We start from the raw sequence: 284,931 nt of genomic DNA, 5'->3' as shown, positions 1-284,931 counted from the left end.
GTTAAATGAAAAGGAAAAACAAAAAGCCGAGTGAGAGCACAAGACTCCAAGTTCAAGTCCAAGTACATACATGCACACATTAAAATCCTCCCCCCACCCCGCCGGTGTTGGTGGCTCACTAGTAATCCCAGCTACTCAGGAGACAGAGAGATGAGGATCTGCAGTTCAAAGCCAGTCTGGGCAGGAAAGTCTGTGAGACTCATCTCCAGTGAGTCACCAGAAAACCGGAGCTGTGGGTCAAAGTAGTAGAGCAGTACCCTTGAGCAAAAGAGCTCGGGGACAGTGCCCAGGCCCAAGTTCAAGCCCCATGACAAAAGAAACCAAAATAGCCATTTACCCACCCCCAAAAAAGAGCATCCGGGGCCTAGAGTTTAGCCTAGTGGTAGAGTGCTTGCCTAGCATGCACGAGGACCCGGGTTCAATTCCTTGGTACCACATACATAGAAAAAAGCCAGAAGTGGTGCTGAGGCTCAAGTGGTAGAGCTTTAGCCTTGAGAAAACCCAAGGACAGTGCTCAGGCCCTGAGTTCATGGCCCAGGACTGGAAAAAAAAAAAAAAAAAGAGCATCCGTTTTCAAGAAGATATAGGAGGAAGAGCCTCCACGGTTCCCCTTGAGAAAAGGGACAGAAAGTAGATTGTGATGATGTGTTTAGGATGCATATGATGCTATTTCCATGTGGAAGTTTTAATTTTTCATTTTCCTGAATAGCTGGATCTATATTTCCTACAGTACGGGAGACAGTGTTTAGGTGATGCCCACATGTAGAATTTGACTTACACATTGGGAAAATGCTTTCTCTTCTATACAGAAGCTAGATCTAAAATACCTCAGGACATGATAAATGTTACACGTCTCAAGGCATCCACACACAGTGAGATGAAAGGAGGACACTTGCAGCAGAGGAACACAAAGGCCAATGCCTCTGTGCCTCCAATTGTACAAAATACTATTTATCAAAATGAACTCCAGGAAATGAAAACAGTAGCAAAGAAAAGACAGTACATATATAAAAAGGGGAGAAGAATGCAGTCCAAGAATTGATTGCATACACCATAAAATTATGAAAAGCAAGGGAAAGAGTGGGTGAGAATGTTAAAGGGAGAGATCAAGATGTCTTCCATTCACAAAATGCTCTGTTAAATGGCACCACATTTGTATAGCTACGTAAAGATAATTTAAAACATTTAAAGAGAAAATAATTTTCTTAAAGTTGTTAACCAATAGAATATTCGAATTAGACTATGTAACTTGCCAGTAAACTGTCTGAAATGGTATTGTCTTCTAGGCTTTAAAAACAAGTAATTTTTACCTTTAGTAAGCCTACTATCTTTCCTTAAAAATTCCTCTACACAAGTTGTAATATTTAAGTCACAATTAATTTTGTACAGTCATTTTGGTGTACATTCATATTTTAAGTCCATTTATTTCTTATAATACAATATATCATTTGCAAAAAAAAACCACAAGAATGTATGTTTTTAATGTTTTTTATCTGTTCCATTTCAAACCTTTGGAGAAGCCTTGTGTTTGGCTATAATAAGTCTAACACCTCTCTCACACTTACTAATCTCCTGTTTCAACAAAGCCAAAGTAGGCCTCTGATGGGAAGTCCACAGGAGGGAGGACTACAGCTGGAATTTAATCACATCGGTTGGTTGGTTGGTTGGTTTCCGACTCTATTTGCTTTTAAATTGCCTTCTCTCTATAGATTTACTAAGGGACAGAAGACAGGATCAAATTACCCAGTCAGGTGTTATATTTTGCTTCAGGACTACTGGCCTCGCAGCACTGGATTTGGGAAGAAGCAGGGCACAGGCAGGGTGGTTTTCAGAGGCTCTGCCTAGGTTGGCAATGAAGCACTGAGCTGGATCAGGATGGCACTGAGATGGATGAATTGAGGATAGGCACTTGGGTCAGGATTGGGAGAAGAGTCCCAGAAAGTCAAATAAGAAAGTAGGAGCCCCTTTCTTTCTTTTTTTTTTTTATTGTAATTAGTAAAATGGTTACATGATATTTGCCAGATAGAAGGTGCATTAATTCACATACATTGATACCCTTTCACATGTCTTGGTACCCGTTTCCCTCCCCCCCCACACCCCACCCGTCTTGGTTTTCCCCCCTTCCCTATCAAATTTCAAATATCCAAATACAAATAAGTTCAATATATCAGATAACAAAGTGAGATACTATACCAATATGGGATAACCAAGGGACAGCAAAGGAGATGAGAGACAACATAGTACATTAAGGACAACAATCATTCATTATATGGCTTTTGTTTCAATGTCCTGGAGGTCCTTTCAATTAGCTTCATATTATATGTCCTTATGTATCAAGGGTTTGCTCTATTGCAAATCTCTGCTAGTAGAGCCCAAGGTTTCTACTGATTATGACGAATGAGGGAAAGCATTGAGCCTAAGTTCCTTTGAGTCTGGCTTACTTCACTTAATATGATTTTTTCTAAGTCTTTCCATTTCCTAACAAATGGGGCGATGTCATTCTTTCTGACAGCAGCATAGAATTCCATTGTGTACAAATACCACAACTTGTTGATCCACTCATCAACTGAGGGACATCTAGGTTGGTTCCATATCTTTGCTATGGTGAATAGTGCTGCAATGAACATTGTTGTGCTAGTGGGTTTAGTATGTCCTTGTTTCTGGGTGGTTGGGTAAATGCCAAGTAGTGGAATTGCTGGGTCATAGGGGAATTCTATGTTTAGCCTTTTGAGGCACTGCCACACTGCTTTCCATAGTGGTTGAACGAGTTTGCACTCCCACCAACAGTGTAGTAGTGATCCCTCCTGGCCACATCCCCTCCAGCATCTGTTGTCATTCGTTTTCCTGATCTTGGCCATTCTAGCTGGAGTGAGGTGGAATCTTAGAGTTGTTTTGATTTGCATTTCTTTTAGCAGAAAGAACAGCGCTGGAGGAATTTCAATTCCAAACTTTAGACTCTATTACAGAGCTATAATTCTCAAAACAGCTTGGTACTGGCACAGGAACAGGCCTGAAGACCAATGGAATAGAACTGAGGACCCAGATATTAAACCACAGACCTATGGCCACCTAATCTTTGACAAGGGAGCCAAAAAAATAGAATGGAAGAAAGACAGCCTCTTCAACAAGTTGTGCTGGCAGAACTGGTTAAGCACCTGCAGAAAACTAAAGCTGGATCCTTCTTTGTCACCTTGCACTAGAATTAACTCCAAATGGATCAAAGACCTGGAGGTAAAAGCTGACACACTGAAAACTCTACAGGAAGGAATAGGAGATACACTAGGCCTCCTTGGCACAGGTCGAAACTCTCTTAATAAGGACCAAGAATCACAACAAATCAGAGAAAGGCTGGATAAGTGGGACTGCATTAAACTGCAGAGCTTTTGTATGGCAAAGGACATAGCTAGTAAACTAATCAGGAAGCCTACAGAGTGGGAGAAGATCTTCACCAACCAAACAACGGACAAAGGCCTCATATCTAAAATATATCAACAGCTCAAAAAATTGAATCACTCCAAAACTAATCTCCAAAGTAACAACCATCCCATTAAAAGATGGGCCAAAGACTTAAAGAGAGTCTTCTCTGAAGAAGAAACAAAAATGGCCTATAGACACATGAAGAAATGCTCCACATCTCTGGTCATAAAAGGAGCCCCTTTCTTGAAGAGGAGCCAGGGCTGTGCTTGGGTGGTTCCTTACTGCCTCTCCTCCACCCTCACACAGACAGGCTGAGAACACATACACTTCACACAGGATCCTCAAAGTCACACAGAAGCGTAACCAGCATCACAGAAGAAAGATAAATACACAGCAGTACCCCAGGAAAGAGTGAATGGAGGAAAGTAACAGGGTACTGGAGAGAAGAGAAATTAGTTTCTAACTGAATTAAATATGATATTCATGAAGAAAACTAGAAGAAGCCTGGGAAATGAAGGGGGGAACCGAGGGATGGATGGAGGGAGGGAGGGAAGAAGGGAGGGAAGGATGGGGGGAAAAGGGGGAGGAAAGGAAGAAGGGAAGGAAGGAAGAATACAAAGAAAATAAACTTTCCATATGTGCATATTTTATTTTATTTTATTTTTATCGTCGGGGTAATGTATAGAGGGGTTAGATAGTAGGTACATTACTTCTCACACATTGATACACCTTCTCATGTTTTTGTCCCCATTTCCCTACCCCCAACCCCTCCCAATTGTCTTGTTTCCCCCCTTCCCTTTCCTATTTCAAATAAACAAATAAATGTATATATAATATACCAGGTAACAAAGTCAGATACAGTAATAACATGAGATTAACCATAAAGGCAAAAAGAGAAGAGAAATAATAGTATATTGAGAACAATCACACAAGATAAAGCTCTTATTTCCATATCCTAGAGATCTTTTCATTTAGTGTCATCCTATATGACCTATGTACCTAGCTATTGTAATCCTCTGCTGTGAGAATCCTAGATGTGTACTAATTATTACAAATGAGGGAAACCATTGAGCATGTGTTCCTTTGGGTCTGGCTTAATTCCCTTAATATGATTTTTTTTTCCAAGTCTTTTCATTTCCTCACAAATGGGGCAATGTCATTCTTTCTGATGGCAGCAAAAGGTGGCATTAAAAGGTGGGCTAAATCAATGGTTTCCCTCATTCGTCATAATCAGTAGAAACCTTGGGCTCTACTAGCAGAGATCTGCAATAGAGCAAAATCTTGATACATAAGGACATATAATGTGAAGCTAATTGAAAGAACCTCCAGGATACTGAAACAAAAGCCATATAATGAATGATTATTGTCCTTAATGTACTATGTTGTCTCTCATCTCCTTTGCTGTCCCTTGGTTATCTCATATTGGTATAGTATCTCACTTTGTTATCTGATATATTGAATTTATTTGTATCTGGATATTTGAAATTTGATAGGGAAAGGGGGGAAAACCAAGACGGGTGGGGGGTGTGGGGGGGGAGGAAAATGGGTACCAAGACATGTGAAAGGGTATCAATGTATATGAATTAATGCACCTTCTATCTGGCAAATATCATGTAACCCTTTTACTAATTACAATAAAAAAATGAATGAAAAAACAAAACAAAACAAAAAAAATAAGAAAATTTCCTAGGAAAAACCAACTTGTAGTCCAACAAAATGCCAGCAAATTGGAACTTGAAAGGTGGGGGAGGGTTGGGGGGAGGGTGGACAAATGAGAGGAACTGGGGAGAGGGAAAAATGCTGTCATACTATGCTTTGCGTGTCTTATGAAATCAGGAAAATGGAGGTCAGGCTGAGAGGGATGGGGAAAGTGACGAAAGAGGTGACACTGATGAAGATTCATTGTCTGTATAAATTGATTTGTGAAATAAGAATTCCTTTGTACAACTACTTTAAGATACTAAAAAAATATAATTAGAAAAAAAAAAGGTGGGCTAAAGACTTAAAGAGAGACTTCTCTGAACAGGAAATAAGAATGACCTATAGGCATATGAAGAAATGCTTGACATCTCTGGCCATAAAAGAAATGCAAATCAGAGATTTACAGTAGAACAAAACCTAGATACGTAAGTCCATATAGAGTGATGCTAAATGAAAGGACCTCCAGGATATAGAAACAAAAGCCATATAATGAGTGATTATTGTCCTTAATGTACTATGTTATCTCTCATCTCTTTTGCTGTCCCTTGGTTATCTCATATTGTTACAGTATTTCACCTCAGTATCTGATATATTGTATATATGCGTATTTGGTTATTTGAAATCAGATAGGGAAGCGGGGAAAGCAAGATGAGGGGTGGAGGTGGTGGGAGGAAAATGGGGACCAAGACATGAGAAAGGGTATCAATGTATGTGAAGTAATGCACCCTTTATCTGGTGAATATAATGTAACCCTTCTATTAATTACAATAAAATATATGAAAAAAGGAAAAAAAAGAAATGCAAATCAAAACAACTTTGAGATTCTACCTCAATCCAGTCAGAATGGCCATTATCAAGAAATCTGATAACAACAGATGCTGATGGGGATGTGGCCAGGAGAGATCACTACTACACTGCTGGTGGGAGTGCAAACTCATTCAATCACTCTGGAAAGCAGAATGGTGGTTCCTCAAAAGACTAAACATAGAACTCCCCTATGACCCAGCAATTCCACTCCTTGGCATTTTACCCAAACATCCAGAAACAAGGACACACTAAAACTACTAGCAAAGTGATGTTCATTGCAGCATTATTTACCATAGTGAAGATATGGAACCAACTTAGCTGCCCCTCAGTTGATAAGTGGATCAAGAAGATATAGTATTTATACACAATGTACATATACTTTCAAAAAATATTTTAGGGCTAAAATAACCAGGGAGACTTAGACTATCAAAGAACATATTCAACTATGTAAATAGAAAACAGCCTTTCATCTGAAATGTGCAACAAAATTCAGGTTCCTTGGTGATGGGCTAGAAGCAACTCCATTAAATTCAGAAATAGAGATATGATTTTGTGCAATAAGCTAGAGGGAAGCAGTGATGTTAGGCATAACTGAAATTACCACTTTTCCCAAGAATTGATTGACATAGAAAATACACAATCAAATGAAAACTTATTTTTTATTTTATTTAAATGATTTACTTATAAGAAGTTAACCCAGGGAAAGCAAGTCTAAGATTTATATAGAGAAATCAATTGATTTGGCTCACAGATTAGCCAAAACTACTCTAGAAGTACTTTAAAGTAAATAACATTCAAAATAACAACAAAATAACAACAATTTCAAAATATGCTGGGATAAGCACAGAAAAAATAAATATAGAACTAGATAAGGAAATGTATGTGCTTTACTGAAGAATATAAAGATTTGAATAAATGGTAGCTATACTACAGTATGAAGTTGTCAATTTCCCCATAAATTAATACCTAACTTGGGTGACATTCTAACATACTGTTAGGGTACTTTTTTAACTTGAGATGCTTATTCTACTACTCAGAGGTAACATGTCCAAGAATAAACAAGAACTTTGGCAGTAAAAAAAAAATGGTGTTACTGCTCAATTGATGAAGGAAGACATAAGTGAACACTGCCTAGAAAAAGATACTTCCCTGGTAATTGGAGATATGTGAAATAAAGAAATAGCAAAACATGACCTTTTGGGTTTGAGGAGTTCTGTGTGTGTCTCTGTGTTGCTGTTGTTTGATTTTTGTTTGGGTCCTTAAATTTTCAAAAGGTAATGTGAAGAGAGAAAAACAGAAATAAACACAGTTGACAGGAAACGAATGGGTCCAGATTTTCAAAGGTAATTGGCTGCAAATTTGAATTGTGCATTCTGCCCAGCCCAGCACTAAGCGAATAGCTTTCCAGGGCCTGCTTCTGCCATATCGGCACACCTGTACCAAGATGGCTGATCTCTAAAGCTCACAGAGCATCGTGCCTAGCCCGAAAGGTCACTAGCCATACAAATTCTAATCAATAAGAAAGTTTGTTTTTAAAACACAGTACGTTTATCCTTGAGGGTGCAGTACAGCTGTGTTTTTGTGAAAAAAAAATCATGTATTTATCAGTCTATTTATACTGATGCTGCAACAATTCCAAAATACATGATAAAATATCAAAAGACACTCCGGGAATATCATATGCTTTGAGATATTATGTCCACATTTTTATGCATGTATGCCCCTGCATGTGTTTGTGCATGCACAGGACAGGAACGGTTTTAAGGAACAGGATATGGGTCAGACATGAAGTGGAACATGGAGACCTTTCACATTGTTTGTAACTCAAAGTTAAAAACATGACCACATGGGAAATACGTAATTTTTAAAACTCCCCCAGAGATGACAGTCTTAAAGCTTTTCTTGACATATCTAATACTTCATATCCCTTTATTTTTTTTATGTTTTCCAACCTTAGGAGAAGTCATAAAAATATTTCAAAGATCAAATCATAGTGCTAGACCAGAAAACATACTTATAGAATGTCTGATGAAACAATAATATTATAAAAACTCATCAAGAATCTTCTGGGAAGATTTTTGGCAAAACTGCCTTTTTGTCCATACCAAATTTTACTTTTGGCTTCCTTTTTAATAACTCTGCATAGCTGGGCTGTGGAATACATTTAAAGGCACTCCACCGCTCACTGTAACACCTCGGGAAGCGCCTGAAGCTGGAGATCACCACGGCCTCCTCGTGCACGTCGGTTATTTGCTTCTTTGGAAAGCCATCCATACAAGATGGAATGCAGTCGCAAGCCCAAAGATTGAAATTTCTAGAAACTTGTTGCCTTTTGTCTATAGGAATCTTCTTACGACCCAGGCCCTGGGGAAGAATGAAAGTATTTAAGTCACATAGCTTTGAGGTGTTTGACTAAAACCAGCTCCAGGACACATATACATTCTTCAACACACCATAGGACAAGTGCTATGGAAAGCCTCCTTTAGCAACTTGCCGATGGTCTTGAGATGTCCTTGATTGTTCTCATGCCTTTCAGTGCCATACTGGGGACTGGACTGTGAGGAAAAGCCAGAGAAAGACTAGCAAAGAACATCTTCACCCACCTCCACTGCTAGGTCCCTGGGTAAGTTCCCATCCCTGGCTCCCTCCCCACCCCTGATCAAAAGCATGGCTCTTTAACTGACAAGCCAGGAAAATGATCCATGCCCAATCTCTCAGCTCCTGGGACAGAAGCAGGACTCTGGGCTCTATCCTCAGTCCTGTCTTTAACTCTAGACATCTGACATGCAAACCTGAGAATCACTGTGTGTTCGAGTGTGCACATTTGATTTTGTTGCAACTAGGTGAAAAGTGAGAAAGAACACTTTGGAGAACACAAAGGTCCAAAGGAAACAGAGGTTGGATTACACTGACTTCCTGTCAGTGAAGTGGAGCTGTTCCTTCATGAAGGCCATAGGCTTTCAGTCACGATCAAGACTTCAGAGGTGGTGGTGGTTGTTGTTAATTGTTTTCCTTTGTGTGTTTGGGGGGGTCATGGGGCTTGAACTCTGGGCCTGGGCCCTGTCCCTAAGCTCAAGGCTCAAAGCTATTACTCTACCCCTTGAGCCATAGCCCCACTTCCCATTTTTTAGTGATAAGAGTCTCACAGTCTTCAGTGCCTGGGCTGGCTTTGAACTGTGATCCTCAGATCTCAGCCTCCTGATTAGCTAGGATTATAGGCATGAGCCACTGCAACCCGGCAAGAGAGATGTTATTAAAGGTAATACACTTGGCCCTCTGAGTCTTTGGATTCAACCAACCCTGAATCAGCCAACCCTGGATCAAAACAAAAATAACATCTGTAAAGCCAGGCAACTGTGGCTCACACTTATAATCCTAGATATATGGGCGGTAGAGATCAGAGAGGTCATGACCAGCTGGGAGGAACAGTTCAGAGATTCCATCTCCACCAGTACTTGGGCACAATAGCATACCCTTGTCTTCTCAGGCACACAAGAAGCTGAGATCAGGGCTGTGGTGCAGACTTATCGAGGCAAAAATGTTTGCAAGAGCCAAGACCTCACACAAAAGCGGGGCACAGTGGCAAGCACCTGGCATCTCAGGGACAGAGGAGAGCTGAAATAGGAGGACCTTAGTCCAAGCTTGCCTGGGCAACAATATTCAAAGAATAGGGAAATGGTAGATTGCAGACAACTACTTTTCTTGTGTCTCTGTAGACTGACTGAATAAGGTATGGCAGCAGGCATCAACAAAAGCCACAGCACCATGTCCTTACTTTCTTACTCATGTTCTCTATCCTCTTCCATAACAACTGCATACAAAAATACCAGGTATCTGCATTCATCACATCCCCCTTCTGCCTTCTCCCCACATTCTTTATCCTGTATTTCTTTCCATACTCCACATACTTTTAATGGCTCAGTTCTAACCACTGCATATACCATTCTTATTCTTCAGACCTCTAAAGTACTATTTAAAAAAGACAACACCCTGCATATATACCATGATTCGTTTTGTAGTCACCAATAGTATTGTGACTGTTGGTAAATATCTGACTGGGTTTTGAATTGGTGGATTTTTTAGAACTGAGATATACTCCCACAGCAGCAGTGAGAAACTCTTCATCGACCTAACTAACACCCAGTCCTGTAGGAACATACAGAATAACCAAATGGAAAGACTTCTGGTTCACAAAAAAATGAAACCACAAGTTGTTTTCAAATGCAGAAACCCCAACACAGAAATATGAAAAAGCAAGGAAACAGCACCTCCATAAACCAACAATTACATGTAGAAGCATCAGAATGACAGTGAAGTGGAAGAAACCCATGCAGAACTCAAAGAAATGCTGATACGAAATGTTAAATGCGGGGTTGGGAGTTTGGCCTAGTGGTAGAGAACGTGCATAACATGCACAAAGACCCGGGTTCGATTCCTTGGTACTATATACATAGAAAAAAAGCCGGAAGTGGTTCTGTGGCTCGAGTCATAGAGCTCTAGCCTTGGGAAAGCCCAAGGACAGTGCTCAGGCCCTGAGTTCAAGCCCAGGACTGGCAAAAAAAAAAAAAGAAGCAAAGAAAAAAGAAATGCTAAATGAAATGAAAGAGGATATATATATATATATATATATATATACAACTTCATGAATTCAAAGAGAATACAGCAAACAACTAAAGGAATTCAACAGGAATATCAAATAAACACAGATTAACAGCTATGTGCACTCAATGACAATATAGCTAACCAGTTAAAAGAGATCAAAGAAGCCCTATATAAACAAATAAATGAAGTGAAGAAGTCAATTATATACATATATACATATTCAAATTGACTAAAGCATGAGTTACACAGGGGTGGATTTCACCGGTGTAACTCCTTTTCACAATTGGCTGTTTGAGAAAATGAACACCAGAAAGCTGAAACATGCTTTGTCTGGGCCGAAGTTGAAGGGGACAGGGGCAGACATACTGAATGCCATCATAACAATCAATGTGAAAATAGAACCAATGCCTTGAAACCATCTGTTCCTGGGTGAGATGAAGGGGGAGGGGAGGACAATGATGGAAAGAGTGACATGGGTCAGACTTGCTATACTGACAGACTGTCATGTCAAATTGAAACCGTTTTTTATAACACCACTTAAACGATTTTCAGACAATCGAGGTATGAAAACAGATCCCAATAAAGAAATAGAAATCCTGAAGAAAAAACCCATAGAGTTCTAGGTCTGAAATTTTAAATGGAAAACTTCTACAGAAAAGTAGATGATCTGAGAGAATTTCAGGGCTTGAAGATAAAATGGACACAGTAGAAAAAGTAAATGAAAATACAGAGAAAAGATCAAAGAAATATAAAATAAAATTGAAGAAAGTCAAGATTCTATTTAAAAGACCAAATACAGACACAATGCACATAGATGAAGGGGAGAAGATAGTAGCTGGAGGTATTAGGAAATGTACTCAACTCATTACTAGCAGAAAACATTCCCAGTTGTGAAAAATATTAGCCCATTTAGGTGTAAGAGACTTTCAGAGCAACCAATAGACTAGAGTAGAAAACAATCTAATCCTGACATATTATAGTTAAAATAGTAAGCGCAGAGAACAATGAAGAATACTGAAACCTTCAAGAAAGAAAAAGTATATCACTTACAATATGAAACCCATCAGAATAATAGCCTGTTTCTCAAGAGAAACCATAATGGCAAAGAAGGTTTTGAGTTTTATATTACAAGCATTGAAACTGCCAACCCAGAATATTCTACTCTGTGAAGTTATCATTTCTAACAGAAAGACACATAAAAGTTTTCCACAAGGAACAAAAATAAAATAAAATAAAATAATGTTATTACAACTAAACCTGCACTGCAGAATATACTCAAAGATATCCTGCACACTGAAGGATATCTGAAAACATGAAAAAAGTTGAAAAGCCAAATCCTATCAGGTAAGTATGTAAGTGTATGATAGGAGAAGAAAACAAGGTAACACAGAGCTTGTGGCGGGGGGCCGGGTGGTGAATGGTAGGAATGATTTATATACCTTGCAATTTTAAGTTGAAATAAATTCAGTTTTCCAGTCAAAAAACTTAAAATGGCAAACTGGATCAAATTGCAAAACCTAATCATCAGTTGTATACAAGAAATACAGCTACCTGACCAAAATAAGCATTGAAAAAAAAATGTCTTCCAAGGAAATTAATCCTGAAAGTAGGCTGAAGTGGCTATACTTATATCTGACAAAGGAAAGTTCAAAGAGAAATTATGTAGAATATGCAAAGATCATTTCATATTAATAAAAAAAATTCTCCGTGAGAAAGGCCGAACAGCAGGCACTGGCGGTTTACACCTGTAATCCAAGCTACTAGGAAGAACTGAGTTCTGAGGACCACAGTTTGAAGTTAATACAGACTAGAAAGTCCACAAGACTCCTCTCTCCACTTAACCACCAAAAACCTGGAAGTAGAGCTGAGGTTCAGGTTATGAAGCATTCACTAGCCTTCAGGGAAAAAGCTAAGGAATTGTGTCCATGCTCTTAGTTCACAGAAAAGAAAAAAAAAATCACAACAGTCAACATTCATTCACCAAGTGTCGGTGCACTCAACTTTGTTAAATAAATATTATTGGACTTAAAGAAAAATGATGAAGAAGAGAGAAAAAAGAATTAAAAAATTTACCATAATATAAAAACTTACCATAACTAAAAAGCTCAATATTAGCAACAAAACAGATGGTCTAAAAACTCTAACCATATTAAAAATTCATAGCATTCTCTTAATTCTTTTAGTTAAAATGGAAGTTAAAAATTAAACATAAACTATCTAAAAGCAAATAAGTCCTTAATTAGGTAAAAAAAAAAAAACCTTGAAATATAGCCAAGGCAAAACCCTGAAGAATATTCATAGTTTCAAAAATTTATTAACATAATTTTTAAGTATTTGAACTAAACTCCCACTGAAGAAAAAAGAAAATTTGAAAGAACAGCAAAATAAAAGTATTTCTTCCAGGTTACCAGTATTTTTTTTAATGAATTGATTGTAGACAAACATACCAATATAATTTGCAGAAAAGGTGGTAGATTGTGTGAATATATTTTAGATTCAACCCTGCTCAATCACGGAGCTCGTTTTATTGTGCCCTGCTGAACTCAGGGTCTCACACAGGCTGGAACACGGGCTCTACCACTGAGCGATAGTCCCACTCCCTAATCCTTGGGAAATAAATACTCACAGAGTCAAAGTAGTATCCAGTATTCTCAAAACTATGGCGATTGTCATGCACGGAGAAGGGGAAGCTGTTATTGGCTGCTTGCTGGAGAAGAAAGAAGGGAGAGATGAAAAGGCACTTTCAGATCTGCTCTGTGCCTCCTGCACAAGTGGGGACGATGGCAGGGGGAGAAGGGTGGACCAAGGCAACCTCCCAGGAAGCCAGCTGGAGCATCCATGGCCCAATGTGGGTGCCATATGTGGTGTGTTGGGTGCAGTGTGCCAGATGCTGCATGCAGGATGCAGTGTGCCAGATGTAGCATGCAGGATTTGGTGTGCCAGATGCAGTGTGTTGAATGCAGTGTGCCAGATGCAGCATGCCAGATGCAACGTGCTGGATGCAGTGTGCAGGATGCAGTGAGCTCAGATTTTGAAATTTACTGCTTCCTAACACTGAAACTTACCACTTTTTCTTACTCCTTCCCTCAAAAAGACTTCCTTTGGAATCAAGGATATTGTATGGGTTCACAGAACCTCAAGTAGGTCCTGTGGGCTAACTTTTTTTGTCTGACAAATAATGATCTTGAAACTCAAATCCTGGACCCAGGTCCAGACTAGGTTTGGCATGTGATGAGATCCATGCTGTTCCCATGGTGTGGTGCCAGAAATTGCTTCTGAACTGATCCAGAGCAACGCGTGGGTCAATGAGCTTAGCATGCAGGCACAGGTGCTGTGGAGGGCCAAGCTTTTTTTGTCAGCAAGACTGACACAGAGACCCCGACAAGCCCAGAAAAAGTTATCCAGCCATTATGCCACAGTGCCACCCCTGTGGAGAGATTCGGGATCCTCTGTCTGGGCTCCAACTCACCTTCTCCCGGACTTTGAATATTGGTGGCAGTTTTCCCTCTAATTGCCCAATCAAACGTGGGGAGTGGGACTCTTTTAACATCGCGCTGGTGATGGATTCTGGTGTCTTCTGTGCTAAGCCAATGGGAAGGAACTGGGAAAACAGCACACGCCTGATTAGAACCAGGCACGGTTAAGTCGCTAAGCCAAGGGCTTCCTCCGAGAGTGATTAAAATGCAATTCTGGTGCTTCTGGAGTGTAGTGGGAGGGGTGTAATCTTTGCCATTTCCAAGGAATCTTTCCAAGACACAAACATTGTGATGGCCTGCAGCCATTACTGTGACTGTTGTGGGCCACCCAGCTGTGCCTGAGGAAGCCTGGAAATGTTTCCACCCAGGGTGAGAACAAGTGACTTCCTGGGAGAAGGCAGATGTGCTCTGTGGGGTCTTCCTCTGGCCAGGGAGCTCTGGGTACTCAGTGCCTGGACCCACCTCACGTTCAGAGGGACAAGGTGACCGCCAGCCCTGTAGCTAAGAGTGGGTCCCAAAACCAGAGGAAGAGGAGAAGCAATGGGTCCCACTGGCTCTTCTGCCAGAGCATGATCTCCAGAAGGGCAGGAAAAGCCCGTGAGGAATAAAAGGGGGCAGGAAGGGAGGAAGCAAAAACAGTGAGAACAAGAAAGATTGCTTGAGTCCCTCTCTAAAAGGAAATGAAGGAAACGGGGCTGGGACGAGGGAAATGGACCCAGCAGGTCCTCAGCTAACCCTCTGGGCAGCACTGGAGCATAGGAGGGCACTCAGAATCGCTCTGGATTGGGCTGACAGGACCTGACTTTTCCATAAATTGATCTGGGCTTTCACAGGTAACCTTGAGGAGGTGACCTTGAGGAGGCAGATCTCTTCATCAGACAGTGGGAACCACACCCTCAGCAGCTGGAGCAATGTGGGCCTCATTCCCGAGACCAGAGTACTTGTCACGAGAGGTCCATGGAAACTCACTCTGATTTCATTTAAATAATACCTGTGAAGAGCTACCCACACAAAGTAAGCTGTGAAGCAGAGATCTCTAGAAGGAGAAAACGAATACAAATTAAAATATGATTCTTGGTGAGATTCCCCATGAAGGGAAAAGACTCTCGCATGGGGGGTGGGGCTAGAGCTCAGACTATTGATACAGGAGCCCCAAGCAATGTCAGGAACTTCGGCCTCCTTATCTATAAAATGGGAACAGTCATCACTACCTGACAGGGTGGGTTTGATTTTCAAAGCAAGCACAAAACAATAGGTGGGAGAAGAGTCAATTTTGCCCACTGTTCGCCCCTTCTTTCTCCCAAACTCACTGCCATCACCTCCGGCCGATCACCCTTCCTTCCCTTTTGGAGTATGGTGACACTGCTCAACTCTGCAATTCTCCATTCTCCCTCAAGTCACAATCAAACTGTATATTCAGCTGGCTGCAACTTGATGTCTGCCCAAGAGTATGCTTGGTAAATTACCATTTGTGTGAAAAGGCTAGAGAGCTCACACCTGTAATCCTAGCTACTCAAGAGGCTAAGATCTGAGGATCACAGTTCAAAGCCAGCCTAGGCACAAAAAGTCCATGGGACTCTTATCTCCAATTAACCACCAGAAAACTGGAAGTGGCACTGTGGCTCAAGAAGCAGAACACTAGCCTTGAGCTGAAGAGCTCAGGGACAGCACCTAGGCCCAGAGTTCAAGCCCCACAACCTACAAAATAAAATAAAACAAAAAGGCTAGAGACTATTTTACAAATCTTATATGGTGGGCTGGGAGTGTGGCCTAGTGGTAGAGTGCTTGCCTAGCATGCATGAAGACCCAGGTTCGATTCCTCGGTACCACATACATAGAAAAAAGCCAGAAGTGGTGCTGAGGCTCAAGTGGTAGAGCTCTAGCCTTGAGAAAGTCCAAGGACAGTGCTCAGGCCCTGAGCTCAAGCCCAGGACTGGCAAAGAAAAACAAAACAAAACAAAGACAAAACCAAACAAATCTTATATGGTGAAGGGAGTTCTCTGTGGTGATGAGAAGCTAGAAGATGCAGAGCAATGAGAGAGGAGAGAGAAGAAAGAGGCATAAAGACATAATTAATCCAGTGATGTTTATAGGAACAAATCTATGCATATAAAACAATAGATGATATATGGAACATATTGAAATAAAATCAAAGAACAGCCATTAGACATATCCAAATGGCCGCCTGAGGGCGAGGAGAAGAGAAATGGGGATTGAGGACACCACAAAAACACATGTGTTTTTATGGGTGATTTCTCAGAAGACTTGTAGTGAATGGGTCAGTTCTGAGGAGGGGCATTAGGAAAGGAAAAACTTTCTTTCTAACCACAACCACTTTGTACCATTCAAGTATCCACTGTATTATTTTTCCACAAGAAAACAAGAGGGAGGAGAAGGGGTAAGACTGCTAAAAATAGGAAGCAAATGTTCCTGAAATCCTTACCATCTTTTCCATGAACTATGCAGACCACGCTTTCATACACGCCTATACCAATATACATCCACATGGATGATTTTCATTCTACAGTATCACATCATTGCTAATAGAATAAAAAGACATTGGCTAGGAATGTAGCTTAGTGATAGAGTGCTTGCCTAACAAGCATGAGTTCCTGGGTTCAATTCCTTGGACCACATAAACCTTAACAAAAATCTGGATTGGGTATCATATATGCTTAGCACCTTGATGTATTTAACAGTATACCCTGGAGATCTGTCAATGAATATGTACATATAATTATATAACATTCTATATTATATTTTTGTTTCTAAATGATTTTTATAGTTAACCATAAAGCATACAAGGGCTTTTGGTTGCCCTCCTTGCCTTGGGCCCCCCCTTCCCTCCCAGTTGTGGAAATCTGGGCAGTGAATCAGCTGCTCTCACATCAAGAGTGATGCCTCCCCTCCGACCCTCCCCACCATATACACACCAGTGTTAAATGACAACTGCCTGTGCGTTGGTTTAGTCTCCAACTCAATGGACTAATTTGCTGTTATATATCTGTAGCATTTTAGTTTCACTCTTTTAAAAAATATATTTTATAGCTATAACCTGATAGCTGTGACGCAAACCCTTCTGTTAGATATTGTAAACGTGAAATACTGCTTTTTAACTAGCTGGCAGTGGAATTTTTGCTGCGTGCAATAACTCAGTGACTGAAATATTAAGCAGGAAAATGAAAGTATGTAGACTTTCCTGCCCAGCAACAGCCAGATGACAGCCAGCCATGTCAACTGCAGAACAATAGTCTCCTCTAACAGGGCAATTACTGTCTTCCCAAACCGGCGGCTGCTGAGTCAAAGCCAACAGCTTCTCTCATTTTCCCACCTCATCTACAAGCTATCTTGGGAAATTCATGCTCAGTACTATCCTTCTATGCTCTCAGGACTGACAGCAGGAAGGATTTGTGCCGGGATTCAAGGCAAACCTAGGGGAAGATTTGCCCCCCCCCACCAGAAATCCAAGCCCAGGCACCCAGCTGGAGGACCACAGGAACTCCTCCCCAGGACCCAGAGTATATCTCACCTTCTCTTTCTTTTCCTTTCCTTTCCTTTCCTTCCCTTTTCCCTCCCCTTTTCCCTTCCCTTCTCTCCTCTCCTCTCCTCTCCTCTCCTCTCCTCTCCTCTCCTCCTCTCCTCCTCTCTCTCTCTCTCTCTCTCTCTCTCTCTCTCTCTCTCTCTCTCTCTTTCCTTCTCCCTTTCCTTCTTTCTTCCTTTTGTTTTTCATCAGTCATGAGGCTTGAATTAAGGGCTTGGGCACTGTCCCAGAGCTCTTTTGCTCAAGACTAGTGCTCAACTTCTTTGAACTACAGTGCACTTCTGATTTTCTGGTGCTTCAGTGGTGGTAAGAATCTCATGGACTTTCTTGCCCAGTTGGCTTTGACCCGCAATCCTCAGAGCTCAGCCTCCGGAGTAGCTAGTATTACAGGCATGGGCCACTAGTGCCCAACTTAGTTGGCTTTTTTTGCTAGAGGCTGGTGCTGTGCCAGTTGAGCCACAGCTCCATGTCCAGCTTTTTGCTGGTTACTATGCTTTTCTGTCCAGTTTGGCTTTGAAACAAGATCCTCAGATCCTAGCTTCCTGAGTACCTAGGATTAAAGGCATGACTCATACACACACACACACACACACACACACACACACACACACACACACACACAGCCCAGTTCTTAGTCTTAATCCAAGGTTATATCCAAAAACGTGTTTGGACATACTGAATTTGCTGAAGTCTTTCCCACCTTATTTCCTTTCAGATGAACAACACTATGACTCTGCCTCTGGAGGTGCGTGGGGGGGGGTTGCAGACTGCCCATGCATGAAGCACAGATGCAAATGAGCAAATAAGAGAAGCTGGACAACAACAATGAGACCTCACCCACTGGGGGGCCTGAATATTATATTCCACGAGGCTTTGTGAGGGGTCTCAGGAGTGGGGGGGTCATTTGAGCAGAGGACTTGGGGGCCAAGATGGGTGACACACTGTGACCCAATGAGCTCGTGAGAGGAGGAGGGAGTGTGGGAAAGCTTCCCCATGATGGAGCAGGAAGCCCTGTACTCCTGGACTGCATTCCAGTCTGGTGGTGCTGAGGGAATCAGATTACAGGCTGGCAGGAATTTGTTTAGAGCTCTCTATCCAGTGATAATTCCTTGAGCAAATATTTACTGAGCATGTACCATGCACCAATGCTACTGGAGACACCAGGGAAATATCACTGAGTAGAAAAGATAAAGGTCCCAGACTTCGCGGACCTTATACTCTAGGGAGAAAAATAATGCACACACTAGAGCAAGATATATAGTATATTCATAGGTGGGGAGAAGACAAGGGAGTGGGACAATGACAACCGCTGCCCCGTTGGCATCGCCAAGGAGCCAGTATGCAAAGCATTTGATATCCATCTGGTCTTCCCAGGAATGCAAGAAATCCCAGGCACGGTGGAAGGAGCTGAGTTGAAAGGAAGGGACATGTGCAAGGCCAAGCTGTGGTGGGCAGTAAAGGGGATGGGAACTCAGCCCTGAGCTCTTCTCACAACCATGTGGGTGAGCACACCAGCGTCCTTACCCATCTTCCATCCTTGTCCAGGGCAGGCTTGAAGCACCTCCCTTTGGCCATTCTCTCCAGGAAGCTGAGGTGGTGAAGGTGGTTCCTTCAGGAAGAATCACCCCTCTGCCACGCCTGGGGAAGGAAACCAGGCGCTCATTATTGTCACGGAATGGGGGCCCACCATCACAATGGGCAGAGGAGTCTTCTGGGCCCTGAGCATTCCTTCTGCAGGCACTTGGGAGCTGAAAGTCCCCTGAAATATGAGCTAGAGAGCCACCAGGACTCCAGCTAGGGACACCCTAGGGACAGGACAGAGCTAGATGAGGACAAGGTCACCTTGAAGCAATAGTGAACATTCTGCAGCCTCTGAATCCTGGAGCCAGTGTTTGAGCTGATGTTTTCCCCAGTCTCTGTTTTCATGAGGTAAGCTGAGTCCTGGGAACAGGTGACCTTGTTCAGACCCTTGGTACCAGGACTGAAGCCCTCCATTTCTCCTATGACTGCAACACACTCTCACCTGCCTCAGCATAGCATAGAGACCACAGGAAGTAATCTTCAAGAATACGTATTGTGTGCCAGATGCTGGGCTATTTTTTAACATTTTTTGTCATGACAACCTTCAGCATTGGCACATTAGAAAATGAGGATTTGAAGGTGAGAGTCACACAGCCAATGGATGAAGCACAGAAGTGAAATTCAAGTCATGGCACAGGTCTAGAGCTCAGCAGTCTTGCCACAGGTCACCTGGTCTTCCAGAGGCTTTGAAGGCCATGCCTGAAATCTGCCTTTCTTCTGGGCTTGGGTGCCCAAGTCCCATCTCACGCATACTCAGTAGTGTGCCTGTCTTTCTCCGTAGCTGAATGCTATCCCACCGATTGTCATGGCTACCCAAAGAAAACTGGTCCAGCTCTCTCCGGTGCTAAGAAACTATGTCTGCCCCAACTCATCCCCACAGGTTCTAATGAATGTTATCATGGTCATGACATGGTCACTGGGACACTGTCCTCTGCCAGTACCAGTGGCCAAAGGTAGCTCCTCAAAGTGATACCAGAGGTACCACAGCTGCAGGTGTGACACAAAAGCCATGGGCAAGAGACAAGGAGAAGATGGAGAGCAAGCTGCCACTGTGCCCGCCAAGACCAGAAATCCTGCCATGGGAGGAGCCATGCCATCCTGGCAGGATGCAGCCTGCTGGAACAAACCCAGGCAGTGGATGCAATCTGTCTTCTTCAGCGTCTCCAGGTACTGCTGCTCACGTGGCAAGGAAGATGAAAAAGTCGACTCCAGCAGCCATGCAGGAGGCTCTTGTTACCTGGTGGGCTGTCCAAGGCCTCGTGTGTGGATTAGGATCAAACTTGGCTGGGACAGGAAACCTCAGAATGCAGAGGCTTTAAGTGACTGTCCAGGGGATAAGTCCAGGCTCCATGTGGCACTTCTGCTAGGCAAGGGTCCTCTGCCAGCCCAAGCAGACAGCTTTCTTCTTGTGGCCCTGTATGTGATATTTCAGACCAAAAATCCAGTGGAGGAAAGGAAGCATGGGGGGAAAACAGAGGGGAAGAACTACTGGTGGTTCCAGTGGTTCTACTGGACCAGTCCCAACCCTTTGGTTCATGATACGCACTTAGCATTGGCTCAGCTACTTCCTTCTAAGAAAGGTTCCTGGCAGCTACCATTTAACCCTTCCTCCTGTGAGTCACAACTTAGTCATGCCTTGCTTCCAAGGGGGCTTGTGAAACAGGCTCTGTATGGATAGGGTCATTGTCCAGCTAAAAATTCCACTCCTAGTGAGTGTCAAAAGCCACACAGAGGCTCTGGCACAAGACAAATGCTTTCAAGTCTTCCATATGGATCCCTTGAGCTGGAGGTTTTTTTGCTGTTGTTGTTACTCATGGGGCTTGAACTCAGAGCCTGCCCACTGGCCCTGAGCTTTTATGCTCAAGGCTAGCACTCTACCACTTTAAGGAACAACTCCATTTCTGGTTTTCAGGTGGCTGATTGGAGATAAAAAGTCTCACAAACTTTCCTCCCTGCACTGGCTTCAAACCATGATACTCAGATTTCAGCCTACTCAGTAGATAGGATTACAGGCGTGAGCCACCAGCACCCAGCAGCATCCCTGGAGTTCTGTTAAGGATATGTAGACCTTCCTCCTTTAAAGCTCAAGTGAGCATGAGCAGGAGAGAAGGAAGCATGCTGTCGGCTTTTCTGTATGGTAGAGCACCAGCTGTGAGCAAAAAGGCCCAGGAAGTCCTCAAGACTTAGAGTTAAATAACTGTACTGGCACCAAAAAGAAAAAAGAAAGAACTGGAAAGGAGGCCAGAGTTGTTTCGACCCTGCGGGAAGAGCACGGTTTGCAGCAGAGACCAGCAGAAAGAGCAAAGAAAGCAGGCCATCCTTGCAGCACTGGGCACTTTGGACAGGCGCCTTGTCCAGCGTGAGCCTGACCAGCTGGCCAAGATCAGGAAGAAGCAGTGCTGCAGAGAGCAGGGGACAAGGACAGCAACAGAGGGGCAAGGACAACAGAGGAACGTGGAGAGTTTTAAGGAAAAATATCTTTTCTTTGGCAGGGTAGGAAATAAGATTCACCCTGAAAAGCAGCAGAAGTGATCAATTTAACTCTCAAAATTCTGATGCTAAAAAAGAACAAAAAGACTGGCAGAAACACCTCACTTGATTCCTGCTTCTTAGCTTGCTGGTGTTGAATCTGTTTCCTCTCTGTGTTCCTGTGTTTATCAGGGATTACATGAAGATGTTATACAACTGCTCCACCACCCCAGCAAAGACAGCTGCTTTTGTTTGAAGGGGATAGTACACACACACACACACACACACACACACACACATCAAGCACAAAAGACAGCAGCATTTACACTTGTGGCTCAGAATGAACAGCTTCAAGATAGCAAAACTTCTAGAATCATAAAGCAAAACAGAATAAAAAACAATTTTTCCACTGAAGAAAAAAATTCAAGAGCCTTAGAACATGACAAAACGTTCATTTTCTACTCCAGAGTGAGGCCTCTCCCCCCCCCCCCCCTCTCTCTCTCTCTCTCTCTCTCTCTCTCTCTCTCTCTCTCTCTCTCTCTCTCTCTCTCTCTCTCTCTCTCTCTCTCTCTCTCTCTCTCTCTCTCTCTCCCTCTCTCTCAAATATACACCGAGAGTGAAAGAGATCTTTTTTTAAAAACTCTCCCTGATCCTTTTATTTTATACTATTAAATATAATGGAGATTTCATCAACTTGGCAGGAAATTGCAAGCTAATAAAAAAAAGCCTGTTACAAAGATAATAAGACAAAGTCATAAAAGACAGTCGTGGGCTGAGCTGGCACTCAGCCTCCCCCTCCCCAGCTCTACAGACTCTGGGTTCATCAACTCAGTTAATCGTGTGGATGACCACAAATTTGTCCTTTCTTGCCTTTGTTCTTTCTTCATATTCTTGGGCATGTTTGCTCTCCAGATGAGCCCTGGAAGGCAGATAGGAAATATCCACAGCGCCGCCTTGTACACCTGAGCACCAGCTTGTTTAGCTCTGGAACTGAAAATGGAGAGCCAGAGAGGGCGGGGCAGGCCGCAGAAGCCAGTCCAACAAGTCCCTTGACACTCCTCACTCCTTCTTTGTGGCTTCCAGACTCCCCTGTGGCTTCCCATGTCTTGTCGTCAAAGCATCTGATGTTTGTGTTGGCTGAGGGAAGCAGCCCTCCCCTTGGGGCCTCACTGTTCCAGTTGTGGTGTGTGGACTCTCTGGATTGCTATCCTCTGAGAACCCCTGGAAAACAGAATCCTCAGCGGCCCTCTTAGATGTTCTAAGTCAGAGAATCTGCATTTTAACAAGATTCCCAGGTGTTCAAGTTGGAGAAGCACTGCCTTAGGAAATTCACAAAACACGTGTTCATTATCTCACTTATCACGAATGCGCACATAATACTGGGGAGCAGAGCTTGAATTGAGGGCCTTGCACTCTTGCTCAGCTTTTTCACTCAGGCTGGTGCTCTACTACCTGAGCTCCACCTCCATCTCTGGCTTCTTACTGGTTAACTGGAGATGAGAGTCTCATGGACTTTTTTTCTGCCTCGGTTGGCTTTGAACTGGAATTCTCAGATCTCAGCCTGAGCAGCTAGGATTATAAGCATGAGCCACCAGCACCCAGAAACGTTCACCATCAGTATTCTCTTGCTTCTAAAGAATGAATTGAGTGTGCCTTTGAGCACATGTGAACTTGTGCACAAAGAGAGATCTAAAGCCTAGTCCTAGCTTGCTACTGTGTGCGTGTGTGTGAGCGCGCGCACGCTTGTGTGTGCGTGTGTGTGTGTGTGTGTGTGTGTGTGTGTGTGTCCTAGGGCTTGAACTTGGGGACTAGGAGCTATCCGTCAGCTTTTGTGCTCTACCACTTGAACCATAGCCTCACTTCTGGAGTTCTGGTAGCTAACTGGAGATAAAGTTTCATGAACTTTCCTGCTCAGGCTGGCATCAAACTGCAATCTTCAGATCTCAGCCTCCAAAGTAGCTAGTAATACAGGCATGAGCTACCAGTGTCCAGCTGGCAGCTACTTTTAATCAGACAATGACACTGGCCTTTTAAAGACTTAGAAGCCAAGATCAGAAGCTAAAGAGTGAGTTTGCCACATTAACTGAAGTATAGTGTGTGCAGGGGGAAATTCCAATGGCGTAACTTCTTTGAACAACATACAGTCTGACAAAATGAATTCCAGAAAGCTGATACTTGAGTGAAGCCAAGGAGACCGGGGTAAAGAAAGATAGGAAGGAGGGAGAATGCAGTCACAACATCCACTGTGTTCATACACATATCTTCATTTGTGAAAAGGAAACTAGGATGATCGTGGAGAGGGTAGGATTGTAGGGGAGGGAAGGAGGGGGATAGCAGGGGCACATTGATCGAGGTACATTGTACTCACAAACTGACAAGTTGAATTATAATCCCTTTGTACAACTACATAAAGCTAGACATATACTAAAGAAAAGCAAGAGTTTGCACAGTGTTTTACCTGGAGTATTTTCCTTCAGGAGCTCAAAGCCTCTCTGGTGGTCACAGAGTCACCTTCCAGTGTCATGATGTGGGAGTCAGGAAGTAGTCGATGGGTCCCCTCGAGCATCCGGAGACACATGCTGCTGCTTTGCACAATTACATAAACATGCTGCAGTGTGCTTGTCTTAATGTTTAATTTAGATTGCTGCCCCATTGATTCCTTGGTGGCTGGGGCAAATGAGAATAAACCAAATGCATGGTTTTGCCACGCCACGGTCCAGTTGCTCTGAGTGTACAAGAATGACCACATAAGGGCTATGCGCCTAATTAAGCACTTAGTCAATAACCCACTCCCTCTGGACTGAGCCATTTGCTTTATGCATTGTGGGAATGAGATCAAGCTGGGCAGTGAATGTGGGTAATTCATGCAGGAAGAACTCATTTAAGGTGAGGTAGATTGATTGGAATTAGTTATTTCAGACAGCAAAGAGAGAGAAAGCCCTCCCTTCCCAGGTGATTCCAACATGCCTCTATGAACGATGCAGCAAGCTCTGAATCCAGATGGCCAAAGCGCACAGGTGGGGGGGCTTTGCAAAGCCAAGGTTGTGGTGCAGAGGCGCTCACCTATTTAGGAACCATCACCATCCGTGCTATGCATGAAGCTCTCTGCTGTATGATTGTTTTTAAGTAAATTGATATATCTAATTGTTTTGCCGTGAGATAAGAAGGGCTCCATTTTATCTGAAGTCACAAGACAGCTTATTGACTGTCTTGCATTGTTAGAAGAAATGTCAGCAAAGGCATTGGAGGGTGGAAAAACATGAAATCAAATTTCTCACATGGCAATAGCTTGAATATCTGTTGGGCATTTCCTCTCACCAAATATGGCTGAGCATTCTTTTCAAGATGATTCGATAAGCCACAGGACAGTGTCCAGCCACGCTAACCAACAACGGCACCTTTTAACAAGTCCCCTACTCATGTTCTTCTCAAGAAGAGGTCTGGACACTTCTTCACATTCCACCAGCCTCCTCCCAGAGAAATCATTTTCATAACATCCCCAGCGCCTAAGACTTCACGTTGTATTCTTCAATCAGCCATCTGGCTAGGGTAGACATATCCATAAGGCATCTTCCTTTGCTGGCATAATTAAAAGAGATTCTCTCCTCTCGGATGTTGTGTTACATTTACATTCAAAGTTATTTTGCTCTCTCTTTGCCCTTGCCCTCCAGGAATTGTGGGATTTCAAGTTAATAGGCTTTTAATGGTTCTGTGATAACTGTGATTATAAACTGTGAATCTGATCGGGGGAGCATCCAAGTTCAGCAAAATCTCATGCAAAGACACCGTCGTTGCTTTTGATTCACAGTGGAGATTGGTTTTCTCTGTTCAGACACAAGCAACCTTAAAAAAAGAAAAAAAAAAAGCCCCTCTTTTGCTTAGCGATTGCTTTGATATCAGTTTTAAAGCCTTTAACCACACATTTTCCTTTTGATATGTTAGTGGTATTTGGAAACACATCCTGTTGCTAAAAATTAAATTTCAAAGTTAATGTATATGTTGCTTCTATTTAGAGGAGACACTGCTGCATTTATTTAAAACACATGCAACATGTTGGGGACACACACACACACACACACACACACACACACACACACGTTGCCTTCAACTTCTCACTGCCAAATATTTAGAAATAATTTTTTACTATGTTCTCTGAACATATAATTACTGCTTTGAGACTAGTTAATGAAAATATCTTTTTCTTTGAAACGTGTCAGCTCCACTAAATGAGCCTGTCCTTGTGGGTCTATAGATGAATCGATTGTGAACCAACTTGAAAAAAAGAGGCATTCAGATCATTGTTACCAGATGTCTCAAGAAAGCCTGCCAAGCTGGGACTAGAAACACAGCCTTAAAATAGTAGGCACGTAATTATGCCATCAGCCAATCAGGGCCTTGATTGCAAATTAGCTCTGTGTTCTCATTGGCCAGGAGAGCTGTGACTTTTCCAGGGATTGCCCAGGGACATTCCAACAAGCATCCCCTCTGAAAAGCATCCTCTCTATCATTGAAAAGCCAGAGAAAGGTCTGCCCACTGTTAAAAAAAACAAAAACAAAAACAAAAACTAAATGCCCTTGCTAAAACTCCATAACTCACTCAGTAGGACAATCCCTTAGGCTATGCCTGAACACCAGGCCATTGTCAAGGGGAAATATCTCCCACAATTGGAATAGTCCAACATGGCAAAGCCTGTGGAGAGAAGGGCTTGCTCTCAGATAGGGGCATCCTGGCCTGCAAGGAATGCTAAGCAGTAGAGCAAAAATTCCCACCATGCTTTCCTTGATAAGTATGTATCAAAGTGGAGATGGCATTCCCCTCAATTTTAAGAGAGACATTTGAAGAAGCAGTGGGAATGGTCAGCACCCATAGAGATTGCTCATCTGTAAGAAACAAAGAGCCATTGCTGGGTGCTGCTGGTAGCTCATGCCTGCAATCCTAGCTACTCAGAAGTCTGAGAGCTGAGGATCACAGTTTGAAGCCCATCTAGGTAGAAATGTCTGTGCGATTTTCTTACTCTCAACTAACCAGCAAAAAGCCAGAAATGGACGTGTGGATCAAGTGGTAGAGTGTTAGCCTGGAGTGGTACAAAAGACTAAGGGCCAACACCCAGGCTCTGAGTTCACGTACCAGTACCACACCAGGACTGTTCAATGGTACCACTGGCATCAGTACTGGGACCAAGAACTAAGAAACTAGTGTTGGCAGCAGGGGTAATTTGGTAGCAAAGACTCCCAATGAACCAAAAAAAAATCCTTACTCTATGATACAAAAATGTTGCCTGCCTCTGAGAACTTGGCCCCAGGAGATAGCCGAGTGTTTGCATAGACTAATCCCAAACGATATCATTTGTAGTAGTTGATAGGGGGTATATGAGGCTACATCATAAGACCTATTTCACACACACACACACACACACACACAGATAATGAAAATGTGAAACTTTCGAAGCTTCCTCAAGAATCAGGCTCCCAGAAAAGATAGGCCATGTCAGTTGGGTAAAATCTATGTCCATACCTACCACCAGCGCTGAGAAGCTCTGGGGCATGAGTGTAGGACTTCTCGAGAGTAGACTACCTGCCACATTCTGGGTAGTTCAGTTACAGCTGTGCCCTCCCTAGGACACTAATCAGAGTCTGACATTCCATTCTAGAATGAGCACTGGACTCAGATCAGAGAAAATGGACCTCTATTCCGGAACTCCTGCTTGTGCACAGAAAGAACCTCACATGGCAATGACAGGTTTGGATCTGAATACAGGTCTGAATGGCTGACGTGTCTACCGCCGCCTTCCTGCCTCTGTGTGTTGGGGTGAGGCCCTCCTTTCAGAAGACCCTGCTGGAGGGGTGAAGGGACCTCAGTCCTAGACACATGGCACTGGGTCTGCTTCAGAATCCAGCTGCCCACTGTATTTCTCAGCACCAACACTGGTTGCTATCCATCCTTGCCTGCTGCTGCCCCTTTAGGCTAGCTCTCCTCAGGGCTGACAGCATGGTGTTCACAGGATGCCAGGCTCTCAGTGGGCATGAGCCTCAAGAAGCAATTCCAGCTCCAGGTCCTTGTGCACCTTCCACCTAGGTGACTTGAGCCCTGGCCCATCCAGCTTCGGTTCGTACCTTTTGCTCCTACCTGGAAAGGACTTCCTTTGGCCAGTCCTGGGACCATCATGACAGCCCCCACTCTTGCCATAATTCTCACTTTTCCTCCAGCTGGCATGCACAACCCCAGATCCTCTCCCCTGCCTGCTTACGGTGAGGGTTCCTTCTTGTCCAAAGCACACATGCTCCTGTATTACCCACAGAGCCCCAAATGACGGGCAGATAAGGGCGCAATGATGAAGGTAAAATGGCAAATGACAAGCCTTGCTGAATGAAGTCAGTAAGTCCCATACTTAATTTAGTCAGTGGACCAGTCCTTGTGCCAATATCATGAATACAAAGCTCTAGATTTTCTTTTCTGTTCCACACAGGCATGTCAGGCCTTAGCAGCTCACGCCTGTCAACTCAGCTACCCGGGAGGCTGAGATCATAGTTCCAAGCCAGCCCAGTCAGAGAAATCTATGGGAGTCTTCAACTCACCAGCAAAACACTAGACGTGAAGGTGTGGCTGAATGGTCAAGTTCCAGCCTTGAAGAAAAAAGCCAAGAAAGAACAAGGGGCTCAGAGTTCAAGCCCAGTGTTAGCACAAAACAAAACAATGGGGGCGTTTCCATGCTATATATTTGTCAACCATGTTTTCTGTATCTTTGAGTCATAAGCTACCAACTGCTACTCTAACTCATCCTCCAGCAGAGGAGCATCTGTAATTATCTGCTGTTTGTTCTTACAAGCAAAAGCACCTGCCATGCAAACATCTCACTAGTGCCCATATAGCAGGAAAACCTTCAAGCAATGAAAACAAGCAGCAAAAATTCCAAGTTAAGGCATCTAGGATGGCCCCTGGGGACAAAGCACATGCTTCAGTGGTCACCAGCCTGACCCTTACTAGATGAGTGATCTTGAGCAAGTTACTTTACCTCCCACCAGCAAGATAGAAATTATTATTAATAATAACAGTGCTCGCATGGGACCCCAGTATTCGCAGGAGTCAGGAACAGAAAGGGACCTAGAAATGAAAACATGCAGGCAGGAGCCTCTAGAAGACTGTTCTGCACCCTGGGTGAGGGCAGGGAAGGGTGCTATGTGCAGCAGATGCCGCCATGAAGTCTGAGGAGCCCCCAGGAGACAATCCATCCCCAGCACCACAGGTCTTGACCTCAGGCTATGCCTTCGGCTCCTTCTCTGCCTTGCTCAGACTTGAGGTCTCTACAGCTCATGGGAAGGGGGGAGTGAGTGTCTGGGAGGAAGGAGAAGGAGGGTTGCTGGGGAGCAGCCTGAACAGCTCAGAGACAAAGAGGATTGCATCACAGCCCTGCTAATGAAAGCCTCACTTCGGTCTGAAATTTAGATCTTCCAAGAAAAACCACAGGCAATGACAAGCTCTCCAACATGGGTTCCAGTCACAGGCCAAAGATCAAGCATCGCTGAACCACAGTGAAGAAAAGAATGACAGCCCAATCTCGTCTTTGTCAGCACACAGGCTGTAATCAGCCGTCTACAAGGTCGTGCTGGAATGTCAAGGACAGTCCAGACCCCTCCTGGCTCTCTTTGGTAATAGACAGAAGCAATGGTGCAGATAATCCAGCCAAATGGTGGGTAATCCAAAAGCCATTTCTATTTGGCCTTGGGAGAAGTTTCTGTGTGCACTCTGACTGTGGGTGTGTGGGATCCTCTCTGCTAGACTGGTGTGCAGGGAGCATCAGCATGGCTGGTGCTCCAGGCTATGCTCAGGGAAGGGTCTCCTGACCAGCAGAGACAGCAGAGGCAGCAGGGGCCATGCTAAGCAGGGCAGAGGAGCAGCTGATGAAGGTGGTGGCACACAAAGTGGTTCACCATTTACCCTCCCCTTCTCTTTTGACCATTTTCATCCTCTTCCTGCCCAGAAGGCTGACTTCTGGGGCCAAGAGCCCCACCCCCCCACTTTCTTTGCCTTCTGACAACCAAGTAGGTTTGAGCCATAGGAGAAAAACACTAGGGTATCTCTTCCCTGCTTCCTCTTGCATGGGGTCAGCTTGCCATCAAATTTGCCTGTGTCATATTTCTAATGGAAAACACTCACCTTCCTCTTCCTCTGTGTAGACAACCACTGTTTCTTCTTCACCTTGACTCTGAAGCACCAGTGCAGAGGTCTGATCTCTGGAGACTGTCTGCAGATAAGGATAGGAAATGCATGAATGAGAGTTCAAGGACTGAATGTAGATGGCCGGGCCGGACATTCCACAGATGTGGAGAAGAGTCCTGGGCACAGGCACACAAACACTGATGCCCAGAAGTTGATCAGGGGACACAGCATGCTCTCACATTCCTGATGGGGGCATAGTAGCCCTTATAGAAAATAAAGATGCCCATGAGAACTTGGTTCAATTTTAGATGAGGAAAGGAAGAAAGGCCACTAATAAAGAGTGCTTTGAGATCCTTGGGGACATTTTGAATATGGACTCCATATTGGATTGTGATATATCCACTTAAAGTCTTGCTAAAATAATGGCTGGGCATCAGTGGCTCACATCTGTAATCCTAACTGCTCAGGAGGCTGAGATCCAAAGATTACGCTTATAACATTATTCACAATAGGCAAAGGTGAAAGAAACCTAAATGTCTAATGATGGATGAATGTGGTAGTAGTCACACAATGGAAGATTATTCTGCCTTTAAGAAGAAATGGAATTCTGACACATGTCAAAAACCTGGATGACCCTTAAATATATGATGCTACATGGAATAAGGCAGACATAAATGGACAACTGTGATACCAGTCCACTTCCATGAGGCAGTCAACTTCATGAAACGTGGAAGCTGCAGTGGCTGCGAGGAGAGGGGAGAAGGAGCATTTAAGGAGCACAGTTTCAGTTTGTTCTAGAAATGGAGAATAGCATTGACTTACTTCCCTACTTGTTACATCATCTATTTAAAAATCAAAAGGTTTAAAAAATAGCTGTTTTCTGAGACAGGCTCTTGCTATGCATCCCAAGCTGGCCTCCTGCCTCTGCTTCCTGAGTCCCGGGATTGCAGGTGTGTACTATACTACAGGTATGTATTAGAATAGCATGTAGAGTTGTGGTGTAGCTCATAAGAAACACAGAATGGTGCTGGGAGAGACTGGGCCCTTCCCACAAAGCTTCCTGCACTGTTTCTCTTGTACACACTCAGCATTAACATTTGAGCAGTCCCTAAAGGATGAGGGCAGACATGCTTCAAAAGTCGATACTGAGACGGAACCACTGCCGTCTTACACAAAAGGAGACAGAGATCTAGGCACAGGCCTTTTTCTCTGGCAAGTGGCCCTGGGTTACCACTCCACCTGCCCCAGATCAGCTGACTTTGCCTCCAGCTATGAACATACAATACTAATCAGACTCAACTTGGGATGAAAGTTTAAAAAGAATTTTTTTTTAATTATGTGCCCCTGCCTATACAGGCTCCTACTTAGGAGGTTGAGACCTGAGGATTTAAGTTCCAAGCCAGCATGGGCAAGAAAGGCCACTACACTCTTATTTCTAAGAAGCAAAAAAGCCAGAAAAGAGGCATAATTCAAGTGGTAGAGCACCAACCTTGAGAGAAAAGTCCCCCAAAAGTATGTAAGTTCAAGCTCCAGTACAGACACACACACACACACACACACACACACACACACACAATGAATGTCCTTGGATTCAGACTTCATGTGCTTGTATGAGGATGAGGACCCTTGAAGTGAAAGAACCCTGATTTTCATTTTTTTAAATGATATTGATATTGAATTCACCATGTTGGCACAATAACTATTAGAAGAACATAGATACATTCTTACGCATGATGGAGATGAAGACCAGGAGCACATGACCCCTACGTGCGTGCATGTTTACTGGGTCGCCTCCTTTTTCTAGCCACTCCAATTCCTCCTCTCCGCTCTTACAGGAGTGGTGATCATCAGAAAGCATCTGGGGGATAAAAGAGAAGGAAATGAGTCCCGCGGGCAAGTTGAACTTGCAGTAGAGGAGGACATCATCCTCCCCCTGAGAAGCCATTTTGGGGCGTCAGTGCATTGAACAGAGTTATGTCACGATGAAAACTCCATCTCCATGTGATGTGGACAGGGCATGCACCACCTGCTGGAATGCACTGCTGTACATGTCACAGGCTTGACATGTGTGAAGGGACCCGGAAGACTTCAGACGTACACTCCCAGTTAGCTGTAGCTTGACATACTGGAAATGGCACACTCGTTCACTTCAGGGGCCATGTTCTAAAACACACTCCCTTTAGAAGCCAAATTTAATCATCTGGCTGCATTAACAAATTGTACAAGTGCTTATGAAAATAAAATGATTCAGCCAAATACATCAACCAAAGAGATAAAAATGTAAATTAGAAACAAAACTGAAATCAATACACATTATCAGCTGCTAAATTACTATTAAAAAACAGGATTCAAGCTGACAACTGGAAGTGACAGGAAGCATAAGCAAGCAGAATACTAAATAGAACTCCACATTAATTTCAAGAGAACTCACCCAAAGAAAATTTGAGTGTTTGTAATTGTTGTTATGATTTAATCATAGGCTAAACACCAAGGCACAAAGAATTCATTGTTAGACTCTTGGATATTTTAAAGAGAAACCACTCAAAGCAGTACAATTTCCAATATATCAAAACAACATTGTATGTGTGTGTGTGGTTACTGGGGTTTGAACTCAGGCCCTCATGTTCTAAGTTGGGTTTCTCCCTCCAGATTGGCACTGTACCACTTGAGCCATAGCTCTGCCTCAGCTTTCTGATGGTTGATTAGGGATAAGAGTAACAGACTTTCCTGCCTGAGCTGACTTAGAACTGTACTTCTCAGATCTCAGCCTCCTGAATATCTAGGATTACAGGCATGAGTCTCTAGCACTCAGCCATGGTAATGATATTTATTATTGTGTAATTGACAAGGATTTATATTTTTAAAAACACATCTATCATGTCTACTGCTGTAGATGGAATTTCTTTAGAATAGAAGCCTAAATATATTACATTTTAATTTCTTGAAACCTATTACTACAACATTTCACTTATTTTATGGGTCTTTTGCCTGAAAATAGATTTTATTTTTATATGTCAACTAAATTGGATGTCAACTAAATTAACTGAAGCATAAAATATGCTGGCAAGATGTATTTACAAATGCACAAGGCAAGATGGTGTGCCAGTAACAAGAATCTGATTAAACCCCTGGGCTTGAACAGACCTCAGTCAATGGTGGCAGTCTATCCATAATGATCTTCATTAATCACAGGCCACAAGGCCTGCCACAAGGACAGGTGCCATTTGCAAAGGGGCTTCGAGGTTGCCCATCCTCATCTTAGTTCACTATTCGAGGTGCTTCTTTTTGTTGTGGTGGTTGTTATATAGGTAAGGTACAGGGGGGTTACAGTTACATAAGCCAGGTAAAGAGTACAATTTTGGACTTTCTCCCAGTTATCCCCTTCCATCCCCATCCACAAGTTTGTTTTTTTTTTTCTACTTTTTTTTAATTGTAATTAGTAAAAGGATTACATGATATTTGCCAGATAGAAGGTGCATTAATTCACATACATTGATACCCTTTCACATGTCTTGGTCCCCATTTCCCTCCCCCCCCACACCCCCCACCCGTCTTGGTTTTCCCCCCTTCCCTATCAAATTTCAAATATCCAAACACAAATAAATTCAATATATCAGATAACAAAGTGAGATACTATAACAATATGAGATAACCAAGGGACAGCAAAGGAGATGAGAGACAACATAGTACATTAAGGACAACAATCATTCATTATATGGCTTCTGTTTCAATATCCCCCATCCACAAGTTTTATAGTTCATTTTCAGCTTCGTGTCCAGTGAGTACCACTGCTGCATTTGTTCATGCTTTGCCCCTTCATTTGTCCCCGCCCCTCCTCCCTGCACTGCCCTCCCAAAGACAGAAAAATGAACAAGCAAAAAGAAAACAAAAGCAGCAACAAAGAAAAATCCTCGTTTCCATTTCCTGGAGTTCATTTAGATAAATATTATTTTATATGACCAGCTGCACAAAGGCATTACGCCTATTGTGTTCTTCCCCTAAGAATAGCATCCTTTGGTCTCACTGTCTGTGAATGCCTAGAATATCGGTGTATTTTAGACCTAGCCTCTGCATATAAGAGAAAACGTTCCATATGTGTCTCTGAGCTTCTACATGATTTGTTCTAGGTCTAGCCATTTCCCTGCCAGGGTAGCTTCATTTTTAAAGCCCTCATCTGGGTTGGAAAACTTGTATTGTTCCATTTCTGCTTGTGTTCTATCTCTTCCCAGGTAACACCCTTGAGGTACTTGTGTAGGAATGATCTTATACTCCTATACTGGGATTTGAACCCAGGACCTTGTGCTTGGCAGGCTCACACTCTTGAGCACACAGCATTTGACAGCCACAACCCCAGTCCTTTCTGTTTTTCAAATATGGCCTCTTACTTAATCTCTATTGTGATCCGACCTCAAACTCCTTAGTATCTGGTGTACACATCTTACTTCAGAAGTATCTGAAGATAAATCTTATACCTCAGCTTGATACCAGGAGGATTCCCTGAATGCTCTCTGAAGCCTAAGTTCAAAGAATTGGCTGAGATATAAATGAATCAACTGATAGAATTGGCTGTCCAAGACATCCATAAGCATAACAAATGCAAGGACAGGGATAAATTATAGGAACCCTTTGCTAATGCAAACATGTCACAGGGTCATCATATACATGACACAGATTGTATACAAGGCTCCGAGTTACTACCCGTTATGTTCTTTGGGTAGTGACACCATTGCATTTTCTTGCCTTTGAACATTTTCCTGCTGTCTGAATTTTCTGTAGTACATGTGCTTACAACTGTAAAGAAAGCTTTACTCTTTTGAAAACTCAAATTGCTATTCTGTTTTATTTATAAAATGTGAGCATTTTGCCAGAGTCTGCTATCTTCTCAGTCATTTCACATGGGAAAGCAAAGCCAGGTACCAGTGGCTCACACCTTTAATCCTAGGGACTCTGAAGGTTGAGTTCTGAGGATCCTGGCTCAAAACCAGCCCTGGCAGAAAAACCTGAGAACTTCTCCAACTGACCAGCAAAAATCTAGAAATCAAAGTGTGGCCCAAGTGATAAAGTGTCATCTACCTTTGAATGGAAAAAGCTAAACCAGAGTGCAAAGCTGTAAGTTGAAACCCAGTATTAAACACAAAAATTTTATTTTTTTGTTACATATATGACATTTATTCCATTGTCTAGTTGATAACCATCAGGATGTTGAATGATCCCACAGAATCTGGATTTGTCATGACTTAAGTATGAAACATCCCCCCAAATGTTTAATGTGTTGGGAACTTGCTCCCAGATGATTAGATCATGAAGTACTAATTTCATCCGTGGATTAAACCATGAGTGAGTTCCAGACAGGGTGCTTTTAAACTGTGGGACCTAATTGTTATAAAGTAGCTGACTGGGGATTCAAGCTATGTTGGTATATCTTGTGTCTAGACTCTTCCTGTCAAGCAGACTCTATTTCTCTGTCTCTTTGTCTCTCTGTCTCTCTGTCTCTGTCTCTCCCCGTTACTCTCCTCAACTTTCCTTCCTCCTCTTTCTTTTTTTTATATTTTTTATTGTAATTAATAAAAGGGTTACATGATATTTGCCAGATAGAAGGTGGATTAATTCACATACATTGATGCCTTTTCACATGTCTTGGTACCCATTACCCTCCCCCCCCCCCACTCACCCCCGTCTTGGTTTTCCCCCCTTCCCTATCAAATTTCAAATAACCAAATACAAATAAATTCAATATATCAGATAACAAAGTGAGATACTGTAACAATATGAGATACCCAAGGGACAGCAAAGGAGATGAGAGATAATATAGTACATTAAGGACAACAATCATTCGTTATATGGCTTTTGTTTCAATATCCTGGCGGTCCTTTCAATTAGCTTCACATTATATGGCCTTATGTATCAAGATTTTGCTCTATTGCAGATCTCTGCTAGTAGAGCCCAAGGTTTCTACTGATTATGACAAATGAGGGGAACCATTGAGCCTAAGTTCCTTTGAGTCTGGCTTACATCACTTAATATGATCTTTTCTAAGTCTCCATTTCCTAACAAATGGGTCGATGTCGTTTTTTCTGACAGCAGCATAGAATTCCATTGTGTACAAATACCACAACTTGTTGATCCACTCATCAACTGAGGGACATCTAGGTTGGTTCCATATCTTTGCTATGGTGAATAGTGCTGCAATGAACATTGTTGTGCTAGTGGATTTAGTATGTCCTAGATTCTGGATGGTTGGGTAAATGCCAAGTAGTGGAATTGCTGGGTCATAGGGGAGCTCTATGTTTAGCCTTTTGAGGAACTGCCATACTGCTTTCCATAGTGGTTGAACGAGTTTGCACTCCCACCAACAGTGTAGTAGGGATCCCTCCTGGCAACATCCCCTCCAGCATCTGTTATTATTCGTTTTCCTGATCCTGGCCATTCTAACTGGAGTGAGGTGGAATCTTAGAGTTGTTTTGATTTGCATTTCTTTTATGACCAGAGATGTCGAGCATTTCTTCATGTGTCTATAGGCCATTTTTGTTTCTTCTTCAGAGAAGACTCTCTTTAAGTCTTTGGCCTATTTTTTAATGGGATGGTTGTTACTTTGGAGATTAGTTTTGGAGTGATTCAATTTTTTGAGTTGTTGATATATTTTAGATATGAGGCCTTTGTCCGTTGTTTGGTTGGTGAAGATCTTCTCCCACTCTGTAGGCTTCCTAATTAATTTACTAGCTATGTCCTTTGCCATACAAAAGCTCTGCAGTTTAATGCAGTCCCACTTATCCAGCCTTTCTCTGATTTGTTGTGATTCTTGGTCCTTATTAAGAAAGTTTCAACCTGTGCCAAGGAGGCCTAGTGTATCTCCTATTCCTTCTTGTAAAGTTTTCAGTGTGTCAGCTTTTACCTCCAGGTCTTTGATCCATTTGGAGTTAATTCTAGTGCAGGGTGACATAGAAGGATCTAACTTTAGTTTTCTGCAGGTGCTTAACCAGTTCTGCCAGCACAACTTGTTGAAGAGGCTGTCTTTCTTCCATTCTATTTTTTTGGCCCCCTTGTCAAAGATTAGGTGGCCATAGGTCTGTGGTTTAATATCTGGGTCCTCAGTTCTATTCCATTGGTCTTCAGACCTGTTCTAAGCACAAAAATTTTAAAAGGCTGGTAAAGTCTTAGTTTCTGTATTACCTCTCTTGCATTCTGTTTCTGAAATACCTTTGGCACATGTAAAAATATATGACATATGTGTTGTGCATTTATCTATGTATGTGTATATATGTATAGCTAGCTAGCTAGCTAGCTAGCTAGCTAGCTAGCTAGATAGATAGATGGATAGATAGATTTTTTCAGAACTTGGTAGAAGGGTAGAAAAGGTAGATGACTAATCTTACCCAAATATATTCAAATTTGTGAACATTTAAAATAGTGTCACGCATGGTGGTGCATTCTTATAAACCGAGACACTCCAGAGGTAGAGGTAAGAGGCTTGCCATCTGAGGCTTACTCAGACAAAAGTACAAGACTCTTACCTGAAAAAAAAAAAAAACAAAGAACCTAAAAGCAAAAGGATTGAGGGTGTGGTTCAAATGGTGAGTGACTGGGCCACAAAAACAAGTCCCTGAGTTCAGTACTCAGTCCTTGCCTGGATAGGGTCCAGTATGTCTGGGCAGCTATGTGACATTTCCTTGTATGACTCCTGGTCCCTACGGTGATGTTCTTTTGATATATATCTATTATTCATTGTGCCACCTTCATTTCCTTGTTTCCTCGATGTGATCTACAAGTCTTTGTTTTAAAATGTTTGTCCACATTTTTTTTTGAGGCAAGATCATTCTGAGTGGACTAGCTGGCCTCAAATGTCTAAACCTTGGCTTTCTCAGTACTGAAATTACTGATGTGTGCTATCACCTGGTTAGAATTTGTTTTTAACAGCCATGCTTCTAGCACTTCCAACTTTATTTTTCTTTTTCAAATTTCCAACTTTCTTTTTCTTAGAAGTAAGAATTGTCAAGCTGGGTACAATGGCTCACGCCTGTAATCCTAGCTACTCAGGAGGCTGAGATCTGAGGATCAAGGTTCAAAGCCAGCCTGGGCACAAAAGGATCTGAGACTCTTATCTCCAATTAACCTCTAAAAAATAGGAAGTGGGTCTTGGCTCAAGGGTAGGGCAGTAGTCTTGAGCTGAAGAGCTCCGGGACAGCCCAGGCTGAGTTCAAGCCCTATCACACACACACACACACACACACACACACACACACACACACACACACGCGCGCGCGCGCGCGCGCGCGCGTGCGCGCGAAGTAAGAATTGTCTATGAAGCTAGAAAGAGCCCGTGAGTTACTCTGAGAATCTGATAGCCTGTTTCCTCTGATACCAGTGTCCCCATTGGGCCATTTGTGACCCCAGTGTCCTGCACTAGGCTCTCTGCATGGTATGTTCCAGTTGACTACATGGCTCTCCTGCCCCTACTGCCATATCGGCCTCTACACTTTACCAGCTCACTCCTGCCCACTCCTTTATCTCCCTCTCCTCAACACTCAGCCTTTCTTGAGGGCCTCAGGCTTTGCAGTGCCCCTCCTTGTGCCTCTGACAAACAGCCTTCCAGGTCAGTGTGTTCTTGACACTTTGGGCTTTCCTTTTAGGGCAACCGCTGTCCATCTGTATCTTTCCCCAGGGCCTATTACTGGGCCTTTCCTTTCTGGATGGCCACATTCTGTCGTGCCTCAGTACCTGCTATAACCCTTTCCCCCTACCCAGACCTAGAACAGAGACCCTGGAGTGCAGGAATGGGGTCTTACTGATATTTTCCATCCAGCACTGCTCCAAGGAGTCAAAACCCATTGACTTTGTTAAACTTCAGATGCTCTCCTGCTGCCCAGTCTTGACATTTTTCTCCCAATTGCTCAGGGCTCCCTGGCGGCATATGGGGTTTTTTGTTTTCTCTAGCCAACCTAACAGACTATCTGATAACAAAGACTGACAGAAGAGGTGCAAAGGGGAGGATGATACTAAATATAGTTAAGGACGAGTCATTTACCTGATCACAGGGAGAAGGGAAGGCGGTGGTCGGCAGGAAGTCACTGCCCACCTGCCAATCATTGCAGAGAGGGAGGGTGATGCTGACAGTACATGGGTACTCTCACTGTGCTCTCAAGGTTGGCATTTGAAAACTTTTATGATGCATTTGCGGGGGTGGGCAAAAGAGAAGTGATTTGCAGACTGGCAAGTTCTGGGACAGAGGTATAGGAAAGGGCTCTGCAATACGGGCCTCTTCCTCTGCTTAAATCCTCTCCCTCTCTCCCTCCCTCTCTTCTTCCTTCTTCCCTTCCCTTCTCTCCCTCCCTCTTTCCTTTCCCTCCCTCCTTTCTTCCCTTCCAGCACAGCCCCCTCATCTGCATTCATTTATATGGACTGCTGTACACAGACCTTTGGGAGACATAATGCACTGTGGATCTTCCTCTTGGGTTGTTCTACATTCTAGAAATATTCCCAAATGGGACTAGCAGCTCCTGGAGCTGGACTCAAACAATCCAGTGGAGCAGGGCCATGTGGTAAGAGACAGGAAGTCCCTTGGATGTGTCTGAAATCACACCCAGCAGGGTCCCACCCTTGCACAGAAAGGATCTGCCTGCAGGTCCCAGAGCTGTCTTGGTAGAATTTTCCCTTTCCTGTGACCTTGGAAGCTGGCTTGCCCTCTGCCCAGAACAGTTGCATTCCTAATGACCCCTCAGAGGCTCCTTTCTCTGGTGACTCTCCATGGATCACTGCAATCTGATAATAAACGTTCATTGCAGCACAAAGCGCTCTATTGATTTCATACTCAAGTTTTCTCCAAACAATTCATAATACCCAATACCACTGGTCCTGTCCAACTCGTTTATGGCTAAAGAAGCCTGATAGGTTCCATGAGCAGAACGCAAGTTGCTCTTCCCACCATGTTTGGCACATATCTTTCTACCTTCTGATGCTGAAAGGATATTTGTAATGTAGATGAGGTCAGTCCAATGTTGACAGACAAGAGGAAGATTCCAGGGAGAAATGCCACTGCAGCAGATGAATATAAATGACGCCCATCCACTTTGTTCTTATAAACTGTCTTTTGTAGCAGAATCTCAAAGCTCTCCAGGAAGCAAGGTTTTGACTGGCATTTTCACTCAGAGTAAATGGGAATGGTCAAAGCTCTCTCAATCATTTGTGATAAGAAAGAATTAATGTCCAAGACTTTTTATAATGCAATATTCTTGCCTTCTGGGTAGTAAACAAAAAGTGTGCAAAAGGATAATGACATTTGTGGATCCTGGCTCCAGTTCCTGGGGAGAGAAAAAGATGTAAGTAAATATATAAAAACAAAACAAAACAAAAACCCTGCCGTAGGTGGCTAATGCTCACAGTTCCTCCAGCCTTTGCTTACCAAGCTCGGCATCTACAAGCATGACCTTGAGAATGCAAAATGTGTCCATATTGCCCAAGATCAAGGCAAATGTTATGGAAACATAACACTCATTTGATAAAAGAGCCCAGGCAGTGGCTCTGGCTCTTCATGCTTTCCTTTTGTTCTCTTCATTGGAAACCTCCTGCAAATGTTTAATGGTTAAACAATTCCTTGGGCTCTGCAATGACCACACTTTTATGGGGAAAATAGAGGACACCCACAGCAATGTCAGACCTCAGACAGAGTGGGAGCTTCACTAGAGAATCTATCTATCCTTCACATTCACACACAGCAGCATAAATGACCATGGCTGGGCTCCAGCCGCGACATACCTGAACAGCAGACGTAGAAACCATTCTTAGCATTTGTTTATGATGCAAATCATCCTCAGAGGGTAAAACTTCATTATGAGAATAACACTGCCACTGTCTCTCTCTTGTTTTGCATTCTGCACGTCAATGCTAAACTTCCAAAAAAAAAAAGAATCCAAGAGTCCAACCTGGGTGCTGATGACTCATGCCTATAATCCTAGCTCAAAGCCAGCCCCAGAAGAAAAATCTGCAATTCCCATCTCCAGTTAACCCACAAAACGCCAAAAGTGGAAATGTAATTTCAAGCAGTAGAGTGCCAGCTTTGTGGGAAAAAAAATAGCCAAGTGAGAGCAAGAGGCATTCTTTTTTTTTCTTTTTTTGCCAGTCCTGGGCTTGAGCTCAGGGCCTGAGCACTGTCCTTGGACTTTCTCAAGGCTAGAGCTCTGCCACTTGAGCCTCAGCACCACTTCCAGCTTTTTTTTTTCTATGTATATGGTACTGAGGAATTGAACCTGGGTCTTCGTGCATGCTAGGCAAGCACTCTACCACTAGGCCAAAATCCCAGCCCTCATTTTAAGCCCTAAAACACACGCACACACACAAACACATACCCAGAGAAGCACTTTTAATAATTTTATTTACAGAAAACTAGTTCTGTTCTTATTGGTATGTTTCAAAGAGAGCAACATGATTAAGTTAGCTTTCTTTCCTTTTTTTAGAATCTTGTTTGAAAACCTTACAAAGTCTCCAAATTCTTAAACTTTGGTCTACTAGCTGTAAAGAATTCAATGGTATTAGCAAGGCTTACCAAATCAAATTCTTCTTTCAATGGTATCTACCAATCACACAGAGATGTTAGTTTAAATTTAGCTTGTTAAATTTCCATCTTCTTTGAATACTATCCATCATTATTACAAATCAATTAAATAGTGTCAGGGAGTAATTTAAAGTTGTTTAGTTAATTCTTTCTCTAAATTATTCCCTGGTGCTATTTAATATGTCTAATTACTTCTTTTATGTGTAATATGTTTAAATTTTTAACTAAATAGGAAGGTTAAGTAGAACAAGATTGAAAGCAGGACCTACCCTGCTGCAGAAGAATAGATCTTACAGGTATATTTAGGAGTAAACAAATCAGTTGTCAGCAGATGAGAAATCAGTCTGGATATTCTGGATTTGGTTAACTGATGGTATTAAAAACATGAGTAAAAGCCACCAGTGCTGCTACACACGTGAGCTTGCTGCCACTGTGAGAAACCTGTGGTCACTGACCTGTGCTCTCAGACTTCCTAAGCCAGAGCTGCCCTCAGTGTCCTCCTAAGAATGCCCTCATGTGTTTAAAATGCCAACTCTCCATTGAGAAGTTTTCTCAAAGAAGAATTTTACTTTGCAGATAGGAGGGCTTTAAATATATATAAATATATACACACACACACACACACACACACACACACACACACACACAAATGTATATGTGTATGCACATGGGCTGGGAATTTGGCCTAGTGGTAGAGTGCTTGCCTGCCGTGCACAAAGAGCTGGGTTCAGTTCCTCAGTATCACATACAGAGCAAAAGCCGGAAGTGGTGTTGTGGCTCAAGGGGTAGAGCTCTAGCTTTGAGGAAATCCCGACAATTGTGCTTAGACCCTAAGCTCATGCCCAAAGACTGGAAACAAATAAATAAAACTATATATGTATATATGGAAGCAATCCATACCATCTTTGGTCACAAAATCATTGCTAAAAAAGTTTTCCAACATCTCTTTTCAGAAATGAGATTATTACTTTTTGTTGTTGTTGCTGGTTATAAAATTTGAACTCTGGGTCTGGGTGCTGTCTCTGAGCTCTTCAGCTCAAGTCTACCACCCCACCCCTTGAGCACAGCACCACTTCATGAGATTATTTTCCAAAGGCCATTGCTTTCCTCACTCATCAACGGAGCAGCGTTATTGTCCTGATGGAACAGATTAAATTTATTTGTTTAAGTAACACCATGATGACGGCTACTTGTCATCACAGCTAAGAGGAGGAGACACAGACTGCTCTTTAAGGAAACAGGACAGTGGAAGTGAATCTCAAGGGGTAAAGGGCCAATCTAACAATTAGTGGCTCTTTTTTTTTCTCTTGAACTCAGGGCCTGAGCACTGTCCTTGGGCTTTCTCTAGGCTAGTGCTCTACCACTTGAGCCACAGCACCACTTCTGGCTTATTTCTATGTATGTGGTACTGAGGGATGGAACTTGGATCTTCAAGCATGCTAGGCAAACACTCTACCACTAGGCCACACACCCAGCCTAGTGACTAATTTTTAAGCTTGACAAATCTTTGGAATGCTTTCTCACTGGTCTGTGACCCCTGTGGAGTAGATGACATACCTAGGACCATTATTCATCTCCTGTCAAGCCTGCAGCAAGTATCTCCTAAAGGCCATGCATGTGGACATCAAGTTTAACTCTCTGAATGGCGTCCAGTAAGTATTCTATCCAAGCCACCAGCAGCTGGGTTGTGTCAGGCTGCATGATGGCCACAGCTAACCAATATTCTCCAGGGAGGATATTGTACTTTGGTATGCTCTGCTTTATTTATGCCAAGCTTGCCTGTGTGACAAAGCCTAAGTCACCTGTGACCAAATCCCTAGGAGATGGTCTCTCTGCCTCTCTGCCACTACACCTGGCAGTGCTGTTTTATCAGTCAAGGTCATGAACAAGACACCCACTCCATGGGCAGGTATAGGTAGGTCTCAGAAACCCAGGTAGCCCTACTTAAGTTTTCCCACACTCTTGAGATTCCAATTTTATTTCATGTTCTGTATTTTGTCCGGCAACTGTAGTTATAGTCACCGACATTTGGGGTTTAGTCATCTCCTGTCTCACGTGGCAGCTATACATCTATATATTGTAAGTAAAGCTTTACTTCGCCTGTAATTTGCAGATTATAAAAAAATGTTACTGTTCCTTCTACATCCAGGGGGTTTCCTTGGGATCTACAGATCTCGGGGGTGGTCTGTGGTCTCACTGAAGACGAGTGATCTCAGCAGTACTCCAGAGGTAGTAATTTAGAATCTGGTGGTGGCTGGTTTAACTGATGATGAAACAAATTAAAAGTTGGCTTGTCTGGCAACTTTTTAGAAGGCAGATTGGAGGAACAAAGTTTTGCAAACTGTGGAGAGTCAATTTTATTTTCCTTTCTGACTTCATTGTCCTCTTAAAGGAAGAGATGGGTTCTTATCAAAAATTCCTCTTCCAGTTCAGGACCACAAAGCTTTGTGAGGGGAGAGGGAAAAGGACAAAGAAGGATGGAAGGTGAATAGTTTTACAACAAATTCCAACTGTTTATGACTGTGGCATAAAGGACCACCGTGAGAGCTATAGATCAATAAGGGATGGGGGTGTAGCTTGGGCTAATGGAAAGATGAATGAAGATAAATCTGGTTGCAATTGCTTGCAGGAATAAAATGAATAAATGAGATCATTTGGGATTGGGTTGGGGAGTAAAGAAGAATGATGGGGAAGGACTAGTCCAAACACATTATATCACATCTGGATAACCAAAACAAAAATCAAAAGCCTTACAAGATCCAGCAAGTCAATGGATAAAGGTGTAAGACATTAGAGGGTAGGGAGAAACGAAGGGGATCATGCCCAAATATTCTGAGTGCAGGTGTTGGCATCTTTGGCCTAAGTAGTTGTACAGGAATTGGCAGTATACTATACCCCTATTTTCAGCCAAAGCCACATGTGCTTTCCCTACTTTTCCTAAGGTGTCCTAATTGCAAAAGTTTTTGCTTTTTTTAGGATTTCTAATTTTCCCTTGAAAAACATTCTGCAACCAAAATTACTAAATGAATTTCTAATTCAAGTTTGTCAGAAATCATCTTGCATATTGGAGGGGACTTTGCAAATGAAAAATAACTTACAAATTGTTTTAGAATGGAACAAACTGTGTATAGATACTAACTTTAATAATTAATGACATTGACATTGGAGCTACGTCAGTGTTTTTCTTAGCTTTGATTTTATAGATTAAAAAGTCAACAATGTTTTTTTATGTCTCCAACATTTTTGATAAGCAGTTTAAAAGCCTGTCGGCCTTAAGTCATTTTTCCCCCTACATTGCCTGAGGGCTGAAGCAGTTCTGCTGCAGCGTGTCTGACGTAGGTGAAACAGAGGTGATCAGATAGGATGCTGGCCTTTGAGGAGCTCACTGGAAGCCCAGGGAGGCAGATGCAAACAGGTAATTTTTCTGTAATGTGACAAGTGCAGGATAAAGCCATATAAGCCAACAAAGAAAGGAAGCCTGAGGGGTAAAGAGTGGAGATATCAGAGGAGATTTGTCAGAAATAAAACCTGAGATGAATCTTGAAGATAGGCAGGAATAAACCAGGCGAGGCAGGAGCAGGCATTCTAGGCTGAGGAAAAGGCAGCAGCTGATGTACAGCGCGGGAGTGAATTGTTGATGTACCGGACTGGTAGCTCATTCACACAATAAACATGTCTTAAGCACTGAGGCCATCAGGCAATGGGAAAACAAGTGAGAGTCCTGATTGGATTCTAGGACCAAGATAATTGTCTAAAAGGGCTGGGCAGGCCACGCATCTTGAATACCATGCCAAACGAGCACAAGACTGAACGCTGGCAACAGGGAACAGGTAGACATTGGTACAACTTATTGGGACATAAATCCACGTTATTTATTTTTATTTATTCATTTAATTTGCAGAGCTGAAGAGCTGAGGACCAAACTCAGGGCCTCATACTTGCCAATCAAGTTTTTCTTCCACAGAGCTAAATCCCCAAGCCCAGTTACATGTCTTCCAGTTTGAAATTCTGGGGGCTTGAGCACTGTGGCTCATGCCAGTGATCCAGCTACTTAGGAGCTGGATCAGGAGGGTGGAGGTTTGAGGCTAGCCAGAGGCAAAAGCATCATGTGATTCCAATCTCAACCAAAGGCTGGCATAGAGGTATGCACCTGTTATTCACACCAGTGAGAGGTAATTCTAGCTAATGGGAAGATTTCAGAGCAAAGGCAGCCCAGGACAAAAATTCAAGAGCCTAAAAAAATAACGAATGCAAAGAATGGCTGGAGCTATGCACTGAGTGCTGGGAATGTCTGCCTGTCTGGCAAGCATGAGGTGCTTTGAGTTCAAATTCCAACAAATTACAAAGCATAAATATGGAAGTTATGGAAGAAATGATCAGTTTTCTCAAAACATTCTTCAAACACTTGTAAGGGTTTGATTATGGAAAAAGCATAAGTAAGCCCTTCAAGCTAGAGGAGTGTATAAACTTCATGTGGAGATGTAAACTTTATGTAAAGATGACCCTTTACCAACTAAATCCATCTTGGCTTGTAGGTGTCTGGTAGAGACCCAGTCCCTGCCAGGCCTCAAGCCACAAATTGTTCTTGGGAGGGCTAGCCCTGCGCCTCGCCCTCTGCATCTACCATCTACATTGTAAACTGGACCAAATAACTGCAAAGGCCAAAATCATTTGTTTTTAAGTTTTAATATCATGTCACTAAAATTTCCCGAAGATGTTCCCATAAACTGTTATAAGGAAGGGGTAACAATGTTCAAGAAGCAATAGACACACTACCTTACCAATGTAGCTCTAAACCCTCTATCCAGCACCCTGACAATAAAATTTTAAGAAATGCGACGGGGGATCCGGCTGCATTTAGTTTAACTCATCTATTGGGCGCACCTAAACATCAGGGAGCCTGAATGCCCAGGTTTTAAAAGGCCTCAGTTATGAATCCACCCTCTGGCTGCCCCAAGGTGGTGGGGTTTTTGTTTTGTTTTGGAGTATCCCATCCACCTGAGGGTAAATGAGAGTGCATCCCAGCCTCAGAGGAGTGCACAGAAGAGTTCCTAAGGCAGGGGACCGTTAGCTTACCTGCCAAGGCCAATAAACCACACTGCAGAGGTCAAGTGAGCAAGCCCCACCCTAGCCCGGTGAGGACCCCTCGGGGTGCTCCGAGCCCCTCCCTTCCCCGACAGGGTGCCTGGTGCTGCGCGCCGCGTGGACCCGGGTGGGTGAGCTCCTGGGCCGCCCGGCGGGAAGGCCCCGGGGAGCCGGTCCCGGACACCCCGCCCCGGGCCGGGCCGCGCGGCCTCCGCGCCCCGCCCGCCCGCCCGCCGGCATTGTGAGCCGGGCGGACGTCGAGGCCGACCCGGCCCCGCTGCGGGCCGCGCCGCCCCCTTCCCGGGTCTGGGCAGGAGGAATGCGGATGTCATTGACTCCGGTGCCAGGAGCCGCCAACGGCGCCCAGACGGAGGACTCGGCTGCCTCCGACCCCGACGACCCCCTAGCCGCGGGGCCGACAAAGACCAGCGGTGGGCAATGAGTCGGGCCTGGGAGTCAAATATCGCGAGACGTGGTAGCGCCCCGCCGCTCTGACAGGCGCAGGCGCACTGCAGCGCCCGTCCCCGGCCGCGAGCTAGGCTCGGGCGGCAGCCCCGGCCCAGGCCTGCCATTTAGGACAAAGCTCGCGAGACTTGACCGCGTCACTTCAAGCCCTTCCTGTCCGGAGCCGGAAGTGAGGTCGGTGGCGCGCCTGGGGCCCTTGCTTTGCGCCGCGGCCGCATCGGGCCGCGGCTCCTCGGCCGTCGTCTTCAGCCTTCCGGGGAGCGAGGCGATGGGAGACGCCAAGGAGGCCGGGGCCGAGGCCCCGCCGGCGGGGGCCGCCGTCCGAGAGGGGCTCAGCCTCCTGCCCCCGGGGGAGTCGGAGGAGCCCGCCCCGGTGAGTCGGCCCGGGGAAGGGGCTGTCGGGGCGCCGGGCGCCTCGGGGCCGGGAGAGCTGTCACCGCGCTCCGCGGCCTCCCCGGGCGCTCGCGTCCACGGCCGGCCTGGCTCCCAGCCGTGCTAGGTAGCCGGCGGGGCGGTGTGCGTGCCAAGAGCCGCCTCCGAAAGGCGCCCCTGCCGGGCGGACGCGCCTCCCCGGACCGAGCGGAGCTCCGAGGTGCGGTGCTGCCCCGCCGAAGGGAGCCGCGTGCGAAGGCAGGGTCGGGTCGTGAGCCCCGGCTGACCCGGCCGGGCTGGGCGCGGGACTGCCGCCGGGAGCGGCCCCGGTGTCGGGCCTGGGGAGGCTCGGAGCTGACGGACCATTCGAAGAACGTTTGCAAACCAAAAGGCCCAGATAGCGCAGCCGTGGATCCTTTGGAAGTGACTCACGTGATTGAAATCCAAGTATTTTAGATAAAACCAGTGACCCGTTAGAGTAGGGACTTGAATTCAGGCCACGGTGCTGCCCCTGAGATCCCCACCCCCCAAAAAAAAACTAGCACTCTTCCCCTCGAACCACAGTTCCACTTTCAGCGTTTCACTGATTAGTTGGAGATAGTGTCTCAGAGACGTTATGCCTGTGCTGGCTTCGAACCCTGATCCTCAGACTTCAGCTTCAGGAGTAGCAAGATTACAGGTGTGAGCCACCATGGCACCGAGTATAATTCCTCTATGCCGCACAACAGAACTGAGCAACCCTCGGCTTCTCCTTCTGCACTTTCTATGAATCCATTTTAAAAGGTTTATTGCTTGGCCTGTTCCCTAGCTGAGAAACATGGCCATCATGCTTCTTGATTCATCCCTTTCAGATTTTATGTGAGAAAGAGCTAAGGGAATGTGATAATTATTCTCAATTTTATTCGTAACATGTAGCATATGTTCTTGGTGGAGCTTGATGTGGTGGGCTCTTGTTCTTTTTTAAAGGTGAGAGTCTCATTCTGACTAGTCACTGAAGTTTTGTCCAATATCTTAATTAGGGATCAGCTTTATTTCTTGGAGGCAGTGAAGTGAAGAGCCGAGCTGTGGTGAAATACTCTTCTGCTCCTCCTCGAACAGCATTTGCACGCCTCGAGGAGAAAACAGACTTGAAACTCCCACCTGCCAACTGGTTGCGAGAAAGTGCCAAACTAGGGCCTGCTGGAACTACCATACTTGGCAACAGTAAGAAAAGCAAGCCATTTTCAAGGTAAATTTTAGCAAATGCATTTTACCTGACTCTACCTCTCATTTAAAATTCTTGCAGTAAAAGGATTCAGACTCAGGGCCTTGTGTTGGCTAGACAGGCTCTCTACTGTTTGAATCGCACCTCCACCCCTTTTTGCTTTAGGATCTTTTCCAGGTTTTTGCCCTTATCCAGTCTCAGAACAGAACCTTACTCCCCTATCTATAGTCTTCCTGCATAGCTGGGACTTATTGAGGATAGAGTCTTTGCTGCTGACTTTTTGCTTGGGCTAGCCTTGAACAACATTAGCCCATTCTCTGCCTTCTGAGTACTTGAGATTACAGGCATAAGCCATTATGCTTGACCCTACTTAAAACTCTGAATACTTGTGTTTTAGTTTAATTTATGATGCACATTACTGAAAAACTTTTTAAAAGATCATACTTTCTTTTCTTGTTTTTGGTGTGGCTTGAATTCAATGCACTGTCCCTGAGCTCTTCAGCTCTATCCCTTCGGCCACAGCCTCACTTCTGGTTTTCTAGTGGTTAATTGGAGATAAGAGTCTCATGGACTATAGTGATTAGGCTGGCTTTGAACCTTAATTCTCCAATCTCAGCCTCCCTGAGTAGCTAGGATTACAGGTGTGAACCACTGCACATACTTAACTTTCAAAGTCTTTTTCCCCCATACAATATGAAGCATGTGCAGTGTATTACACAATCAAGTCTGTAATATTACTAATAAAGATGCATGTTGACTACTTAGCCATTTTAGACAGTTTGCCAACCTTATGATTATGTGAAAGCAAAGAACTACAAAGGCACCCGGAAATCTATTTCACTACTGATTTGTCCTTTGAAATTTTTCATTAAATGGTTATAGCCATGGTTTTCTCTTGGAGACTTTTTTTTTTTTTTTTTTTTTGTGCCAGTCCTGGGCCTTGAACTCAGGACCTGGGCACTGTCCTTGGGCTTTCTTAAGGTTAGATCTCTATCACTTGAGCCACAGCACCACTTCCAGCTCTTTTCTATGTATGTGGTACCAATGAATCGAATTCAGGTCCTCATGCATGCTAGGTAAGCACTCTACCACTAGACTAAACTCCCAGCCCCATTCCCCTGGAGACTTTTGGAGTTTCACAGTAATAGTTAATACTATCTTCCATGATTGTTACTGTGTATTATCAAATTAAAAGATGTGTGAAATTTTCAAACACTGTTTTATGTACCAATAAGGAGGAAATACTACCTGCCCCACATGGTGAAACTCATTTTGATTCAAAGACATTAGGTTGTGGAGTGCATGTCCTAGAAGCAGTGAAATTTGACATACTGTTTACCTTTTCACCCATGGCCTTTTTTCCTTCTGTAGTTTTGGCATGGCATATGATTTCATCGATTCGGTGGGAAATGATGTGGATGTTGTCTCTGACTCTGAAGTAAGTATTATTATTTAGTGCAACTGGGGAGTTGTGCTTTTGTTTGTTTTTGCCAGTCCTGGGCTTGATCTCAAGGCCTGCGTGCTTTCCCCAAGGTTAGCGTTCTACCACTTGAGCCACAACACCACTTCCAGCTTTTCTGTGTATGTGGTACTGAGGAATGGAACCTGGGTCTACAAAGACCCATGCTAGGCAAGCACTCTACCACTAGACCAAACTCCCAGCCCTGTGCTGATACTTTTTATTGTAGTCTTAAAAAACTGGTGATGAAATAAGACAGTTGTGTGATTACTATCTTGGTTTTTTGTTTTCTTTTTTTGTTGTTGTTGTCGGTCATGGGACTTGAACTCTGGATCTAGCCCTGTCCCTGAGCTCTTCAGCTCAAGGCTACTGCCCTACCCTTTGAGGCACAGCACCACTTCACTTTGTTTTTCTGGAGGTTAATTGGAAAAGAATCTCACTGACTTTAGTGACCAGGCTGGCTTTGAACCTTGATCTTCAGATGTCAGCCTCCTGAGTAGCAAGGATTGCAGGCGAGAGCCACTATGGCTTTGTCTTATGTTTTTAAAGTATATTCTTTATTGCATCTCTTTATCACAAAAGAGGGAACAACTCCCAGAGCAATTTAGTGATAACTGTAGTAATGGTAATAGTTGTGTTTAATAGTGGTGACTGAAATTTATTACAAGCTTTGGGATTTTAAGCTTTGGGATTATTTTGCGTGAGTTACCAATTGAGAATTATAGCAATATTCTGCTAAAGTCTTCTGATTCTCATTTGGTAATTTTCTTCTAATACGCCACAAAGCTGGGTCAATGTAACAGTATTACTTATGCCCACATTAAGAAATTCTATCCTGTAAAACTAAATGTGTAGCTGTCATCACATTTACATAGTATGAATCATTGCAAAGGATTCGGGCTTTAAATATCCACCTTTCCTTTGGTCACATGAGCTTTCTGTGTGAAGTGCACTTTGTATACACATAAAGAATTATAGATAGATTTTGCTTTGAATTGAATGAGGCCAACTTTTTTTTAAGATTCTGGATCACACTGAAAGGGACTTGCTGAACTATTTTTCTTCTTCATTGTTTTAAGAACATAAAAAAGCTCCTGAAGATTCCCTACAGCAAGTCCCACGTAAGCATGGCTGTGCACCGCATAGGAAGGACCCTCTTACTAGATGAGCTGGATATTCAAGAACTCTTTATGAGGTCATCTCAGGTAATGGTTTTGTGAAAGATGTTATTCTAGCTCTCAAGAGCACTGCAAGTTTCATTTTTGTTTCAAAGGAATGCCAAAGAGGAAATGTGTATACACACATACATACATATATACATATATGTATGTGTGAAATACATTTAGTTTTCCTTTTGAAGTCTGTTATTTATTGGACACTGGGCAAGGTATTGGGATAAGACTGAGTAAGTTAGCTGTTGATCCTAAGCAACTCATACTTTGGTAGTAAAAGCATATGTACAAATAATTTCAACATGTGTACAGAGGAGGTTGTGCCTCAAACAACAAAGAAAATTAACAAGAACTACCCTTCTTGCCTGGCTTAGAAGAAGATAGGATATGAACTTTTTTTATGTGTTGTGACATTTTTGGGACTTGAGCTCAGGTTTCAAGGCCTGGACACGGTCCCTGAGCTGCCATGCTTGAGGCTGGCACTTTACTACTTGAGCCACAGTTCTGCTTCTGACTTTTTGTCCACTACAGACCACTTCCTAAACATTGCACCACCTCCTTTTGCACTGAGGGCACACCATAACATACAGGTTTTTAAGGAACATTAGGGATGCAAACTATAGAAAAGTAATAGATTATTTTGATTATGCATGTATTATGGTTGATAATTTTTGTATATGTCATTCAGACTGGTGATTGGACATGGTTGAAAGAGTTTTATCAAAGACTGATAGACCAGAAGTGGCAGAGGAAGAAAAAGAGCAAAGAACACTGGTATCAGAAGGCCATTCTGTCCAAATTTCTGTATTACAGGTATTTGGTTTCTTGTTTATCTTAGAGAAAATATGTTGTTGTTGTTGTTGTTTTGTGGGTCATGAGGCTTGAACTCTGGACCTGGATGCTGTCCCTGAGCTCTTTGGCTAACTGCTACCACCCTATCCTGGACCTGGGTATTGTCCCTGAGCTCTTCAGCTCAAGGCTACAACCTTACCTTTGAGCCACAGCCCCACTTCCCATTTTCTAATGATTAATTGTAGGTAAGAGTCTCAAGGCTTTGTAGTGCCCAAGCTGGCTTCAGATCTCAATCTTCAGGTCTCAGCTTCTCTAGTAGCTAGGATTATAGGTGAGAGACACCTTGCCCGGTGAAATTATGAGATTCTTATCTAAAATTTAGTTTGAGGCCAGTAAATCTAATGATTTAAGTTTTACCTCTGTGATACTAATATTTTAGTTCTTATTCTATACGATGTATGCTTGGTTGTATAGTCTAGTTCTTACAGATGAGTAGATTATTAGCCTTTGTAACCACGTAACTGTTTTTCTTCCTGATCATCCATCCAGTATCAATGGTGATGGAGCTGCCCAGCCTGTTCCACCTGCTGCAGAGCCGCAGGAACCATCTGCTTCTGATGAGACGCCTGACTCTGAGGGGGCTTCATGGCCTGCTCCTTTTGAAATGCCAGCCTCAGTTTCTGAAGACCCCAGTGCTTCCAGTCAGGTCTGTTAGTACTTGAATACCAATTGCATGAATTCACCTAGGAAGACAGAACCACCTATCATATATACTAAGAGAACAGATATATAGGAAGAATAGTATTTTTCTCAAGTTGTGTTTTAGAATTAGAAAATAACTTCTTATAGTTGTTCTGTAGTAAAATTTTAAAGTATCCTATTGAATAAGTTTATGAGTACTGATTTTATCCATATGAGTACTACATAACAATAAAAGTACATTGTTTAGTTATGTAGTGCATACATATCAAATACTGAGACTAATAGGTCTATTCATAATTTAATTAGGTCTAAAATATCTCTTTTTTAAGACTTTTCAAGTCCCTAGTCCTGGCCCATATTTATGTTATAATTAGAAAGAGACCATGTTTTATCTCTTACATAGTCTTGATTTCTTTTTACTTTTTCTTCATTTCTTTTTGTCCTTATTATGACTGTTACAGAATAAAAGCAGGTATGCAGTAACTCACGCCTGTAATCCTAGCTACTCAGGAGGCTGAGTTCTGAGGATCGCAGTTCAAAGCCAGCCTGGGCACTAAAGTCTACATGAGACTCTTATCTCCAATTAATCACTGGAAAACAGGGGGTAGTGTGGTAGCCTTGAGCTGAGAAGCTCAGTGACAGCACCCAGGCCCAGGGGTTGGGTGGTTGCCTTGAGCTGAAGAGATGAGGGACACTGCCCAGGCCCAGAGACCAAGTTCCATGACCTACCAAAAAGGGAGGGGGGCTGTGTTGTAGTTTAGTTGTAGAGCAGTTACCTGGCATATACAAGACCTTGGGTTTTATCTCCAGCACTGCAAAAAAACAATCTAAGTGATTTTATAATTTGTTTCATGCACTAGAACAAGTTTGGCCATATATTACCAGTAATATTTTTTAATATTCATTTAGTATTCTTCATCTTCAAAACCTACACCTTGGGACAATGGTCACTACTATGCTACTGCCACTTTGCCTTTCTCTCAGTGTGTTCTTATGTTGACTAGAAGTTAGATTTGAGACTGTATGTAGGAAACAGGCAGAGTGCATACCTGTTATGCCATGTTTTTTGCTATGTGTCTTTAAGTTTGTTTTTTTTTCCCCTCATCCTTGGAGCTGCATATGGTAAGACCAATATCACTTGACAGATAACTGAATTCAAAGTTCTAAGAAACAGATGCTTTTCTGTGGTCACAAAAGCTGTGAAGTCCAAGCTATTGTTTACATGCAGCTCTCTGGCCTGGAGGTCTGTTCCTACATTGAATTCCGCTACATCTGTGTCCTGCACACATTTAGGATGAATCTAGAAGCCATCAGATTGGCTTAGCAGAGCTAGCCAACCATTAAAATAATAGTTTACATAATATTTTTGCTCCCTAAATTCTGGCATTTGGGGATTTATTTATGTGTGCAGCCTATTGCTTCATGAGTTCTTGTTCCCCAAACCGGAACAAGAAGTAGTGGGCTAGAGCCCTTTTCAAGCAGTAATAGAAATTATACAAGTGTCCTTGGGAAGGCTTGGGGCCCCACCTCCTGAGACTTGTAACTCAGAGCCACGGCTCCTCTGGCAGCCACAGCAGGCAAGTTCCACTTTGGGAAGGGGCCCATAGGTTGATAACACGTCTGCATAAGCAAATGTTAAAATAGGAAGAGAGTCTGAAGTTCTCAGCTCCTCCTGGAGTTGGAAACAGGACACAGAAGTGCCGATTCCCCCAGCTGGTAGTCCCATACGCTTTATAGGTTGACACATGCATCTGCTGAAGACAGAATTGCCTGAATAAACACCACGCACATATGTCCATATTGGGGTCAGGAACAACACTGATGTGAAACAATTATAGTACTTTTTTAAGGGTAACAGTTGGAAAATAGAAAAATAGACTGAATTTATCCAACAGCAAAGTGTTTTCCAAAATGTATTCCATGGACTATATTAAGAACAAAAAGTGTTTTGAGATTAGTTTGGGAAACCGTGGAAGGCACTAGGGGAGTTTTTGTTTTTTAAAAAGGATATTGGGGATGAGAGATATAAGGGCAATGAAGATTGCAAATCTTCAAAGAAGCAGTAGTATAAGAGATACCTTTCCAATCTGACTGGCAAGTTTTCACTGAGCGTCCTGGATCTAGGATTCTGGAAGCATACATTCAGGCCTGCTAAATTGGAGACTATCAAGATAATGGGTGTCTCAGACTATAACTGAGATGTTTAAGAATTTTAACTGAGTGGTGATAGTGTAAGCTAAAATAGCAGAAGTAATCAAATTTGTCTAAAAAATAAGAAATGAAAACTTTGAAATCTTGACTTTCCCATCTCATTTGCATAAGATCTAAATGTTAGTAGTTTTCCATAGCAGGTATAATTCAGAACTAAAGCAAACAGCCCAAGGATTAGACATTGTGTTGGCTCAGTTCACAAAGGTGGATTTGAGATGTGTGCTCTGAGGTTTAGGTGACATTCTTTAAACATAGATCTTTCTTAAGAAGTATTGGCAGCAGAATCACTCCTTATCTTGCGTTCCACAGGGCAGTGAGCCTCTTGAGCCCTCATGCATAGTGGGGCATGTGGCCTCAGCACCCAAAGAGCAAAACCTGACTACTTTGTTCAATGACGGGGAGAACAGTCAGGTATGCTTTCCATGCACCAAATTGACATATCTAGTCCTCGGTCTGCTTCGTCATTACAAAACTAGTCTTGAATGGAATCGACAGGGAAGAAAATCAGCTTAATCCCAAGATCAAGTTTACTCTGTAAACACCTCTGCTCTTACAGCTCTGGGGGCTTGCCCATGTCTTCTTTCTTTCCCTTGTTCTGATCTTTCTGTGAATCACTGGGGGGAAACTGTGATTCGTTGGTTTCTTACATATAGTCTTTTCTATTTTGAATCATAGGGACTTAAAAATGATTTTGTCCGGAATATTTTGTGGACATTTGAAGATATTCACATGTTGGTTGGCTCTAACATGCCCATATTTGGTGGAGGCAGATATCCAGCAGTCAGCTTACGTCTCAGGTAAACCAACTTATGGCCCCCTTGAGCATGTTATCCAGATGCTGCCTTTAGACTAATTAATGTCCTGTCTGCTTTACATTTGTATTTGGACAACCTCTTTTCCATTTTTTTCTTTGCTTCCTTCCCCTGTCAACTGACGTGGCCACAGTGGGGAAATGCCATAGGTCAAGAGCTAAGTATTTGTCCTAGATCTAGTTGGATAGAGCCACAGGTCAGCTGGACTGATCTGTTCTTACCTTTAAATCATAGTTTAAATCTGTAGTTTGTGAGACAACACAGAACTGTTAAGGAGATGTCTTTCCAACTTCCTGTTAACAGATTATTCTTAATATTCATAAATATTCATGTCAGCCAGTGTGATTTTTAGCTTGAGTGGTAGTCTTTCAGGTTGAGCGAGGAGCATCATGCTTCCCTTTACTTATTTTGAAAACTTACCAATACAATTAGAAATATAAGCATATCATTGAGCCACATATCATTGAGCCACAAGTGCTGGCCTCATCAGACAAGAAAGTATATATGGCCATTTTCATTAAGAGAGAATAGGATAAAATAGATCCGTGGGGAAATAAGTGTCTGATGATTCATTACAGAACATCTTAAATAAACCAAAATAACACTAGAAATGTATATTTTTAGGGATAACAACAAACCAATTAATGTGCTAACTGGAATTGACTATTGGTTGGACAACTTGATATGCAATGTACCAGAGCTTGTGATGTGTTTTCATGTAAATGGAATTGTACAGGTAAGAGGGAGTGCGACTTCTCCAATGATTTCTCAAAGCAGAGCATACATCATCCTAGTTTTTAAGGTCCTTAAGCACTAAGATATATTTTTGTTAGGAAAAATAACTGTGAAGGCACTGAAATGTTGAATGTTTCCACATTTAAGTTGATAATGGAATTTTGGATGTTACAGATGGTTTGTGAGACAGTCATAAGTGTACAGTGGCACTTAAAATTACAGAATTGTAATGTTGCCTAGTGTTCTGATTCATGTCTGTAATCTTAGCTACCCTAGAGGCTGAGATCTGAAAAGCATAGTTCAAAACTAGCCCTATCAGAAAAATCCAAGACAGACTATATCCACTTACCCAGAAAAAAATAAATAAGGCAACACAGGAGGTGTTATCTTCAGTGGTAGAGAGAACAATCAGCTGTGAACAAGAAGCTGAGCAAGAATGTGAGGTTCTGAATTCAAACCCTTGTACTGAACTCTAATGTTAATGCCAAGGACTAGTCATTAACTGAAAGTATCTGAAACAGGTGTGATTGTACACATTTCTGTTTAGTGTATGCAGAGCTACAATGATAGCTTGAATAGCAGATTCTAACTTATTTGAACACTCTGTTCAGAAGCTTTTTATCCCTACTAGAGTGTGGGTTGATGGAGTGGGAGCTTGGGCTCGTGGCTCCTGGCTCGCCACTGGACTGGTGGCTCCCCCCACCTCCGGGTTGGTGGTTCACCCCTGCTCTCCCCCCCCTCCCCCCCCCCCCCCCCGCCCCAGGGTTGATGGCTCAGACATGTAATCCCAACTACTTGGAACACTTGCCCAGGTAAGAGTGCCTGTCTGAAAAAGCAAAAGGAATTTGGGGTGTAGTTCAGGTAGTGGATACATCTGCCTGTCATGTGCAAGGCCTTGAGTTCAAAACCCCAGTACTGACAAATTAAAAAAAAAAAAATGTGCCTAGAGGCTAAGATCTGAGGATTAAGATGCAAAGTCAGCCCAGGCATTAAAGTCTGTGAGTCTCTCATCTCCAATTAGCCACTAGAGAACTGGAAGTGGGGCTGTGTCTCAAGGGGCAGGGCAGTAGCCTTGAGCTGAAGAGCTCAAGGGATAGTGCCCAGGCCCAGAGTTCAAGCCCCATGACCGACCAAACCAAAAAAAAATGTGTTGGAGGAAAGTGAGTAGTCAGCCAGTATTCAGATGTGATCTAGTGGGAAGTCTCAGTACAGATAACACAGGAGATGGGAGATGAGAAAGAGAGGGGAGTGGAATACACGTACAGGTCTGGAGTGTCAGAAAGGTGAGATGAAGTGGATCACTAACTGTGTGTCCCATGATAACTTGTGTCTCAGAAAGATAGGAGCTGGATTTAGAAAGACTGAGAAAATGAAATTGAAGGTGTTTATAATAAACCCAAAGGGTAACAGGATTTTGGACAAGTTTTGGCCAGATAAAGGCGCACCTTGAATCCTGAGCCTCAGGAGTTTGGGTTTGGGTTTTTTGGTTTGGTTTTGTTTTGTTCTTGCCAGTAGAGAGGCTTGAACTCAGGGCCTGAACACTATCCTTGGGCTTTCTCAAAGCTAGAGCTCTACCACTTGAGCCACAGCACCACTTCCGGCTTTTGCTATGTATGTGGTACCAGGGAATTGAACCCAGGGCTTTGTTCATGCTAAGCCACACACCTGGCCTAGGACTTTGGATTTGATTCTGTTGATAATGTGCCAATGAAAGTGTCTCTAGGGTAAATTTGTTGTATTGGATTACTCATTGGGAGGTAGCGAAGGGAACAGGCATGGAGGACTTGAAACCCCCCCCCCAAAAAAAAAAATCATATATTGAATATTGGAGGCTCAAGTGGTAGCGTTCTAACCAGGAGGAGGAGAAGAAAAAAATCTTAGTGACAGCACCCAATTCCAGAGCTGAAGCCTCAGAACAGCTCCCAAAACAAAAACAACAAAAAACCCCACCCACTACAGGAAGTACTGCAACTTGACACTGATAAGGATAGCCTACACTGGCTGTGTACTTGTTTGACATGCTTACTTATTGATCGTGGCCACCTTGTCTTGTGTACTGTTACTGAGGAAGGAGCTTAAGTGAATTTCCTGCTGGTAAGAGGTGGGGCAGTATTTGACCCCTCTTCTACCAAAAAATCACAGTAACCTAGTGCTTACTCTGGGCTGTACATCAAAATCACATTGTGGAAAGTATGCATGTGTGTGCGTTTGTGTTTGTATGTTACTGGTTATTGAACTATGTTGTTGTTGTGGTATAGTGTCTTGCCAACTGCCTATATAGACCTCTTAACTCCTGATTTTCCTGCTTTCACCTCCCAAGTATATTATAGGAGTATATCAACACATTTGCTTATAGCTTTTAAAACACACTTGCTTGAACTTACAGTGTTCCAAGAGCAGTGGAATCTTTATATTTTCAGGAAGTAGGTACATTGAATTGGCTAAGGCAGAGAAGGGAAGGTAAATGGGATTTTGTAACAGGTGCAAATCATAAAAGTGTCCAGCGAGCTTTTTTCTTTTTTTTTTGTTACCACCCTACGCCTTAGCCTGGGCATTATCCCTGAGCTCTTCAGCTCAAGGCTACTGACCTACCCTTGGAGCCACAGCAGACACTTCCCGTTTTCTAGTGATTAATTAGAGATAGGATTCATGCCACTTCCTGTTTTCTAGTCATTAATTGGAGATAGGAGTCTCTCAGTCTTTTAGTGTTCGGGGTGGCTTTGAACCGAGATCCTCAGATCTCAGCCTCCTGAGTAGCTAGGATTATAGGTGTGAGCCACTGTCCCCAGCAAGCTTGTTTTTTTTTTTTTTTTTTTCTTTTTTCTCTCAGTCATGAGGCTTGAACTCTGGGCCTGGGCGCTGTCCCTGAGCTCTTCACCTCAAGGCTCTACCTCTTGCACCACAATTCACTTCTGGTTTTCTGTTAGTTAATTGGAGGTAAGAGTCTAACACACTTTAGTTCCTGGACTGGCTTTGAATGGTGATCTCAGATCTCAGCTTCCTGAGTAGTCAGGGTTATGTGGCCCAGCTCCAGTGAGTTTTTTTTGTTGTTGTTATTTTGTCAGTCCTTGGCTTGAGCCCAGGGCCTGAGCATTGTCCTTGGACTTTCTCAAGGCTAGAGCTCTACCACTTGAGCCTCAGCACCACTTCTGGCTTTTTTTCTATGTACGTGGTACCGAGGAATCGAACCCGGGTCTTCGTGCATGCTAGGCAAGCACTCTACCACTAGGCCAAACTCCTGGCCCCTCCAGTGGGCTTTTTAAAAGTGTAGCTGTTAGAGAATATATGGCTACTTTTCTGGTAGCTGTGTTAAAGTTATATCCTTACAAATTTACTGTGGATATTTAATCAGTGTATTATGTATTCTCTTGTTCAAAATTTATTTCTTTGTAGAAATATGAAATGATAAAGACAGAAGAAATTCCCAATTTGGAAAACTCTAATTTTTCTACTAAAGTCATAAAAGACATTGCACAGAATATTTTGTCATTTCTAAAATCTAACTGTACCAAAGAAGGACATACATATTGGCTCTTCAAAGGTAAGCTAATGCTTAAATGGACAATAATTGATTTGGGATGACAGCTGTAAAATGAAGATTTTTTTTTTCTTTTCAGCAAGTGGTAGTGACATAGTGAAGTTGTATGATCTCACTACTCTTTGTGAAGAGACTGAAGACAAATACCAGAATCCATTCACCATGCCAGTGGCCATTCTCTTATATAAGTGAGTGCCTTAAGAATTGAAGTGGACTGGGAATGTGGCTTAGTGGTTCAGTGCTTACCTAGCATACATGAAGCCCTGATTTCAATTTCTCAATACCACATAAACTGAAAAGGCTGGTACTGGCACTGAGCAAGAGAAGTTCAGAGACAGTGCCCAGGTCCTGAGTTCAAGCCCTATGACTGTTAAAAAAAAAAAATTAAATTAAAAAAAATGATGTAACCTCTTGTAAAATGTGTCTAAGCCAATACTTTAAAATATTTTTAATGTTTTCATAATGAAATACAGGATGAAATGGAAAGGGGAGGGACATGGAGACCAACTGACCTAACATTGTACCAAGTATAATTTTTTTTAAGCTTTGTGTGGGTAAAATACAGTATCCTGTTGTTGTTGTTGAGAAAATAAAGGGTGCCTAGACTATGTCATGCAGAGAATGATGAATGGTGAATAAACATGCTAAAATCATTTCTTTCAGGGTTGCTTGTAACATGATGATGAAGAAGAATCAAAATAAGAAGCACTATGGGACCATCAGAACGTTGCTGCTCAATTGTGTTAAGCTGCTAGACAAAAGCAGACATCCTCAGGTAAAGTCCACATTTGTTTATCATGTCCTCTGACACAGGTCTTGTACTCTGATAGACAACTGTGGCCTTGACATAAAGTTCCCATCTGCCCTCCTTGGTATGTGGCCACTATCCACAGGTGGCTATGGAGCACTGACTGCCCTTAATCAGAACTGAGCTGTGCTTGTTAATATGAAGTACATGCTGAGGGGGGGAGGGAGGAGAGAGGGAGAGAGAAACTGCATGCATTTATATATATAGTAGCTCACGTATCTCTAGAATAGAACTTGCTTGTTGTTGTTTTTTGTCAGTTGTGGGAGGTGAACTCTGGGCCTGGGCGCTGTCCCTGAGCTCTTCAGCTCAAGACTACCGCCATACCCCTGGAATTACAGCACCACTTCCATTTTCTGGTGGTTAATTGGAGATAAGAGTCTCACGAACTTTTTCGTGCTTGGGCTGACTTTGAACTCCGATCCACAGATCTCAGCCTCCTGAGTAGCTAGGACTGCGCCTGACAGATTTACTGTTTTATAAATTCAGAATTCATGTAATGCTATTAGTAATGTTTTTATCACTATAGAAAATGAAAAGCTCTTTACACAGGTGTACCATGGCTATCATTGTAAGGTTCACTTTCCATAAGTCTGCACATTTAACCTTGTCTTCAGTAACCTTTTAGGCATGTTTGTTATACAGTCTTAACACCACCTGTGCTCTCAGTGGCCTGAATTTTATATAGGTTTTTTATTATGTGACTAATTGTTGCCTATCTAAATCAGAGCAGAGTATGCACTTTTTCTTTAAAAGTACAAATTAGGGCTGGGCTTTTGGCCTAGTGTTAGAGTGCTTGCCTAGCATACATGAAGACTCATGTTCCATTCCTCGGTCCCACATACATAGAAAAAAGCCAGAAGTGGTGCTATGGCTCAAGTGGGAGAGCTTTAACTTTGAGAAAGCCCAAGGGTAGTGCACAGGCCCTGAGTTTAAGCCCCAGAAAAGTACAAAGTTTAGTGACCACAGCTCATACCTGTAACCCTAGCTGCTCAGGAGGTTGAGGTCTGAGGATTGCAGTTCAAAGCCAGCCCAAGCAAGAAAGTTCATGGGACTTTGTAATTAACCACTAAAAAGCTTTAAGTGGAGAAATGGCTCAAGTGGTAGAGTGCTAGCCTTGTACATAAAAGCTTAAGGGAAAGCACCCAGGCATTGAATTCAAGCCCCCTCCCCCCCCAAAAAATAAAAATAAACCAAGTCCAAATTAAATTGTGCATCCAGTTTGAGATAAAGATTATTCTGGTGAGGACTAGGGTTAGTTCAGAGAGCAAAGCACTTGTCTCTGTGTACCAACAAGACCCTGGGATTGGTCCCTAACCAGAGGAGAGAAAAAATAGCTAAGAACCATCAATTTTTTACTTAAACATGTAATTGTTCTTTGGAAGTAGTTTTGTAGTCCTTGAATATATGGTGTAGAAGCTAGAAATCTGAGTTATGATTGGTGAGTGTCTAGTTGAGAATTTGTAAGTTGAAGAAGGTAAATTTAGAGTAAATAAAAGATTACTTGTAAATGATCAAGGTAGAATTTCCCATCGGATCTAGTGTTCCTTCAAACCATAGATTTTGTAGTATTAGTTACATAGAAAGCACTTACAAAAATAGCTTTTCTTCTTCCCAGTGAAATGCAGTACCTACCTTTTTTTAGAAGCTGTGCTCAGGGTGAAATATTTCTGAAAACTGTCCAACCCAGAACCCCACAGAGACACTGAGATTGTCACTTCAAGTCAAGACCATTCAGTATATATTAAAAACCTGTCGAGTGAAAACAACCTATTCCTAACCTTGTCCTAAAACTTGTGTCGTTCCTCTTAAAGTGATGAAACAATTTTGATTGCAGTCATTTACATTTTTTTTCCTTCTATAAGATTATTGCTTCAGCCAATTACATGCTTTCGGAGCTTTTTCAACTGGATGAACCTAAAAAGGAAGAAAGCTCAGAATCTCCTTTAAACGAGAATTCCGATGAAAGCTACAGTGAAGAAGAGGAGGAATTGCCTGACAGTGATGAAAATGGATCCTATAGTACCAGCTCTGATCCACCAGATGATAACAAAGCAGTAGCAATAATTAAATCTGTTGGAGAATTGTCAGTACCAGAAAAGTACAAGTCCATTCATCAGATCAGAGTGAGCATGTTAGAATTTGCATGAAAGTTTTATCAATGGAAAACAAAACAATTGCTATTTGAATGTAGAAATCCTCAAAATGTAGCATTACTTTAGTAAGGCTTTTGTGGTTCAGGATCTGATAATTATTAGTATTCTCAACTTCAAAAGCCTAGTTTTAAAATTAACCCTACAGTAGAATAGAATTGTCATGGGGTACCCCATCCACTTTATCCAAGGCTTTGTTTCTCTCAGTAGTCCTTTCCAGTGACTAGCCATAGCAGGGTCTTAAACTCTAAACTGAACTGAACTGGTGGAAACTATATCCTAGTGTTTCTGAGAGGACATTATTAGCCTAAAATATTGTATATCTTTTCTGCCCTTTTCCTTAACGTTCCTCTTTTTTTTTTTAAAACCATAGCCACTTTGGCTTTTTTTGTTCCAGCAACATTTGCTCTTGCTTCTGTTGGGAACATACCTCTCCTAATCTGTTTATGGCTACCTTTTTCTAGGCCTAACGTTATGGCTAAAATGTCTGCTCAGGAGAACTTTGCTGGCCACTCTAACCAAAGCATACTCTGTATTACCTCCTTTACAGAGCTGTTTGTCACGATGTTCTCCTTGTTAGTATATGTGTGTTTGTCTTCCTTTCCACATCTTTATTTCTGGCTGCCCCCAGAAATAAATGACTTAAAAAAAAAAAAAATATCTAGGGGCCGGGAGTTTGGCCTAGGGGTTAAAGTGCTTGCCTAGCATGCATGAAGACCCGGGTTCGATTCCTTGGTATCACATATATAGAAAAAAAGCCAGCAGTGGTGCTGAGGCTCAAGTGGTAGAGCTCTGGCCTTGAGAAAGTCCAAGGACAGTGCTCAGCCCCTTAGCTCAAGCCCAGGACTGGCCAAAAAAAAAAAAAAAAAAAAAAATCTACAAAAAAAGCCCCAATCATTACACATGTGCATTTTAGTTCACTTCAACCCACAGTGGACTAGAACTTTTGTAATTGTTGCCACTGATTTGCTAAGATTCTGGACTTAACAGAACAAATAGATGATGTCTAAAAGTATCATGGTATGTCAGCACCATTGTTTTGCAAAGGCAGCACTTTTTTCTGGTATCTGAGGTACATAAAGAATTCGGTCATAGTGTTCATAGGAACATGTCTGGGCTAGTTTTGTTTGTCTGTGTTGGATGAATAGAAGCTTAGGTAGTATGTATATCAGAGTCCTGCTTTTCTGTTTGCTCACTTTGTCCTCTCCCCAATTCCTCAGCCATCTGAATGGGCCTCTGTGAAAGACTAGCAGTAATCCCATCCTCCTAGAATCAACAGTATAAAATGTTTCCCAGAGGTCCTTACCCATAATGTCACTGAGTAGTAGTTCAGGCTGTTAATTGGCCTTGCTTCTTAATTAAGCAAAGGCATTACACAATAAGACTTTGGGTGATAGTTGGTACTTGTTAACCTACTACTAAATTGATGGTATTGTTAACTGTGTGCCCTTAAGTATACATGCTAATTAGGAGTTGAGCTGATTTAGAAGATTTAGTATGCATTTATCCAAGGGATTGCCTTTTCCTCATAGAATTATTTTTAGAATGTTAAGTACTTCAAGCAGTACATACACTGGAAGAGCTTAAGATTTTTGTTGATATTTAACAATTTGTAAACAAAATCAATACAATAGCCTTCAGATGAGAGAACCTCACCAAGCTAGTTGCAAAAGTGCATTTCTCAGTTATTGGGTTCAAGTGTTTTAGTAATTGCCAAGGGAAATTTACTGGATTGATAGCATATTAATACTTGGAACTTTTTGTTTCTGAAGCCCAGTTGTGCATTTCCGGTTTGCCATGACACTGAAGAGCGCTGCAGACTTGTCCTTAGTTATGTTCTGGAGGTAAGTGTTTAGTCTTTCCTTTTTTAGCCAAGTTTGTACTTGATCTACAAATTGCACTCATTTGTTGGTGTCTCAGTGTTACGCTTAAGTGCTGTTTTGCTATCACTCCTTTTTCTTTAAGCTCCCTAACTATAACCAAATCATTTTTACTCAGATCCTTTAGATCATTTGTAAATTTTTAGAGATTTTGTCTTTTATTTCGTTTCAGTTGGCTCTTAGTAAATAATGCATAAGTGTTTTCCCCCTTCCTAGAAGGATGTAAAACTATATAGTAAATGGTAAATTTTCATTTTTTTTATTTTTTAAAAGGGTTTAAAATCAGTAGATAGCAGCATCAAAAAAGAAAGTGACCTTCCTGCGGCCGACCCCAGCACCCCAATCCCCTTAAAATATGAGGATGAATCCACAAGAGGAGGCCCTGAAGGGTTAGAGAAGCAGATGGCCTTGTTTTTAGACAAAAGTAAGTTGAATTGATGTGCAAATAAGGCCTTCAATAGAATCATGTACTGATCCATTTATCAGCAAGCAGACTTATGTCAAGGCATTCATTGGAAAGAATTGTGGGGGGGATGTCACATCAACAAGAAGTAGGGAGACATAGCCTTTCATTTGGAAGATAAAATAGGATAGTCTGGATCTTCAGTAGATTTGTCTAATAACATAAAGAACCTTCATGTTCCCTCCTACTTCCCACGTAAGAACAAATGCCTTTAGCCTGGTAGAATTCTGAAAGAGTGCTGTGTTGGTAACTGTGTAGAGGATTTGAGAGCATAGAATTAGGAACCACGCTGACAGTTTCAGTCCTTGTCTTTGCTGGGACAAGGCTCAAGCTCTTCATTTTAGTACCTTTTCCCTCACACTGGAGGCAGTTAATGACTACTTTAAATACTGTTCAAAGATCCAAATGGTTAGCCAGGCACAGTGGCTCATGCCTGTAATCCTAGCTACTCAGGAGGCTGAGATCTGAAGATTGAGGTTCAAAGCCAACCCCGGCATTAAAGACCATGAGACTCTTATTTCCAGTTAACCACTAGAAAACCAGTAGTAGTGCTATGGCTCAAGGGGTAGGGTGGTAGCCTTGAGCTGAAGAGCTCAGGGACAGCCCAGAGTTCAAGCCCCATGACCGACAAAAAAATACCAATGGTTAATTTAGGCAATGTACTTAGAACTTAATAACCACAAGAAGTGTGTCCTTGTTACCTCACAGTTAAACAAGTAGAAATGTTGACATCTCAGTAAGTAATCTAGCTGGTCTTCTTTCCTCTTTTAATCAGCTTCAATTTTAATCTTTTGAAAGTCTGTGTGTTTAAACACCAAGTCCTTTCTGGACATTTCTTTTTGTGCGGTGGAGATGTAGGTTTATTTCCCTGGCATTTAGATGTTGCTGCTGGTGGGCCAGTCTTCACATGCAATGAGATGAGCCACACCAGGGTTTTGTCTCTTTCTTCTCCTTTATTGAAAATCCTATTCAAGTTCAAATTCAAGTCCATAACCGCCTTTATATCCCCAGTCAGAATTACTGAATTTCATTCCCAGTGTGGGGGCATGTTCTGAAACTAGCCTTATGTTCTGATCACTTATGAAACAGTTTCAAACACAGCATGTACACTTTCAGGCAAGACCTTACTCATCTTTGACTTTTTTCATAATGCCCCACACAGTTACCTGTACAAATTAAATCATCATAGAACCTACCTACAAGTTTTTGTTTTTGGCTTTGAAAGAATTATGAGTCTAGTTGATCCCCCCAAATAAGAAATTGTTAGGCATAGTAGAACATGCCTATATTCTCAATATTCAGGGTGCTGAGTCAGGAATTCAAAGCCAGCTTAGGCCAAACAGTAACCCTGTTTCAGAAACAAAGCAAAAATAGACATCTTAAGGCTGGAAGCTCTTGGTTCCACTGCGGTTTTCTCTTTGCATATATTGCTGTGGCAGATATCAAGGTACTTCCTGCCATTGTGCCCATGGTTGACAACTAGTCCTCTGTGAAATAAAGGTTGGATTTGGAGGAGAGTGTTCCTAGGGGAAATAAGTAACTGAGGAAGAAGAAAGCAGGCATCTTTGTAGGAAGCACATAGAAGCTACCTTTGGCTGATCAGCAGGAGGGGTTGAGTAATAGAGTAAAAAACGTATAGCTTAGAAAGATAACCTACGTTCAACTGTTTCCCTGTCTAGGTTAGGTTGACCAAAGTTGAGGCATTTGGAAATGCACACTTTAGTGGATTGAGTTGGAAACTGGACCAAGGAGGCAGATGTCAAGCTGTACTCTGTGCCAGTAACTCTAGAAGGGAGAACAGGGTTATGGACTACAGAGAAACTGAAAGTCTTGGCCTCACAACAATAGTCTGTTTGGATACAAGTGTTTTAGTCTGTCTTAGGAAAGAAAGTATGTTGTTTACTAGCTCAAGTGTGGCAGTAATAATACCTGAGCCTGGAATGATTCTATCAAGACATAACCAATAGAGTTGGGTGCCAGAGGTTTATACCTGTAGTCGTAGTTATTCAGGATGTTGAGATCTGAGGATCTTGATTTGAAGCCTGGACAGAAAAGTGCTAGACTGTTTCTTAATTAACTACCAAAAAAAAAAAAAAAAAGCTTGGCTAAAGGCATTGCTGAAGTGGTAGTGCCAGCCTAGCAAGCAAACCAAGTAAATACAAAGGCCCAAATTAAAAAAAAATAAAAAGATGAAAGAAGCGTTATTTTGTTAACACTTAGCTTTAAATAAATATCTTTCCTTCCTATGTCATAGTGGGCTCCCTTCAGAAGGGTAATTGTTCCAGTCAATCTGGAATGATACCTGGTTCTTGGCAACATAAAATGAAGCTTCAGCTGATTCTCAAGTCATCTAAGGCCTATTACATCTTATCTGATGCTGCCATGAGTCTGCAGAAGTATGGTAGAGCATTACGATACATCAAGCTGGCTTTGCAGAGTCACGGTAAGCCACTGCAGTGAAAATGGGCTCTGGGAAGGAGAGGCATCTGAGTTATAGGGAACCTTTCCTCTTATAAATTGACATTAGAACATTCGTGTATGTGTTTGTGTGTGGTACCTGGCATTTTCTTTTCTTCTCAAGTGTATTATTGCACATGAGACAGAGTAGATGTGCTGGTGCAGTTTTCAGGTAGTACCGGATTTTGTTTTTCATACTTACCATGTTCAGTTTTAATACGCCTGTGGCTTTTTCTCCTGTTTTTTTTACATAGATACTTATTGCTGTCTCTGCACCAATATGCTTTCTGAAGTGTTGCTATTCCTTTCTCAATATTTGACACTCTGTGGTGATATCCAACTCATGCTTGCCCAGAATGCAAATAATAGAGCAGCGCACCTGGAAGAATTCAATTACCAAACAAAAGAGGACCAGGAGATACTGCACAGTCTGCACAGAGAGTCCAGTTGCCAAGGTATGCACACTCCTCATTTGACTCACAGCAGAGTTCTCTGCCCATCCCATTGGACTATGAAAAGTTGCAGAAATGTTAGTGTTTTTATATTTGCTGTTTTGCTTCATTTCTTAGTTTTAAGTTGAGTATGATCCTGTGTTTTTATTAAATACAGTTACTAAGTATAGCTAACTAAGAGTGTGACCCAGAGGTTGCTTTTGTATACTCTTCATGAGATGGTGTCAGGTAGCACCTCTAGTCGGCCAACCAAACCATGGATTTCCTTTTGAAAAGCAGCAGTCATTTAGTGAAAGTAGATTAATTACCCTTGGTATAAACCCAGGGGACTAAGATAAAGTCAGTTCACAGCTAGCTGTCTTGCCTCACTCTGCTTTTATGCTGAGATGCAGGTAATTTAATCACAGGAGTGGTAGCCCTAGCTTAGTGCAGTTATGTAAGCATGCTGTAGTCAGGGTGGCATGAGGTAGTGCCTTCAGAATGTGCTTTCCAAATATGGAATTGTTGGTACTCCTCTCCAAGGAGCTTGTGACAGCTAAAAACTAGAGTGGTGCGCTGAAAGAAGAGGGAAACTATTTCCTAATACCTTTGCTCTCCCTTTTCTTTCTCCCAAGTGGTTTTTTCATTTTAATAGATACATTGGGAAAGTTCTCGATGTATGTACCACCCTTGTCACAGTGATTTCACTTAAAATATTCCATTGTGAACTGACATTTTCTCCTGGATTTGAAGGTTACAGTCGGAGTGCTGCCTCTCCTTCACTCCCTGAATGTTTCGTCTCAAGTTGACTCATTTCACTAGGTAGCTTTGGTAAATCTTGGAGAACTTAGCTAGGAGCTTCTTTAGTGATTCATACTTAATATAGGTGATTTATTCTGAGAACTGCTTACATTAATTTTTTTAAAAAAAGATCCCACTTTAAAAAAAAATCCCACTGTGTTAGTAGACAACTCATGTAAATACCTCTACACTCAGAAAATTGGGTGATGAGAAATGTTTTGTAATTATAAAATAAGAAAATATTTCTTAGAACCATCCATTAATATCTCAAAATAGTTTTATTGGCAAAGACATCTTTATTATAAAACAGATTTTGTTGTATTAACTATATTGCATTTTCTATTTTGTAAACTGTAAGGTTCATTTAGATAAAGAAGGAAGAGTGCATATGCTGTTGATGTTTCTTTTAAGGATTTGCATGGGCAACTGACTTGTCTACAGACTTGGAAAGTCAGCTCTCGGTTAGCTGTAAATGCTATGAGGCTGCTAATGAAATCTTGCAGTTCAGTGACTTAAAAAGCCAAAATCCAGAGCACTATGTACAAGTATTGAAGAGAATGGGTAACATTAGAAATGAAATTGGTGTGTTCTATATGAACCAAGCTGCTGCCATACAGAGTGAGAGAATGGGTAAGTGTCTGAATTGTTCTCTCTATTCCATTTTAGTAGGAAATCATACTGACTCTTCGTTAGTCATAGACCTATTACACATATGTGTTATTGTATGTTATTAAAGATGAATCCAGGGTCGAGAGTGTGGCCTAGTGGTAGAGTGCTTGCCTAGCATGCACGAAGCCCTGGGTTCCATTCACCGCTACCATATACATTCTCACCTCTAGCCAATACAGAAGGAACTGGGCAGCTAGCCATGTCCCAGTCACTCTGTTACATATATAACAGGTGCATGGTGTGTAGGTTCTCGGAAGAAAAGAGAAAGGAAGGAGCACTGGAGATTTAAGTGGGCACTGTAAAGAAGAGCTTGTAAAGGAGGGTCCAGTGCATGCTGGCATGGGTGGCAGGAGGCCTCTTTTAAAGGAGGCAAAGTAGGGGAATGCGTCAGATGGAACTTGTTGAGTAGTTGATAGGAACTGTTCCTAGAGCTATCTATATAGGGGGTAAGAACCATTCTCATAGGGGTGGTAGCTAAAGCTGGGAGAGTGAATGGAAATGTAAAGGCTGGGATTCCAGTGTCAAGAGGGAAAGAGCTGCAGTGGAACTGAGGGCAGCAGTAAATTGAACACATACCCCGATGCCTGCCAACCTGCAAACAAAGCTTGACCCTTGGGGTGCTGGTAAGCACCCAGTGTGTTTGAGGGACATCTAGAGGAGGAAGTCAGCAAGGAGGCATGAGAAGTGGCAGTCAAGAGCCTAGCTACTCAGGAGGCTAGATCTAAGGATCATGGTTCGAAGCCACCCTGGGCAGGAAAGTCCATGAGAATCTCATCTCCAATTAATCACAGAAAAAACCAGAAGTGGCACTGTGGCTCAAGTGGTAGAGTGCTGTACTTGAGCAAAAAGGAACCCAGGGACCAGCGCCCATGCCCAGAGTTCAAGCCTTAAGACTGGCAAAAACAAAAAGAGCTCTGGAGAATGAGTAAAACACAAGGCTCTAGCTCAATGGGACCACAGTTTTAGAATCTTCACAGATTACCTGCCTGGTTTCATCCATCTCATAGTAGAAGAGGGGGTGGGTTGTGATGTGTGACGATTAGGTTGCATTAGTCTGCTCGGGCTACTGTAATAAAAATACAGTGATGGGTCACTTGAAGAAGTGATTGTCTCACAGTTCTAAAAGATGAACATCTCAGATGCAGAGGCCAGCAAGACTGCATGCCTTTGGGGCTTTTCCTTGATTTGTAGATAGTTACCCTCTTTCTGAGTCTACATGGCCCTTTCTCTCCCCTGGCATCATTCTGCCTTGTAGGCATGGGCCCGCCTTCAATGACCTTTCACCCTGGTTCCCTTTTAAAGACCTTGCCCCAAATGCCCTCACGTTGAGCAGGGTGAGAGGCTGCTTCCCAGTGTAGCTGGTGTTGAGGGCGTGCACTGCAGTTCACCTCAGGAGGCTGAGCCTCCCCCGGCACTAAGACAGTGGTCTTCCACACTGATGTCTGCTTATGCAACTGTTTTCTTTCTTTCTTTGTGAAGTGAGCAAATCTGTGTCTGCTGCAGAGCAACAGTTGTGGAAAAAAAGCTTTTCTTGTTTTGAAAAGGGAATTCACAACTTTGAGTCGATCGACGATGCCACAAATGCTGCCCTTCTGCTGTGCAACACGGGAAGACTCATGCGCATGTGTGCACAGGCCCACTGTGGCGCGGGGGAGGAATTCAAGCGCGAATTTTCTCCAGAGGAGGGCTTGTATTACAACAAGGTAACACGCCGGCCTCACCCATTCTCCTGTCATGTGTTTCTGCTTGGCCATTGCTCCCCAGCATGCTGTGCAGCCCAGAGCAATTAAGCCATGGTGGTGGCACAGGACCAGCCATGTAGAAACTGACTTAGGAATCTAACTTAGTATTGAGAATGGCACATTGAGTTGTTGGGTGAGAAGATGATCCCGTAAATGGTGTGGGTAGGACTGGAATGCATGTCTCCTGGAAAGCACTGGAAGGCCACAAGAGCCTGGGGCATTAGACTGTGGAATGCCAGTGCTCTCAGTGGCAGCCAGGGAAATCACAGGGAGAGATGAGTCAACAAAAATGCAACGCAGAGTAAAGTTAAAGTTTCTACAGCATATGGGACAGAACAGGTCAACACACCTTTAAGGAAGAATGAAGAATCATTGAAAATAAGCCACCACAACAGACAAAAATGACAAATAACTGAAGAAAATTCATACATGTAAGAAGAATAGCTTATTTAAAAAACAAAAAAAAAAAAACCTCAAAGCTGGGCACCAGTGGCTAATACCTGTAACCGTAGCTGTCCAGGAAGCTGAGATCTGAGGATCACAGTTCAAAGCCACTCTGGGCAAGAAGAAAATTCCATAAGACTCTTATCTCCAGTTAACTAACTAAAAGGCAGAAGTGGAGTAGCAGCAAGTGGTAGAGCACTAGCCTTGAGCATAAAAGTTTATCTCATTGCTACTTCATTTTTTGGTAACATTCATTAAGAGAAAGCATAAAAATAAACAATATTTTTACTTGTGCAAGTGACATTTATGGAGAATATTCATGCGCCACAAACTTCATATAGTAAAGTTGACTTTTTTTTTCTCCCCTCAAGTTTTATGTGTACTTAGGAGAAAGAATAAACACATCTCCGAAGTGCACAGAGCCCTGCTGCGCAGTGCATGCAGTGTTGTAGTGTTTGTATAGAGGACCTGGGCATGAGGATGAGAATGACAGATGGTGACGAGGCTTAGTTTTAAGTTAACTAGTCTCAAAAAGAATTTTTTAGTTTACTAGTTAACTGTACCATGTTCTCATATGTTCAAGTCAAAACACAGCACCAATGATTGGCTCGCTCAAGTCTTCACAGAAACTGGTGGTCTACTTTTAACAACTTCTCTTTTTATTTGTTTACTTAGTTTTGTAAGGGGGGGAGATGTAACTGGAACTCAAACTTGCTACCTGATGCTTTTGTTTATTGCCTTCCAACCCTATCAACTGAGCCACCTTCCCACCTCTGCATACTTTTTTCATTAGGACATTCTCATGGATTTCCTGTTTTCCTTCCCTCATCCATAGTATTATCCTTTTATAAATTCTCCTAAAATTAAATTGGTCACTGGGTGGTCTTTGAAGTATGAATTAATTTAATATGGCATCAAGTTACAAATGTACACCTTTTCTTCCATGGCAGGCTGTTGATTACTATCTGAAAGCGCTGAGGTCTTTGGGAACACGAGACATTCACCCAGCTGTTTGGGATTCTGTGAACTGGGAGCTGTCCACGACTTACTTCACCATGGCCACTCTGCAGCAAGATTATGCACCGCTGTCCAGGAAAGCCCAGGAGCAGGTGACAGGATTTGCTGAATTAAAAAGGAGCTTTCACCTCATTGAAGCTTTATTGTCTCTAACCAGCAGTGTTTAAACATTATGAAAATTCCTATGGTCAGACTGAGCTTGTCATTTTCTTTCTTACCCTTTGAATGAAACAGATTGAGAAAGAAGTTAGTGAGGCCATGATGAAGTCCTTGAAATACTGTGACATTGACTCCGTGTCTGCCCGCCAGCCCCTCTGTCAATATCGAGCTGCAACCATCCACCACCGGCTGGCTTCCATGTACCACAGCTGTCTGAGGAACCAGGTACAGCCATGCCCAGACAGATTCACTACCAGATTATCTGAGTTCATGTCTGTTTAAATGCCATCAGTCCTAGTTAGCTGGTCACTTCCCATGGTACAATGTAGTGGTTTTCTAGAGTACCAGTCTCCTGTCTGTCATGATGAATGGAGTGTGCGTTGTTGGGACCTGTGTACAGTTTAAAGGAAGACAAAAGGGAGCAGCTGTGAGCCTGCTTCGAGGGTACAGAACGGGACAGCACTCTGGGGAGCTGTATAACCACATGCTTGGTGTGTGACCTTTCGCTTTGCTGGGAACCTTCTGGAAGGAATCACACTGTACCTCCTGTGGACACTCCCTTTCCCTTAGCATCATGTTTTTGAGATTCAGCCATGCTAGCATGTGTAGCATATGTAGCTCATGTCTCGGCCCAGTAAGCATTCATTAAATAAACATTCTGGGACTGCTGAGGTTGCAGGCGGTCAGTACCCTCCCAGTGCTGTTGCCCGTGAGTGTGGTTGCTCAGAAGATGGATTCCTAGAAGCCAGCCAAGGCTGAGGGTGAAGGGAGCGTCCTTTCACAGCACGTGCTTGGCATTTGCTGTAGGTTTGGGTTTGGATTCTTCGTGACGGTTTCAGTGCAGTTGCGTTTCCCTCTTTCTTGGCTCAGTACCATCCTTTGCGTTTGCCTTCTTTCTGGTTGCTATTTTCCTGGAAGTGTTGTCCTTGGAGGTCACCCTTCATCTGGGAGGATGTCTTCTCATGGCCAGAGGAGAGGTGCCCAACCAGAATTTCCTCATGCCAGGGTGGGCCTCTCAGCCACTCTACACGTGTGTTTCTGCAGGCAGAAGCTTGCATGGCTTCCCAGAAGTTCAGCAAATGCTGGAGTTGAGGCAAGCTTCAACCTCACATCACAGACTAAGTTAACAGTTGAAGCTGGAGTGTGGCTCAGTGACACGACACCTACCTACACCCCCCTCCCTTTTTTTTTTTTTGCATCCCCTAGGGTCCATCCCAGCATTGCAAAAAGGGAAATAAACCAAAAATGGATTAAAGAACCAAATGTAAGAGCTGAGACAATTAGGACTTGTAGAGGAAAAAGCAAAAAGTGAAAAGCATTTAGTCTAATAAATGATTTGATTCATTAGTTATGAAATCCCAGGCTTGGGGCTTTGAGGTTTTCACTTTCTGATTCTAGGTTGGTGATGAACATCTCAGGAAGCAGCACCGGGCATTGGCAGACCTGCATTACAGCAAAGCAGTAAAGCTTTTTCTGCTTCTCAGAGACGCACCGTGTGAGCTGCTCCGAGTGCAGTTGGAGAGAGTGGCGTTTGCAGAATTTCAGATGACCAGTACGTCTTGAGTTTTCACTTCTTACATGGACTGAGATTCCATGAGTTGTCTGTGCATGACTCTGGGGTGGCAATGATGCTGTTTTCTTGCTAGTTTCCTTATAGTTCGCACTTTGGTTTTAGAAATGCTTTTTAAACTTAGAGAAGTCATGTTAGTCATTGGCAGGGTTCAATCAGTATGAAACCCTTGGGGATAGAGACACAGCAATGATGGAGTGATGTTCCCGCTGACCCTCAGGACAGGGAGCCATGACAGCTTTGGCTTGTGGTCTGAGAAGACACTGCTGTGCGGTTCTCCTCACAGAGCTGGTGAAAGTGAGCTGCTTCCATGTGTCAGCCGCTTCCATGGCAAGGACCATGAGGGTGTTGTGACACTTGGGACCTAGGCCCCTCTTCCAGCTCCTCACTGGCTCCCCCTCCTACACTGCCATCTTTTGAGAAGGATTTCTTGAATAGTAAAGAAATGGTCTTAGAAGTACTGCAACTCACTTTTTCTTGTAATAAATTTAAATTTTGTTTTTGAGGAATAAGGTGCTCAACCTTTAAAATCTATGCAAGTATTCCATCATGCAGAGAACTCTGAAATCCAACACTTGCTCGGGAGCCTGCACTTGAGATGTGTGGGCTTGGTTTGTGTTAGGTGCACAGCAGCCCTGGAAGGACACATGGACTGGTGGCGTTGCCGCCTGAGAGCCTCGGGGCTCTTCCACTGTGCTCTCATTTGGACCCTGTGAGCCAGAATATATTCAGTAGTTTTATTCAGGTTGTTTCTGTTTTTTGTTTTCTTTTCCAGTGTGGGGTAGATGTGCAGCCTCTCTGGAGGGGGACGGAAGTCTTGGAATCTTCTGATGTGTTAGAATCCTGTCTAACCATAGAAATCATAGAAATAGACACACTAAAACTATATCTGGTTATTTGTGGATGATTAAATTTTCATTTCCTTGTTGGTTCCTTTTTCCTCATAATTTTAAGAAAATTACTATGGTTTGTATAGTTAGAAAACAGAATAAGTGTTATTAAACATACTGGGTACTGCTGGCTCATGCCTGTAATCCTAGCTTCTCATGAGTCTGAGATCTGAGGATTCAAAGCCAGCACACGTGAAAAACTGGAAATGAGCTTGGCTCTAGGGTAGAGCACCAGCCTTGAGCAAAAAAATAAAGAAGTTCAGAGACAGTGCCCAGACCCTGAATTCAAGCCCCAAGACTGGTGGTGTGTACACACATACAATTTTAATACCATGAATACTTTTGGAAAATAATAATTAAGTTTTTTAGGACTTTTGTAAGCCATGATAATAAACATGGTAGTTGATAACTTTTGATATCATCTTATTCCACCCAGTACTGTTTTCTGGTACATAATGACACACATTTGTTTTCATAATGTTTGTTCCTTGTCTCAATAATTCTACACATAATCTACAGTTTGACTTCCACATGCCAAAACCACACTCAATTATGTATTTACTCACGATTGTGTAGTTCTGGGACTTCAACTTTTGGTCTTGGGCTGTCAGTTCTGTTGCTCATGGCTGGTGTTTGACTCCTGGAGCCACACACCTCCAGTTCCTTACCCAATGATTTTAAAGATGGCACATTATTGTTACTATTTTTTGTTGGTCATAGAGCTTGAACTCAAGGTCTGGGCACTGTCCCTGAACTTTTTCACTCAAAGCTAGCACTCGACCACTGAGGGCCACGCACCAACTGCTGGTTTTCTGGTGGTTTGTTGGAGCCTGCCTGGCTGACTTTGAACCATGATCCTCATAATCTCACCTCTTAAGTAGCTGGGAGTATAGACCATCTGCACACAGCTGATAGCACATTATTTTCAGAGTTAGGGTTATGCTGTAAATGAGGAAGGCAGCAGTTTGTAGGCGGTAGTTCCCTATTCTACCTTTATTTCTGATACCAGCTCCAAGTTGAAGGATCTCTTAGGGCTATCCTTGGCTTGACAGTTTACCAGGATTCACAGAATTCACTGAAAGCTGCTCTGGGTTGTGACTTCTTATTGGAAAAGGTTCCTGGAACCAGAGTGCAGGAGAGTTATAGGCCTGGAGCTGCCGTTCTCCTCTAAAGGAGTAACAGCATGGAGGACTCACCGTGGCGCCCGCAGCAGCCCCCAGCCAGAAGCTCATCCTGCCTTGGGGTTCAGAGTATTTACTGGAGTTGGTCATGAGGTTGCCATTGCATGACCAACCTTAGTCTTCAGCCTCTGGAGAGCCACAGGAGTAAAGCGTTTCGGAACGTGTCTTCTGTAGCCAGAGCCCCGGGGTCAATGAACAAAGGGCCTTAGTGATCCCCCTCTGGAAGCCAACAGCAAAGGCCAGGCCTCTGGTGAAGACGGCACACAGTACTCCACTGCCAGTCAGCTCCAAGGCGGCTGGGGCAAAGGCACTTTGTGTCATCTCCGTGTAGCAAAGTTTTGTGCAGAAGGCCTGAGACTAGTGTGAAGCCAGTTGTCTAGTTGGCTACTTACCTTTATGTGGAGAGGTATTGTACTTCTTTTTCAATGGGAGACCTGACTCCTCCCAGGTTGTCCCCTGTGTCTAGCACTGGGCTGTGTGGTGAGGCAGAGACATATTGACTCTGCCGCCGCCTTACTGCTTCCATGCTCGGAAGTTAATCTGGTTTTACTTGTTTAGATCTTAACTAATTTTCCCTTGAAAAAAGTTTTAATAAGCCAATTTAGATTGTTGAGATTCTTTTCCATGAGCTACTCTTTTAGTGCTTGACCATATTTAACATTGATGTTAGATGAGTTTCTAGATCTGTAGGTAAAGGTGTGGTCCTTTTGTATTTAATACTTCAGGTCAGAATAGCAATGTTGGAAAGTTAAAAACATTGTCTGGAGCGCTTGATATCATGGTGAGAACTGAGCATGCATTCCAGCTCATCCAGAAGGAGCTCGTGGAGGAGTTTGAGCAGGTGAGGGGGAAGAGGAGAGGGAAGGAGGAAGGGAGAAGATATGGCACATACGGCAAGTATTATGCACACACATGAAGTAACACTCTACTGTACTTAGCCTAAGGATGGAGGGACCACTCCAGCTGCCGATTCTTCTCCTGGTCTTAATCGGGAGGAGGTGACCAAGCTCCTCAGCATATTTGAATCTCGACTCTCATTCCTTCTCCTTCAGTCCATCAAACTGCTGTCCTCCACTAAAAAGAAAGCAAGGTGAGTTACTGCCAATTACTCCTTTTAATATGAAATTGTAGTACTAAGAACTATATTAGGAGACAATTCATATATGCAAAAGAGAAGTTATAAAATGTTTAAGGGAAATGTTCTCAATAAGGAAAGAACAGCTGTGTGTGAATATTAAGATTTCGGCAATTGTTATGGCTAATTTCTTGTCATGCCTAATTTATAAACTTAAGTTTTGGGGTTTTTTTTGTTTGTTTGCTGGTCTTGGAGCTTGAACTCAGGGCGTGGGTACTGTCCTTGAGCTTCTTTGTGCTCAATGCTAGCGTTCTACCACTTGAACCACTGCATCGCTTCTGGCTTTTTTCTGAGTAGTTATTGGAGATAAGAGTTTTATGGGATTTTCTGCCTGGTCTGGCTTCAAACAGCGATCCTCAGATCTCAGCCTCCTGAGTACTTTGGATTATAGTCATGAGTCACTGGTGCCTGGCTTAAACTAAACTTTTCTTACAGGCTTGTTTGTAGGGGGGAAAAAAGTATGTAAGGTTCAATACTATCCTTAGTTTGAAGCATCTATTGGGAATCTTGCAAGTTATCCCAGATAGAAGGGGCAAACCTTGCCTGGTATGGTGGGGTTGTCTGTGTAAGGGGCGTCTTCATGTCAGCTCCTGCTTTAGTCTTAGGTCCTCCTTGCATGCTGCAGAAGAGCCATCTTACTGTCTGAAGGTCCTTTTGTTAGAAGGGAAAGGGCAGGTGGAGCAGAGCAGCTGAGTATTACTCGTGCTCGTTGTGAGGAGCGTTTCTGTTTGGGGGAGTCTCAGGTGTGCTGTGGCTCCTTCCGCACAGTGGCTCATGCTTGGTGTCTGTTACCCCGGCGCAGGGCAAAGCAGACAGTGCATGTACTTACACACAGTTGAAAAGGATGGCTTGTCCTTGCTTAACAGCAGTTAGGTACATTGGTTTCCACAAGGGGGCAGTATAAATGTGTGTAACATATAATGTAATTCTCTTGACTTCACAAACGGATGACTTAGGTAATTGGCTGGCAGTTTAGGTATATTAAATACAGACTGAAATGTGATTTGTGTTAATACATTAAGTATGTCAAACAGTGTGAAAACAGAACAGTATCAGAGGCCACTTCTCGTATTTTGCTAACATGAAAATGACACACAGCTAAGGGACGATGCCCAGGCCCTGAGTTCAACCCAGTAACGTTGAACCCCTCCCACAAGCAGTGAAGAGGGGTTCTAACTGTCAGGCTAGTTAAGGGATGAGTGGGGTGAGCGTAGAGGAGGACCACCTTGCCTTGGAGACCTGCCCAGGGGAGGGCACCATCCCAGCGGGTGCTCTGCGGCAGGCCTGCCAGTCATGGGGTGAGGGGAGCCATGCCCCTGGAGAGGGAGAAGACCTCACCTGTGGAACCGGATGTGTCTGACACAGTGCAGTCCTTGCCCTTCCTTCGCAGGAGCTAGGAGGCTTACATTGCAGTTGGACGTCATGTGGGTGTGGGTTGGTGTCACACAGGACTGTTAAACAAGAAGCACGTTACATGTGAAAGGGCATCAATGTATGTGAATTAATGCACCTTCTATCTGGCAAATATCATGTAACCCTTTTACTAATTACAATAAAAAAAAAAAAAAAACAAGAAGCACGCTGAAATTGAACAGCCACCCAGTTGGTGACATAGCATGATATGCCGACCCTTTATAAAGGGAATGGTTTGATAGCATGCTTTGGAACCTGGGATGTCTTCCGCCAGGATTGTGCCAGTATTGTTAGAGTGAGGTTCACTTGCCGCCCAGGCTCCTGCTCTAGAGCTGGTGCCCCAGGGCAGTTGGGCTGAGTGCCTGTCTACACAATGTGAGGAACTGCCATCCAGCCTTCCTGCGCGTGGCTAGTCTCCACTGCTTTTCTTTTAAGCAGCTTTTTACCATCTGACATTGTTTTTTTGTTTTTTTTTTTTCTTAATGTTTTTTTGTTGCTGGCACTGGGGTTGAACTCAGGGCCTTGAATTTTCTGGGCTTTTTTACTCACAGTTAGCTGTCTACTACTTGAGCCAAACCTCCAGTTGTGACTTTTTTTCTGGGTTAATTGGAGATAAGAGTCTTGGATTTATCTGCCTTGGCTTGCTTTGAGCCCTGGTCTCATCCCATTGAGTAGAGACATCACTTTGGTAATTGCTCACTCTGTGTGTGTGGGGGGGGCAGCTGTAGTGGAGCCCTTGCTGCTGCTGCTGCAGCTGCTGCCGTCAGTGTCCCTGCGCTCTCAGCACCTCTTTCTACTCCAGCAGTCACATTGAAGAAGATGCTGTCCTGAAAACCAACAAGCAGGTTTACTCGCAGCTTTTGAGAGCTACTGCAAACAAAAGCACGACTCTTGTGGAAAGGATTGACGTCATCATCCATCTGCTGGAGCAGCTCGCCCGGGGGGCTGCCAGCGCGGGCGGCCCCAGTGGTGGGGCTGTCCAATGAGCACACGGAGCAAGCCTGCAGACGCGGTCAGTGCCTTCCACACCCAGCGGCCCTGTCCAGCCTCTCTGCTGTCTCATTGAACATGAAATGGGAGGCGCTCCCGCAGCAGTTGCAGTTGTTTCCAGGGGTATTAGGTGGAGGGTGGAGTCCTTTGGAAAGCTGCTACTTCTGAAGCACTTGAGGCTTCAGCGCTGCTTCCCCCTCGAAGCACAGGACACCTCTGTATCCATAGACTTTGTGATGTAATTACACTAGAGCTACATGAATTTAAGATCTGATTACTTTGGGGAAAAAGGCGTTTGTTACTTTGGTGGAGAGAACTTTTATCCAGATAATTATATAGGTTCAGATGAGTTAAACTTGCTGTATATCTATGGTGTTTGCTTCTAAATTGCACAAAAACACAAGCCCTTTTTAAGGTGGGAGATTTCTCAGAGATAAACCTTGTGCAGCTCTGTATTTGATGCATGTTCTGATGGGATTTTATGTGAGAGTTGATTAAAAACTAGGTACTACCCCCTTTTCATATAAACCTGAAACTGTGAATAAGGTAAGAAAACTATTTTGAATAAATAAGCTATTTATTTAAAATATCTTTTTAGTTTCAATTTCTATTCTTCACATTGAGTTGTGATTTGAACTCAGTTTAATTCTTGAGCTTTATAAAGTAAAAGATCATAGCACTCAAAGTAAGATCTGGCCATCCACTCTCTTTTCATTGGAGTATTTGTGAATGCGCAGGCATGCATCCTCCCCATCAGAGCTGACAGTGTGCAGGCGCAGCTGGCTTTGTTGCTGCATGCGTGCTAGGCATGTACACTTCCACTGAGCCGCGTCCTTACCCCACGGCTTTTCACAATCACTACCCAGTGTCAGGAAGACAAGGTAGCACAGAAGCTGGACACTTTCGTGTGGGTCCAGTCTGAAATTGCAGCCACTGACCCCATTGTGGGCAAGCCTGCTGTCCTGGGCTTGAGTGCCAAAGGGAATGCTGCTCCTGCCCACGAACAGGACAGCTCTCCCCCCTTTTAGTTAAACCTGTATACGTCATTTACTGACGGTATCTGTCTGCCATTGATGAGTTTAAAGAGAATTTTCTTAAATAGAAATAAGCCAGAGTTAGGGACATGAAAATTACTTACTTTGCGAGAGCAGAAGCTCACGCTTGTAATCTTAGCTACTCAGGAGGCTGAGATTTGAGGATCAAGATTCAAAGCCAGCCCAGGGCACCAAAGAACCTGAGACTCTTATCTCCAATTAACCTCTAGAAAACAGGAAGTGGAGCTTGGCTCAATGGTAGGGTGATAGCCTTGAGCTGAAGAGCTCAGGGACAGCGCTCAGGCCAAGTTCAAGCCCCATGACACCCCCCCCCCACACACAAAATCACTTTGTCTCCCAGCCCCTGTCCTTTCAGTTGAGAGGAAAATTATTTTTAGGCAAGAAAACATAAATTGGAACTATCTTCCATTGTCAGCAATAACAAAAATTCTGCAGAGGAAAGAAATACCCTCTTAAAGTGTATGTGTAGTTTGTTGGCGTCAACGTTTCTTAAAGTACCTATGCTTTAGGTATCCTTGGTTTTGGAGTACAGAGTTTTGAACTCAAGACTTCGGCCTATGCATCTTTGGACTACAATCCTCCTGATGTCTCCCAAGTAGCTGGGATTACAGTGTGAGCTGTGACACTTAGTTCATTCTTTTTTTTTTTTTTTTTTTTAATAATTTTTATTGTCATTCTTTTTTTTTCTTGTCCGTCAGGGGCTTGAATTCCTCTGAGCTCTTCAGCTCAAGGCTGCTGCCCTACCCCTTGTTAGCTCATTCTTTACAAGAAATATATTTGTAATCTGGTCACAAAGACTGAGTCTTTTTCACTTAATTTCATTGCCCAGATTTTGTCTCTTTCACTAAGGCGTGGGTTTTTATGTAGTAGCTCCAGGTGCTGATGGTTCAATACCTGTAATCCTAGCTCTTTCAGAAGGTGAGATCTGAGGATCTCAAAGCCAGTTTGGGAAAATCCTGTAGACTGCCTTCTATTAACTATCAAAAAGCCAGAAGTGGAGCTGTAGCTCAAGTGGCAGAGCACCGGTCTTGAGCAAAAAGGTAGGACAAGAGCTGCAGGCCTAAAGTTAATATCTCTGTACTGGCACCAGAAAGAAAACAAGTAACTAGGTACCAATATTGCATACAAGTTAAAGGGTCCTAATTCTTGTCCTAGATTCACTGATAGAGGAAAGATAGTTACCCAGCGAGCTCCCAGAGCCCCGTAGTGGTCTTCAGAATGTAGTGAACCCACATGCCGAGGTCACTGGCAGAGGGAGGGGAGAGCACTAGGTGGGCCGCAGAGGAGGGACGAGCTGCTCAAGACCAGTCAGGATGCCCATCTGCTTCAGGGCCAGAGACTATGAATGGAGAGGAAGGAGGGGAGGGCATGGCTGGCACTGGGAAGTAAGCCTGCAGGAACAGGAGCTTAGCAAAGGAGCTTAAGCCTTTCCTGCTCAGAATGTGCCCTTGTGCCCTGCCATCCTGACAGACTGGGAAGGTAAGATAGAGAAGCCTGAACACCTTTGGTTCACTGTCAAGTTGTAGGAAAACATCACGACAGAGGCTTGGTAATGGAGGAAAAGCAAACTCTGCTCTTTCTCATCAAACCCCACTGTGAAGCGCCTGTAAGGGTGACGTGCATTTCCTGACGCCTTGGGCTCCACTCTGCTCCCCGCCCCCAGGCATACTGGGCGATGGCACTGCACTGTTGGGACACAACGGCAGCACCCCAGCAGAGCAGAAAGGAAAAGAGAAGTCATTGGGTTGTTTGCTGCTTTATGTGTTGTTTTTTCACTCACAGCTGGTGATGTGCACTGGAGTCACACCTCTAGTCGGGCATTTTGCTGGTTAATTGAAGATAGTTGAGACTTCTGCTGGGTTTGGCTTTAAACCCCAGTTCTCAAATCTTAGCCTCCTGAATAGCAAATATTATAGCCAATGAACCACTAGCACCCAGCCTAAGAGTGCTTAGATTTTTCCTTTTCCAAAGCCTTTAAAATATTGGTAAAATTATTTGATTTAAACCCCTCCACCCCCTGAGGAAATGATCTAGAAATAAGGTTTTTAGAGTTTAGGTAATGCTTTTTGTATTGGGTTTAACTTAAGGATCCATATTTGCTTTAGCAAATGAAAATCAGATTCATTTTCTTCGTTAAAAAAGTTGAACCCTTTTCTCTTAGAAGAGAAATCCTACGGTCGGGTCACTTCCATTTTCCTGTTCTCATCACATGTTCAGCGTGGACGCGTCGACATCACAGACGTCAAACCACTTCCCTGAAGTAGAACTTTTTGGAAATAAGCCATTTGAAGGCAGCGAAGAGTTCTGTTGTTTGTCCTTGTCAGTAACTACTTTCCAATAATCATTGCCTTTGAAAAAGAAAACAGAGTTGTGTGCATAGGAGTAGTAGGCTGAATCTATGTCGCCGAAGGGATGGTTTTGTGGTGCTAATGCTGGAAAAACTTGAGTGATCCTCATTGGGTAAGAGTCAAGTACTTGATTTCTGTTGACATCAAATGCAAATACCTGCAAAGCAAATGTGACAGTAAGACTGGCTTCAAAAGTACTTTTAGCTTAAGTTAGAGCAGTGAGTTTATTAACCAACTCTGCAGTTCTTTGGACTTGAAATTGTAATTTTCTACCTGGATGTGAAGTAATGGGAGAAGGTCTTAACTAAGACCTTAATCACCTTGACATAGGCACCCGTGCTTAGGGAAGCAGGTACTTACAAAGGAGCCCTTAAAGAAGTAAATTAACTGCTGCCTTCGGTCATAAAAGGCTGTGTCCAGGGGGCTGGGGATGCCTGGAAACCCTTCTGAAATCAGTTTGGGGTAGCTTCTTCCTTGTTCATCTTCAGAATAGGCTTGATCCTGGTCAGTGTCATACCTCCAGTAGTGGTTTCCTGAGAACCAATCAGAAACGTGTGATCTGTCCACAGGAAATCACAGGAAATGGGACCAGGATCACGTGCAGTGAAAGTCTCAGTTTCTCTCCTGCCTTGCAGGCTGGGCAGTGTAAAGCAGTGCCGTGTGTTATGTTAGGGATTAGGGTGTAATCATTTGAGTTTACCAAGCAGAGCACCTACATGAACTGTGTGCAGAGGTGCTTGACAGAGTGGCCTGCCCTCAGCCCTGAGTTCAAAGTAAAGCCAACTGGGTCCCCCCATGGACACTTCACTGAGTACCCCACCACCTCAGTGGATTCAGCAGTCTCCCAGATGGGCCTTTTTTGTCTGGAGCCCTGCGCTGGTCTGTTCTCACACACGTATGCACACTCATGCATACACTCAAACACCATTCCAAGTGCCCTTTCCAGAGTTCCACATTCCATTCCCCAGGCACGCCAGCACCATCATCCAGGCCAGTATCACCCCTGCAGCTGCCCCTCGGACGCTCGCTGCCGTTGGTCAGCGTTCTAGGCAGCCTTCTTCAGGCCCCGGAGAGCCCATGTAGGCCTTTCCACAGCAAGCACTCACCCACTGAATCAGCCATGCATCTAGTGATTTAGGCCTGGGTTGGATGCTGCAAGCAGGAATTAATCAGATGCTATCAGCAACCAAATGGGTTCCTTGTGAGGGGCTTCAAACATTTATCCTGAATGTACTTTGTGTGTGTGTGTGTGTGTGTGTGTGCACGCATGCACGCACACACACCAGTAAATGAGGCTTAAACTTAGCCTGGGTGCTGTCCCTTAGCTAACACTTGAGCCCTCTTGAGCCCACAGCTCCACTTACTGCTTTTTGGTGGTTAATTGGAGATTAAGGTCTCACAGACTTTCCTGTCCTGGCTGGCTGTGAATCATGATCCTCAGATGTCAGCTTCCTGAGTAGCTAGAATTATAGGCATGAGCCACCAGTTCACGGCCGGAATACTTGTTTACTGAGGGAAATGGAGCCATACTTACCTTTAAAAAAATAGCGTTCATCTCGTCTCCATGTCCAGACATGGACGAAGGCATCTAGGTTTAGTGCTGGGATCCCACGCCAGCCAGTGAGGATTTGCAGAGGGTCCCCGTAGCGAGTCCTGTTGTTGCGGTTTTCATAGAGCCAGTACCAGCTCTTGCGGAAGAAGTATGTGCTGAATCTCACCCGCACTTCACCGTACTGGTTTCTTTCTTTGCGAATCCAGTCGAATGCAATATCGAATGATCCCTCACAGGAGCCTGGATGAAAAAGAAAAATGCAGCCCCTGGATACATGTTGCATGCAGACAGTCGCACAGTTGAGATTTTCTTATGATGCATCTGCCATTGGAAGGAAGGAGGCTGAGCAGAAAGAGCTAGGCCCCGCTTGCTTGCTTTGGCCCTGGTTCATTCCAGCTGCTCCCGGAGCTCCCAGCCCTAGCATGGGTGAAGCTCTGTGTCCACCTTCTGAGCAGCCAGCTGGTGCCTGTTGTGATGGCTGACTTCATTAGTGAAACAAAAGTTTGTACAAGGCACAGGAATTAGATTTACACGGGAGGAAATGTGCCCTAGGCTGTTGTCTCCAAAGGCTCTGAACGTGGAGACCGTGAGTGGAACAGGCAGGAGATGGTCTTTGTGAATGACCTTTAATGGAAAAGAAGCCAACTGCTTTACCTGACCTGAGGCATCTGTGCTGTCACTATCTGTTTTTTTGGGCGCTGTCCCTGAGCTTTTTTACCCAAAGCTAGCGGGTTTTGTTTTTTTGTTTTGTTTTGTTTTGTTTTTGGTCAGCTCTGGGGCTCAAACTCTGGGCCTAGGCGCTGTCTCTGAGCTCTTCAGCTCAAGGCTACTGCCCTGCCCCCCTGAGCCACAGCCCCACTTCCGGTTTTCTGGTATTTAATTGGAGATAAGAGTCTCACAGACTTTAGTGCCTGGCTGGCTTTGAACCTTGATCCTCAGATGTCAACTTCCTGCGTAGCTAAGATTACAGCCGTGAGCCACTGAGCCTGGCCAAGGCTGATGTTCTTACCACATGAAGCCACAGCTGCATGTTCAGCTGTTTTGGTGGTTAATTGGAGATGAAGGTCTCACACACAGGCTTTGTTACCTGGGCTGGCTTTGAACTGTGATCTTTAGATTTCAGCCTCCTGAATGTTGAGATTTACAGGTACGAGAAATTGGCATCCAGCTACAAACCTCATTTTTTTGAGGCAGAATCTCATGTTCTCTTCATGACTCCGCCTTTCCAGTGCTGAGATTACAAGTATGTACCACTATGCCTGGTACGAATAGTTGTCATCAAACAATTCCTAGTACTTTGGTATGAAAAGACTGGAGACGAAAACCCACTCGGGCAAGGCTAGGGTGAATTTCCAGGACTCCCCATCATCACAGCTTCATGCCATTCAGAAACATGGGGCCCTCCCTGTGTCTGGGAAGCTGTAGTGTCCTCATTCCCCACAGGGAGGGCGCAAGGCCAATGCCAGATAGAGCATGGTAGGGACTGCCCACATTGGGGCTGTTGGGCTGGGCGGAGAGTGTTGCCCTCCACCCACCGTGCAGTGAACGTGAGCGCCCTTCATGTGTGGTCCTGGGGACCACCCCAGGGCCTGTGTCTAGACAAGGAGTCCACCACTTGATCTCCAGGCCTGGGGTTGGCTACTTTGGGGTCGGGGGCTAGAGGGCAGGTGCTCAGAGTTGCACAGCCTTTTGCTCCTGAGGGAAGGCGCCCCAGGAGTGACAAGCGGACCCCGCTGCTGTCTGGAGCTCAGGAAGATTGGCCCCAGGCCCACCTTACCATACAGCTTTTGAATTGCTTTTCGGTCTGACCAGTCCAACTCAAATGCAGGCTCCTGGGGAATATAATTTGGTCGCATTATGGATCCTGTCCTATGGGTGTGAGGCAAGCCGAGGACATGGCCTATTTCGTGGACAGCCACCTAGGGGGGAACATGAGCTGTGGGTTCAGGGCCTGCCTGTGCCTTTAAGACGCCTTGGATGGGTCCCTGGGTTGCAGAGAGCAGGCCTGTGCCTGGTGAGGGGCTGGGCTTGCCCGGGAGACAGGGCCAGGCAAGAGCAGCCTCCACCAGAGATCCACTAGGCTTTAGGAACGCGCTGGCTTCTCGCTCAGCCCCTGCTGCCCCGCCCGTCATTGCCCCAGGGGAGCAGCCCCAGCCTCTCACCTTGAGAAGGCTGATGCCCGTGTCACTGGTGGGAGGGGTGAAGTGCTCATCGTCATCGAAGTGAATGTCACCCAGGCGCCAGGCGTGAGCAAACTCTTGCCCACTCCCATCAAACACTCGTGGGCAGCCCATGTGTCGGCCTGGCAAAGGGGGAGAGAGTGGTGGCAGTGAATAAGGGTGCCTGAGAGAGACCCCCTCCCTGCACCCTAGTTGCCGGAAGCTGTGCCTGTGCGGCAAGGCCATGCCAGGACTCCCCTGTAGAGAGGGCCCAGGGCACACAGTACAGTACCACTAGAATAGACAAAACTGGCCATGCCCAGTGCAGGGAGCAGTTGGGGGGAGAGGAGTGGAGGAGGTCAGGTTGGCCTGGCACACCCCGAGGTCACAGATGAGCTGCACAGAAGTGAGGACACATGGTGGCGCCTGTGTGTGCCCTTGAGAAGACACAAGCACACCTGCGGTTTCTCCATGGGACCAGGTGGGTGGGCACACCCAAACTCACCTGGGCTGCAGGTAAGGAGGCCCCAGAAGCCAGCCTGGGTCACAGGACTGTGCCACCCGCCCCATTCAGTGTCTGGGTGTAGCAAGCCCGCCCAGCCTAGCTGGAGCCACCACTCATAGGTGTGGCAGCCACGGTGGCACTGACCCAGGGGACTTGTGCATGGCATTTGCATGGGCCCTTGGTGAGGCCTGAGGCCAGCAGGTGTGCACGAAGAGGTCCTGAGCCTGTGGCCTTCTTACCTCTTCCAAAACCCAGTTTTATGTCCACTGTGGCCCCAGGGGCAGTGAGGTCCTCCCGGAAGTCCAGTGGTGTCACCTCGCTCCACATCCGGAAGGCCAATCTGAAAATGTATCTCTGCTCGTCCACGGAGAGCTGGCTGCTGTAGGCCTCTCCGACCAGCCGCCATGTGAGGGTCGTCTTGGAGAAGGCCCGGATGGCCCCGCTGTCCGAGGAGTCGTCCTGCCGCCTGCCTGGCCTGGACAGCAGAACTTGCAAGAAACGCTTTGGTCGGGCCCTGGGCTGAGAACCTAGAGGGGCCAGTGGGGCTGGTGGGGTCTTCAGGGCAGCCTGGGGTGGCAGCTGGGTGTCGGGGACTCCACAGCGCGGCCTGTTCATGGCCGCCAGTGTGGCCGCATCCAGCTTTCCACTGGCTGGCAGTGCGTTGGCCCTCTGGAACCTGCGCATGGCCTCGGCCAGGGCGGAGCCCGCGGCGGCCTTTGGGGGCCCCTTGGGCCTGGCAGCCCTGGCTGAAGACACCTTGGACCAGCCATATCTGGACAGGAATCTCTGTGGGAGAGAAATGTACCCAAATCTGGTGGCCGCTTGCCCGTGAGTGCTTCGCTGCTGCTCTGGACTGCCCCACCCCCACAGCCCACGCCGCAGAGATGGAGGGGGAAGTGTGGGTCTGCAGTGGGTCTGGAAGTAAGGACCCAGTCCTGTGCTGGGGCAGTGATGGGACAGACCTGGAGGGAGTGGGGCTGAGGGGAGAAGCCATGGTCAAGTGAGAGGCCAGGGGATGCATGCTGAGGGTAACATGGTGGGGAGAGGCTGTGGAGAGATGGACCAACAAACTGCGAGTCAGACCCTGATGGTTCCTGGGTGGACTGATATCTGGGGTCATCTTATCAGAGAGCGAGCAGGCAGACACAGCAAGGCCTCAGAGCCAGGTCCCTGGAAGCCTGGCGTAGCATTCTCACTGTCCTATCTCTGGGCACACTGGAGCCAGAGCAATCCTGGCTGTATGGTGGCCGCTAGGATCACAGGGGCCAGCGTGGGCCCTGGGGCCACCTCCACCCTGTCCAAGGTGAACCCTCATCCAGGAGGCGCCGTACCCTTGACAGGGGGAGATCCAGCAGTCAGTGGATGCCACGCAGGGAGCCTCACCGTGCTGGCTGGGGTCTCTGCTGCGTATCTAGTGACTGGCAGGTGGACCGCCAAGAAATACTATGGGAACAATTCCTTGGCCCTGACAGCCTCCCCTGCGTACGTTTAGAAGCCCTGGACACTGAAGGCGGCCCCGTGTATCCATGGAGACTAGACATCACCCACAGGCCGTGGATTGGCTTCAGGATGGGCTGAGGACCCAGCTCAGAGACAGAGCTTGTGCCCAGCGTGTGCAAGGCTTGGTTCCTTCCCCCGTGCCACAGAATGAGCAGTGTGAGGTTAGGCACGGAGCCCTCGTTTCCTCCCAGAGCCATGAAGCCCGCTCGTGTGCCCATTGCCGAGCACTGCGTGTGCACGTGTGTGGCACTCCTACCTGAGCAGCTTGGAGGTCTGTGATGGGCCTGGCCTGCTGCAGCGGGGACGGCGCCAGGTCCGAGCGGTCCCGGCTGTGGAAGATGGATTCAGCCTGCGTGGGCCAGGACACGGCCAGCCAGTGCAGCAGCAGCAGCAGAGTCACAGGGAAGACGGGGACAGCACGCATGGCCTGGCCTGGACCCTACCCCTCCTGCCTTGTCTTTCTCCCCTCAAGGAGCCAGCCTGACCCTCTTTTATACACAGGCAGGCGTTTCTCACACATCTCCCAAGTGTGCCCCTCAGCAGGCCCAGGTGCAGGGCCTTTGAAGCAGGGCTCCCCTTCTTCTCATCCTGGTGGCAGCTCCTCCCACTCCTCACCCCAGAGTTTGCAAGTGCCTGTGGAGTGCATTTCTATGGAGATGCTTGTGGGCAAGTGTTCTGCCAGGAGGAGCTGTGTTAGTGCGCTGGGTCCTGCCAGGTCTGCTTGGGAAGCCTGGGCTCTCACCCGCAGCCTCTGCCAGGGCCTTACCACATGGCTCCATGTCCTGCCTGCATGCCCCATCTAGCAGCATCTTCACGTCTTGGTCCTTTCCTCTGTTCCACTCAGATCCCAGTTCTAAGTGCCACTGTCACCTTAGAACAAGGGTCCTTGCCCTAGAAGGCCAGGCTGCCCACCTCTGCACTGGCACTGGCTTTTTGACATCTGCAGGAGAATAAATGCATGTGCCACGTCCTGTCCTCCAGCCCCACCCTCACTGCGTCCCCCTCCCCACAGATGCCCACAATGCCACCTGGTTCTGGATGACACAGAAGGCAGAGCTTGGATAGTAGACCAGAGTCAGGCTGGCACTCTACCACTTGAGACACACCCCTACTTCTGGCTTTTTGCTGGTTAAATGGAGATAAGAGTCTCAGACTTATTTGAACCAAGATCCTCATCTCTGCCACCTAAGTAGCTAGGATTACAGACAGACCCGAGGCACCAGCACCTGTTTCCTACTTTATGTTAAAACTCTTGCTTCCTGCCAGGCTCCTCCTGGCCCTGTGTGCCACCTTCACCCCTGCCTTTCAGGAACAAGTGCTTCTCATTTACTCTCTGACTTCAGCTAGGCAAGGCCTGGCCTTTACACAGGATGCCATGGCAGCAGGTGGGATCAGGGTCTCAACACGCCAAACCTCGGGACAGACAGAAGCCATGTGTGAACCACAGTGCCAAGATTTGGAGAGTCGAGGGTTCTGGATGGTTCCTTCTACTAACGTGGCTTGGGTATGAGGAGGATTCTGGATGTTGGGTCGCCATGAGGAACGGAGCTGACTCATGGACAGCCTTTATGAACAGTGAGGGGGGCGGGGGGCTCGGCGCAGGCTCCAGCCTCAGGTTCTGGGAGCGTGGACGGTGCGAAGACCTTTCCTGACACCAGCCACCATCCTAGGCTCGCATTCAAGAAATGAAAATAAACACGCGGGGACCTCCTCAAGTCATTGTGCAGGGTAGCACATGGGATTCCAGGTAAGTCCAACGTCTCAGTCACCAGTTCTGGGACCGCCGCTGGTCTAGCCGACCAGTGAGAAGAAGGGTATGGATTCAAATCACAACTGTCCACAGCTCACACGCAAGAAGTTCAAGGTCTTTTTAATAGGATGACATAGCCTACTTCATGCAGAGAAAGACTCTAGACCAGGTGCAGAGCCGCTTCCCTGTGAGCACAGCCCGGACTGCACACCCACGGGGGAGGAGGAGACAGAGCCGTGAGCGGCGGCGGCGGCCGTCAGTGTGATTATTTGACCCCCGGGTGCAGGGTCTGGAAGCCAGTGTTCAGCGCTGGCCTTCTTGGGGGACAGTGCAGTGCATGCTGGGCCCCAGGGCAGGCCGCTCTCACCTCCACGCCTCCACTGGGGTTTGAGGTAGTTCCGCAGTGGCAGCGTTCCCAAGAGGCGAAGGCGCTGCTGCCCGGGGAAGGACGGGGCCGGGAAGCCCGTGTGGGGTGAAGCCCACAGTGGGGTGAAGCCCAGCGGCTCAGCAGCAGCCGTGGAGCTGCAGTGCCTTCCGGATGGCGGAGGCCAGGGCCTGCGGCGTGGGGCTCTCTGCCGTGCAGCTCTCAGGCAAGCCCATGGCAGCTAGAGCACGGGCTGTGCTGGGGCCGATGGCGATGAGCTGCGAAGGAAGAGACGGCAGGCTTCAGGACCCAGCAGGGGCCGAGCCCTCTGCCAGGAAGTCAGTCCCGCGTGAAGTCTAGCTCATCTGTCTAGCTCAGCCGCCCTGGGCTCCTCAGTCTGATTACTGTGGACTCTCAACAAGCGTAGTTTCTATAACAAAAGGAAACTACTTCGCAGTGTTCAGCTGGGAATTCGGGAAGGGAGGGTGCCAGCGTGGGCACCGCGCCCCTCTCCTGGGCTGTATCTGGAGTCTTCCCCCCCCCCGTCCCCCCACTAACCTGGGCGAATCCATGCAGGGAGACCCTGCACAGGCCTGTGAAGACCACATGTCACAGAGGAGGAGAGGAGGACAGGTGGAGAGAGGCCACACACAGGAGTAGGTGAGGCGAGGGTGCGGGGCCTTCCAGCCCCACAGAATGGCAATGCCAGCTGCCCTGCCGAGAATCCTTTGACTTGACACACAAACCCCAGCATCCCAAGTACAGATTAATCTGGAAAAAACCAAGACCCAAAGAACAGCCTACCTTAATGTGATCCATGTTTTCACCAGACAGCTCCTGAATATGCTTGAGGCTGAATTTAAGGCCAGAGGGACTGAAAAACGTGATGCTGGCTGGGACCCCCTGTGGGGAGAGGAGACCCACTCTGTGAGATGGACTCACTTGCTAGCTCTGCCAGCCCCAGCAACCCCAGGCATGGGCAGTTCTCTGCCCCATAGAGCACTGGGACTGGAGAGGCCAGGCTGCCCGTGGGCCACGCCACCAGCCCCTGGTTAATACCGTCTGTGGCCTTGTGGCAGTGTCCACAGGCTGGATGACCAGTGCCTCAGTTCCAGTGAGCAGATGGCATGAGCCCAGCCTTAGCCCCCACATCAGCTTATGCCTCATAAGGAGAGTTTTGCCTGAATTGCTCAGTTACAGACAGAGAACGGTGGCTTCCTCAGTGTCTTGCAGCTGCGGTGGGCAGTGCAGTGGGCTCAGCTCACCCCCATCACACTCAGCCTTGGGGCCAGCCTGCCAGCTCCCTTCTGCACACCCCTCGTACCTGCTTGGAATAGTAGCTGCTCAGGTTCTCTCGGATTCCAGGATGTGGAACTGTCTGATAGACACTTATGGTCTCCATAGGGATCCCTAGGCACATGCAAAACCAGGGGACACACTGTACTGTACTCTGGGTGGGATGGAGTCCCCACCGCCCCAGCACACTGTTGTCAGGGAGCCCCAGCTATGACACAACCTCCAAGAACAAGCGACAGCCACTGACAGCAGCTCCGTTATACAGGCACTAAAAACCTGAGACTTATCTCCAACTAACCACTAGAAAATGGGGAGTGGGGCTGAGGCTCCTGGGGTAAGGCCATAGCCTTAAGCTGAGAGCTTAGGGACAGCACCTAGGCCCAGAGTTCAAGCCCCATGACCCACAAAAACAAACAAACACCAGGAAATGAGGTCTGGAAGAGGCCAGCAGTTGGGAGCCCCATGCTTTCTGTAGCCATGTGTGTTTCCTGGGCCCCGGAGACCCCATCTCCAGTGTCCTGGGCCCCAGAGACCCCATCTCCAGCGTCCTGGGCCTCGGGACCCCTATCTCTAGTCTACACGGTCAAGTCACCTTTGTCCTTGAGCATTTTCGGAAGGATCTCCCCCTTGAGGGTCCCGCAGGGAAACAGAAGAGGCCGAGCTGACGATTCCCCTGAAGCACAGAAGCAGACTTGTGAGCGCTCTGTAAAAGCTCAGGGGCAGCTGGAGTCCGGGCTCCAGGCCTGGCTCTGCTCCTCCACCTCAGTTCCACCAGCTGTACTTGGGAAGAGAGAGCCGCTGCCACACCTGACTGTGCAGGTCACTGTATGAAGGCGCTGCCTCCAACCAAGACACCATCGCTGTCCACTGCTCCCCCGGGGAGCAGCCAGAGGCCACATGTCCAGGAGGTCTTGTGGAGGCAGCTTCATTGTCCCATGCCACCAGCCACTGCCACTCTGAAGAGTTTAGGGCACTGTCAGCCCTAAGTTCTTAAAGTGTGCAATTTGAACAGCCATCTGTACCAGTACCATCCAGCAAAGCTGATGGGTTGCCAGATGCCAAAATTTCCCCCAAACGTGAAAACAAAGCACCTGAGAAGAACCATTTCCCCCACCTGTCCATTGGACACCAGAAATGTTAGCAGGAATTGGTCACGCACAGCACGATAAACTTCCCATAGCTTTAGCATCTCTCTGACACATCCTCTCCAGTGACTGCAATCAGAACAAGTTCTCCCTACTCTGTACTGACTCCTGGAAGCAGCGGTAATCAACTGGAATGGCTGCAGGCTGTCTCTCTGAAGTGCATGTAACACAGCACTAGGGGATGTTTCCTTTATTTAAAGCAAATACAAGCAGCAACCTAAGAGCACACAGTGCAGGGCATTGTTAACTACAAGCCTGCCAGGTGCTCTTCCACTGTCACATTTGTCAAAGCTGTGTTCTTCACACAAGCAGTACATCTGAGCCCAGGTAAATCCACTGCCAGCAGCTTATGTGCGGGGAGGGGTGCAGGATGTGAAAGGCCACAGCGCTTCCTGGAATGGCTCTGAGAATCTCAGCCCCACAGGCCTGCCAGGGGTCTACCAGGGCATCTGAGCTCGGCGGTCTTGTTCTGGTCTCTATGTGGGAGTGGGGGAGGGAAGCTTAAGAACTCACAAGACCGGGCAGCAGATGGCACAGTGGTTCAAGGTGCCCAGAAGACTGAGGCATGTCTACTTCAAGTCTGGTCACGAGGCATGCAGGGTTTACATTCGGGTCATCAGCTCAACTAACTTCCCAGGAAAGGCGAGGCCCTTTTGCATGAAGGAGAAAGTCCACTATGTCTGGCGACCAGCTAGTCGCATGTCACGAGATCTAACTCACTTCACAAGGCAAAGGCAGATAACTCACTCGTCTGGAGGTAAGCTTAGGGTCTGTGCATTTTCCTTTCAACTCAAACCCATCAGTGCAAGTGCTGATGTCGGCTGATTTTCACCTCAAGTCGGTCAACAGTGACTCTCCCGAGGTTCTGTCCTTCCCTCAGATGGGAAGGGCGCCAGCATTCTGGGCTGTCAGGGCAGGCAGAGGTGTTGAAGTGCTGAGAAGGGGTCTCTACAGATTTTGAAGACCAAGAGTCAGTCTGTCTGTCTGTCTGCCTGCCTGCCTGCCTGTCTGTCCTTCCCTCCCCGTCTTGTTCTTGTAGTACTAGGGTCCGTGTTTGTTACTTACCCATAAGACCTATGTGTTTGCAAAACTGTAACCACATGCAGGTGTATGTGTGCACCAGGTTATGTACTCTGAGCATCTGATGGTCTACAATGAGTAAGTCCAGGTCAAGGAACCTGGAAGGGAGCCCAGGGGCACCCCAGGCTGCAGGGAAGTGCAGAGGACATTTCTCATGACCCACTGCAGCCTTCCTAGGACTCTTGCTGCCTCTTTATAAAAGCTGTAATTGTCTCCTATCCTTCACCATTCGGATTGTAATTATGTTTCCTTGAGAAGACAGATCCTGGGCAAGAACTGTCTGTGAGTTATGAGACTGAATTCATTCCAGTGGAGTTAACAGTACAACACATCTGCAGTAGTGCCGTGCTTGTAGTAATAATAGTTAAGTAAAATAAGCAATGATGGGCCTGGAGTTTGGCCTAGTGGAAGAGTGCTTGCCTAGAATGCACGAAGACCTGGGTTTGATTCCTCAGTACCACATACATAGAAAAAAGCTGGAAGTGGTGCTGTAGCTCAAGTGGGAGAGCCTTGAAAAAGCCCAAGGACAATGTACAGGCCCTGAGTTCAAGCCCCAGGACTAGCAAATGAAAAAAAAAAAAGCAATAACTAGGAATAGACGTGTTTACCAGAGAACTGGAAATGGATATTCAGCTTTTTTTTGTGTGGTTTTTTTTTTTTTTGCCAGTCGTGAGCTTGAGCTCAGGGCCTGAGCACTGTCCTTGGATTTTCTCAAGGTCAGAGCTCTACCACTTGAGCCTCAGCACCATTTCTGGCTTTTTTCTATGTATGTGGTACTGAGGAATCAAACCTGGGTCTTTGTGCATGCTAGGCAAGCACTCTACCACTAGGCCAAACTCCCGGCCCGGATATTCAGCTTTTAAGATTGAGCTTCAAAGTTCAGGGGGGAAGAAAAATCACAAATGCCTTGGTAAAACCAAGTAGAATTTTATTTGGATATGCTAATTATAAATGGAAGATTTATTATGTTTTAACTGCAAATGGAAGACTTATTAGAGCTACAGACATGTTGGCAATAAATGAGAAGTAACGAAGGCTTTGTCAAAGGCTGCAGAGCAGTATTCCCCAGCAATGGCAGAGTGAGGGGCTGCCCTGCAACCGATGCATCAGTTACGGAACATGCAATGGTTCCTTTCTACCGCTGCTTGTAAAACAAGCCATGCCGCCTGCTGGCTCCGGCCTGAGAAGGGGAATGACTCAGGTCCCTCTCTGTGTCCTTCCAGACAGAGGAATGAAGTTGGGTACAGCCTACTCCCTGACTGGAACTGGCAAACAAATTGTCCTCCCCTCTGTCAACCCAATAGTTGTCCTTGCAAAGGCTGGCGTTTCATGCCACGAAGAGCGTCAGAATCTACCTGGGACACTTAGTTCTACATGTTTAAGAGATGGCCATCGATACTATTTAATACGTGGCCATTACTCCTTGAAAAAAGCATTAGAAATGAAAGGCCTGGTGTCAGCTCACTATCAGCCTCTCTGCATCCTGCAGCATGGACCCCTCAAGCAAACTTCTATGCTAATGGCATGAACTGTGACCATGGAGACAAACCATGTGATGTGAGGGGAGGGGGTGGAGGGAGTTAAAGAAGGAAGCAGTTCCTCAGAGGAAGAGAAGAGATGCTCAGAGGGAGAATACCAAGTACCAGCATGCACCCAGTGCCTCTGCTGGCCTCAGAAGCCCGGCGGGTGGCCTCTGTGTGGCCTCCTCTCCAAGCCTTTCCCTCTATGGGTCCTCTGATATAGAGGGTAAAGAGAAGTGGGCGGAGGCTCACGTGCAGACAGATAATTATGAACAGGTCCTAGTCCTCCAGTCCCTACCACTACCAAGAATGCACTGGGAAGTGCTTTCCCCAAGCCAGCAGTGGTGGCATCCACAAACATTGAGCGAGGCTCATTTGGGGTCATACTTACTGGAACAAATGTACTCCCCAAGCTTTTCTGCATTTCCAGAGTGTTCTCCTTCTGCATCTAGGCCAATTTTACCTACTGAAAAGCAACGAGGAAATTCATTTCTTTAAATGGTTATTAGAGTCTTTTTGCTTCCATATGGCTTTCAAATGTGCACATACCCCGCCAAATTGCTTTACAAATTTCATACAGAACAATCTCTCGAAGCCTAAACAGGAAGCTTGCTGATGTCCCTTTGGAGGAGGGGCTGCTGGTCCTGGTGTGACACTTTGTCTGGATTAACCCTCTGAACTTCCTGACTCATCTACAACGTCAAAATACCAAGCCCATGGAACTAAGACTGTGTGAGGTCAAGGGAAAGCTCAGAGAAGGCCGCTTTCTGGCCAGTCAGGAGATGGTGAGCTTTTGGGATCTACCATTCTTTGCAGGAGTCTCTAGAAAGCCCTTGTTGGGAAGTGGGCACAGGTGGCTTACACCTGTAATCATTGGTACTCAGGTGGCTGAAATCTGAAGGCTGCGGTTCAAAGCCAGCCCAAGCAAAAAAGTCCATGAGACTGTTGTCTCCAATGAACCAGCAAAAAGCCAGAAATGGAGCTGTGGCTCAAGTAGTAGAGCTAGTAGTCTCTTGAGAACTGAAGCTCAGGGACCATGTCTAGGCCCTGAGATCAGAACCCTGGACCACTCACACACACAAAGCCCCGGTTTTGTGAGGGAGATGGGCCTGCTTAGAAAGGAGCTGCAGGCTGCCGTGGGCAAGCTGGAGGGAAGGGAGGGGCAGGAGGGACAAGGCCACACAGCGTTATGAATGGAGCTCATTTAGGGTGAGGGAGGGGCTGCCCCAGTCACTCTGTGAGGCTGTGCATGATGTGAGCAAAAAGCAGAGAACACATGGCCAGCCTGCTGAGTACACTGACGAGCAAGATTTCCGCAGAGACGTGGCCCTGTGGGCATTCCACTCTGGAGCCCCTCAGTGGGCTGCTTAGCAACATGCGAGCATCTGGGCATCATGTAAGCAGATGCAAGCGGCCCCCAGTGTTCCCGGGCATCAGGCCCGTGCCCGCCTTTCCACCTGTGTGAGTGGATCAGCAGATGGTGCAAGGGTGGGGCGTCATCTCTGAGTGGAGGGTGTCATGGCGGTGGCTTATGGGATGGGTGAAAGCACTGCCATGTGTCAGGCTGCTCTAAGGGAAAGCCCCGTAAGTGGAGTGACCTGGACAGGGACCTGTCAACAGCCACAGCGTGAGCCAGGAAGCAGACAAGCCTTGAGAGGTCGCCACCCAGGCCCAGGTCCTCTATGCTTCCGTGTGACCTGCCTGGCTCCTTACCTAGAGAAGCAGTAGCAGTTCCCACCACATACACCGACTTAGCATTCCAATTTTCCTTCAGAGACTTTTCCCAGACTGCAAAACATGAAATCAGACGTGAGCTGAAGCATCAAAGTAGTCGTTCTGATTGTTGCCAGAAGTTTTTAGCTATCCTAAGAAACTCATGAGCAAAGCAGGTAATCTATAACCAAATGAGCATCTCGTGTTGTACTGAACTGAAATCCCTTAGTACAACTGCTTAAAGGTAATAATAATTAAAAAAAGAGAACAGCATCTCAAATTAAAATTCTATTTTCACATTATCTGTATCTTTGGGCAGAGCTTTAACACTTTGATAAGGGTTTCCACATGACTTGCCCAAGATTATTCATTTCCACAGATGACACAAGCATCTGTATCATATAATAAACATAACAAACATACTTTGACAAATCAACCTGCAAGGCGATATTAAGATAAAAAATCTAAGCTTTAAAGGAAAAGTCACTGATCACTAAAAAATGTAATGATCTAGTAAAATAATAAATTGGTTTTATTTGAGATGTTAAGTCTGAAAGTAGTAAGTAAACTATAATCGCAGATGAAAAGGCATGTTTATTATCCAGTAAGTATAGTACATTTACCTTCATTAACAGACCTAACATTCTTTGACAAAGAGAGAGCTTTAGACGTGTATTAAAGAACTACAAAGAAGATGGGTTAGCTGGGGACTACTGGCTCACGTCTGTAATCCAAGCTAGTCAGGAGGATGGAATCTGACAATTGTGGTTCCAAGCCAACCATGGTAGGAAAGTCCATGAAACTCTTATGTCCAATTAACCACCAGAAAACCGGATGTGGAGCTGCAGTTCAAAGTGGTAGAATGCTAGCCTTGAACAGAAAAGCTCAAGGACAGTGTCCAGGCCCCAAGTTCATGCCCCAGGACCACCACCACCACCAGCACCAACAGAAAAGAAGATGGGTCAATGCCTCCAACTTAGGAGTAAGGAAAATAACGATTCAGAGTGGTGCTGGATCCTCACTGCTGACGTGAGACCAGTTTTTGAGTGGGTAAAGGTTGCCCCCGAGGTGACCCACATACTTTGCAGGATGCCTGGGTGCCACAATCTATCTGTACCCCGTTGTTTTAAAGGAAAATAAGAGGGGCAGGAGTTTGGCCTCATGGTAAGAGTGCTTGCCTAGCATGCCGAAGACCCCGGTTCAATTCCTTGATACCAACACAAAGAAAAAGCCAGAAGTGGGGCTGTGGCTCAAGTAGTAGAGCACTAGCCTTGAGAAAGCCCATGGACAGTGCCCAGGCTCTGAGTTCAAGCCCCAGGACTGGCAAAAAAAGAGAAGAGTCATATAACTATGTTGTAAGGCCACAGGAGTTTCAAATGCTTGTAGAAGACCAAGAAGCAACATGGTTTAACCTTTCTATAGTAAATATATGAGTCTAACTTGCCCCTAAATTCAATTGTGTTCCTCCAACAGGAACGGCCCTTTCACCTTCTTCCCTAATCTGCTAATGTAAGTAACAGAAAATTATCCATACTACAACAGACTTCTCTAAGCCTCACAAAAGAACAATGATGGAGCCAGCTCTAGCTTCAGACAGGAAAGCCTGGTTGTGGAGCCAGCTTTAGCCTGGGCATTAGCCTGGCAAGTCAGGTCACCCCCTTAACCTTTCTTATCTACTGCACCTCTACAGTTGACAGCTGGAGGAATCCATTTGTAAGTACGTGGGAAATGCCTTTTGAACCGGTGATTGTGTTCATTCTGGGGTTTCTTCATTATCTTCCTTTCTTCCACAGCCCCCTAAGGAGAAGACGCCATGCTTCCTGCCCTAGAGTTTCCTCTGTCCATGCTGGACAGGCTTCTGGCTCTGCGTTTCTCAGCACTCGAGCCCGAGCCCTCTCTTCCACAGGAGGCATGTGGGCACACGGACACCCACACGCCCACACAGTGGATCCCTCACTCACTGCCCCACTCCAGGAAACTGCCTCCATGCTACCTGACCGGACCGAGGCTAGGGAGACCACAGACCCGTGGCTTGAGACTGCACAGTCTTGAGAGCTTTGAGGCCTGTCTTTCCACTGGATCTACTCATGGCATGTAATTCACGGGGCAGGCTGAGGATGGCACCTGGAAGAGTGGGAATCTGGTCCACTGCTGTTAGGAGGACTAGAATCCTGCAGTGCAGGATTATGAGGCCTGCTCAAGGGCAAGGACACTGAGGGGCAAAGGTCAAAAGCTTGCCAAAGTCAGAATGGCTGTGTGAACCCACACCTGAGGCACTTGGAGTCTTCACACCTGCCATCTACTCAGTCTCATACCTCCACCCACTAGTGTCAGTGCTCTCCCCACAGACCTCACTCAGCGCTTTGTATGTCCCCGAATCAGCGCCTGGTGTTGAGGAAAATACATGAAGGATTTAACTCAGGGCTTGACATACAAGAGGCTCTTCATAAATGCTAGTGCAGAGGCCCTCAGTGGAGGTCATAAAGGTTTTGTGAGCTGGGGGTTTGGAGAATGGGCAGTGCCTTTTCATACAGGAAGCAAGTCCACGAGAGCATGCCGCTATGGGATCTGCAGGACATGGGACATTCCTCATACTCTACTACATTCTCTTGTCATTAGAAAAGTGACCATTATCTTATTTCCAGAGGAGACCCATGCAAGCAGCTAGGGAACAGTTAAAAGGCAAGGAGAGACTCCAGGCCCCTCCTCCTGACTTCTGACCCCAGCAGCAGCACATGCCTCCCTCAGGAGCGCAGCTGCCTGCACGTCTGGTGTCTGTGAGAGAAAGGAAAGTAAACGGAAGCCCAGAACTCAGCCCACCTCACCTTCAGTTTTATTATCTTTCTCCAGACACAGCTCCACTGCTTCCACTGCTCTGGGGCTGGTGAAAATGAGTCCCCCGTAGTCTTCGGGATGAGACAGCTACACAAAAGAAAGCAAGAGAGGCTCTTTACCTGGCGGCTCCAAGAAGCCTCTCATGAGCCTGGCCAGCTGCTCTGAGGGGTTCACCTCCACCCTGCGCCATCAGCAGTTATCCAGTGCTGACTGTGGGCCTGCAGCTGTGTCCGGCCTCAGGCAGCAGAGCTAGGAAACTGGCATGCACTTCCAGCAAGAAGTTCACAGTCTAGGGGAGAGACTCGCTGCAACCCTGGGATGAGCATGGGGGATGCAGGCAAGAGACCAGGGCATGGGAGATGGGGACAGGCGATGGAGCAGCCCACACCACCTGAGGCAATGCGCAGAGTCCGTGCCATCCCCGGGGTCCCCAGATAATACTGATGACATAGTTCATCAATATTCACTCAACATTTTCTCTGTGCCCAGGTGGGCTGCAAGATACATCTGCGCTCACATAAGCTGTGGGCACCGAACCTTGTGTTTGGTGGCGTTGGGGATCAAAACAAGAGCCTTATGCATGCCTAGCGAATGTTCTCCCCTATTGGGTTCCCCACTCCCCGCAGCCTGTCTCTCAGAATTTCCGCCACTCCTACCCCTGGCAGAACTAAAGTGGTGGACGAAAGCCCTGGGTTGGAGCCCAGCCCCACCTTAATGGCTGGAGGCCTGGCCGAGTGACCTCACCTAGAACCTCAGCATTGAAACTGGTTAAACTCATGTCTGGTCTGCCTGGGAAGATTAAATGAGAGGATGAATAAAAAGATCCTGGGGCTCTGAGAGGCATGCATATGCTGTCCCAGGCTCTACTCTAAGTCTGCACCAATCCATGAAGCTGTAGAAGGTGCAGGAAGGGAAAACAGCAGGGCAGTCTGCTGGAGTCAGGCGAGGGCACGCTGTCCCATGTTGGTTGTTGGTAAAATGGGCTAGAATGCCTTCTTCTGGCTTGGGTTAGCAAGGATCCTGCAGAAACCAAGCACAAACATGGGGTTCAGAAAGCACAGGCCTTACCTTCTCAGAGAGACTGGAAAGAGACATAAACTCAAATGACAAAACAGGTATCAATGTGGCTTGAAGTCCATGTAGTGCTAATTCCTGCAAATGAAAGAATGCAGTTCTAGACTGACTGGGACTGTTTTGAAAATAAGGAAAGGGCCATAGTATCACTCTAACAATTTATCCTGTGACAAAGCCAAAGGTCTGAGCTCCCCGAGTGCCCTCCCCTCTCCCCAGGACCAGACACGTGGGCTCCATTACAAGGAAGCTTTAGTTTAGAGGAAGGGGGTGAGGGAGCCCCAACACTTACCCTGATGTAGGGATCCTGGGCAGAATCATCTTCCTTTGAGTCTTTCAGTAAAAGCACTTTCATGATTGCCTGGCTGTCTTTATGGGCACTGTGACAGAGGAAGGAGACAGATCTTAACTGGATGTCAAAGACTCTTGGGAAGTGATATTGGATAGAGACGGAGTGAGAGGAGGTAACGGTCTCTCACTGTGACTGAGCATTCATTGGTGCTTCTTCTTTCTCCAGACTCCTGTCATTGATAAGGCCAAGAGGGAGCATGGTAGCAGCTGATAATCACTTGGGAAGGCAGATGAAAGCCATTAGTAAAAGTCAAGTGTCCCATGCAGACACCGCTCTTATGAATTCTGGCTTGTATTAGTAATAGACAAATGATCATCTTGCCTTATTTCCCTTTCAAAATAAATGCACTAACCAGATCATAGACAACTTAGAAAATTGTTATATAACTGGATTGTATTATCTGCTAAAATAATGTTTATTGGAGTGGGGCCTGGTTTAAGGGGCAGAATGCTTGCTTAGCAAGTATCACAATACTCAGACCTCAGTCTCCTGTGTGGCTAGGATTCTAGGTATGAGCCACCAGCATGTGGCAGTTATGGCATTCTTTATCATTAAAAATAGCTGGAAATTATGTAAATATTATAGTGAGAGAATGGTTACATAAATCATGGTGCAATGTCACAGAAATCATTAAAATAGTCACAAATAAATGGATTACAGGGACTATTCGATATTATGTAAAACATTAAGCTTTACATACATGTTATGTAAGATGCAAGATTCAGTTACATAAATAGTATGAAAAACATATATACATACATATGAGAGCCTAATCTTTTTTTTTTTTTTTTTTTGCCAGTCCTGGACTTGAGCTCAGGGCCTGAGCACTGTCCTTGGACTTTCTCAAGGCTAGAGCTCCACCACTTGAGCCTCAGCACCACTTTCAGCTTTTTTTTTTTCTATGTATGTGGTACCAAGGAATTGAACCCAGGTCTTCATGCATGCTAGGCAAGCACTCTACCACTAGGCCAAACTCCCAGCCCAAGAGCCTAATCTTAATAGTGCTTATTTGTCAGTGGTATGCTGGAATGGTTTTCTTCTTTAGTTTTCTGAAAATAATGAACTTGACACTCCTCTTGAATTAAGGGGTAGAATACACCATAATAACTGTCCCAAAGGCCTCCAATAACAGCTACTGAAAGCCTTTGAGGTGGATCCCCTTGAAATGCAAACTATTATCTCATAACAGCACTATACCCATCCATGTTTATTACTGTTGGCACTGGCTGATAAGAGTTAACAGAACACATGGTTAGAAGCAGAGGTGTAACTCTGGGAGACAGATTTGTATGTTACTACTGATTATGTTCTCAGCATATTACATCTATGAAAATATTTTATCTATGAAACACCTTCACTCAGAATTATTTGCTCTTCATTTAAGCGACCAAACCTGGTTGAACAAAAAATAATTATGAAATCAAATTCGAATTATTATTGCTCCCTAGTGCTAGAGCGACTAGAGATTTGGGAACATGGCAGTATGGCCTGCCATCTTCTGAGGATCTCAAAATATCTCGCATCCAGTGATGGGAGGCCACCCTTCTCACTACGGCTAGGCTACAGAAGCCGTAGTCTTTTTTTTTTTTTTTCCTTGCATTGTGCATGGGGATGCGGGAAGGACAGTGTGACAGGGTCTCAGTAAGTAACTTGTGATCCTTCTGCCTCTGCCTTCCCATTGCCAAGATTACACAGACACATGCTACCACACTTGATGGTTAATCTGTTAGATTGACTGGATCAAGAAGCACCTAAAGTACACAGGAGTTGCTAGAGATGATCATTACAGAGGGAGCAATTGCCTAAATGCGAGAAGCTCCATCACACAGGCTTGGGGGCCTGGAGGGAATGAAAGGAGGAAAAAGACAGCTGGCATGAGCACTCATTTCCCTCTCTCCCCCACCTCTGTCTCTCTGTCTTTCCTAGCTTCCATGAGGTGAAATGCTCTACTGCTCCATGCCCTCCCTCAATGGACAAAACTCCTGGAACTGCAAACCTGAATAAAGAATTCCTGTTTCAGTTATTAAGGTTTGTTTTGATATTTTCTGTCATGGTGCTGATTCTAAAATGCCCTTGAAATAGGTGTAAGCTTAATGTAATAGTTCTCATGTATGTGAGCGTCAGACATAAAGCATATTTTAGCCTGTATTACCAAATTTTAAATAATGTTTTTACTTGAAGTTAATTTCACATCTTGTTTTTACTAAGACATTAACTACAATAATGTATGTTATTAATATATTACATATAATATATATTACCAATACATATTACATATTAACATTAAATCCAACAATGCTGCTAAAAAAAAAAAGAATTCCTCCTTCAGCTGTTCTCTGGGTTATTTTGGATACAAACACAGAAAGCTAAGGAATACGGCTGCAGTTCTCAGTTATTCACAAATGCTCAGGGGTGGGGTGGGGGCTGCTCTGAAGGTATTTTGGAGATATGATTAAGGGAGCTTATCCTAGAAATTTCGGGTGAGCCTGACTCTGTCAGTCCAAAGGCCAGACAGAGTTAAGAGCTGAGGCTCCTCTGAGGGTAAAAAGAGTCTACTTATAGATGTAGCTTCAAGGAGGACAGGAAGAGGCGGAGGAGCTCTGTGGATTCTGACCTAACTTCTTACTCCTTACCGTCATACAAAGCAATCACTTGCAACAAATCTCCTAATATATGTTCTTTCCTGGTTCCATCTTCTCAAACTCCTAACTACCGGCAGGGCTCCAGGTACCTAATATGTCATTTGATGGTAAGTGAGTCTTGGCATTTTCTTTCTTTTTTCTTCTTGTCTTTTTTGTGGGTCATGGGACTTGAACACTGGGTCTGGGCGCTGTCCCTGAGCTCTTCAGTTCAAGGCTACCACCCTACCCCTTGAACCCAGCCTCTCTTCCCGTTTTTGTTTTTTTTTTTTTAGTGGTTAATTGGAAATAGGAGTCTCATGTTCCTTAGTGCCCAGGCTGGCTTTGAACCTTGATCCTCAGATATCAGTCTCTTGAGTAGCTAGGATTACAGGCGTGAGCTACCAGTCCTGGCAGTCTTGGCATTTCCAATTCTTCTGGGGCCCACAAAGCCGGCCAACTACAAAGATACTACAGATACTACAAAGTCAAAACAACATGCAGATTGGAGCAGCTCCACCAGGCCTTTTCCGTGTTTCAGCCATGGTCCTTGGCTCTCAGATCTCCGTGTTTTCAAATGGCCATTCAGTTATGTTCCCAAGTAGCAGCAGACCATCTCCCGCATAGTGCTTCTGTCTAGTACTCAGAGAAACCAAATCCCGTAAGCCCAAATCTCCTCTAAGGAAATGAAGTCTGTACTGTTTGCTGGAGTACTAACAAGGGCTGTGAGATGGTATAGTGGGGTGCTGGTAGCTGGTCATCTCTCCCAGGAGACCTTTCCAGGAGATGACATTGAGATCTTAATGACAGTGAAATTTGCTTATGTGTTAGGAGGGGGCCTGGGGTCTCCTCAGGAGAGAAGTGTAAGGTGGTTCCAGTATAGCAAACAAGGTGCCTTTGAATTTTGTGAGAAAAGAGAACCCCGAAAGATTCAAGATTATACAGTGAAGGGATTCACCTACTAGAAGTACCACGGGCTTCTGTGGCTGCAGGCCACAGCAGGTTAGGCAAAAGTGACCCTGGCATGGGTGAGCTGTAGTGGTGGCACTGGCTTTAAGAGTGGGTTGGGAGTGGAGGGCCCTGATGGTTCACACCTGAGCTACTCAGGAGGCTCAGATCTGAGGACTGTGGTTCGAAGCCAGCCCCAGCAGCAAACTCTGTGAGACTCTTACCTCCAGTAAACTACTAAAAAGAGTCTGGAAGCGGCACTGTGGCTCAAGTGGTAAAGAGCTTGCCTTGAGCAAAAGAAGCTCAGGGATAGTGCTCAGTCCCAGAGTTCAAGTCCCAATACCGGGGGAAAAAAGAAAGGAAAAAGGAAAGAAAGAAAGGAGGGAAGAAAGAGAGAAAGAAAGAAGGAAAGAAAGAAAGAAAGCGTTGGGATTCATAGTGAGGATAGCTATAGGGACTCACTGGTGGAGTTGGGTAAAACCAACTGCCCATAACTTTTTAGATTTGTCTGGCTTAATCTTAACAGTTAATCAATAAGTATTTACAGATTATGTGTGTATTAGGCACTGGGCATACAATGCACAGAAATACACCACACCAGAATATTTATGAGAAGGAAGGTGGCTACTGAACAAGTAAAGATAATAGTCACATTAACCTCACTTAGGCCTTAGTTTGAGAAGACTATTAAAGACACATAGTCAGCTGGGTATTGGAGGCTCATGCCTATAATCCTAGCTCCTCAGCAGGCTGAGATCTGAGGACGGTGGTTTGAAACCAGCCTGGGAGGGAAGCCTATGAGACCCTTATCTCCAATTAACCCCCAGAAAACAGGAAGTGGAACTGTGGCTCAAAGTGCTACACAGAACGCTATCCTTGAGAGAAAAACTCAGGGATAGCACCAGGCCCTGGTTTCAAGCCCCTCAATCAACAAAAGTAAAGACACATAGTCTATGGTATACCAGCCTATGGTATAACAGGTGCAGCAGATTGCTAGCTGCCTGGAAGTAGCCTCAGATTCTTTCTTTATAGAAACGGGACTCCATTATTTGGGGCATATGGCTGCCTAAAATGAAAATATGGAGCTGTTGTTGCCAGATGATTAGGATCTGGCTGACAGGATGAAGACAAAGTGATGCCACTTATGCCCTTCCCTGTTTCTCTTACTGGATGGAACATGGGCCAGGTGGCTAGTCCCCTTGCATGAGATGTAAGAATGCTAGAACAGAGCCTGGAGTTTGGCCTAGCGGTAAGTAAGAGTGCTTGCCTAGCATTCACAAAGACCCCGGGTTCAATGCCTTGGTGCCACACACATAGAAAAAAAGCTGAAAGTGGTGCTGTGGCTCAAGTGGTAGACCACTGGCCTTGAGAAAGCACAAGGATAGTGCTAGGGCCTGAGTTCAAGCCCCAGAACTGGCAAAAAAAAAATGCTAGAACAGCATGGTCCTATTGTATGACAGAGCTAGTATGGCACTAAAGTCCTACCCTGTTTTATCCATTGTTTGTTTGGATTTCTTTTGGGAGGAGGCAGTGAACTTGAACTGAAGATCATGTGTGCTCACATGCATAAATAATATCATTATTTATAATATATATACGAGAGCAAATCCAGTGTCCATAGGTCGATAAATGAAGGGCGACATGTATGTACAATGGGGAATTATGTAATCTTCACAAGGAGACACGCTGACACAGGAAGAATGCTGTATGATTTCACTTAAATGAAGCTCATCATCAAATTTACAGATGAAAATTAGAAAGTTGGTTGCCAGGGGGTTGTGTGAGGAGAGAACATGAGCTGTTTACTGAGTTTTTTTTTTTTTTAGATGAAAAGAGAGACAATTTCCAGACAGATATGTACTCACTCCTTTACATATGTAACTGTAACCCCTCTATCCATCACCCTGACAATAAGATTAAATTTAAAAGAGTTAGGAGATGTAATGGTGGTTGCATAACAATGTGCATACACTTATGCTACTGCAACCACGCATTCAAAAACAAGTAAACGCATCACTCTTATCCATGGCGCCCAGGGCGACAATACTGGCAGGTGGCATGGTGCCTCGTTTGTTTGTTTGTATCTTGCCTTTTCACGGGCCACTTCAAGGCACGGGCTCTGATCTGGTAGGCAGACACTTCCAGAAGGATGCACGGCACCACTGAGAGTGGGCGCTAACGGGACCCCGAGGTCTCCGGCTCCTCCTTCATGCTGCGCTCATCGCGTGTTCACAATCGAACGCGGCTTAATCCATGGCCTTCACGTTACCAAGAAAGAAAGAAGAAAGAGAAGAGGAGGAGCACAGGCGTCATCCTCAGCAAGCGCGCGCCTCTCCCCGCGTACCTCTTACCGCGAGCTGCCCGCCGATCGACCGCACGGCGCACGGCCCCCCACGGGCCTCTCCCGAGCGCTCGGACGGCTCTGGACTCCGCCGCCGCCGCCGCCCTCTCCCTCGCCTCCCTCCGGGTCGGGCTCGCCCGGGAGCGCCGCGGGCCGCCGAGACCCCCCGGGAGATCCCGAGGGCCAAGGCCGGCGCCGGGCGCCCGCGGGGCCCCGGGGGCAGTGGGGCTGGCGAGGCCCGGCCCGGCCCAGGCGCCCGCGCGTCACAGGGTGGGCAGGGAAGGGGCAGGGTCGCGCGGTCCCCGCGAAGAGACCTCAGAGGCTGTGGGACCGGGACAACAAGAGGCACGCCCCACCTGCCACAGGCAGCCTGAGCTTCCGGGAGGCGGGCGCCACGTCCCGCGGAACTCCGGCCCCAGCCGCCGCAGCAGCGGGCAGGTCGCGCAGGCGCAGTCCCGCGGAGCTCAGACCCCCCCCCCCCCAGCCGCCGCGGCAGGCAGGTCGCGCAGGCGCAGTCCCGCGGAACTCCCGCCCGGGTCCCCGGCTCAGCGGCCGCGGCGGGGAGGTCGCGCAGGCGCACTCCTTCCAGGCCCCGGCGGAAGGAAGCTGCGGGATGGATTGAACCACTGTGCGGAGGAAAGGGGGAGCCGTGAGCGGAGCGAGGAAAGGAGGATGAAGAGAAAACCAGCTCCAAATCTGACATTTGCGTGAAAATAAAACGTTGAAAGGTTCCACGACTGCAGAATGAAACAGAGGAAGCTGCACTGAGGTGGACTCCGCGGCGAGGTCTTGGTGGCCTGCCTCCCCCTGGACTAACATGGTCTGGTCCGGGAGGACGGAGGCCGGAATTTGCGCAGGCGCAGTGGGTGGGGTGGGGGGGCAGCATGGCATCCAGGGCCAAAAGGCGAGCGGTGGGGAGTGAGGTTTTGCGGCCCCCGGGAGGCCAGGTCCAGCGTGCCGAGGAAGAAGAAGAAGAAGAAGAAATCGAGGATGAGGACGAAGAGGAGGAAGACAGTGGGGAAGAGGAGGAGGACGAGATGGTGGGCGAGGTGAGACGCCCCTCCCCAGCTGGGGGACAGTCGTGGGGCTCCCCGGCCACCCCGCACTCCACGTTCCGGCCCGAAAGCTCCACGTCGTGAGGGGACGGACCGGGGTTCTGTCCCCCTCCCCCAGGCCAGCAGGCGCCTGCATCCACCCTCCCTCCCTCCCCCCTTAGGGCCTGATCTACAAGCCCCCCCCCTCCCCTGCACCCCGCGGCAGCCCAGGCTTCTCTTGGGGCTCCCCTGAAGGCTTCCCAGTGCTCCTTGTTGTTTCTGACTTCCCGGGGCAGCTGAGCGGTTTTGTGTTTATGGTCCCCAGGAACTGAGTTTCTTTTTTCAGATGATTACTGTAGTGCACGGTATTATAGTCCCTTATTTGTTGAGGGAATAGATAGGACCGACTGTTTAAGACTGTTGAGTGTTTACTATCAAACAGCTGTGAAAACAGGGTGTGTAACTCAGGCCTTTCCCAGTCTCCACCTTTTCTGTACATGCGTGGTCCCCAAATGCAGCAGTTGCTCAAATTCCAGAACTAGGTGTCAACTTAATTCTTTCTGCTCCTCCCCCCCCCCCCCCCCCCCCGACTACGGTCAGGCCATCTACCTTGTTGGCTTTGCCTTCAGCGTATTGACAAGCTGATTCCTCACCTGTTTGTTTCACAGCCCCCATCATGCAGACCTGCCTGGACTATTACTGTTACACTACTTTAATGAACTTTAATGTACTCTAATTGTACTTTAGCGAGGCCTAGCTAGCCTAACCCTGTTGAAATTGTATGCAATTTTTTTTTTTGGTGGTGTGCTGCATCAATCCCTGAGCTATGTGCACGTAGGCAAGCTCTCTACCACTGAGCTTCAGCCCCAGACCTTGACTTTCTGTTCTTATCTCTGTAACCTACCGAAGTGTTTGGTGTATACTATTCCTTTATTTGTTTCAAGAATGTTTTCTTACACTTGAGGTGCTCAGTCATCCACACCTCTTGATGCCGGAAACCACAGCCATTATTTTGGAAGTCAAAAGCAGCCTCAGACCTGTTTTGAAACTAGGTGGTTTAGAAATGATATGGAATGTGCATGGTTAGAGTCCTAAAGAGCCTAACTGAAAGGAAAGAGTGAGGTGAATGAGCAGCCAGAGTAGGCTAACGTTAAGGAGAGACAGGGCTAGTGAATGGTAAGAAGCCCAAGAAACCCTAGGAACAGACTTGCTTAGAGAAGGCTCCCACTAGGACTCTTGTTAGGTTCTCTGTAGAAGGCAGTGTGGCATAGTCCTAATTCTAAATTCCCAAGCATCTGGGTTAAGCTTTGTTCTACAAACATAATCTGCTGCACAGGTTCTTATTGTACCAGTGTGGCTAGGAGCCCATGCAGGGAAGAGAGGCAATGACAGATAATCCATGGATACCACATGGGGTCTGCTGCTTTCATCACCTGCGCCTACTTCAGAATGGGATTTGAAGTCTGCAAGCTACACTAGATACCCTTGCCCTGTTCACAGCCAAAGGAATGCTTCATTATGTGCAGGCAGGGTGGCAAGGCACTGGTAGGTCTGATTCTCCCCTCAGTCCTTCAGCTAAGATCATGTTGTAAAGCCTGAAGGACACAAGTACCGTTCCGTCAGAGCCCATGTTCAATGTATCACTTATCAAGGCCTGGTGAGACCTTTTGAAACATCTGTGATTGTTGTTGGCTTGAACAGTTTGGCACCTTTTCATAGATTCCATTGCTGTTTCTCAGGAAGATCAGGAGCTCTAGACCCACATATTTTCTAAGTCCCCCAGTCTCACCTTTCTACTGCAGGGCCATAGCGTATAATATTCTTTGTTCTCATTTCTCAGCTTTTCCTGACTTCTGCTTCTGAAGCTGGTACAGCACAGTGTTCCCATTTCTTGGTTCATGTACTTGCAACTTTACATTGATTTCTGAGCATCCTCGGTGTTGGAATTCTCACCTGGACAATTAAACACCAGGTCATTCATGTCTGCTTCGCTTACTGTTTCATCCCAAGTGCTTGGTACCAGAGCTGCTAGGGGATAAAAAGTAGCTTCAGGTCCATGGTTAAACACCTTTGATAGGCCGGCCTAGAGATTTGCAGCCAGTTAAATGATCATTTCTCCTTTATGGCTGAGGTGATGGTATGTTTTCAGTGTTTAATTAGGTCACTCTTGAAAGTTCTGTTCTTCTCTAGCTCCAGCTCTTGTGTCACATGAGGAAAAGGAAAAGGTGTGAATGTTCTTCATAATCTGCACAGGTGGCAGTTTTGGCAGTCCCATCTCCTCCCCCCTACCCCCAATTTTGAGACAGGATTTTGCCTTGTAGGCTACTGTGGCCTCAGATTTGGGAATCCTCCTGCCTTAGCCTCCCCGGTGCTGGGATTGTAGGCATGCACCATCATTCCTGACCTAACTGAACTGTGTTTGCTTGTTTTAAAGCCTAGGATATTTCTAGTTATTCAGGTAATATTTTCTTTTTCTTTTCTTTTCTTTTTCTTTTTTTTTTTTTTTTTGCATTTTCTGTAAATGAAATGAACCTAAAAAATGGAAGTTGAAAAAAAGAAAAATAATACCTGAACATCTGGTAATTTCGTGGGATGACGTGTTCTGTATGTTCTTCACAGGAAGTGAATATTGACTTTGAAGCTTACTCCATCTCAGACAGCGATCATGACGGAATTAAGAAATTACTACAGCAGGTATTCTTTTTTATCTGTCATACACACCTTTACCCCTAAGAAAATCCAGGCCATTTAGCACAAGCACTCACAGTTCATTCTTTCAGATGTTTGGTTTCTAGCCTCTGTACTTCACCTGGAAGGAAGAATTGGTATTTTCTTCCAGGACTGACCTACTTGTGCTCTGCTGCTAGATCCTGTCCCCTGATAAGTTTACCGTCCTGAAATACCTTCCTTTTCACATGCCGATTTGCTTGAGCTCCTCTCTGTTTACTCTTCACATCCCCACTTCCTATATGATCGTCAGTTGTAAGCATCTTTTGGTGTTGCAGCACCTAGGCTGCCTTGTTTACGGCTTTTCCTGGGCTGTCAGCCTCATCAGCAGCTCTTCAGTCTCCCTTAAGACCTTCCTTATTTGCCCTTGTTACCGCTCCTCTTCAAGATGTGTTACACTTCTAGATTCATTGCCTCTTTTCTTTTCCTCTTGAGGTTGCTTTCCCATATTATCTCCTTGGTTGTCATTTGTCATTTTATTTGACATTTAAAAGTTTTGCTTTGATCTATGGTTAAATTTTGTTCATTTTAGCTTTTCCTAAAGGCTCCTGTGAACACTGCAGAACTAACAGACCTCTTGATTCAACAGAACCATATTGGGAGTGTGATTAAGGTAAGCAGAGTAGCTGTGTGTACTCTGGTTATGAGTTTTTTCCTCCCGTTCACTTGGAGCTGAATCAGAGATGGGCAGAGCCCATTACAGTGCCCTAGGTTGTTCACTTAGCCATCGGGTAGCCAGAACCGGAGAAGATAGAAGTGGCTGACTCACTAGTTAGTAGGAGGTAAAATGGGGAGGAGCTAGTGAGGGGTGGGCTCTGAGAGTGCCACATGGGAGGAGAGGCTGGTGGTACCAGACAAGCAGTTGGCAGGAAAGCCCACGAGACTGTAACCCTGTGTGCCTGTGATCCCAGCCATGGTGGGTTGTGGCTCAAGCAGGGACCTGGGTGAGAAGTGAGACCCTGGCCTAGAAATAACCAGTGAAAGACAGAGCTGGAATCACACCTCAGCTGGACCATACCAGCTGAGGGCCCTGATTGGGGTGGAGGAGAGGGAGGAATAAAGAGGAGGCATGGAAACAGGCAGTACAGAGAAGAAAAGAGGAGAACAGGACTCTCAGGTTGAGGCCAGCATCTGATGACTGAAGTTGACTGAAGTCCACATCTCATTCTTGTTTTCTTGGTTCAGGGTTTCTTCTGTCCTGCCCAAAGCTCCAGTAGAACTTAATCCTCTTCACTTTTCCTAGTGCTCAAGTACTCTAGAAGTGCGAGTTCTAGGTGGGGCAGTGTAGACCAGAGAAACAAGCCATTGTTCAAAGACAAATGTTTTCATGAGTTTCTGTCTGAGATTCATAATACAGTGAGATCTTGGTGAAGGAGAATGTCATAAGAATTTGGTATAAAGAAATCTAGGGAGTCGGCAGGGAGTGGCTCACGCCTGTAATCCTAGCTACTCTAGAAGCTGAGATCTAGGATCAAGATTCAAAGATAGCCTGGCACAAAAGGATCTGAGACTCTTATCTCCAGTTAACCTCAAGAAAATGGGAAGTGGGGCTTGGCTCAAGGGTAGGGCAGTAGCCTTGAGCTGAAGAGCTCAAGGACAGCGCCAAGCTCAGAGTTCACAAAAAAAAGAAAGAAAGAAAGAAAAAAAGAAATCTAGGGATCTAGGGCAGGGCTAGTTTGTGCAGATGTGGGAAGGCACTGATTATTCTGAACTGATGCTCTGGTTTTGAAAAGAAAGAATTAAGGCCAAGATTTAAAAATTTCAACCAAACACACAATTGAAATACTTTTTCTCTCTTTTTAAAACAGCAAATAAATGTTTCAGAAGACAGTGATGATGATCTGGATGAAGATGAGATTTTTGGCTTCATAAGCCTTTTCAATTTAACTGAAAGGAAGGTTAGTTACACTGGGTGACATCCGTGTACTTACTCCTTACTCTGAAACTAGCTTTATTTGATGCATATGTATTGTATTAGAGAATGAATGTTGTGTGTGTGTGTGTGCTCTTATGAAATTTTATTGTAATCCCTTGTCAGCATAAAGGTATTGTTTTATCTTGCATACTGCCATTATTCCCTGTGGTACAGTCTCACAGCATTTTGGGCTTAGGGCTGCCCTGCAGTGTTTCCTGCTGTCCCCGCCTGTGGTGTGCTGTGTGTACTCTGCAGGTTTTCGGCTTTCTGAGGTTGAAGGCACTTACTCATGCTTACTTGTTTAATCTTTTTAATGACTGGCTGCATCCTAATAAAAATCATGCCCGCTATTCACCCACTTGAGAAAAAGATACAGGCTATACTTAATCTGTAATTTTTTTTTTTTTTTGGTTATGGACTTGAACTCTGGGCCTGGGCATTGTCCCTGAGCTCTTCATCAATGCTACCATCCTACCCCTTGAGCCACAGCGCCACTTCCGGTTTTTTGGTAGTTAATTGGAAATAAAGAGTTTTATGGACCTTGTGCTTGGGCTGTCTTTGAACCATGATCCTCAGATCTCAGCCTCCTGAGTAGGATTACAGGTGTGAGCCACCATGTCCAGCTTAATCTGTAATTTTAAACATGAACTTTGAGTTAATTTTCAACTGCTTTTGTGGGATAGGCTAGGATTGGGGTTGCACTCTTCAGTTGTTAACTATAGCCTTGGCTTGCCAACGGTCATGGCTGAAAAATAAGCAAATATGGTTATTGTTGAGAAACATGTAGCAACATACATTTTAAAGGTGGTGGCACCAAACTTCTTTTGTCTTCTTTTTCTCTTTGCTTTCTAGGGTACCCAGTGTGCAGAACAAATTAAAGAATTGGTTCTCAGCTCTTGTGAGAAGAATTGTGGCAAGAATGTGGTTGAAGAGCTGGAGAAGCTTTTAAATGACACCACAAAGCCTGTGGGCCTTCTTCTAAGTGAGAGATTCATTAATGTCCCTCCTCAGATTGCTCTGCCCATGCACCAGCAGCTGCAGTAAGAGACTGGGAAATGCCTTCCGTCCAAGTCTTCTAATTACACACAAGATGTGTGCTTAAGTACAATGTGTAGGCATGGAGGGAGTGCTAGTCTAGAAGCACATTTAGTGTGAGGAGAGGAATTCTGCGAGGCCATTCATTCCTAATGAGGTTGTAGAGGCGCTAGCATGATGACAATCATGATACTGTTTTAGAAGACTTTATAAATAGTGTAGAAGCCAATGGATTTCTAATGGATAATCTTATTACCTCTGGATCACATTCCACACTCACAGGTTTCTTTCCTTCCCTCCTTCCATTCCTTTTTTGTGGGTCATGGGGCTTGAACTCTGGGCCTGGGCATTGTCCCTGAACTCTTCGGCTCAAGGCTAGCACTCTACCACTTGAGCCACAGCACCACTTCTGGTTTTCTGGTGGCTAATTGGAGATAAGAGTCTCAGGGACTTTAGTCCCCAGGATGGCATTGAACTGTGATCCTCAGATCTCAGCCTCCTGAGTAGCTAGGATTATAGGCGTGAGCCTTTGGTGCTTAGCTCATTCACAGATTTCTAATGCAAATAAAACTCCCAACTGTTATGACAAATTCCTAAATTCCTTTGGTGTATTTTATAATTCATGAAACCATAGTGTTACTGTGCCTTTCATTTCTGAGGTTTTTGTTTAGTACAGGAGGTTTAAGTATGTAAAACACTGAAGCAGAATTAGCTAAGTGATATGTTGCCTATGCACTGAAACCGGATCAGAGGCAGACGTTCCTCTGTGTGGTTCTGTGTGTTTCTCAGGGCTGTGGCATGGGTATTGAGTTTCCCTTTAAGTTTGTGGGGGTCACACCTAGAGTCTTCCCGTGTGCTGTTCTCCCATGTCCACTCAGTGTGCCCCAGATGTTTTCTCTAAACTTCTGAGCGTATGTTTATTTGGTTTTGCAAAAGGGTGATCTCCTTTCTTAGTTTCCTATTAAGAGTTGGAATGAGTTGATAGGAATAGAATCAGCGCTCCCCCCACCCCCAGTTGTGGGTTTGAATTCAGGACCTGGGTGCTGTCCTTATACTTTTTGGTTCAAAGCTCTGCCACTTTGAGCCACAGCTCCACATCCGTTTTTAGGTAGTTAACAGTTAACTGGAGCTAAGAGTCTTACCGCCTTTCCAGCCTGGGCTGGCTTTGCCCTGTGGTCCTCAGATCTGAGCCTCCCGAGTAGTTAAGATGTGAGTCACCAGTACTGCAGGAGGGATTTCTTTACTCTTGTTTAGGAGTAGCCCTGTATACAGGTTTAGGGTAATTTTGGGAAACAACATATTTCATTGCCATTCCATTTGTTATTATAGAATTTAGGGTATTTCTATTCAACTTTTATAGCCTATCATAAAGGAGTCCTGGGCTCATGAGAGCCTGCAGCATGTGTTGTCGTCACACTGATTTCTGGCCATGTGCCGTAGTGTGGTATTGTTAAGTGTTGCCTAACAAAACTCAGGTTCTTAGGTATTTGTACTTTATCGAGAACAGTGAGCTTGAGATTTATCTGTTAGTTTTTGTGCATCTTTGTAAACATGGTGCCACAGTCACTCTAAAGTGCAGCTGACCATATGACGTCATAGCTTTAAAGTGTCCACGAGATACGTGATTGTTAGGTCTGTTTGGCAGAACCTGCTGAAGGCATCTTACTGGTTGCTTTGTGGATAGAGTTAACCCGGCCCAGCAGGTAAATATTCTGTGTTTGCCTTGAAGGAAAGAACTAGCAGAGGCACACAAAACTAACAAGCCTTGTGGGAAGTGCTTCTTCTACCTGCTGATCAGCAAGACATTTATGGAAGCAGGAAGACCCAGTTCCAAGAAGGGAAGCAGCCAAAAGAAGGATGTCTTAATGTTCTCAAATGCAGAGGAAGAATTCTTCTATGAGGTAATAAAACTACTCCATTTCCTGTTTGTTTAGCTATCAACAAGGATTTTCTTGTGAGTAATCAAATTTTTTCTGCCCAAGTATGATCAGCCATTTTCTGTGACCCCAGAAAGCTAGTCACCAGCCTTTCTACTCCTCTGTAGGTAGTAAGCATAGGGAGAGAAAAGTGACAAACAAGGCAGAGGTTGACAAGGCCCTGTGACACTCCGTGAGGTGAGCTAGGCAGGGTGGATGAGTGGGGAGATGAGGGAAATGGCCTGACACCACACGGCTGTCAGTGTGGAAGCTGAGTGTCCTTGCTGCTGTGTCCCAGGTGCAGGGATCCTGTCACTGATGGCAATCTCAGCGTCCTTCCCGTGTAACAGGGCTGTCCTGTGACAGACCCACAGATGTTCTTACACTGCCTTCTCAAAAACCTTAAGTCCTGGGGGAAGGGGGTGTATGGTGGGTATGTTTTTCTGAATTGGATGACATCACTATGTCTAAGATTTCCACTGACAATGCAAGAGATACAGGTTCAGCTCTGCCTTTCTTTTCTATGAAGTAGACAGTGAAACTCTGTGTCTGCTTTGAACATATACCTCAGCACTGCAGGCAGACCATTTGGGAGATGCATGGTATCCAGATGCAGATCATACAGCCTTACTATAAATTCACACAGCCGCTTTATGCTAAGCAGCAGCAAGGAGTGACAGGAGCTATGCTGTAAGTCTCAATTTCACTTTCCTGTCATCATAATATTACTGAAGCTGGGTGCTGGTGGCTTACACCTGTAGTTCTAGCTACTCAGGAGGCTGTGATCTGAGAATCAAGAGTTTAAAGCCATCCCAGGCAGGAAAGCCTATGTGACTTTTTTTTTTTTTTCTTTTACCAGTTGTGGGGCTTGGGCTTTCCTCAAGGCTATCGCTCTACCACTTGAGCTAAAGCACCGCTTCTGGCCTTTTCTATACATGTGGTACCAAGGGATTGAACCCAGGTCTTCATGCATGCTAGGCAAGCACTCTACCATTAGGCCAAACTCCTGGCCCCTCTATGTGACTTTTATCTCCAATTAACCAAAGAGCCAGAAGTGGAGCTATGGCATACTAAGCGGCAGAGCACTATTCTTGAGCACAAAAGCTCAAGTAGGTTAAATGTAGGTTACGTGAGTTTTGAGTTTGCTTGGCTACATTTCTCACTCAAGCTTCCTCTTCTGCTGTAGAAGGCAGTCGTCAAGTTCAGCTACTCAGTGCAGGAGGACAGCGACACTTGTTTGGGCGGGAGATGGTCCTTTGATGACGTGCCTATGAAGCCCCTGCGAACCGTGATGCTGATTCCCAGAGACAGGATGAGGGGCATCATGGCAGCGCTGGAGGAACACCTGTCTCTCTAGTCCACCTCCCATGGACAGTGATGGGCTTGTTTTGTAAAATGAGAAAACTGGGATTTACTGAAAAACTCATCGCTTTATTCAGATTAAGGTCCTCTACAAAAAGTAGGGCTCTTTCGCATGTGTCCACGACACATTTACAAAATAAGTTTATTTCAATTTTGGTCAAATTATGAATGACTGATTAAAAACTTCCAATATGAAGAACGCACAGCACGTAATTTAAAGAACGCAATAAAAACTCCTATTTTTTTTATTTTAAAATCATATGTGAAGTGTCATTTCGTCAGGACTGCCCCCTTGGCTCTAGACCCTGTGTGGGCTCCTGTGGGGTTCTCATTTGCCTGTGCGTGCCGAACTCTCACTGGAGAGTGCATCTCTGCTCAGCAGTGTCAGGGCACTTGTCACAGGCATCCTCCTCCTTCGTGGTGGAGAGGGGGGACAGGCGGTCCACGACTTGCTGCAGAAGGTCCTTACTTTCACTCGGAGGCAGGTTACTGAAATAGTACTGTGGGGCCAGCTGCATAAATCTGAAACAGATGGGAGCGCGATGTCTGGCCCTTCCCAGCCCTGGAGAACTGAATTTCAATTGAACCCTTCAAAATCGCAGTCTACCTTTTGTGCAGCCTGTTCAGCTACATTTCTAGGATAAATAGCCTCTGGTGCTGGCCCATGAAGTGGAGGTGCCATCCGGGTGAGCCGGCACAGAGCACCCACACAGTCCATCACTGCACGGGGAGCAGGCCATCTGCTGGAGAGCGTGGGTGGCCACGGGGAGCATGCATCTTACTCGTCCTAACTGGTTGTACTTCAGCTGGACACTGAGCTGCTCTTGACTGACACCATGAACATTGTTATTTCAGGCATCAGGGTTGCTTTCAGGAGGGATCTGAAATCTAGTAGCTTCTGAGAAACCAGTCTCCATTCTCTCAGTGCCTCTCTTAGCCAATCTCCACATCGCAGCAACAGACATCTTAGAAGCACAGGGAGACATTCATCCTCTCACCCAAGACCCTATCTGCTGTGGACTACACTTAGAATAAACTCTAAATTATGCAACCCCCCCGGCCTGCCTGTCTCTTCTGCCTTCCTTCTCTGCTTCCCTTTCTCCACTACCTCCAACTACAGTGGCACGTCTGTTCCTGAAAGTTGGTTAAGCTCCATTTCTCCTCTGCCTCCCCTGCCAGACACTGTGCTGCTCTAAAGACACATGCTTTAATATTTCTGTACTAGCGTCTCTAGAAGTTGCAGGCTCAGAGGCAGTTCAGGTAAACAAGACGGATACCAGTGCAAACTCCTTATAATAAGATGGAATAGAAGAACCAGGCGTGGTGGCTCATGCCTGTAATCCTAGCTATTCAGGAGGCTGTGATCTGAGGATCGTGGTTCAAAGCCAGCCTGGGTACCATGAGATTCTTTATCTCCAATTAACCACTAGAAAATGGGAAGTGGGGCGTGACTCAAGGGGTAAGGTAGCCTTGAGCTAGAGAGCTCAGGGACAGCACCCAGGCCAAGGGTTTAAGCCCCAAGACCAACAACAGCAAAAAAAAAAAAAAAAAAAAAAAGGACTAGAAGCCAAGATTGTCATTTACCCTTGTAAATGTAAATTAATGCCCTTTTTCTTTAAACTCACAGCTCAGGAGAGATCGCTGAGGTGACCCTGATGTAGTTGTTCTCAGAGATGCTGAACTGGTGGAAGAGGACCCACTCGGGCATCCTCTTGGTGATGGAGTAGGTCGACAGGGGATGCAGCTGAGCCACCTGCTTGTGAGTGAGCATCAGGTAGTTACCCGCTCCGTCTACGTCCCGAGCGATCTACAGGAAGGGTTGCACAGAAAGTGGATTCTGCATCAGTATGTTTCACACACAAAACACTGAACATTCAGAGTATTTTATACAGAAGACTTAGAACTAAAATTTGCCACCTTTGTTTCCTATTTTCAGATATAGAAAAGTAGTATTGTTTTGCCCTAACCTTTGAAAACTGATGCCACTAACTTACTGTTAAAATGGTGCAGACTCCAGGTTTAGGTCATGAAGAACAGAGCTGGGCACTGGTGGCGTATGCCCATAATCCTGGCTACTCTGGAGGTGAGATCTGAGGATCATGGTTCAAAGCCAGCCCAGGCAGCAAAGTCTACTATCTCCAGTCAACCACCAAAAAGCCAGAAGTGGCTGTGGCCCAAGTGGTAGAGCACTAGCCTTGAGCACAAAAGTTCAGGGACAGCATGTAGGCCCTGAATTCAAGTTCCAGTACCAGCACTGTCTCTCCCCACTCCCCCCCTCCCACAAAAAAAAAGTGTGTGAAGGGCACCCCTATACCTGTAGTGTGCATTCATCTCTGCTATGGGACAGGAAAGAATGGCATTAGTATCACCAACTACTTAGGGGAGATGATGGTGTATGGTGTTCTGCTTCCCTTTGTAGTGAAGAGGATCATGTGTCCTTTTCGCATAGCCAAAGTAGTCTGGCTTCACCCATTTCTGCTTTGAGGGAAGTATGTTTAAATACCACATCTTCAGTTCCATGCATTTCTCGTCTGATTTAAACTGAAGGTCAGTAAAAGCACCACTCAGTGGAAGACTGCCCACCTCATGGCACCCTGTTACCTGCATGAAGTAGCCAGACAGCAGAGCTTTCTTGATGTTCAGATTGTTTTCCTTGGAGCCAAATGCAGGTTCTGCATAGGGAAGCTCAATTCGCTTGATAATTTCTAAGAGTTCAGCTCGGATGACATCTGCCATCCTGAGAGCAGAGCAGTTGAGGAAGTAGTCATGACACCACTTTTCTACACAGTCTGTTAAGGAAAGAGAAACAAAGGGCCGTCTCAGCTTGGAAGAGCCCAAGCTTGTGGCTGCCTTCTTTAAGACATATGCAGTCTCTTCTTCTGAGGAAAAGACCACCTAATGGAGTGGTAGGAAGGCTGCAGCAAGGACAAGATCTCTGGTGGCTGTGGGACTGGCTGACCTGGCACTGCCTGCAAGTCCCATGCAAGTGGCTTTGCCAGCTGTGAGATTCTGATCAAGCATATTGCCCTCAGCCTGCAGCAGGTAAAAGGCAGGAGACAGTTAAGCATTTTGTCTGTGTTCCAGCAGAGCTGTATGCAGATGTGAACTGAAACCAGAAACCAGAAGGCAGAGAGCACAAATGCTAATGATCTATGAAAGTATCTTACATTTTGTTTAATAAAAGGATTACCAGATTGGAAATAAGGCTTAGTTGGTGGAGTGCTTGCCTAGCATGTACAAAGCCCTGGGTATGATTCCTTAATACCACACAAACAGAAAAACCAGAAGTGGCACTGTGGCTCAAGTAGTAGAGTGCTAGCCTTGATCAAAAGCAGCTCAGGTACGGTACCCAGCCTTGAGAGCAAGTTCTCTATTAACTTCTGGCTCCACAGACAACTTAGTTCAGAAACACTAACTTTCTGTTTTTTGGTTTTTTTTTTTGGTCTGTAGCGGGGCTTGAACTCTGGAACTGGGCACTGCCCCTGAGCTCTTCAGCTTAAGGCTACCGACCTAACCCTTGAGTCATAGCGCCACTTCGGTTTTCTAGTGGTTAACTGGAAATAAGACTCTAGTGGTTAATTGGAGATACGCATGGACTTTAGTGCTGAGCTGGCTTTGAACCTTGATCCTCAGATATCAGCCTCCTGAGTAGCTAGGATTACAGGTGTGAGCCACCACGCCCGGCTAACTTTGTTCTTTATGTGGTTCTACTATCTTCCAAATTGCTGCCATATTTTCCCACATCCTTGCACGAATTTTCCAGGTTATCTTTTGGAGAAAAGGGGGTTGGAAGATGCTTTTTGGGAAACAGGTGAGAAATGCCCCCTTTTCTACTCTGGAAGGAGCTCTTCGCTGCCTCCCCCAGTGAGGCTGCTCTGCCCCCTGCACTGCTCAGGCTTCCAGTTCCTCCCCAGGGAGTGGATGCCCCTACTGCTGGTCAAGCATGCATGGCCTCTGCATGCACCCACTACTTTTCTGGACATTCTCTAGTCTGGCTGGCAAAGCTCCAGCCAGATCTTCCCCTGCCTCCCTCAGCTCACCAGCCAGTCTTCACCAGTCTCCAGAGCTGGTGTTGTCTGGGGTTCAGGGCTCTGTGTCCTCTCTGCAGAGTGAGCACACTAGGCTATAAGAGAATATAACACAGCTCTGACAGTAGGCTATTCCTTCTCTTCCACTGTAAGTCTCTGTCTTTGTCACTGTGCCCCCAGGAAGCACAGTCTAAAGGCTGGCTGACTAGAGTACCAGAGCTCCAGAGACTCAGGCACATGTTGCAGCAAGCAGAGTAGAGAATGAACTACTGCTGAACTCACAAGACAGTCTGGTTTGGGAGATGGAATTGAGAGGTAGCTTCTGAAACCATGTACGTTCACTTACGCTCACTGGTGGAATTCAGAACCACGTCTTGGTAGGCCTTGAAAATGTTGATGAGGGTAAAGTGGTCACCTTCGGGATGTGAAAATGTCTTCCAACAAGTCATGGCAGCGCCCTCAGCCCCATGAGGCAGGTGGGAAAAGCAGGTAGGAGCTTTACAAAGCAAAAGGTCACATGGTCAACAAGACTGAGCACATCTAGGCGGATGTGCTGAGGGTCATTACTGTGTGTGGATCTTATTCTTAATTTGCTTGGAAGGCAAAGAAGCCAAGAATGAGTCATTCTGTCTTCCTTTTTGTCCTTGCTTTGCTAACAAGAGTTAAGACCCTGCTTGCATTCTAGTGTAAGCAAGGGGCCTCAGACACGGGGAAAGGGATAGGGCTGCCCTGATACTGAAGTATTTGGCTTATACTTCTGGCAAAAAGATATATGAATAATAGAAGCCAAGATGCACAAAGCTGGCAAGGCATAATATAACTAACACACACATACGTTATGTAAGGAAGAACATTTATCACGACACTTTACTGCACTGCACTGACCTCCTCAGAAAAAGCAAATCTGGTATATTCTGACATGCCTGCTTAGGAAATATACTCGATTTAGATTTTCATACTGGTGTTTATATTTCTCTTTAATCTATTAAAATATTGCAGTATCATTTCATTTCAAAAATTTAAATGAATCGATCACTGCCAGGTACTGCTTAACACATTTGAGATGGCTCTCACTTGAGTCTACACCGCAACACATCCACTGCACAGAAGAATAAGGATTAAGTCACTAAGGATACCTGTTACCATGGCAGCGATGGTTAGCATTTCATCTACACAGTCAAATTCACAGGATGCCAAGATAGATTTTGAGAGCTGTGGGTCCAGAGGAAACTCGGACATGATGATTCCAAATTCAGAAAGATTCCCATCGTTGTCCAGTGCTGCCAGATAATCCAAGTCTTCCAATGCCTGCATCAAACTTTCTGGCGCTAACAAACACAAGAAAACAAAGGATACAAAGATCACGTAGCCATTGTGGAATAAGTACTGGATTTTTCTCTCCTACATAATGACAAGCTAACTATGAACAAAATGTGCAGCAGCAGTTTGTCAGACACTAAAGGGCAGGCAATGGGACAGCTGGCAAGGTGTGCTCTCTGGTTGTTCCCAGAGCTACAGGCCTCCATGCTGAGAGGAGGGTCCTGGAGGGAGCCAAGGGGGGCTGCTGGCTTACAGCACTGCAGTGTTGGGTGCCAGGGAAACCTAGGTGTCCATAGCCCTCAGGTCAGAGTGTCTGAGAGAGCTAGAGATAGGATTCTGAAGACCCATGCCTTCCCCTAGCCAGGCAACAGAAAACCAGGCAGTGTGGCCAGGAGGCACTCAGCACATAGGCGCTCAGTCAGGGTCCAGTAAACACTGCTTTGGTGCTACCGAAGAAGTCTACAAGGCAAACCCTGAATATTTATCGAAAGACAGACATCCAGTGCTCAGCAGGTGAGACTATCTAGCATCCAGTAAGAATTATGAGGCATAAAAAGCAGGAAGACTCATTTAATAATAATAATAATAATAATCCAGGTACTAGTGGCTCATGCCTGTAATCCTAGCTGTTCAGGAAGCTGAGATCTGAGGATTGGGGTTAAAACCAGCCTGGGCAGGAAAATCAGTGACGTTTATCTCCAGTTAACCACAAGAAAACTGGAAGTGATGTTATGGCTCACTGTGGTAGCGTACTAGCCTTGAGAAAGGAAGCTCAGGGACAGCACCTAGGCCCTGAGTTCAAGCACCATGACTGGCAAAAAAATTAAAGTGGACCCAGAACTCAGGTGACAAGAATAGTAGACAAGGACATTCCATTATTTGCCAGTGCAAACTGTTTATCTTCATCCTTGAATTTAGATTTCCACAATATTGGTAGTACTATTGTGTTTATTATATTTGCCCATTCTCCATCAAAAAATGTACTTAGTCAAACAAAACCATTTATCCTCTATCTTCATACAATAAAGTTGTATCAGTGCTGGAAGTCACACCAGAAGCAAATGGCTGCTGTGCTGTTCCATCTAGGAGCTGGGGGATTGATGAGAGCTACTAGATTGCTTTCATTTATCTCAATGCAGGAAGTACAGGGTGGGTATAGGAGATGGAGATAATTGTGACCCAAGGAGCAAGTGACCCTGTCTGCACAGCCAGTAAACTGTCCAGACTTTGACCATAAAGCTATCTGTCAAAATTCCAGGCACTCTAGCTGTGACTTGGCCAGATTCCAGTGTGGTCAGGCCAGCAGAAAAGCTTCTGAAAGTCACCAGTGGTCAGGAAAGGACACCGAGGCTGTGATCCTCCTGGGGGAAGGCAGAGTAATGGTGATGACTGCAACCTCTGAACACTCACTGGAAGCAAGAGAGGGGTTCCTGGAAATGTAAGGGACAGGGCTGGAGAGGCCCTGAAAAATCTCCAAAGAACTTACATTGGCACTTGGCTGGAAGACTGAAGCTTAGCGTGAGCCCCGACTTGGGCAATGTTAAATTTCCCTACTGTTTCTGCTTAAAGCTGAGTGGGACATCATGGCTTCCCAGGCGCCTTCCAGGCGCAGCCTTGGACCCCTCCCCCTCCTGCTGGAGGCTGGTGTAGGGAGCACTGGTGGGCTCACAGCATCCTTACGAGCCATGGACTTAACAGCGGGAAACACAGGGCCATGAGAGGACACTCCTGGTAAGGAAACGCACATACACACACACACACACACACACACACGTGCAGAAAGCTAGTTTCATCAGTGAGCTTGTGGTGTGAGAGGGAAGAGCTGATGTGCTGGGAGAAGGGCCAGAGGGAGCTGCAGGAATGACACACACGAGGCATGCACTGAGCCCAGGGGGCTGGAGTGCAAGCGTAATCACGGGAAAGCCTTTTAGAAACTAGTTTCTATACATCAGCAAAACTGCTGCCTCATAGGGGACAGGCTGGCTGGCAATCGTTTCTGTAAGCACGTGGCATGGCAGCTAGCCTTGGCTTCCAAAGGGCACTGACAGCTCATTTTTATGTCCTAGAATAAAGCTGGTTGCACGCAAGGTTAGGAACAGAAATGCCTTCATGCTCTGCTCCTGGTCCTGATGGCAGGAAGCGGGGAGTTCTTAGGGGTTTAGCATATAGAAAGGATGAGTTAATGAATAGAGAGGATACACGTGAAGGAACTGAGTAACTGCCTGTGACTTACTAATATTACATTTGACACCATACATCCCCATTGTAGTCCATGTGATTGTTTTCATTAAAAAGCATACAGATTTAGATGAGGGTTTCTCTGAACCTGTACTGGGGTTTGAACTCAGTTTCCTGCTCACAGCTGGTGCTCAATCACTTGAGCCACACCTTTAGTTTGGAACTTTGCAGATTTGTCTGCTGGACTGGATTTGAACCACAATGTTCTAGGTCTCAGTCAGAATTCTGAGTAGCTAGGATTACAGGTATGATGCGGGTTCTGCATAAAAGCTCTGTGTATATACACTCCATGGTAAATATATGGCCTCTTTTATTCAAGGTGACAAAACATTCATTTTATTAAGCTTTCTAGCCAATGGCAGCCCTATTCCCCACAGAACAGCCCATGGCAAGGTCACACTCTTCTTCAAGGTATTCCTCAAAGTATGCTAAAGAGTGGTGATCACAGCACTGCCCCCTCATTCCACAGGCCCCAAATGCCAAGCTCCAGTCTCCTGACATGGTATCAGAAAAGGCCAGTTACAAAGAGAAGCCATTCATTTTCAACAAGGCTTAAGTCTACAGGCAGCAGAAGCGCCAATACATGGCCGACCTGGAACCAGAGCACAGGTCAAGTGAAGAGCCAGTGACAACACTGTACAGTATGTTGCCTATGTTCTAACAACACAGGCCAAAGTTTTAGATGTAAAATGGGAGGGGTCCCAGCTTGCCTTCCTTGTCTTCCTGAATCATCTGCAATGGACAGGGCTAAGGAAGTGGCAGTAGCTGGCTTTTGGTCAGTGGTGGCTAAACTCATCTGCGCTTTTGTCCCCTCAGACTGGTCACATACCAGCTCTGCTCTGGGCCAGGGCATGGAAAGAACACCCCAACAGACCAGGCGCCCTTGCCAGGTCCTTCCCTTCCAGCAAATTGCCTCCACCCAGCCTAGATCTCAGAAAGAGGTGTATGGACATACTACTCTGAACACAACTGAAGGTCTTGCTCAGGTCCGTCCTGCTGTTGGGTGGCTCAGACAAGATGGAGGAGGAAGGCATTCCTGGCAGATGGTGGCTGGATTGTGGGAGCCTTGGTGTTACCTACTGCAAGGCTTCAAGCTGGTAACCAGGGACAGAAGGGCTAAGGTCCTGACAATACATTTTCTGTTGTGCCTGGAAAATGTGGCTATGGATTCACTCTGGCTCATCATATCATTCTGGAAGTGGTGAAATAAAAGATGCCTGCAGCTGGAGCATTTAACTCAACTTGTAATTGAAATATGGAACGGCAAACTTGCTATCCTTTTTAAGATTCACAGGCCATGTGGAAATGAGTTTGGCATAACGAGGCTGCAGGCGGTTAATTGAATTCCCTCGACATGGACTTCATTTTTAAAAACTAGCGTCTGTATCTTCCTGGGCTGCCTGAGGCCCGACCTTCCAGTGGACGGCAGCCCTGCTGAACTGGGTCAGGACCTCACTGACACAGCCCGAGGCAGAGGCGGTAGGGAGACTGTAGGGAAACTGGCCAGGAGGCACACTGTTGTTTACCGTTTTGGTAAGCCTGCTAGGACATCTCAGCCACTGGCCTGAAAAGGGGGAAATTAAGAAAGTTCCTTGCACAGATAAATTTCAAGTATCAACCAAAGGGCAGTCAGAACAACTGGCTGCAGGCCAGAATATGGTAGCAGGCTGAAGGAAACAGGGCCTTACTGCAGGCGGCAGGAGCGCAGCCCGAGACCAGTGATGTTGGCCTTGGCTAGGCCAGCCTTGGGAGCAGGGTGTAGGTGGAGCTGAGGGCCCCTGCTGGAGGCTCTGTGAGGCACACCTGGTCCTGGAGCAGGGCTGGGGGGTGTGGTGGGGATCATAGGGATTTTCAGAAGGAAAAGGGAGTATAAAACTGGGCGCTGGTGACTCACGTCTGCCTGTAATTCTAACTACTCAGGAGTCTGAGACCTGAGGATCACAGTTCGAAGCCAGACTCCTATATCCAGGAAACTACTCAGAAGAAGCCAGAAGTAGAGTTGTGGCTCAAGTGGTAGAATGCTCGCCTTGAGCAATGTGGAGTTTAGGGATAGCACCCAGGCCTAGGCCCAGCAAAGAAAAGGAGGTATAATAGCCAGAAAGGTTCTGAGTCCTGAGCCAGTAGGGCTCTGGTCTGTGTGAAGGAGACCTGGTGGCCAAGTGGACAGACCATGCTGTCCAACAGTCAGTCACCTTCTTCATCTGAGTCACCTCATTTCTCTGTGACCCAGTTTCCTTCCCTGTAAAAATGAGCAAATATTAGCATCTACCTCATGGGGTTATCATATGAAATGACTTAAGTCTGTTAGCAAATACAGTATACATACACACTGGTTGTTCTGAGAGGCCAGCAGGTATGGAGAGGAGAGGAGGAAGCAGAGAATTGGCTGCTGGCAAACCTGCCTCACCAGTTAGTTGCTGACACTTAATGCTAAACAGCCAAGGCACCTCCGGGACAGTAATTCACCCAGGGCGGGCACACTGGGAGTAGAGGAAATCACGAGGCTGGCTGCCCTGCCAGCCCTGGACACGCCTGTGCCCTAGTGTTCGCAGGCCTGTCACAAAGGTGGTGGCTCCTTGCCCTCAGCACCTGGCAGCTCTGTGCTGCGTCACCAGATGTTGGAGCAGCAAAGGTTCTGACAAGGCCTGAGAATCTGGAGAGAAAGCCCTTTAATCCAAGTCACAGTCCTGGCTTTCCTCACACCAAAGCCTGATCAAAACTGCAAAGAAGAGAAACTCAGGTGAATCTTTCCAAGGTGATATGATGACTCATACAAAAGGACCACTGGAACTGGGAGAGAGCGAAGGGGTGACGACACTGTCCAAAAAGAAATGACTGTGAAAAAATAAATGGATTTTAAGTAAGGATCAGTTGCCTTCTAACCTCAGCTCCAGGAAGCACCCAGCTGCCAGGAATGCATCTTTTACCATCTGGTTTGTCTCACCCCTGCCTCTGACCCCACCCAACCCCCACCCCTCCCTGTCTCTGTGGGCAGACTGGTTCCTCTGGCTTTGGTGGCCAAGTGTAGGTGATTCTTCAGGAAAGTTAATTCCTCGGCTTTTGTCCTTATCTTCAGAGTATTTCTGCCTCTAATGTGAAAACACATTCACCATCAACCGAACGCCTGTGCTGCCTCTTGGGCTGGGTAGACAGGAAGGAAGAAGACCCGCGGGCCCCTGCCCTGCTGACCTGGTCTGTTCATGAAGTCGCAGTGGCCTAAGCCCGCGATGTCGATCCTCTTCAGGAAAAGCACCATGCTGGTGAGGTTGGCCTCCTGCATTTCTGCTGGCTTAAGTGGCCTCATGTCTTTGGAGGCAAACTCCTCAGTGTACAGGCAGAAAAGTTTTCCTACAAGAAATCAAGGGAGATGGCTTCAGTGGCCCTGGGTTGCCCTGGGGTCCTCGGGCTTCTGTGTCGGTGATGCTACCTGAAGAAGATGACCCGAGAAGCTGCTTCCGGATCTCCGCTTGGCTTTGGCTGATGGGCTGCAGAATGAGGGAGTTGGCTCGTATTCTGGGGTTGTACACCTTCAGAGGAAAAACGACATTGTGGGCCTCTGCAAACAGGGAGCAGCCCCTCCTAAAGCCCAGGCAGCTGTATCAGGATGCTCCCGGCCCTCCCCTCTGCTGCACAACCGTGGGAAGGAAGCCAAGGGTTCTCGGGAACACACTTAAAGGTGGCCTACATCCCCAGTTGCTTCCGCACCTCTGGGACCTCGACGTCACCTGCCGGGATACTAGATGACTTCCACTTCTGTGCCTGTGGAGTGCTGAGCTTGTGCAGGCCAGGCTCACAGAGCTTTGCCAGGCCTACCAGCACCGCCTACCGCACCAACAGAGATTCCTCCCAAAGGCTGGGAGGACGGCTGGGACGCCCTCTGGGATGCCCCAGAGTGGCGACTCATCGGTTCCCCAGGGAACCCCAGGGACGCTGGGACTCAGGTGTTCAGCATGTTCACAGACTTGTGGGGGGGGCACAGACGCGCCTCCGCTCTCAGAAGCTAGGCTTTCTTTCCTAACAGTATTTGAAATACAGCATTTTCAGTCTGGGCTTTTTTTTTTTTGTTTAACTTTAAGGAAATGATAAAATAGTATTTATTTTAAATAATTTCATTTACAGTAATTGTTTTTGAAAAAAAATTTAAGATGAAATTTTTGTTAATTATCATCCAATACTTGCTGAAATTAAGATCAATATACTTGCTACTCATTTCTAGTAAATTGCCTGTGAGGAGTTGCTAATTATGTGAGGAGTTGCTAATTGCTTTGATAATACAGCTACCAAGATGTGTCATTTGCTGTAAACTCACAATAAGCTTGGTGTGTAACTTGGTGGCAGAGTAATTCACTACTATGTGTGAGTCCTGGGTTTGATTCCAGGAGCGAGGGAAGGACAATGGACACCGTGGGATTGGTTGCCTTTTTCCTCAGGACCTTCTCTGGCAGGTCGGTCCATTTAATCTGTTCCCAGATTGCCATGACACTAGTGAGAGATGCAACCAAGACTTCAGTTGCTGGCTGTCATCACTCTGCACATGTGACCAAGTTGACAGAACCCCAGCGTGAAGTTAGATCTTCCTCACTCTCTGGTCAGTATAGTGGTCAGTACGAAGCCCAACACCCAGGTCCTGGAGGCAGTCAGCACAACACCCAACCCTATCACCTCGTTACCTGTCTTCTTTCCACACCCACATCAATCACAAATCTGACTGTGTTGTTCCAGATCAAAGACTCCCCAGAGCTGGTGGTCAACACCACTCTCCTTTGATAAACTTGGCACGTTTTCTCTGTCTCGTCAACTGGTTTGAACGCCGCACACTTCTCTTTGGGATACAAAGGAACAATCACCAGTTCTCCAAGGTCAGAGTGTAAGTTAGAGCCTTCTTGGCAGAACATTTCATAGGCCTTCTCAATATCCTAAAGCATTAACAACAAAAAGAATCCATGAGAATGCCATACAATGAATCTTAAAAAAATCAGAACTCAGTGAAATCTTGTGCAGCATTATCTAACATATACAGAACAAGCACTCCCTTAACTCTACTATTTGACCAGTCGGATACAATCTCTACTGATGATGGCAGGAAAAGAGAACTCAGAAGTATATAACAATCTCTGCTCCTCTGCATATCTTCTACAGGATATACACATACGTATCCCAATACATTTGGATCATTCCAAACATGGACCTAGTAGCCCTTTAAAGTAGCAGAGGTGTGCTAACGTAGGCAGGAATACTCACTGCTGACATCTCTACGTGATCCAGGCATAGAAAAAGCTATTTAAGCACATGTCAACTATTTTGAGAAAAATGCAGACTATCTGCCAGCCAACTACATAAAACCATGTACAGAAAGCTTGAAAGGTAAGGCATCTTTAGTCCAGCTATTTCTCAAGTCATAGCAGGAGTTCTGAGACCCTCATACAAAACATCAATTGATACAATTCTGACTCTTATTTCTGAACTTTTCACCTTTTGTTTATTTTTCACACAGCAAGCTAGCTGTAGAATACCATCAGTCTCAAACCTACACTTTTTACCTACTTAGTTTATTTCAGATTTTGTTTTCAGGTTAAAGACAGCTAATACGAAGGAAAAACACACTGCACACACAGGCCCCTGCCTCAGGTGAGTCCCAGGACCCAGGGCAGTGAATCTGCAGCAGAGGAAATGCAATACACGTAATGCAGTGTGTTAGTGATTCACAACCCAAGCTTCAGTATCTCTGTAACTTGGAAATGCTATTTCTTACAATAAAAAATGACAATCATTGTTGGTTAAATTGCCTGGGCTTGTTCTCATGATATAGAAATGCTATGGGAGGAACCAAGAAAGCTGTGAACAGGGATTGTGGAGCAACACAAACCTGTCCCAAGATCACAGCCAGGCTGAGACAGCAGTGATGGGGAACAGGGCAGAACAAGGAAAGCCTGGTGTGCCCTAATGGTGGGCACCAATTCGGCAGGCAGGCAGGGAAGGCAGAGGGGACAGCATCTGTGGAACTTGGGATGGAAACAAGAGAAGAGGCTGCTTTCAGGGGAGGTCTACAGAAAGCGGTGGGATTACTACTGGCATGGAGTTGCTCAAAGCGGAGTGGAGCTGCTCAGGGCAGAGGAGCTGCAGGGCCTCTTGTGGGGGGGGGGCGTGAGGAGCTGTGGCAGTGGTCATAGCAGTACTCACAGCCCTCTGCACCTGATTCCACCATTGCTGCAGTGTTTATAGCCCGGCTCTTCCGGCAAGGGATGGGGACACTTGTCTAAACACTGCAAACCCTGGTGAAAACGCCCCTTCTCAGGTCTATCCATGTAAGCCACGAGTGACAGGAACTCACAGCTCATGTTACACTCACAAGAATCAAGTGTTCTAACATGCTTGCATTCCAATGCTGTCAGGAGCTTTATTTTCCAAAAATTCATTTGAAACATTCTTGCTATGGAGCCCAGGCTGTCCTAGAACTCACAAACCCTCCTGCCTCAGTCTTCAGAGTGCTGGGATTACAGGTATGCATCACTAGGCCTGGCTGCATTTCAGAATTTTTGCTTACTTCTAGGCAGTACTGGCATTTGAATGCAAGGCCTTGAGCTGGAGCCACACCTCCAGTCCTGCTTATTTTAATATGAAAGATGAAGAAGACTGCTCATCCTATCAGCTTTAATTCTATATTAATACATATTCATCAATAATCTAGGTTATGTATTTATATACACACGTCTTTTTTCACTGGCAGGTCTCGCTCTCAAATGTTTTACATTCCTAGTGTGGCCATTCTTCCCCTCCTTAGACTTCACTGGATGCACTGAGAACACTGTTTCCATAAATACTCTGCCTCCTTCATCATTTTATTACTTTGCTTACTTTCTTTTTTTTAATATTTTTTATTGTAATTAATAAAAGGGTTACATGATATTTGCCAGATAGAAGGTGCATTAATTCACATACATTGATACCCTTTCACATGTCTTGGTCCCCACTACCCTCCCCCCATCCCCCCTACTTTGCTTACTTTCTTGAATGTTCTCAATCATTCAAGCTTAGAGTATGACAACAGAACAAATGACTGTAATAGATAATGACACACATCTCACAATGTGTATCATTCACATGCAAAAAATAAATGGGCTAGTCATACATCAAGGCAGCTGATAAAGTTTACACCACCACACACTATCTGAGGTTCCTAGAGCTACAGTCAATGCCCCTCATGTCTGAGCAGGAGCCGGGGTCTCTTGTCAGAGAGCACGGGAATGCGTGAGCAAGGGTTCCAGCTGGCAGTTGCCAACATTTGCTGGGCAGGCGACTCTGTCTGCATCAGAAAAATTCTTTGGTTTTGTTTAATCATTGGAACTACTACGTATCTGGGTCATGGTCTGAAAGCTGGTGCTTTGACTCTGAGAGAGAAGATGAGAAGGAAATAAACGTAGGTGGTTACTGTCTAAAAATGTAGGCCTAATTCCCATGATGCTGGAGGCTTTTAGATCTGGCCCCAGAACTCAGTATGGTCATAGAAGCTGTCACCTAAAAAGAAACCCTGATGGCACCTGACTGTATCAGTCAGTAATGAACAGAAAAAAAGCTAAATTCTACACATCTAACAATTCTTTCCAGAGAAGGCTGCAAGGAATCCAAGTTAAGAATTTTCTCATTTACCTTTTTGTTTGGGGGGAGGAAGGGGGGATACTAGAGCCTTGTGCTTGCTAGGTAAGTGTTCTACTACTTGTGTCACACTCTGAGCCTTTTTAGCTTTCATTATCTTTTAATCTCGTCTCTTATTTATGCCCAGGCTAGACTGGACTACATTTTCCATGGAGCTGCGTTGGCTGTATACCACCATGCCTGGCTTTTCACTGGCTGAGATGGAGGTCCCAGGAACTTTCTGCCCAGGATAGCCCTGAACCACAGCCCTCCTCATCTCCACTCCTCCCCCTTTGGCCTCACAGGTGGGGTTAGGACTGCCATTTATCCTTTAGGAGAAGGGACCCCATGCAGGATGTGGCCTTCTAGATAGTCCACTGACTAATAGGGACATTTGTGGGAAACCTGCTGTTGCTTAATTTCAGGTCAAGTACTGATCCAAGCGAGTCTGGCCTAAGACACTGCACACAGCCTGGGTGGAGCGGCTGTCCTGGTGGCTACCACTGAGCCTGGGCCTGGGAACCACCTGCAAATCGTTTCTGCAAACTCCAGGCTGTTTTCTGAACTGCAAGTCATTTTACCACTTTGTTTACCTATGCTTCTTGTTAAGCATAAAAAAAATGAGGTGTGATGAAATCCAGTATTTAACCAGTGAGTTGGCAAACGGAAACCACCCTAGCTAGTAAAAGCTTCCCAAATGAAGTACGCGATTACAATATTCTGTTAGGTCAGAACGTCACTTACTTGTTCACAGGCCAGAAAGACCACAATGTCACCCTTCTCACCCGAGTGGTGAATTTCAAAGATAAGCTGTAAAATGGACTGGAAAGAATCCTTATGCACCCCGCTGAGGTACACAACCTCCACAGGGGGCTTTCTCTTCACTTCTATGAGAGGCACGTTTCCATAGTAAGAACTGAGTTTGCTGACCAGCAGAGGTGAGGAGTGAATGATGAGCTTCAGTTCTGGTCTTGCTAGCAAAACATCTTTAAGAAGTCCAAGTAACACATCGGTTGCGATGCTTCGTTCATGAACATCATCTAAGATGATGACCCCATAGCTACCCAAGAAAGGACTGGACATCATTTCTCTTTGCAACATATCATCAGTACAGTACCTAGGAAGATGAAATAGTGAAGTTAGAAGAGGCTATGAAAAGGTATGCAAAGAACTTCCTGACAGCAAAACGCTTTTCTCCGAAATCCTTTCTTAGGAAACTTTATTTTTTGAGGGGGTACTTGGATTTGGGCTCAGGGCTTTGCACTTTCTAAGCAAGTCTTCTATGGCTTGAGCTACTCTACCATTTATAGTCTTTTCTCAAAACTAGTAGGTCTAAGTACTTTTTGTAGCTAAGATGCCTATGAGTTGATAGAATCTGCGGGCCTTCAACAGAGACACACACATGTGTGCATGTGTGCTGGTACTGGGGCTTGAACTCAGGGCCTTGGCTCTACCCCTTGCCTTTTTCACCCAAGGTTTATGCTCTACTACTTGAGCCACTCCTCCACTTCTGGCCTTTTGGGTGGTTTATTGGAAATAAGAACGTCATGGTCTTTTCCTGCAAGGGCTGTCACTGAACTGTGATCCTCTGATCTCAGGCTTGTAAGTAGCAAGGATTACAAGTGTGACCCACCAGCAAGTGACAACTATAAAAACTTTAAATGCGGTTTCTAGATGTTCAGTCACTCCCTAGGGAGCCACTGAAAACCTTGGCTAGATACCTCTGCCTAAACACTTATTACAAATATTAACAAGAGGTGTATTAACTAACACTGACCTGAGCTTTAGAAACAAAATATGCATCTTCACAAGATACCCTGTCAGGAAGATTTCCCTCTCTCTTTTCTCAGTAGAGGAATGCTGAGGAAAGTATATAAGAACAGCTGCTCTGGCTCAGGCTCACGGCCAGCCCCCATATGAGGACCGATCACTGAGGGTACATGCTGGGAGAGTGCATTACCAAGTTACATCAGTGAAGAACAAGACACAAGTACCCCAAAAGTCATTTTCCATTCAAGGGCAGCATGCAAACTGGCCAGAATGCCTGGAGGAAGGGCAACAAGGATTATAATAGACCTTTCTATTCTTTTTTGGTGGGTCATTAGGGCTTGAACTAGGCGTGGGTGCTGTCCCTGAGTTCTTCAGCTCAAGGCTACCACCCTACCCTAGAGCCAAGCCCCACTTCCCATTTTCTAGAGGTCAATTGGAGATAAAGAGTCTCAGGTCCTTTTGTGCCCGGGCTGGCTTGGAACCTTGTTCCTCAGATCTCACCCGAGTAGCTAGGATTACAGGCGTGAGCCACCGCGCCTGGCTAATAAACTTTTCTAGTGGTTCTTTCTTGGTATATTAAAAAAAATAGCCACTTATTAATCAGTCACACCAAGCTCTTGGGAGCCCCTATTCAAGGGAAATTTCATAATGAAGCTGCACCCCTGAAAAAGTGATACAACTTATAGTAGCCACAGAGATAGCTGAGAAGTATAGTGGAGAAAACACAGATCTGAGTGGACACAGTAGAGGCTGAGGCAGAGGGTTTCTCATATACACGATGGGAGTGGTAGGGAGATTCCTACAGTGGTTGATTCTTGTTTTGAGTCCTGAACTCCTGAGTGATGGAGGAGGGAGGGGCTGGCCAGGTCCTGAGAGGTGTGGGAACAGCAGAGACAAAGGCACACAGCAGTGGAGACATGGGACATACACAAGGCCTCAGGTGCCCCCGTGGCTGGGCACAGGTGGCAGAACTCCACAGTGAGCTGGCAGGTCTTTGCAGGCCAAGCTAACAAGGTGGAGTTTTTGCCTGAGGATTCTGAGTCCCAGAAGGTATTTAGATAAAGGATCTCTGAGAGATCAGCATGGGAAACAACTGTTGTGTAGCAGGCTCGAGATCACACAAGAACACAGATGCTTGACTTCCAGATGGCAAGAAATGGCTCTTTTAGGGACATTAGAACCCAAGCCAAGTGTCCCACCAAACCAACCTCAGGATGGTCTCATTCGTACAGCAGTTTTCAAAGGGGATCACGTAGCCAACTTCATGTCCAATGTTAACATCCATCTCGTCTGCTACCCGCAGGGCGAGTTGAACCGCCGTCTGCTTGTGGACCTGCGTGCAAATCACGCTCCCGTGTTGGTAGTGGATGGAAAGGCAATATTCAGCACACCACTGAGGAACCTTTAGTAGGGAAAAATGACAGGATCAATGGGCTTGCTCTTTTTTATTGCAGGGGTCACGTTTCACTTTAGCTGTAAAAATTGTATTTTTATCTTTTATTTCATTTTTTAAAGTTTTTGTACTGGTACTAGGCCTGAACTTAGGCCTCATGTTCGCATCTAGCCTTTGTGCTGAAGACTACCACTCACTCTCCCATTGAAGCCTTGCTTCACTTTTTTTTTGGTCAATTGTGGGCCTTGAACTTTGGGCCTGGGTGCTGTCTCTGAGCTCTTCAGCTCAAGGATATCACTCTACCACTGAGCCACAGTGCCATTTCTAGTTTTCTGGTGGCTATTTGGAAATAAGTGTCTCATGGTCTTTTGTGCCAGGCTGGCTTTGAACTGAGATCCTCAAACCTCAGCCTCCAGAGTAGCTAAGATTACAGGTGCGCGCCACTAGTGCCCGGCCACAGGCTTCACTTTCTATGGGACTTTTCTTCTATCCATAAATCATCATTGGACTGCATTAAATCTCACTAGTGGTACTCTGAGAAGTCTTTACTATGTGCTGCTATTACTATCTAATAAAGTTAAAAAATACATGGAAATACGCAAGGCGCCACTGGCTCACATCTGTAATCCTAGCTACTCAGGTTGTGAGGAACAGAGATCTGAGAATAAGTGTTCAAAGCCAGCCTGTGCAGGAAAGTTTGAAGCCAAGAAGAAAAGTCTGTGAGACTATTATTTCCAACTAACCATCAAAAAGTCACAAGTAGAGCTGTGGCTCAAGTGATCGAGTACTAGCCTTGAGCAAAGTCCCCAGGCTCTTAAGTTCAAGTCTTAGTACCAGCACACACAAAAAATGTATGCGTTAAAAGAGAAACCAAGTAAACCAAGTCTGACTCATAAATTTTAAAAAGGTAGAATAAAAATAAAACAGGAAAATATTTTTGGTCAGTCATGGAGCTTGAATTCAGGGCTTGAGCACTGTCCCCGAGCTCTTTTGCTCAAGGCTACCAATTTGAACCACAGCGCCAAGTCAGTTTGTTTGTTTGTTTAGAGCGGTTAATTGAAGTGTCTCACAGAGACTTTCCTGCCTGGGCTGGCTTTGGAATTGTGATGCTCAGATCTCAGCCTTCTGAGTAGCTATGATTACAGGCCCAGCTATGACTTATAGTGCCCAGCAAAAAAAGTATTTTAAATTTATGCTGTTTTTTAAAGACTAATGTATTCACAGATCACAAACAAAACAGCTTCTCAAATCAGCTATTACATTTTAAGTAGTGTAAATGTTAACTATCATTTAAATGAAAAAAAAAACCTAAAAATTAAAGCATTTACATTAAATTCAAATGCTCATAATAAATATCCACATAAGTCTACTTTTCTCTGTTAATAGAAGCTAAAATATTCTGGCAATTTATTATCTAATATAATTGAACATAAAGTGATCAGATAATCAAAAAACTCATCTAGATTTGAAAAGAATTCATTCCAAGCAACACTGCTCTTCAGCTATTTTGTTTGAAAAATCTTCTTATCTAAAATACGTTACATACCAGCTGGTTTTTATCCAGTTCATTTATGATTAGCAGAATATACTAAGTTCATTTGTGTGGCAGTGTTAACTAATTATGCTTTGATACATGAATTAAAAATAATTTCAAGTTTTAAAATAGATCTGAGGTATTTAAACCTTGTAACATTGTTAATTATCTTGAGGTCTGCTATTTACTAGGCTCGTCGTGTAAATAGATTTTAATCTTAGGTTTTTTAATTTGATAGTATTAATAATTTCTAAATGATTTGCTGCTATGGCTATGTATCTGTAAGGATTAAAAAGTATAAATGTAAAGCTGGTGCCGGTGGCATGAAATCCTAGCTAATCGGGAGGCTGAGATCTGAGGTTCAAAGACAGCCTGGGCACAAAAGTCCATGGGACTCTTATCTCCAATTAACCACCAGAAACCAGAAGTGGTGCTGTGGCTTAAAATGGTAGGGTGCTAGCCTTGAGCTGAAGAGTTTAGGACAGTGCCTGGGCCCAGAGTTCAAGCCCCACGACCAACAGACAAAAAAAAAAAAAGAATTTGCTCCATGTTAAGACAGGTTAAATAAACTTACTTAATGCTTACTTTATTTTATAAAAGGAAGAAATTTTAGGATGCTGTACTTAAGAAATGCAGAAGTGAGGCATGTCCTAGGTAATAATAATTAAGTACTAGGGGACACCCCTCAGGGTTCCAGGCCTGACCTGTCACCGACCTAGAAGTCACTACTGCTCCACTTTTGTTTCCTTACCTGTAAAATGAACGGATTTAGGGGATGACAACTGTCCTTCAAGTTCCAAGTCCCCTGTCACTTTCTCCAAGGCTAGGTGTAACCCCTTCCCTCTCCCCTCTGGGCACTGGGTAGACTTTCTCCCAGATGTCCCGTGGGAGTCAGTAGCCAAAGCTATTACTCTCCTATAGCCTGGACTGGGCTCTGACAGCACAGGTCCACCTGCTTGGTCACCAAATGATTCCAATGCTTGATAAGTATTTGTTAAGTGGACAACTGATTTCATATCTTTTCCAGAAATGTTTAAAAATTCTATTATCCTGCATACTCTATCTTGAATTCTAACCTAACTGGGAATTCACATATAACTTTGTCTCCCTCATTTCCTATCAGGTGATGCTCTTTTTTTTCCTCCTCGTTGTAGGGCTTGAACTTAGGACCTGCTTATGGCTCTGAGATCTTTCATTCAAGGTTATCACTCTTCCAATTTGAGCCTCACTCCACTTCTTTTTTTTTTTTTTACCAGTCCTGAGCCACAGAGCCACTTCCAACTTTTCCTATGCATGTGGTTCTGGGGAATCAAACCCAGGGCTTTGAGTATGCTAGGCAAGCACTCTACCATGAGGCCACACTCTTGGCCCTGGGTTTTTGTGTTTGTTACTGTTGTTGTCTGGGGTGGAGGGGGGTGTTGAGTGGTTAATTTGGAGATAAGCATTTCCTAGACTTTCCTTCCTGAGCTGAGCTAGGATTACAGGCATGAGCCACCAGCTCCCAGCTGTGATGTTTTTTTTTTTCTTCTTCTTCTTCTTTTTTTTTTTTTTTGTCAGTGGTCATGGGAACCTGGGCATGGTCCCTAAGCGCTTTAGCTCAAGGCTAGCACTCTGCCCCTTAAGCCACGGCACCACCTCCAGTTTTCTGGTGGTTAGCTAGAGATAAGAGTCTCATAGACTTGTGTGCCTGGGTTGGCTTTGAACTGCAATTTTAGCCTCCAGAGAAGCTAGAATTACAGGGGTGAGTCACGGGTGCCCTGCTGTGATGTTCTTATACTTTTTTTTCCCACTATGGTCATGGGGCTTGAACTCTGGGAATGGGCACTGTTCCTGAGCTGTTCAGCTCAAGGCTACCACCCTACCCCTTGAGCCATAGCCCTACTTCCTGTTTTCTAGTGATTAATTAGAGATAAGAATCTCAAGCTCTTTAGTGCCCAGACTGGCTTTGAACAGGGATCCTCAGATCTCAGCCTCCTGAGTAGCTAGGATTACAGGCATGAGCCATTGCATCCAGCTTTATGATGTTCTTGCTCTTGACAAATTATTACTTGCAAACTAATTTCCTTCCTGTCAGAGTTTACCATTTGGGGTTATATGCAAAGCTTCATTAAAATCACCTTTTGAATCTTTGGCTCCCCAATAAACAGTAATGCTCTAGCACATGTATGTGGTTTACATTTGTTTCCGATATTAGCAACGGATGTAGGAAAGACAGTAGGCATTTGGATGAATGGATGATTGTGTGGGTAAGGACATCATTGTAATAATAATAATAATAATAATAATAATAATAATAATAATAGGACAAAGTGCTAGTGCTCATTCCTACAATCCTAGCTACTGAAATCTGAAGAAGATCAAGCATCAGAGCCAGCTTGGGCAGGAAAGTCCATTAGACTCTTATTGCCAATTAACCAGTAAAAAGCTGAAAGTAGAGAATTATCTCAAATGGTAGAGCACTACTCGAGTGAAAAAGCTAAAGACAGTGCCCAGATCCTGAGTCCAAATCACAGTACCAGCACATGTGCACACACACATACATACACATACACACACACAAAGAGGAAGAGAGAAAAAGCTGGGGCTCATGACCATGCATGGAAGAGAAGTAACAAGACCAAGAGTCATTTCTTTCAAAGGAAGAATTGGTACTCACAGCTAATTGCATCAGAAAAAAACAAATATTACATAGTTTCTAATTTAATATACTAGAGTTAATGCCATAATTAACAAGAAATTAGAAAGTGAAACAAAAAGGATGAATGGAATGACATAGCAGCATCTTTGAGGGGAGGATGGGAAGTCAAGATGGTAGCCAGTGGTAAGATCACCTCATCAGTGATGGTCACATCAATGAGGTATCTTGAGAGTGACCTCGATACAGGTAGGACCCCGAGAGGCAGATGGGGCGGATGCTCTCAGGGAGCTATGGAGGCTGTGAGGAAACAGAGCTAGGAACAATTCTTCTGTATAACAGATGAAACATGCAGTGGAAGACTATTTTGCTTAGAGGCCACATTCACAGCTGAGCAGAAATCACAGCTATTTACAGAAAGCCCACTCAGTTGTGGATCTGACTCGACAAGCTGTACCGATACACAGTGGGGGAGTTCTGAAGAGAAAAAAAAGCCACATGGGGTCTGTGTCCTGTGTTAGACTTTCTGCACTGGAGCACCGCTAGGTAAGCTAAAATGATCTGATTCTGATTCTTCAGCAAACTCAAAGCATTGGCTGGAAATGTGAACATTTAATAATTTCAGGGGACATTAAGCATGGTGTTTCCCAAAGAACTCTAGCTCTGGCCACACTGTTTGTGATAAATGCTGTTATCATCCCCGCTCCCGGGGGTGCCTTCTCTTCTCACATGAATAGCATGGAAGAGGCCGCCCTTCTCCCTGGAAGAGCTTCCCCATCAGGAGAACTCAGGCAGGTGACCTGGGAAGCGTAGGGAACTCCATTTGGTTCAGTTCTATTTTCAGTGAAACTGAATTCCAGGCCATTGTGACTTAAATGGCACCGAACAAGTAGCAAGAGTTACACAGTATGGTTTTATAAAGACTTCCAAAGCAACTTGTCTGGGAGTTCTGGCAGCAGACAACTTTCAAATTTATACACTCTACCGGACTGGACATCTTCCTGAACTTAGCTAAGGCTTTTTTTAATCTTTTCTCAGTCCATATCTAAATGCAGCTTTGTGTACTGAGATGTGCCACATGTTCCAGTCTGAGCAGTGGGGTGTGCCTTGTGCTCTGGCCCACAGCAAGCTCGGGCTTGATTGAACACATCAAGAGATGATCAGAGTGTGCAAACTGGTCTCTTATCTCCTGCCTGGAAGGAGATCATAGGATTCAGGCGATCTGCTGCCATGGGAGCAGGTAAGACGGGTCCTCTGGGTAGCCAGCACCTAGCCTGCAGCTGTACCTAGCCTGACAGAGCTCAACAGATACATGTAATCAGAAGTAAGGTGATGATGTCCCCCTCCGGGTGGCATGCACAAAGCAGTTCTGGGGGAGTCAGTGTCCATGGAGAGATGTTCTAGAAGACTCCTTGGCCAGCTGTAGAAAATTTGGGCATAACCTTGTTGCTATATTAGCAAAAGGATGTCCACAAAAACAGTATTATGTTGAACTTCTTGTCCTTTCTTTCCCTTGCTAGATAGTTTCTCATCTGATGGCGATATGGTTAAATATATAATTTTTTTAAAAAGACATCTGTAAGACAGAATACTAATACATTCAGTCAGACACAACCTAGCCCTAACGTCTCCCAGACCGTCTTTTCAATGACTACTCTGTCCCCAAGTCTGGACTCCTCTTCTGCCTTCTTCTCTTAACAGACCTAGCACTTGCAGTCCTGTGGCTAGCACCAGGGCCCAACCATGCACTGCATTCCAGTACCAGGATGATCACAGAATTTACAAGTCGAAAGGAATCCTGGGAGTCACCAGTTCACCCAAGGTAGGAATCCTTCCAGATTCCCAAAGTGTCTATGCCAAGCCCATTCTGCCTACCATGCCCTGCCATGTCAGAACGCTTCACTGAGGGGCCTTTCTAGAACAAATGTCACACATCATTGAACATCTAGAGGCACTATGCTTTGAGTGAATACAGGCAAACTCTACCAGGAGAAAGAAAACAGTGAAGTCTATGCCATCTGCTTCTTTTTTTTTTTCTTGGTCAGTCAGGGGGCTTAGATTCTGGGCCTGGGCACTGTCCCTGAGCTCAAGGTACTGCCCTACCTCTGGAGCCTCAGCCCCACTTCCAGTTTTCTGGTGGTTAATTAGAGATAAGAGTTTCACTGTCTTCAGTGCCTGGGCTGGCTTTGAACTGTGATCCTCAGATCTCAGCCTCCTGGGTAGCTGGATTACAGGTGTGAGCCACCACGCCTGGCTGATCTGCTTATTTTATTTTTCTTCTTTTTCTTTTTTGAAAGGAGCATAAATTTATTTAGTAAAGAAGAATAAGTGGGGAGAAATACGAAAGAACACAATAATTCCTCCTTACCTGACATGCAAGTGGTAGGAGCAAAAGCGTCCATCAAATACTTACTTTGTTCTCTGGTGGTACTGAGACCTGAACTTAGGGTCTTGCACTTGCTAGGCAGGTATTCTGCCATGCGAGCCATACCTCACCTGGCTTCTTAATGTAAATCCCAGTTATTTCATGGTTAGTCACCTCCTTGTCCTTCTATTTATGGAAATTTTTAGGATAAAAAGTAGGAAAGGAAAGTGAAATACAGTTCTAAAAAATGTTTTTCTTTCTGACTCTTTCATAAACCTGCCCTAAAAATGAAATAGAACAACACTCTACAGACAGAGGAAAAAGTGTCCTCCTTCTCTCCAGGGTGTCACAAAAGACATTTGCACCCAAGACACAGAAGTTCTTAGGACCTTTGGGTTGGCTCTGAAGACTGGTTTTTCTTTGAAAGGCTTAAAATTTAGAGGAACAGGGAAATACAAACTCTAAAAAGAGATAAATATTAAAAAAATTCAAATGTTTTTCTGAATTAAGACAGCAATGAATATATTTTTTCTCATCATTTGAGTACACTATTGACTTTTCTGAAACTAAAGGTACTGTCTTTTCCCTTAACAGAAAATAGCATCAATCACTAAAATGACTTAAAGATAAAAATAACAGATGCTGGACGCGGTGGCTCACACCTGTAATCCTAAGCTACTCAGGAGGCTGAGACCTCAGGACCGAGGTTCAAAGTCAGTCCGGGCACTAAAGTCCATGAGACTCAACTCTAATTAACTACTAGAAAATGGGAAGTGGCGCTGTGGGTCAAGGGGTAGGGCGGTAGCCTGGAGCTGAAGAGCTCAGGGACAGCACTCAGGCCCAGAGTTCAAGCCCCACAACCTACTGGTAAAGTAAAAGATTTTTGTAGTTAGACAGGGACTGGTGGCTCACATCTGTAATCCTAGCTACTCAGGAGGCTGATATCTAAGGATCATGGTTCAAAGCCAGGCAGGGCAGCAAGATCTGTGAGCCTTTCATATCTAATTAACCATCAAAAAAAATGAAGCTGTGGCTTCAAGTAGTACAGCATTATCCGGTTTTGCTCAGAAGTAATGCTCAGGCCTTGAGTTCAATCCCCAGGACCAGAGTGACAAAAACAACAAAAGGATTTTGTATTTTTACTCACTTGAGAGCTCTTGCCACATTTAGCATCTCCTGAGATGATCACAATTTGATTTTGAAGCAGATTCTCCATAAAGGAATATTTTTCTTTCCATATCGGGAGATCTTCTCTTTCTCTGAGAAGTTTATAGTAACGCGATGAGTATGGCAGTCCATCAAAAGGGTTCACTTCCAGGTCCTCACAGGCCAGAACGCCCTCCTCGTCCCCATCACTGGAGTCCAGGGACTCGGGAAAGTAGCGCTTTTCTGAGGAGGAGTTTGCACACTCCAGTTCTTCATCCTCCATCTCCACAGGGTGGTCAGAGTTCAAGTTTCTCCTCTCAACAGCCCATTGCTAACAGGAGTGGACACAGGGTGTGTGTGCTTGTTCACACACAGCTGGACCTCCCAACTGAAGACTCCGAGGGTGACCAAGTGACTTTCTCAATCCAGCGTCATCTGCCCGCTGTTACCTTGCTGGCTTCCTTTAGCATTCAAGCATCTTCAGTGTTACATGACTGTCATTAATCCACACTAAAAAACAAACACATGGAGAAAAAATGGCAAATCAGCAACGGTTCGGTTTTTCTGCTATCCAAGCTACTGTCTCTCCTTGGTGCTGCCACATGATCAGGAAGAGCAGGCTAGGCTCTTACGGGCAGGTTTGGCTATAAGCTTCCTGGCCGGTTTGCAAAAGGGTGGTTTATTGGGCCTGACCTCTCTCACAGCCCCTAGCATCTGGGTCACAGTGAAAGGAAAGCGGAGGGAGAGGCACATTGTATTGTATTGTGATTTGTCACGTGGGTACCCAATCCCCAGACAAAAAGGAATTGGGGTTTATAAAGGGAAGCTGAGAAGGCTGGTGGGTACCCCTCCAGCTTTACCACACAGGCTTTTCAGAAATCCTGAACTTTATTACTGGTTAGCACTTTAAGACCTTCATTTTACTTCTTGGTAAGTTTAGGAAGTAAGGGAAAAAAATTGTATTTCTCTCCACTTGAGGTTACAGGTACCTTTTGCTAACTGTCTTTGTTTAGTTAGATCAAAGGTCTTCAGCTTATTTCTGGAGATACCAGCTTGGCGGATCCAAGACTTAACAAAAGACAATTCCTGTTCTAAAAGAATAGCCAACTGCCTGAAGAAGGGCAGGTTGACACAGAGTTGCCTTGCCCACAGGTCACCTAGGTGGTCCCTCCTACTAGCAATTAATAAGAACAGAAAAAAGCCAATGCAAGTCCACAGCTCTTTTGCACATTTGCCAGGTGGAAATGAAAGAGGAAGAAAACTATCAAAAAGAATAAATGGGGGCAGGGAGTTTAGCCTAGTGGTAGAGTGCTTGCCTAGCTGGCACAAAGACCCGGTTCTGAATACTCCGTACCACAAATATAGAAAAAAAGCTAGAAGTGGTGCTGTGGCTAAGTGGTAGAGCTCTGGCCTTGAGAAAGTTCAAGGACAGTACCCAAGCCCTGAGTTCAAGGCCCAGGACAAATGGCAAAACACAGTTCACAATGCGCTTCCACTTTTCTCTCACCTTACTATGGCTTCACGTGGCTAGAAGAGAGGGTTCAGGGGCAGGAAGAAGAAAAGCATTCTTCTGGGCCCGGGAGTTTGGCCTAGCGGTTAAAGTGCTTGCCTAGCATGCACTAAGACCCGGGTTCTATTCCTCGGTATCCCACATACACAACCAAGCCGGAAGTGGCAGAGACGAGACTGCAACAAGCGACAGAGAGCGAAAGCAAGCAAGCGGAGCCCAACCGAGTGGTGGCCGGAGCGAGCGGGGCTGGAGCGAGCGGGGCCGGAGCAAGCGGGGCCAGAAAGAGAAGGGGGCCAAAAAAAAAAAAAAAAAAAAAAAAAGGAAAAGCATTCTTCTCTAAGTGACTTACTCAAGAAGCATTTGCAGGGTGAACATTTGCTAAGGCTCAGATTAATAAACTTAAGACACACACTGGACATACACATATGTGTATTGTAAGGAAAGGAGAAAAAACAGTCTAGAACTTCCATGAACTCACAAATAAAAAAAGCTACAAGTGGGAGAAATTAATAACCAGAGAGGTTTAAATGCATAGGTGGAGGCATCAGTGGCTCATGCCTAGAATCCTAGCTACTCAGAAAGCTGAGATCTGAGGATCACAGTTTGCAGCCAATCAAGCAAAAAAGTCTGTGAGACTCATTGTTCTAATTAACCAGCAAAAATCACAGAAGTGGACATGTGGCTCAAGTGGTAGTGTCAGCTTTGCTGCTCAAAAAAAAAAAAAAAAGAAAAAAAGAGCTCAAGACCCTGGTTCAATCAAGTACCACTACTGGCACAAAACTTTTCATTTTGAAAACCACTGTTCCAATTAAAATTGAATCATAATGGTGTGTAAAACAAATACATTCACTTTAGAACTCTTTCCTGATCAGGCTCGGTCAAACCCTAGACTGGCACCAGAAAACATTAGCTTGAAATGCTAAAACCAGCATGCACTGAAAAGCTATCCAACAATCACAAGTTTCTACTGCCAGAAATTTAAATTTGGCTTCCAATTCACTTTTTCTATTTTTGGCATTACGCTATCTCCTAAGAGTTCTAATATAACTTGGAACTATGTGTGGATTTAACTACAATTACAACCCTCAATTCCCTTAAGAACTCTTTCTTTTAACAGTTAAAGAAAAAATACAGGACTGGCACTGGTGGCTTGCGCCTTTCATCCTAGAATTTAGGTGGCTGAGATCTGAGGATTTGGGTTCAAGCAAGGTGGGGCAAGAAAGTCTGTGAGACTCTTATCTCCAATAAACTCAAGTAGTACTGTGGCTCAAAGTGCTACAGAGCTAGCCGAAAGCAAAAGAGCTCAGGGGCAGTGCTCAAACCTCATGACTGGGGAAAAAAACAAAACAAAACAAAAACAAAAAAACACAGCTGGCTGAGTACCAGTAACTCATGCCTATAACTCTAGCCAGTCAGAAGACTGAGATAAAGGAGGACCCTAGTTCAAAGCCAGCATGGGCAGAAAGTCTCTGAGACTATCTCCAATTAAAATGCAAAAAGATGACTGGAATATGGCAGAGTGCCAGCTGCAAACAAAAGAGGCCAGCAAGCTAGAGGTACTGAGTTCAACTCCAGGAACCAGCCACCTTCCAAAAGCATAGTATTTTTTTTTACTACATATGTTGCTATTAATGTATACTACTCCCTATACAGTGACTAGATTTCTCTCTCTTTTTTTTTTTTTTTTTTTTTTTTTTTGCCAGTCCTGGGCTTGAGCTCAGGGCCTGAGCACTGTCCTTGGACTTTCTGAAGGCTAGAGCTCTACCACTTGAGCCTCAGCACCACTTCCGGCTTTTTGCTATGTATGTGGTACCGAGGAATCGAACCCGGATCTTCATGCATGCTAGGCAAGCACTCTACCACTAGGCCAAACTCCCGGCCCCACAGTGACTAGATTTCTCTAAAGAAACCATATCTTGCAGATCATCACACTTGTGGAGAAAAGGAATGTTGCCATCAGAATTATCTTGGGTTATCTTTAATGTCCTTAATAGCCACTTACTAACCTCCTCCATCTTTAAGACTAGCAGTAAAATTCTTGGAATGTACTGTTACAGTCAGCAGGCCTCTGACTCCCACCAACTCCCAGCTAAGAGTGTTAAGATCTGTGGACCCTACAGAAGAGAGTGCTGGCTTTTCTATGACCCCTCTTATTTGACATGGCATCAGTGTAATTGGTTAAACTACATTCCTTCACAATTTTCTCTTGTTCTGTGGCTATAAAAGTTAATGTTACCTTTCCACAGTGGTCGCTCAGCATGACCTGAATCTGTATTTCCAGGCATAGTCATTCACATCTAGCTCAGAATAAAGTATCTCATTCTCTTTTGAGCAAGAGCTATGTGGTGTGTCAACAAGGCATTTTGAACCCTCAGGGCCATCTAGAGAGCCCTTCAGCACAGTTCTCCTTCTTGAGACCTGCGGCCCAGCTGGCCCTTAGTCCCACATCTTGTATTTACCCACTGAACTGTGGGTGAATGGAAGTGTCACCACTACTCCAAGGGAGAGGTGAGCCTGAGCACCAGTGACTGACTCACTGTGAGCCAGAGAAGGCAGCGGAGGGCATCTGAGTCACTTTCTAGGCCTTCTATGCTCAACACAACTTCTAAACTAGTTCCCGTTCTGGAATTTCAAGCCACAGGCGTGGACAGTTGACTCACACCTGAACTAAAGCCCATGTGTGAGCTCTCCAAGCGGCTCTGGGCCCCATCAAAGCCTTCGGACGACTGCATACCTAGCCACCACCACTGAGCTCTCAACCTACATCCCCGAAGGCCACATCACCCCGAATAGAAAGAGGTGAGCAAGGCTGTCACCTAGTTTCCAGAGGGTGATCCTGCAGCAACTGAAAACCACACTTCAGAATTCTATTTAATTTTTTCTTCATGACTCAGAACTACAAAATAAAATGGTTTCTCTGCTGGTCCCCAGAAGTCCATGCCCATGTCCTCTCGTGGTCAGCAAGATTGGTGAGGCTTTTCCTTGCTCATCTACCAGCCCTCCTCCTGGTACCTGCACTGAGAATGGGGCGGTGGCAGACATTCTGCTCATCAGCAGAATGGTCCCCAGGACTGCTTGTAAACAGCTGGCACTGGGGAGGCAACGTCTCCACAGGTGGGACTAGAAATTGCTCAACCATCTGTCCGCTTGCTATCTCTGCTGTCTGATTTTAAATCACTTAACTTAGATTGGTTATTAGATAGCTTCCCCACTGGCAATTTCTATAGTTGTCAACCCAAATGTTGTGGCTGAACACAAGTGCCAAAGTCACCGTAGGCTCTGTAGGGTTTTCTCACCTTCCAGACTAACATCTGACTGCATTCTGTCACAGGCACCACTCATAAACCAGCAGGGTTCTCATCCTTGCTATGCTCTTCTCTGGAGCACCTGTGAACATGCTATTTACAGCAGGACCAGGCAGGGCCAGCTCCTGGCCTTAAGGGGCTTTCAGTCTAACTGGGGTGGTATGAAAGAGATATTTTTTGCCCATGACATGCAAAGACTAAAAAGAAGAGTGTGTGGCTGGTACGTACAAAGAGGGATAGACTTGGACACAAAATGAGCTCAAAGACTACCTGAGGCCAGACCACAAAGGCCTGACACATAAGGGCAGAAAGATGTATTGAAGTGCCATGTGTTCAGTTACTCATTTTTTTTAAACTGTTTTGTTTCTTCTCTTCTTTTCCATATAATTGGTTCTTAAAATTTGATACTTAAAAAAAACATTATCTATAGACTTTTTACCACCTGCCTATGATTTTATTGGTCCTTAAGCGATGGTGTTCTGGGAGGGGTGGTGATGGATTAAGGTGTGCTACATGGAAGACGGCAGGCACACCGGGCAGGACGATGAGACACAATCTCTAAGGATTACTAAAACCAAAGTACCATTTCTTAGTTTGACTACTTAATTTTCTAACAGGTCTGCAAAAACAATGCTGTTACATACACACTTTCCCACTGATTCTTATATTTGATGCCCTAATTTGTCTCAGGACTATGCAACACATGCACACGTATGTATGTATGTATGTGACTATTTTGGGCTTTTTGGTAGTAGTGGGATTCATTTAGGTTCAATGCCTTGTATTTGTTACAGTGCTCAATCACCCAGGCAAGTCCCCTAAAGCTTTTGCTTGTAGTTATTTTTCAGATAGATTCTTACGCTCTTTTCCTGTAGCTTCTCTCAGATTTCTGTCCTACCTTTGCCTGATGTCTGGAGCTAAAAGTATACACTTATCTCTCCTGGCTCTTTCTTTGAAATGGGGTCTAAGTTTTTGCCAGGGCTGGCTCTGAATTGCAATTCTCTCTCTGCTTCCAACTACGTAGGATTATAGCCATGAGTCACTGTGCCAAAGCCTGGCCTAAACCAACACGTTTTCAAACACTTTTGTGAATTTTTATCAAAGCTTTACAAATATTTAATATGTTTAGTATCTCTCATAACTCTGTATAGAAGTTATTATTCATGTGTACAGGTAAAAGCAAATACTCAGTAATTAAAAAAAGAAAAAGGATAGATCTTCAACAATTCCAACCCTAGGGTTACAATTCTCAGGCTGGGCAATGAAGGTTCGTGCTTGTAATCCTAGCTATCTTAGAGGCTAAGATTTGAGGATCATGGCTCAAAGCCAGTCTGGGCAGGAATCTATGAAACTCTTATCTCCAGTTAACCACTAAAGAGGCATAAGTGGAGCTGTGGCTTCCATGGGAGACTGCTGGCCTTGAGTGAAAAAAGCTAAGTGCCAGACCCTGAGTTGAAGCCCCACTACCAGCACATACATACACATACATGCACGTTGTCATTCTTTTCTTTATCAAATGAGATGTTAAAACTCGGGTATGCCGAGTGCACAATCTGCAGTACAGATCCTAGGAGACAGGATCTCTGAGGATACAGTGAGTGCTGCTCTACAGTCCCAGAATGGACCTGGAGAAGCCACGGTGTTTACTTACTCTGCCCCTCTTTGAGAGCAGTTTGTGTACCAAAGGGGACTGACCCTGATTATGTGAAACCTTTGGGAGAGAGTTGGAAGAGTTTCCTGCCAACACTTTTGCATATGTTCCTCTCATTCATTCGCTTCTCTCCTCTTGCGTCCCGAAGGTAGGAGCCTTCTCTGCATCTCCTACTAAACAAGGTACAGACTAAGCAACCAGTGTGTGTTTGCTGACAACAATAGACTTAGAATCCATGATTACCGTATTTAGAAAAGAGAGCTAAGGAGGTAGTACCAGGGAACAATAACTGAGCTTGGGAAAAGGAGCTGTTAATGTTGGAGAATGAGATCACTGGGCCACCGTTCCACAGCGATTCCAACAAAGCGTGGTGTGTGGCAACTGAAGGAGGCGGTAGAGAACAGAAATCATTCCCCTGCTTCTGCCATTGAAGAAGTCAGCTGACCAAACTATGTGTGGTGAACACTGCCCAGTGCCAACCGGGCACAACATCCACGCCTCACTGCAAACCCACAGGCTTCAGTCTACAGAGCACACCGCAAGAGCCTACATCCACATGACCACAAAAGTGAGACTAATAATGATAATAATGATGGTAATTCTGGCAATTACCACTGGAGAGAGTACTTGTTTCACGCCAGATGTCATGCTAAGTGCTTAAGCACTTTATATAGATTATTTTATTCAAACCCTTGAGAACCCCATGGGGTTTTACTTATTATTTCCATTTTAAAAATGAGGAAATTTAGACCTTCAGAGGTCTGGTTAATTTATGCCACACAGAACAGCCCATGTGTAGTACAGCCGGAGCCTGAGGCCGGGCCTTCTGTGTGGTCCTAGCCTGACTTGGCTCACTGTGTGCACACTTAGCTACCTGCCACTCTGCTAGGATGGTGAGGAAGAGGATGGGCCCATGCTGCCCTGCGGCTTTCAGAAATCCTTTCCACTACGAGAGCAGTCAGGCAGCAAAGCAAGCAAAATAAAGAAACACGTGGCACAGACCCACTTGTAATTCTAGTTACCTTTGTGGAATTGTAGTCAAGGGCTTAGTGTGTTTAAAACAATGCACTTTGTCACTCCTAAGATGTTTGGAAGGCTGCAAGGTATAGTAGTGCACACATATAATCCCAGCAAGACTGGGGGAGGATCTGGAGCTCAGGACCAGCACAGGCAGACAAAAGAGGTGTTAGGTCTTTCACTATGTGGGTTCCTGTCCCTCCCTGGTCCTGGGGTTATTCCAACTTGGGGCCATGCCTCCAGCTCACATTAGCTTCTGTTTAAATAGAATTAGCCACTGTCTAAATACAGTCTAATTCATTTCCAGTATTTATTTTAAATATTTTGGAACAAGATACAGTAAAAATTCAAAATTTATCAAAATCTTGTTTCTAGACTTCTAAGCAAACCAATCAAACATCCACCTATCTATCCATGAGACTATCTGTCTCATCATAGTACTTGGGTTTGAACTCAGTGTCTCAGATCTGCTCAATTGGTGTTCTACCACTTGAGCCATATGTCTAACCCAGGTCGTGAGTTTTTGCCTGGCACCAGGCCTAGACCTCAATCTCCCTACCTATGCTTCTTACACAGCTGTAACCACAGATGCCCACCACCATGCCTGGCTCACTTGTTGAGATGAGGGTGTCTCAGTAACTTTTTACTTATGCTAGACTTAAACTATGATTCTCCCAAATCTGTCTCCCAATTAGCTGGGATTACAGGTGTGTGTCACCAAACCCAGCTTCTTTTTGTTGTTGTTGTTGTGTTTATTGGTTGTGGGGCTTGAACTCTGGGCCTTGGCATTGTCCATGAGCTCTTCATCAATGCTACCATCCTACCCTTGAGCCACAGAGCCACTTCCGGTTTTCTGTTGGTGAATTGGAGATAAGAGTCTCATGGACTTTACTGCCCTAGTGCCTAGTCTGGCTTTGAACTACTTTGAGATCCCCAGATCTCAGCCTCCTCAGTGGCTAGGATTACAGGCGTGAGCCACTATGTCTGGCTTTAAAACCCGGCTTTCAATCAGCTGTTTAAGAACCATTTACTTTTTGCTCAGTATTGCTTCAAACCAAGTGTAGCCTGAACAATCAATTCAGCAGTTTAAACCATCCTATGCACTAATAGGTATTTCTTAGTTCCTTATTAGACGTAGATCTAAGACTTCCTAATGCTTAGACATCAGAAAATATAACCACTCTCCAGTTAACCACTCTGCAAGTCAAGGCTTCTATTAGTTCAAATGACTAGAATACTCAGTGCTTTTCAATATTATTTTTATGCCTTTTTATGTCACGATGGTATTAAAACTAATTTATTCTTAGTAAAAGCAGAGCTAGGGTAGTATGGCTTATTTGTATAGTCCATGTTAAATATATGAGCTAATAAGAACCAGGAAAAGAATATCATCAGTCTCTTAAAGGAAGTTAACATATTTTACCTATCTCACTTGGACCTATCTCATCTTTTTAAACAGTAATCACATAAGGCATCACCATGCTTTTTTTTTTTTTTTCCTTTTGCCAGTCCTAGGGCTTGAACTCAGGGCCTGAGCCCTGTCCTTGGGCTTTCTTAAGGCTAGAGCTCTACCATGTGAGCCTTAGCCCTTCCAGCTTTTTCCTATGTATGTGGTACTGAGGAATTGAACCGGGTCTTCATGCATGCTAGGCAAGCACTCTACCACTAGGCCAAACTCCTGGACACCAGCATCGCCATTGTTAACTTCCAAAGTTACAGTTTACATTGAAAACCCACAAAGAATAAGAAATGTCTTTTTTTCTGATAGCTGTGCTGGTAGTTGATTTGCAGTAGTTTTAATGAAGTAGTAACTGGGCCTACACTGAGTCTATGGGAGGTGGAGGAGAGCACCATCATTTCAGGGATACCAGACAAGAGTGCCTCCAAAATCAGGACTCTTATTTTTCCTGCTCTTCCACTTACTATTCTGGTGACAATTCTTCAGTCTTCTTGGGGTCTTAAAAGAACTCAGCATCCACCTTTGGCTCCCTCCCACAATGTAATCTGTGTACTGTGGGGGTTCTGTCCTTGACCTTTCCAGGGTCATTTTCCTGGAAAAAAATTTATTTTTTAATTCAATACAGTGATCCCTCTCACAGGAGTTACATTCCAGAGACCGAGTGGTAGGTGAAAATCAGCAAAGTAGCAGTGTTAGATAGTGGTTCCTTGCTATATGATAGTTTACTTTTTACATACTTACAAAGAACATCTTGTGTCTCATATTTCAACAAATAGAATAATCTACCCTAGCTCCCCAAATCAGACTCAGGGCTCAATCCCGACCACTCCCTCTTTTCCCTTCACTGAGACCTGCCAAGTCTGCCTCTTTCTGTGGCCCAGGCTCCTGGTACCTCATCGCTTCTCATCTCTTGTTTGCTCAGTCCCTAATTTTGGCTCTCCACTAATCTCAGATCCTCTCCAAATGCAACATTGATCAGGTATGTCACTGACCCAAATCCTCATTACCTTTAGGGAAAGCCACAGACCTTTCTGATCTTGCCCCTAATTTGCCTCTCTGGCTTCACTTCCTAATGAACACAGTCAACCACTGAACTGCTGCCAAGAGCTGCACTCTTGCCTTCTGCCCTTGCCCAAGCTGCCCTCTGCCTAAGGAGGTCCTCCTTCCTGCCTTCCCACATCCACCTGGGCATTTTCTCAACACCCCAGAGCCAGGAAGGGCCCAATACACTCAGACTGCAGTAAATGTTTCTCTATGCCAAAGTCAATAAGTCTTTTATAGTTAAAATGTTCTTTACAACATACAAGATGTCCTTTATAATCTATGATCATTTTTAATGGATTTTAATTCTCACTGGACTATTAGACAACCATTGATGGTTACTAATGAGCAAACAGCTCTTGACTGTCCCAAAGTGGCATAGCTAGAGAAGACTGCAATTACCCTTGACTAAAAGCCTATCCTCCATTACTATCCCACTCAAGGCACACACTGAAACTACTATGTGCCAAAAATACAGAAGCTGCATAAGTGGTAAATTTAGAACCAAGAATGTCCAGTGGTATAAGATCCATGAGCACGTGTAATATAGTGAGAACATGTAAAAGAAAGCCTAGTATCAGGGAAGTGCTAAACTAAGAGCTCCCCCAGGCAGGGAGCAAAGGACATTTGGTGGTCAGAGTCTACTTCAGGAAGACATTCCAGGAGGGGAGGGGCGCTGGCCAGGTCCTGTGGGGAATTATGTGAGTCAGGGAGACAGGGAGGGGTGGGCATTGCTGGGGCTCCAAGGACCTGGGCCAGTCTACCACAGGTTGGGGACAATGCCAAAACACAAGCATGCACAAAAGTCTGATCATAACACTTTTTTTTTTTTTGCCAGTCCTGGGCTTGAGCTCAGGGCCTGAGCACTGTCCTTGGACTTTCTCAAGGCTAGAGCTCTACCACTTGAGCCACAGCACCACTTCTGGCTTTTTTCTATGTATGTGGTACTGAGGAATTGAACCCCGGTCTTCATACATGCTAGGCAAGCACTCTACCACTAGGCCAAACTCCCAGCCCTGATCATAACATATCTTTAACTGAACTCCTTAATGATTTCTAAAAGTAACAGAGAAAAAAGCATCCTAACTCTGGTATAAATGAATGAATGCATACACCCCTCTCATCATCCAACAAAGGAAAAATTAAACCTTCTTCCACTTATACAGTTAAGAACAGAGGGCAGAACTAACTCAATTCTCTTGTGCCATGATGTTTATCCTTCTAGTTGCACTGAATAATAACTAGTAAGAAGTTTCCTACTAGTTATGTTTACTCTGAATTCTGATGTGGCCAAGAGAGCTAATGAGAAAAAGGCTTTTTCTCATCATGTGTCTCTTCAGGGCTGTCTTGTTATTCTTTGACAACAATGCCTCCTTCTGCTAAGCATCACTGAAGTAACAGCAATGTAACTATTCTATCCAGTGATAAACTTGGAAACTTAAAATCCCACAGTACTTTATTGTTTTCCTTTGGCCACCAGTAACATAGTGAACACAATGAAAATAGTGAACTCAATAGTAGAAAACCTCCAAAAGACCCAATAAGACCTTCTAGTTCATCTCCATCCCAACCCACCAGCAACTCTGTAATCTTGGGTATCATGCTCCAAGAGCAAGGCATCTATGTAAACTCCTCATTGGACAAAGTTCTGGAAGGAAAAGACACACTGAATATTGTCCCTTTTATGGATATTTTAGTGCCTTTCTCCTCACCCTTCAAACCAATCTTTTCTTCCATAGCTGAGCCCTTTATCACCTAAACTTAAATGCACTTTTCAAGGATGCTTTCAGATGCTAAGTAAGACTCTGTTCACTGTCAACTTCAAGTTATAAAATTCTAAATCACTACAAGGTACTGGACAAAGACATACACGTTTTTTCCAACCAAGGACATGTGTTCATATTTCCTTAACATGGCGATTCACAATGTTTCTTTCTTTTTTAAATACAGAGGCCTAGTCTTTTTTTTTTTTTTTTTGCCAGTCCTGGGCTTGAGCTCAGGGCCTGAGCACTGTCCTTGGACTTTCTCAAGGCTAGAGCTCTACCACTTGAGCTTCAGCACCACTTCCGGCTTTTTTCTATGTATGTGGTACCAAGGAATCGAAACCGGGTCTTCATGCATGCTAGGCAAGCACTTTAACCATTAGGCTAAACTCCCAGCCCAGAGGCCTAGTCTTTTACTGTTTGTGACACTTTAACCTTGCCTTCTTTTTCGTGTCATAGCCATCTCAATGCTTTTCATTATGCCTGATATTATGGATACACATCACTATATCTCTATCTTGCATCACGAGGTCAATTCCTGGTTTTGCATAGGAAAACCAGAACTGAGAAACAGTGAGTTCAGAAGCGGTGTGAACCTTACAGACTTTCTGACTTCTTTAAATTTCATGGACTATGAAGTGTTGAGTTTATCACCTTCTGAACCGTGGGTTCACACACAGCGTGTCACCATCTGCAGGTGAGCCCCCTTGCTCTGACAGTCTGAAAAGGCGGGGGTGCCCAGTTGGATAGAACAGAATACATGCTCACTGCCACCCAGCATTCGGTGCCTCAGCTTCGGGTGACCTCTGAGGGCTGCCTTTCAATCAGGGAAGCCTTTTTCCTCCGGGTGGTAAAGGTGGGGAATCACGGCTGGGACTCCCACCGCCCCAAGGGCTGGGCCGTCCATTTCCTGGTCTCCCACCCTGCCTGGAGCTGGGGGGCGGCGGAGGGGGGAGCGGTGGGGAATTGAAGAGGGGCCACGATCTCCTGACAGCTCTGCAGGCCAGGCGCCCTAAAGCCGCGCCCCACCACCTTACAGCCCCGCGGAAGGGTGGCTGCCCCGGGCCGTGACCCTCGACGACGCGGCCGTGCGCGGCGAGGGGAGCTGGGGACCCCCGAGGCGGCCCAGGCCCCCCCCCCCGCCCCGGCCGGCGCCGCCGCCGCAGGGACCCCCGCCCCGGGCGGCCCCGGGAGGGGGGCGGCGGAGGTCGTCCCGACCGCGGAGGGCGGCGGCTCCGCCCCCCAGCCCGGCCGCCCACCCCCGCCGTTACCTGCCGCCGAGTCCCGGGAGGCCAGGCCCGCGCCCGGCCGCGGAGCAGGCCGGCGCCGACGCTCGAGCGGACCCGCGGACGCCGCGCAGGGCGGGCGATGGCCGGCCTCGCCGCGCAGGAGGGTCGGGGCGCAGGGCTGCGGGGATGGCGCGGCCTCGGGCCAGGCCTCGGAGGCGGCGTCCGCGGCTGAGGACCCGGCCGCCGGGCTCGCTCGGAACCGGGCGACGCACCGGCTCGCCCGCCCGCCCGCGTTTCCGCGCGGCTTTTGGTCCCTCCCTCTCGCCGTCCTCCCGGCCCCGCCCAGCCCCGCCCAGCCCCGCCCCCGTCGTCACGGCAACCGCAGCGACGCCCGCCGACCGAGAGGCGTTGGGCGGCGGCGGCGGCGGCTCGGCCGGGCCGGAGCTGCTTCACCATGGAGGCCCAGAGTAAGGCGGCCGGGGCCCCGGGGGCGAGCGGGCGCCACGCGAGCTCCGAGCCCCGGAGCGGGAAGTGTTCCCCTCTCCACGGAGCCGGGCGGCGTCTGCGGGGAGGCCGCGAGCGAGTGCCGCGGGCGGCAGGGCCGGAGGCGGGGCCGGAGACGGGGCCGGAGACCGGGCGGGACGGAGAGGAGGCTGGCGCCCGCCGGGTCCCTCCCCACGCTCCCCGTCACCCCGCCACCCCGCCACCCCGCGTCCCTCCCCACGCTCCCCGTCACCCCGCCACCCCGCGTCCCTCCCCACGCTCCCCTCACCCCGCCACCCCGCGTCCCTCCCCACGCTCCCCTCACCCCGTCCCTCCCCACGCTCCCCGTCACCCCGCCACCCCGCGTCCCTCCCCACGCTCCCCTCACCCCGTCCCTCCCCACGCTCCCCGTCACCCCGTCCCTCCCCACCCTCCCCGTCACCCCGTCCCTCCCCACCCTCCCCGTCACCCCGTCCCTCCTCACATCCCCGTCACCCCGTCCCTCCCCACATCCCCGTCACCCCGTCCCTCCCCACACTCCCTGACACCCCGTCTCCCTCCCCACACTCCCCCTCACCCCGTCTCCCTCCCCACATCCCCGTCACCCCGTCCCTCCCCACATCCCCGTCACCCCGTCCCTCCCCACACTCCCTGACACCCCGTCTCCCTCCCCACATCCCCATCACCCCGTCTCCCTCTCCACACTCCCCGTCACCCCGTCTCCCTCCCCACATCCCCGTCACCCCGTCTCCCTCCCCATGCTCCCCTCACCCCATCTCCCTCCCCACACTCCCCTCACCCCATCTCCCTCCCCACCCTCTCCGTCACCCCGTCCCTCCCCACACTCCCCATCATCCCGTCCCTCCCCACACTCCCCGTCACCCCGTCCCTCCCCACCCTCCCCGTCACCCCGTCCCTCCCCACACTCCCCGTCCCTCCCCACACTCCCCCATCACCCCGTGCCCCTCCCCATACTCCCTGTCACCCCAGTGTTCCTCCCCACAGGCCTGGAGCAGGGCCTGGAGAAGGGGCCTGGAGAAAGGGCTTGGAGAAGGGCCTGGAGCAGGGCCTGGAGAAGGGGTCTGGAGAAGGGGCCTGGAGAAGGGGCCTGGAGAAGGGGCCTGGAGAAGGGGCCTGGAGCAGGGCCTGGAGCAGGGGCCTGGAGCAGGGGCCTGGAGCAGGGGCCTGGAGAAGGGCCTGGAGAAGGGCCTGGAGAAGGGGCCTGGAGAAGGGGCCTGGAGAAGGGCCTGGAGAAGGGGCCTGGAGAAGGGGCCTGGAGAAGGGCCTGGAGAAGGGCCTGGAGAAGGGGCCTGGAGAAGGGCCTGGAGAGGGGCCTGGAGAGGGGCCTGGAGAAGGGCCTGGAGAAGGGGCCTGGAGAAGGGGCCTGGAGAAGGGCCTGGAGAAGGGGCCTGGAGAAGGGGCCTGGAGAGGGGCCTGGAGAGGGGCCTGGAGAGGGGCCTGGAGAAGGGCCTGGAGAAGGGCCTGGAGCAGGGGCCTGGAGCAGGGGCCTGGAGCAGGGCCTGGAGAAGGGGCCTGGAGCAGGGCCTGGAGCAGGGGCCTGGAGCAGGGGCCTGGAGAAGGGGCCTGGAGAAGGGGCCTGGAGAAGGGCCTGGAGAAGGGGCCTGGAGAAGGGGCCTGGAGAAGGGGCCTGGAGCAGGGCCTGGAGAAGGGGCCTGGAGCAGGGGCCTGGAGAAGGGCCTGGAGAAGGGGCCTGGAGAAGGGGCCTGGAGCAGGGCCTGGAGAAGGGGTCTGGAGCAGGGCCTGGAGAAGGGGCCTGGAGCAGGGCCTGGAGAAGGGGCCTGGAGAAGGGTCTAGGCTGGTCCTGACTTAGGGCTACCTACCCCTGGGATTTGAGTTAGAGGCCTGGGGAGGCAGAACAAATGATCTCCACCCCGCTGAAGGTGTGCTGAGGTCCAGTTTGTTCACAGGGGTTCTTCTGGACATTGTCACAGGGCCCACTCCTCTCCCGCCCTGCTGCTTTATTGCCTGTCCTTTTTTCACCTATAGACAGTGTTTCATATGGAGACTTAAGATGCATGTGGGCTCCAAATATCAAATCTTTCTCTACATAATTTCCTTATGTAATTTCAGAAGTAAACTATTCAGAGCAAATCCAAATCTCTGGAGGAAACTTTTTCCTTTTAACTCATTTGCTGAGGAGAAACTTTGGAGATATATATATAAAATACAAGATTCTTTGTATTTAAAATATCCTAAATTTTATGAAACTGGCTGAAAGCAATTTGGCACACAATGGCTAAGATTTTTTAAAGTTTTGTTCTCATGTCAAACTGATGCCAGGCTGTGTGTGTTCTTTGCATAAAAAGGAAATGGATTATAGTGTAATTCTCTTTTCAAAAGAAAATTGCTGAGTGTGTATATATATATACACATATATATGTATATATATGTGTATATATATATATATATATATATATATACACACACACACACACACACATATCAGGTGCCAGAGCTCTGCCCAGCAAGCATGAGGCCCTGAGTTCAAATCTCATTACTAGCAAAAAAAGAGAGAAAATACCAGAAACTTCATTCTTTATGTTTGTGTTACTGGTTTTCTTTTTTTACATCCTCTGCTAGTTAACAACAGACTTGGCATGAACACATGCCTAGGTACAATGTTCAACTGCCAACACCTGGGAGGGTGTTATTGTTTAAGAATAGACTATAATTTTCGCAATCTTTACTGCCACTGTGTTAATCTATCCCCTCCTTTTGTGGCACCTATTTTATGGCAGCTTTGTTCCCTGGGTTGAGGATTGACAACCTATGTTCTTGCTATCTGGGAGAACAGGAACTCTTGGAACCTCCCTGGGATCTGAGAAAAGAAGGGGAGGTGATGTACAAGCTTCCAGGAGGAAGGAGGAGAGTCCTTTGAGATAACCTTGTAAAAACCGAGGGAGATATTCCCAGGCAGAGCACCTCCCTAGTGCAGGGCCCTGAGTCCTGAGTGGGCAGTTCAAGCTCAGAGGAGGAAAATTAGTAAAGCTATAGCTAAGAAGAGTGGAAGGGAAAGAGAAGAGATAAAGGGGTTAAGAGTGAGGAGAAAAGAGGACTACAAGGTAGCAGGACTTAGATGAGAAAGGCTTTATCAAGCTGGATAGGAAATTTATCTCATATGTAAATTCTACGTTTGTATTTTATCTCTCTGGAATTTTTGAGGTGAAAAATTTATGCTTACAGAATGACAGTATATATCCTTTTTCACATTTTTTTGGGTCAGTGGTGGGACTTGAACTCAGGGCTTGGGCACTGTCCCTTTTTGTTAAGATTAGCACTCCACCACCTTGAGCTATAGAATCACTTCCAGTTTTCTGATAGTTAATTGGAGATGATAATTTCACAGACTTTCCTACACTGGCTGGCTTTGAACCGTGATCCTCAGATCTCAGCCTCCTGAGTTGCTATAGTCTTTATTAATTTAATTTCAGACAATTCAAAAATCCCATGTCCTTTAGGAAATTCTTTCACAGTGTAATGAACACCATTTTGGGTAAACAATTACCAGTCATTCATGGCTCATAAGTATTCAAAAGGACAAGATTAAGTAATCTCTAAGGTCTTGTTCAAGTTCAACATTTATATTTAACTATATTTCATCTATGACTAAAGTTACTGCATACGTTCAAAGGTAATGTTAACACAATAGGTTTGATACTGAGTATACCACTGAGTATACCATTTTCAGTAGCATATTAACAATATGTTGTTACACTGACGTGATATTTTAAGACTGCTTATGTTATTGAGGGGTTTCAAATAATACAAGTACAGCTGCCTGTAGCATCAGTTAATTTGTGCTCTAATGCTGTAAAGAATTAATCATGTAGCTAAGAACAGCCCTAAGGAATGACTAGCAAGAATCCCCAAGGTTGTCGTGTCCATTTGATTTTCCACACACTTAGGGATGACCTTCATTAACTGAGTCATTAAAAGCTAATAAACATAAACCCTCAGACCTCACACCCGATCATGCTCTGGCATTAAGCGAAGGAGGACTGGGGCTACCAGTGTATTACAGAATAATAACAAGTCAATGAGCCACACAATGACTGATTCCTAGGGGACAGTCAATTAAACAAGTTCACAACACTGGATTGTGCACACTGGTTTGAGTTCTTGGCTTGTTCATTTACCCCGTTTACTATTTGTGTTAATAGGGTCTCATTATGAGCCTAGAACTCTTGATCCTTCTGCCTCCATCTCCAGTGGGCTAGGATTACAGGCTTGCACTTTCATGCCTGACAGATCACATTTATATCTTAATTTTCTCGTTTTAATTTTTCAAGTTCAACAGTATGATTTCTTATGTCTTAGTAAGTAATAACAATAGGAAGTGGCTTTGAGGGTTTTTACCCTAAATTTAAACAGTCACAATCTTATTAAACAGACAAGCTGAAGGAAACGCACACTCTAAAACTGTATCTATCAAATACAACACTAATACAAATCGTCTTCTCTGGCTCCCTTAGCTCTTCAGGTCAGTTACAAAAGTGTTCTGGTTCTGGGTCAGGTTGATTACAAATGTGTCCATTTTCTTTTCTAATCTATCTTTTTCAAAACTTTCTCATGCAAATATATACACACACGGGATAAACGTAGGTCAGACTGTTCTATTGTTTATTTTTATAGTTTTGTTTGTTACGGGGCTTAAACTCAGGGCCTGGCAGCTGTCCCTGAGCTCTTTTGCTCAAAGCTGGCACTCAACCACTGGGAGCTACAGAGATGCCTCTGGTTTTCTGGTGGTTAACTAGAGATGAGTCACAGACTTTCCTACCCAGGCTGGCTCTAAACCATGATCCTTAAATCTCAGCGTCCTGAGTAGCTAGAATTATTAGGCATGAGCCACCAGCACCTGGCTAAGGTTTTAGAATCAGTGACTAAGGCAAGCACTGAAGGAGTGGGTTCATTTCTCCCAACCTGTCCCTCCACTATTCTTACCTCCTTTCTTCCAATTACTTCATCATAAGATCTGAGTCACCCTGACTCCTCATTTTTTCCCCCTGCCCTTCTCACCTGTCTCGTCCACCTCCGTGTATCCCAGACGTGCTCCCCTCCCTCTTTCCCTGCTGGGAACTCACTAATCATGCCTGTGGACCACTTATGTCTGAGTTCCTCGCCCTAGCTGCCTCTGCAGACTTGGCAACTTGGGGTCTTAGATATTCTATGTTTTCACTCCTTCAGGCACACCAAACTCCTTTCAGGACCGTGGCTCTTTGAACAAACTCTTCCCCTCCCCCTCCCCAGAATACGCTCCCCTTGCTCTGGCAGGACTGAGCCCTGGTGCCCACTGTAAATACCTTTCTCCTCCTCCCCAGTCTGCTTCTTATTTCCCAAAGGGAGGCTAGGCCTGCATTTTGTTCTCTTCACAGTGATAATCACACAAGGCAATTCTGTTAATCTTTAGACAACTACTCCCTTAGCAGATGGTAGGGTGGCTAAGAGGGCAGTTCCCTGTCTGTCTTGTTTAGTATTTTGTTCATGGTATCTAGCAAGGTAATGTCCTAAGCAAACATTATTGAACGGACTGCGTTGTTCTTTGCAGCTAGGTGCCTTTTAAGTTGCATTTTCTTAACAGTGATGCACTTGAAGAAGGTGGCTTAATTCTACAACAGAAGATACCTGCTAAGTATGCTTTGGATGAAGTTCCTTTAAATCAGGTGCTTAAAGAATATCGGCTTGGGGCCTGGCACCCGGTGATCCAGCTCATTAGGAGGCTGAGATCTAAGGAGCTCAGAAGCCAGCCTGGGCAGGAAAGTCCATGGGACTCTTATTTCCAGTTAACCAGCAAGGAGCCAGAAGTGGAAGTGAGCCACATAAGCTAAGCCAAGAGCACAAGGCCCTGAGCTCAAGTCCCAGTACTGGTGCACATACACACACAGTGAGTACAAATATGCTGTTTCTTTTCCTAGCTTAAATGGATGTTTTAAGAGACTCATTTTATCTATTAAGATTAGGGGAGATATGAGAGTAATGTTAGTTTTTTTTTTTCTTACACAAAGGGGCCTAAGGAAAGAAAATCCTAATACTACCATAGCCTCATTAGTTACTGGAAGGCTGGAAGGGATTTTTAAGAAATTTCTTAAGCCCAGGATTCATTGAACAAATTTGTATAACAATTTTTCTCAAGTAGCTGTAGCCCCTAATGAGTATTAGGTCTTTCAACTAGGTTAGAACTCAAATCAGTATTATTAAGAAATTAATACAGAAATGAAACTCGAAACAACAATTTCAAAAGTGGCACCCTTTAACGCAGTCATATTTTTAAATCCCCAACAGTCCTGACCTTTGATGCTCAGCAGGCCACAGAGAGGCTAGAACGCCTCCGTGTTGAGGCTTGTGTCCCCGGAGCCAGCCGAGGTTCACCCAGCTGAGCCTCAGCCCAAGTCTAGTCTGCTGACTCAAGTGGTGCTTGCTGGGCAAAGGGATGAGTTGTAGCAACTTGTCTGGTCAGAGCCAGCCAACCAGATTCAAGGAGGGGCTCGTGCTCTTTGGCAACATCCAGGCGTAGCCTGGTTGACTTGTTAAACTCAGGTGGTAAAAACTCATTAGGTAAATAACTCACACCCACGTGCGTGCATGTGTGTGTGTGTGTGTGTGTGTGTGTGTGTGTGTGTGTGCGCGCACATGTATGCACAGCGCTGGGTGGTAAGCCAGGGGTAAAAGTAGAGATGTTTATCCTTGGAACACAGCGGGGTGGTGGTGGTAGTGGTGGTAGCAGTAGGTAGTTTTTCTTACTGCTGGAAGGAGGCCTGCTCCTCTCAAGACCTCCCCACTCCCTCAGCTCTGCCTAGAAGCTGCCCATCACCTGTCTACCCATTCAACCTTTAAACCCTCCTGGACATCACCATCTCTTACAGTCTTTGTGCACTGTTTACCTCTCCAGCCCCCAAATCAGTGAATGCAGTGCCAAGTCAGCATTTGACCTTGGGAATTCATCATCATTTATTTAACCAGTCCACTACTGGTAGAGGTTCATTTTCTTCCGAGTGGTCACTCCGCTAGGCAGAGTGAGCAATGGCCGTATCTTAACCCTCTAGTCCTGTGACTCTGGTACCCTGTGTGGCCAAGGAGGCGTTGGGAATCAAAGATGATCCCATGGGAGAGTAGTCTATGCTACCCACCTGGGCCCAATAGACTCCCTAACAGGGCTGCTTAGGAAAAGGAGGAGCGGGCCAGGGCCAGGGCGGTGATGCCAGGCTCTGTGCAGATCTCAGGCTAGGTCGGGAGCTGGAGGAGCCACAGAGGTGACTGTGCCCTAGAACCCAGAACTGGAAGGCAAAGTCTGTATCTTCGTGAGCCACTGGATGACTAGCCGTTTGTTACCATAGCACTAGGAAGCATGCATGGCATTGTTGCTTGCTTGTTTGTTTGCTTTTTATGAAGAGTTGTAAAAGAGGTTGGGGAGGAGTAACTTCTGTGTCTCACATTTTCTATCTCTCTAAATGTGGAATGGGCATGTAGCATCCAAACTCCAGAACACTACAGAGACCGCCAATGTATAGTTCACACTTCCAGTGATAGACTTTTGTGTCATTTCCCACAGCCCCCCCCCCCCCAGCATATTATTGAACCTGAACTCTGCACCGTTTCCCTAGCCAAAAATTCCTAATGTCTTTGAGCAACAAATTCCTGTGAAGGTTTCCTGCCCTCTGAGTGCAGCAGCATGTCACAACGTCCTTAACAGTCAGGATTAGGTCTTTCTTGCTGTTCCCTGTTGTGGACCTCCCTGGCCTTCCTGTTACCTTGCACAGCCTGGGTTCTCGGCCTCAGGGAAAAAAGGATGAAATATCCCCAAATTTCCCATGTCTCAATGCTCCTACCAATTTCTATCTGTGAAAATAAAATGGATGCTGGGATGTCAGTGGCTCATGCTCATAATCCTAGCTGCTCAGGAGACTTGAGATGTGGGCATGCAGGTTTGTAGCCAGCCTGGGAAGGAAAGTCCATAAAGCCCTCATCTCCAGTTAACCATCAAAGAGCCAGAAGTTAGAGTTGGGCTCAAGTGGTAGAGCACTATTCTTGAGCAAAAGAGCTCAAGACAGCATCCAGGCTCTAAGTTCAAGTCTCACTACCAGCACACACAACATACAAAGAACACACATGCATACACACACACACACACACACACACACACACACACACACACACACACAGGTTCATTTTCTTGGATCAGAATAGCCCAATCACATACCAACTTTGGATTAGTGGTGATGCAGGAATGATGTTGGCTCATGATATAAAGTAGAATTAACCAGCAGGTGTGGGTCTGCTCCCCAATCTCAACCTCTCTGCCCTGCTAGCTCTTTTGTATTGTCCCTACCAAGGTCAGTATATCCCAGGCTTCTTGACGTCACCACCCTTTGACCAATTACTTACACATGAAGCAAAATCTTTTGTTTTGTCATTTGGAAAACTAATCACCTGCACCGCAACTATCACAGTTTTTCCAATGAAAAATGAACCATAAATGGAAACTCCTCCCCTCTCCTTAGCTTAGAGATCAATATTACATTCTTTGGTCTCTTGTATATTGACACAGCCAAGTTGTTTTTTCTTTGAGGTGTTAAGCATGAGGGAAAGAGGACAACTATTACCTTAGACACAATGGCAACTTCATTGCTTTTGATAACCTGGCTTAAGTTTAAGTTGGTATGGGAAAAGTACTAATCAGATAAATGCCCTGGTTAATAACTGGAACTTTTAACTAGAAGATGTTTCATCTATTTAATATTTAACTTCAACAGAAGCTCCCAAGGATTTCCAAGGAATAACAAAATTTAATGAATTATGAATATCTATTGCCAACAAGTCCAGTTATTACAAGTTTTGTTTTCTGACAGCGAAAAGAAAGATGTAGAGGAGTAGTCCTGTGATTTCTGTCCCCCACTGTACAGAGGTGGCAGAACCTCTGTTAGATGAATCTAAAGGCCAGCTGCTGCTTCCTGGCCCCTTGCAGAATGCACACCCATCTCAGTGGCTGCTCCTTACAGCCTGACCTCTGATCCCTATCCTGCAGCAGTCTGTGAGTGGCAAGCGTCACACGTCCTGGAGCTCAGTGTGCTCTGTTCTTGAGTCAGTTGTCAGATGGTGATTTGATTACGTGACTCGGGCTGGCATGCCACAGCTGTTTCTGCTAAAACTTTCTCCTGATAAGTCTCTGCCTACCAGTCCTTCTAATTGGCATGTGTTTGCTGTGAGTTAATTTTAGATAAAGATGGATTAATTTGCAATTGTGACAATGCCAGCAGCCAGCACAGTCCGGCAAGGCAGCATGGATGGAGAGCATCAAGCCCAGGCTGCTGTGTACTGGCTCTGGGCTTGGGGACACGTGGCAGCAGCTGCCATCAGGCCCCCGAGGCCCACCTTGCAGGATTCCTGGGAGGGCTGACTTAGGCCTTTCCACTGTTGAGTAATTCATTTTGTGTACACACTCTGTGATTACACTTCTTCCGGCATGGTTAGGAATGCATTTCAGGGCAGAGTCTCAGGAATAACTTTGGCTGTAACAAAGCAGCCAAAGTACAGTATTTGAATAGAGACTGGGCCTGAGTATGCCTGCTTATAATTGAAAAGTAAATCAGTAGGAAAGGGAAGGCATTTCTAGATTCATGGTTAAGTGGAAGGCCATGAGGATTGTATGAATTTAAACCCCAGTCCCATGAAGAGAAGTAAGGGCTAGCTACTGTTTGCTCCCCCAAATATTCAATCACGCTAACTTCCAACATCATCAGCTCGAGGAAGAATTTAAAGTGAAATACAAATGCCCACTAGAAAATGCCTCTTAGAGAAAGAATGCAAATTCACCACCTTGTGACCAAGCAGGATTGGCTTCAGTCCAGAAAAGGGATCCTTTGTCTTTGAGCCACAGGGAAGGTAGAACTTTAGCCAGCCCTGGAGGTAACCTTGGTTAAAACTGAACTGAGGGCTTCAGAAAGGATTGTTTTTCGTGAGATACTGGATTTCAAGTAAGTCCAAAGTATGTAAACTAGTTCACGACAATACCTTTAAGAGAGCTTTTCCACAGAATTGGATTATTTTCTATCTGGTACTTGTTTCTAATCGCATTTTTTTTTTTGCTTCTAAATTGTTTTTTCTTGAGAGTGTTCATTCCTGACTCTTGTTTCTGTTAATAATAATTTGGGAAATCCTGAAACTAAAGCTATGGCTTTTCATGATGGCCTTAGACTTTAGTTAGAGCTCCCTTCAATATTCCTCTATCAAAGGATATAAATCAGTGTGGTAATGCCTGGCAAGATTTGAGCTTGGATACTAATTCCTGCCTCACATTCTCTCTGTGCACTTGATTTTGGTTGTCTTATTTATTTTGATGTCTTATGCTTTTGTTGGGTTCCCTTGCCTTGTCAAACATAGCATGTAATTTCAGACTGCAGTGAAGAAGAAAGATTTGATGTGATATACAGAAGAAATCAGCAGTATACTTAGTTTTTTTTTGTTCCTTCTGGACTTATGCTATTGCAGGTCTGGAAGACTCAAGCCCAGCTGATTTATTATAAAGTAGGAAAATGTCCTAGATAGGAAACCTTTATTCAATGTTAGGAAACAGTAGGAGCCACATGGTAGGATCACTTGGCTAACAGAAAATTAAGCAAAAGAAGTATATATGTAGTGAGAATGTTCCTGAAGTGAAAGCCCAGTGACCCCTTGCCACCTTAAGTCACCTCAAGTCACCGTGAAATCACCTGGTTAAGATGTCTGTAGCCAGAAACTCAGGTTCCAGGCAGGAGCTTGAGACATGCCTACATCTTGTTCCTCCATCACTCTCCAAAACCTCTCAACGCCATTTTGGAACACTTACTCGGTGTTGCTTTCACTGAGATTTCATTTTGCAGCTCATTTAAACTTTGGTGTTGTTGGTTGGCCAATCGGAGAAAAGAGTCTCAGATTTGTCTTTCAGGTCTCAGCCTCCCACGTAGTTAGGATTATAGCCATGAGCCACTTAATGCTTTCTAATGTAAGAATTCCATGCTGTAAATTTCCCCACAAGCACACATTTTGGTAAGTTTATGTTATGTTCATTCAGTTTAAAATATTTTCTCATTTCCTCAAGAATCTTCACTCATAAATCATTTAGAGATATGTTCTTTAATTTCCACATGCTGGGGGATGTTTCAGAAATGTTACTGTTGATTTCTAGTTTAGTTCTTTTATCATCAGAGTATAAATTGCTGTTCTTTAACAGTAGGATATGTTTTATAACCCATTATTTGGTCTCTATCACTGTTGCCATACCAAACATTCTCTAGGTTTTGACTCCCCCTGCCCAGTTTGCTTTTTTATTTTTATTTTTATTTTTTGCCAGTCCTGGGCTTGAGCTCAGGGCCTGAGCACTATCCTTGGACTTTCTCAAGGCTAGAGCTCTACCACTTGAGCCTCAGCACCATTTCTGGCTTTTTTTTTTCTATGTATGTGGTACCGAGGAGTCGAACTCAGGTCTTCGTGTATGCTAGGCAAGCACTCTACCACTAGGCCAAACTCCCTGCCCAGCCCAGTCTGTTTTCTATTTACTTTTCAGAGTCCTCTGAGTATTGCTTCTTAGATTCAACTTAGATTTGTAAATGGTAATCAATAGGAAGGAAAGGCTGCAACATGCATATTTCATTTTGGCCAGACCTATAAGCTATCCATACTCCCCAGCCCCACCCCCATCCTTTTTTTGTTTTTCTGTTGGTTGTGGGATTTGAACTTTGGGCTTGGGCGCTGTCCCTGAGCTCAAGGCTACCGCTCTACCTCTGGGCCTGGGCATTGTTCCTGAGTTCCTCGGCTCAAGGCTACTTCAAACTTTGACTCCAGCTGTCCTGCTTTCTCAGCCTCCTGAATATAGGACTGACTTGCCTGCCACTTAAAAATTAAGACTCTTCAATTATATTGACTTTTAAATATTTTTTTCACATTATTAGGTTTCTATATCAAGGATATTTGTGTGTGTGTGGGGGGGGGGTCATAGGGCTTTTACTTGGCCTGGGTGCTGTCCCTGAGCTCTTCAGCTCAAGGCTACCACCCTACCCCTGGGCCTGGACACTGTCCCTGAGCTCTTCAGCTCAAGGCTCCTGCCCTATTCTGGAGCCACAGCCTCACTTCCTGTTTTTTAGAGGTTAATTGGAGATAAGAGTCTCTCAGGTCCTTTTGTGCCCGAGCTGGCTTTGTACCTTGATCCTCATATCTCAGCCTCCTGAGTAGCTAGGACTGCAGGCGTGAGCCACTGCGCCCAGCTATATTGAGGATATTTTTATTTTAGCTTCATAAAATGGGGACATTTCTATACTTTGAAAAAGGTTGTGTTAATGGTTTGTTTGATTGGTTTTTTTTCTCTCCCTAAAACAAGATCTGGATTCATGGGTCACTTAGAAACAGTCCTACACTGCACATGAGAGTATGATTTTGGTTCTTCAACTGTTGTATGGGTTCATTTCTCTAATATTTTGAGTTTTGGAATAAAGCATAATAAAATACAATGTGTGTGTGTATGTGTACATGCAATACTGGGGCTTGAACTCAGAAACTGGGCCCATTCTCTTAGCTTTTAGTCCGTAGATGGAGCTCCACCAGTCAAGCCCATTCCTCCACTTCTGGCTTTTTGCTGGTTACTTGGAGATAAGACTCAGATTGTCAGCCCGGGCTGGCTTTGAATCTTGATCCTCTGTCTCTGTCTCTTGAGTAGCTAGGATTACAGGTGTGAACTACTGGTGTCCAGCCACAATCTCTTACTCTTGATCTGCATATAATCAAATGCAGAAATAAGTAGCAGTGGTGCAGCTGATATGATAGAAGACAATTCTCATAATGGATACATTTCTATTTGTTTATAAGGCTTTTCCTTGTAGTGTGCCATACATAAATATATCCCTGGATGTATATTGTCACAGCTCTGCCTGTTGGGGCAGCATCAGGCCACAGTGCTGGTAAGAGCAGAAATGAACGGTGTTCAGAGGGGTTCCAGCCTTGGGCAGTAGGTGGCAGTGTTGGGCAAGCAGAAAACAGCTTCTGGGTGTCAGCCTATCCTAGGTGGCAGCCAGGGCAGACTTCCAGTTCTGAATGAACAAAGGCTGACCCGAGGAGGGAGAGGGCTGCGATGAGAACAGTCACCATTTGTTTAGCACTGGATTCCAAGCCCTGTGCAGACCGTTTAACAGCTTATTGTGCAACAACTCGACTCCCTGCAAACAAGGGTGAGAATTGCATAGGTAGCTGGAATGTGACCTAGCCAGAACTACATCTGTCCATCTTCACAGTTCATACACCTAATCCCTGGGCAGCAAGAGTGTTGCTGGAATTGCCAGTTGTTCTGCCTGGTAGAGTTGGCCTGCTCTGCAGGCGTGTTGCCTGGGCCTGGCCCAGCTGCTGGGACAGGGATTTTCCTTCCAGTCATCCCAGAACTGGGTTGAGACTGTGCTGTCTGCATCCCAGTCTGTAAAGGCATGGGGGCATATTTCTTCTCCTCCAACTGAAACCCCTGCCATGGGACATTTCTACCTACTCTGCTTCTCTGTGTTGATGGTAGTTGGCTGCTGGGGGATTATCAGCTACTTTTCTCCCTGTTCTACAGGCCTGCACACTTCCTGGAGGAGCTGGAGCCATGCGTGCTGACTCACAACTTAACACAGAGCCTGTGACATTGGTTACTTACTACAAGACTTAACTCATTTGTGAATACATTTCTTTTTGTCAGTCCCTGCTGGATTTGCTCATTGGCTAGTGCTATATAAACTGAGACATGTCTCCAACTGCTAGAGTGATTTTCTTTTTTGTCAGTCATGGGGCTTGAACTCAGGGTCTAGGCACTGTCCTTGGACTTTCTAAAGGCTAGAGCTCTACCTCTTGAGCCATAGCACCACTTCTGCCTTTTTCTATGTATGTGGTACTGAGGAATTGAACCTGGGTCTTAGTGCATGCTAGGCAAGCACTCTACCACTAAGCCAAACTCCCGGCCCCCTTGAACAGTTTTTGGCTAAAGGCTAGCACTCTTCTACTTGAGCCACAGCACCACTCTGGTCTTTTCTGTGTACTGAGGAATCGAGCCCAGGGCTTCAGGCATGCTAGGCAAGCACTCTACCACTAGGTCACAATCCCAGCCCCAGGTGAATACATTTCTTTTTTTTTTCTTTTTTTTGTGAATACATTTCTTAAATTAACTATTATTCTTGGTTCCTGGATAGCCTAGAAATCACAACTCTGGCACATTATATTTGACACAGCAAGAAACTTAAAGGCTTGCTATAAACATAAATCCAACTCAGAAGCAAATCAAAGTTTTGCAGTTATGAAGTAATTTAGAAAATTGTCAAAAAGTAGGGCCAGAGGCATGGCTCAGCAGTAGAGTGCCTAGCTCAGAGTTCAAATCACAGTGCAATCAATTTTTTTTAAAGGAAAGGAACAAAAACTTCAAGCATAGAATAGATTATAAAATGCATATTAATTTAGAATGATAAAGATCCAACTAATTAAAGAAAGAAAAATATTTTAAAAATAAAAAAGATAAAAAGCATGGTGGCTCATGCTTGTAATCCTACCTACTCAGGAGGCTGAGTTCTGGGGATGATGATTCAAAGCTACCCTGGGCAGGAAAGTCTGTTGGACTCTTATCTCTAATAAAACACCAAAAACCTACAAAAGAACCCAGAAGCAGAGCTGTGGCTGAAGGGAGTGCTAGCTTTGAGCAAAAGAAGCCCAGAGACAGCATCCAGGTCCAGAGTTCAAGCCCCAGCAGCAGAGGGGAGGAAAGAAAAAAAGTACACACACACACACACACACACACACACACACACACACACACAAAGCTAACAAATACTAAGAATGTTATACAATCTTGAAAAGTAACATTGATTAACTAGTACATTGCTGTAATAGTTTTTCTTACAGATTTATGCTACAGGACATTGTGACACTTTACATCTATCAATTTTGTAATAACTCCTGTTGCTAAAATAGAAAAGTTGCTAGAATAGAAAAGTAATTTAGTTTTTCCATTAACATCATCATTAAACCTTTTTTATTAGACTTCTTACATAATTTGCCTGTGAAGTTATGTAATTACTGCAATCTTTTAAAACTAGTGAGAGGCATGAGCAGGAGAAATGTTTACATACCTTTCCTCCCTTGAATGTATCATTCTGATTGCGCCGACTGCAGGCTTAAAGGCGGATTTGTGAACAACAGGGGATGAGCCGAGCACTTTTCTAGACCATCTGATTTGCTTTTAAATTTTTAGTATTGAGACAAACAAACGTCAGAGCACAGATGAAAGATGCATGTTCATTTTAAAGCTTGTCATGGGCTTTGTAAGGATCTAATTTTGAGCTAAGACAGTCATCTTTGTTTCTACTGCAGCTTTCCTATTTGTCTTCAGATGTTTTGTTGGGTTTAGTAATTACATTTTTTTCATTTCATAAGTGAAATTTAGAGTACATTTTTACTCAGGTAAATTGCACACAAGGAACAATGCACATATCTTAGGTATATGGTTTGTTGAATTTTCTGCATCCTAGATCTTAGATCTAGACCCCAAATCAAGAAGCAGAACAGCGCCCCAACCTTAGGAAAACCTATTCATCACTCTTTCTGCAAAAATGACCACTGCTCCAACTCCCAACAGCACAGATTAGTTTCTCAACTTTGTGAAAGTGGCAATACACCGAAAGAACTTTCTTGCATCTGGCTCATTTTTCCAATCTGAAGGTAAGAGTCATTGCATTATTGCACACAGAGGTTGATTTTTCTCATTGCTGCTCTTTTATGTGACTAGGACACTATGTCTTTATCCCATTGCTGACAGATAACTGGATAGTTTTTAGTTTGGAACTATTATGGATATTTGTGATGATTCTAGTACATTGTTTTTTTGGTGAACATACATATGCATTTCCATTCAATATATGCCTAAGAATAGAATTATTGAATTACTCTTTCTAGATATTGTTGCATAGTTGCTTAAAACTGCATATAAGGATTTACATGGAAAAGTGAAAACTGAAAAACCTTCGGAAGGATATAGAGGAAAATATGTTCCTAATTGAGGAATAGGAGGTAACTTTCCCCTCCCCACACCAAAGGTAAACAGTAAAGCAACAAGCCACAATCTTTCTAGAATTCTACCTCTGCAACACATCTGGAAAAAAATTAGATTGCAGAATATATAAAGATCCCCTAGAATTCAGTAACATTTACTTTTAACCAGCAATGTTCCTAGCCTTTCCTCTCACATCATCGCTAGCATTTTTTGTTTGTGTTTTTGATGTTGGCCTTGTGTTCTTGATGTTTGCTTGTTTGTTTCTCGCTTGTGCCAATATGAGGACCTGAACTTAGTGCCTGGGTGCTATCCTTTAGCTTTTTCCTCTCAAGGGTGGCACTCTACCACTTAAACCACACCCCCACCTCTGTATTTTCAGTTGTTAATTTGCGATAAGGGTTTGTGGGCTTTTCTGCTCCTGCTCAGGCAGGAAAACAATGCTTTGGGTTTTTTTTTCTTTAAATCTATATTTCATTGATTTCTGTCCTAATCTTTATTATTTCTTTCTATCCCCTGGATTTGGGTTTGGTTTCCTTTTATTTTTCTATGAGTTTGAGGTGCATTATTGGAGTGTTAATGTGAGATTTATTATTTTTCTGGCATGTGCACTCAAAGCTATAGGCATTTTTCTTAGAACTGCCTTTGTAATGTCTCCAAGATTCTAATAGGTTGTGTTTTCATTTTCACTGAAATTTAGAATTGTGAATTTTCTCTTTTTATGTCTTTGATAACTCACTTATCATTTATCAATGGATTGTTCGGTCTCTGAGTCTGAATATTTTCAGTGGTTTCTATTGTTATGAGCCTCTAATTTTATTCTGTTATGATCTGACTACTGAAAGTGGTGACTTAAGTTTTCTTAGATTTGCTAAGATTTGCTTTATGCTCTAGAATATGATCTATCTTGGAGAATGTCCCATGGGCTGCTGCGAATAATATGTATTATATAGCTGTATTATGGAATAAATGAAATATTCCATATAGTCTAGTAGGTCCAGTTGGCCTGTAGTGTCATTTAAATCTGAGGGTTGAGTTTTTGCCTGAGTAACCTATTGGTGAGAATGAGGGGTTTCAATCTCCAACTACCCATGTTTTTAGGGTTAATATGTGTTTGTGAGTCCAGTAGTGTTTGATAACAAAGTTGGTTGTCTCAAGCATTGGTTGCATAGAGGTTAAGAATTTTTACTGGAGATGTCTCTTTATTAATATGAAGTGATCTTCTTTGTCTCTTCTAATTTTGATTTGAAATCTACTTACATATGAGTATAGCTATTCCTGACTGCTTTCAAGGTCCATTTGCTTGAAAGACCTTTGTCCAACTTTTCATTCTAAGCAACTCTTTGTTTTTGTCAGAAAGACGTACTTCTTTTAGATAGTGGATGGTTAAGTCTTTACTTTTGAACCAGCTCTCAATTCTGTGTTTTTGACTAGAGAATTGAGTAATTGAGATTGAGTGCTTGAATTGAAAGGCATGTAGCATGTAGTAGATCCTGCCATTTCCCTCCAAATTTTAGTTTTTATTACCTCCTATTCCTATATATTTGCTCATCTTTCAGGATATCTTTGCTTACTTCTGTCATGTTTTTTTGATGCCTTCTGTTTGCAGGATTTCTTTGAGTATCTTCAGAAGTTTGGATTTAGTGGCAATAATTATTTTAATTTTTATTTATCTTAGAATGTTTTTATTGTAGGATTGAAAAATTTACTTAATAGAGAATTCTAGGATGGCATTTATTTACTTTCAGTGCTTAAAAATACATCATTTCAAGGCTTCCTTGATTTTGTGGTTTCTATGGAGAAACCTGTTATTCTAATAGGTTTTTCCATGTAAGCATGATTTCTTGCCCTCTGTGTTTAAGATTTAACTACACTATCTTTCTGGTCTTGTCTATGAGGTGTTCTAAAAGCCTCTGATACCTTGTCGGGCTTCTCTTTTCCAAGGTTTTGAAAGTTTTGTGGTGTTGAGTATGTTTTATCCCTCTAGATAACCCTTTTTTCTTCTTCCATACCTGGATGATATAAATTTTGTCTGTTAATTGACTCCTCAAGTACTTGCAAGTTCATTTCACAGTCCTTTGATACTTTTCCCTGTGTGTTCTTCTACACTTTCTAGTATATCTGCTCTGTCTTCAAGTCCAGGGAGACTGCTCTTCTCTGTGCTGCAGAGGAGCTCAACTTGCCTTCTTATTTCTTGGCCTTCACCTTATTATTTCTCAGGACTTCTATCCCATTACTGAGGCTCTGTTTCATGTCTTGCCTTGGCTTAATTTGTTTATCTGTATAATCTTTGTATTCTTTTATCTGTTTAACTATATTCTTTTTGAGCTCATTTAGCCCTGTCTGTATTCACTGGAAATTCATTTAGCTTTTTATCTATGTTCTCACAAAGTTCCTTTCTTTGTCACTTCATTCTAATTACTTTTAAGTCTACAGTCTAATAATAATTTTCTGCGCTTTAATGAATAAATGGAAGCTCTTCATAAAGGTCTGAATTGGGACTATGAAGTTTATTTAAAAAACTTGTCTGAAATTGTTTTTTAAAATACATTCCAGTTCAAATGGCATATTTAAGTCCTGCTAACTTTAAAAATATTGAGGTAGCTAATATAAAGACATTATTTATTTATGGTTTCTATTTTTTTAATGTTGCTAATCTTTGAATTTAGGGCCTCAAGCTTGCTAGATAGATGCTCTGAACTTCACTCTTTAAAATGTGTCAAATTCTGTAACTTTTTATACAGTATTGCAATAATCACACTACTCTCTAGTTTCAGACATTTTCATCACCTGGCTGAGAAATTCCATATTGTATTAGCAGTTGTTCATCAGTTATCCCTTCCTTACCTCCTGGCATCTACTCTGTAGAACACTTTTATATGAACAACATTATACTGTCTGTAGTATTGTAAACCTTAGGTTTTTGTATAAACTATCTGAGTCTTGTTTGTGCTTGTTCTCCTTTGAGTCGTAGCAAATAGATCCTAGAAGCTTGAAAATGCTGTGTACTTGAGCTACAATATGACAATCCTTCATAATGGGCAAATCACCTCATTCTTCTTTGATGCTTGAAAGGAAATCCAAGTTGATTTGAGTGTTTAGATGCAATAGAGAAATAGAAGAAGGATGTGTAACTCCTGCAAAATCTGAAGTAGGCCACACTTGAAGTACCAATTGGCCAAGCTTCTTCCAGAGTGTATGTTAAGTACTTGCTAATGTTTCAGAAGAGCAAGTGCTGAAAATGTCATTCCCTCTTCTAATAGACATCCTGCCATAAAATTGCCCGCAAATGCACAATACAGGTTAAAGCTATCTGGAGCTCATTCTGTTAACAGCAAAGCTACCTTCGGACCATTCTTATGTGTGCTTTAATTTCTGGTGACGTTTGATATAGTGAAATCTTGGTTTTCTGTGTGACAAATGGATTTTCTGTCGTGATGTAGTGCACAGTAATGTTATACCCAGTGCAGTTTGTTATTGTAGCATTTGCAGTGATGGTAATACTTGGGTTTTGGTTTCGGCTTAAAAACTGATTTTTCTGAGGGGCACTGCATCCTGCCTTGGGCCCATGAATTAACTAAGAGCAAGAGAAAAGATGGTCATCCCTTCTTTCATGTTGTATTTGTCTTTGCTCTCAGCCATTTTGCAATCACCTTTGTTCCAGGAAAAGCAAGCCTGACTGGTAACATGTCCATGAAAAGACTAGCACTGCTCTAAGGAGCATGAGAGCCTCACAGAGAAGATTGCTGTCTCTTGGTGAGGACAAGTGCCTGTGATGATCAAGCTCTACCCGGAGCCGAAAATTTCCTGTAATGCTATAGCTGCACCCTGCAGAGGAAGAGCCATCTCACAGGAACCAGACCACTCCCCTCGAGGGAAGAATCAAGACAGAGATAATGGCTGACCATAACACATTTGTAGGTGCATTGAGTCACACCTTTTTGTCCCCTGCCCCAAATTCTTTGCATCAACCTATAGCTCATATCTGTGCCCCGAAGATAGCTGAAGGTGTACTGAAGTCTACCCGTGGCTTCCCTGCACCACACAATGCACCTCCTTTCTCTGCCCTTCACTATGTCTTTTTATTTGTGCATAGATGTGAGTGACTGGACCTCACAAATGGAAGCCCAGGAGTTTTATTTATTTATTTCAATTTCATTTATTTACGTGATTTGTCACTTAATCTTGTGTTTTCCTTGTTGCAATAAATTGGGGTGGTAGGTGTGGCTCAGCTGGTGGAATGCCAGCCAGTGAGTGAATGCACCAGTCTTGGGCCTAAAAGAAAAGTAAAATAAATAATTTTGGAATAAGTTTGTATACCAACTTATTTTTTGTCACTTGCAGAGCTAGAACAAGGCTAGTGCTCTACCACTTAAGCCACAGCACCACTTCTGTTTGTTTTTGCCAGTCTTGGGGCTTGAACTCAGGGCCTGGGCACTATACTTGGACACATTTTTGCTCAAGGCTAGGGCTCTGCCACTTGAGCCACAGCACCAGGGTTTCACGTATGTAGACTACACTAGACTACACTCCTGCCCCCAATTCTGGTTTTTGAGCGATTAATTGGAGATAAGAGTCTCATGGAGACTTTTCTTCTTGGTGTGGCTTTAAATTGCGATCCTCAGATCTCAATCTCTTGAGTAGCTCTTTTTACTCTTAATAGTTTTCCAGAAACTTGTGTTAAAAACCGATGAAACTAAGCTCTTAGTCCAGACCTATCCCTGAGATTTCTGTGATTTGTAGAGTACTATTTCTTGTTTTGTTTTGATTTTGCATGTTTTTGTGGTTTTAGAGACAGAATTCAGAGTCTTGCACATGCTGAAAGGCACCATGTTGGTTTTTTTTTCCTGGTCCGTCGTGGGGCTTGGACTCTGGGCCTGGGCATTGTCACTGAGGTCTTCAGCTCAAGGCTACCACCCTACCCCTTGGGCCACAGCGCCACTTCCCGTCAATTGCTTCTTAACTGAAAACCTTTCATTACCCTCCACTGCCTGTATATTTTTTCTTTTCTGTATATGAAGCCAATGCTGAAAAATATTTCAGTTCATTTATGTGTAGCCCAAATAGCCAGAGCCTCTTGCTGTTCTGCAATAGCTTCTTGGGAACTTTCCATATATATATATAATCCAGTTGAAAAACTGTGCTAATGTGTATTTTGTTAAAAATATTTAATAATTCAACAAAAATTGTATTTATTTTTCACTGTGGGATAGACTAGCCAAGCTCATACAATGATTTGTTCATATTTGCTTATTCTCTAACGGAAACACATTTAAACAAATCCTTTATAAATTCTGCTTGACGTATTGCAAATCGGAATCATGATTTTGGATTTATTGCACTTCTGTGAATGCTTTCTTGTAACAAGCCAGTACAAGAGTTCACTGTGACCATGGTACTGATCACATTCATTAGAATGAGACTATCTTGATAAACATTATGGTGGCTTTCTAGAAAATTCTTGTTTCCTGTTTGGAGAGTAATCAGATTTTTCACCATCTTATTTATCTCTTCTGTTTCCCCTGCAATTATCTATATTTTCTTGGCTATCATGATTCTTTTTGAAAAAAATTGTGCATACTATCTCAGCCATCCAGAACTTGCTCCCCTTGTTTCACAACATTGAACATTTTTGAAGCTATTGTTGGTCTTTGTTCCTTTAATTTTGCTGCTTGGCTTCATTGGAAATTCTTTATATTGAATTTAAATTTTGGACCAATCAATAATTGTAGAAAATGGATCTGAAGTTAAGGCATACTAGAGCAATTCAAATGCATTTAAATTTTTCCCATGTGTTCAGTTGAGCCCCCTATGGTGTAATCAAATTATTCATAAGTTGCAAACATTGAATTATCACAGAGATATGTATAGGAGTTTCTTATTAGAAAATTTGTTTCTTCAGGCTACTTCACTGTACTGGTGGCAATTTTCCATGCTTTTATCTGGAACTGTCAGACTTTATAATGAATTGAGGTGTGATAAGGAATACATAAGTCACCAAACTGTCCTCAGACATGATTACCATTCATAGTAATAGTAGGTGTTGCATGATTTACTGCACAAAATGTGTGATGTCTCGAAGACTGCGGGTACTATTTGCGGAGTATCTTATCTGACAGGTGAGAGCTTCAGTTTTAATTAGATACCAATGAGGATCAGACCTGTTGATTAAATTTTAGATTGTAATCTTCAAAACAATTTCCTCAGATTAGCTGTCAATATATTTATTGAAAACTTTGTTCACTGAAGTGCCTGTTAGGCAATATGGCCTGTCACTGTATGATGGGGAATAAACACTGCAGGTGGCAGGAGAGTCTCTGGAAGTCTCTGCTATAAAGTGGATAGCAGTCCCTCAATTGCACACAAAGACACTGTGAGCTGCATAGAACTATTCTGCTAAGCCAAACTCAGTATATTCTCAGTCCTCCTCATTTTAGTGACATACCTTCAATATCATGAGTGCCAACAAGGAGGAACATGGGATGAGAAAAGAGCTTTTTTGAATACCTGCAGTTTAAACATTGTTTGCAAATTTCACAAAAAATTGACCTTGTGAACACACTTATCATTTGTACCTTAAAAAAACACCCATGAACCCAAGAAACCGGAGATTTAGTCTTTATTAGCATCATAGCAAATATCACTGTAGGGTCTTTCCTCCCACATCTGTAGTGAACCTGGGCTTAGATCTGCAGCATTTGTCAATCCATGATGCAAGCAACTCATCTCTGTACCAGAGACTATTCTGCATGTCTCCTCCTGCAGAGCTGTCCCCAGCAGCTCTGCCCACCTTGTATCTGGTGGACATGGTGCCTTGGGCCTATCACAAGGGCAAGAAGGACTTTTCTATAAGGAGGATGGATTTCTTTTGGGGACTAGATTCCTGGGCCAGGTATAGTTGAATCTTCTCAATTCTGACTCCCTAGTCAGTCAAAGTCTGTCATCCATGAGGCTTACAACAAGTGTATCGAGCCTTTGTAGTTGATTGTGTGTGTGTGTGCACGCGTGTGTGTGTATGTATAAATATCCACTAGAGATGAAGTATGAAACCAAATTCTTAAAACTTCACTAAAAATAAGATGCAGCAAATTTGAGCATTCGTATGTTGTAGAAATTCTTGTCAAGCAAAGCAGTTATTGACATATATATGTCAATATATATATATATATATATATGTCTTTTTTTTTTTTTAACCAGGCTTGGAGCTTGAACTCAGAGCCTGGGCACTGTCCCTGAGATTGTTTTGCTCAAGACTTGCACTCTACCACTTGAGCCACAGTGCCAATTCTGGCCTTTCCTGCTTATGTGTTGCTAAGGAATCAAGCCCTGGGCTTCATGCATGCTATGTAAGCACTCTACTACCAAGCCTCATTCCCAGCCCCCGGTTGACATATTTTTATCTTCTTCTCATTTGAGTTCAACATGTGGCTGGCAATTTGTAAACTTACAGATCTTACACATGCAGAAAGACATTTTCCTGGAGCTGTGTCCTGACCTAGGTTAATCCCCATCTCCTCCAGTAATGGTTCAGAGTTGCCTTAGCTCACCCAAGGGCCCCACTGTAAACCCCAAAGCTTGCATAAAAATAATTTTGGCAAGGTTTTCTGGGTCTGTGAGTATACTGAAAATAACTGAACTGTATGCTTTAAATCAGTGAATTTATAGTGTGTGATTAAATCTCAAAGCTTTTGTCTTAGAAGAGATACTTCTGTGCTCTGACTCAGTAAGAAATACATGCTATTTGTAATAGATGATAGAGGGAAGTGTGGACACCAAAGCGTTCCTTTCGGGCCACAAACATTTCCACCCATTTTCCCAACAGCTCAGGCACCATCTTGGCAGACACCTGGGCTCTGAGGCAGATCAGGCTGGTGGACGCCTTCTGTTCCTCTCCTGAGGAAGGGCACCCCAAAGTTGTTTGTGGCTGTCCCTCCAGCTCTCTGCAATGCCCTCTGTGGAGCAGAGCAGTGTCTTGCAGGAGGTGGACCCTGATCCTCTCCCAGGAAACAGCTGTGTTTCTGAGCAGTGAGATCGCTTCATCTGGCGTGGCTGAGCTCTAAAGCCGGGCAACTTGGTCTGGATATTTATTACTGTGCAAATCAGAAAATGAGTCTTAGGAAATTGAGAATTTAAAAGTAAAATCAGTGCAGGTTTTCTTGAAACTCCAGAAACATTTCACTAAATATTTTCCCTTATATTATGTACATAAAAATAGAGAAATGGTAATTCATCCAAGAATATTTATTTAAACATGAAAACCTAGTTAAAAGAAACAGCTACCTTAAGACAGCACTAGCAGAAATCAATCACTTCTGTATTTTTAAAACCAATTGCTTTGCTTGACAAGAGTTTCTACAACATACTAATATTCACATTTTGATGCATCTTATTTGTAATGAAGTTTAAATAAGAAGTTGATTTCATGCTTCATCTCAAGTGATTATCTACTAAGCAAACCAAGTTTACCCATATAGGAAGAGACTCTGTGTGTGTGTGTATTTGTGTATGTACATGTGTACATGTTATGGTAGGGAGAATTTAAAGCATTTAAGGGTTTGACAGCTTTCAAGTCAAATGAACTGTGACTTATCTTGGATATGACAGAGGGCACATTCATGTAGGCTCACAATTTAAAATTAGAACCAGGAAGAAATGGACACTGTGGTAGAGAAGCTCACTGTCACACTGTGTGACGAGGAGGTTGGGTGTGCCATGTGAGACAAGCATCTTGTATAATATTAGCAACCAAAACATACACAGTACTATTATGGCACTTTTGTGGGGGATGGTGAAAGAGGGCAAAAGCCAAGACAGGCATTGGATATATTTGGAAGGGGATTTGAGGTAATGTTTATTGAGCATCTCTCTTTAGAAAAGCAAAGGATCAAAGGCTTTCTTAAAGACTGAACATAATATGATTTATTGGAGGTGTCCCTTGCCTGTAAGACTCCATATATAATTCAAGTTATACCATTATAGAAAATAGGAAGGTGCAGACAGATTTATTGTCAGATAGGGTAACTTTAACTGCTTTCCTACCCAAGATCAAATTGGATTTTTTTTTTACTTTGGATCAAAGATTTTGTTGGTTTTGCAGAAAATATGGCACAGGTCCATAAAATATATTTATTAAATATGGTTGCAATAGTATAAAGTAATTGAAGAATTTTTAAAGTTAGGGCTAGACAATTTTAACATAGTTTAAACGTTCAGTGATGGACTCTCAGCTGGTTAGGAAAATACCTGACAAATTAGGGGGAACATAGTTCTATTTATTGTTTTATTCATAGATATGAACGGTTTGAAGAGATTTCAGTACATTTCTATATTTGTTAATGTTGTATATAATCAGAATTAACCACCTTTGTTACTATTTCCATTTTCATGCAAATGGCATAATTTTATTCTATATCATCTATATCTGAATCCTTGACATCATCAATATCTATATATGATCCAAGTTTCTGTATCTGTCTGGAAAATGATGTTGATAAACAAGGAGAACACACGCTTGTTATAAACTTGCAGAAGGTTATGTCTTACAGAGTACAAACTTCCAATGTGCAGTGAATCTTTTCCTCTAATACTTGCTCAAGGGTTTAAAGTAAGCATCCTTAACTTATTAATCTTTATTCAGATAATATCATTGTGTACAAGACTCTTACAGCAATACTGTATGGTTTGAATGTGGAAGACCCCCTGTAGGCTTGTGTGATAACAGCATAGTTCCCTAGCTGGTGATTTTGTAGTGCTATTTGGAGAGGTTTTAGAAACTTGAAGAGGTGGAATCTGGCTGGGGGAAGTACAGAGTATGTCAGCAGGGGCAGTCCTTGGACCTGTCTTCCTTCTGTTTCTCTCTCCTCTTGTCTCTCTCACCTCTCTCTACTTTTTCCTGTTTCCCTCCCCCTCCCTTTCTCTGTTTCCTGTTCACTAAGAAGCAGGGAGCAGCTTTTGCCACAAGCACCCAGTGCTGTGGTATTTGACATGGGGCTCAGTAAACATGGATAGAATTCTCTGCCCCATGAACCAAAATAAATCCTTCCTCACTCATATTATCTCTTGGTATACTGATCACTTCTTAGCCAGGGTGTGGTAACTAATAGGTATCTGTTTCTATCTCTATCCTGTGCTTCTGTCAAATATGTTTCATTAACTTCACAGTACATTGTGGTTATTTTAACTAGGCAGACAACAGATTTTATATTTACCCCATGTATTTGCTCCCCGCCCCTTTTAGCAATTTTTTTCCCTAGATTCATATGTCATATATTTTCTCTTCTGCCTGAGACAGTTTCATTTGACAGTTTTTATACAGTTCAAGTGTTCTGATAAGGAGTTGTAAAGTTTTTAGGGTTCCCCTTATTTTTTATTTTATTTTTTATATTTTTTCACAGAATAGAAGGCTATATTGTTAAAATAATTACATTGAACTTGGAGCTCACTGAATCACTTTCAAATTCCAATGCTTGTTTGGAAGCTATTTATATATATATTTTAAATAAAAGTTCTCATTGTGTGTTTATAATCTTCCCTGATTAAAAGCATATACATCCATAATCCCTGAGCCCAGCAAATGTATATCCCTAAATCCCTAAGTGAGTTTTTCTTCTTTTTTCATATATTTTTTATTGTAATTAATAGAAGGGTTATATTATATTCACCAGGTAGAAGGTGCATTACTTCACATACATTGATACCCTTTCTCATGTCTTAGTCCCCATTTCCATCCCACTACTCCTGCCCCTTATCTTGTTTTCTACCCTTCCCTATCTGATTTCAAATAACCAAATATGCATATATAAATATATCAGATAACAAGGTGAAATACTGTAATAATATGAGATAACCAAGGACAGCAAAAGAGATGAGAGAGAACATAGTACATTAAGTACAACAATCACTCATTATATAGCTTTTGTTTCTATATCCTAGAGGTCCTTTCATTTAGTGTCATACTATATGGCCTTATGTATGTAGGTTTTGTTCTATTGTAAATCTCTGCTAGGAGAGCCCAAGGTTTCTACTGATTATGACAAATGAGGGAAACCATTGAGCCTAAGTTCCTTTGAGTCTGGCTTACTTCACTTAATATGAATTTTTCTAAGTCTTTCCATTTCCTTACAAATGGGGCCATGTCGTTCTTTCTGACAGCAACATAGAATTCCATTGTGTATAAATACTACATCTTGTTGATCTACTCATCAACTGAGGGGCATCTAGGTTGGTTCCATATCTTTGCTATGGTAAATAGTGCTGGAATGAACATCATTGTGCTAGTGGATTTAGTATGCCCTTGTTTCTGGACGATTGGGTAAATGCCAAGTAGTGGAATTGCTGGGTCATAGGAGAGCTCTATGTTTAGTCTTTTGAGGAACTGCCATACCGCTTTCCATAGTGGTTGAATGAGTTTGCATTCCCACCAACAGTGTAGTAGTGATCCCTCCTGGTCACATCCCCTCCAGCATCTGTTGTTATTAGTTTTCCTGATCCTGGCCATTCTAACTGGAGTGAGGTGGAATCTTAGAGTTGTTTTGATTTGCATTTCTTTTATGACCAGAGATGTTGAGCATTTCTTCATGTGTCTATAGGCCATTTTTATTTCTTCTTCAGAGAAGACTTTAAGTCTTTGGCCCATCTTTTAATGGGATGGTTGTTTCTTTGGAGATTAGTTTTGGAGTGATTCAATTTTTTGAGCTGTTGCTATATTTTAGATATGAGGCCTTTGTCCGTTATATGGTTAGTGAAGATCTTCTCCCACTCTGTAGGCTTTCTAGTTAATTTGCTAGCTATGTCCTTTGCCTTACAGAAGCTTTGCAGTTTAATGTAGTCCCACTTATGCAGCCTTTCTCTGATTTGTTGTGTTTCTTGGTCCTTATTAAGAGAGTTTCAACCTGTGCCAAGGAAACCTAGTGTATCTCCTATTTCTTCTTGTAAAGTTTTCAGTGTATCTGCTTTTATCTCGAAGTCTTTGATCCATTTGGAGTTAATCCTGGTGCATGGTGATAAAGAAGGATTCAACTTTAGTTTTCTGCAGGTGCTTAACCAGTTCTTCCAGCACCACTTGTTGAAGAGGCTGTCTTTCTTCCATTTTATTTTTTTGGCTCCCTTATCAATGATTAGGTGGCCATAGGTCTGTGGGTTAATATTTGGGTCCTCAGTTCTATTCCATTGGTCTTCAGGCCTGTTCTTGTGCCAGTACCAAGCTGTTTAGGATCCTTTCTTTGGTCTCTATTGATCCTGTATGGATTATAATGTGGTGGTGGGATGTTCTTTTCTGGTCAGGTCTGTTTGGGGTTCTAAAAGCTTCTTGTATCTGGATGGGCCTGCCCTTCTGGATATTTGAGAAGTTCTCTGAGATGATTCCCTGAAGTATATTTCCAATACCATTAACCTCTTTCTCCAAGCCTTCTTCAATACCAGTTAGCCTTAAATTAGGTTTGTTAATTGTATCTTGGATCTCCTGAAGCATTCTCTCTTATTTCCTAGATTTGGTTTGACTCATTTTCTGTTCTTTCTCTATAAGAACTAGGTTATCTTTAACCCTGGAGATTCTTTCTTCTGCATTGTCTAATCTGCTATCAATACTTTCTACTTTATTCTTCATCTCCCTTCCTTCCAGTTGCTCAGTTCTGATGCTTTGCATCTCTTGTTTTAGATTGTGTATGGACTCCTTTAACTCCTTGATTTCCATTTGAGTGAATAGCTTAGCAGCTTTATTCTCATTGGACATTTCTTGGAGTTTGGTCAGCTTTTTGTTTGTGGATTCTATGAATTCATCCATTTTTTTGGTAAATTCTTTATTCTGGCCTCCTTTGTGGCTTCCTCACATTCATATATCACCTTCTTTATGGTTTCATCTTGTTTAGATATGGCTTCCTCACGTATCTCTTTCTGTATGTTTTCAGACTTTTCATTAATCATGTTTTTTTTTTTTGCCAGTCCTGGGCTTGAGCTCAGGGCCTGAGCACTGTCCTTGGACTTTCTCAAGGCTAGAGCTCTACCACTTGAGCCTCAGCACCACTTCCAGCTTTTTTTTTTCTATGTATGTGGTACCGAGGAATCGAACCTGGGTCTTCATGCATGCTAGGCAAGCACTTTAACCACTAGGCCAAACTCCCGGCCCCTCATTAATCATGTTTATCAATTACATTTGAATAGCATTTACAGGATTCTCATCTAGTTTTGCCATTGACTGCTCCATTGCTTGTTTATATTGGGTGGGAGATGCTATTCCTTGATTTGCAATTTTTCTTGAGTTTCTTGCTCTGCCCATTTGAAAATGGGAGCAAGATTAACACTTCATAAGATTACAAATTTTAAGATATAATCAACCTAGAGCTCTTTAGCTGGCCAGACAATAGATGTTCACAATTTTAGATTGGTATTATCACTCTCTCTCTCTGTTTGTGCACTTACAGACAAATCTAATATCACCACCGATCACAGTTTTATGACCAAAAAAAAAAAAAAAACCAAACCCTCAATCCAATCTCTATTGTATTTAAGTCCCTCTGGACCTACAGTATAATTGAACACCTAGATATAGAATATTGCTCAACCACCATCAACTGTAGATCCATGCATCATAAAAGTTGAAGGATGAACAGAGGACCAGAGATAGGAAAATAGTATGAAAGACAAGAGGGGAGGTAAGAAAAGAGTAATGTAGGAGTGTAAGATTAATATAGTAATGAAGAAGAGGGATAGCATAAGGATAACTGACCTAGGGGGATAGAAAGATAAAATAGTTGAGTACAAAGAAAAAATAAGATAAAACTTATGAAAATGAGAGTAATAAGAATATATAAAGAAAAGAGAAAGGTGTATATATAGGAGAGTTCAATGATAAAAAATTTCAAAAAGTAAAAAAAAAGAAAAAAAAAGAAAAAAGGTGGGGGGAGATCATACACAATTGTGAGTTCTTAGACAAGAAATACTAGGGTTAAGAACCCAGACATTAAAAATCAGGTGACTGTATCAATAAACATATCATTTGTATCCAGTCTGTACCCAGTGCTGCCACTGCATTTCTAGGAATGACCACAATGACAGAAAGAAAGTGGAAAAAAAAAAAGAATCATAACATTTAAAAACAAAAGAAAAGGTGGAGGTAAAATGGAAAAAAAATAAATAAATAAGAACACAGGGCCGGGAGTTTGGCCTAGTGGTTGAGTGCTTGCCTAGCATGCACGAAGACCCAGGTTCAAATCCTTGGTACCACATACATAGAAAAAAAGCCAGAAGTGGTGCTGAGGCTCAAGTGGTAGAGCTCTGGCCTTGAGAAAGTCCAAGGACAGTGCTCAGGCCCTGAGCTCAAGCCCAGGACTGGCAAAAAAAAAAAAAAAAAAGAAAAAAAAATAAGAACACATAAAAATGTGAATGAAAAAAGGTAGAAAAAAAGGGGGGGGTTATTCTTTAGTTTGTTTTTATTTTTTTTGGAGGGGGACAGGATAAGAATTTATGTCTCCACTAAATTCGGGATCCAAACACTTAAAGTTTTTTTCTCTTGCGATTTGGCTTTGTGGTTTTTCTGGTCAGTTTGCTTGATTGGGCAGAGAAAAAGAATGGTGGAGCCCCACCCAGGGGAGGAACTTCTGCTAGCGCTGGGGCGGACATCCCGCTAAGCTGTTCCTGGGAAAGCCTTTGCCCTCTTGAAAGATGGCGCTGCCAGCACCACTTCTCAGGCTCCAGGTGGTTTGGCCGGGTCTTTGCCAGCTGTCAAGATGGCTCTGCTCTTGGCTGGCTGGGGAGGGGATTCCTTCCCAATGCTGTTCTGAGAGCAGAAGTGGAAACTTGTCCACGGAGGTTCTCACAAATTGCTGGATTTTCTGGTTCTGAAACTGGCAGATCCCCGCCATGGCCAGGTGATGGCCCTGGGCTCGGGCAGGCTCTGTCTGGCTCTGTCTGGAGCCGGCAGGTCTGCGCTCCTGAGAAGCATTGTCTGCTGTGGTTCCGGAGGGAGGCTTTGTCTCCGAGGTGGCTCCAAGTGGCTGGCACAGCTGCACACTGTCTTCTTGTGCTGGTTTCCTGCCTTTCTCCTCTCAGACTGAGATCTCTGTGGTGCTAAAGCTTCCTTAGGATGGATCTTTGGGAATGAACTTTCCCTGACGATACTAGAACTGGTATCTTGGTGAGAGCTCAGAAAGACTCACACTGAACCGCCGCCATCTTCCGCTGATCTCTCCTCCCCTTACTTTTTAAATGAAAGCATTTGTCACTGCATAAAGTATTTTAGGTTAATGCTTATTGAGTTCTTTCCACCGTGCTCACCTTGCATGTTTCTGAGCAGAGGTCTGCTGTCAGTCTCTGCACCTCTGCCTCTCCCTCTCTCCTGTCGCCACATGGTAATTTATAATGCCGTTCATAGAGTTCTCACAGAATCCTCTCCTCATTACTAATAACTTACATGTACATGGTATGCTTGTTATTAATAGCAGTACATTATTAACTGAAGTCCATATTTTATTCAGCTGTCCTCAGTTTTCACTCACTGTCTGTGTCTTGTCCCATGATCCCATTCAGAATGCCATGTGACACAGTTGTCATGTCTTGTCTCCTTAAGTTCCTCTAGCCTGTAACAGTTTCTCAGAGTCTCCTTTCTTGACTATGACAATTTTTGGGAGGGGTTATTTGATGTTTTTGGTGGGTCCAAGACCAAGTCTAGAACTCAGTCCCTGCTGCATTTGCTCATTGGATAGCGCTCTACAAACTGAGATATATCTCCATCCGCTAGAGTGATTTTTTTTTTTTTGCCAGTCATGGGACTTGAACTTCAAGGCCTAGGCACTGTCTCTGAGCTGAAGACTAGTGTTCTACCACTTTGAGCCTTAGTGCCATTTCTGGTTTTCTGGAGGTTAATTGCAGATATGTGTCTCACAGGCTTTCCTGCCTGGGCTGGCTTCAAACTGTGATCCTTATTCCAGCCACCTGAGTAGCTAGGATTACAGGTGTGAGCCACCAGTGGCTGGCCTTTTATAGGGTATTTTTGGAGGAGGACTACAAAAGTGGCCTCATTACATCAAATTGGAGATATATGCTACGAGTAAGACATGTCACTGCTGCAAATTTGTCCAGTGTCTGCATGGTGACCTTTCCCATCTCTTTTCTCCCATGCTATGCTCTGAAGGACTCTACCACTGCTTGACGAGTGAGTGGAAACCACACTGCACCTCCATGGTGGAGGTGTTAATAAAAATTAGGTATAATTCACCTGTGTGGAGTTTTGTGTTTCTCATGTCTCTTTACTCATTTATTTACATCAGTACAGACTCATGGACTTTTTTGTATTTTCAGTTATAATCTGATATGTATTTACTCATTCACATTGTCTAGTTCTGGCCTCTTAGAGTTATTGAAGTTTATCTTGTGCCCCTTGACCTACCCCAACCATGGTGGGGAGTGGCTTTAAACTTGGAGAGTGAGGCATTCAGAAAAATTTGGCACTAAAATGCTTCTGACTCATTTTGTATTATTTCTTATCTCATTTCTAGATTCAGCTATTCCTCTCAGGAATTTTGGTTTCTTTAGTTGAAGAATAATATGTGAAATGAAGACCTGCATGCTAGACGCTACCCTGCCTGTCACACTGTTTACAGGCTCCCTCAGTGGACAGAAGGAGGAAATAGGTGCATATATAGTAACCCTCATAGGGTTCTGTGACACATGTATATCTCAGTTAAGCAAAGCACACGGACTTCTCCACTCCCACCTGGCTTATACAGAGCTGCCACTCTAACAATGAGGCCGACTGCCACCCACTCACCCACCCCGCATCCCACAGCCTGCCACCTGCCCACTTACCTGCCACCCTTTCCAGTGTTCCCCACAGTGGCAGTGGCATGCTAACCTGTACCCATGGGGGTCAGAAGGTCAGCTACAGCTCAGGTCTTGCTTCCAGTTTCCTTTGTCTTTGGGGCTGGCCTTCTTTCCCAGAGCTATTTGGGGCGGACCCTCCCCCTACTTCAGTGCATTTGTAAAGCAGATTATTTGGTCATATTTTACATTTGATCTTGAGAGTCCTCACCCCACTAAATTGTCTTTTAAAGTTTGCATACTTCAGGCTTCATTCTTTTTATGTCAAATGCAGTGTTGTATATTCATCCACATGAGACTTTTGTCATTTTCACAAAACAACTGACAAACAACTTCATAAAAGAGAGCTTAATCTTGGCCCATGAGTTTCAGAGGTTCTGGTCCCCGCTAACCAGCTTCCAGGTCCTGTGCTCTGTGAGGCAGCGCTCAGGGTGGTAGGCATGTGGGGTACAGGTGGCCCAGGACAAGATGATGTCCCCAGAGCATGCTCTACAGTCACCTACTTCCTCCACCTGGGTCCTCTGCCATGGCCTTCCCTGTGTCCCCAAGCAGCACCACCAGCTGGGTACCAAGCTGCCCACACAGGCACCTGTGGGAGACAGTTCATTTCCAAACCAGTTTTATCTTTCCAGAACAGAATATAGTTAGGGTTATATACATATGTCATTGTTACATGGGCTGCCTTACCCTTGTCTTTTCGTGAGTTGCCAGCTCTCCCTCCCTCCCTCTATCCCTCCCTCCCTCTCTTCCTTTCTTTTGTCATGTTGTAATATATCATTCACAGTTGGGAAGCATCACTGTTTCTTCATTAGTTATTGAAGGGACCCATTGCTTCCAAATTTTGGCAATTATGAATAAAAATGCAAACATTTACAGGTAAATGTGTATATCTTGTGTGTTGAGGTATCTATTCAGGTCTTAATTTCTTAGGTTCTTGTCTTGTAGCTGGATTTTAAGAGTTCTTTGCATAATTTGGATGTTTTCTATCAAAGTTTCTATACATTTTTTTAACTTGGAAAGTATACTTGTTTTCCAGTCCTGGGGCTTGAACTGCGGGCCTGAGCACTGTCCTTGGACTTTCTCAAGGCTAGAGCTCTACCACTTGAGCCATAGCATTACTTCTGGATTTTTCTTTTCTTTTCTTTTCTTTTTTTGCCAGTCCTGGGCTTGGGCTCAGGGCTTGAGCACTGTCCTTGGACTTTCTCAAGGCTAGAGCTCTACCACTTGAGCCTCAGCACCACTTCCCGGCTTTTTTCTATGTATGTGGTACCGAGGAATCGAACCCGGGTCTTCATGCATGCTAGGCAAGCACTTTAACCACTAGGCCAAACTCCCGGCCTACTTCTGGATTTTTCTATGTATGTGGTACCAAGGAATTGAACCCAGGTCTTCATGCATGCCAGGCAAGCACTCTACCACTAGGCTAAACTCCCAGACCCCTCTTTTTTTTAAAAAATAAAAAAAATTGGGAGTTTTGAAAGGAATACCCATACTATAATGAGACAGTAACTAAAATGAGGGGTTGAAGATAACTTCAAGTTGGGTCTCCAGACATTTCTGGGGATTTAGTGAGAGTAGAGAAAGAAGGAGGAGGGACACAATACCTGATGGGACATTTAAAAAGATGGATTTGTACTCTAGCTAGATCAAAGTGGTACCTTTGTTACTTAGTGCAGAGACGGGAAGTAAATCTATTTTCAGACTGTGTTTTATGCATGGGGAAAGACTTTTCCAAAGGACAATGATATAGTAGCTGCCTTTGAGTATTCCATGCAGAACAGTTTTCGTTAGTTTGCCACAAAAGGGCTGAGTATGAATCCTGGCTGTTGAGACACTCTCCTTCGAGCTAGGGAGTGGAGGGATAGGAGAGCAGTCCCAAAGGAGGAGTGTGGGATTTACTCTGTAGGACTGACAAACGCGAAGAGCAGTGCCCATTATTTAAAATTAATATCCAATTTATGGTCTTGGTTCTTTCTACAATGACTATGAATATGTAATTTGTTTTTCCTGGTATGCCCTGGTAACCTGTTTAGAATGAAGGGAGTTCAGAAGATTTATGGTGCCAAATTTGTCTTTATATAGCAAGTTTACCTGACATTTGTTTGTTCTTTTCTTTTTATTACAAACCATTGTAGAGAGCTGCTGGAGAGGCAGTTTCTAAAGAAACTAGCTACATTGTGTGGAAGATATCGTGGGTCAATATTAAGACAATTATGTTTTTAATACAAATTATGACTCAAATGATTGAATTTGTCAAGGATATGCTAATGATGAGGGTTATGTTGATGATGAGATATTCTCTGGAGGGATCAGATTATTACTTGTTGTACTACCTTATTGCTCTTAAAGTGGAATCTAGGTTTGTATTTTTACTGGACCAGACTGCAGAGCATGGTACTGTTATCAGAAATTGAGGTTGTATCTGTTCTTTCTTGCTCTCTCTGGGCTTGAGTTCAAATGTCCCCCACCAATCCTTTTGCTTTACTTCAGTGGTTATGACTGCTTTGGGCAGGCAAGGGGTGTCTTCTGAGGACTGCAGACTCCAGAAGGGCTGGTACTGATGGCTTAGTCTTATCCCTGCCAGTAGTTGGCAGAGGCCTAGCAGAATTGTGTTCCCAGAGATAGTGAGAACAATAGAATGGAGAATGGCAGAATGTTGGGTAGAGGAGAAAATCAGCAATAAGTGAAATCTAAGGCAGTTTTGTGTGTGTGTATGTGTGTAAATGTTTAATTGCCCTTTAGTATTGTATCCCATGCTAGAAAATTCTTTCAAAATACCTGAGATCAGAATATAGTATTACATTTTATCTGTGGGAAAAAGAGGGGTTCCTAACAGTGTGCTTGAGTTGTATTACACAAGCTTTCGGCAGGTTTTCTTGGAAGGCAACTAAGTAGCCTCAGAGTTGGCGACAGTGTCACATGCTGGAGGATGATATGCCTGAACCGGAAGATGGGCTCATGGGATTTGACACGCACGGCAGGACCCTAGGAGCCTCTGCTTGTATGCAGCTAGCTGATGTCTGTTTCCACTGCAGTCTAAAGGCTGAGTGCTGAGAACTGTGGGATAAAATGTGATGTTATCGTCCATGTGCGTATTCATCTGGTATGGTTAAATGCATCACAGCAAAACCTGGGGAATATTTAAATTAGGTAAGATCGGTTAAAGTCCAACATGGAGTGACCCAGACGAGAGAAGTGAAGGACTCTCAGTTCATTTCCTCAGGGTTCTCGCTGTCTAGTCAGATGGCAGGGCCACTGGAATGTGGAAAACATTAAAGTTGCATCACTTTCATGCATATCTGAATTTGAAACTGAACGGCTCTGTAATATATTTTGTGTGTGTGTGTGTGTGTGTGTGTGTGTGTGTGTGTGTGTGTGTGTGTGTATACTAGTTCTGGGGCTTGAACTCAATACTGGGCACTGTTGTGTTCAAGGCTAGTGTTCTACCACTTGAGCCATCTGTCCACTTTTGGCTTTTTTTGGTAGTTAATTGGAGATAAGAATCTTGCCAGCTTTTCTGTCCTAGCTGACTTCAAACTTGAACCTGCAGATGTCAGCCTCATGGGTAGCTAGGATCTCAGGCATAAGCCATCAGTGTTCAGCATCTTCCTTTTCCTTTAATATGATGATGGAATTAAATTTATCCAGGAAAGTCAATTGTAGTTTTACCTCCAAGTCGTCAGTTTGTAGACATGAATCTTTCATTAGCTGAATTTAGCGGTGATGAACATTTACAATTTTTTATACTGTCTACCTCTGTGCTTGCTCATTTCATCTGTTCAGGTTTTACCGGACTGCACTTCAAAAAAGCAGTGAAACAGCTTGGTAAAATTAAACTTATTCCAGTTGTCTTAGTTTTAAAAGAAAGGAAAAGCTTTCATCACCATGACCATTTTGATATTTGATTTGAAAATTCCTTCTTTAGTATTGGTTCATGGCAAACGTTTTTGATACTTTAAAAGTCCAAAATGTGGGAACGCCTATGATTTCCCTGGCATGTTGGTTTTGAATGTGTTTTTGATTTCTGGCTGCCATAAACATCTGGCCAGGCAGTGATAAATGAACTCTGCTGTTCTCTATACAGCGGGCCCTCAGTGAACTGCTACCCTCTTCATGGGCCGAGATGCAGATGGTCCTTGCCAGTGAGACTGATGTTAGTAAACTGCCAGTGTTTTCTTTCCTTAATTTTGTATTGGTGCTCAGGAACGCAAATGTGCCTGGGGTATGTCTTTATATAGTAAATACAGTCACAGGCCTTCTGTGTTCATAACCTCCCGCTTTTCATGCGACCTATCACAGTACTCATCTCAGTACTGATTCCACACACTGATTCTCTTAGAGCTTTTGTTGCTACTTGTTTTGCTTCTACTAAGTACCATGCTGGCCTTGAACACACAATCCTTTCTTTTTACTTCCAGAGTGCTGGGATTAGGTGTGTACTGCTTTGCCCAGCTTTAAGTTTGGAAGTAATTGTCAACTGTTTATCATAAGGATACTTTGACCTCAAGAAACTAAATCTTCAGTGTTAATAATCCAGTTAATAAATGGGCAAAGGGGCTAAATAGAGACTTCTCAGAAGTAAAAATGGCCAATAGTCACAGAAATGCTCAATGTCTCAAGCCATAAAGGAAATGCAAAGCAAAATGACATTGAGATTACATCTCACCTCTGTTGAAATGGCCATTATCAAGAATACAAACAACAACAGATGCTGGAGACAGTGAATGTGAGGGGAAGAAACATTAATATACGAATGGTGGGAATATAAATAGTATAGCCACTCAGGAAAGCAGTATGGAGATTCCTCAAAAAAATTAAACTTAGAATTACCATAGGATCCAGCAATACCATTCCTGGGCATTTATCCAAAAGACTACAAGTCAGGATACAATAAAGCCATTTGTGCAATCATATTAATGGCTGCACTATTTTCCAACTATAGAAACAGCCCAGATACCCTTCTATAGATGAGTGGATCAAGAAAATGTGTTGTATATATATTCATTCACTAGAAAAAATGGCATTATGTCATTTGCAGAGGGAGATGGAACCTGGAAGAAATTAAGTCAGACTCAGAAAGACAAGGATACATGTTTTCTCTCTTATGTGGATGTTATATCTAATTTATAAATATACATGTAAATGTATACAAGGTTGTATGCATATGAACTAAAATAGAGTATTTGTAGGTAAACTGTAATGGTGCAACACCTCTGAACAACCAATAGCTTAACAAAATTAACACCAGGAATCTGGAACTTGAGCTGTAGTGGGAGGGGTGAAGTCAAAGTAAGGAGTAAACAAATGGAGAGAAAGGGTAGGGGAATGCAGTCATGAAATTCTATATATGAGTGTATTAATCATTCTCTAAAGTCATTTAAAATATTGAGGACACTGATAGAGTGAAGCTGTTTACTGAAGCTTTGCAGAGGTCTGCACTTATACCTCTAGTCTGGAGTCATAGCCTTTCTGGTGTGCTTCCCCTATGCGTTGAGAGCCACCATGCTGCTTTTTCAGGGCAACCCACGGACGGAGCCCTTCTGCTGCTCTACCACTAGCTTGGAAAAGGCATAATGGCATAAGGTTCTCTTCTCGGCGTTGTGTAATAACACCCTTAAAAAAGCTTCTCAGCAGGGCAGGGAATTTGGCCTAGTGGTAAGCGTGCTTGGCTAGCATGCCCAAAGATCTGGGCTTGATTCCTTGGAGAAAAGCTGGAAGTGGTGCTGTGGCCCAAGTGGTAAGGCTCTAGCCTTGAGAAAGCCCAAGGACAGTGCTCAGGCCCTGAGTTCAGTCCCCAGGACTGGCAAAAAAAAAAAAAAAAGCTTATCAGCAAAGCACATTTATCATTTCTCATATAACTCTCACTTTGTCCCCATACCCACCACCCCTGAACTTCATTCAAACCATTGCTTGTCTGTTCTTAATATTTAAAAATTGCATTGAAGTTTCAAGGTCAAGTTAGCTCATAGGTTAAAGCTGATTTAGAATAAATGGTGTGAGGAAATCCTGAGCATGAGCCAATAAGGGGTAGATTTTCCATCCCAGGTCAGCATCTCGTGTATGTGTTATTAAGAGACAGAAGGGTTCAGAGTTAGCCAGACCATCTGTGGGTTTTGTTTTTTGTTTTTGATCAGTTGTGGGGCTTGAACTCTGGGTCTGGGCATTGTCCCTGATCTCTTCAGCTCAAGGTTACGGCCCTACCCCTTGAGCCACAGCGCCACTTCTGTTTTCGGGTAGTTAATTGGAGATAAGAGTCTCATGGACTTTCATGCCTGGACTAGCTTTGAACTGTGATCTTCAGATCTCAGCCTCCAGAGTACTTAGGATTACAGGCATGAGCCACCGACCTTGCAGACGCCATCTCTGAATACTGGTTCTGCCAATTAACTCCGTGTGACCTTGGGAAAGTTACTTAACATCTCTATGACTCCATTGTTAGCTACTGCAATAATAAAACCCCCTACATCACAGATTGATATTAGATGTGGTGAAAGTTAAATGAATAAGAAAGGCAGTTACAGACGGCCAAGTCTGCTGCTCTTGTCCTCCTCCAGAAAGTGGGCCTTGGCTAGCTGCTTCTGCCAGCTTCCATGTCTCAGGCTTCTCCCTGTCATTGTGATATTTGCCAATGGCCTTTTAAGATGTATGTTTTAGAGTCCTAAAAAAGCATCATTATATATATATATATATATGTGCAGATTATGGTGAGAACAACAGCACTGGGCAGTGTGACTTAGTTCGGTAGTTCGGTAGTACTGCCTAGCTAGCTCTGGAGTTCAAACCCTAGTAAGAGAATTTTATAAAAGAAAACACAAACAATACAGGTTAATGATGGATTAAACACACCTATCAGATTGCTCTAGTTTAATGGGAAAGAAAAATAAAAGCTTAACTCACTCTCCCTTGCCAACCTAGAAGTATTGCTGACATTTTGCTCTAACCTGCTCAGATCATCTGTTCCTGTCCCGGTCATCCAGAGCCGGCCCAGCATTAACACTTTCCTCCAAAAGGTGCTTCTTACCTAAGAGAGCATTTGCATCTTGCTAAACTTTGCATCAAGTAGGAGATGACACAGGGGTTATTGGTGGTCGATGTATCAAGTGTCAGTGCTCCTGGGAAAATGTGCCCAAGTCAGGTGACCCACTGCTGGGTGGGGGGAATCTCACCAAGCAAGAGGCCATGGTGCCAGTGCATTGGTGGGGAGTAATAATGGATCTTTTCAAACTTCCACCATGTCACGGGAATCTGTACGGGATCTGGAGGGGTGAAGACACGCAGTGAAGTCCCTGCTCTGTCATGAGCCCGCAGCTACAAGTGGCACATAGACGGGACTGGGGCATGGCCATGGCCATGGCTGTTTGATGCTAGGCTCGCTGACGGAGATCTCGTATGTCTGTACATTGACTAGTGAGGAAGAAGGCATGGGAGAGCCTCGTGTTCCTGGGAATGCTGAAGTTCTCCAGCACCTCTTAGAAATTCACAGTGAGCATTCTGGGTTCCCTTTGAGACCTGGCATTCATTTACAAGTCCTGGACTGTCATGACTTCCAATGGGACTTTAGGCCATAATGGTCTCAGAGTCGGCCTCTAGTGCCAGCACGGTGCTCTGTTAGTCTACCAGTCCTGTGCAGCATGGTGTCATGATGTGACTGGGAGAGTCACTGCATTTACCAGCCAGGATGCCAGGGTGAGATCTCTCATTCTTGCCAAGAAAACCAGGAGCCCTATAAGAGCAATGAGTAATTTAAATAGTTATTCTCAGAGACTAGTATTTCAAGCCTACCAAAATGATGGCCAAGACACTCACAAACCCAACTCTACCATATATGTCAGAACATTTTGCTACACATGTCGAAAGTTTACTTCATAAAGAAATAAAACCTTAACCAGGTGATAGTGGCAGATGTCTGTCATCCTCACAACTCTGAATACAGAGGTTGGGAGATCAAGATTCCAGCCAGCCTAGAAAAGGGTCCATGAGATCTTCTATCAACAGAAAAGGCTGGACATGATGGCACACACATGTTCTCCAAGCTATAGGGGAAGCAGGAATAGAGGCACCACCATTCAGGTTGATGTGAGCAAAAAGTTAGCAAAAAGGGCTGGAGGTATGGCTCAAGCAGTAGAGCCAATAGAAATCCCTAACTTAAACCTCTAATATTGCCCTACCCAAACAAACAAAATGCACCAAACAGTCTTACAGACACGGTGATGTTGACGCCCTGCCAGCCTGCCAGCCTGCCAGCAGGGGAGGGGCGTGTTGGGGTGCACCAGTTCCCTCAGCGATGTCAGCCTGACTGTGCAGTACGTGTTCATAAACGGTGCTGCTATATGGTGAGATTTATGGAACAGTCTAGTAATAGTATTATCTTTTTTGTAGACTGCGTTACCCCCCATTGGAGATTTATCTATGTCCATGCATATAGAATTAGTTCTGTTTAGCTACTGTAAGGGATTTCACAGCATGAAAATGATTACAATTTATATACCTTTTACATGTGATTTAAGTATCATAAACACTTTGAGATCCATGTTTTGACTCTATTTCAAACCAATGTATTAAAACTCAGGTCTATCCAGTTCTTCCATGCTTCCTATAAGTGTTTGAAAAATAAAGTTAGGGAATTTACAGTCTGTCTCCCTGGCCTGACTTGTCTCTGGGTCTCACTGCAAAAGAAATGTTGGCCCTGCAGACTTGGGGCGGGCAGAATCAGGGCTGCTCTGACTTTCTCACTGGGGCCATTTGCTGGAGCCCCTGGAGTCTGTAGAGAGTCAGGAGCCAGTTTTGTGGACTCTTGTCTCAAGAGAAATACAAAACCCTTTTTGGGTAATCAATGTGGTAAATCAAAGATATAGTCGAGGCCTAAAATGCACTGAGATGCAGGGAAAGATTTCAAAAAGAGTAGAAGACATAGGCATAGAAATTTGAGAAACTCAAACACAGCAGGAAGATCTATCTGTCTGTCTGTCTATCTATCTATCTATCTATCTATCTATCTATCTATCTATCTACCTACCTACCTATCTGGGACACTACATGACAACAACCTGGCATAGCCTGTCTAGAAGTGGAACACTGCATGGTTTTCTCTGTATCTTAGTTTCTTGTTCAATGGTACATCAGAAAGATCATCTCAAAGCATCTAACATCAAACAAGTTCCTTTGTAAAGGCTCTGTATTACTATATATTTTGGACATGTTGTGGTTTATGTGCCCATTTTCTTATTAACAGCTCATTTTTGGTTTGTGAACTGCAGATGACTTGAGTACTCAATGTTCTTGTGTTGTGTGTGTGTGTGTGATGTGTGTGTGTGTTGTGTGTAGGTGTGTGTATGTGTGTGATGTGTGTGTGTGTTGTGTGTGTAGGTGTGTGTATGTGTGTGTATGTATGTGTGTGTGTGATGTGTGTGTATGCATGCTCCTACCAAGGTTTGAACTCAGTGCCTCTACATTTGCTTTTTTTCCCTAAAGATTGGTGCTCTACCACTTAAGCCACACCTCTGGCCTTTTGCTGGTTAATTGGAGATAAGAGTCTCTCGATTTTATATGCCCTAATTAGCTCTGAACCTCAGCTTTTGGATTTCAGCCTCCGAAGTCGCTAGGATTACAGGCGTGAACAACCAGTGCTGGCTCTGTTTCCCTTTTAGCTTTCTCAAGAGGCTGCAGTTTAAGAAGAAAAGAATGACAAGAATGCGAAACAGGTCCTGTGTAGGGTGTGAGGGGTGAGATTGAGCAGAGAGTGCCAGGAGATGGACAGGGCCTGTGTGCGTTGGGATACTGGACACAAGGAAGCTCTGTGCAGATGACTTTGGAAGGAGGAAGGGAGGGAGAGTGCTGGAGGGGACACTGACCACAGCACACTGTATGCACATATAGACATGCCAAATGAAAACCTCTTGAGCAACTAACTGATGCTAATTGAAATGTAGAAATAAGGCTCTGGCCAGTGCATGGAAGTATGTACTCCAATACTCTCACTTCCAGTTACAATGATAACCCTTGGAGGTGTCTGACTCGATTTACAGCTCATTGGTGCTGATTTCTGGAAAGACCAGGGAATCTGGGAGTCCGTCCCTGTGTCACATGGACTGCCTGCTCTGCTGTTCTGTGCACTGCTCATCTCTTACCTTGGTTGGGATTAGACTTTGTTTTTATGTTTGCCTTGGTTAGACATTGCTTCCCCCGCTCCTTGGTTAGTTTGTAAAAGCTTTTCATATAGATAAAATGTCAACCCTTTGGCATCTGTGTTACAAAGGTTGTCTCTTGGCTGTACTGAGTCAGATTGCTGAAAGATTCAAATAGTAAACAGATTCAGCAGCTGAAAGAACAAGCTGGTTGGTGGTTATGTTCATCTCCATTGGGAGAGCCGGGGAGTGGGGGCGATCCCCGTGGTATGGCATGGCATGGTCCCCTGTGCAACAGTGCGGGGCTTAGTGTGCTGGCCCGGGCTCACATCCCCTCAGCCCTGTCTGTGTGCCAGAGGTGAGGTAGCAGTCAGATCCCTGTGCGCCTAGAACCCACTCAGCTGGACCTGGGGTCCTAAACTCCCATGTCATTCTCTTTTTAGAAATCACACCATCGTTAAAGCCTCATCCACCAGTCGTGGGCAAAGTGACTCATCATAGCATCGAGTTGTACTGGGATCTGGAGAGGACAATGAAGAGGCAGGGACCTCAGGACCAGTGGCCCAGGTTCTCAATTGAAGAGGAGGACCCCAAAGTGCACAGTTACGGTATCATTTATACGTAGGTGCAAGTCGAGTTGCTTACTGCTATGTGTCAACCTCCTGGGGATCCAGAATGATTCCCGTTCTCTCTAAAAAGCGGGGCTAGGCTCAAATGGACGAAAGGAATGTGTCTGTATCATTCACATTCATGCTTTTTTATGGAATATAATTTTTAGAAAGTAAGCATGAACAATAACTTTGAAATTAAACTTCACATACTTCTGACACTGTCTTTGACTTCTGAAGTAGTCTAAGCAATTGTGTGTGTGTGTGTGTGTGTGTACGTATGTACACATGTGTGTATGTACACATGTGTGTGCCAATCCTGGGACTTAAACTCAGGCCTGGTGCTGTCTCTGAGCTGCTTTTGCCAAGGATAGCATTCTACCACCCGAGCCACAGCTCTGTGTTTTTTTCTGGCTTTTGTGGTGATTAATTGTAGATAAGAGTCTCACAGACTTTCCTACCCAGGCTGACTTTGAACTTCTACCCTCAGATCTTAACCTCCTGATCAGCTAGGATTACAGGCATGAGCCACCAGCGCTTGGCTAATGGTACTTTTAAACAATACACAATGGCATTCTATGCTGCCATCAGAAAGAACAACATTGCCCCATTTGTAAGAAAATGGAAAGACTTGGAAAAAAATGATATTAAGTGAAGTAAGCCAGACCCAAAGGAACATAGGCTCAATGGTTTCCCTCATTTGTAATAATTAGTACACACCTAGGACTCTCCTAGAAGAGGATTACAACAGCACAAAACCTAGATACATAAGGCCATATAGGATGAGGCTAAATGAAAGGATCTCCAGCATATGGAAACAAGAGCTTTATCTTGTGTGATTGTTGTTCTTAATGTACTTACTATGTTATTTCTCTTCTCTTTTGTTGCCCTTTGGTTAATCTCATATTGTTACAGTATCTGACTTTGTTACCTGGCATATCTTATATACGTTTATTTGTTTGAAATAGGAAAGGGAAGGGGGAAAACAAGATGATTGGGAGGGGGTTGGAGGAATGAAATTGGGACAAAAACATGAGAAGGGGTATCAATGTGTGAGAAGTAATGCACTTACTACCTGGTGAATGTAACTGTAACCCTCTATATATTACAATAAAAAAAATGTAGGGACGGGAGCTGGCCATGGTGGCTCACACCTGTAATCCTGGCTACTCAGGAGGCTGAGATTTGAGGATCAAGGTTCAAAGCTAGCCTGGGGACAAAAGAGCCCGAGACTCTTATCTCCTATTAACCGCCAGGAAACCAGAAGTGGTGCTGTGGCTCAAGTGGTAGAGTGATAGCCTTGAGCTGAAGAGTTCAGGAACAGGGTTCAGGTCTAGAGTTCAAGCTCCACGACCTACCAAAAAAAATGTAGTGACAAGAATGAAAACTACTTTCCTGAAGTTAAATGAGGATTCCCATCAAGTTGTTTTATTTCTGTAGATGGGTCTGGACCTGTGTATCTGCTTTGACCAACTGTTTGCATCTCTTGTCATATGTCAAGATGTCCTATGTCCTATGTAAACTCTTTCTGACCAAATTGGTCACTTAGCCTGGAGCAGGCCAGGGTGGCTCCTAGATGAGGAGTTTACTCATAGATTTCTTTTGAATGTGTTTCCTTGGATTTTAATTGGCTGGTTCCTTCCCAGCATGCAAGTTTCCGATGAACCTTCCCCTTCTCACTGCGATTCTCCCTCCCTCCGCCAGGTGGCTCCATCTGGTTAAGACCTCATCTGAGCTCTCTCTCTGGAGCTACCTCACTTGTTTGCTGGCTTCTGTTCTGTCTCTTCGCCAGTATCCAAAGTGTCCGAGGCAGGACAGACCATTGAACATGCATAGATCGCTAGCCCCAGCCCCTAGGCAGTGCCGGCTGGTGAGGGGTTGTACGCAGAGTAAATGCGTCGGTAGGAGAGACCAACAGGTCACTCTTAGTCTTTATTTCAGGGCTGACCCCCTCTTTCCCTGGCAGCTTTGCCAAGTGACTCTGTTTCAATGATTCAGGAACACCAGAAAGGAGGTAGAGGTATGGTCTTGACTGTCCTTGTGGTGTGAAATAATCTTGAGAAGTTTGCCTGTGTGCCTCTCCTTGCTTCCTACCCCATGGATGAAGCGTCTTCAGCAGTATATTAGCACTGGTGTAGTCAGAACACAAGCATTCTGTCACTGCGCTGAGGTGGGCTGTGGGATGTAACCCAGGTGGTCCACCTCTGCCAACTGTGCCGGCATCCCTGGTCACCTTCCATGCACCCATACCACACAACACACATGCGCACATCACACACACACACACACACACACACACACACACACACACACCCCACAGATACACCATGCACACACACACACAACCCACATAGGTACCACCTACACACCACACATTCCACACACATGCACCCATACCACACAACACACACATGCACATCCCCCCCCACCCCACAGATACACCATGCACACACACACACACAACCCACATAGATACCACCTACACACCACACATTCCACACACATGCACCCATATCACACAACACACACATGCACATCACACACACACACACACACATACTACATACATAGGCACATGTGCCCACATACACGTACTTTACCTATTGCCTGAATGATAATATCCCTGATATCCCTGAGAATTCAGAAACATTTCTCTATACCAAAAAAATTGCTAAAATTATAGCTACCATGAGAAAATAATTCATGACTTGACTACTCCCCAAATGTTATTTTAACCACGTCATGTCTGCAAAGTAGTTTCAATCTCAAGCCCGGACAATGACATTTTAAGTATTTCTCTAGTGAAATATGTCATTTCCTTCCCCACTTCCTTCTCTTGCAAGTTGTTCTTAGTCACAGGACGGAGGCCACCAGAGGTATTCCTTTTCTGAACCATTTGCTTTTGCTTTGTGGCTGGCCAGATAGACAGAAATGGCAGCCATGTGAACCTGCCTTAGCCTGGTTTGTGTCCACATCATTTATCTTCTGCCCTCACCTCTGGCTGCCATGATGCCAGAGGTCATCTTGGAAGATGGCCTGGCATTGTATAGCCTGTAGCGATGCCTGCAGCTCCCAGGGCTGTGGTGAATGGCCCTTGGAGAATTACGCAGCACAAGTCTGACGCTAGGTGGCAGAAGCAGACTGTAGCAGCCTTCACCTGGTTTGCTTCCTGTGTCACTTTCTCTAGTTATCATTTGAAGGAGCAAATGTCTGTCTTCAGACAAGTGATTATCTAGACTATCTAACATTGGGCTCTGCAGGAAGAGCTTCTTCCTGGCTTGTCACTTTCTATGCCTCTTTGTCACCTTCTGTGCCTCTTTGTCACCAGCATATCTTGAATGGCTCCTTTGGTGTTTGCCAGAGGCTTGCCTCCATGGCGCCAAGGAGCTAATCATCTAGTTTTATGAATTTGCCTTTTCTAAAGGCCTTCCATGACCTTTAAGAGATAGGGCAGTTTACTCCATCAGGACACAAGCTCCTTCTGCATTTCAGACCCACAGGTTGGCCTGGCTCCTCTTCCAGTCTTCCAGTGTCTTCTATTACTTCATTTTATCTCATAGGTGTGTGTGTGTGTGTGTGTGTGTGTGTGTGTGTGTGTGTGTGTGTGTGTGTGTGTGTGTGACAGAGAGAGAAAGAGAGAGAGAGAGAGAGAGAGAGAGAGAGAGAGAGAGAGAGAGAGAGAGAGAGAGAGAGAGAGAGAGAGAGAGAGAGAGAGAGAGAGAATGCCAATTCTGAAGTGTGGGCCTAGGTGCTCTTCCTTAGCTTTTTTGCTCAAGGATGGATGGTACTCTACCACTTGAGTTATGCGTCTGGTTAGTTAGAGATTAACGTCTCATAGACTTCCCTGCCCAACCTAGCTTCAAGCCTTGATCTTCAGATCCCAGCCTCCTGAGCAGCTTGGCATGAGCTGCTGGCACTAGAATGCTTTTCTTTTAAACCTTTTTATGGGATGATTTGCAGGGGGTCTCTTTTGCCGGGCAGACAAAGGTCAAATTCTTAGGTCAGACATTGTTGCCCTTCATAGTTGGCCTAACCCAGTCTATCTGTGGCTTCCTACCCTGCTCTGCCCTCCCTTCCTCCCTCCCTCTTCTCCCCCCCTGCATTTCTTCTCTGTCTGTCTTCTCAGCATAAATCCTTCATTCAGATCTACTTCCTATTCTTTGAATATGACCTGACCTTTTCTGCACGTGTGCTTCTGTCTTCTGCCTGTTCAGATTCCCTCACCCTATCCTTTTTCTGCCTCCTCTGAGAGCTGTCCCCACTGTTCTCCCCACATGCCTGTGGTGACAGGTGCTCATAGTGTGCATTGTACCCATTCCATTATGTGAGCACTGAGTCACCACTATGTGTCAGATGAGGACAGACATGCTGAGGAAGGCAAATTGTACAAAGTACACATAAGTAGAAATATGTGGCATGTCCAATGGTAATATATCCAAAGAGATAAAGCATAGGAAAAGGTGGGAGTGTGGGCTGGAGGAGGGTAAATATTCACTGAGAAAGAAGGGATGGAGGTAGAGAGGAAGGGGTGAGATCAAGGAGGTAACCATGTGAGCCTGGGTTATCCAGAAAACTGAGGAGGGGCATGGTCTGGCCTGTGCTTTATGAGCCTCCCTGGCTGCTGGCAGATCTGGGACTGTAGGAGGCAGGGCAGTGGAAGCATTGAGGACTAATTAGGCAACATTTGCAGTAATTGAGGTGGGAGATCACAGAACAGTGTGAGAAGGGCTTGATCACAAGATGGTCTAAAGATAGATTTAAAAATCTGTTAGTGTAGCAGGCATACAGCTCCTCAGGAAGCTGAGGCAGTAAGATCATGTGAGCCTACAAGTTTGGTGCCATCCCGCACAACTTAATGAGGCCTGGTCTCAGAAATATAATCACGAGGTAGATATTAGCTAGAAGAAGGTAGCCAAGGGACATTCACGGAACAAAACCAACTCAAATACAGCCCAGATCTGTGCTCCCATGCCCATAGAACCCACCTGCTCCTGAGCACGCTATGCCCGGCTGGCATTTTAGGTTTTTTTTTTTGCCAGTCCTCGACTTGAGCTCAGGGCCTGGGCACTGTCCTTGGACTTTCTCAAGGCTAGAGCTCTACCACTTGAGCCTCAGCACCATTTCTGGATTTTTTTTCTATGTATGTGGTACCAAGGAATTGAACCCAGGTCTTTGTGCATGCTAGACAAGCACTCTACCACTAGGCCAAAATCCCTGCCCCCTGGCATTTTAGTTTTTAAAATCTTCTCTTTAGCCCATGAAGTTTTTCGGAATATTTATCCTGGTCTAGGAGCTTTTATTTTTATGGTGAGTGTATTTATATTTACCTTTGCCCAACTATCTATTTCCTTGTTTTCTTGGTTCAGGTATTTTACTTTTCCTTCCTTTTTGGGGTGGTGGTGGTGGATACTGGGGCCACATGGTCTTGCTTAGGTTTTTTGGCTCAAAGCTGGCTCTTGAGCTATACCTACACTTCTGGCTTTTTTCTGGTTACTTGAAGATAAAAATTTCCTAGACTTTCCTGTCCAGGTTGGGCTTCAGGCTGTGATGTGATCCTCACATCTCAGCTTCCTGAGTAGATTACAGATGTGAGCCACCAGCACCCAGCTTCACATTATTTTTAATGTCGCTGAGATCATTTCTTTATTGATTAATTCTCCATCCCCCCTTCTACTGCATGATGTGTTCTGTATTGCTGTGTAACCAGGCACCCCTAGACACATTTGTGCATTGTCTATGATCTGGGGAGCCCGGGGCTGGGCTGGGCTCTGTGCAGTCTTGGAGCCTCTGTGGGGAGTAGGGGAACCCAGTGGCGTCATTCTTGCTCCAAGTGGCTACTGGGACTGCTTTCTCCCCCTTCACAATCTGCCATTTTCCAGTGATTCTGTCACCAACTAGCCTTGCCCCAGAAGGGAGATGGGTCCTTTGACTCGTTAGCTCCCAAGGGAGCCAATGAAGGCCCCTGAAGCCTCGGGTAGTTCAAGCTCAGAGTGGCACCACCATATCCTACAGGAGTGCGGGGACTCTCAGAGGCCAATGAGATGGGCCTTCTCATCTGTCCAACCTCTTTCAGGTGTAGAAATGTGTTCTTCAAGCAAATATAATCTCTCATCACAGCTGAGCAGCAAGGCAGGGCCATGTGGCTCAAGATGCTCCCATGGCTCTGTCGGCACTGAGCCCAAGAAATGATTTAAGTTTTGTGACTGAAGTAACTTGTGGTGAGAAGAAGGGGATCACCAAGTGTTTGGGACTTTATTTCACCTTTAAATTTCTCCTTTTCAATGAATAATGAGAGAGAAAGCAAGGAAAGAGGATGTTAGGGAATGGTCGTGTGGGTCTCCCTATGTCACGACGCACTCTCCCTGGATGTGCCAGCCTTTCCATGGCCTGGGCTCGCCATGACCCTGGTCACTGCCTCTATCGTGTTAGTGTCCTTCTGACCCATGCTCCTTTCTTACACTGCCTCCCAACACATGGCTTCTGTTGGTCATGGAGGATGCTCTCCTGTGCAGAGAGAGAAGCTACGCAGAAAGTTTCAAAGGCCTCCAGGAGACCTACTTCCACTCTCCCTGCTGGTGGGGCTGCTTTCAGGCCTGGCCCTTCAGTTGTCTCTCCTTTATCAGGGAGAGACTGCTTGTCCAGCAGGCTGGGGGGTGACTGGGCAGGTGTGTCTGATTAGTAGGCCAGGTGAGCCACCATGGCTCCCTCCCAGATCTGAAGCCACAGTTTTCAGGTGAACTTCCCCTGGTCACAATGTAAACTCCAACATGGTCATTTCAGCCACTGCAGCTGTCCTTCCTTACTGTCCTGGCCACCCCTCAGTGGAAAGGGCACAACCAACTCCTCCAGTTTGCCTCAGCCCTGAGCTGGTCCACAGCTGCTTCCCTGCCTGGCCTAGCACCTTGTAAGGAGACAACACTAGTCATATTTGTTGAGTCACAAGGAATAGAATTGGTGCATAAATATTTGGGTTTGCCAGAGATATCCTTGAAGTGTTAGCTGTGAATCTCAATGTATGGTTTTGGCCTCTGAAGATCTGCTGAGAATGAAAAGAAAAATGATAGAAACAGAAAAGTAATTTGAGAAAACAACAGAGGGCTTAGAGTAGGTGGAGTTGGTTAAAGTAGTTGAGGGGAGGAGAAGGAAGATGAGGGCTGGAGTGAAAGGGAGAAGAAAAAGCTGGACATGGTATATAGTCTTCTCCAAAATAGAGCCCTTGGCCAGGCACGGGTGGCTCCAGCCTAGAATCCTAGCTCTTCAGGAGGCTAAGAGTGGAGGGGTATGGCTAGAAGCCAGACTGGGCAGAAAGCCCACAAGACTCTCGTCTCCAGTTAATGAGCAAAAACCCAGAAGTAGAGGTGTGTGGCTCAAGTGGTAAAGCACCAGTGCTGAGCAGAAAAGAGCCAAGAAAGATTGCCATGAGTTCAAGCCCCATTCCTGGTAGCCCCACCACCACCAAAAAAAAAGTCTTTGAACTCTGAGGAAAGAAAAAAAATGTTCATTTAGGTTTGAAAATGGGTTAGAATTTAGCTAGATACTGATAAAGACTTTTGGCAGAAAAGGGAACTTGAAGTTTAGAGCAATTTTGGGAAATACATATATAATAAAATATATACTAAAATAATAAAATATAATATATACTTTATATAATACATAATATATGTAACATATAATATACCATATATTATATATTATATACATAATACTCCTGACACCATTGAAGGCCTGTAATCCTGGAATGGGAGCCAGGGAGAGACAGGCCACTGGGTCCCCCCTCAGCAGAGGAACGGCATCTCCCCACATTGTTTTCCAGTGTCCTCTGAGTAGGCACACAGCCAGCTCTACAACTGTCTCTGTCGTTGCTCATTTTGTAGGCTGCAAATGATTATACTACAAATTCTGCTTTCGGGGCGTTGTGTGGCTTTCCATGGCCTGCCTCTCCTCGGGTCTCTACTCTAGAAGTGCTCTGTGGTGGTTGACAGCATGCCTTGGGTAGTGACGTGCTAGAGTTGTTTCTTAGGTTCTGTGTGACCTTTCTGCTGGGCTGGCAGGTGCCCACAAGCAGCAAGTTTTGGTGCATTGGCATCTTTGGGTCCTGGGACAGAGGGACCATGGAGGACCTGAACTTTCTTAAGGAATTCAGCAAACTAGGAGCAGATCTGTCTCGGAGCTGCTCTTGTCCTGTCTCGTCATGGAACCCTGGTTAGGTTCATGGCACTATCAGCCTATGTGTCTCCTCCTGCCTAGGGGATACGCAACCAAGCACGTGGTGGAAGGTCTCGAGCCCAGGACACCGTATAAATTTCGGCTCAAGGTCACCAGCCCCTCTGGAGAATACCAGTACAGCCCAGTCATCTCCGTGTCCACAACCCGTGAGTACCTGCACTTCAATGCTCTTTTAATAGAGACAAGGGAAGACAAGAAGCAAGTTAGAGGTAGAAATGTTCCACCTTTCCATCTTGGTTTTTTTTGTTTTGTTTTTTCTTTGTTGATTTTTCCTTGAATTCAGGCTTCAGTGCTATCTTTTTCTTTCTTTCTTTCTTTTTTAAAGTTAGTGCTCTACCACTTTGCGATTCAGCTCCATTTCCAGTTTTCTGGTGGTTAATTAGAGATAAGAGTCTCGAGCCTGGGTTTGGTGGCTCACGCCTGCAATCCTAGCTACTCAGGAACTGAGATCTGAAGATCAAGGTTCAAAGCTAGCCTGGGCACAAAAGGATCTGAGACTCTTACCTCCAATTAACCTCTAGAAAATAGGAAGTGGGGCTGTGGCTCCGGGGGTAGAGCAGTAGTAGCCTTGAGCTGAAAAGCTCAGGGACAGTGCCCAGGCTGAGTTCAAGCCCCATGACCCACATTTTTTTTTTTTAAGTCTCCTGGACTTCCCCGCCTGGGCTTGCTTCAAACCCTGATCCTCAGATCTCAGCCTCCTGACTAGCTAGGATTATAGGCTTGGGCCACCAGCACCTGGCTGGTGGCTTCCATCTTGAAGCACTGTGATAATGTTGTTTACTACTTGAGCACAGAGTCCTAAGAGAAGTGCAACCATGCATTCACATCAGAACGGTTTTGAGACAGGACTGCTTGCCTGTGGCTACTGGGCACAGCGTGGCTGAGGAGATCTGCTCAGTCGGATCCACTCTGGGCAGCCACAGTGGATATGCACTGGCTGGTCAGAGACGGCTGACTCCTGGGGTACAGAAAAGAAGCAACAGCACCATAGGGAAGGGATCCCCGCAGAAGGGGTGCCCAGAGAGGCACCAGCGCACCAGTGCCTCCAGCCACATCCGTCTCTGCCTGGTTCTGTGTTATTTCCTTAGATGGATGTTTTGCAGCATCTCAAAGCTGAGAGCGTCCAGGGCTCCCATTTGAGCTGGAAATCTGCACAGATTAAGATGGTCAGAGACTCCCTTTGTGCCTCCCTCCCTGACTGCACAGGTGAGGGGTTTTGTAGGCAGCACAAAGGAAACCTTGGTTTTGTGAGTAAAGCGCTTTCTCATTTTTAATGTGCCATTGGCTTCTTAGATACGTTTTCTCCAGCTTTCAGTTGGGTCTGTTAGATCCTTTTTGTGCACATTCTTGTGAGGAGTAGAGATAATTCTGATTTTGAGTTACCCCGTCTTACCTTCAGCCACAAATGTGACAGGATGGTATTGGAGCTTAGGGTAGTGAACTGTGAGCTGAGCTAGAGCTGAGTGGAGCCCTTCACTCTCAGCAGTTGTGGAAAAAAAAAGTCCTTTCAGAGTAGACCTTTAAAGCAAAATGGTCAGGCGTGGTGCTGAAGATTGGGCAGGAGGCCTGTTCTTTCATCTGGTGATGCTGCAAGCATTGGCTTTTGTGTGGAAAATATTTGGGACTCAGAGTGCTCAGGAGGAAGAAAGAAGTCAGAGAAAGCAGCGAAGTAGGATTAAGTGTTTCGTGTGCAGAGAGGAAGGCAAAGCAGAGGCTGGTGTTGGAACAGTCTCTACAGGAAGCTGGCCAGGCTGTGTCTCCCCTGCCTCCCGTCCTGCTGCTCTCCCACCTCCAGATCCTCAGCCACTGTCCTGCTCCCTGCCTGGAGCATGGAGTCCCTGCTCTGCCCACTACATACATCTTGCCCAAAGCACTGTGCAGCTGTCCTCTGATTTACTGCAGCTCCTCTCTAGTGTGGAGAAGGTGTGGCCTCCTCCACGACACCTCTGCTCTGTCTTCTCGACTCCTGTCGACACTGTGGGCTCCTGAAGGGTGAGGCCAGCGGTGGGATTTCATGCAGGAGGTCCTCGATGGACGGGAGGGTGAACAAGGAGCCGGGGCCTCCAGGCGAACCAAGTACAAGGAGAAACGCTGGGCTCCTCGGCTTCACTCAAGTCTGTTGAAGGGTCGATCCGCTGCCCAGCAATCAGGGTGTGGACACGTGGGTTCTGTAACCAACTGCTGCAGCGGGCTTCAGGGGGCCACTGGAAGTCACATCCATATCAGGACAGGGCCTTCTGGAGCTTCTAGACAGAGTCCCCAGGGAGTCCGTTGCCACATGGAGGCCTGTGAGGAAGGTGGCCCCCAGCCTAACTGCCCTCCAGCTGCCAATAGCTGTGTCTGCTGCCAGGCAGGCCCACGATCTCTCACCACATCCCGTGGCATTCATGGGACTGTGGGTGGGGTGAGGCCTGGCTGGTGTTGGCCAGCGGTTGGTATGGGGACACTCGCATGTTTCTCTGCAAGGCACAGCCCAAGTTGCCTGAAGCCACCCGGCCAACGGCCATTCTCACCTCCCCGAGCTCCACTGGGTGGAGGGCTGAAGGTCCTTTTCCTCTGGGAGGAGGCCCTTGTCTCTGCGGCTCCCTTGTGCTAACGGTATATTTATAGCATCTGTGCTAAGCAAAAAAAATTAAAATTGCACACATTATACAAAGCAAGTGAAACTGCTTCTGCGAGCTGCTAATTTGCATTCATTTGGGGAGTATTTTAATGAATCACAAAAGCATGTACTTTGTTTGAATAAAGAATGCCCAGCTTTTTTTTTTTTCTTCTCAGGTAAAGTACACTAGGCTCTTGCTTAAATGAGGCATGCAATTTTAATCAGCTGGGCCCTTATAAAAGAAAGAAAAACAGCTGCTACTTGTTAATTGGCAAATATCTTCTCCAATGAGTTCATGATTTATTCACTGCTTTTAATAAAGACCTAAATTCCACCAAGAAAGGTGCTAGCGCCATATACTCTCTGCGGACTCTGCTGCCACCCAGTGCCCGCTTCACAGAGCAACAGCGAGGGTCCAGTGCCAGGACCCTCCTGTCACCCCCCCAAGGGTCCCCAGGGGCCTGTGCACAGGGCATCCTCAGCCCCACAGGAGCAGAGCCCGCCCTCTCACAAAGCACTACACAATCAAGCCCACGCCTGCCTTTTTATTTCCAGATGCAATCATTGATGGCATTCCCTCGGCCACACCTACAAAGGCCAGAAGGGTCCAGGGGTGGCAGGAAGGGAACATTCTACCCAGCCTGGAATTTCCTCTGTTCTTCCTGACTCCTGCCTACAGCGGGAGTAGAAGGACTTGCTCCACTTGGCAAATGAGGGCCCTTTCAATTCTTCTCGGTGTCACTGTGCAGTTCATGCTGAGGCTTCTCTAGGCCTCATCTGCTTCCCAGGGATCCAGTAGAAACTGTACTGCCTTCTTGGGGCAGAGTCTCCTTGGGAAGGAGAGAGAAGCCCTCAGACTTGGTAGATGGAGATGCCTCCTCCCACCGGAAGCCCAGAAGCCAGGACTATGACCGTTCTTCTACGAGGGGTTGCTTTCTCCCTATGATGCATTCCTTTTAGCTCTAGCAGAATGCCAAGACACCCTGCTTGCTTTCTGTTTTATTTTTTCTTGCAAATGCTCCTGTACCTAATATACTTAGGAACTTCCAACGTATTTCCCAGCATCTGCCTGCTGCACGAGCCTCCCGGAAAGGATGTGCTAGGCAGTGCCTCATGGTGCAGGTAAGGCAGGGAGTGCAGGTGGTCAGGATGCTGTGGGTGCTTCCAGAACTTTCCTTCAAGAGGTCGGCATTCTGAAGTTTTAAAAAATATCCTTTATCTTTTAACACTACTTTCCTCTCCCTCCCTCCCTCCCTTCCCCCCCTCTCTCTCCTCCCTCCCTCCCTCTCTCTCTCTCTCTCTCTCTCTCTCTCTCTCTCTCTCTCTCTCTCTCTCTCTCTCTCTCTCTCTCTCTCTCTCTCTCTCTGTGGGATAGAGAATCACACGTACTTAAGATGACTGTGTTCATCTTAGCAAGAATCCATTGAGTTGTTAGACACCTCCAGGCCCGGGACTGCAGTGAAGATCCAGTCGTGAGCTCTGTTGCTGACTCCTAACTGGTTGGCCTAGGGTAACTTGGCATTTCTGAGTCTTGGTTTCATGTCTGGGAGGAGAATTTGCAAAGCATGTAGGAAGTCCTGTGGTAGATAGCTTTTCCACAGGCGACCGACCAGCTGACTTGCTGTTAGTAGCAGCTGGAGTTTGAGTAGATTACAGATGTCTTCCCCTTCTGCGTCATCTGTTATCCACCTCAGAGCTGGCTTGGGAAGGGGCTGGTCTCAACTGGGTGAGTCTGCCCGGTGCCCTTGGGGTACTAAGTGGCATTTATTTCTGGGCTCTGCTAGGATGCCAGCACCACCCCTCACTCACACCCCATTCACCCTCAACTCAAGTTGGGACAACAAAATGACATTGTCCAGTGTCCTTGGCAGTCTGAGCCCTGTTCCTTCCTGCTGGGCTGGGCTGGGATGGGCAGGGGCTCCCTGGACGGCTGGACCAGCCATGGGCCTGGGCCTCAGCTGGTTTCTTGAAGTACTTACATTTCCAGTCTTGGTTTAGAAATATGTGTGGAATGATGAAAAGGAAGCATACGATGGTAAAAAAAAAAGTGCAGAGGTTAGAAAAGCCTAGCCGACAAAATGGTTACAATTGGAGGCTGTTATAACTGGACTTTGACGTGAAAGAAGAAAGGTATCAGCGATGGCATCTTGATGAGGACTCTTCATTCTTCTGGCCCATGGTGCCACATTTCAGAGAGTTCACCCAGTCTCCCTGCCAGAGGTCTCAGGCAGATTCCCAGCTCTCAGGAGCAGAAAGGCAGACTGCTCACCTCTGCGGGATCGGTTACAGGAGGGCGGTTTACCAGTGCGTGTCCACCAGCCCGTCTGGGTGCAGTGCCTTACTGTAGGTATTTTAGGATTTAGAAGAGTAGCAGGCTGAAAGTGGTACACAATGTAAATCAGCAAGGATGGCACCCTCATTCTTTCTGTGACCTGAGTGCTTTAGCATATGACGTGCTTGGAATTTACTCTGGAAGCATTTCTTGAATGAATGGGTGAGCTTGTCCAGTGAGATTATGTAGAGCAGGGGTTGTCAACCGGAATGCCCGTGGAGGCATTTGACAGAGTAAGAGGGGACTGCTCGGCACGGACTGAGCATGAGAATGGGCCAGAGCTGCCAAAGCAGTGATGTCAGATTGCTCTTACCTCCGCCACAGGGATGTGGTAGGGATTTCTGATGGGGCACAATTCACTGTTTCTTTCGCTGTTTAATCATGGTGGTTTCTCAGTTTGAAAGGTTTGTAATGTGCAACCAGTGAAACCACAAATCAATGCTTTGGAAGGTGAGCTGCTTCTCTGTGGCCTTGGTTTTGTGCTCTTATCCAGTTGCCCTGTCTCCTTTTGGCCCCCCCTCATCCTTGCAGAGTGGGTGCCCCTGCTGTCTCCTTCTGTGCCTCCCCATTGGTCCTTCTGTCGTTCTCAGGCCTGTTCTTCTCCCCTGGGCAGGCATTTTTCCTGTTGTGATTTCTCACATGCTTCCTTCCTGCCCTCCCTTCAGACTCCAGAGAGAAAAGGTGAAGGAAGAATCAAGTATTTCAAAGTCACGTATTAAAAAAGCAATTTGCAGCAGTAGTAGTAGTGGTTTAGTCACTTATTGGCACATAACACATGAGCATGTTGTGCCAATTGCTGAGCTTCCTTGCTCCTAAGAGACATTGCTAAAGCCTTATGAAGTCTGAAAGGATCAAGTGGCCAAAGGGCAATCACAAAGCTATACTTCATAATGTGCCCATGTCCCAAGGCTTTAAGTTGGTCTAAACTGTCTCTTAATCTGAAAGGTGGATCTTTTGCAGTAAAAGAAGCGGTTAAAGCTGGAGCTGGTAGCTCACACCTAACAATCTTAGCTACTTGGGAGGCTGAGATCTGAGTATCATTTAAAGCCCGACTGGGCAGGAAAGTCCATGAGACTCTTGTCTCCAATTAACCAGCAAAATGCCAGAAGTGGAGCTGTGGCTCAGGTAGTAGAGCCTGAAGTAAAAAAGTTCAAGCACCTGGACTGGTATGCACATATGCACGTGCACTCGCACACACACACACACACACACACACACACACACACACACACACACACACACACACGAAGCAGTCGAGGAGCAGGGACTGTGAGTGAGATCTTCTCCCGGGAGCACAACCCTGCCTGCTTGGAGGCCGAGGAAGAGTGAAGCAGGGATGAGTCACTTCTCCTCCATTGTTCAGTGGGTGATTGCTTTCCTTCTACTTTCCTCAGGAGAACCCATAAGCAGCGAGCACTTCCATCGAGCTGTCACTGTGAATGATGAAGACCTGCTGCTGCGAATACTTGAAGGAGGGTGAGCGAACTCTGTGCTGGCCTTGTTGTTTTTTGCTGCCCATAAAGTGCATAGAAATACATGATGTAGCTTTATTTTGTTTTCTTAAAATTTTCTGTGCCTTGGAAACCGCTTCCCAAATTAATCTCAGGTAACGAATGAATTAGTAAAGCATAGTTCATAAAGGCAATCATAAAGCCCCATGTGAAGATTACAGTTTGTAATTATTTAATGAAAAATTGTAAAAGGAAATTACAAGTCCAGCTGTCATATTTTAGTCTAAGAATCAACTTCCGCCTCTTGCATTTTGGTACATGGCATTCCTGAATGCTCACTTGTACCCCTAATGGAATCAGAAAGACATCCAATCAGCTGCCTTGTAACTTAGAAGGTTCTGGAACAAAAATCAGAAGGTTCTAGCACTCTAGAGGCAAAATGGATGCAGCTGCTGTGGGTGAGATGTTTGATGCCTCTGTCTCTGATCTAGATGCCCAGTCCAAACCACCTGTCCTCAAAGACACCCAGAGCTACTTATTCAGGAAGAGTCAGTGACAGGTGGTTTGGGCTGGGTGTCTAGGTCAGAAAAGAGAAGGCTCCGAGGGAGGGACGAGCAGAGCTATATCTTCACTCTGGGCAACATGGCTTCATTGCCAGTAAGTGAGAACTTAGGCTCCAAAAAAGCTCCTCCTGCTGGGGGAACAGAGAGGTGGGACCAGGACATTGCTTTCAACTGTCAGAGGCTGTGCTAGCTCCAGGCTAGAGGGCAGGGAGCTTCTGGGTCTGAGGGAGCATGTCTGTTTCAAGTGCACTAAGGCGTTTGTGTGGATCATTAAAAAATATTAGGCAAGGAATTGTAAAATAAAGCTTCAGTGGACTGGAAATGGAAGAAAGTGAACTACACAAGTCGTGGGTACTGACAGGAGGGAGGGACAGAGAGAGAGAGAGAGAGAGGGAGAGACAGAGAGAGAGAGAGAGAGAGAGAGAGAGAGAGAGAGAGAGAGAGAGAGAGAGAGAGAGAGAGAGAGAGAGAGAGAGGGAGGGAGGGAGGGAGGGAGGGAGGGAGAGAGAGAGAGAGACAGAGAGAGAGAGAGAGAGAGGGAGGGAGGGAGGGGAGGGAGGGAGGGAGGGAGGGAGGGAGGGAGAGAGAGGGGAACAGAAGACACTGAATGAAAGGAAATGCACTCATTACTTGACTCACATAATTGCACTCCTTCTGTACATCACCTGTATAATAGCAATCAACTAAGGTAATAATAATAATAATAATAATAATAATAATAATAATAATAATAGTAAAGCCTCAGTGGCCCAGAAGAAATAGCCACTTTTGATAACAGGAGCCAGTTTCAGCTGCGGCACCCCGCCCCCCCCCCCCCCCCCCCGCCCCGGGAGCGCCCTCTCCTGGGAGCGATTCAGAGTTGCATGTGCTGATCTCTCCTCTGTTCTTCCCAAGCCATGTGAAGGTGGATGTTCCCAATAAGTTTGGCTTTACTGCTCTGATGGTCGCTGCTCAGAAAGGATACACCAGGTATGATGTGCTCACTCACCGTGGAGCCTGCACTCCAGCCTTGCCTTTCCCACAGGAGGCCCTCGGGTAGGGCCTTGACGAAGCCTGGCTGCTTCTTTCCCAAACTGTCCCATTAAATAGCTTCTGAATGCAGCTGCTTTTATTATTTTTAATATCTTTATTATCTTTAGCTGTACAAATGAGTTTTCATTCTACAAAGAAGCTTATGAATACAATGTGTCTTGTTCAATGCCATCCCTGTCAACGTTCTCACCCACCTCTTCCTTCCTTTTCTATAATTTTGTAGGATGTATATTGAATTTCATGACTGCACCCCCCACCTTCTCCTCATTTGTCTCCCTCCCTTCCCCTTCACCCCATCCTAGCTCTTTCACAGCTGCTCTTAGCGTCAGTTATGCAGCACGCAGAAGAGAATGTAAAATGTGTAACCATACATTAGGGAGAGAGCCATCTAATCACATCCTGTGGACCTTTCATGTCCCGGGAACACTGGTTGTTGGTATGTGAGTCCTTTAAACAAACAAACAAGAAGATGGATGAGGGCTATTCCAGACAACATTCTAGGCATCAGTTCCTCTGATGTGATTTCAAGGACACACTCCCTTATCTGTTTGACAAAGTATAAATGTTAATATTTTATTTTTTAAACTTTTTTTTTTTTTTTTTTTGCCAGTCCTGGGCTTGAGCTCAGGGCCTGAGCACTGTCCTTGGACTTTTTCAAGGTTAGAGCTCTACCACTTGAGCCTCAGCACCACTTCCAGCTTCTTTCTATGTATGTGGTACTGAGGAATGGAACCCGGTCTTCGGGTGCAGGCTAGGCAAGCACTTTACCACTAGGCCAAACTCCTGGCCCGCTAATATTTTATTTTTTTCAGACACATTTGTGTTTTAATTAATGCCATCTTGAAAAAAAAAAAAAAAAAAAAAAAAAAAAGAAAGGCATTTTCATTAGAGGCCCCATTTGAGAATATATCGAAAGTGGCCATTGGGACGGCGGCGTTCGTTCTTTTGACAGTCCAGTGCGTACTGTGAGGAAGTCAGGGTGCAGTGGGGGCGCAGCGGGGGCGCAGTTGGGTCGCAGTCGGGGCGCAGTGGGGGCGCAGTGGGGGCACAGTGGGGGCGCAGTCGGGGTGCAGTGGGAACGCAGTGGGGCGCAGTAGGGGATGCAGTGGGGGCGTAGTGGGGGCGCAGTGGGAGCGCAGTCAGGGCGCAGTGGGAGCGCAGTCAGGGCGCAGTGGGAACGCAGTGGGGAGCAGTAGGGGGTGCAGTCGGGGCGCAGTCGGGGCACAGTCGGGGCGCAGTGGGAGCGCAGTGGGGGCGCAGTCGGGCGCAGTGGGGGCGCAGTCGGGCGCAGTGGGGGCGCAGTCAGGGCGCAGTCGGGGCGCAGTGGGAGAGTGCCCGCGGCCTGGCGCGGTCTGGAGGCGCTGATGGGCCTGGCTTCTCCCAGCCAGCGGCGCCCCTCACCGGGCGGCTCCGCTCTGCCTTCTCTAGGCTCGTGAAAATCTTGATTTCTAACGGCACAGATGTGAACATGAAGAACGGCAGCGGCAAGGACAGGTAGGTGGCGGGGCGGCGGGGCTGGGGGAGCGCGGGGGGGCAGGGCAGGGGTGGGGAGTGGCTCAGACCCCCGCCGGCCCGCGCCTGGGGGCCGCTCAGGAGGGTCTGAGGATCCATGGAGGGCGGGCGGCGGAGAGGAGCCGCTGTGTCCCGCGCGCCTGGTGCAGCAGCGCTGAAGAGGATCCATGCTTCCCCCAGACCGAGGAGCTGCAGTAACAGTGCAAGACCAGGAGGAAAGCTCCCGGAGCGGTAGGAGAGAAGGATGAGTACCGGACATGGAGAGAAGAGCACATCCGAAATTCAGAAGGAGCCCTCATCCTGACTGCAGAGCCATTTCTTAAAACCACTGTGCTGGAGACAAGGCCCCACTGTGTACCCAGGCTGCCCTTGAACCCCTGATCCTCCTGCCTCAGCCTTCTAACTGTGGAGATTCCGTAACCTTCTCTAATTGAGAGAAGTTAAGTGTGAAAAGAAAGGCGTGCTTTGTGTCTTCACAGTAGCTTTGGTAATTTTATCAAGATGGATATTTTTGTGGAAAAAATTTAAACTACCAAAATCAACCCAAGAAGCAGAAAATCTGAAATACGCAATATCCTTGCGAGAAATGAGAATACGCGTTGAGCCGTCACCTCCAGTGAAGTGCTGCAGCTTGTCTGTCCACCAGTGAGTTTAAGATGTTCCTGTGTGGGACTCAAGATACCCACACACAGCCAGACCAAAACGGGGGACAGTCTCCGGAGAAAAGCACCAAGATGTCATACCCAGGCACCTCTTCATATGCATACAAAGTAATATACAGACAGAAAAGAACTCCACATATAAGGAAACAAAGGAGCTCTTCTGAATTTGTCTTCTCATTTTTAGATTTTACCTCAAATATGGTGTGTGCACATGCACACCTGAGAGAAGGTGGGAGGAGGGCACAGAATCAGTGGAAAGCAGGTGGAAAAGCACAGCTGTGGGGCCCATCAGCTACACTGGGCATTGCTGAAAGTGAACCAGGCAACTCAAGAGTGGTGATGGGAGGGAGGGAGGGAGGGAGGGAGAGAGGGAGGAGGGAGCAGCTGAAAAATACTAAGCCAAAGGATTGGAACGTACACATCACCCAATATATGTAAAGGCAACCCCATTGTCTATCACCTCTAAAACAATAAAAGACAATATTAGAGAAAGATGTTAGTGTGGGAATAATTGTGAACCTCTCCAGAGGGGAGGGGAAGGAAGCTGAGAGGCTGTAGAGCATTCATCACTAGCATCCAGTAGCAAGAGAGAGAGAGCTGGGTGTGGTGGCATACTCCAGGAAGGAATCCCTACGGCTGCTTGGGTTTGGGATCCCACTGGGTTTTACAGACTGGTCTCAGACTTGTGATCTTCTGGCCTCAGCCATTGCAGGAACTGAGATTACAGGTAGTACACATTACCATGTCCAGTACCACACAGTTTTTGTTTTTCCTTTGAATAATCTCAGAAAATTATCCAGTGTCATTCCTAGCAGGTTGCTTTTCTAACTTGGTAGTGAAGCCCATGTGAAAGGGGGTCCCCAGCATGGGAGAGCCTGAGAGCTTGATGGGATGCACGGATGCTGTGTGCCCCTCCCCACCATTCCGGTAAGTAGAACTGAATGGAAAAGAAGGCCTAAAACAACTCTACTGAGAATCACCAAGATTTAAAAATAGTGACATATAGCATGTGCCAGCAGGGTGAGCTTGACTTCCAGGGTCTTCTTGTGTCCCCCAAATAACAGAGAAATCGACTGAATGTAGCCTTAAACTCAGCAACCATCAAAACAACTGTCACTTACCTGGAAGAACAAGTACAGATGATAACAGCTTCTTCAGAGAAGACCAGGGGAGGACTTGTTTTGACTGTTATTATCATGCCTTAAAAGTCATAGTCATTAAAGTAGGTTGGCAATGGTCCAGATAAATGGGGAAAAGATAAATAGAAATCCTAAAGTAGATGTGTGTGTGTGTGTACGTGTACACTTAACACCTGATAACGGAAACCACAAAGCAACGAAGATGTTAGAAAAACGGGACCTTTGAAGACAAAAACATTAAGTTTGATTTTGGCCTTAATACACAAGTGAGAGAAATATACAAAATTACCAGAACATTCCAGAAGAAAGTATATTCTCATCTGCTCTTGTAACATGAAAGGCATACAACAGGAAAGAAATTGCCAAGGAAAAGAGTAATACACATCATATATATTTAAACAACTGGACTGCAGAGTTTGAGGACCAGAGGAGGAAACATCAATGGATGTTACCTTCGAAATGTAGAAAACATATACACATCTTTATACTCAAAACACAAACATTCAAACACAAACATCTACACCATGGGGAAAAAGCAATTTTCTGAAAAAAAATAAGCAGACCATATGAACAATGTTCAACTTTACCAATAATTAAAAAAAATCTGTAAGGTTGTTATTTAAAAAACTAAAAGCACTGGTAAAGAAAGAGCAAAAAGGATCCTTTCATAGAGTGGATGGGAGATGAACTGGAAGAAAATTAAAGACAGCCAAGAGGCGCCTGACAGGCATGGCTCCACTAACACACCTAGCGACTCAGAAGGCAGAGGTCTGAGGACTGCACTTTGAAGCCACACGAGCAGAAAATCCCAGGAGACTGGATTACTCACTCCTTTGCCAAATGACCAGCAAAAAGTTGGATGGGAAGTAAGGCTCAATGGTAGAGTACCAGGCATAAGCAAGCTAAGTGAGCTCCAGGCCCTGAGTTCAAACTTGTCACCTCTAGAAGTAGCAAATGAGTTTTATTTTTACTTTTTCCTTAAATACTGGGAACTGTAGATGTTTTAAATTCCAGTATTTTACAGTCATTATTCATTTTTTATTGAGAAAAAGTCATATGTCACCAGATTGTGTCGCCTCTACCACCTAATTCCAGGAAATGTCCCATATCCTCCCTGAAGAGTCACTCCATCCTTCTTGCCTCTTCCCCTTTCTCCTTGGGAATCTGCTCGCCTAGTAGCTGGGTCTCGGAGAGCTGTCTATTCTGAACATTCCACACACATGGAATGGTACCTGTGTGGTTTTATGGCTGGCATCTTTTGCCGATGGTAATGCTCTAGGGTTACTTCATATGGTAGCCGTTCTCTTCCTTTCCATAGCTAGACACTATTCCTTCCCGTAGACCTGGCAGATTGTGGGTATGTACTCCTCATCTGATGGACACCTGGATGATGTGTAGAAATAAGAACCGATGGAGTTAGGTTCCGGGTTAAGCGAGCTGGTGAAGTGTGGTCCTGGGTTTGTGACTGTACTCGGGGCCGAGGCTGCTGCTGCTTTGTGTTCCAGTCTAATGCTGGCGTGCTACGAGGGCCACCTGGACGTGGTGAAGTATCTCCGACGACACGGCGCTTCGTGGGAGGCAAGAGACCTGGGTGGCTGCACGGCGCTGCACTGGGCTACCGATGGAGGCCATTGCCCTGTCATCGAGTGGATGATCAAGGAGGGCTGTGAGGTGCGGGCTTCCTTCCTAACCACCTGGGACCCTGGAGGGCCTGGGATGCAGTCTACAGGGCTGGGGGTGGGCGTGGGGAGCAGGATGTCAAGAGGCTGGAGAAATGGCATGGTGTGGGTCTCATGCCTCTGCCTTGTGCCAGACAGTGCCTTTAAGCCCTGAAGACTCGAGGATGGTGAAGAAATGATGGCCACAGTGCTTCCTGTTGCTTGGTTTGCTCTAAAGAGTGCTAGTTACAAATCAGTCCCCAAGGGCCACCTGGCTAATGGGAGATGGACCCATGTCAGCCCCCCATTCCCCTGCAAACCATCTTTACCCCATGCAGGCATGCTGGCCTGCATTTGTTTTCAGGGCATCAGGAGTATGAATCTGGCATGACAGATAAGGAGTTGGGCTGTTGAACTTGTAACTGAGCATGTCCATCTCTTCAAAGACTTGGACTAAAAAATGTCAAGGCTAGAGATGGCGGTGGGGTGAAACCCGTGTGCTGTGACTGCCAGACCACAGCAGAGCACGGGGCAGTTACAGCCAGGACCTGAAAAATCAACTCAGGCTAACAACAGTCCCATCTCCGTCAGGGTGTTAGACTTATTCTAGTTTGTTCCTGATGTGGGGGTGGGCAGGGGCTTGCTGGTTTTCCGCCCCTACTCTGGGAAAGTCAAGAAGGGCCCCCTTGAAAGGAAAGGCCCAGTCATTAAGAAGACTCCTTTGTGTGCCTGCCTTGTTTCCTTGTGTTTTTATGCACAGGGATGGGATGGCTTGGCCTGCAGCCTGGGGAAGCCAGACCACTGGCAGGGTAGGTGGCAGCAGACACCCACCCCTCAGTGGGTCTATGATGAGTGGTGCTTGTGTTTCAGGCCCAGTGAACATCCATGGTTGAAAGGTTAATTTTTTGTTGAAAGGGGAAAAGAACCCCAACTGGGCAGTCTTTGGTCTGTACTAGAAGTCCGGAAATGTAGGCTCTCTGGGCTTAGCTCTGAGCACAGTTTGGGATAAATTCTACCTTAGTCTGCAGGACACAAGACATAAGGCAGAGGGTGGAAGCAGCAGGAGGTCTCGGGCCACTGCTCGTGGTGGTCAGATGCTGGTGACCCAAATTTCCATGCTGTGGGCAGCTGGCTCAATGGATGCTGCTGAGGACTGTGTGCGGACTGGGGTGTCAAGCAGGGTTCTGCCACTCTCTTCCCCAAAGTCCAGTGATGTTTACTCCAAGGAGCCATTTCTACATGTGATAGACCCTGTGACCCCTGGAAAGGCTCTCGATTTTTCTGAATCCAAAGGGAACATGGGTGGACATGTGCTGGGAAACTGCATACCTGAGGTGATTATGGATCATGAGTAAATAGTATGGAACTTGTGGGCCGTGGCTCTTTGCTTGGTTGCAGGTGATGATTGAAGGCTGTGGAGACCTCTGGAGCCCTGGCTAGGATTTTGTGATTTCGCTGGGATGCTTTGCAGAGGAAACACTCCACCTTTTCTTTCTCTACCATCGTTCTTGTAAAGCAGGGCATTGAGAGAATGTAGTGTAGGGAAAATTATTGGGAAATAACCTTCTCCTACTGGGAACACTGTTTTGGAGAAGGAATTGAATCAGCCATCTTTGCGGATTAGATTGCGTGTGATGGAGTTGTTTTTTGCATTAGGATAGATGCCCCACCTAAAATGGATAAGGCTTATGAAGCCCGAGCGTGTGAGGGTGTCAGTCTTCTGTCTTATTCTAGAAAGGAGATGAAGTGCTTACAAAGATACAAAGAAAAATGAAATACACACCAGGTTAAAGGCAGGTGGGGAGCTCACCCAGGGCCAAGGGGAAGGCTGGGTGGTCGGCCATCTTGGTTGCATTCAAGACAGTGGGGAGATGGAGTCGGTGAGACATGGGGCTCGCCAGCAGTCCCAGCAGCCCCCTAGGGGCTCCAGTGAGGGAATGCCCATCCTCAAAGACCGCCCCCCCTCTGCCGTCACAGGTGGATGTCATGGACACAGGCTCAGGGTGGACCCCACTTATGAGGGTCTCCGCAGTGTCAGGAAGCCAGAAGGTGGCCTCCATCCTCATCGATGCCGGGGCCAACGTGAACGTGAGAGACAAGGATGGAAAGACACCTCTCATGGTAGGCCTTATCCACAGGCTAGGCTTCTCCTGCCACACTGTAGTCCTCCCCTCACTCTAGTCCTCCCCTCACTCTAGTCCTCTCCTCACTCTAGTGCTCTCCACACTCTAGTCCTCTCCACACTCTAGTCCTCTCCTCACTCTAGTCCTCTCCTCACTCTAGTCCTCTCCACACGCTAGTCCTCTCCTCACTCTAGTCCGCCCCTCACTCTAGTCCTCCCCTCACTCTAGTGCTCTCCACACTCTAGTCCTCTCCACACTCTAGTCCTCTCCTCACTCTAGTCCTCCCCTCACTCTAGTCCTCCCCTCACTCTAGTCCTCTCCTCACTCTAGTCCTCTCCTCACTCTAGTCCTCTCCACACTCTAGTCCTCTCCTCACTCTAGTCCTCTCCACACTCTAGTCCTCTCCTCACTCTAGTCCTCTCCACACTCTAGTCCTCTCCTCACTCTAGTCCTCTCTACACTCTAGTCCTCTCCTCACTCTAGTCCTCTCCACACTCTAGTCCTCTCCACACTCTAGTCCTTTCCACACTCTAGTCCTCTCCACACTCTAGTCCTCTCCACACTCTAGTCCTCTCTACACTCTAGTCCTCTCCTCACTCTAGTCCTCTCCACACTCTAGTCCTCTCCACACTCTATTCCTCTCCTCACTCTAGACCTCTCCTCACTCTAGTCCTCTCCTCACTCCAGTCCTCTCCACACTCTAGACCTCTCCTCACTCTAGTCCTCTCCACACTCTAGTCCTCTCCTCACTCTAGTCCTCTCCACACTCTAGTCCTCTCCTCACTCTAGTCCTCTCCTCACTCTAGTCCTCTCCACACTCTAGTCCTCTCTACACTCTAGTCCTCTCCTCACTCTAGTCCTCTCCACACTCTAGTCCTCTCTACACTCTAGTCCTCTCCTCACTCTAGTCCTCTCCACACTCTAGTCCTCTCCTCACTCTAGTCCTCTCCTCACTCTAGTCCTCTCCTCACTCTAGTCCTCTCTACACTCTAGTCCTCTCCTCACTCTAGTCCTCTCCACACTCTAGTCCTCTCCTCACTCTAGTCCTGTCCTCACTCTAGTCCTCTCCTCACTCTAGTCCTCTCCTAACTCTAGTCCTCTCTACACTCTAGTCCTCTCTACACTCTAGTCCTCTCCTCACTCTAGTCCTCTCCACACTCTAGTCCTCTCCTCACTCTAGTCCTCTCCTCACTCTAGTCCTCTCCACACTCTAGTCCTCTCCACACTCTAGTCCTCTCTACACTCTAGTCCTCTCCACACTCTAGTCCTCTCCACACTCTAGTCCTCTCTACACTCTAGTCCTCTCCACACTCTAGTCCTCTCTACACTCTAGTCCTGTCCACACTCTAGTCCTCTCTACACTCTAGTCCTCACCTCACTCTAGTCCTCTCCTCACTCTAGTCCTCTCCTCACTCTAGTCCTCTCCTCACTCTAGTCCTCTCCTCACTCTAGTCCTCTCCACACTCTAGTCCTCTCCACACTCTAGTCCTCTCTACACTCTAGTCCTCTCCACACTCTAGTCCTCTCCACACTCTAGTCCTCTCTACACTCTAGTCCTCTCCACACTCTAGTCCTCTCTACACTCTAGTCCTGTCCACACTCTAGTCCTCTCTACACTCTAGTCCTCACCTCACTCTAGTCCTCTCCTCACTCTAGTCCTCTCCTCACTCTAGTCCTCTCCTCACTCTAGTCCTCTCCACACTCTAGTCCTCTCTACACTCTAGTCCTCTCTACACTCTAGTCCTCTCTACACTCTAGTCCTCTCCACACTCTAGTCCTCTCCTCACTCTAGTCCTCTCCTCACTCTAGTCCTCTCTTCACTCTAGTCCTCTCCACACTCTAGTCCTCTCCACACTCTAGTCCTCTGCACACTCTAGTCCTCTCCACACTCTAGTCCTCTCTGCACTCTAGTCCTCTCCACACTCTAGTCCTCTCTCCACTCTAGTCCTCTCCACACTCTAGTCCTCTCCTCACTCTAGTCCTCTCCACACTCTAGTCCTCTCCTCACTCTAGTCCTCTCCACACTCTAGTCCTCTCTACACTCTAGTCCTCTCCACACTCTAGTCCTCTCTCCACTCTAGTCCTTTCCACACTCTAGTCCTCTCCACACTCTAGTCCTCTCCTCACTCTAGTCCTCTCCACACTCTAGTCCTCTCCTCACTCTAGTCCTCTCTACACTCTAGTCCTCTCCTCACTCTAGTCCTCTCCACACTCTAGTCCTCTCCACACTCTAGTCCTCTCCACACTCTATTCCTCTCCTCACTCTAGTCGTCTCTCCACTCTAGTCCTTTCCACACTCTAGTCCTCTCCACACTCTAGTCCTCTCCTCACTCTAGTCCTCTCCTCACTCTAGTCCTCTCCTCACTCTAGTCCTCTCTACACTCTAGTCCTCTCCTCACTCTAGTCCTCTCCACACTCTAGTCCTCGCCTCACTCTAGTCCTCTCTACACTCTAGTCCTCTCCACACTCTAGTCCTCTCCTCACTCTAGTCCTCTCCTCACTCTAGTCCTCTCCACACTCTAGTCCTCTCCTCACTCTAGTCCTCTCCACACTCTAGTCCTCTCCTCACTCTAGTCCTCTCCTCACTCTAGTCCTCTCCTTACTCTAGTCCTCTCTACACTCTAGTCCTCTCCTCACTCTAGTCCTCTCCACACTCTAGTCCTCTCCTCACTCTAGTCCTCTCCTCACTCTAGTCCTCTCCTCACTCTAGTCCTCTCTATACTCTAGTCCTCTCCTCACTCTAGTCCTCTCCTCACTCTAGTCCTCTCCTTACTCTAGTCCTCTCTACACTCTAGTCCTCTCCTCACTCTAGTCCTCTCCACACTCTAGTCCTCTCCTCACTCTAGTCCTCTCCTCACTCTAGTCCTCTCCTTACTCTAGTCCTCTCTACACTCTAGTCCTCTCCTCACTCTAGTCCTCTCCACACTCTAGTCCTCTCCTCACTCTAGTCCTCTCCTCACTCTAGTCCTCTCTACACTCTAGTCCTCTCCACACTCTAGTCCTCTCCACACTCTAGTCCTCTCCACACTCTAGTCCTCTCCTCACTCTAGTCCTCTCTACACTCTAGTCCTCTCCACACTCTAGTCCTCTCCTCACTCTAGTCCTCTCCACACTCTAGTCCTCTCCACACTCTAGTCCTCTCCTCACTCTAGTCCTCTCCTCACTCTAGTCCTCTCCACACTCTAGTCCTCTCCTCACTCTAGTCCTCTCCACACTCTAGTCTTCTCCACACTCTAGTCCTCTCCTCACTCTAGTCCTCTCCACACTCTAGTCCTCTCCACACTCTAGTCCTCTCCTCACTCTAGTCCTCTCCTCACTCTAGTCCTCTCTACACTCTCGTCCTCTCCACACTCTAGTCCTCTCCTCACTCTAGTCCTCTCCTCACTCTAGTCCTCTCCACACTCTAGTCCTCTCCTCACTCTAGTCCTCTCCACACTCTAGTCCTCTCCTCACTCTAGTCCTCTCCACACTCTAGTCCTCTCTACACTCTAGTCCTCTCCACACTCTAGTCCTCTCCTCACTCTAGTCCTCTCCACACTCTAGTCCTCTCCTCACTCTAGTCCTCTCCACACTCTAGTCCTCTCTACACTCTAGTCCTCTCTACACTCTAGTCCTCTCCTCACTCTAGTCCTCTCCACACTCTAGTCCTCTCCTCACTCTAGTCCTCTCCACACTCTAGTCCTCTCCTCACTCTAGTCCTCTCCTCACTCTAGTCCTCTCCTCACTCTAGTCCTCTCCTCACTGTAGTCCTCTCCACACTCTAGTCCTCTCCTCACTCTAGTCCTCTCCTCACTCTAGTCCTCTCCACACTCTAGTCCTCTGCTCACTCTAGTCCTCTCCACACTCTAGTCCTCTCTACACTCTAGTCCTCTCCTCACTCTAGTCCTCTCCTCACTCTAGTCCTCTCCACACTCTAGTCCTCTCCTCACTCTAGTCCTCTCCACACTCTAGTCCTCTCTACACTCTAGTCCTCTCTACACTCTAGTCCTCTCCTCACTCTAGTCCTCTCCTCACTCTAGTCCTCTCCACACTCTAGTCCGCTCCTCACTCTAGTCCTCTCCACACTCTAGTCCTCTCTACACTCTAGTCCTCTCCTCACTCTAGTCCTCTCTACACTCTAGTCCTCTCCACACTCTAGTCCTCTCTACACTCTAGTCCTGTCTACACTCTAGTCCTCTCCACACTCTAGTCCTCTCTACACTCTAGTCCTGTCTACACTCTAGTCCTCTCCACACTCTAGTCCTCTCCACACTCTAGTCCTCTCCACACTCTAGTCCTCTCCTCACTCTAGTCCTCTCCTCACTGTAGTCCTCTCCTCACTCTAGTCCTCTCCACACTCTAGTCCTCTCCTCACTCTAGTCCTCTCCTCACTCTAGTCCTCTCCTCACTCTAGTCCTCTCCTCACTCTAGTCCTCTCTACACTCTAGTCCTCTCCTCACTCTAGTCCTCTCCTCACTCTAGTCCTCTCCTCACTCTAGTCCTCTCCACACTCTAGTCCTCTCTACACTCTAGTCCTCTCCACACTCTAGTCCTCTCCTCACTCTAGTCCTCTCCTCACTCTAGTCCTCTCCACACTCTAGTCCTCTCCTCACTCTAGTCCTCTCCACACTCTAGTCCTCTCCTCACTCTAGTCCTCTCCTCACTCTAGTCCTCTCCTCACTCTAGTCCTCTCCACACTCTAGTCCTCTCCACACTGTAGTCCTCTCCACACTCTAGTCCTCTCCATGGGCTATGCCTCTCCTGCCACAGGCTTTCTGTGAGGTCAGCTACAGAGGCCAGTGTGTGGTTCATGGTATTTCTCACCAGCCCAGAAATAAAGGTTATTTCATACACATATAAATATATATGTATAAACTTATGCGTCTATACATAATATATATTAGGTATTATAATAATATGTTTAACATGTTATATATTATTATATATTGTAATATATAACATACTTTATACGTGTATATAAGGTGATAGTGTAATATATAATAGGTATACTTATAATTTTATTTTATATGTAACATCTCTATATATTATATAATATAAATTTATAAACAATAACATGTAATAATATATAATAGATTATTTAGTAATTATAATTGTATCATATTAGATATCATATAATATTATATTGATATATCACTGCATAATATATAGTACAATAATATCATATATGATTATATTATATATAGTTTTATTTAGAAGGTTTGCCATTATGCTGCACAGATTAGCCTCCAACCTCTGGGTCAAGTGATTTTTCTGTCTCCCAAATAGCTGGCACTACAGGTGTGCCCCATAAGCTCACCATTGTAGGATCTGTTAAAACAATGGACATGTTGCTTCTCTGAGCTGGCTGGCTTTCCCCTGTCAGGAAGTGACATTTTCAGCTGTCATGGCTCTGCTGTCCAGTGAGCAGAAGGCAGGCCTGTCACGCCACGCCACTGTGGCCTGGCCAGGTATGCTCCTGGCTGGTGGATGTGTTGTTCCCTGCATGGGGGGGGGTGCCATGCTCTCCCTGGGAAAGGACACCACCTCATGCGGTGCTGTTCTCTCCTTCAGGTGGCTGTATTGAATAATCACGAACAGTTGGTTCAGTTGCTTCTTGACAGAGGGGCAGATCCAAGTGTCAAAAATGAGGTAAATACTCTTTCTGGAAAGATTTTCTTAGGAGGAGAAGATAGCAGTGCATTGCAGTTCTGTATGTTGTAATATCTACTGCATAATTTGTGTTGTTTTCTCTTTCAGTTTGGCAAGGGTGTACTAGAAATGGCCCGAGTTTTTGACAGAAAGGTGGGCTGTCATCTCTGCCTGTCTAGGCTAATTTTGTAGTTCTTTCAGAGTTACAGGGCCCACCTAAAGCTTGGAGGATAGCCAGTGTCTGTTTTGTTTTTCTAGAATGTAGTCTCCTTATTAGAAGAAAGGAAAAAGCTGTCAAGAAAGTCTAGCGTCCACTGACCAGAGCACCACCTGTCCATGCCATCCACACAACACAAAGAGTGACTGTTGAATTATTCGCAAGAAACTCCGTCTCTCTGAGGACTATACGTTTATTTATTTAGTTGAAGATTCACAGTGACTTTTATGTAACAGACAACTGTTCCCACATTGAAATACATCTTTTTGCCTAAGTGTGTGCGTATGTGTTCTCTTCTTGGGCATCTGCGGGACAGGGGTGTTTGTTCACACTGTGACTTCGCAGTTGGACACCCAGTGAAACTTTCACACAAACATGTACATGTCTACCACTCCCCAAAGCCGTCCTCAGCCCCGCCATGCCCCGCAGCCTCCTCTGGTCGTGTGTCTTCTCTGTTTCCTGATTTCTCCCCGCTCGACGGACGGTCAGCCTTCCTGGCAGTATAGTCAGGCTGCTGTTACCTCCCTCGGTGATGCTACACCTACAAAAGTTCAGGAGTTTTCTCTGAGTGCCTGGGCTTCACACCAAAGCTTGAAGTCCATATGTGAAGTCTGCGGTTCTATTCAGTGGGCCGTGTTTGGCTGAGGCTCGAGGTTCCAGGGATGGGCCTGCTGGTGTAGGTGCTGGCAGCAAAAGCTCAGCTAGCTAGTGGCCTGAGGATATTGCCTCAGAGTCACCTAATATTTAGTCTTTGGACGGAAAGGATTTTGAAGTTGATTGTGTACTGTGTAGACAAGTAGAGGTTCATGGTGACCAGATCTGAAGGCTGGGAGCTTGAAGACGTAAATGCAGAACTCTAGACTGGCAGACAGACTTAAGAACTCAGCAAAGAAGCCTGCAATGTGCCTTTCACATCTCCTGCCACAATGGTCTGCACAGACCACTAACAGCCCACCAGCGGTTAACACTTCGAATCCTAGCTACTCAGGAGGCTGAGATCCAAGGGCTGTGGTTGAAGACAGAAAAGTCTGTGAGATTCCATCTCCCAAATAACCAGTCAAAAAACTAGGGTGGAGGCGTGGTTCAAACGGTAGAGCATCAAGGTGCAGAGCTTTTGGGAAAGACCATGAAAGAATGACTGCATCCTTATTGATATTGCCAACTTTCAGCTTTACTCTGTATAGAATATTTATCTCAGGAATTGGCTGAACATATCATCCTGCCCATAGATATTTTATCGGCATTTAACATTTTGGATGAATGCATTCTCTCTCTATTGAGCTCGTGTAGATGTTCGAAATCTGAAAATCAGAACGTGGGCGCCTCTTCCCGGCTCCTGCTTCCTTTACACGGTTGGCGTTGACCTCCGTACCTGCATTTCTCGGTTTGCTGCAGGGTTTTTCTCTGGTCACTCAGTGGAAGGAGCTCACTGTGCGCCCCTTGCTGCCAGCTTCCACCTCAGCCATGTAGCCAGAGCCACTCCTGCGTTCCTGAAGTGACCTCACTGGGTTCTGACAGACAGCGGGCTCCGTGTGCCCTCACGCTCCATTTGCTGTGTCTCCTCCTTTTTGCTTAATGAAATTAGTAGATGGTTTATATCTTGATTTTTCTTCAGAACAACACATGCTTTTATTGTTCTGATTTAATAACTTGCACTTTTAGTTCTACAAGTTTCACCTTTAAAAAACAAATTGGTGCAAGTCATGGGGCTTGAACTCAGGTCCTAGGTGCTATCTCCCTAACTTTGCTCGAAGCTATTGCTCCATTATTACTTGAGCCACGGGTCTACTTTTGGCTTTTTGCTGGCTAACTGGTAGTGAGTTACATAGACTTTTCTGTTTGGCTAGCTTCAAGCCTCAGATGAGTTTCCTGAGTTGCTAGCACTACAAGGTGTGAGCCACTGGCTAGTGTGTCTACTTTGATCTGTTTTGTTGTTCATTTCATAAATTCTTCTTATAGATATTAAATCCACTCATTGTGGACTCTCTCTCTCTCTCTCTCTCTCTCTATATATATATATATATATATATACATATATATATATTCCCCTCAGCACTTCTTTAGACATATTGGCATAAGAATTTTTGGGGGGAGGGAAGGTGGGGAAGGTAGATTTGGGACTTGAGCTGAGGACTTGGGCTCTGTCCCTGAGATATTTGCTTAAGGCTAGTTTTACCACTTTGAATCACAGTGCCACTTCAGGCTTTCTGTTGGTTGATTGGAGATAAAAGTCTCATGGATTTAATTGTCCAGGCTGGCTTGGAACTGCAATCCTCAGATCTCAGCCTCTTGAGCAGCTAGGATTAAAGGCATGAGCCACCAGTGCCTGGCAAGAATTGTTCCATAAATCTTCAAAGCTCAAAGATTCCATTGGGAGCCTTTGCTAGCTAAATTATTCTTGTAAGCACTCTGAACCAATCTGTCTCTCTCTGTCCCTCTCTCTCCATCCATCCGTTCATCCATTTATCTATCAGCTGTTTATCCATTTGTCCATCCATTTATCTGTCATCTGTCATTTGTTTATTCAGCCATCCATCCTATCTATTAATCTATAATACATCTTATCTGTTCGTCCATCCATCCATTTATCTATCATCATTCCATCTATCTACTTTTATCTGTCATCTACTTATAAATCTATCATCTGTCTATTCAGTTCTTTATTATCTGTCTATCGTCTATCTACTTATGCATATTTTCTGAAATTTTGTGAAATCAAATGGGATGCTACTTAAAAAACAATACAGGTATCTACCATGCTCTGATTTCCATTTTCTTTTGCCTGTATGCCTAATGTGTTTCTACCATTGCTTGCTCTAAAAATTTATCTTTTATATAAATGAAGTGGCTAAAATTTTATTGTTTTATAAATATGAATGCATGCTGAAGAAAGCGTGTGGTTCCCCGAGCCTCACCAGTGGTGTGTCCTCATCTTGAGGGCTGGTGGCAAGCTCCCTCGCTTACCTGCCCCCAGACACGAGTCAGATTCTGCTCTGCATGTTCCATGAATGAGAACACACGTGACGGCTTCCCTGTCACTGTGTAAGATGCTCAGTGACGCACATGGCGCTCTTTATGTTTACCTGTTTACCATTCATTTTTTATTTATTGGATATAAGAGTCTTAACAATGACATTTGTTGAGTTTACCTATAGATCCACAAGAGGAGAAATGTGTACAAAAGAAGCAGACTGTAACATAAGAAGGTATGTGGGGGAAAAAAGCAACTCAAAGCATTCCAAGTGGAGGATGGGATACACTGGCTACGCTGCTCCTCGGGGCTCCCGTCTAACCTGTGCGGCGCTAAGTGGCCCATGGCCCAGATGGACAGTCTCGTGGCTGCTGTCAGCACACATTCCTGCAGTGGCTGTCTGGGGACTCACCATACTGGCCTAGAAGAAGGAGCGAAGGGAGCCATTTGTTCCTTACTTCTGCTTGTCCTGCCTCTAATCTGTTTTTTTTTCCCTATCACTGCCTTATGAAGGTACCTATTCACAGGCCGTGAACAAAAAGGAGTATTTAACGTCTTCGTAAAACTAGCACGAGCCCCTGATATTCTTCTGTCTGGATTCAAATGTGTAGGGAACACAGACAGTTTCTTTGAAGACAGAGCAGAAAATCTGGGCGGGTTAGGGGCGCTGAACCTAAAGGATCCAGATCACTTTAAATTGAGAACAAATGGATGTGGAATCTTTTGCCAGTTGCTAGCCAGCACTGAGCATTTTAAGTTTCATACGCAGTATTTCTAGTTTTTCATATATGAAAAGCTGCCTTTACTATCCTAGAAGTCTGTCTTAGCGTGTCACTTGTTTTATTATCAGAATTCTCAGTTTAAGGGCAACAGACATCCATGGAAAATGTAGTGAGGCAGGGCATTTTGTGATCGTAGCTCTATCGATTTCGCTCTTCTACCTGAAGAAGGCGTCGGTGGGTGGTCAGTGTGGTTGAAGGGACTCTGCGGGGCTCCAGGCCATGACTCTGGAGGAGGCTGGGCTCTGCTCTGTCCCCTGGGTGAACCCATGCTCTGCCTCGGCTACCGCCTTGGCTGACCCGAAATCCTGACTGGAGATTTGGGCATCAGTGCCTGGAGTGGTCTCAGCATTGGGTTTGGTGTGAGTGAGGCACTTGTGTAATGGTGCTAGGGAAAGGCACATAGAGGTATTTGTTTTGGCTTTCTGAGTCCACCAGTATGGACCAGCTGCTAACACCATGGGGGGGGGGCAGTGACTGGCAGCACTGGGCTGGCTGGAAGCACAGCAGGAAAAGAGGTAATTTCAATGTCCACCCACAGCCATGGGTGTGTCTGTGTGGGTGTGAGACTGTGTGAGTGAGAGCGTGTGTATGTTTGTGTGGGAGAGAGAGACATCTGTTGGTCAGCATGGGTGCTGGGAGCCTTGTGAGGGCTGGTGTGACCTCTAGTCTGGGTCACTTGTATATAGCGGGGGCTATTTTTATTTTTTATTTTTGGCAGTTGCAGGCCTTGAACTCATGGCCTGGGTGCTGTCCCTGAGCTTTTGTGCTCAAGGTTAGTGCTCTACCACGTTGAATCACAGTGTCACTTCTGGTGACACTGGTGGTTAATTGGAAATAAGACTTGCATGGGACTTTGCTGCCCGGGCTGGCTTTGAACCAGGATCCTCAGATCTCCACCTCTTGAGTTGCTAGGATTACAGGCATGAGCCACTGGTGCCCGGCTGGCTGGGACTGGATCTTTAGACGAGGAAGGATCTTTAGAAGAAGTCTGCCCCGAGCTTTCTCTGGAATACCTAAGGGAGCTCTACATAGCAAAGCTCAGCTTGGACGCGAGAGCCTCAAGGACAGATTGCAGGAGGTCAGCAGGTATTAGGAACACGTGGTCCTGGTGCCCGGCATTGAGCCTGTCAGGGTCTCATTGGCTCAGAGTGCTTAGTAAACATCAACTGTGAGGTGGCAGGAGGGTGGAAGGGCAGCTTTGTCTACCTGGCTCCTGGCTGTTTAGCACCCCAGGGGTTCACAGGCTCCTGAGCATATCCTGACACACACACACACACACACACACACACACACACACACACACACACACACACACGTTTTAAGCAATTTTAGAGGATGCATTGATGTGTTGTATTGATTTGTCAGAGAACAATAGTCTGTAGTTTGAGCCTGAGAATTCCTAATAAAGTTAAGCAGGCATAAAAATGTCCCCTCTGAGACCAGTCAGGGGGATTTGTTCTCATCGAGTTCAATGTGTTGCTTTTGTGGTTTCTGTGATGTCATCCCACATGTGTGTGCTGGAGAAATCCATCCTGAGAAGTACAACCTCTGCATGCAGATTTCCACATGGAAAATGTTACGTATTGTTTCTCGTGGTTGCTACACGTCTGAGTCTGTATGTCAGGAAAACAGGCTGTGTTGAGAACATGTCAGGAGATAAGCTTTTCTATGGAATGCCTGGAAGGTTATCCATCTCCTTCCAGGCAAAGCAGGGCCATGTGCCTAAAACCACTCTTGGATGTGCAAGGGGAAGGAAGCAGTCTTCAGTCTGTCTTATGTCTGGATGCTAGCCTTTCTCAGTCAAATTAACTCTATTATTGATGCCTGTAAATTTTTATTAAAAATATCAGAGAATAATGAGATAGCCATTGAAATATACTTATTGATTTTTTAGCTATAGTCCATCATTGAAAGAATATAAAGAGGGAGACAAACATTCTCTCCCTGTTGCAAACCATAACCTTAGTTATTGGTTCCTAAGTTACATTACAGTGGAAATTACTGCCAAGTATTCTTTATCGGATAGATAGTGCATCTTAAAAGCTTAACATTCCTTTTTGTTATCTGTGTACTATAAGGAAATATTAGGATTAAATATATTCTTACTCAGAAATAAGTGGTATGGCTCTAACAAAAGCAATTAGTTACTATGGAGATAGGAATGTGTCACTGGCCACGGCCCCTAAGTGGCCCCCGGTGACATGGCATAAGATCACAGTTTTAACCTCCCTGGTTCTATGTAACAAATGAGAATGACATCAACAAAAACAGTTGGTTCACATCTTCCGCTTCCATTAGGAAGAGGGGACTAAGTTTTAGATCTGAGGAGGTGGGTATCTAAGAAAGGCAGCACCCACCAAATGCACCATTGGATTCTGTAAACCTTTTCCATAGTAAGTCTCTTGGCCTTCATACGATTACCAAATGTCACATCAGTCGCAGCAATTCTGTATGCATCACATCAGCAGTACTAGCATCTAACATGGCCTTACAGTTTTAAGAAATAACTATGTAATAAATGCATGCTAAAGGAGTTGGAATGTATTCCAGCTAGGTTCCATTTTTGTGTACTATTTGTGCCATGGATCGATTATCCATTGTCACAAATACCATTGCCTTAGATACACTGGAGAGCATAGGCAAAGTTAAAGGCAGCTGTGTTTTCTGGAAGGCAAGCCAAGATTCCTGGTACATATTTTTCTTTCTGCTGCAAAAGGCATAGGAAAACTACTGAAATGACCCTGAACAAAGTCTTGTCATAAAGCTGCGGAACAATTAGCTCTTGCTTTCTCATGCAGAAACTGGTCAGATCTGACCAACCGGAAGACTGCAAGAGGCTGGATGGCTTTGACCTCATTATTCATGCTGCTAGATTCGGACACCTTAAAGATCTCCTCCTGAAACCAGCTCTCCAGGCAGACACTGGGAGAGTGACAGGTAGAAGAGGTGGTGTGCTCTAGCTTGCCCTTCATGAAAATACAGGACTAGGAAATTGAGTTCCTAATCACATTCCCTGATGCTCAAGGGGTCAGATGCAAGTTTTTAAGATTCAGGCTATGCTAAACACACCTCACTCCTGTCACCTACTTGAGAGAACAGGATGCCCCAGAGAGAACTGCATAGTAACTCAGGCTTCTGTGTCCAGTGTCTACTAACAAGGGAAGCAGACATAGGCTGAACCAGGGAGCACATTTGGCCGCAGTTTCCATCTGGCTATAGTTTCTGCAAGCCTGAGGATGCTGTCAAATTCTGTAGATTCTTATCTACAGACCTGATTGACTAGATCTGGTTACTAGTTCACATCTGAAAACCATTATGGTCCCAAGCAAGGCCTCATCTATCTGTCTGAACATGGGGTCATTGTCTTGCAGTCGAGAAGACCTCATGATAATTTGCTTCGCTGCAAGCAGTGCAGGGAGATGGAGGTTTTGAAGTGCCTGGGCACTTGTAGAAACATCACCCTTCCAATCTAAATAGTGAGTCCATGCCAGCCCTTCGGAAAGAGCAGCCAGAAAAAGAAGTTCCTGATGTTTCCATAAGGCAAAAGCCTAGAGCACCACTAAGATCCCCTCTTTGTCTGCACTTGTGGTCAGTCAGCTCAAGGTCAAGTGTCTGTCTGTCTGGCTTGGTGTGGCCACGCCTCCACATTCCTGTCTGCCTCTCAGGTTCCCTCCATAGATCCCTGGCCAGAAACCAGATCCTTCCCTGTTGTCTCTGCATGGCAAAAGCATGGCCCAGGGGTCTATCAGTATGCAGGGGCCCAAGGCCGCCCAGAAAGTGAGACTCAGCCTGGACTGGCAGGCCCCCCAGCTGTGGCTCAAGCTAAGACTTTCAGGAAAACCACTCCAGAGTTTCCGGGGGGGGGGGGCGGGGGGGGTGTCTCTGGAAATGGGGTCTGATGCCACACACCCAGATGTGGTGGCTGGGAAGCTGCTTGCCAGGAGAACCTTGATCAGAAGTAAACACCAGAATCCCCCCAAGCAGGAGCCTGCAAGGTCCCGCGAGCACTCAAAGCATGACAAGCCTTCCTTCCGTGGGAAACTCAGCGGCGGGGCAGACGGCTACCGCCGCACACCGCGTGTAGAATGCCCTGCGCATAAATTAATAACTTACAAGTACCTGAGCAAGTACACAGAGCACCATAGCACGGCGCCCACGGCAGTAGCTCCAAGTTCTTGGACATAATTGGTGTTTTAAAGATTAAAATCATTCCCAACCCCCCCCCCCCCCACAAAGTTGGTACAAAAAATATCACTCCCAACTGGAGTGGAAAGATAGTGCAAACTTGTGTCTTCACTGTTGAACGAAGGCGGCGGCGGCGGCTGCTCACTTCACGTAGGCCAAGTGGGTGCCTCTGGGCACTGGGGGTAAACACTTGGGAGCAGGTCTGGAGGAGAAGGAAACAAAATGGTGATGAGAGGTGCTGGGAGTGACTTCTCTTAGCATAGCTGGCCAGGGTGGGTGTCCAGCCAGTCTTTTGAGATCGCCCAGCACTCAGAGGAGCTGGGGACCATTTTTCCTCCAGGCAGGAGTTGCCCATCACAAGGATCCAGATTTCCCAGTGTCTTTCAACAGAGGACCACAGAGAAGCCTTCTCCGAGGCAGTACCCACCAGCTCATGCTAGAACAGCACCACACAGCAGCAAGGGGGTGAGGCACTGAGGGACTTAGGTTTCCTAGCAACCACAGGAGGCAGAGGTGGGGGGGAGGGAAATGCAGCCAATTAACTTTAGTAATCATTTTCTTTTAACCTGGTGGAGTCCTGTCTTCAAAATCCACTGGGCTACATTCACAGTATGCTGTGACTTTTCGCAGGAGCTACTGGATTAGATAGCACAGCTCTCAGGCCCAGAGAAAATCAGAGCCCGTCGGCGTCTCTCACAAATGAACACGGAAGTCACCTTCCCGTGCCACCAGCAGTGGAAAGACAGTCCACTACTTGAGGCCATTTGTAAAAAGGAAACTTCCCTCATTCTCATGTAGTGTTCTTTTTTTCCCCTCTCCATTCATCTAGCAGAAGAAAAGCAACTTGAAATTCAATGTGCAAACCACAGTGAAATAAGCAAGATGCTATGCAATTGTTCTGCATTTCTGCAGTCAGGAATGAGACCATCATCCTGACCCTCCCACCAGCTTTATCTCGGAGATTTATTAGGCAGCTATTTCTTTCACAGGCCACATGTTCTTCCCAAGGGCTGTAATGAAACCACCGAAGTGTGTCTTCCCCATCAGAGACCCGAGTTAGTGCAGAGCTGGCTAACAGTCAGTACCTTTGGCTCCTCTGAGCTCATGAAGCCGGCACCCTGCCAGGGGCACAGGAGGCAGGAGGGCGGAGTGGCTGTGAGCTCAGCGCCATTGTGTGCTGCTCTGACTTTAACAGTCTGCCAGGGAATCAGCATTTGCCCAGTGGGAAATCTTCCCCTTGGGGGGTGTCACCAAGAGATGTAAAAGCGATTGGAAAGTGATGTTTTGAGTAGTCATTAGCTTTGTTTTTAATACATCTTAAGCTAAGTCTAGGTGGTTTCATCGTAGGTATTGACTAGGCTGGAAACCCAGCTGGCAAAATCCCTGGAAATTGGATACACCTCAGCCAAACCATGTACCAGTTCCTGTGCAGAAGGGAGCCTCGAAGTCTGTGCCATGTGGGAGAGCAGGCAGGAGACCCCAGCAGGTGACTCAGCCATACAAAGAAGCCCTCCCTCCCTCCAGGGCCCTCCCTCCCTTCCATTTACCCTCACAGAAATACTTTTTAACCTGTGATCCTTCCACACTGGGATCCCCTGATGGGACCAAGGGGGTCTTTTGGGAGTTATGGCAGCAGGAGCTTGCCCACTGCTGAGGGATCTGTGGGCCCTGGGATTGTAGAGAGGGCCCCACATGCAGTTATCATTTGCAGTTGTAGAGCAGGCTGGAAGCAAGACCTAGCCCTCCCCTCTCCTGTCCCAGCTTCAATAGTTTGGCTGCACAATGGTGATGAAGAGAGAAAGACTCACCTGGTGGGGGCTGGGCGGGGCACAGGCTCCTGCTGGCCTGGGGTCCTCGATACCCCGGGGCTGGTGAGCCGGGGTGTCCTGCTCAAAGGATCGGCGGGCAGAGGCTTCTGGGGGGGGCTTGGCTTATGGGGTCCCTAGAATAAATGTGAAACTTTGAGTGTTCTTTCTCTCGGCTCTAGAACCCATGGCATTCCCTGAGAAGTTCTAGAAGGTTTCACTTCCTGCATGTAACCCCTCATGGACAGAGCCGTGACTGTTAACCTTTGCAAACTTTCCTCTCCCAAATTTCTAATATTTAAAGATGTGCCTGTAGAATTGTGCAGTTCCAAGCACCTCGGGGGCCTCTGGGCCTAACAAGTACAGCTTATCGTTGGGATTTTCTGCCCGTTCACACCCAGGGATCATGAATTCTCCTGTGACTTCAGGAACCTCCCAGCTCACACACAGAGCTGGCATGCGAAGCTGGGACACCTTTCAGGCACGACATGAGTTACGTTCCCTTCTCCATAGCCGTACACGCACAGCTGGTGCTACAGGCCACTTTCCCTGACTCCTGGACCCAGAACTCCAAGTGTCCATCCTTCAGCTGCCTCGTGACCTCAGTTCCTACTGCCACATTCTTCTGTCCCCATGGGCTCAGCATTCCTAATGGCCCTGTCTACAACGTTTAAAAGGTTACCTGGAGCCTCACCCTTGCTCCTAGGGAGGTGGTAAGCTGTCTTCTGGCTGAGATTCTGCTCTTGGCAGCAGAACCTGGAAGAACGCATGCATGCAGAGGACTATGGGAATGGTGCCGGGCCTCAAGACAGATACAACATCCTGGTAAATAACTGATGTGACTCACTGTCATGTCCAGGTGTGGTGGGACTCCCCACCCACCTCCTGGTGGAGCCCATGGTCCCCGAGGTCCCTGCTACACGGGAGGCTGAGGCAGGAGGATCATCTGCTCCCAGGAACAGCCTGGTATCAAGTAACACCCTGAGCAGAAGGCAGTCACCGGGCTCTGTGTTCTGTGTGTCCAGGAGCCTAACACATGACGAGCACACATGAGGTGAATTTCTCTCCCCGTGCAGAGGAGAGGAGGCACCTCCCTCTGTGCGGGAGCCTCGGGCAGAAGGGCCTGGGTCACAGACAAATGACACTTCTGCATTAGATTTCATGAAGGGCAGCAATAAGGGCTTGAACAAACCAGTTAGGAACGGAGACACAGATTCGAGTAAGGAGGCTGAACTGTGTGTCCTCGGCCAGGCTTTGTATCCAGCAGCCCATGAGCACATGAGGTTCTTGTGGGCTGAGAGGAGCCAGGGCCTCACTCAGGCCTTGATGGGAGCATGGCGCAAGTGACGCTCTTAGCGTACACCTGGCACACAGTCGCCCGTGAGTGACGTTAGCTTCTGCTACCGTCTGCAACTGTCATAGTGAATTGATCTTCAGATAGCGACTAACCCTACCCACAGAGTCAGAGTGGCAAGCGAAGGCCACACTCTCATTCCTATATGAACAAGATTTCAGTGTATATTATTAAAAAAATGACTGTATATTATAAAAAAAATGACTTCAGGGCCAGGAGTTTGGCCTAATGGTAGAGTGCTTGCCTAGCATGCACAAAGACCCGGGTTCAATTCCTCGGTACCACATACAAAGAAAAAAGCCAGAAGTGGTGCTGAGGCTCAAGTGGTAGAGCTCTAGCCTTGAGAAAGCCCAAGGACAGTGCTCAGGCCCTGAGCTCAAGCCCAGGACTGGCAAAAAACCCCCCTAAAAAACCCAAAAACAAAACCCACAAAACTGTAGGACATTATTAAATAACTCATTACTAAGTGATACTAATTTGCTGCTAAGTATGACTAAGCCTCTCGTCTTGGCAATAAAGATAATATCAGGTTTTTATGGTAATGCTAGAGAAAAAGTGATGTATACATTATATGTTATAGCCTATTACAATACATTTGGATGTATCATGGAAACCGATAACTAGGATGGCCGTTCATTCTGGCTCACCTCAAATAGGCCTGATTTATGCTAATGGGCTTCTTTGTTAATCTCATTCAGTCATATCCCCTAGCTTAGAGGATAAATGATATGGTCACCTAAGCAGTTGAGTTGCTGCCTGGACATTCTGGCTTTAGCACCAGGGATAGCACCAGGCCCTGTGTTCCCTTCTCACCATGGTCAGGATGTAGTGTGCATGGAAACCTGAAAATGGCTTCATTCTAATATGGTGCCTAGGTGGGTGTTGGCTTTCTGCAGCCTAGAGGGAGCCACATGGCTGTGGAAGAAGAGGCCGGCCTTTTTCCAGTGAGAGGCATGGACATGTGGACACCCACGAGACAGTGGACAGCAGCCCCTGTAGGGGTGCTTTGACGTGGATGGGAGGGTTGGGGTCCCCATGCTGACTTGGGAAACCTGAACTCTGGCTTTCCATGGCAAGTCCAGTGGGGCACAGCTCGTCTCCAGGTGCCTCCCACTTCACTAATAGGTCTTTAGGTCTATGTGCTATTTTAAACAAAGAAATGCATTGGAATCTCATTGCCTTTCCTTTCTAAATTCTTCTAGATCTGCAGGAAAACTCAAAGCGCCTTGGACCATATTCCATCACCAGCCACCTATGTCAAATATGGAGACATTTGGAAACAAATGTGCTAGACTCCAATTATAACCCTTTGCCTTGACCATCATCATAAGGAATTCACAAGTGCTATCAGCTCCTACACGATAAGCAGGAATAAACACATATCATAAACACATATGTTACCCAGAGAGATCACTGCAGGAAGGATGGAGTCATCACCAGAAAATGCCAAGAGGCACACAGGCCTTCCCTTGGGGAGAAGATGCTAACCAACATGGTTAGCCCATATCTGTCTCAAAGATTTAGAATTCTGCCAGCACCAGTGGCTCATCCTATAAATCTAGCAACTCAGGAGGCTGAGATCTGAGGAGTATAGTTTGAAGCCAGCTCAGGCAGGAAAGTCCATGAAATTCTCCAATTAATCGCACATACAAAAAAAGAGCCAGAAGTAGAGCTGTGGCTCCAGTGGTAGAGTGCTATCCTTGAGCAAAAATAAATAGGGACAGTGTCCAAACTCTGAATTCCCAAGACCAGAATGAATACACAAAAACATAGAATTCCATTTATGGAACAAAAGAAATGTCATAAACCATTGAAATGGAGGCACTGGAGAATAGCAGAAGCTATATGTAAGTCTTCTGTAGCCAGGGTAGGCTATTTGTCTGTGAAAGCCTCCACGAATGGATGAAAATAGATTATATATGTGTGTATATATATATATATATTTTTTTTGGGGGGGGGTGTCAGTCGTGGGCCTTGAACTCTGAGCCTGGGCATTGTCCCTGAGCTCTTCAGTTCAAGGCTACTGCTCTACTACTTGAGCCACGGCACCACTTCAGGTTTTTTGGTGGTTAATTGGAGAGAAGAGTCTCATAGACTTTTGTGCTCAGGCTGATTTTGAACTGCAATCCTCAGATCTCAGCCTTCTGAGCAGCTAGGATCACAGATGTGCCAGACACATTTAATATTTTTAAAGCATCAAATAGCTTACAAGAAATAGTCAAGTAAGAGGTTCTTAGATTCAATCTCAGTGAACAACACAGCCTGGAAAGAAAGGAGTGCAAAGAATCTGAAAGCATTTTGGACAATGTACTTTCCAAATTTTAGCCAGGTGTCAGTGGCTCTGCTTGTAATCTATGCTACTTGGGAGGCTGAGATCTGAAGATCATGGCTCAAAGCTAGCCCAGGCAGGAAAATCTGTGAGACGCTTACCTTGAGTTAATCACCAAAAACCCAGGAGTGAAGCTGTGGCTCAGGTGGTAGACCAGTCTTGAGCAAAAAGTGCTCAATGAGAGTGCAAGACACTGAGTTTAAATCCCTGGATTAGCACGGGGGTGGAGGTGGGAAGGTGAAAAAAGAAATAAAAGAGGGCCTGGTGACAACTGTGGAGTCAGGAAAAAAAAACCCAGCTCTGGTTTTGAGCCCCTCTGGTGCTGAGAGGATACAGAAATCAAGAATATATATTGCTGGAGAATGACTGGAACTGAATGCGCTCTCCTCCCCCAACAGACACAGCTTAGAACTGACCCAGCTGCTGACTGCACCGTGTCCTGTCTCCTCCCTTTCCCCTGAGACCAAGGCCACATCTGGCACTGACATCCTCGGGAGACACAGATGCTGTGGGACCTTGAAAGTCCTCAGTCGAAAGGATGTTGCTCCCCCATCCTGCCTCCACCTCACCCCACGTCCATCTCCCCACCCGACCTCACTTCTTCTGGACGTAGGGGGTGTGCCGTTTCCTCCTCAGCTGGTGGAAGGAGACTTGCTTGCCCTTCCAGGCTTTCCTCCCTAATAAAACCTGTTTGTCTGTTGAAATTTGCCTTTCTGCTTTTTCTTTTCTCACACATACTGCCACCTGTCCCGAGTGGATGGAGGGGTCCCTTCTGGACCATGCCAAGAGAATGAACCCCAAGGCACCCATCACACCGGAGCCTGGAGGCTGAAAGCATGCCATGTGTGCGACTGGTTAAGTCCCCAGCCATGTAGCACAGCCCCAAGAGGTACTGACCCGGGGCCTGGTAGGGGCCAAACAGACCTGCAAGGGGAGCACACAGTCCCAGCCCCCGGGGCATTCCCTCCTGAGGGGCTCAGGATAGAGAAGGACGCTGCCCGCAAGCCAGCAAGGACCCGCCTGCAGTGAGGAAGTGAGGAGGAGAGGAGGAGCTGAGGAGGAGGCGACTGCAACTGCAACATGCCCAGGCAGTGCAGTCCGCTTTGGGGCTTATTAGAGCAAATTGTCCTAACTGGCCTTAAAGACAAGATAGAATATTTGATTCAGAGCCATAAAGAACTTCTAGGAACAAAAGAACCTGAACCAGTATAAGCACAGATTGCATGGAAAAGTATAGCTTGATACTGCTAATGTAAATTTAAAGTATTCCATATTGTTCATGGATACATACGTATTTATATAAAACATTTCAAAAGCTTTATCACACAACCAGCACTAGATTAGACAATGTGGTATATGTTTGTCATCCTAGCTACTCAGGAAGCAGAGATCAAAAGGATTGTGGCTCAAGACTGGCCTGGGAAAAAATTTAGCAAGACTTCCATCTCAGCACAGTGAAAGTTGGGCATGGTGGTACACGTCTCCCATCCCAGCTATGTGGGAGGCATAAACAGGGGGATGGGGATCAGACTTGTCTGGGCATGAGAGGATTTGGGGCACAATGCAACAGCAGGACGACAGGAGGCCAGATGAGGGGAAAACAAACACACTTTTGAATCTTGTAATGATGTGCCGGATTTCCTGGTAATTCTATGTTCTCCAAACTCTGTGTGTGTGTGTGTGTGTGTGTGTGTGTGTGTGTGTGTGTGTGTGTGTGTGTGTGTGTGTGTGTGTGTGTGTGCATGAGTATGCACACAGGTGTATGTGTATGTGGAGTGAGAAAGAGAAAAAGAAGAAAGAGTAGGAAGAGAAAAGAGAAGCAGGGAGAGGAAAGGGACAGAGGGAGAGGAGAGAAGACAGAAGAAAGAGTAGAGGGAGAGAAAGCAAAATGAGAGAAGAGACAGAGAGAAGAGAAAAGAGAGGAAGAGAAGAAAATAAAGAGGAGAGAGAGAAAGGGGAAAGAGAGAAAAGAGTGAGGAGAGACGAGGGAAGGAACAGAGGGGCTGGAGAGGGGAGGAGAAAGATAAGGAAGAGAGGGCAGAGGAGAGGAGAGGAGTGGAGAGAGATGCCTTGGCCATGGCATTCTCACCTTCAGCCACGGTGGATGATTTGCCGTGAGACACCAGGCCCAGTTCACGTAGGGTTCTGGAATACGAGGCCCTTGGCAAGGAAGGATTAGCAAGAGGCAAAGCCCTTCGGGTTGTGACAAGACGCAATTTTCACTGTGTCAAATCCAATCCATGTCCTGGCTATGTGGCTGTCACATGTACAGCGCTGGACTTTGAGGTCCTCTGCACCTGCTGTACGGGTAGGACAGGGATATAGGCAGCAGGTGGGCAAGGGGCTTCATGAGTGGACTGTGGAGAAGCCAGGAAGACCTGAGGTCTGGAGAAGGCATGGAAGGATGCTGGGTTTTTTGCTTTTTCCTGGTAATCATCAGGGCTTTTTTTTTTTTTTTTTTTTTTGAGGGAATGAAGGCTGGGCTGCAAAGTTCTCCTGTATTACATCCTCCTTAGAACACATTGCTGAACGGATTTGCATTTCTTTATTCCATTTTGGCATTTCTGATGAGCAGGGAGCAGCATCAGATTTCCAGGCTTGACAAATCTCGGCCAGTCACATAGTGAGAAGGGCTCACACCCCATTCCAAACTGAATTCACATGTTAAACGGTTGAGAGATGGAGGCTCCCTTCTGGCCATGACTTGATTTGCATAAAGTTATGGTTTACTTTAATGTCATTTGGTCCCATTTTTACCTGATGAAGTGTTTGTGCCGAGTAGCTCTTGCTTATCAGTAACAGCCCTCCATGAGGGGGCGCTGGGACCCCCATAACACTGTTGCTCCTCTTGTGGCTATGAGAGCCAGGCCTGATTGTTCTGGAAGATACTGTCTTGGATGCAGCCTTGCACAAAGATTGTAAGTGCGGTAAAATGCAGATGCAGGGCTGTTGAGTGGAATGCAGGGTCTATGAAAGCACTGACCTCAGTTCTGCCAGGAAATTCAGAGTCCCTTCATCACAGACACCACAGGCACCACTGCCCCGCTCCTACCCCACAGTGCTGGCAGACAGTGGCCTGTCCAGTTAAGATAAAAGAAAAGAGCTACAGCCTCTTCCATGAAGAGGCCAGGTGGCCGTGCCCCCCCCCCAACCCCGCTGCTTTGTGCGAAGTCTAGAAAAGGGATATCATTGGGCAGTTGGGGGCAGGCCTGTAACATGTTAACTAGGACCCCTGGGCAGCTGGCAGGGTTTAGGTTATACCAGCCCAGGGCTGTTTCCTCTGTAGGCCTCCCTCACCTCCCCCGGCATCTGTTTCCATACGTCCATTTTAAGCACACGTGGCTCTCCCACTTCTGGCTATCTTCCTGATGGGTCTGTAGCCGGGACTTTTCTTGTTCTGATGGTACTGGGGCTGGAACTCAGGGTCTCATGCTTCCTAGGTTGGTACTGAGCCCCACCTCCAGTACACACGCAGCTAATTGTGCCTTCTTCCTCCTGGGTGGACTGGGGTGCCTCTCACATCTCCTCCTCAGCAGAGAGAGGGCTGTCAAGGGCTCAGCCACGTGTTCAGGCTCAGCTAGCATCTGTTGTCTCCTCATAACAGTTCAAACACAAGCAGAAACTCCGTGTGTACCAAAACACCATGCCTCCCCACCATGGGTATACCGTTCAGGTATCCACATGTACATAAGATGTGTACATATAAGAACACAAATAGAAGCCAAGTGCCAGTGGCTCACGCCTGGAATCCTAACTACACGAGAGTGGAAAACCGGAGGGTGATAGTTTGATGTTAGGAGGAAAAGTTCCAGAGATTCCCTTCCTTACCTATAGCTAGACTGGGTGTCTCTTTCTTGTCTTCCAAAACGACATGGGAGGTTTGTGGTTCTAGGCTAGGCCGGGCAGAAGAGTCCCTGAGATTTCATCTCCACTAAGGAAGCCAGGCACAGTGGCGTGTGTCTGTCACCCTTATAACAGTGGGACATCTGAAGAGGTGGACCACAGTCCAGGCACACACTTGGGCAGGAAGTGAGATCCTATCACACATACACACACAAGAAAACCCCAACAGTGGCAGTGTGGCTCTGTGGTTGAGCACCTGCCAGCAAACAGGAGACCTAGTTCAAATCCCAGTCCCATGACTATCCCCCCCCATACACACACACACACACACACACACACACACACACACACACACACACACACACATAAACAAAATCAGAAGAAACAAATCCTGCCAGTGTTGTTCTGTTGGGTTTCTCTAGTGTAGAATTACAGTGCAGAAGCAGGGCTGGTAAGTATTCCCACGGGCCTGTCACCCTTCTCAGGAAAAGACTTGGATTCAACAAAAGTCTGTCTTTGTGAGAGAGGGACTCTGTTGTTACTTTTTATTTCCCGCCAGTCTATTGAAGAAGCTAATCTGACTAGAGGAGCCGTCTCAGCCACCGAGTGCAGCCCTGCAGCTCACAGATAAGATTTCTAGGAGGAAAATCACTATCATTTCTCAGAAAGCTGAATGCGTAAAACATGAAAATAGGCAAAGGTGAGAACGCTCGCACGTTTGCTGGCATTCACACACCGTGCCGGGGCAAGTGTTTAGAAAGGCAGCGAGGCGAGTGGTCAGCCAGTGACTTGGCAGCAGAATGCCCTGTCTAGGAATGGCGGTGCCCTTCAGACCAGGGACATGCTGCAGTCTGACAGCAGAAAACTGCCTTTCGATCTACTGACTCTCAACCTGCTTTCCTATGGACAGAATTTTTTGCGAGCTGAGAAATTTCTTTGATGTGATACGGAGCATGCTTTGGCTTAAACCTTAAGCTGCTGGATCAGAAGAGATGGCATGAAGGATTGCAGTTCAGCACGTCCTTCCAGTCCCAGGACACCCTGCCGTCTCCTCCCGGGGTCGCCCCGTGTCCCACAGCTGGGTGCTGGGTAGTGAGGTGTGTCTATCACCTGACCCCATCTTCTAGTCTTTCCTATGGTCACGAGGCTTGCACTCAGGGCCTGGATGCTGTCCCTGAGCTTTTTCAATCAAGGCTAGCATGCCAGCACCTCAAGCCACAGCCTCCTGAGTAGTTAGGATTGCAGGTATGAGCCACCGGCGATGGCTCTTCCAGTCTTTTAAGGGTCACATTTAAAAATGCTTTGGTGATACTGGAACTGGAACTTGCAAGGCAAGTGTTTCACCGTGTGAGCTGAGCCTCCAACCCTTACTTTCGAATGGAAATTTAGCAGCTTGAGCCCATCTTGAAGGACAGTGGTCGTTCACTCTGTGTTCAGTCCTGTGGGGCCCTCCTCCACCCCTGCCGCCTACCTCTTCCCTATAAGATACAGAACATGTGTTTATATCTCTTCTCCTAGTTCTTGGTGTGGCTTTTGGTGGGTCACAGATCTGACAAGTAGGAGACTGAAGCTGAGCACAGAGCTGTTCTACAGTGTGGCCTGTCTGGGCACCTGACTCCCTTCTCATCTCTCGCCTTTCCTCCCTGCCTCCCTCCCTCCCTCCCTCCCTCCCTCCCTCCCTGTTTCTTTCCAGCCACACTTTGCCACACCTGTTCAGGCTGGGGCCCTGGGAAGCTTAGCAGCAGGGGGCCAACAACTAGATGAATAATCCACTGAATCATTTCCTTCTAAACTAGCTGGAGGCATGAGAAGGAAATTAAATTTTTTCCCCTTTATCCAGTCGGAGCAGTTAGGATGAGAAGCTTAAATTCTAGAGCTCATTTTACAATGTCACAACAGATGACACAAGAATGAGCTGATTTACCTGTCCTTGCTTTCTGCAAAACCAAACAAAGAAGCTTGTAGAAGCTGCAGGTCTTCTACAAAGAGTTAGCTCATCCTTTCAGCCTGAGATTGGCCAGTGCAGTGTTTGTGGCTGTGTTTTCTGTGGGGTGTGTGACTGTGGACAGGGAATGGGGGTGGGGTCTGGGAAAGACTAAAGATCGGTGAACTTGATTTGTGCTGCCTAACGACAGCCACCGCCAAATACTCCCTACACCTGCCTGGAATTAATTCCAGTTCCCTGTATGAGGTGGGTTTGTATTATAATGTCGTCGAAAGACTCCAGACAGACAGCAGCCAATAGTAAGAGTGAGAAATGTGGCCTTTTCAGTGGTGAATGGCTGGTGGATGACAGAGAAATAAAACTCAGAGGAAAGAAATCAAACATAATAGACTTAAATCCGAATATAATTGCATTAACTGTAAATGATCCAAAGACATCTATTAAAAGATACTGAGCAGCAGAATGAATGAAATGTCTCAAAGAAACCTTTTTTTAAATAAAATGCTGTGTCAGCTAACGTTGAAAAAGTGGAAAAAGACATAATTTTTCAATGACAATAAAATGTAGACTTTAAAATAAAGATGAGCAGCCAGGCGTGGTCGCTCACGCCTGTAACCCCAGCTACTCAGGAGGCTGAGATCTGAGGACTGCAGTTCAAAGGCAGCCTGGGAAAGAAGGTTCATGAGACTCTTACCTCCAATGAACCACTAGAAAAGGTGAAGTGGCGCTGTGGCTCAGGGGGCAGGGCAGTAGCCTTGAGCTGAAGAGCTCAGGGACAGCGCCCAGGCCCAGAGTTCAAGCCCCATGACGGACTAACTAACTAACTAACTAAATGAATAAATACATAAAAATAAAATAAAGATGACCAAAGCTAACAAGGGTCAGTTCGCAATGATGAAAACATCTTACAGTTCACCAAGAAAACATAAACTCAATTATGTGTATCACAAACAGCAAGAGATCTAACATAGTGGGAGCAAAATCTGATGAACTGACCCACACATTTTTATACCCCATCTCACTAATTGATCAAACTACTAGACATGAAAAAATTGGAACGATTAGGTTTTATCTATCAAATTGGCCAAGGGTTGAAATATTCATATTTGGTACCAGCAACGGTAGATAAGATGATGATGATATAGAAACATGAATGTCCTAAATGAACATTTCACATAAGTCTTTAAATGTTCAGATGATATTCCAATGCAATATTTCATTTTTAAGAATCTCATGTAGGTGTACTATGTTTTCTCTCATCTCTTTTGCTGTCCCTTGGTTATCTCATATTGTTACAGTATTTTACTTTGTTATCTGATATATTGGATAAATGTGTATTTGGTTATTTGAAATTGGATAGGGAAAGGGGGAAAATAAGATGAGGGGTATGGGTGGGGGGAGGGAAATGGGGACCAAGACATGAGAAAGGGTATCAATGTATATGAAATAATGCACCTTCTATCTGGTGAATATAATGTAACCCTTCTATTAATTACAATAAAATATATGAAAAAAAAATCTCATGTAGGTGAATGAAGAGGTCCAAACTTGATTTTTCTAGATCTTCCTAACAGAGCTAATAGCAAAAATTAGAGACACCCCAAATTGGCAAATTCTTAAAATTATTCTCTATTCAAGCTCAGTGTCATTGTTAAAGTAACACTGAGGATGTGGGTTGACTTTAAGGAAAAAAAGATACTGCTTAGAAAGTTGTGAAGAATAACTTTTGTGAATATATGTGCAAGTGTGCAGAACTTATAAGAAGAACTTGAAGTAAAAACATATTTTGCATTTCTCATCTGCTTCGTCCCTCCTCCGTTTTCTATTCTGAAGGGTCACATTCATGGTCCAGACCAACAGTTACCCTTCAAAAAACAGCATAAAAATAAAATATTCAAAGAGTACCCAGTGCAGTATTAAAGCTAGATCAGAGAAATTCAGCAGGTGGTGAACTGACTTTGAAGACTGAGTCAGTAAGGAGAGATAACCATGAGTGCCTCTGATGCCTTGCCTCTGTTTTACTAACTGGCTGATTGAGAGTGGTGCCTTAGGGCTCCCCATCTTGAGTTTCCACGTTGGCCATGTCCAGCCTGGGGTCACGCGCTGGTCCATTATATGTCTGTGTAAGGCCTGTCACACCATCTGATCTCAGCATACTTAGGCAACCTTGGGAGAGGCCTGAAATTCAATAGATCCAGGAACTTCAGTCAAACTGAAATGGAATAATTCCAGGCCCGTGAGTGATGTTATCACTATCCACATAGCTCCTGGCAGATAAAAGGTGTCCCAGCCCTGGTGACAAGTTGTATGGCCATGCTAAGTTCTCTGAATAGTAAACAAAAAAAAATTAGTAGCTGGGCATCATGGCTCCCACGGGTAATCCTAGCTACTCAGGAGGTTGAGATCTGAGGACTGCAGTTCAAAGCCAGCCTAGAAAGGAAAATTCATGAGACTCTTATCTTCAATTAAACACCAGCAATCCAGAAGCCAAGCTGTGGTTCAAGTGGTAGAGTACTAGCCTTGAACACAGAGATTCAAGGACAGTGCCAGGCCCTGAGTTCAAAGCCCCAGGGCCAGCATGTGCATGTGTGTGTGTGTGTGTGTGTGTGTGTGTGTGTGTGTGTGCACTGGAGCGCATGTGTGAGTGCACACACACACACTACTAGTAAATTAAACTCTACCGTCTTCTCACCGTACTGTAGGTCATATACTAGTGCTCTGTCCTGAGTGTCTCATTTAACCATTGGAATAGCTGAACGAGCTCCATTTCATAGACCCTGGGAGCTGAGTGACGGCCAAGTCCACATGAGCAAGCAGCCTGGCTGGCTTTGAAGGACCTCCAGGCAGTCAGCGCCGAGGCATACCTGGGTCTGCTTGAGTCCGGGGCGGGCGGGCAGGGGCCTGGCTGGGCCGCTGGGCATGCGTGGGGCCTGGTGCAGGGGCAGGAGCACTCGCTGAGGGGACTGTGGCGCAGGCTCAGCTCCGGTGTGGAGGGGTCTGCTGATGTGGGCGCTAGGACACGGAGGCCACCTCCTGTCCTGCAGGGTCAAAGCAGAGGGCCGGGCTGTAAGTCACCACGACAGCAGCAGTGCAGACTTGTCTGTGACCACCAAAGGGAGAGGAGGGCGGGGAAGGGAGGGACAAGGAACCAGGGTGCCTAGAGGGGGATGCTTTTATACCCAAATTACAACAGAAATACACCTGCTTCCCGGATCTGGAGCACAGAGAGGGGTGGTGTTTGGTATTTGGGTGCACAGTTAGCTATGGCGGTGCCCAATTATAACCCCAGCACCCAGGAAGCTGAGGCTGGAGGACTGCAAACTTTCAGCTGGCCTGGGCTACAACTGTTAGACTCTGTCACAGTAAACCAACAAGGCAGCAAACAAACAAAACTTGTTAAATGAACAGACAAAAAGCACCAAGAAATAAAGACACAGACCAAGCAGCCAACATGAGACCCTGAAAGGGACATTTGATATTCAAATCATGACAGAGTTTGATGCTCTAGAATTCTTGAGCAGATGCCAGCGCACCATTCCTGCAACACTAGCTCCTTAGGAGGCGAGGGCAGGAGGAGTGACATTCGAGGCTGACCCTGGCAGAAAAGTTCTAGAGACTCCTTCTCAATGCTTGGCTGACCAAAGTGGCCTGTGCGCATCATTGCAAGCTACATGAGAAGCTAAGATTGAGAAGACTGTGGTTCCAGGCCAGCCCTAACCGAAAAGGCCTAGAAGACTCAGCATCATTGAGGGGACTACAGTGGACAGGGTTTCAATATGCTTTGTGCTTAAACAGACATGCTGAACTGAAACCCCTTCGTGTAGCTCCTTAAAGATGATAAGCTGGGCACGGTGGTACATGTGCGTGATCACAGAAACTTCTGGAAGACGAAAGTAGTTGCATGCAGGGGCAGGAAGAACACTGGAGGCATAGAAACCTAATAAGAGCAAAGCCTTGTGTTCAAATCCTACAACCACAAAATTTAAAAAAAGAAAAGAGAACACTTGGTAAAATTAAATATGAAGGTGAGGTCTAGCTGTGGCCCTTTAGGACTAAAGTGGGCTCACCAGGCCGGAGGGTCACCTTTGGAAGCCAGCAAGGGGCCTAGGGACGGGATGTTCTGCACGCTTTTCTAGCAGGAGCCCGGGAATGCAGCTCGCCTTGTGTCTGGAGAGCTCTAGGAGGGGTTGCTGTAGAGACCTTGGCAGTTCCAGACCCTCACCGAGACTCTGGCTCGGTGTGCGCTGTTTGAAGTGTCTGACCCGGGCAGGCGCCAATTCCTATGTGTGGCCCAGGTCCTGTCTTGTGGAACCCTGAGAGTGCATGCTGGTTCAGCTTACCTTGGAAGTGCTGGAGTACAGGGGCCTGCTCCCTGGGCCTTTCCCCAGGTGGGCAGGGTGAGGCTGTCGGGGATGGGAGCGGCTGGCTGGCCGGGAAGGGCGCACACCCCTGCAAGGTAAAGCCCATACATGCTAACCATGCTCTTCGCCTTGGCCTAACTTTTCACTTTTCCTATTTCCTTTGTACTGATGCTCATTTTTTTTCTTTTGCTTATGGCGATTCATATGAGAAGGTGGAATTATCTCACACTCTGAAGGGATGAAAAACAATTGCTATATGCCCTCGAAACCACCATTTGTATCAAAGTCGTGACAGCCTGGAGGTAGTTTGTATGAAGCTTGCATTTCAGCGGTAATGTCTGGGTATAGTTGGACCACAGCTTTTCCCATCTGAAGGGTGGGAGAAAGCCTCCAGCAGCATTCATCACTGCCATCAATATTTACGTAAGAAACAAGGAGGGGTTTGTTTGAAGGGAAAGTTAAGAGCAGTAGCTGGTTTGGCAGAAATTTACAAAAACCAAACAAAATACTCTGAAAAGATGCCCCAGAAAAATCTGCCACATCTGCCACTCTTTCTGCTAAGGACAATGAGGGAAGACATGGTTTGCTGGCTGTTCTTTCACTCATCTTTTCTCAAAAAGACAACCACCCAAACCCAGGGTACCTTAGCTTCTCAATGGTGGTTTTCTTATGTGTAAACAGCAGTCGGATCAGGGCCTTTCTTTTGAGATAAACCACGAATCCAGCAGCAAGGAGACACAGGACGCTCAGCAGAACTCCCAGAGTCAGGCCTTGGTTATCTGAAACAAACCATGTTTGGCTTACAGAAGGAGGCCGTGGTAATAAACCATAAGAGACATCAAGTCATGGCATTTATGGTGCAGGGAACTTTGAAGGAATAAACAGGAACGGAGCGAGTAAACCCCTGAGTGATGTACTAATAAATTAGTCTTACTTCAAAGGTCGTGTTTGAGGTTCAGTGGATGTAGCCATCATTCATGGCTGACAGCTGGGGAGTTCACTGCACAGGCTGGCAGATGGGGCACTGGCGGGACCACATAGATGCCGCAGTGGACAAGACGAAAGGGCCAATGGGGGAGCCAGGGCAGGGCCCCATGGAGCCTTGCTAACGTCTTCCCAGAGGGCAATCCTTCCAGCTCGTCCTTCCAGCCTCGTCACAGACCTGTGACTTCCAGCTCCTCTCACTCTCTGGTGCTAGACTTTGCTCGCTTTCTTTCTTTCTTTCTTTCTTTCTTTCTTTCTTTCTTTCTTTCTTTCTTTCTTTCTTTCTTCTTATTAATTTTTTTTTTGAGCTCACGAACTCTCCTGCCAGGCTTTGAACCGTGATCCTCAGATCTCAGCCTCCTGAGGCTTACGGGTGCAAACTACTCCCTCCTTCTCTTCTCCCCCCTCTTCCGCTTCCTCCTCCTCCTCCTCCTTATTGAATGTGACTATTTCTGGACATCTAATACTAGATAGTGAAAAAGAGAAGAAAAATCCTATCTTGAATGAAAAGCCTCTGGGCCTAGTTTTGCTGTGTGAGGGACTTAATGACACAGCCGTCAGTGGCAATCTCCTTTCTTGGTGGCAATCTCCTTTCTCTGGGAGGATGCTGTTTATTTTCTGTGAAAACATCACCCTTTTCTGTGACTTGATGCTCTCTGTTTACTTGTCAAGCATGTGGGAAGGAAAGGGACAGTTGCCATGAGTCACTTTCTGGCTGGACTATGATTGGAAGCTGTATGAGGAGACCAGAATGTGCTAGGAAGTAGAAAGAGGGGTCCTTGGGACTTTATCCAGAGGAAGGATCTCAAGCCCTCTTCCTCACCAGCAACGATCAGGGGATGCTTCACATAGGAAGTGTGCAGACAAGCCTTTGGCTGCTGGGCCAGCCAGGCAGCTGGCTTCAGTTACTCAAGTTCTCGCTCGTCCTCTGCAGAGTGGCAGAGAGAGGTAGCAGGCCCTGCTCTGAGAAGAACCCCTCTGTATTTTGCATTTGGAAACTCTAAAATTGAGGCCTCCTTGGGTATGGCACAGGTGATGTACACTGTAGCACAAGTCCATAGTGGAGCAGTGTGCAGAGTTTGTAATTCTCCTCCAGGCTCTTTGGGTGACACTGGGTCAACCTGAACAGAGATGGGCTGGGGCGGCAGGGCCCTTGGTGAATTAAAACACACACTTTACTCTGGGAGCTGATGGCTCACGCATGTAATCCTGAGGATCATGATTTGAAGCTATCTGGACAGGCTGTCAAGGCGGAGCTGCCAGGAAGGATAAGGAGGTCTGTGGACCCACCTACTTCTACGGATGCTGGAAAAAAGGCAAGGCATTCTGGGCCTTTCCTACTTGCCACACCTAAGGAAGGGGGCCTGCCCTTCTCTAGCCACAGCTGCACGTGTGCCTCCTGGCCTCCTGTCCCCTCCCTGATCCCGAAAGCTTTCCCTGGCCCCACACAGCACTGTTGTGTCTGTTGTCATGGAAATGGTGGCAAAGCCACAGATTCCGCACTGCCAGTCGCAGTAGGCCTTGGGGACGCGTGATCTCCCCTCAGGCGACATTGGTCATGGTTTACTTGTCACAGGGCTGGATAAGTACTGGGGAAGCCACAGCAGCCGGCCCAGCCGGTCCCCAGCGGTGCCCCCTGCTGGTGGCCTGCCACCTTGGCCTGCCCCCTTGTAAAGGGGAACTGCCACAGAGGGCCCTTCAGTGGTGGGAGACTGCAGTGGGAACTCAGAGACTGCAGTCCTGCCACCAGGAGACCGTTTCGTTCTACAGGTGACCCAAGGAGAGATGATCAGAGGGTGCAGCTGCCATGGAGAAGCTGCTGACAGCCTGCATGTCGGGCCTGGCCTTTACAAGGTGCTTGAATATGACCATGGATCTCATATCCATCTGGCCGTCTGCCACGCATACTGCGTCAGCTGAGCAAAGTGTCACAGGCCGAGATGTGACAAACTCTACAGCCACAGCAGAGTCCGGGGGCTTCGTAAAAGATGGGAGACAGGAGAGTGCGTGGGGACGCAGGGCGAGGCCTTGGGCGGGCGCGGAGCTGGGCACATCAAGCTCGTCTTGCACGTCCGGTGCGGGCTCACTGCCTTTCCCAGGTGCTCAGACACCACCCTCAGGGTCGGGCCTCACTTACCTGCTTGCCGGATGGGGCCACTGTCTGTGCTTCCACCAAAGCCAAACTTGTCACAGAAGGGTGGTGCCCAGTGGGCCTCGCAGTGGCAGTTCTTCCTGTTGTTGCACACCTTTAAGGCAGCATGGGAGAGAGACAGAGGGAGCCGTTGAGGCCATGCCCTCCCGAGGCATGGTACGTCTTTGAGTCCTAATTGAGCCTCACAGCAAATACAAGGGCACCGTGGCCACCAGCACCCGACAGCCACCCTCAGCACACATCACATGCAGGGGGGTCAGCGCCCAAGGCAGTGAGCAAGACACCAAAGCTCCGGCCTCCTTCCCTCCTCTCTGACTGTGATGGGCAGGGAGCAGGGACCTGTATCAGGGACCGGGGATATCAGAGGCTCTGACGAGCTCAGGCTCACTCCTGCCTTCAGCTGACAGGAGGTGAAAGGAGGCAGTGTGGCTCTGGGTGTCCCAATCAGCGGAAGGAACAAGGCTCACCTACGGTCCCTGATACCTGAGAAAGGTCACGGGGCACCAGCTACGGTCCTGCCCATCCTTTCCTGAGAGCCCACCGCTGTCTTGCACATCCTGTGGTCATTCCCAGCTCTCCCTTGTGAAGGAAGGGGATGGTATGGCTGTGGCCAGAAGAGGGTCTCTGCCCTTGCTGGTCCCTGCACAAGTACCTGGATGGGGGAGGAGCCTCCTTCATGGAGGCTCCCAGGAAAGGGTGTGCCTGGATGCCGAGGACAGTGACAGTGAAGGTCCCTGAGCCTATGAGCTCACTGTTGATATGCATGCAATGCAGGGAGTGAGTCCAGAAGCCAGTGGAGTCCCAGCACAAAGCCCACCGTGCAGGGCTTCTCTGGGGTGGGTCTAATTCTCCTCCACCTAAAGAAACACACTATGGGCCACAGGGCTGAGTTTCTGAGCAGTGTGTATGATGAAGCCACTGAGGACTATTGTCAGTGAAGCAGACTTAAAGGCCCTCCTTGAATACATTCCTGCTGAAGGCATGCTTGAATATTGACAGGCCAAAAGAAATGCTGAGAGGTGCGCCACTGGTGTCAGCTTTCTGCTTAAAGGGACCCTTTGGATCAATCCAACCATCTGCCCGATTGATCCTAAGGTGAAGGCCAAAGGAGAAGAGCTGTGAAGAAGGCAATGTCTTCCTGTGATGCTGTGACCAGGCAATGCTCCCCGTGTGTGCTGAGGTCTGGGAGAAGTCTGAGCCTCTTGGCCGATTCCTGCTGACAATCTGCCCATAGCAACGCTCTCATTCACTGGCCCCACAGCATCCCATGCTTGAATTGTCAGAAAGGACATGGAAATTTTTACAAACAGAATCTGGAGCATGAGTTCTGTAGAAGAAGTTTCAGAAAAATATAACTGTACCACTGGCAAGGCTAATCAAGATTCGTATGATTCCATTCGTAACAATCAGGACAAATAAATTATGTCATAAACAGAGTCCTCCACTTTCTTACAGACCTCTTGAACTAAAGTAACAGCCCGTGGGTGTGCAAACTCACAGCATGCTGTGTCCAAAACCCACAGTCAGGGAAATGGGCTGTGGTTCTTTTAGTCCCTTTTGGAAGGATTTTGGTTCAAGCCCAGGTCTGGATCACTGGGAGAGAGGACAGCCCTCTGTGAGCAGTGACAGTGTGAAGCTCTTCATGGAGCAGGGTTAGCCCTGAAATGACTTTGAAGATGGCAGAGTGCTTTCTTGCAATCACACAGTGTTAATTTAAGAGATAATTACAACTCGATCTGATTTGCTTTGTTCCATGGAAATGACATTTCTCCTGCCATGTAAAGGTCAGAGGAAATGAATATCTTTAGAAGACATCTTGAGAGGGCACCACTGTCTTTAAAAGGCTTTAAATAAGTGCCAGGGATTGTGAACACCTTTATAAATGAAGTGCTGTGCTTAGGGACAAGGTAGCAGTGTCTACTCACTCCCCGTCCGTGGCAGTGCATGGCACACTCATGAACGCCGAAGACACTGACATTCTGGCACCGACGGTTGAGGCAGATCTGAGGAAGAAGGGATAGAGCGAATGGCTCAGGATATCTCCCCTCACACACATGAGTTCAAACACAGAGAACAAAGTTTCGAGAAAGCTCCTCTTTCTGTCAGGGAAATGTACTCTAATAATGTTCTGCTTGGCTCAGATTCAGGTCTCTATTGTCTGAATCCCAACCTGGCCCTTTCTACAACTAAAGCCCACGTGAACACTACTGAATTCTTACACTTCATGGTCTGAGCCAATCCTGAAATTGTAACAGATTTTCTCGTGATGTGGGAGAGGGGCTTGCTGTGAATCCTACAGAATGCAGGGAAGACAGAAGGAAGGCAAGGTGGAAAGAGCAGCCAGTGCCCAGGACAGGAGGGGCCTAGGGGCAGGAATGGCTGGCCTCTGATGGTGGGATTCGGTAGGGGAGTCTGCTCTTCCTTTTCATTGAGGGATTTCATGATCATCTAGAAAACCACCGGGAAAGGATTCATTGTTTTTCCTTAAACCATTTTGTGAATTTGCTATCGTTCAGTCAGATGAGAACGTCTAGTAAAATGAAAAGTATCAATGTGGCAGAATAAGAACATTTCAATTTATGTCTCTAAAAGAATCAATTTTATTCTTAAATCTCAAACGATCTCAGTGTAGCAGCTCCTCCTCTCTGTGGATCCTGCTTCCCTTCTCTCAACAGGGTCTCGGAAAACACATCTGATGTCCCACTCTGCCCAGGTGAGAACAAGCGCTGGAGAACGTGATGCCAAAAGCCAAGCCCCGTTTCCAAGAGCAATATGCTCTGCTATTGAATTTCTTCCCTAAGTAATTTTCTGGCTGGAAACACTCATGACAGGGAGAAGAAACGACTTCTTGACACGAAAGTGCTGGGAAGACAAGCCTGATTCCCACACATCTGTATCTCAGAGGACAGATGGGGATCTCAGCTTTATCAACACTTTCTACTAGGTCCAAAATACTGGGTTCCACAGACTGCCCTCTGAGAAGTAGATTTAGGAAAACAAACCAATCTCCTACCCCAGTTCTCGAACAGGCTGTCTTTCAATGGGCACCATTCCAGACTTACATTTATGGTGCAAGTGAGAATTTTGGTCTTACTTTTCCATCTGCACACTTGGTCCCAGCCAGCACGAGGCCTGGGTCAGGCATGTCATCACCCAGGTACACGTGAGTCCCCCGGCACAGAATCCGACCTCCTTCCTGCAGTGGGATATTTGTTTCTATGGAAACTGCATTGGTCCCAATGACCGGTCGGCTGGCACCTCCTTGACACTGGATTTTTCCACATTTAACATCTCTGGAAGGATAAGAAGGAACAACTTCAAAAGAGGGACAGTTTGGAGCTCACGTTAAGTCACGCGAGAAGCCACTGCCAAGGCGTGGTGTGGCCGGAAGTGTGGATATCCTACCTCATCTCACATTTGGTGAACACACCCTTAGAGTCTTTACCACAGTTGCCGTAAGGATCACCTGCCGAGTTGACTCTCTCAAAGCAGATCCCGGGGGCAGGTTTAGCACCTGGAACAGAAAGTACAGAGGCGTCTTCATCTGTGGAGCGCATTTCTGGTTTTCTTTGAGCATTGCTGGGCTTTAGGGCTGAGATGAGAGAAGTCTGTAGTTACGCATCTGACTGGGAACTCGGAGTAACCACTGCCAGCCTACCACCCTCTTTTGACCTCAGTTCCCGGCCAAGCCCCACGTCGCACTACTCATTCTTCTGAAGGCTTGCTATCCAGGGCCCCCAGCATGCACGGCCTCTCAGGAGATGAGGCTTGGCTGGGTGGCCAGCTCCAATGTGGAGCAGGAAAGAGCTGGCTGCAGACAAGGGAAGCTACTCTCTTCAGCAACATCCCACACGATTCCGGTGAGAGAATGCAAGCCAGGGAGGCTTCCAAAAAGTGGTGGTGACACATAGAGAAGGAGAAAGGGAGGGAGATACAGAGACACAGAGTGAGAGACAGAGAGATTCAGAGTCAGACAGGGAGAGAGAGAGAGAGAGAGAGAGAGAGAGAGAGAGAGAGAGAGAGAGAGAGAGAAACAAATGAGCAATGCAGAGATCGTGTACAATGCTTTCAGTCCCAGAGACCTCCTTCTAAGAGAAGACACTGCTTCAATGTATGGCTAATTTTGCAAAGCAGATTTCTCTCAGAGGCTATGAAGTCTGGTGTCCTAGTGTCGTGACAGTCTCCAGCGGAGAGGGTGGAAGCTGCCAGAGAGTGAGGAAACAGCCATGGTTAGCCTGTTTTACAGTCAGGGAAAGAGAACACAGACTTGCGGTCTGTGGTGTGGAAGCTCCTGAACTCCACCAAGGACTCCATTGAGGAAGTCGGCAAGTGGGGTGCACCCTCAGAATGCACTGCCTGCAGCGGGACTGGCCCACCTTCTCTCATTGGTGTCTGGGTCGGGCACTTCTCCTAAACTTACAACTGCTGGGATGCCAACCTCACAGAACTCAGATCTCACCAAGGGGTTTAAAATGAACCAATGTTATAAGGACACAGGTACAGCTTGGTCTAGTTTACAACATGCCTTTGCCGTCCCTCCCTTCATGTTAAGATGTTAGGGTCATGCCAGGCAGGGTCCTAAGCCACCTCTGGGGCTGGCAAACTCCCAGCTAGAGCTCACCAGTCCAACTCTGCCCTCCTTCCACCAGTGCCTCCAGCGGAGGCCACTAGGACTCTGCACCCACATCGTCCTGCTGAGCTTTCCTGAGACTTTGGCTTTTCATTTATGTGTGGATAGTGAGTGAAGAATTACAGACCTGCCTTATGTAAGGCCATAAAAAGATGGCCATTTCAGTTCCAGGAAAGAGGAATGGCTATTCCTTCCATCTGAGAAAAGTAGAACTTGGGAAGAGGAGAAGCAAGATGAGCCTGAGGGGTCGGGGGTGCCGCTGCGGCTTAGGGCAGTAAAGGAAAGGGACTCAGAGGTGCCAAGCATAGATGACTCTTGGCTCCTTTCCTGTCCAGACCTGGTCACTGGGGCAGTACAGCAGGGAGGCACTACAGATCACTTCATGTGGCTGGGGTATGTTAACTGTCCGCTCACATTTCTCCTCGACACAGAGTAGCTGGTCAGGTTACAGTGGACTTTTGTCCGTCTGGAAGGTGTTGCAAAGGGAAGAATGTGGATTCGAAGTTGTGGCACTTGCAAATGCTGAATTTCATGTGTTCACAGGCGGTAGATTTCATGTCTACCTCTTGGGGGAATGACAGGCACTTCCTTATTGTTTTTATAGTGTATCAATTTAAAGCTTTTGAGTTCTTAATAAAGGAACACTTAGATGCTTTGCCATTATCAAGAGATAAAATTTAGCCTTTCAGAGGGAATTTTGATGTCACACTGCATTTTATAATTATGTCGCAAGTGATAGACTTTAATGGCCAGTTTTATCTTTGGAGTGATATAACTTACATTTGTACTTGTAGTTTGGAAGTTCCCAATGTCATTATGTCTTTTGAAAGAGAGATGATGGCCTCTCCAGTGAAGCTCACAGTTTACTCCTTCTATGCTTTCACTTACCATGATTCTATTATGTAAATGTACTTCTTGGGTTCAGTCAGATCAGTTATTCCCTCCCTCTGTCATTCATTCCACCATTGTTGTCGCTAATATCCACATACAAAGGCATTTGTGCAAACAATTGGGACTGGCTTGTTCTCTTCATCTTTTTTCTCCAAGTCAGCCTTTGTATTCATCAGAAAATGAAATATCCTATGTTATCATTGAAAATGTTATCATTTCATCCCAACACTGAATCACAGGAAAGTTTTCCTGGTTCCTCAACATTATGCTTCTTGGCAAGTGCTATCTTTCCTTCTCATCTGTAACCACTAGCCTTGTGAATGACTAGTAAATGCAGGGTCCCAGGTGGACTTTACTAAGCTGTGCTCCTATAAGCAGCCTTGCAGATAAACACTGAATATTTACCAGCCCATAAAAATCATCTGGCCAGCTCACACTGCGTAAATCAAATGGCACGAGATTCTGGTGAGTGATAAAAAAGATAAACACTAACATGTTTCAGGAGTTCCACAAGGCAAATTTTCTGTGGCTTCAGGCATGTAGTTATCATATAGTTATCGGTGAGATTAATTGCCAAGCCAAGTTTTTAGTCACCATAGGAACAGTTTTGAGAAATACTGGCCAAAGGAAATCTGTTGACTTAATAATAATAATACCATCCAGCTGCATTTCAGCAAGAATAAAGGTCATGCCATACCAACCACCAGTACAAAAAACTGCTTAGTGGATACTAAGATGGATTTGAACCAAGAATGCTACATGCTAGCACTGAACTACCAGTAACATTTATGTCTTTGGGACCAACATATGAAGTCTTGAGATGCAAGATCTATGGGAGGGAAAGAGAACTCCAAGCCAACAGAAAGGTGATCAACAATAACAATTAGAAAACAAAGGAATAAAAACTTCAAAAAGTATTGAGAAAGTGTATCACTTTGCCATTTTGGAGTAGCAGGCATATGTTTTGAATTTTCTATCATTTCATTTGGAGAAACATTTTATTGCAATGCAATGCTGGACTGAAAAAAGTTGCAAGGAAGGGCTTCATCCGGTCAGTGTTGGAGTAGCCAGCTCTGGCGTGTGAGTAACAGACGTCCTAGATGTAACTGGAGAATTCTGGATGACTCAACAAGTAAGCCAGGTCACTGGGGTATGAGTGGTAATGCTGTCACAGTAAGGACTTTGTAAGTCTGTCTCCCTAGAGGTCTCCGATTGACCCCATGCAACCACAGTCCAGACCCAAGGCACTTACTGGCATGGTGGGGGAAATGAAATACTGCAAATGCAGTCTGAACAACATCTTCCTTCCTGACTCACAAAAAAACTAATTCATACTAACTACTGTAACAAAGCAGTTCAATGCACTCTATCCCAGACATCTGCCTGGCCAGAGGTCTGGCTGAGGAAGTCACCTCTGGCCCCAAGGCTGCATTTGTCCAAAATCAGCATTTCCCAGAGGACACTGGTGGAGTCACATCCTGACTTGGCACTTGAGCAAAAGTGAGGGGACTGTGGAAAGTGAGTTCCTTTGGCAGAATGGGGCTCTTGAGTCAGCATCTTCCACACTGTAGGATGCCAACAAATATTTAATAAATGAGAGAATGGTCGACAGATGAGGACTTCTTTTCTCCGAGAAATAGCCTGAGTAATACATAAACAGAGCTACCTACACTTGACCCTGTGTGCCTTCACAATCCCATTCAAGATGCTGGAAATGGTCTTCCTCTTCTACCTTGTAGATGAGGTCTACCAGTTGTCTGCTCTTCTTTGTCCCACCATATCTCACTCACTATCTACACATAGGTCTTATTTATAATTTCCCAAGATCTTGAGTGTTTTGCTTCCTAGTCCAGGGGCCCCTGCTAATCCCAGATGTATTTTATTTATATAATTTAGATTTACCAGGGGATTTGTGTCAGAAATGGTCCCAAATTTGACCTATTAAATATGATAAGATTATTGACTTGATAAAGCCTAACAAAATGCCCTGGGGGCAGGCAGATTCCCGGATACAATTCACAGCTGAGGTACAACAGGCTGAGTACTTTGCTAAAAGGAGTACTATTAGTAAGAGATCTGTCCAATGCCATCCATCTCTATCCTTCCAAAAGGTCCATATTTGATTTGAAGAAGGAACTTTGCAGCTATGATTAAAGATACTGGGAAGACTATCTTGGGTGAACTGGGTGGCCCCAGTATAATTACATAGGTCCTTATGAGGGTGAGGCAGGAGGGTCAAGTGATGGAAAAAAGAAATGTGACTACAGAAACAGAGGTCACAACAGAGTTTTGAAGAAAGAGGAGGGGCCAGGAGCCAAGGAATGCAGGTGGCTCCTGAAAGCCAGAAAAGGCAGGAAGACAAATGTTCCTAGAGAACCTTTAGAAACAACAGCTAGTCCTGCCAACACCTTGTTTTGAGGATTTCTTACTTCCCAAACTATAGAATGATATATTTGTGCACCTATAAGTCATGTAGTTGTAGCAGGAGACTCAGAGTGAATTTTGGATGACAAAAACTGGGCAGCTTCACTGCTATAAAGAGAGAGGTTTCCCTCATATCTGTAAGTGGGGGAGAAAGCCCATACTAAGAAGCCACTGGTACTGGGAGCCATAGCTTGTAATGGTCCTCCATGTTCTCTGCTCTCCTGAGGGGTTTGTGAGTGATTTGTTCTGATATGGGGCTGGAAGTGGTTCACTGAACCCAGGGTCATGGGCCTGAGGTGGCTTCCAGTTGTGGTCCCATGATTGGTTTGGCCTAAGGTGTAATGGATTCCTCCTAGCAAACCTGCCATCCCCAGTCCAAGAACTTCCTAGTGATCACTGACAGGGCAGGTGGCAGAGAAAAGAACTAAGTGGGTGGGGTGGGGGGAGTCTGAGAAAGCCATCGCCTCAGGGATTAGACACAGCTTCCCGAGCAGCAGGCCTTTGGTCTCACTCGGACCATAGGATTATGCGAGTTCAAATAGGTATTCTTTCTGTTGCTCTTATTTAGGAAAAGTTTGTCTGTGGATCCAGTTTCCTGTCTGTCTTCCTATCTCATTCTTTCTCTGTATCAGACTGCATGTCTCTCTTACCTTTCTTCCTCTCCTTTTCTCTCCCCCGACTTTGTCTCTCAGTAGACAACTTGGGAAGAACTAGTCTGGTGAGATAATGAATACCAGCCTCAGTGACTATGAATCAAGGGCACATGGCCAGCTGAGTCACACGGAAGAGTGGCTCAGAGAGAGCTGTGGAGTTCCATCTGACCTCACTTTGGAGATGGGGCCAAGGAGTTACGCAGAGCTGGGTACCACAGAGCACGTTCATCCACAGCTGGAGTGAGGGTGTGCTCTGGTAGAGAGCTGTCCCTGGAAAGGACCACCAGAAGGCCCTGGTCTCTCAGAAAGGAGTTTATTGACTGCAGAAGAGTGGGAAGGAGGGTAACGACAGGGACACCTGAGGCCTTGAAGGATCTGGCATGCAACTCCAGCTGCTGTCCCAAAGTGACCGCACTTGGCTGAAAGGTGTCTGAGTTCACTAAATTATTGAGAGCCCAGTAGCCATTTGATGTGTATACAATGAGCTTGCCAGTGAGCTGGTCCTTGCCATTGCAACAAGCATCCCTGCGCCTGCCTTGAGCAAGTTGTGGCTGGCTGGAGAAGGGACCAGAGCGGAGGGATGCTCAGGTCTCAAGAACAAAGCCTGAGGGCCCCAGGCCCTAGGCCTCCTTGTTCTACCAGCCCAAACAAGTGCATAGGGGAATCTTTGGCTGACCAATGGACTCTATACCAGGACCCAGCTCTAAGACATGCTCTCTTTATGAGCTCTCAGCTTCCATGTGGCATTTAAACCCCAGCTTCCATGCTTAGCCATCATGTTCTGCTCTAGTTTATTTTCCCCATCATTCCAGACTCATCTCAGATTTCCTTCGTGCTGGAGTAGCTGTCTGAGCTCACTGGGCTCGGGGTCTCAGCCTGGCTGACCACATGGTCTTGTTGGTGCTGGAGTCTGAGGCCAGGACTGAGGTCACCTTTTAATTTCAAGCAAACAGTAAGGGGAAAAATGATGGAACACGGTTAGAGAATTCTCCTCATGGGATTCTCCAATTGGAGGCTGGGATCTGGGGACAGAGAGAAAATCCAAAATGATTTACAGGGTGCTAAGGCCTCAGATTCCTGGCTCTAGAATGGAGGAGTGGAAGACAGACACACACAGGACACCAATTTTCCCTCCACCCACAAGCTTCTCCTTTGACTGACCTAGAGGGACTGAAGCCAACACCTCACTTATGTTTGGGGGTGACTGTAGGCTATGAGGATTGTAAGTGCTGGGTCTCAGTGTCTAAATTCAAATCCTAGTCATTCATCTTGAGAAGCGAACGTCCTGTCTTAGAGTTTTAGCTTCACCTTCTGAAATGCTACAGTCACTGTCCCTGCCTCTGGAGCAGGAGGATAAGAAGGGACAAATGGGCAGAGTGCCAGATGAAGGCCTCGCCCCAGGGCAGAGTGAACAATGGATCTCTTATTTGACCCAGTTATGAAGGCAGTCCTGAGCTGGTCACTTTCCTTCTCTAGACTATACATCAAACCTGTCATACAAGATGCATTCCAGACCCTTGAACACCTGGCTTCTGTCTCCCCTACACGATTGTATAGTATAGGGACTGGGAAGAAAGCTTAATGGCAGAGTGCTCACCTAACATGCATGAAGCTCTGGGTCCGATTCCTCAGTACCACATACACAGAAAAAGTCAGAAGTGGCACAGTGGCTCAAGCGGTAGAGTGTTAACTATGAGCAAAAGAAGCTCAGGGACAATGCCCAGGCCCTGAGTTCAAGCCCAAGGATTCACCAAAAAAAAAAAAAGGAAAGGAAAAAAAAGCCTGGTATCTAAGTTTTGTGCCAACCTTCCACCCTGCTGTCCCTGTGTCCCTGCCACAGGCTCTTCTGTTTTGAGAGTTGGCTCATGTCCCTCAGAAGCCAGATCTGCTCACGTTGGATCTGGGGATTCTGCTGTGCAGCCATCCATCAAAAGTTCCACCTCTTTTGGGCCCTCTAATCCTTGAATGGGGTCCTCATTTGAACTCAAGAGACATCTCTCCAATCTGGGTGGTGGTGAGAAGCTTTGTCCACCTCACTCCATGCATCCTGAGTTCTGACTGACTGTCCTGCCATCCACAGGGAGCACACAGTAGGCGTTCCTGCTTCTCAGTCTACATTTAGTTCCCCAAGGGCAGGCTCTGGGAAAAATGACTTACATACAGACACATGTATCCCCAGCCTGGTGTGGCACTGTGGCCACCACATACCTGGGCCCCAGAGGGTGACACACTGCTGCTCGTGGGTCTGGCAGATGCCATTGTAGCAGTAGCCATCCACTCCCTGGCATGGGTGCCCGTCATGCAGGTAGACGTTGGCTGGACAGTGAGGACTGGCTCCTGTGCAGAATTCTGGGAGGTCACAGGAGTTGCTGGTGCTCCTACATGCGGTTCCTGCTGGCTTCAGCTAGAAGGACAGAGTGGCTTATAGCATGCGTGCCCAAGGGAAACAGCCCTCAAGTGTAGAGCGAGGCATGTTAGTACAACCTGTGGAGATGGTGAGGATTCAGCCCCCTTACAGCGGAGAGTCTGCATTGGAGAGTCTTGCTCTGCGGTTTAGCTTTCTCTTATAAGGGAGGTGGCTGAGTGAGAGAAGCCTCGTTGGACTTACCTGATGGGCAGACAGGCTGCTGGCGGGCTCCTGTCACCTAAAGCCACCTAGTTCCCTAGTTGTCTATGCCATCTTTCTCTATCTTCTCCTCCTCTCCTTCTCTCCCTTCCTTCTGTTCTTTCCTCTTTTCTTCCCTCCTCCACTTTGCTGGGACCAGGGCTTGAACTCAGGGCCTGGGCAGTATTCCTTAGCTTTTTTCACACAAGATAGGTGCTCTACTACTTGAGGCATACCTCCACTTTTAGGTGTAAAAAGGCCTTAGATGCATGTTAGATAGCAGGTTCGATGCATAGTCTAGAGGAGAGAGGTGACCAGAATGTGACTGCCACCATAACTGGATCAACAAAGAGTCTCATGGACTTTTTTGCTTTGTCTGGCTTTGAACCTGAAGCCTCAGATATCAGTCTGCTTAACAGCTAGGAGTACAAGTATGAGCCACCAGTGCCCAGAAATCCATTCCATGTTTTGAGTTGTCATTTAACAGTTAACCTTTGTAAGAAAATTATAGTAAAAGTAATTCCAAGGGCATAATCTCAATATCAGTGTTAGAGAACTACAAACCTCTTGATGAATTCGAGTTGAAGAAAAACGGGGTGGTGAAGGATGTGGGGCGGGGGGGGGGGATGCATGTAAGCTCCTCTGACCCACTGCTTTGTCTTTTCGCTTTGTCAGAATGGCTTGTCTGAGGCAAGCCAGCCAGAGACCCTAGCTTCCTGCACACTCATCAAACACACAAAAAAGGCCCCCTGCCAGTTTCTGAGAGGTCTGGAATTTGGAAGGAGTTGTATAAAAGTCATTAAAGTGGATTGCATCCAGGCACTGCCACAGTCCTTCTTCCCTCTCCCTTCCTGAGACCCTCTAGAACCACTCCTGGTTTCAGTTCAGCCTTTCCCTGCCTTCCTTCAGCCCCTTTCAGACATCTTCCATCCCCAGTAGCTGGGTGCCATGGAATGCCAGCATCTTGCAGCATTCCCCAGAAGTTCATGACCATCAGGAGGGGATGGGGGAAAGCAGAACATAAAACATTACAATGCACTTTGAAATCACCATGCTCCGGCAGGGCAGTAAGAGGGAGTTTCCTGTAAGCTGCACGCCAAGATCAATTGCTTAAGGAAAAAGAAATAAAACTCTACCCTTGGAACCACTGAATTAAAAGCTCAGACTTCTCTTCTGTCACCTATCAGCTTTGAATAACGAGACAAACAATGAGACTGCCAAAGCAAATGCAATCATGGCAGCAAAAATGGCCAAAGCATGAAACTTCCCCTCATGGCTGTGCCGGGCAGGTTGAGTACCTTCTATTAGGGGGACATTAATCAAGATGTGTACATGAATCCTTCTGGGACAATAGGTATGGATTCTCGGTCTCCAGTATTCTTAACACCAGGCAGGATCTGGAGTGATGGGGTGGGGTCTGATTCTCCTTGAATAGCTTTTGTCTAAGACTCCATAAGCAACCAAAGGCCTAAAAGGGTCATTCATCTCAAATTACAGATGTCTGCCCCTGTTATTTGACATCCTATAAGTAAAGAAATTATCACAGACGATTAGCAATTAAAACAAACCATCAGTTTCCACTGGACAAGTGCTGGCTCTGCATCAGATTCAAATCACCCACACCTTGGGTAACCCTGGAGCCAAAAAGGGGCCAAGGTACTATGTGAGCTCACCTGGCAGTCTTCACAGCACAGCCCGTGTGCACACACAGCCTCTGGCTTCAGGGTACAGGTGGTGGCATTGCAGCAGCGGTTGGTACATTCCTGGCAAAGAGATGAGATCCATTAGACAGGATTCTGCAGAGCAGTGGCACGACACACAAATGTCGCACCTTAAATGACTGCCGAAGAGTAAGAAGTCCTGGCTCCTTTCTTTAAAAACACCATCTTTAAGTAGTTGCCCAAAGGCGTTTGAATTTCACATGTCCATTTATGAGTACAAAGCATCTTGGTCTGCGTCACCCTTCCACTGTTTGTCTCCATTTCTCCCAACCCAGGGGTCATTTTTCATCTGCAAGAGAGCCAGGTGTTCATGAACTCACTGGGGTTGTGCATCTCTGGGAGAAGTGGTTAGCTCTCAATTGCCCTGCATAGGAGCGGAACAGCTGGAAGGGGAAATCTGGCTGTACACAGGAAACAGCATGTTGGGGCTCCTTGAGAAATCTCAATGCAGGTCTCCTGACCGTGAATGACATCAGGATCACCAGAGACTGTGAGATTCGTCTTCACCGTCACATGCGGCTGGGCACCAGCAGGCTCACACCTGCAACCCTAGCTACTCAGGAGGCTGAGACCTGGAGAATCTCAGTTTGACTGCAGCAGGGATAGAAAAGTCTTCAAGACTTCATCTCCAATTAACCTGCGAAATTTCAAGATGGAGCCATGGCTCTCCAGTGAACAAGGCTACCTAACACCCATAGGCACAAGAGCACATGGATATGTATAATGTTTCTTAAAAAACACACAAAAATGCTTTTCACAGGTATTGGAGCTCAGGGCTAGAACAGTTGCCACGCTTGAATCAGGCCCTATGTTTGGGTTTCAGCACTCCCCCCCCCACACACACTCAAGAGTCATATACATACCCAAGGCCCACTTTTCACATAGGATGCATTGACAGGAAACAAAGTCAAACCAATTCATTCATTCATTCATTCATTCATTCATTCATTCATTATTTTTTCTGGTCCTGAGCCTTGAACTCTGGACCTGGGTGCTGTCCCTTAGTTCATTTTGCTCAAGACTGGCACCACTTCCAGGTTTTTCTGTGACTAATTGGAGATAGGAGTCTCGACTTTGCTGCCCAGGCTCGCTTTGAATGTCAGTCCTCAGATCTCAGCCTCTTGGGTAGCTGTGATTACAGGTATGAGCCACCAGCACTTGACTTCAAGCCAACTATTCTGGATCCCCCATTTTTTGCAGTCTTGCCCACCCAGGTAGGCTGTGCATCCAGCATATTCCGTGACTGGGGACTGGACATCAGGATGGCTGAGAGGAAAGAAGGTGGCTAGGGCTGGGACCTCGATTTTCAAGGAGTCTAAAGAGATCAAATACAAACGCACGGACCTCTCTGAAACAAAACCCACAGAGAGAAAATGGTTCGGTAGACCATGCTTTGCAATACCCATGCTTTTCTAACCCGAAGAAATAGGGCCTTGACAGCTTTTGCTAGTTCTCAACAGAAGGTCTGCTCTGTAAGTTTATGAAGTCAGTGCACTTTAGAACATTCCAATGACTCTGTGTTTCCACATTTTAGAAGAGGTTGTAATTATCAGAGGATGGAACAGACCCTAAAGTCTTTAATCCTTCTCAAATTGCCAGTGTTCTCTTATTCTGTCTATAATGTGCTCAAAAGAATTTATGTACTATTGGCTAGGGAGAAGCTAATGATAGACAAGTTTAATAATATAATAGTTTACTCCTGAAAAATTTCATCTCTTATGTATGAATCTATCATGAACGTCATAATTGCTACTAATAAGTTTTGTCAGCAGTCAGGAAGACTAGATACCTGCACTGTGTTGTGTGGGAAGCTTGATGAAGCACGCAATCATTTGCTCTTAATCATTTACCCTTATCATAGCGAATTCCAGCGCTATTAAGTTTTTAAATTTATTTGAGAACTTTGTAAACATCTAGAATGTGAACTATATACAATAAGATAAAACTGCCAACCAGAAGTCAAAGCTGAACCTTGTATGATAGTAAGGGTTTCTAGCTTACAGACTTTACATTTCCCGGAAAGTTTAGACACTTCTTGTTAGAAGCTCATTTACTGCATTGCCAATGAAAGCCTTCATCTGTTCAGTCGTGGTGTTTGGCTTCTTATGGTTTAAATGGCTCTGATAATGATACATTAGGCAAGTTAGAGATTTCCTTGAAACACTATGTTAAATCAGCCATCAGCCATCTTTGTCCTAAGACTCCCGAAGAGTCCTCCCTGCCAAATCACCAACGAACAGAAGCAGCTGCCCTAATGAAAATGCGACCAAAGTAGAAAGTCTTTGACTTCAAACGGGATTGATCATGTGAGAATAAGTAAGTTGGAAAGATGTGTGCATCTACTGGCATCTTATTGACTTTAAAGAAGGGGATAAGGCTGCTCTCCCAGCCCTATTAGCGGGAAGAGTGAGTGAGGTGCCAGGATAACCTCATGTTGATATAAATCCAAGGCTTGCAAGGGAGGGCTGCACCAGTTGCCTTTAAATACCCCACATCTATTTCTTCTGCAACACTGTATTTCTCAGAAGAGACAAATCCCTTTAACGTTGATACATTCATCATTTTAGTAGTCAATAGAGCAGCAACAGAGACAATGAATACTAAGTCTCTGAAAAAGAAAGACTAATGGAACCATTAGAGAGCCCTCTGCAAGGCCCTAATTGTCATTCTCTGGCTGTAGATAGCAGGCATAGACCCTTAGTCACAATGAGCTGGGGTAGAACTGGTGTGCTGTGATGGAGATGGTTTCTGGGAGCGAGGGGGCAGAGGCTGTGTCCAGCTGTGTGCTGGTGGAAGCCATTCTGACTCATTGCTCACTGGTTCCCTGGGGTTGGAAAGCACTGGGAGCAGAGCAGGCCAGAGAACACATCTGCTGCTCATCTGCTGCTCATCCCAGCAGCACTGGGAAGGGAAGGAGCTCAGGTGACAAGTCCAATTGCAAGTCTGTGCAAAGCAGTTTGGAATGCGCTCTTCCGCGGCCAGGAACAGTGGAAGCTTGAGCTTTGAAAATAAAATGCCAGGAGAAAAAAGGCTCTTCGTGACTTTAAAAGATTTCTTGGGAAGAAGAGGTTTGGATGAGAGGAAGGAGAGTCTCTTAAAAGCTCGAGAATGTGCTTTATGAAATGTAAGGACCCTACCATGTGGGAATTACATGCAAGGAGAATTTGTAATGAGAAGTTTGTAAGATGCAACGCAGCCCTGCAATGCAGCCTACAACCTGGAGAGACAGCAAATGGCATGACTCCTTCAGGGAGATAAACATGGGACTGGCGAGTGTTAGGCACCCAAGAAGAAGCTGGTATGGCGGTGGTGGTGACAATGAGGGTAGTGGCGGTGACAGAAGGGTGGTGGTGGTGAGGATAGTAGGGCTGGTGATGACAGGGGGTGGTGGTGGTGGTGGTAGTGCTGGCTGAGGTGTGGAGATGAGGTTGGAAGTGGTATGATCCTGGTGGGGTGACAGTGGTGGTGATGATGGTTGTGGTAGAGTTAATGGGATCGTAGTGGTGTTGATGGCAGTGATAATGGTGGTAGTGGCAGCGATGATGGTGGTAGTCGTGATGGTGGTCATTGGTGATGGTGGTGATGATGATGGTGATGTAGTGGTGTTGGTGGCAGTGATAATGGTGGTAGTGGCAGCGATGATGGTGGTAGTCGTGATGGTGGTCATTGGTGATGGTGGTGATGATGATGGTGATGATGGTCACGTAGTGGTGATGGTGGTGATAATGGTGTTGGTGGAGGTGATACCAGGTGGAGTGATGGCTGTTAATGGGTTGTTTTAAACCCGAGAGTTCATGACTCCATGAAAACCCGACTATTTATCAGTAATAACTCACTGCAAGTCATTTTAAGTCGATACGGTTTCTTCTCAGAAATATGTATAATCTAAGAGAGGTGCTTGCTTCTTTAAGAAATTAGCAAGGCCTAGAGGAAAGGGAAGTGGGGGAAACAAGATGATTGGGAGGGGATGGGGGGGAGGGAAATGGGGACAAAAACACGAGAAAGGCTATCAATGTGTGAGAAGTAGTGCACCTACTATCTGGGAATGTAACTGTAACCCCTATTACCCCAACAATAAAAAGAAAAGAAAAGAAATTAGCTAGGCCTCCCAGAAACTTTTTTCTTTTTGACAGGCGCCATCCTGTGACTTTCCCAGTTCCCTTCACAGTCTTTTTTGGCCTGAGCACTGTCCTTGGACTCTCTCAAGGCTAGAGCTCTACCACTTGAGCCTCAGCACCACTTCTTGCTTTTTTCTATGTATGTGGTACCAAGGAGTCGAACCCGGGTCTTCATGCATGCTAGGCAAGCACTTTAACCCCTAGGCCAAACTCCCTTCACAGTCTTACAGAGGTTCTGCAACACTGTGATTAGACATGTTCCCACAGAACAACTATACCACTCGCCAGAAGCAGCAGGAGCTGCCACTGGAGACAGCAGTCTTACTGTTGATAAATACTCAAACAGAACACTCACGCCTCCTCTTACCTTACCCTCTACCCCTAGATACCTCCATCACTGTTCTACAAGCTGTCAGACCAAGGCTAACTGTGAGAGATGCTGATGAGTGTTTTTGGGATGCTCTCAGCAGTTTTCCTCCACCCCTGAACCCCCCTTTCAGAGCATTTCTCCAAAAATCTCTTCCCGAGCTCTCATTAAGCCCATCTGTGCATTTATGCATTTAGCTTAGCCTGCCTTGAGCGTGTCTACCATTTTGGCTTGCATCAGCTCCAAGGGAGGGAATCCCACACACAGCCTGCCTGCTCTACAAACCTCTTTATTCTCAGCTCAACCTCCCCTAAGCTTTGAGGGGGGCTCTTGCTTTACTAGGAGGTCTCTGAATCCTCTTTCCCTTTCCTTCTTGCCACTAATCAGAGGTTAAAAAGTAGCTGTTAGACTTTCTAATGTTGATTAGCTTTATCTTGGGCTGTATACAAACAAGAGATGTTCCTAAAAATGGCTGGGAAGCGAGGTTACATAAATTCTGTGCTGGAGGAAACTGTTTTCTGCTTCTGCTGATCCCCTGTGAAAGCTAACAAGCCACAAGGCAGAAAACCCCCAGCCTTAGGCCTTGCATGCAGAGGAGGCTGCAGCAGAATTTCAACTTGACAGGAAGTCCTTTGCTGAAAATGAGTACTGCTAATTCAAATTCCCCTTTAGTAGTGTGCTTTACAAAGAAAGGAAAAAATGGTGCATACTGGCTCTTTGAAGCTAGAATGAGTGCCAAGCCTTTTTTTTTCCTCTGTCAAACTCAAAGCTAAATGCTTTTATATTTTTCTTGTCTTTATCTTTCTGGGAATATTGCACCCTTCAATAGAGAAGGTTCTTTATCGATTTAAACCAAATCATAGGACTTATTCTGTGGACTAGCTGAAATTCAGGAAAGCCACCCTAGTGCAACGGGCTTGCTCAAGATGCCCCCATAGGACTTTTCCATCCTGGATGCCACTTTCTCCAAGTTCCTCCGTCGTCACCCAGCCAAGAACATAAAAGGGACACACAGCTTCCTTACCTCTGCCTCCCCACAGTCACACTCCTCTCCCTCTTCGACGTATCCATTGCCACACTTCTGGCCCCCGAAAGCTTGCTTGATTTCTGGCAGGTTGAAGAGGCACACCCCCATGCCTTTGTCCAGGCTGGTCTCCAGGTCCTTCCTGCTGCAGCTGCTGAACACCATGGGGAATGGGGACCTGAGGAGGCAGAGCCCCGAGAGTCATCAGGACGTGCTCCCCGTGCCTCTTGCTGGCAGCATCTGCCCAGATGTCCAGCACTAGACTTGAGAGGAGGCACTCTCAGACACGGACTCTCATTCCCGAGTCCATACAGTGCCCCCTCTCCCAGGAAGCAGCACGTCACCAACGGGATCTGTTGACAGCTTCTCATCACAGATCTCCCCACAGTTCTGAGGAAACTGATGCAACAGGAAGTGAATTCCTACCTGAGGTGTATAGCAACGCAACACGGTCATGATTGATAAAGGCAGAGAAGGAAAACACCCTGACTGAACTCATGGTTCTGGGAATGGAAGTTGGGCCCAGCTGGTGCCAGTATTCAGTTCTGTGAACGCAGAATCATCATCTTCTTCCAACTCTGCTGGCAGAGAATGGAGGTGGACCGGAAATGAAAGCCCTGTGGTTGCCTCTGAGTTCCAGGACTACAAGAGTGCGTGGCAGAGTCCACTACCATCCCAGCAAGTCCTGCTCTGCTCCCCGCTCTTGTCTAGAAGGTTTTTCCAGGGCCTTTCCCAGAGAAGGGCTGGGTGACTAATTCCTGACCCTGAGACATGGGGAGAATCCCATGTGTCTCTGAGGGCCTGTGGTGTCAAGCGTTTTTCCTGTTGAGTCCTTCTTGCTCTTTCTGCCAGCTGAGATCTGGGAACTCTAGGTCTTAGGAGATAAAGGGCTCAAGACATGGTAACCTGGTCCTGACTTGTCATGTGAGAAGAGCCAGGTACAGCCTGGACCCCAGCAGGTCATAAGCAAAGAAAACACACTTCCAATCTGGGGTGCCACTGGCAAGGCAGCAGCTAGGTAGGGTGTGGTTTGAATGTATTCCCCATGATTCCTGCTGGGATATTGGTCCCCAGTGAATGGATGTTGGGGCATGATAGAGCCTAGAACAGGGGAGCCCTAGAGGAAGGTGGTTAGGTCATGGTTAGGCCTCACCCATGGTTGCCTTGTAGTTCTTGAAGGACACTGCTTAATTCTCCTGAGAGAGAGGTATTACACAAAGAGCAAGCTGGGCCTGGGGATGTGGCTTAGTGGTAGAATGCTTGCCTAGCTTGCATGAAGCCCTGGGTTTGATTCTTTAGTAGCACATAAACAGAAAAAGCTGGAAGTGGTGCCATAGCTCAAGTGGTAGAGTGCTAGACTTGAGTTCAAGCCCCAGGACTGGCAAGGAGAAGGAGAAGGAGAAGGAGAAGGAGAAGGAGAAGGAGAAGGAGAAGGAGGAGGAGGAGAAGGAGAAGGAGAAGAAGAAGAAGAAGAAGAAGAAGAAGAAGAAGAAGAAGAAGAAGAAGAAGAAGAAGAGAAGAGAAGAAGAAGAAGAAGAAGAAAAGAAGAAGAAGAAGAAGAAGAAGAAGAAGAAGAAGAAGAAGAAGAAGAAGAAGAAGAAGGAGAAATAACAGCAGCAGCAGCAGCGAGAACAAAAAGCAAGCTGACCGCGGACTCCCTCTTGCTTGCTTCCTGTTTTACCTTGTACTCTCTCCCTATACACATTCCTTCCACTCTGATGCCCTGGGCTTCGAGGACCTCTGAACAGAGGCTGTCACCACACCACTGGATCTGCATAACTATGACCTAAATAAACTTTTCCTTTGTGTACTAGCCAGCATCAAGTAGTCTGTTTTAGCAACAGCCACTTTACTAAGAATGCTACCCATTCTCCAGTAAACACATCTTCCTATGTCTTGAGATGACAATGACCCTAGAAGAGGCATGCCAGGAGCCTGGAGGTTTTATTACTTAGTGAGGAATCAGGTTTGATGTCTACTAGGCCCCAGCAAACTTCCTTACAGACACATTCATAGGACTTTATAATTGAGTGTTGATCAATTGGCCAAACCAACACAAGCAGTTACGTTTTGCTAAGACAACTAGTTTGCCACATAATGACTTGAGCTTTGGCAAAATTTCAAGATTGTGATGGTTTCTACAGCCAAACGGAATGACACTGCTCCATTGCCCTAAAGCACTTTCTATCAATCTCAGGTTAATAACTTCGAGGTATAGTACGAATCCACAAATCAATTAATGAAGAAAGTCTTGCTCCGTTGGAGGTAAAGGCAACAAATGAGACTGACTTGCTGTGCGGTAACCAAGTTCCCTTTGCAATCTTCATACCTTTCCTTGGCAGACAGATTGATTATTCCTGGTATCAAAATGAGGCTGAATAGCTCCAACAAATTACAGAGTGTAATTTTCAATTTAGAAAGGCTTTGCATGGAAGAGACTGTACATTACGTAGGGAATTGCAATGCAAAAGGAACAAGCTTCATCATGGTGTAGGTACAACATTCTCCTGTGTGAAAGTTCCTAGGATGGATGTGTGTGTGTGTGTGTGTGTGTGTGTGTGTGTGTGTGTGTGTGTGTGCGTTTGTATGCACTGATCCAGGAGACTGAACCTCTTTCTCACTCCATCATATACAGTTAGTGTTGTGACGATAAACTTGGATCTGTTCATTTTGGAAGAGAAGAGATCTCTAGACCGTGTTCAAGTTAGTTAGGAAAGGCCTATGGGTAAGTATTTTGTCTCAGCAAGGACTTAGAGAAAGAATGACAGTACTTCAGAAAAGCTAGAAGAAAGGCTGTTTCAAATCAGGCTGTTTCACATAGGAATTGAATTCCCATAGTCCCCGGGCTATGTAGGGAGGAGACCATACCATTCACCAAGCTTGGACATATGTCTGTGTCCTACAAATAATGCCTACTTTTTTTTTTTTTTGCTAGTTCTGGGGCTTGAACTCAGGGTCTGGGCACTGTTCTTGAGTTTTTTCAAGGCTAGCGCTCTACCTCTTGAGCCACAGCAACAACCACTTCTGCCTTTTTCTGTGTATGTGGTACTAAGGAATCAAACCCAGGACTTAGTGCATGCTAAACAAGCGCTCTACCAGTAGGCCACTCTCCAGGCCCTTGCATGCCTTTTGTGTGTGTGTGTTTGGTTGTGGGGCTTGAAAGCAGAGCCTGGGTGCTATGGTCGCTGAGCTCTTTTGCTCTAGGCTAGCACTCTACCACTGTTTTTGAGAGGTGAGAGATTAGAGGAGTCTCTCAGGGACTTTTCTGCCCAGGCTGCCTTCAAACTGGGATCCTTAGATCTCAGCCTAGGGTTATAGATGAAAACCAAGGGCTCCTGGTTTTTGTTTTTAGGGGAAGGGTTGTCCTTAAAGAGAATGGACAGAAATATGTGAATATAATCGTTTAAGTGCTGAATGAAATGGCAGAATTGTGGGCATAGAGAACCAATGGCCTTTGGCACAAGGTATCTTTTTCGATGTACTAAGTTTTATCAGATGAAAGTGGACAGGTATATATAACAATAAATTTCTATTTGCTGTAGCTTCTTAATTCTGCTGAGTGATAAACCTTAAGTACTTTAAAAAGTCTTTCACTCAGACTAGGAGGAAAAAATGTTGGTTTCAAAAAATGTTACAATGTTTAATAAAACCCTTTTAAGTACATCATCTTTCAAAATAAATTATCTAAGATTGAGATGCTTTCATAATAATTAGGGAAGGGTCAAATGTTTATAATTTCTGGAAATCAAATAGCAATAATGAATAAATATTTTGACCAAAAAAAAAAAAGTCTTTTGCATTTGGCTGGGAGTGTGGTCTAGTGGTAGAGTAGAGCTTGCCTATCATGCATAAAACCCCCCGTACCACATACACAGAAAAAGACAGAAGTGGTTCTGTGGCTCAAGTGGTAGAGCTCTAGTCTTGAGCACAGAGAGGCTCAGCAACAGTGCCCAGGCCCTGAGTTCAAGCCCCAGGGCTGGCAAAAAAAAATCTTTCGCATTTGGAATCATAGGTGAATATTATTCATCACACAGGAACCATTTGCAGATATCAGGTCCCCAGCTTGCTCCTGTTTAAATCACAAGGACCAATGTCTTCCTCGGATGCTAGGAAAAGTCTCAACAAATGCACGGACCCTGTAGGTCCTTGCTCAGGGCGGGCACCCACAGCACAGCGAAAGCCTGTACCACACAGCCTGCGTTCACAAGGACATCCCTGGCTCTCACGGTCAACATGAATGAAATTCCCAGTGGGGGCAGTCCAGGGCTCCCAGCTCCTTCTCCCTCCACGCCAGGGCCTGTTTGACTTTCTCCAGGACCCACAGCCCTTCCCCATGCACCTCTGCTCCTCTCAGATGGCGCATGTCAGCCCCACCTCATTTCTACATTAGGATGAAAAATGGCTTTTTTTGCAGTGATGAGAACTGAGCGCGGGGTCCCATGCCTGCTAGGCAGATGTTCTCTTGCTGATCTACACCCCCAGGCTACGAATGTCCTCTTGATGAAAACTGGAGAGGCAACGAGAATGTTTTCCACTTGTTGACAGTCGTTGCTGAGGGTATTCTTTCTTGACCCCTTGCTGTGGGACAGTGGTGACGCTGTGATACAGTATTCCCGAACCCTCTTAGAACATGTAGAGGAAGATGTACAGTGACCATCCCTTATTATTCAATGGTTCTGAAAAGATTTAGTTAATGTTCATAAGGTGTCAAACCTGCTCTGGGCTTTGAAGCAGAGGTGGGCAGAAATCACACAGACTCTAGCCTTCATGGAATTTCATTGCAGTGGGCAGACAGACAGTGGAGAAGAGTGGATCAGAAAGGAAAAGAAGACTGCAAGGCCAAGAAGATGTGTCTTGAAGGGACAGAGATGCTGACCCCCTGGGAGATGGCATCTGAGCCCCTCCCTCAAAAGGTCTGGGGAGGAAGGCGGATGGGGGAAGAGACAGCCCTTGTAGGTTTGCAAGCCCCAGGCCCCTCTTCTTCTGGTTGGGATTGAGGCCTTCTTTCAGTGTGTGAGCCAGGGAGCACAAGCTCATAAGGGAAGGGATAGGCCATTTGCAACAAAGGTTTCAAAATCAAGATTTTAGGAGCAGTATGTCTTTTCCCGATTGTGCCTGTGAACAAAAACTTTCAGTCCCTACACACAGAATTTGTCTGAACTAGGAGACTGTGTTGCTGGGCAAGGAGGAGCTGTTAACAGCCCTGGGAGATTGACTGGCTTGCTTTCTGTGGTGCGGGGAAGTGCGGAAAGTCACCCCATTTCAGAGGTGTTTGACTTCTGTCACCGTGCATGCCACATGTCATGAGCATAGGCGCTGGCACCTATGACCAACACTTGAGTAAATCAAGATCTCAGAGGACACTTGTCTTATCAACACCCTGTGAGTAAAAGGAGGTCATCCCTCCTTTGCAGCTGAGGGAACTGAGGCTCAGATAGATGAAGTACCATGCCAGTGTCACCGGGTTCCAACATTGGAATGATATACCGAGATCTCATTCCGCGTAGGGCCTTTAGCGCTGTTGGGATCTGTCCCTGCGGGCACAGGCCTCAGAGCAGCCTCAGGCGGGACCAGTGCCACGAGCAGAAGCGTTTGTTGGGTGCATAAGGCAGGCAGCAGTCCAAGCGCCTTGGGTTGCCCTGGAAGCAAGGCAAATATGAGCAAATCTACGGTCCTGTGTCTACCGCAAGGGTGCCTGCACTTAAAGAACTTCCCTAAAAGCATTTCATGTGATAGGAAGCAAAGGCCAGGTCTGGAGGGGCCTGCAGCTCATCGAGTCAGGCACACCTCAGCCCAAACTCATCTGAGGGGCCATGTGAACCGTTCAGGGCCTGATGAATAGCTGGCAGGGGAAACAAGACATCCAAACAGCAGCCTGACCCCGAGGTCTGAGGATGGAGACCTGACTCCAGCCAGCCTGCCACCTGAGGGCCCTCTGGGGCCAGCACGGAGCACCTGGCTCCAAGGATGAGAAGGCCTCCAAGAACACAAGTGACAACATCAGAATGGGCAACTGACCCAGCAGGCCAACCTGCTGGGCCCCAGAAGTCTATGGAAGCTACTGGGCCAGCAGTGACCGGCCAGAACTCTTCAGTAGGCCATTCAGCAAACACCCGGACTCAGGATGTCACCTTCTTCACCATATCCTGATTTATGATCTTGATGCGAACTTTCACCTCTGCTCCTTCCTCCTTCCTGGAAACCCAGTAAAGTAAAAATGTAATTTCCCAGAATTTTTTTCCTAAAGAAAGATGATAACTGGGCTCTGGTCAGTTGTGACATGCATAAGAAGTTTCTGGATGTTTCCACAGAGATCGTTCCACAACTGTACTCTGATGCTGCCCCCTCCCCAGTTCTGAAAGGCCAAGAACTCAAGAGCAGGGACACAGTGTTAAGGCAGAAGGGCTCTCAGCCTTGAGAAAGGGAAAGAGTGCTGGCTGTGGGGGTGGTCTGGGACTGGGCCCATGGTGAATGAGATAACAGGATTCTCCCCCATTCCAGCACAAACGGATTCTGCTGGCTCTGCAAGAGCTTCACAACAAAGACACTTTGCATCCAGGGTGATGGATGAGGTAGGAATGGCACAGACTTTGGAGACCCCAGCCCGGGATGAAACCTGCTGCCTGCTCTCCATGCAGCTTCTACCCAAGAGACTCAGTTTTCCACACATCTGGGTTTTTTCCAGCCCTTATTTTTGTTTGTTTTAATTTTTTTCTATTGATTGTACTGTGTCTATTCTTGTAAGCTACTATAAGCCCACTGGACAAGGATGTGGAGTGTATTAAAATGATAAAAGGACAGCTGTGCAAATGGGAGGTTTAGTATTCTCTTCTCTGAAGTTTAATCATTACATAAAATATGAAGAGGAAGTCTCACTGTTCATATATCTGATAGTGCTGTAAGTACTATCCATTTTAAATCTATTCACACACCTATCCATCCATCCATCTACCTACTTGCCTTCATCCACCTAGCCACTCATTCATGCCACCTGCTCATCCAGCCATCCATCCATCCATCTATGCATCCATCCATCCTTTCAGTCAAGAAGCATTTACTGAGCTAAGCTACATGCAAAACACTGTTTTAGGATGTAAGGATTTGTGAACAAAACACAAGTTTCTGAATTTATAGAGCTTAAAACAGATCTTCCTGAATATTGTGGCTGCAGAGAGACCCAGACATTATATTTGAGCTCACACCATGCCTCTGTGCCCCTCTCTAGGGGCAGAAAGAAGACACAGGGGTATGTGCATGAGAGGGGACACGAGGAATGTAGAGAATTTCAGCTGCAATGCTATGTAAGGACACATGTCCTGCCACAAATAAAATGCCGGTTAATGAGCCAATGACAGGAAATAGTTCTCTGCTGTTGAAAGGTTTTAAAATGAGGCTGCCTCCTGTCTCCTAGAAGTTGCACAGGGGCCTTGCTTTGTCCCGAGGAGGCCTTTGTCCTCAAATGAAGCCCAAATGTACCCACAGCCAATTCCATGTCACAAACACACTAGCAGGCAATGCAGTGTCAGGTCTTGGCCCTTTCACTTGGATAGTCTGGAATGCTTGAGCTTCAGGATCTTCACACCCATCTGATGACCCCAGAACAGCACTTGCATAATTGTCTAGTGTGAAGGTCAAGGTGGCCTCTGCTCATCTCCTCTGGACTGGGTCTCAAGGAGCCCAGGCAGAGGTGGCATTCCTTCCTAGATCTCTGTTTTGTGTCCACTTGAAGGAGGTGGGCAATTCTGCCAGGTCCTGAGCAGGGCCTTCGGTATTCAAATCCTGCACTAATTGCAGGAAAATTCCCTTATCTTCCAGGGAGCCCTTCCAGGGAACCTTCCAGAATCCCTCCTGCCAGTTCATTTCCCCCATGACAGTGTTATCAAACAGCTGACTAAATGACCCCAGTTGGATAGTTAAATCGATTTTCACTGGTAGTGTTTACGTCTTACTAGAGCCATCATGTTGTAAGCTGTACCTCTTCATTTTTTATTGTCTGGATAACAATTCCTACTTTACACTAACACTTTAAATTTTATTAATTTTTTTTTACTGAGGAAAAAAACAACTCTCAAATAAAGAGCTGATAAGGGAGAATTAACTTCCTTCCATCCCATCTTAGTAAATTAAAAAACCATCACTGCATTCTTGATCTTAGCTTCTCACAGTTCAAAAGTGGGTGAATTTCAGTGGCGTGTGCTCGGTGTTGATTTTCAAAGAAGCTGGTTCTCTTCAGCATGAACTTCCTTGTTTTATTATTTCAAAGAAAATTTTATCAACTGCTAGTACACCCAAAGCTCTGGGAAGTTTCCACTGAAAATGAATGCTCATTTCATCCCCTTGAAACAATTTCTCAGGTTGAAGCTTTCTCAAAGATATCCAGTGCAGGCTAGCATCAATGGAGCTGGGGATTTGGGGGACAAGGCCTGCTTCATTTCTCTTCAATTCTTTAGACATCAGTTCAGGTGGATTTTTTTAACTGTCTTTTGCTCCTTGGGACCTCTATTCTCTGTTCACATTTTAGAAGCTGCGAAATGGTATCATGGTCGTGTTTGGACATTTTTCCTTATCTATTAGAAGTACATACTGACATATTTACGCTGCGATGTTTAGGCCAGACGGGGCATATAGTATGCTCCTTGGGTCTCCCTCAGAGCATCTTCTATCAGAACCTGCATCTCTCAGGCTGCCACCACTGGTTTACTGCCCATCTCCCCACTTTGGTATTGGTTTGGGAAGTCAAGAATCCAGTCTCTGGCATCGAAACCTGCTCCACAGGCTCAGGCCCATGGTAGGTGAATGGTAAAGGCTGATGGTGGAGGAGTGGTTTTACTCTGATGGTGGCTGCTACTCTCCCAGCAATACAGTTCGTGCAATGAGCCTGGCCTGAGCCTGAGCCTGACAGATTCCATCTCAGTGCAGGAGGGTTTAAGCTGGAGAGGAGGCCATGAAGAGCCAGAGGTTCATGCAGTCAGCAAAACCTGGGCGGGGGGATACATCAGTGTGTCCTGAGCTAAATGAAAAAGGTCAGGTGAGCAAGGATCGTGTGTCTGTGGGAGTAGAATGGGCATTACTTGTCCTTAGGCAGGGCTATTTGATGGTGGTATCCATGTCATTTCTGAAGGCCTGACCTCAGCTTAATATGAGTTATTTGTCCTTCTGGAGGGAAAGGACTATCCCACCTTTGCTTATTTTCTCAGTCTACCTTGCCCCCGGTGCCCAAACACATTTTCTCCCCCAGGTTGGCAGGTGAGGAGCTATTTTCTGGTCTGGAATAAACAATACCCCAACAGATCCAAGCCCCTCCATCTTAGCATGGGTGTGAAGACCCGTTCCTCCTGGATGAACACAC

At 45.6% G+C, this 284,931-nt stretch overlaps 8 protein-coding genes and 1 non-coding gene across 18 annotated transcripts in view; 4 read left to right on the top strand and 5 right to left on the bottom strand.

Moving 5' to 3' along the window:
* Positions 1-7,801: 7,801 nt before the first annotated feature.
* Positions 7,802-27,197, bottom strand: Tex36 (testis expressed 36). The gene is made up of 5 exons (XM_090346856.1): positions 27,110-27,197; positions 19,069-19,182; positions 13,997-14,128; positions 13,154-13,234; positions 7,802-8,289 (listed from the first exon to the last, which is right to left on the bottom strand). The coding sequence occupies exons 2-5, from the start codon at positions 19,117-19,119 to the stop codon at positions 7,981-7,983; spliced, it is 573 nt and encodes a 190-aa protein (XP_090202982.1). The 5' UTR covers positions 19,120-19,182; positions 27,110-27,197; the 3' UTR covers positions 7,802-7,980.
* A 19,841-nt stretch (positions 27,198-47,038) lies between these two features.
* Positions 47,039-80,633, top strand: Edrf1 (erythroid differentiation regulatory factor 1). Of its 4 annotated transcripts, none has more exons than XM_090345637.1 (25): positions 47,039-47,220; positions 48,239-48,447; positions 49,795-49,861; positions 50,962-51,087; positions 51,743-51,867; positions 52,396-52,552; positions 55,069-55,170; positions 55,435-55,556; positions 56,196-56,307; positions 59,700-59,847; positions 59,924-60,032; positions 60,508-60,619; positions 62,515-62,775; positions 64,575-64,646; positions 64,956-65,106; positions 67,400-67,588; positions 67,857-68,057; positions 69,246-69,464; positions 70,983-71,206; positions 72,640-72,798; positions 72,941-73,090; positions 74,264-74,417; positions 77,232-77,347; positions 77,445-77,596; positions 79,860-80,633. In XM_090345637.1, exons 1-25 carry the CDS (start codon positions 47,116-47,118, stop codon positions 80,038-80,040), a joined length of 3,723 nt encoding a protein of 1,240 aa, XP_090201763.1. In that variant the 5' UTR covers positions 47,039-47,115; the 3' UTR covers positions 80,041-80,633. The 4 variants fall into 4 exon arrangements, with proteins under 4 accessions (XP_090201763.1, XP_090201762.1, XP_090201765.1 ...); XM_090345636.1 differs by having other exon boundaries at positions 79,857-80,633; XM_090345639.1 differs by lacking the exon at positions 55,069-55,170.
* A 2,601-nt stretch (positions 80,634-83,234) lies between these two features.
* Positions 83,235-89,587, bottom strand: Mmp21 (matrix metallopeptidase 21). The gene is made up of 7 exons (XM_090346855.1): positions 89,420-89,587; positions 87,903-88,449; positions 87,162-87,301; positions 86,777-86,918; positions 84,982-85,239; positions 83,808-83,980; positions 83,235-83,604 (listed from the first exon to the last, which is right to left on the bottom strand). The coding sequence occupies exons 1-7, from the start codon at positions 89,585-89,587 to the stop codon at positions 83,305-83,307; spliced, it is 1,728 nt and encodes a 575-aa protein (XP_090202981.1). The 3' UTR covers positions 83,235-83,304.
* A 1,429-nt stretch (positions 89,588-91,016) lies between these two features.
* Positions 91,017-108,278, bottom strand: Uros (uroporphyrinogen III synthase). The gene is made up of 10 exons (XM_090345635.1): positions 108,200-108,278; positions 102,230-102,317; positions 101,935-102,018; positions 100,857-100,953; positions 98,032-98,106; positions 96,710-96,784; positions 93,166-93,246; positions 92,602-92,687; positions 92,082-92,180; positions 91,017-91,555 (listed from the first exon to the last, which is right to left on the bottom strand). Exons 2-10 carry the CDS (start codon positions 102,290-102,292, stop codon positions 91,418-91,420), a joined length of 798 nt encoding a protein of 265 aa, XP_090201761.1. The 5' UTR covers positions 102,293-102,317; positions 108,200-108,278; the 3' UTR covers positions 91,017-91,417.
* Positions 98,997-99,145, top strand: LOC150053695 (U12 minor spliceosomal RNA). The gene has a single exon (XR_016537937.1). It is a non-coding gene; the product is annotated as a U12 minor spliceosomal RNA (small nuclear RNA).
* A 781-nt stretch (positions 108,279-109,059) lies between the features above and the next one.
* Bccip (BRCA2 and CDKN1A interacting protein) lies at positions 109,060-118,441 on the top strand. 2 transcript variants are annotated; one of them, XM_090345633.1, is made up of 7 exons: positions 109,061-109,245; positions 111,850-111,924; positions 112,490-112,570; positions 113,766-113,855; positions 114,725-114,912; positions 116,637-116,808; positions 118,010-118,441. In XM_090345633.1, exons 1-7 carry the CDS (start codon positions 109,081-109,083, stop codon positions 118,178-118,180), a joined length of 942 nt encoding a protein of 313 aa, XP_090201759.1. In that variant the 5' UTR covers positions 109,061-109,080; the 3' UTR covers positions 118,181-118,441. The 2 variants fall into 2 exon arrangements, with proteins under 2 accessions (XP_090201760.1, XP_090201759.1); XM_090345634.1 differs by lacking the exon at positions 111,850-111,924 and having other exon boundaries at positions 109,060-109,245.
* Dhx32 (DEAH-box helicase 32 (putative)) lies at positions 118,399-157,500 on the bottom strand. Of its 2 annotated transcripts, XM_090345625.1 has the most exons (13): positions 157,264-157,500; positions 153,653-153,780; positions 144,248-144,756; positions 136,382-136,575; positions 134,148-134,520; positions 130,442-130,687; positions 129,199-129,298; positions 128,961-129,119; positions 123,350-123,541; positions 122,560-122,709; positions 120,787-120,974; positions 119,811-119,992; positions 118,399-118,707 (listed from the first exon to the last, which is right to left on the bottom strand). In XM_090345625.1, the coding sequence occupies exons 3-13, from the start codon at positions 144,527-144,529 to the stop codon at positions 118,539-118,541; spliced, it is 2,235 nt and encodes a 744-aa protein (XP_090201751.1). In that variant the 5' UTR covers positions 144,530-144,756; positions 153,653-153,780; positions 157,264-157,500; the 3' UTR covers positions 118,399-118,538. The 2 variants fall into 2 exon arrangements, with proteins under 2 accessions (XP_090201751.1, XP_090201752.1); XM_090345626.1 differs by lacking the exon at positions 153,653-153,780.
* An 88-nt stretch (positions 157,501-157,588) lies between these two features.
* Positions 157,589-230,712, top strand: Fank1 (fibronectin type III and ankyrin repeat domains 1). Of its 5 annotated transcripts, none has more exons than XM_090345629.1 (11): positions 157,589-157,688; positions 201,129-201,306; positions 209,541-209,665; positions 215,848-215,929; positions 217,362-217,436; positions 218,928-218,993; positions 222,318-222,483; positions 224,448-224,591; positions 230,144-230,221; positions 230,330-230,374; positions 230,480-230,712. In XM_090345629.1, the coding sequence occupies exons 1-11, from the start codon at positions 157,676-157,678 to the stop codon at positions 230,537-230,539; spliced, it is 1,032 nt and encodes a 343-aa protein (XP_090201755.1). In that variant the 5' UTR covers positions 157,589-157,675; the 3' UTR covers positions 230,540-230,712. The 5 variants fall into 5 exon arrangements, with proteins under 5 accessions (XP_090201755.1, XP_090201758.1, XP_090201754.1 ...); XM_090345627.1 differs by lacking the exon at positions 157,589-157,688 and adding an exon at positions 190,255-190,374; XM_090345628.1 differs by lacking the exons at positions 157,589-157,688; positions 230,330-230,374 and adding an exon at positions 190,253-190,374.
* A 7,701-nt stretch (positions 230,713-238,413) lies between these two features.
* Adam12 (ADAM metallopeptidase domain 12) overlaps positions 238,414-284,931 on the bottom strand; it is a 252,762-nt gene continuing 206,244 nt past the window's right edge. The window contains exons 12-23 of the mRNA XM_090345624.1: positions 275,583-275,760; positions 270,026-270,115; positions 267,956-268,151; positions 260,555-260,663; positions 260,244-260,442; positions 259,075-259,152; positions 257,135-257,243; positions 254,657-254,792; positions 253,993-254,101; positions 252,517-252,690; positions 240,185-240,318; positions 238,414-238,578 (exon numbers count right to left, since the gene is read on the bottom strand). Coding sequence (XP_090201750.1) covers positions 238,518-238,578; positions 240,185-240,318; positions 252,517-252,690; positions 253,993-254,101; positions 254,657-254,792; positions 257,135-257,243; positions 259,075-259,152; positions 260,244-260,442; positions 260,555-260,663; positions 267,956-268,151; positions 270,026-270,115; positions 275,583-275,760 — 1,573 coding nt within the window. The 3' untranslated portion in view covers positions 238,414-238,517. The remainder of the gene's footprint in view (positions 238,579-240,184; positions 240,319-252,516; positions 252,691-253,992; positions 254,102-254,656; positions 254,793-257,134; positions 257,244-259,074; positions 259,153-260,243; positions 260,443-260,554; positions 260,664-267,955; positions 268,152-270,025; positions 270,116-275,582; positions 275,761-284,931) is intronic.

This window comes from Megascapheus bottae, chromosome 15, assembly GCF_031878675.1.
Source record: "Megascapheus bottae isolate mThoBot1 chromosome 15, mThoBot2.hap1, whole genome shotgun sequence".
NCBI lineage: Eukaryota > Metazoa > Chordata > Mammalia > Rodentia > Geomyidae > Megascapheus > Megascapheus bottae.
Note: the sequence above shows the minus strand (reverse complement) of the source record. Positions and strands in the feature narration are given on the sequence as shown.

Bases quoted from the DNA above. Each gene is read 5' to 3' on its own strand.
- Tex36 (XM_090346856.1), bottom strand. From the start codon at position 19,119: ATGGCCAAAGGGAGGTGCTTCAAGCCTGCCCTGGACAAGGATGGAAGA. The intron at 14,129-19,068 runs GTAAGGACGCTG...CTGTTTTCCCAG, and splicing joins TGGACAAGGATGGAAGATGG to TTCCTTCCCATTGGCTTAGC. The intron at 13,235-13,996 runs GTGAGTTGGAGC...TTTCTTCTCCAG, and splicing joins TATTCAAAGTCCGGGAGAAG to CAAGCAGCCAATAACAGCTT.
- Edrf1 (XM_090345636.1), top strand. From the start codon at position 47,116: ATGGGAGACGCCAAGGAGGCCGGGGCCGAGGCCCCGCCGGCGGGGGCC. The intron at 59,848-59,923 runs GTAAGCTAATGC...TTTTCTTTTCAG, and splicing joins TACATATTGGCTCTTCAAAG to CAAGTGGTAGTGACATAGTG. The intron at 71,207-72,639 runs GTAACACGCCGG...CTTCCATGGCAG, and splicing joins AGGGCTTGTATTACAACAAG to GCTGTTGATTACTATCTGAA.
- Mmp21 (XM_090346855.1), bottom strand. From the start codon at position 89,587: ATGCGTGCTGTCCCCGTCTTCCCTGTGACTCTGCTGCTGCTGCTGCAC. The intron at 83,981-84,981 runs GTAAGTATGGCT...ATTGGTTCTCAG, and splicing joins TGAACGCTATTTTTTTAAAG to GAAACCACTACTGGAGGTAT. The intron at 83,605-83,807 runs GTAAGTACCTGC...TTTGCTTTGCAG, and splicing joins ACTTCTTTAAGGGCTCCTTT to GTATTTGCATTTGATGTCAA.
- Uros (XM_090345635.1), bottom strand. From the start codon at position 102,292: ATGAAAGTGCTTTTACTGAAAGACTCAAAGGAAGATGATTCTGCCCAG. The intron at 102,019-102,229 runs GTAAGTGTTGGG...TTTCATTTGCAG, and splicing joins CCCAGGATCCCTACATCAGG to GAATTAGCACTACATGGACT. The intron at 98,107-100,856 runs GTGAGGTGGGCT...CATGTTTTGCAG, and splicing joins GAAAGATAATAAAACTGAAG to TCTGGGAAAAGTCTCTGAAG.
- Bccip (XM_090345633.1), top strand. From the start codon at position 109,081: ATGGCATCCAGGGCCAAAAGGCGAGCGGTGGGGAGTGAGGTTTTGCGG. The intron at 109,246-111,849 runs GTGAGACGCCCC...TGTTCTTCACAG, and splicing joins AGGACGAGATGGTGGGCGAG to GAAGTGAATATTGACTTTGA. The intron at 116,809-118,009 runs GTAATAAAACTA...CTTCTGCTGTAG, and splicing joins AGGAAGAATTCTTCTATGAG to AAGGCAGTCGTCAAGTTCAG.
- Dhx32 (XM_090345625.1), bottom strand. From the start codon at position 144,529: ATGGAGGATGAAGAACTGGAGTGTGCAAACTCCTCCTCAGAAAAGCGC. The intron at 123,542-128,960 runs GTCAGCAGGGCA...TGTGTTTGTTAG, and splicing joins CGACTTCATGAACAGACCAG to CGCCAGAAAGTTTGATGCAG. The intron at 122,710-123,349 runs GTATCCTTAGTG...TGCTTTGTAAAG, and splicing joins CATCGCTGCCATGGTAACAG to CTCCTACCTGCTTTTCCCAC.
- Fank1 (XM_090345627.1), top strand. From the start codon at position 190,296: ATGAAGACCTGCATGCTAGACGCTACCCTGCCTGTCACACTGTTTACA. The intron at 190,375-201,128 runs GTGCATATATAG...TTCTCTTTTTAG, and splicing joins TGGACAGAAGGAGGAAATAG to AAATCACACCATCGTTAAAG. The intron at 201,307-209,540 runs GTAGGTGCAAGT...CCTCCTGCCTAG, and splicing joins AGTTACGGTATCATTTATAC to GGGATACGCAACCAAGCACG.